We start from the raw sequence: 237,344 nt of genomic DNA, 5'->3' as shown, positions 1-237,344 counted from the left end.
TATTAAGGGAGCCTCTAGGTGTAGATTTCTCATTATTATCTCTCTAAGTCTCATTTTATATTTACCGAGGATATTTATTATGAGCTAGCTTCTTTAAGTGCTGCCATCTACAGGAATCCCCTGAAATGTGGCTTGATTAGTAAATGTCAGTTTTGTGTTGATTTTGTATACAAAGGAAGCTTTTTGTTACCGCATTGAACTGTAAGATAATTTGGATTAATTTAGATTTATTTTGATACTGATATTGTCACTTTCTACATTCAGAAATTGAATAGAATAATATTATAATATATGCGTTTTATTTTGACAAACCATTTTTGCGTGGACTACATTACATTTTCTTTTCTAGAATACAACCTGAAAAAATTATTAAAATATACATCTCTATACTATTTTTTTAAATGGTTGACCTATTTTACAGATACAAAAATTAAAAGTAATAAGAAGCGGAAGCAGCTATTCGTAGTACCTAACAAAAAAGGATTTTATGATAGCTATTGTTTTTCCTTTTGAGAAGTTAACACGCATTGTTAATAGATGGCGCTCAAGAAAGAGAAGCTTTCTTTCAACCATTTCAATATCGCAACCTCTTCAGTTTCCAAAAGTAGATAAGTAACCATTGCCACTCTGTATTGTGGTGTCTTATAGTCACTGTCCACACACAATATTCAATTTTAACTATTATAAACTTTCCTTAAAAGTCCAGTCAAAAAGTGAACTTAACGTAGTGACAATAATTGGCATAAAGCTGAAAATTGGTAGAAATGTTTGGAACATTGTTATATGGTAACCCTGAAAATTTCAATCTCCCATTTGGAAAAAAAAAACTAAAACATAATTTTTTTGCGTTTTTCAGCAAAATAGTTACAAAATTTTTTTTAGACCGACCTTGAAGATCATAAAATTATCGATAAATAACATCAGCATGTTTTTTTCTAAGAGCCAATGTTGAAAGTCGTATTTTTCAACAAATAGCGACGTCTTCCATGTGGAAGATACTTTTGCAGAAAACCCGAAGGGCAGGAATACTCATTTCTTTACATTGCAACGTATTTAAATAAAAATATCAAGCATTTCTACTGAAGGAATAACGTCTTTCCATAAAAAACTTTTCCACCACTTTTTTTATTGGAAAAGGGGACAAACGAGCAACGGACCGAAAGTTCCGTTCCGAAGTACCGAAGTATTTGATCCGACCATGGACATCCGCAACTTCAGACTTTTAGGGGACAAGTGAAGTAAAATCCTTTCTTAGTGCTTGGCTTGGAACATACGTGTATGACATATGTGTAGAACATATGTGTAATGTCTCGGGCAACAATTATTAAATATTTATCAAATAAAATTTGGTATATCAATACTAGTATTTCATACCAAGTACTCCATAATTATATCAAAATAAATGAATTCAATACAAATTTCCATTATACTAATTTCTTATCGACTAAATTAAGGATCCAGTGTATTTCGTAATTTTACGATAACAAAAATAACATGAATTGTATCTGAAAACATCCCCCTCATTCACAACAAATTCGCCAGTGCCGGCGCCGAGCTGTCGGCCCGCGCATAGCCCCGACCTATATAGCAGACGAAGAACTTTGGTGATACGAACCGATTTATATCACGTAAACAAATTGAAAGGATAATCATAATATCTGGCAATTACCTGGAGTCTTAATAAACAGAATTCTTATAGAGTAATAACCTTCAAATCAACTTGAATTAACAACGTTATTTGGGGATCCGGGCATTTTGAAAGGATTTAACTTAGGTTGGCAATAGAAAATTATGTTGTAAAAATAAATAATTATAAAGATTAGATTGATAAATTACTACAGAACGGAGCAATGAATGAACATAAAAGTACAAAAAGCGAGAGTGGTACCAGAATCTTGACAAATCATAATTACTGCCTACCCCTCTGAGTTAATATAGTGTGCAAATGTAAATTAATTAACTGTAGAATTAGTTTATCCACAACAAAGCTTTCTTACGTAGGTACAGTAATCAATACCAATCCAATGAAATAAATTTACAAACAATGAAACGGCGACAGACGGTCTGAGGCTTTACGCTCACTCGATCTGGAATAAGGTCATGTGATTTTATCTAATACATATTAATTTAATAGCTTCTTATGAGTTTTACTAATTTAGTTATTTGGCTTAATTTATGCTCAGACGCAAACTTATGTCTCTCTTAACTAATGCACGGAAATAATGGTAATTAGAGGTACTCTAAGAAAACCTAATGAGTACTTTTAATATGGTCTTAATGAAAAGTCTTTACTTATAAGATATTTTTTTTGTTAGGTAAGCGTTAACACCTTGTCTTTTGAGTAACTTAATATTCCATTGTCTCTGAACACTGTGGTTCTGACCATTACGTAATAATGGCAAGACATCCCCTGTTTTACGTCGCACCATTCTACAAACGTACACAGCATAACGAATTATAGTAGAACCATTTAAATATTTCTATTACAACTTTTGTATAAGATGAGAATTTCATAAGCAGTTTATTGATTTAATATAGCGTTTGTTACTGATAGGAATATTCGAACTTTACTATGTATATGTTAGAGGTTAAAAGATCGAATTTACCGTTCTTTCTTATTGAATCTATTACTTATAAATTCAGGAAAATATAGCATTAACACCAAAAGAAGTTCATGATTGCAGTAGTGATATTACCCAAGATAATGTGTAAAAACACTTACAGTATGATTATTGTTTTTGGTGAATAATATAGCTGTGTTTTGTGTACTGTGACATTGGTGAAATGTTAGCTTAGTATCTGTGAGGCGCCAGAACGGCGACGTCACAGGCGCCAGCCCGTCGTCGTTGTCTGCGGAACCTCCATTATACCATGTCTATTTATTTGAAAATATATGTTTTAAATCACCACAAAATTTAATTACTTAAGTAGAAACAGTATGCTGTGATTCAACAAAAATTGACATCAGAGAAAATTCTACATGTTTTTTCTACGTCAATGAATTTACCAAAACGATAAGAGATTTATTCTGAAATTATCGTTATTTACATCTTCATAATTAAGTCGATATTTTTTTTTATTTGTATAGATATAGGGGATCACGACCCCGTGTCATCAATAACAATCTTTAATTTTCTTTTAAAATGGATTTTCTATTAAACTTCGAATTAGTTATTTAAATTAGTCAGGACAGTTGAGCTATATATATACTAATCTATATATTTAGTTAAGTAATAATTAAAACTATAAAACAATATAATTACTTTAACATCATATAAAGCCTTCAATGTAAAACGACAGTGATTTTACGATGTTTTGTGATCTCAATTCCCTGTCGGGAGAGGCGTTCCGGCATCGCGGCAGTCGCCGTCGACACTTCAGCGCGTCACCAGGGGACCGGGAACCGGGAACTTAGTACTAGGATCCGGGAATAACGAACGAGAGGAATATACTTTAAAATGGGTTTCGAAAAAAGAACCATCAAGATTATTGTGTGCGTTGCTGTATTATTGTTGGTGATTGGTAAGATTTTATTGGATTTCTCGAAGAATTATAGATGTAAAATGTCATCCAAAATTTACCATTTAATATTTGTAAATTAGATGTAATTAAGTATTATGTAATTTATGTTATGATTTAATTTTGTTATTAAAAAAAAAGACATTTTGTTACAAAACCATTAGTGGTATTTTTCGCTTAGTTAAATACTCCGATCAAAATAAGGTTTTTTCTCAGTTTAACAAGAAAAAAAAAAAGTATGTACAAAGTTTTTAAATACTAAAAAAATGTAAAATCTGAGATTGTAAAACTACACAACAAGAACAGTAATTTGCGTCTCGTCTAAAAATTTCTTATCATTTAATCAGTGGTGTTGTTAACATCTTAACATGATGTCATGACCTAAGTCAATGGTCACTTTGGTTATATAACTTTATTCGACCAAATAAATAACACAAATCATTTCTTAATTAATATATCAAAAATGTTATAAATAAGTTTTACTATTTAACGGGTCGTGTCCGAGTTCGAAAGAACCTAATGGCTTTTGCTACGGCGTAGCATCGACACACCGCTACACAGTTGCTAGAAAGCCTTCAACTTAGTTAAGCAAGTCTTTCGTAGGCAAATTTAAATTTTTAAAGTGTATACATTTAGAAAGTGTCGTACTTTTTTGATGTATAGATATTTACATTTGGTTTTACAACGAATAAAGTTGGCGAAAAAACATAGTAAGATTTGGTCTGTGTAAAATTTTAATAAAATATTTAATTAACGAAATTGTTATGGGACCCTTGGGTAATTGTCTGTTGGAACTAGATTTTACACTGTTCTTAGGATGGAGGATGTAAAGAACTTTCAGTCTCTATTTTTTATGGCAATATGGTATGATAAATTGCCTGAAATATTTTATGTCCAGTATGACTTAGGGTCCTTCAAGAAGCGAGCATATATCTTTCTTAAAGGCCGGCAACGCATCTGCAGTTCCTCTAGTGTTGTTGATATCCATGGGCGTCGATGATCAATCAACTTGATGTTCCCGCCGCTCGTTTGCCCCCTTCTTTAGAAAAAAAACTAAAAGTAATGTATCTCTATATTACTAATATTGTAAATGTGAATGTTTAGATTGATTAATCGATGGATGGATGGACGTTTGTTGGAAGGTATCTAAAGTACGGCACAACGGATCTGAAAATTGGCATTTGAAATTTGGCATTAATAGTCTGGAAGAACACATAGGCTACTAATTATGTTTTTTTATTCAGCGCGGACGGAGTCGAGGAAAACCACAGTACTCAATAAATTAATTAAAATCCTAGGACTTATAAAACTAGGATATAGGTGTGAGCTAATAGCTATCGACTATCCATTAGTCAAACAAGTCCATTGTACGCGTTAATCCTTGCCTTTATTGGATCTGCCGGACTGGCCGCGGCAGTGCGATGTTGCCAGGATATTAACACGTTAGCTGCGAGGCCATTTTGGCGGAACTTTCAGCCAGTGCGTTTGAGGTCTGTTCGTGGCAAAGTTGAACTTTTTTCCAGTGCTATTGAGGCCTCTCCTGCCTCACAAAATTATGTTTTCGAAAAACATTTTTAAAAAGTCCAAATTAGACGATATTTGCTTGAAACTTCACTCTTATGAACTTAAATATGTGCATAATATGAATCTAGCTTCGCCTGGAGTTAGGACGTTTCGTTAATGAATAAAGTAAAATTAAAAATTTGTCATCGGTTCTGCCTCAAATCGCACTGAAAGGAAGGTCAATTAATGCCTCGACTAGTGATGGGATTAAAAGAGAGTTGTAGTTACGATAAATGTTTATTGAGTATTAATCACTGAAAATGTTTTTCATTAAAACATGGTAAACAAAAAGATTTGTCACACTGGACACAAAAAGTCACAATTTTTTTAGTTTTCTTAGCAGCTTGCGTGCCATTCAATGTCAATCTTAATTTTTCGTAGCAACCTACGCAGCGCTTTCTTTGACCACCTCTTTGGAACAAATTATCAGCACATCTGCCGATAGGAAATCTTGAAATAAAATATATATTTTAGATCTCTTGTGTGTGTGTGTGTGTGTGTGTGTGTGTGTTTGTGTGTGCGCGTGTGTCTGCGTGTGTGTTTGTGTGTGTGTGTGCGTGGCTTTGTCTGTGCGTGTACTTATCCGTTCATCGATTTTAGGCATATATGGTACAAATTATGCCCTAGCGCGTAGTTATTTTACTATACCTGAAAGGAAAGGAAATTTCCTTTTTTTTTAATTTGAGTTTTGTTGTTTATTTTGGATTTCGTAAGTGTTTTTGCGTTTACTTCTTTTTTTTTTACTCACAAGTGTTGAAAAACATCGTATGAGGGAGCATGATGATTGTTGGTTGCTCGGTTTTCTTGTAGAGGTCGCCTTTGAACAATGCCACCTCGCACGCAATAATCAACTTTGCTACCTAGTAGCATAACATACTAATATATGTCTTGTTTCTTGGTCTCAGCGAATAATCAGCAAAAACATTCAACGTTCTCTGTACAAAAACGATGATCAGCACACAATGGTAAAAATTGCCACTATGGACTAAACTTCGAATGGAACTGTGACTTGCTTAAAATAACAGTGAAGAATAATCCACAACTGAGCACATATTTTAAGGCAACACCCCTGTGCAAAACAAAATAATGATGATAATTGAGTATTGTTAGTGGTGAATGTGCGTGCGTGCGTGCGTGCGAATATTATATTAAGTATAAGACGTATTAATCGTGCTATTTAAGTAGAATTAGTTAATAGTAGCTTGGCTATTAGTGTTGTGTTTCTGGCTCGTCAATACATTCTGTGTCCGATTTATGCACTTTTGGTTCCTCATAGACACAGGCCACCCCCTTAAAATTCAAAGTTGCAGTAATTTAGATTTGTATGGTATAAGTAAAATTTTTACCGAGGTCAACATAGTTTCTCATAACTCCAATAAACATTTTCAAATAAGTCAGATGAGTACTTCATCTGACTTATTTGGTATTATTGGTTTAAAACGTTAAGGATTTTAAAATAAAGTTCTACGCTCAATCTTTAATAAATCCTGCCTAAACGTCCTCGAAACTCGATACGTTATCGAAACTTTCCACAACACTAAGCTAGGATGCGCGGCGCCCGCGCCGCCCGCGCTTCGTGCAGTGCGGCCATGAGGCCTACAAATTTTGAGATAGATTGGACCTCAATCCGCACTAGGCGTAATTAATTTCTTTTCAGTGCGTTTGGGGCCTGTAGGACCTCATTTTTATCTAATTACGCCATTGGGCTAGATATCGCAAGAGAAACATTTCTATATATTTGACTTTGTCGTACTCATAGAAATACTGATCTAGTAGCCTCCCGCACAGAGCGAAACAACCCGATTTTGACTGCCGCACCAGCGAGAAGTCACGCTTTGGGCCTGTTCTGCCTCAATCCGCAGTTAACGTGTTAATGGGCTAATGCACTTACTGTGTCGGACATTGACGGCAAATATTACATTGCAAATAAAGACCTTTTACACAGAATAATATGTAAAAAGATTTGAAATCTTAATTACATTTCAAGCCTCCAAAAACACGATGCTTATTTAAAAATAATAACTAATAAATAATATAACTTTTAACGAGTTTAATTTATATTTGAATTCTATAACCTTTAGTACACTTTTCTACACGAACCCGTTATGATTAGTTTGTGCCAGTGGGTCATTTAACAGCTAGGTTTACAGCTCGAAACCTATTCCGTGTTTCGACTGCAGTGGCACATGTTGACACACGTTGTCTGAGTATTTTCAAAGGGAACGTGCGAGATGACTATACATATGTGAACACAGAGTAACGTGGAGTAAACACTGTGTTCCATTTTTCTTTCGTTTTCTTAACTTTTGCGTCACGCTTCTCTTCGGTTTCGGTTCGTTTCCGAGGCTGTGTGTTAAAGGCCTATAACTAAAAGATTAATTTTGCAGGGGCAATAATCGGCTTGGTACTTGGACTTGTTCTGCCGTACAGATACGTTGGTAAGTCATCACTAAGCTAAAGATAACTGAGTATATTTAATTAAAAACTTATTCGTATTTTTGAAACGAAAAGCTGCGAGCGAATAAAGTTAAACAAAACAGTTTTACGTTCACACGTAAATTTATGTGCTGTCATACGAATTTAACGACCAATATTGAAGGGTGTGTTGGTGTCGATCGCAAACTTTTTTAACGACACAAACGACATAAAATTTTGACGTTATCCGAAAACTGTTACCTCGCTGGCATCTTCCGTACTCTTTTAAATCTCGCCGTTTTCTATTTTACTTCTCGCTTCCTACTTTTTCGCTACGAAGACTTAGGGATGTTGTCTATAGTCTTCGTAGCGGTAGATGGTGATAGGTAGAGATAATCGCTTAACATTGGGTGTCGCTTACGTTATCTCCTTTTCTACTATAAACAATATTGCCGATGTGCAGAACTGGAGGTATGGCCTCGATCAGATGAGTACAACCGGGAGCAGCCGCTCATACAGTTCCGCGTCAACGACCCCGGCAGCTGGCACCCCTGGTACAATCGCATCAATGACTTCCTACGCGGTGAGCAATTCTTGTGCACAATGCTTTCTGCTATGAAACACAGATACGAAATATCATCCTGTAAACTAACATTTAATTTGAGCAGCATACGAGACGAACGTGCCGGAAGAGCCGCCTCGTGCGCCCTGCTCGACGCTGCGGCACGACCAGCGCGTGCCCAGCCCTAACTGTGAGCGCGCGCTGACTGTTTGGGCGCCCTGCATCGCTGACAATTTCTACGGCTACCGCGATGGCACGCCCTGCGTCTTCCTCAGACTGTCGCATGTAAGTTTAGTAAAGTAAAATCATTTTTGGTTACAATGCGCGACTTTATTTAAAACAAAAAAGGGGGAAGAAAACGAAATCTGGTAATAAGAACTTATTTTGTCTTTATAAAAATGTGAAGAATCTTTTCTACCTTAGATCCACTACTGGGTACCGGAGCCGTACAACGTGTCGCTGCCGCTGGCCCTGCCACCTGACATGCCTAACAACATCAAGCAGATGATGGTCAGTAAACATTAATTACTAAGAGATGCGACGTATTGGAAACTTGAATCAATACAGCGACAATAATGCTGTAGTTTCCATTTGAAAACCTTATCGTTAATTCCAGTATTTCAATATTAGCTGCCTGTGTGATGTTTTCAGATGCAACGCCCTGCGCACGTATACGGTGACTACGTGTGGGTGTCGTGCGGCGGCGAGTTCAGCTCCGATCAGGAGAATGTGGGCCCGCTGCAGTACATACCCGCGGGCCTGCCACCCGGCTTCCCCACCGCGCGTCTGCACACCGCCGACCGCATCCCTCGCGCCGCACGCGCGCAACCCGATCCACTGCCCGGACCACTCATCGCGCTGCTCTTTGAGAACCCACGACGTAATCAAACTATTATTCAACCTAATCGATTTACATTTGATTAGATATTATTAAATACGAGTGCACAAATTCTATTCACCGGATTGATCGCAAATAGCCGCGACAAAAAGAAAAAGAGACGGTATTGGTTGATGTGCCACAAAAATTATATTTATAATAAAAAGAGGAAGATAGCGTGTCTATTTAAGGATGATTAGTTTCACAACTCACTAGAGATGGGTTAAGTAAAATCGGTTATGCATTTTTTGATTTTCGATGGTCGTTCTCAAAGAACTTGCAATTATTTTATTACTTTCCGAAATAAATTCAAAAAGTAATAAAATAACTAATTTTAGTACACCTAAGTTGTACTTGTTCGATTAATTTTATTACAAGACCGATTATCGATAGTTCGGAGTTGTTCGTTATACACGTACGGACCGACACTATGACAACCGTCTAATAAGTATAATATTAATCCTCATACAAAATTAATTCGATACTCTATAGGCGTCAGTTGTCAAACTAACCATCCTTAAATACTTATTATTGTAAATAATCATATTACATTTTCTTATTTTATTTAAATCAGGTGGTGTTTTGATCAATGTGGAGTGCAGGATCTGGACCCGGGACATCCTGTACGACCGCTCCAGCCGTGTGGGCCGCGCGCGCTTCGAGATATACGTCGAATAAATACTTAATCAACGTTCTTGATAAGACGCAATTTGTTACAAAGTTGTACAATATTTTATGGTTTCTATTAGTCATTTGAATCCAGTAATTGACAACATTTTAATAATCGTTACTTTACAATTTAAGAACAAAATCTATGAAAAAGGGAGATAGTTAGTTTTTATAACGTTACGCGGTTAAAATTGAATGATCAGTGTTACCCTTTAAAGAAATGTTTTGTTTCAAATCTAACTGAACCCCTAATTATTAAGGTTACTCGAAATTGAATTATAAAGTTATAAGTAATTATGTAAGCTTAAATAAACTTACTATTACGTATAATATCGGTTATTAAGGTAATGCAAAACAGTTTTGTATTTGCTTGGTAGTGTTTTTATTAAGTGAGAAAGTATCTCTTGTTATAATATTGAAAAATGCATTAATTCAAATAATCATTTGAAAAATTAAGTGCTATTTGGTCATTATTAAATTTGTCAAAGAACGTTAAGATAAATTAAAGATAAAGACGTTGTTTAAGATATATTTAAATTTTTGAAAGAAATTATTACATATTAAGGTATGTAATTGTTTAAATATTAAGATACTTTACGTAAATGTTGGTGTGTTTTTTTAATAAAGATTTAATAAATATAGTGCGTGTTTTAATCATTGATTAATCTATTCATTAATTCACATTCATAATTCATTAAAATAAAAAAAAAACAAACAAAATTTAAAATATGGTTATAATATTATGTTACAAGCCTGACAGACAACCTGACTAGAACGCGTATTATCTATGATGAAGTACAACTTGTATCTCAGTTACATTAAATGGTTAATAATTTTTCATAATTCCTACAGATACCGAAAATAAAGTTTTAGTTTTGCCACAAAATCAAAAAGTAGTGCATTTTCTCAAGATATCTGGGTTAAAAGATAGGGAAGTCCTTTTTCGGCAAACTGTTGTTTTTGTAAGTTATACAGAGATATAATTCTGTTTTTCTATGTCCTTGCAATTCAATATTGCTAGTTGCTAAAATATTTAAAAACTCACCACTCGGTCAAATTTACCGAATGCTTAAAATTATTTGAAGCTATTGCGAGTAACTTCACGAGAGTTGAGTGACTTTTTAATAGTCATTTTTAATTGGTTCCAATTCCAATGCTATCGTCAGTAATAATCAATAGATTACAAAAGCAGTCTTAAATGATAAAGAATCTAAAATTGAACAATATTTTTTTAATCACACATATTAAGAATATTTGATCAATAACCTAGGACCATTCATAATGTTCACAAAATTTACGCATTTCAAAAATGTTAAAAGATCCAAGAAAATGATAAATTTAATAGACTTAGGGTGACTATTTAAAGTTACCGTTTTAGTAGGATTTAATTTTATTTGATTGCAACACTGGTCAGCTGTCGAATCGAAAAATCAAGAAACGAAATTGACATTTCTCATTCAGCCGAAAGCATCGGATTCAATTAAAATCTGTATTTGCTCTTCACTTTTGAAATAGTTCTTGAATATTCTTTGTTTCTAACGTTTTATCCTTGAAAAGTGTTTTTAAGTTCTTTTGTGAAAAATGGGTTATCTGAAAGTGTATATTTTCTTAGCGGTAACTTGCAGTTCTGTAATAATAGGTAAGTGACTCTCGACATGTCATGTTGCAAGTTCTTTGTTACTTTTATCGTGTTACGTATTTCGAGTCGCGTTGTTTTTGCGTTTTCTGCAATTGCTAACAGCTATGATCGGAGCGTATTCAATGACGAAATTTCAAATTCATTGTTTTACACTATCGAATTCCAATAAGATCAAGTTTTCCCATTTTTCTCGCAGGTCAAGGAGGCATAACGACAAAGAAACCTGATTTAATTGACCTACCGGCGAGCGTAGTACCTTTAAAAAGTATATCCGATGCCGCCCCCTCAGTCGATGTGATAGGGCCGTCACACGAGCCTCAGCAATCGTCGAGCTCGCAACCTGACACCACAACGGCATCGACTACGAGCACAACCAGCTCTATCACAACAACTTCCACCCCTGCGCCCACAACTACAACAGAACCAGCTCCAAATACCACCACAGTGCCAACCACCACTGTGACTCCTGCCCCAGAGCCGAAGCCGACACCAGCTCCGGGACCGCTCCCACGGCCCACTCAGGGCACCTGGTTCTACACAGACCAAAGCACAAATGTAACATGCATTCTTGTGCAGTTTGCTGCTCAGCTCAATATTACATACCCCAAGAATAACAGTAAGTAACTTTTTTTTAAATAACTTTATGAAAACATAGTTGTGTTTATAACTAAATACAAATTCTACAAAAATTATATTATGTTGAACATGTAATGGTCCTTACATGGTAATTTATATTTATTTAAAAAACAATTTTATTAGTTTTTCCCTTCATTTTACTAGATTTCACTATAAGCTCGGTGTCTGAAGAAATGTGTGTCTGTGTCTGAAGACTGATATGTTGCATAGACTATTTACTAAGTTTTTTTTTAAATTCCGAATGGATGAAATTGCGGTCCATAGTTAGTATATATATTAGTTGTATGTAGTCCAATATATGTGTTGCAATCAAATAACAATGAAACAATATGACATTGAGCAGCTGTACAAAAGATAACCTTGAAAGCGTTCAGTTTTACAAATTTACTGAAATGTAACAATTCAGCGACTGAAAGTATGTTGAATAAATCTGAAAGAATTTTTTTAAACAAACTGTCGCCCGACTCCTTAATCACGGGATTATAAACAAATTTATATTGTAACCTGTGTTCTTCTAGTCTATGTTCTACATTTATGCCATATTTCATCAAGATTTATTGTGCCGTTCCGGAGATATCTTCAATCAAACATCCATCCATATAAACTTTCACATTATAGTATTAGTAAGAAGTTAGATTAAATTGAAAAAGAATTTAAATGGTCTTACAAAATCTATATATAACAGAAAGTTGTGTTAGTTACACTATTTATAACTCAAGATTGGTCGAACTGATTTAGCTGAAAATTGATGAGGAGGTAGCTTAGAACTTGGAGACGGACATAGGAACTTTTTTATCATGTGTTTTTTTTATCACGCGCAGACAGAGTCGCGAGTAAAAGCTTATTTCTTATAATTTTTGCATTTTTCTTTGATGTTTCATAACATAAGTGCAACACTATTATTATAACTAAATTTATTCATCAAGTCCTAATTAATTTCTTCTGCTTACTGCCGGTTTGACAGTGTGAAAGTATTTAAAAAACTAATAAATGAGTCCATTCAGCTGCTTTTTTTTTAAGTTATGTGATTACAAGTAGTTGCACTCAACTTTTTCTGTGCGGGATTAAACTCTAGTAATAAATATAGTCTATTCAATATAAACAAACAAACAATGAAATCTTTTTTCATTATAATATTTGTATAGACAAATATTTGCATAATAATAGTATTGGAATAGTTCTAGTAATATTGTAATCACATAAAAACTCATAATCAGACATTAAATACAATTGATGAGCTACAAATCAATTCTAAATATTACACACTAGCTTTTACCCGCGACTCCGTCCGCGTGGAATAAAAAAAAAATGCACACAAGATAAAAAAGTTCCTATGTCCGTCTCCTAGTTCTAAGCTACCTCCCCATCAATTTTCAGCTAAATCAGTTTGACCGATCTTGAGTTATAAATATAGTAACTAACACGACTTTCTTTTATATATATAGATATACACTATAATGCATAATAACTTTTGTAAAATTTACTATTGATGTAATAATATAGAACCATCAAACATTGCCTTCATAAGGATATACACAAGTTGTAGAAAGAAGATGAAAGACTGATTACTAGAGTGTTATTTTGATTGTTATTAATCCCAAGATTTTTTTTTAATTTTGCTTAATTTTGACTTCATGAAATTTTGAATTTGGTTATTGGGATGAAAAGAGGGTATTCCTACATATGTCTAAAAGTTTGGATGTACCTAAGTATTACGTAATTCATGTCTATGTTACAAAGAAGGTATAATGATAAGAATTGTTGCGAAAAAACAGTCATTGTTTTTTTTACATTTTAAATTGATCGGACGATGACCACGTGACTCGACGTAGACTTGCTTGTGCTGTAATTTTTTTGTTCATAGATGTGACTTCCTCCAGTTAGCTCCCTCTAGTCTAGCTGTCGATTCTTGGATTACGAAGTGTTGAAGTCGTATAAATTGATTGGCAACAGACAATACGGACAGACTCAATCAATAACTGTTATAACTGTGCCCCGCGGTTTCACTCGTAAAAGCATTTTGTTCTATTCTTTGAAGCTAATAGTTACTTTTGTGCAGTATATTTTATGTCAACTCTGGTAATATGTAGTGGTTGTTTGCTGTTGTGAAAAGTAAAAATGCATAATAGAAGTATTTAAGGCTCGTACAGACTGAACTGGAATGGTACAGCTCGGGTCCGCCGGATGCGTTCAATTCACGAACCAGTTTGCAGGACAATCGAAGTTAAACGGCAATTGGCACACGATGTTGATTATCTTCAGGTCTATTTTGACCCCAACTGTGTCTTCAGGTCATAACGAGGAACTTGTCTGTACTTGTCATCGCTAGCCAATTCTGACTGTCAAATATTTAAATGCCCGTTATCAGAATTTCCTCTGGTCTTCAAATCCAACAGAAAGACAAGTGCTCATTATACGGGAATTTAATATAAGTGCGCTTATTGAACTTTATTTATTTTGCGGATAAATTGAGGTTCATATTTGTTCTTAAAATAATCAATAATGTACGCCAATTAAGAAAAAAAAAACTTGTGCCAAAAACAGTTCAATGATCTTTTTAAATTTGTTTTTTATAATATGTACTTATATTAATTGTATATTTTCTGAAATTCAAACTAAATGGATTCCGTTTAACCTCGACCATGGCTTATCTCTTTTTATATCTATGTACTCATTTATCAGTAACGGTTATTTTTATGTCCTTATATTCTATATGTACATATAGCATATAGCAAACATACATATGTATGTTTGCTCATATATTCTGTAATTTGTGCGTATTGTTATACTCGTCGTTGGTACATACGGGCACTGTAATGCACAATCCCATGTATTCCTATTGCTTCTCCTGCAGTATTATCGTTGAATTCTATCCTATCTAATGTTGAAAATTTCTCTTGTATATAGTTTTAATTTTTCTGGATGGTGATAGCTTCCATGTTTTCAATGATCATCTCATTTTGTGTCTGTTTTTAAATTTATGACGTGACATAAAATACTAATCTTATAATCTTAACAATATAAATTATAGAAGCATAAATAGTTTGGTAAACATATTGTAATAAGGTGTCGCAAACTGACGACGCGTTGAACAACACGCTAATGTAAGTGAAGCGACGTGACAACAGCGTGACACGCTTTTAACTCGGGCACAATTTTCTTGTCCAAACACGCTTGTACACCACGTAGAACAAAGGTATTTTGAACAAAAAAAAAGGAATATTCTAGCTATAGTAATTTCAGCTCTTGAAATTCTAACTACCATTGTAAATGATTCTTTTTAGGGTTTTCAACTTTTAACTAGTAGACTCGATCATCCAGTGACATGTTTTACCCATTCTGACCAGAACACATCGATGTCTTACTCGTAGTCCGATACATCATACAAACCCAAAAAGTGGCAACCCTAGCACTAATCACGAAATTAGTTCATCCCTTCCCATTATCATCATCATTCCATTATGGTAGTGATGATGATGATCTTCCTTCCGTACGTAGTATGGTGAAGTAATCTTATCGTATCTTGGTCTTCTAATCTTACCTTACTTAATATTATAAATGATGTTTAGATGGATGGATGTTTGAAGATATCTCCGGAACGGCTGAACAGATCTTGATGAAATTTGGCATAGATGTAGAACATATTCTGGAAGAACACATAGGCTACTTATTAAGTTTTTTTTTTAATTCCGCGCCGACGATTTCGCGGTCGAAAGCTAGTCTTCTATAAAGAACTAAAGTAAATTATTATTAATACAATGAAAGTGCCTTCATCGCCTTTACTTAGTTACCATAAGGCTTTGTTATTTATTTAATCCGATTATGAAATAACTACAAGTATTATGTAGCTCTTTCGACTGGAATTTTGTTACTCCGTTTATTATTTTGAATAGGGTCAACTATTCAATTGTATTTCCATATAAGGCTTCATATTGTGTTTATTAAATGAAATATAGTTTGTTATACAGGTGTAATTTCCTCATTTACTGCGGCTGCGACTCTCACTGCGCAGAATTTAAAAAACTTAATAAGTTGCCTATGTGTTCTTCCAGACTATGTTCTATATTTATACCAAATTTCATTGAGATACATGCAGCCGTTCTGATACCTTTAAACAAACATCTATTCATACATCTATCTAAATGTTCGCATTTATAATATTAGTAAGATTATCAAGATTTGTATACTACTGGGGTTATATTAAAGACGAAATTGCTTGTGTGAATTCGTAACAAGCTTTTTATTTTATTATTTTAGTGCACACGGTAATTGATACAATGCATAAAAATTTAAATACAGTGTGCAGCGGCCAGAGGTTCTATGTTGGACTTAAAATTGGTTATTGTAGTCAAATGTTTCAAGCCTAGACTGACCAATATAGGGAAATATATTCTGTCTAACCGGCGCCAACACAATAGGCCTCATTGCAGTAACCATTGTGCGGTTATTCTTAAGGCTGTCACCACTTGGGGCTTTATAAGAAGTCTCCGGGTTTGCATGGTGCATATTCGGGCTACTGGTTCGGATCAAAGTCGGTAGTGTGAAACAAATCGTCGTCCGTAAAGGGTGAACGTTGTTCTCGTCATCAAGTCAAGGATTTAAGGGTAGAAAAATGGCCATTAGTCTATGTTTTTTTTTCTGCTACCAGTGTTCGGATATAATGTTGGCAGTCCTAGATATGCCTGTCTATTTCACAACAATAGTTTAGTTTGTGCCACGTGACAACTCCGCCAGCGCCACCACAATGCCCTGCCTTGTTTTTTATCAACAATTGAATGCTGTTCATAAAGTCTTCATAGAACTCCCTTATTATAGATTCCTAATGTGAACAAAAAAGGACGGTTATTTTTCAACGATAACATTGATTATAATTGTGTTGCTGGTTTAAATTTAATACATGTTTTGGTTGAACAGTTGTCAAGTGTTTCAGAAACCGGACTTTAGGTTTGTTATCTGTGGTTTACTCATGGATTAGGTTTTGCAACCTAGTTGCTGCGAAGAGATTGCCGTTCCTTCTTTATATGTATTCACCACTTGAATAAATTTCTCTTTGAACATTGGATTTATCTGTTTCCGAAATCTGACTTTTTATATAACAAACTAGCTTTTACCCGCGATTCCGTCCGCGCGGAATAAAAAATAGAAAACGGGGTAAAAATTATCCTATGTCCGTTTCCTGGTTCTAAGCTACCTGCCCACCAATTTTCAGTCAAATCGATTCAGCTGTTCTTGAGTTATAAATAGTGTAACTAACACGACTTTCTTTTATAATATACTAGCTTTTTCCCGCGACTCCGTCCGCGCGATGTAAAAAAAAAATAATAGAAAACGGGGTAAAAATTATCCTATGTCCGTTTCCTGGTTCTAAGCTACCTGCCCACCAATTTTCAGTCAAATCGATTCAGCCGTTCTTGAGTTATAAATAGTGTAACTAACACGACTTTCTTTTATATATATAAAGATAACAAAATTTATCGAAGCAACTGTGTCTATAATACACTCCAGTAAACCGATTCTCCCGCATTTAATCTCGTAAAGTAAATCTTCTTACCGACCGAAACTAATTAACTTATTAGTAATATATCCGGATCTTGCTTAAGTAGTTGTTATGGTGGTCCTATGATCCAATATATATAGAAAAATAAATTCAACATGACTTTTTTCATCACAATGATTATTTTACTCTGTCATATGATTAATTTATCAAAGTTAAAGGTGTACAACAAGGTTTCAATGTAGTTTTTTTTTGTTTTGGTTTTATATTGAAACTAGCTGTAGCTCGCGACTCCGTCCGTGCGGAATTAAAAAGAAAAACTTAGTAAGTAACCTATGTGTTCTTCCAGACTATGTTCTACATCTGTGCCTAATTTCATTAAGATCTGTTGAGCCGTTCCGAAGATACCTTCAAACAAACGTTCATCCATCCATCTAAACATTCGCATCTTTATCTCAATGACTTATACTCGAAAATATTATGATGACCTTATTAAATTGTGAAATGCTTAAATTTTCATCTGATTTTCTACGCAGTGATTAAGAACATTTTGCACTGGAAAAAATTGTGACAGTTGTCATGCTCCAGTAGCGCATTTTTTTGTTCCTTTTTTGTTCCTTTCAGTATCGTTACTGTGTCACTCGAATATTGCTTGACTCGCTTGATAAATGTAGTTGTAATTATAAATAGCAGCTAGCTAGTACTTAGGTATTTCAAACAATGTATTTTTACATAATTACGAGTATGACTAATATAACGGAAGACCTCTATTGTTTGAATTTATAAAATATTTTTGCAGTAGAAGTACAAATATTAATATATTATTAGGATATAGATAAACAAGGATATGCAATTTTAAAGCCTTTATAATCTTACTTCTTACTAATTTTATAAATGCGAATGTTTGCATGTTTGTTTGAAGGTATCTTCGGAACGGCTTAACGGATCTTGATGAAATTTGGCACAGATGTAGAACATAGTCTGAAAGAACACATAGGCTACTTATTAAGTTTTTTTTTTCAATTCAACGCGGATGGAGCCGTGAGCGACAGCTAGTCTAGTATAATATTAAGTTCTGATATGTGACCTCTCGTGTTTGTATGTTCTACGTATGTATGGCGTGCTGGATCATCCCGCGATAAGGCGGCCTGTATTATTGCCGTGATACATTCGAGGACGTTTCTTTCCTAATCATGAAATGTCAATTAAAATTACGTCAAAAACTTGGTCAGTAACAGACATAGTTTGCTGCATATTAAATCCTAAATGAGAAATCAAACCTGCGCTTAAAGGTGGGTATAGAATAGAGCGTTTACTTGTAACAAAACAACGAGCCGCTCTATGATATGTTGTTGTGTATTTTCACGAATCAGACGTGCTTTGGAAACTATGCTTTTAACTGTATCATATCATTCGTTAAAACGTTACATTACATAGAAATGCTTGTGAGAATGCTCTAGTGTATATATTCACCTTAATATGCGTCATTTAACGAATGGGACCTAGAAAAGTATATATTATTATAGTACATTTTTAGAAAGATTAAGGAAAGTATTGTGACTTATGTCGATTTAAAATAAATTTGTAATGAATTGTGGATGTTCGTGCGAATGAGTGGATTTCTCAGTATTACTCATCATTGAACTCACCTGGCTGTATTTTGACTGCACTAACGGTGATCCGGACAGGAAAATTTATCGAATTACTTGTTTTACTTTCCTCGAGTAACGGATTCGTGTTTTATTTAGGTCAATTTCTATTACTTTTAATAACTTAATGATCCTTCGTAATAATAATGAAAATAATGATTGAATGAAGTTTGTATTAAAGTACAGTATCGTAAATACACAGGCACAAAGTAGTCTCAGATGCGCCACATGTGTGATAAGATAGGGGCCAAGCGATGTTGTATTGTGCACACAGACACATAAAGTAAACAAATTCTATCTATATTAAAGTCTGTTAGAAATCATACTTAATGCATTGAATAATTCTGTGTATTGATATAATAGCGTGTATATAAAATTCTAATAATCAATTATAGTAAAGTAAGTGACAACATTAAGTAAATGTGTAAAAAAAACATTACAACATTGTTTATCGTAAACAATATTATAGTGTTATAATGCTTATTGTACGGATAAGCAGTTGGAAAGGAAAATCTTAGGATTATGTTTTAAAACTATTACCAATTGTAGTAAAAATATGTACCCCTGTGATAATACAAGACTTATTGACTAGTTAACTTTGTTAATCAAAAACTAGAAGACCTCTTGCCATATAGCGATTTTAACAATTTAAAAAAAATCATAGTTTTCCTCGATTTAATTATAACATTTTTTTTTCTGTATGCATACAAAGGGGGCGGCTTCGCAAACCCAGCAGAAGTGACGCATAAGTCACAGCTTTGTGTCACTACAGACCGTGTAATACGATACTAATGTTCAGATTATACGATACAAAATTTTCTGTTATTATTATTACTAGTTTCATTGTTTAATTTGCATCAATTTAATGTATTTTAGATAGCCGGATAATATCTGTTACTTAAACAAAATGGCTCACTAAAGATCACGAACGTACGTGAGTTGAGGACCGTTTGGCGACGGTTCCGTGTTTGATGTAATGACATATTTTTTCGATTCTGCGAAATTGTTTCATTGAACCAAAACATTGATAACAATGATGTGCTTATCGTAACATAAGTCAAGGCATAATTTAAATAATGCATGAGATGAAGTGATCTATGTCACTTAGCAAAGGGCATGACCATATGATACGTACATATGTATGTTCTCTGAAAATACTTATATAGTCAAGCAGATCCCATTAATTTACATAAAAACTGCTATTTATAGAAATATTGAAGCTATTAAAGATTAGAGATCATCTAATAAAGTCTATAAAATGTTCCAATGAAGATCGGTTTCAATTGCAGCGTCATCCCTGGGCTACGCTCTCCTCAATGTGCCAGCGAACGCGTCCGTGGTGGACGGTAACTGCAACACGACATCGCAGCAGCTAACCCTGGCCTGGGCGGACGGCAACCACACCCTCACCATGCACTTCCTCGCCAACGACACCACCAAGACGTACCTCCTCAACAGTCTTAACATCACCATCTCACCGGAGATACTCGTCAACTCTTGTAAGTTAATTTTCTTAAGAACCAATGCCACAAATCTGTGAAAAAATATTTTGTATGTATTGATAGTAGTAACTGTTACAATATACTTGTTTTGTTTAGATCTCCTTAAAACCTGTTGTATAAAAACTTTCTAATGAACTCGTTATGGCTAATATGTATCCACATATCGGATACGTCTGATATAGTATCGGAGATTACTCCCTTTTCTAAATGTTCATCATCATCAGCTCACTATACGTCCCCACCGAGGGGCTCGGAGCCTACCCTAAGTTAGGTCACTAGGCCATAGTCAACCACGTTGGCCAAGTGCGGGTTGACTTCACACATATCTTTTGAATTTCTTCTCAGATATGTGCAGGTTGCATCACGATGTTTTCCTTCACCGTAAGAACGTCGGATAAATGTATACATATGTAAATTGAAAGTTGAAAAACACATTGGTACATGGCGGCATTCGAACCCAGGACCTGCAGATTGCAAGTCAAGTGCTTAACCCCTGAGCCACCGACTTGTTGACCGACTAAATGTTCCCCAATTCTTATTACATGTTGCAAATTGAGTACATCACTTATCGTAATTGTTTCTTACTCGTGTGCAAATTATGTTAAAAAATAATAAATGAGTGTAAATGAAAGAAAAAAAAAAACAGTTTTGACTTGTGACAATTCAAGTAACCGATGTGATACGATCGTAAAACTTGCGAATAACATTTCTGTTTCCATAACGACACGATGTCTTATCACCTTTAATTAGTATTATTTATCATACAATTAATTTTTTAATTAAGTCGTTTTTTAATATAATTTTAAATATGTTATTTAAAATTATTTCATTGCTAACGGGACATTACTGTTTTTTTATATCAAAAGGTGGCAAACGAGCAAACGGTCACCTGGATTCGCCTAAATAGCGAGACGACCGTTGCCCATAGACATCCGCAAATGCAGATGCGTTGCCTACCTTTAATCAAAGGAGAAGAGGACGCACAGAAAGAGGATATTTCCCCTGCCTATGCGTCCCCTCTTTCGCCAAATCCAATTCCCCTTCCCATCCTTTCGTTATAAGAAAAGGGTGTGAAGGGGAAGAGGACTAAAATTAGGCCTCCGGCACCATTACGTTTGATTGTTTTAATGCTTGTTAGGGTTTATTTAGTGGTCAATTAATGTTTCCGAATGCTGCAGTTAAAGGCGGAGAGATTGAATACTAGGGCCTAGTTTCATATATTGGTTAGAATATAAAACTAGGTATATATTTTATCTGTATGTACTGTGGGGTAGCGCTGTCCCGCCGTGTGGAGGTGTGGCACGGCGCTGAGTGGGCGATGCCTCTGAACACGTCGTACCGGTGCGCGGCTGACACTCAGCTCAACCTCACCGCGGAGGTGACCAGCGTCGCCGCAACTCTCACACTGTCTCAGCTCCAGGAGGAGGCTTTCCGCACGCAACATAACAACAACAGTTTTAGCTCAGGTTAGTTATATATATTTAATACTAGCTGTCACCGTTCTCCGTTTGCACGGAATTAAAAACTTAATTAGTAGCCTATGTGTTCTTCCAGGCTATGTTCTACATCTACAGCCGTTCTGGCGATACCTTCGAACAAACATCCATTCATCCAAAAATTCCCGTTTATGTACCCACCCTCCTTTCGATATCCCAGGAACCTTATCAGTCGCACTCGAGGATAGCCCTTGAAAAGGTTTTAGTCAAGTCCATTTCCCACAAACTAAACATTAGATGTTAATATAAATGAAAATAAAATGTATTATTTTAAACAGTTTATATAAATCATTGCAATAAGCTACTTCTTGAGCATAAAATCTGAAAAACTGTTTAAACATTTAAATGTGCCCCGGCCTTGCCTTGTGCCCGGCGCTGGGGGCCGGCAGTCGGGGCGACGCCCGGTCAAGGCAATGTCGACTCTTAAAACATTTCGCCCCTTGTTCAATATCTGTTATCTCACAGTTGAAACAAATTGAAATTATTTCATTTAAACTACTCAAATGTATTTAAATATGTTTATTTTACTATTACTTTCTGTATTTGCGATATAAATTGTTTCCCATCTTGTATATGTATAGTGTAGTTTCGTTAAAAATGGTCGTGATATCTTAGTTAAGATTAGGTAATGCTTTTTTTATTTTAGACAAACGTCAAAGTTTAATAATTGAAAGCATATTTCCGTTGCCAATTTTTTTTATTTATCACTTTCAGGGTTTTACCTAATGTGACATTTTGCCAAAATTTTACTACTTCCTCGTCGTGATTTAACAAGCAAGTAATCGTGACTCGATAGTTTTCCCCCCGATATGATAAGTTTTATAAAATTTTAATATTCACTCTCTTAAATATGGATTATGTATTAAAAATAATTATTGAATTTATACATGATGGCTTTTGCCTGCGACTTTGTCTGCATAGAATTAAAAAAAGGTGAAAAGCATTTCATATCTAATTCGAGTCTTTGCCAAATAAATCTAATATATCTTTGCCAAATTTCAATAAGATGGATTAGTAATTACGTAAATCAACTTATCCCATTGGAACCGGACACATTTTCGGGATCGAAGATAACCTAAATGTTCTTTTAGATTACGTTTTAAATCTGTGCCAAATTTCATCGAGATCCGTTGAGTCGTTTCTGAAATACCTTCAAACAAACATCCATCTATCCATCTTTCAAAGTATTCGATACTTGTTTAATAACTTATTTCTTAGTACATTCTGATATAATTTTGTACAGTGCCGCTAATTCTGGCGAGTTCATTTTCATATAGTAAAGTGTCATGGAATGTGTTAACACGTAACATTGTGTGTCAGCGCGCGAGTGCGGCTCGCCGGACTTGCCGGACGCGGTGCCTATTGCGGTGGGCTGCGCACTCGGCGGACTCGTAGTCGTAGTCCTCATCGCCTACCTCGAGGGTCGCCGTCGCTCCGCCGCACGCGGATACCTCTCTATGTGAGTTATACAATACTCATAGTATGAGTCACACTCATTAACATTAAATTAAAACTCGATAACAATACTCAACATAAATTAGATTAAGTAATACTCAATTTTAACCATGTGAGTTACACTCTATAATTATTCTCTACCCATATGAGTTGAACTCAGTAACTTGACTCACAGTTTTCTTGTTCATAAAATACTAAACATTTATACACTGTTTTATTTTGATGTTTGTTAAATTAAATGAAACCTTGTTATAATTTGTTTCAGGTAAAAGTTGATGACAAATCGTAACGTAGTAAATAAAACAAATATAGATAAAAAAATAAATATATAATATAATTCGTTGCATCGCATTCACGACACGCGACATTGTGCGGGTGTTGCCATCATCAATACATTTGCTCAAAATTAAATTGAACATCGGTAGTGTTAACTAAAAATGTGGACATTTCAGCTTTTACTGAACTTAACTTATTGCTATATACAAATTGTTTTAACTCTAGAATATAGTAAAAAAAATCTAGAACTGTTTGGGGACTAAAAAAATGGCAATTAAGTTGATTTCTAGAGTTTAAATAATTATGTATTCTAGTAAAAAAAATATTCTGCTTTTTGTAATCTTGTCCATGTTAATTAGAAATTACTACATCTTTGTCTTTCCAACTAAGTTTTGTCATTTTTGTTAAAAAAAAGCTAAATTAATTTTGTTTGATTTTTTTTGTACTTTTTATATCTGTCGAAGTCAAAAACGCCGGCGAGTTGCAACAACGAAGTCAATACAATTTTTTTATTTTAATATTTTTTTATAAATGGCAAAATTTTATACGATTAAATATGTCAGATTTATAAAAAATAAGTGTATGATTTTTTTTATTCTATGATATTTTTAAATTTAATTAAATGGAATTTATTTTTTTTATTATTACTTTCCTGTGAAAATATAATTTTTCCAATTTTTTTTTTCATTTCAATTTTTTTTATTTTTTGAGAATATTCTCGCTGGCTGAATTAAATTATCGTCTTTACCTTTTCTTATTTTCTTGCAAAATAGTTAGGAATGAAGATATTTTTGTATGAGAATTATCCTCCAAATGTGAGGTGCGTCGATTGAAGTTGAAAAAGTGTTATATTTATGTTTCCATTATCTAGATACTTGTATAAATACATAAAGAGACGTACGATATAATTCTTTCGCAGGTGGAATTTCACTTGAAGAAATGTGATTTTTAGTAGGTTTTTAAAGACTTGGGTAGAATACGATTATTTTTTATTCCGATTTTAAAATTAAATATTTTTTTCATTCATTATCATTAACGCATCTGTCCATTTTAATTAAGTATAATTAATGATAGTGATAACGACAGTATCTTGAAACATGTTTCACTGTGAATTTCCACTGGAAATGTATAAAAACATTTAAACATGTCCTCGTTCTATTTGAAAATATGCTAAAAAAAATCTTTATCAACTAATACGGTTTTTTCTGTAAGTTTCTGAATAGATTTGATTTGTTTCCAATCTCTTTGTTTGCAGTTTTGTCGTTTTTTTTTACAAATTAATATTTCATAGTAAACGTCTACAGTAGATTTGCGTAGGCTCTTGTCACAACATTGAATTGACAAGAAATTAAATGTTATAAAAGAAATAAAAATATCTAAACACTTTATTGCGAAATGATTATTTCTTTTTTTTTTATTAATTTTGTCTTTAAAATGTATTTTCATTTATTTTAAGTGGAATGTGGAATTTTCTATATTTTATTGTTACGTAATAGAGTGTTTAGATTATTTTTTGTGATGTAATAATATGGAATTAAATGAAATAAATGTTTTTTTATTGCCACACAAGGCTTTTATTTCGTAATTTATACAATAAATACCTTTTTATTATTATTATTTACAAAAAAACTAAATACTTATCCTATATTTACACAATAAAAACCTATTGAACACGAAAAAATGTTAAGGTGGGTATAGATTAGAGCATTTACTTGTAACAGAACGAGTCGCACAGTTTTATTGTTGGTTTCTGAGACCAAAAACATCCCTGACGTTATCAAACTGAGATTTTGATCTTAGAAATCCACGGTTAGTATATCACCGTGACTAAGAACATTACATTACATAGAAATGCTTGAGAAAACGCTCTAGTGTATATGCACCTTTATATATATGGTTCGGCGGGAATCCTGCAAAGTTATACATTTAGAGTGTGTACAAATTACATATCACTTCTTTATGTATATTTAAAATGTCCCCCTTTGATCCAGAAGAAAGTTTTGACACGAAGTATTTATTTGTCAGTTGATTTATATATCCAGTACTTAATTTGAATATTAAAGGTGGGTATAGACAAGAGCATTTACTTATAACAAAACAACAAGCCGCTCTATGATATGTTGTTGTGTATTTTCACGAACCAGACGTGCTTTGGAAACTATGCTTTTACCTATATTATACCATTCGTAAGAACATTACATTACATAGAAATGCTTAAGAAAATGCTCTAGTGTATATTCACCTTAAAACCATCTCTGAATAATAATAACCCGTAATCAAAAGCAATAAGACACGTGTATTTATCATACGATTTTTTTTTGTAATTTATTTTTTAAAGTGAACATTTACTTTTATTTAAAAATGCACAAAATGCCAGTTTTTAGTTAATTGTTTTTTATTAAATAATATAATAAATGGATGTATTATCACCTACATTTTCTTGTAAAGTAAATACATTTCAAACTCTCATCTGTGTTTGGTCAAATACAATATTAAACTTATGTTATAAACACAAACTTATTTACAAGTTATCGTAAACTTTAAGAATACTGGTTGCTCAAACATTAAGTACTTTATGTACATGAGTATTGCGTGTTGCTGACACTTATGTAATGTTATATAATAGTTATTTACAATATTAGCCTCTAGCTTAGCCTCTGGGATCCTACATAACTAGCTGATACAGCTCTATTTCCTTTGTTTATATTATTTCATGACGGACTAGTCGACTTCTGCATTTAAACTATTAGAGCATGTTGCTCTTAAGAGCATCCATGGCAAGTAATGGCTTCAAAAACAATCAGTTACTTAAAAATTAATAAGTAAGTACAAATTGAATAAATTTTATTTCTTTGTATTTAAGTTTTTGTTTTAGAACTACCATATCTCAGCGTTTAGATTTGCTGCTAAAAATAACACTAATATCTTTAGATTTGTACTTATAACGCAGAGGCTTTTATTATTTTTATAACATTCTATTTTACTTTAAATAAATGCTCCCTCAAAGTTCTTCAAACTTCATCAAATCATTTCAAACTTATGGCACGATATTATTTCAAATTTTATAGTAATAAGGCACTCTGTTACAAACCCGATATCTCTGTTGTAGGTTTCCTATTCAGTATCATAATATTTTATTTCGAAGAACTTTCTAAAATAAAACTTCTTTATATCTGAGGGATCAGTCCATCGATCCCAGATACGATTTTCAATAAGTATGTGTCACGTGGGACAGGCAGGAGTGTAGAGCCCGCTGCGTGCGCGGCGCCGTCACGTGGGCACGGGGCAGGAGTCCAGCAGCACGTTGTGCAGCGCCTCCAAGTGGCGCCAGTCGCGCGCCTCCCCCGCCACGCTCACCCCGCGCACGCACCCCTTGAAGTTCTCGCGCCCCTCCGACGTGTCTAACGCGCCCTCTGAAATTATACGTCAGTTTACCAGTTCCACAAACACTAACGCTCACTTGCAATTGACAATCACCAGAGGGCGTAGCAGTCGACACAAATGTTTCTGTAGGTATGTACCTGGTAATCCGGCCAGGTACAACGGTGCGGAGAGGTCCGCGGGCAGCAAGGTGGTCGCACGCAGCTCGGGCCCGCCGTCGAGCGCGAGCAGGGCCGCGGCGTGCCAGATGTGCGCGCGCACAGTGTGCCACGCGCCGTCGCACACCGCGCGCCCGCCCGCGCCGCGCGTCTCCGTGCGCGCAGACCCCACACTCAACACCACCTGAAAGTTGCGGTTTAAGCGCATGTAAAATTAATACTTACAAGTTAATAAAGTGCGTTTAGCAAGAGTCACATAATAAAAGAATAGTAATAACTTACGGCGCCGTCTTTGATCTCGAGTACGAATTGCGCGGCGGCGGCGAGCAGGCCGCTGGGCGCGCTCGTGCGGAACTCTAGACGTAGCTCCGCAGAGTCCATGTCCTCCCGCCACCAGCGCCGCGACCACAGCGCGTGCGCGTCACCTGGAAACGTGACCGGTGTCGGAAAAAATTGCGCCACTTTCATTTTAGAACGCGATGATGAAAGTTGTTTTAAATTTTTTGATGGCTGATCAGTAATTTTTTGGTACTAGTTATTAAGAAGTATTTTACCGGCGAAGTAGGCCCCCTGCTCGATGCTGGGGAAGCACTGTCCGAGTCCGCGGTGCGACTGCGCGTCTCGAACCAGGTCCTCGGCGCGCCCGTTCACCGCCACGCGCCGCACGCACCCCACGAACCCGCCCGCTCGGATGATCTGCACAAACACGAATTAAAAATAATTTGTCGTTCAACAACAACATCGGACGGATCGCGTCAATGCTCAACATTACTAAGATACTGACGTTATTGGGTAAGTGGGGCATAGCCTCGGGCGAGGGCAGGCCGCCGACGTAGAGACGAGCGGCGCGGGCGAGCGGCGGCGCGCGGGCCGTGGCCGCAGCCCCACCGCTCTCCAGCACCAGCCGCGAACGCCCCACGCGCACCGACACCTGAAAATGGTGTTAAACAGTGAACATATTCATGACATGTTAACTATCTAAAAGTCACGACCGACTATGGTACAAAACACTACGAAGAAAATCGACTGTCGGACTCACCGCTCGCCAGGTGCCGTCGGCAACGTGAGCGGCGAGGGCGAGCTCGCGGCGCCGCCGGCCGCGCACGATCAGCTTCAGCTTGCCCTCGCGCACCAGCAGTGCCAGGTAGTGCTTTGGTTTCGCTTTTGAGCCCTGGAGCAGAAAATTGTTAAATTTTCAATAATTGCATGAAACATTAATAAGTAAACGTGCTGAAGCCGGAGTTCGACTAACAGGCAGCAGCAGCAGGAGGCCGTCGGGTGCGAAGGTGCGGAAGTGCAGCGCGAGCAGCAGCTCTCCGCGCTCCGCCTGCCCGCGCCCGCCGCGCTCCCCGCGCCCCCCGCGCTCGCCCCGCTCCCCGCGCGCCGGCAGCCGCAGCGTGGCGTAGCTGCCGGACACGTCGCCGAACTTGGCCGCGCCCGCCTCCACCGTGTACGAAGATGTCTGCAACATATTTTGTTATATAGCGATACTATATAAAAAGTAAGGTGTTGAGTTGTGTGTTTGAATAGGTTACCTTGGAGCAGTGCGCGGCGTCGGGCTGCGAGAGCAGGTCGTGAGGGCGCGCGGGCCTGGCCTCTCCCCGGGCGCCACGTCCCAGTCGCGCCCCAGCCGCCTGCACTGCGCTCTCCAAACCTATGAGCCTGCACACACACAATGTTATACATGTCACTAGTTATGTCACATAAAAATAAATTGCATATCTCACTTAGTTGGGAAACTACTATACTAAAACATGATAAAGTTACTCACTGTGAGTCGACAATAAAGTCCTCAATGGTCCCTGCCAGTCCAGCAGTGGGCAGTCCCGTGGGCAGCGCGTTGGGCAGGCGCAGAGCGGGAGGCACGCCGCCCAGAAAGAGGCCGCGGGGCCGAGCCGGCAGCCCGCCGCCCGCCAGTGGCGCAGAGTCCAGCTTACGATCGTCCACCCACACCTCTAGCTAAAGTACATGCGGGGGGTCAATACTGTTTGGATGCTTTTATTTTACTGATTACAAATATTTATTTTTAATATTGTTGTTTGGTAGTAAATGTGCTCGTATACTTGTTTGTGCGCCCGCTGGAGGCGGATGGTGTGCCGGGCTCCGTCGTGAAGCCGCGTACCGTTGTAGCGCCGCCGCAATTCGCCACGCCCCGCCGCCGCCACTATCAACACTTCGCCTAAAAAACACAAATAATATTTTATTCTAAAAGTTCTGATAAGGTGGAAGGTATCCATCAATCCCTCGTTTGTTAGTTTAGCACCTTCGACAAGTGCGATGGCGAGGTAGTGATTGTCGTCGCCGTCGGTGTCCTCTGCGTCGTCGGGGTGTGAGGCGGGGCCGGCGGGCGCGCGCCACAGCAGCAGCGCGGCGGGGCTGCGCGTGCGTACCGATAGCGCGAGCGCCGCGCGCCGCCGCAACGCCGGAGCCCCAACCTCGATGTAGCCCTCGCCATCAAGAATCGCCGACCGCAGCGTCTGCAAACACACTTGTAATTAAAATATAAAAAGTAGTCTTATGTCAATAATATTTTATTGTGCTACGTGAGTATGTCACAAATTTAATTTAGTTTACATAACAACTCTTTCTTACTCGTGTAGCACAGGACCTCTCTAGTCCGCGGCGGTTCGGTGTATCCATGAGGTCGTAGCCCTGGCGGTCCACGGTGAGGGCGCCGAGGCAGCCAAGTAGCGCAGACGCGGCCACTCCCGCACCTGGCGGCGCTCCGCCCACGAAGAAGCGCGCGCCAGGCTCCGGCAGGTCGGCGGGCGCCTGCACCGGTGGGGACGGGGAGCCCAGCGTTTCCTCGCCGTTCACGCGCAGGCTGCCTGGGGACACCCCGCGCTCAAACATCGACACCACGAAACGCGGCCGATGAAACACATTCACACCGTCTCTTTCGTACCAAATTCTATCGGCAACTTTATGAGTCACTTCTCACTTGGCTATTATGGATGGTTGTTGTCGGAATGCGGATACCTTTCTCGAGCTTGTTGGCGGCGAAGACTCGTATGGCCTGCACGTGCGCGGGCCGGCCGTCGCAGTGGCGGCCGCGCGCCGTGATCTCCAGCCGCGCGCTTCGGTAAGCTACGCGGAACGTGACGCGGCATGACACCAGCTCCACTGACACCGACCGGTTCTGCATGTACCAAAATTATGAGGCCAGGTGAGGTCGGGTGAGAAACCATCGCACAATTCTTTTAGTGTTCTCCAAAGTCGGGGAGAGACAGTTTAGTAGATCGAACGAGAAATTTACAAAATAAAAAAGAACGGGGTTATGTTATTTTGAATAGTACTAACATTAGCTTCATCGAGCGCCATGAAGAGAAGCGCGTTTTCATCGCGCGTGCGGAAAGTGAAGGAGAGGCTGAAGTGCCTGCGGTCGGCGGGGCGCAGGCCGGCACGCCGCAGCTCCGCGTACCCCGCGCCCCCAAACCACGTTAGCGCAGGCGAGCCCGCGCCGCCCGCAACACCCGCACCACCCGCAGCGCCCGCGTTGTACCATCTGCACACAACAGACGTTGTTTCGTTTAGAGGAACTAAACGGCTTGTATGTTACATACACATGTTTGCACGATGAGTATCTATGAAGTATGTTTCAAGCCTTCACCTATGAGTGCAGGCGACACAGTGTGCGGTTTCCGGCTGGTGCGCGAAGGCCCAGAGGCCCAGCTCGCGGTCGTCTTCGTGCAGCGCATGCACGCATCCCGGCAGCGGGGCGCCCGCCTCTCCCAGCCACAGCGTGCCCGCCTCCAGCGCGCCCGACTCGCCAGCCTCATTTCTCTCATTTGCCTCCACGCTTTCCGTGCTGTTGGAGCTCACTATACCGGGCTCGCCCGTGCTCTCCACTTTCAACCGCACCGTGCTCCACACTCTAAAGTGTAGAGAAATCGACATGTAACGTTGATGTTAAATTTAATTTACAACATAGAAAATGTCGGTTAAGAGTTAATGCTTGTGAGATTATAACAATTTTGATTTTTAACCTTTCTATTTCAATGCGATAGGAGAGATGATCGGCGTCGTCATGCGTGGGTCGCAGCGGGCGGGGGTGGGCCAGCATGCCGCGGCCCATGCCCACATCCCACGACACCAGCAGTCGCTCATTCTGCACGTACATCTTCAAGTATTTCTCGCCTTCCTGTTAAGAATATTATTCTTCATAAATATATAGTTTATGATAGCGTTAAGCCGATTGGTTGATTATTAGTTTTCCCGTAAAGATACCAGGTCTTGCAGCAGCAGCAGCGTGCCGTTTCTGACGACGCGGTCGAAGGAGACGGCGAGTGCCAGCCGCGTTACGCCGCCGCCGCCCGACACTGAGAACGCGCGCGCACACCCCGCGCCCGCTCCCGTCCCCGCGCCCGGCGACGTCACCGATACAGAGATCTGTGAAGCCGGTGCACAATACTGTCAAATTAATACAGGGCGAAAGACTGATACTTCAATCTAAAATATGATAAGTTTTCTACAATGTAATTAGACAAAGGGGTTATAGCTGTAAGACCCTACTGATTCACTACTGGACATATGTGTACTGACGGAAGCGGCGGCGTCTTTGGCGCGGGCGATGTTGTGTCGCAACGTAGCGAACGCGGGGTCGAGCGTGTGCGCGGCGGCCGCGTGTTCGCGAGCGCGTGCCTCCGCCGCCGCGCTCAGCGCCTCCGCCACCTCGGCGCCGCGCACCGTGTTGCCGCTGATCTGCGATACTGCAATACACGCACTTTATTGGTATCATGTACATAAAAATATTCCTGATGTTATGATGACTATGGTTCAAGAATAGACGGCGTGTACCGTGTTCCTGCGCGGCGCCGAGCGCGGTGTCGCCGAGCCGCTGCAGGTCTGCCAGTCGCCGCCGGAGCTGGTAGCGCGCACGCCGCCGCAGCTCCGCCGCCTCGTCGTACAGCGCGCGCGCTCGAACAAACACGCGGTCCGCCTGCACGCCCGCACGTGACAGCTCCTCGCGCACTGCACGAGATAATTCAACTCTCATAACACCATGACCAAATTTATCAAATAAAATCAAGATATATTGACATTGAATACGTGTCTATAATGAGTTTTGATGTGAGCTCACCTGCGTTGCTGTCAGTCTGTCCGCCGGCGAGCGCGCGCTCCTTCCATCCGAGCGCGCGCAGCTCCACGCTGACCACGTCCACTCCCCGTTGCGCGCCCTCCAGCTGCTTGCGTAACTCTAGCGGTTGCAATAATGTACTCTTATGGAATTAAGCATTTTATGAAATAAAAATGTTCGATCCTTCGAGCCAGATTAAAACCTGATAAAAACTGAGATGAAACTCAAATTTAAATTCACATTCTTACCATCGGCTCTGGCCAGAACGGCGGCTCCCTTGGCCTTCAAGAGCTCCGAGGCCCGCAACTGGTTCTGCGCGGTGTCAACGAGAGGGTTGGGTCCGCGCGCCAGCTTGCCGGCGGTGTCGGCGGCGCCTGTGGCGGCATTGGCAGCTGCGGCGGCCGCCTGCAGTGCGTCCGCCACCTCGGCCCAGGCGCGCGCCGCCCGCACGCCGCCTGCCGCCAGCGCGCGCGTGCCTGCGAATAAACTGAACACGATACCAATTGAGAACACCATACCTGCGCCTCGACCTATACGGTTTTAAATCTTTGTGTGGTCACAAAATATTTATAATTGCCAATCAAGTTTCTCTAAAGTTTTTTTTTGTTGTTTTACTTACTTTTTGTACTCTTTAGCTTTCCTCTTCAATTCGGCGGCATGTTTTTCGACCGGCTGCAGATACTTTTCCTTATAGGCGGGCGTAAGGCTGTAGAGGATGCCCTCCTTCTCCTCTGCGGCCGCAGTAAGGGTCGACAGCTGTCGAAGCAGGCCGGGGAACCCCACGGCCAGGTTGTGGGTTTGCAGCAGCAACGACCTCGCATCATCGGTCATGTTGTCCGTCGAGAGGTTGGATATGTCCTGAAACGAAGACCTTACTTAGACTTAGCTTTAGACACATATTTATACAAGAAAACGTAAAAAGAATTTTAATGAACACAAATTGTGTTTTTCGAACATTCAAATTGGCATTTACTTCTAATACGAGACGACACCGCAAGCCCACATCCCTAATGTGAGCGAGTTTTGGCGTGACCCGCTTTCTCAGCTCGGCGACGGCATCCCCCGCGGAGAAGACGACGTTGGCCAGCCGCGGCAGCTCCTCCGCGCGCCGCTCCCACTGCTCCAGCGCTGCCCGCAACCGCCGCACGCGCCGCCACATGTCCTCTATCCGGTACTCGTACTCGTGTACCGACGTTGATTGCAGATTAACCTGTAAAAATATTGATTCCGATTAGCTTAATACTCGACTTATTGTCATGAATCATGTCTGTGTGTAGTAACTTACCGAATCGGAAACGTCACTAGCTCCAGTCATGTAATCGGAAAGTGTTATTTCTCTTATATTCTTTAACAGATGTCTCGCTTCTTTGATAGCTCTATGAGCGCTCAAATGTTTCTCCCCCCGGGCGAACTCGTCTAGCGCGGCGACCTGCTCCGCCAGCATCCGCCTCTGCTTCAGCACCTCTTCCAGCCAGCTCATGCTCTCCAAGCTGATGTATTGCGCTTCCTTTTCTCTTTTACCCGCTTCGAATTTCACCTTATTGATTGTTCTGAAAGCGTCGTGTTCCATCCTCTCCATTTCACTGATCCAATTTTCGAAGTTTCTCGAATGTTCTATGTCTCTCTTGACGTCGTAGAGAGAATTACGTAGCGAGGTGGCGTCGAGAGCGAACTCCCGGAGGGCGGGGAAAGGCTGCGGAATCCTGCTCAGCTCGTTGAGATCGACGCGTGCGGTCAGCGAGCCCGCCAGCTGGGACATGTCATCCAGCAGGGTCTGTGTGCAGTTATCGCAAGCTGAAAAGGATTGTGTAAAATGGCAATTATAAGTTAATTACTAATCCAAATTGATGATCCAAGTTAAAAATGTTGGTGCGATAGGCGTACTGTCCATAGATGTTAATCATCGTGAAAAAATAAGAGGTAGGCAGTGCTGGATTAGTAAGTAATTCCGTCTCCTACAAAAGTACTTGAGAACACAGATTTATTTAAGCTTACGTTTGCATCCGTCCTCGTCGAGATAGTGTCTGGGGAGCTCGCAGCGGTCGCAGCGGTCGCCGAGCACTTGCGGGCGGCAGCGGCACTGAGCGCGCGCGTCGCAGCGGGCCGCTAGCGCGCCGCGCACGTCGCAGCCGCACGCCGTGCATTTGCCTCCCACGGCCCGTCTGTATCCTGCCGCACAAATCTCGCACCGCGCTCCCGTGTATCCTATGCAAGAGTAAACATAACTTTGTAAACTGTTCACTCACTCAATCATTAAAAAGTGGAGATTTTGAGGATGTAGAACACGATATTACTTAATCAGGGTAACTCACCAGGCATGCAGCGACACCTGAGCGCACCGCCGATGAGAGCGCAGGCGCTGGCGAAGTTCCTGGCGACGGTGGGGCAGGCGCAGGGTTGGCAGCCACCCGCGGCGTCCGGCGCGCCGTAGTAGCCTGCTGCGCAGCGCTCGCACCGTGGCCCCTCCGTGCCCTCCGTGCAATTCTGCAGCAAAGATATAGATTAAAAATAATAAAGTTGGTGAGAATTTTTCAATATGAGATTTTAAATTAGTTCGTTTCTGATTGATAAGTAGTCCTCGGAGTTATTTACCAAGCAATGTCCAGTATCGGGGTGGCAGGTGGCGGAGCGCCCGTTGCAGTCGCAGGGCTGAGCGACGGCGTCGACGTTGATGACGATGGTGCCGGCGACGTTGGCGGTGCTTGCGTCTGCGGGCGGCAGCCAGAAACCTGCGGCGGGGCGCTGGCAGGACGCGTCGGCGTACGGTCGCGGGCACGCACAACGCTCCACGCCCAGAGCCGGTGCTCCTCGGCTCAACCCCGGCACCGCCGTCTCCAAGGACACCTTCAGTACCCTAGTGGCCAAAATGTGACATTAATTTTGTTTACATTTATCTAACACGATTTTTAAATCTATCTGGAGTTTGATTGCAATTTTACATCGAAAAATAAACATTGGAATGAACAAGGAAGTGGTAAATCTGCCAATACTCACAGTACATGAACGGGGTCAGTGTTTGTTGGCGCGCGCGTGGAGACGCGTAGTTGCACACGCGTTAGGCGCTGCAGCACCAGCATGAGCGCGCCGCGCGACGCCGCGCCCTGCCCGCGCACGCGCCACAGCGACTCGTGCAGCCACACCGCGTGCGTGCCGTTCACTGCCGGCACGCGCTGCATCATCACACACATACACACACATGTCACCAGGGTAAACCGACTAACAGAAAACAATCATCCATAAACAAAAATTCGGTGAGACGCCTAGAAATAATACTCGTGGAAAGACACCGATACAAACTATTAAGGTAAGGCTGATAAATTAACAACAAGCAACTAAGATACACGTACTTACTTCATAATAATCCAAGACGAGATTGCGTCCATAAAGCCTAACGAGCGGGAACCTGTCCAAGAGTTCTGTTGAGAGCTGCTCCCCGCCCTCCTCCTCGACGGTGAACCGCAGCGCACCACCATACGACATAACGCGGTCGCCTAAAAACAGCGGTCCCAGCTCCACGTACACCGGCACCGGCGTCCGGGGCACCGCTATAGTGGCGTCGGGAAACCGCGTGTGCACCGCTAACAGCGACTCCTGGTCTATCTATAGTGGAATATATTACAAATAACTACTATTGTATCTCTTATAAAAAAAATAATGTGGGAAATATAACTTACAGAAGCACGTGTCTCGGCGGGCACGAGCGTGAGGTGGAGAGGGGCGGGTGCGTGCAGAGCGGCGCGAGTGACGGCCGCCTGCGTGCACTGCGCGCTGCGCCCGAAGCAGAAGCAGGCGGTGCAGCCGGACGGGTTCTCTTCCGCCAGGCCGAATGTACCCTCTAAGCATCTATCGCACTTATCGCCAACCACGTTCTCCTGTTTCCGAAAATTAGACTTATTAAAAAAATGTTTTTTTTGCTGTATTTAATGTTTGTACTAACACTATTGTCTAGGTTTATGTTCGACGAGAGTTCCTAAATTAAAACTTTTCTCGACTGAGTAAAACGATGATCATTTTTGTAAGTAATCAAAACAGAGTTTCGCGATGTCCGACAATAGAAGTGACGTTAACCTATGCATATAATTTTTTTCAACATCACACAATCTTGCGCGCGGTTTTTTCAACAGGCTGCCAATCATATTGTCGCTTTACACTATATCAATATTTTTTTCGAGTTTAACATCCACGTCGGTGAATGCGAAATAAAAATTGGGATGTGTTGTAGCTGTCACGATTAATGTACACAGCTGCCTAGCAGTGTACGTCGCAGTGTACGGCAATGTACCCGGCCTAGATGTTCGACCATGTGATGTTTATGAAGCCGATAGGCGATATGTGTTTTTTTTTGTGCTTGACTGATTGAATTTTATTTTTGAGACGTATTAAGGCTTCATTATCTATATATATAAAAGAAAGTTGTGTTAGTTACACCATTTATAACTCAAGAACGGCTGAATCGATTTAGCTGAAAATTGGTGGGTAGGTAGCTTAGAACCAGGAAAAGGACATAGGATAATTTTTACCCCTTTTTCTTTTCTTTTTTTTATTCCGGGCGGACGGAGTCGCGGGCAAAAGCTAGTGTTTAATAAACTTTTCACATTAAAAACTTGTTCTAGCAAATGTTGCGCAAACAACACTGTGTTATTGTGCTATGTTCTGGCAGTTTTAACTTTAAGAAAGCTTATAAAACTGCCTCTGTGTGGTTTTAATGAACCAAAACAGGATACTTACTAATGCATTGATTTTGGCAACGTGTTGAATCGTACCTTACAAAGGCAACGTCCGTGATCATCGCAAGGGCAGATACCGTCCTTACAGCCGCGCGTGCCGGCCACCGCGCATGCGCAGGACTTGCAGCGCGGCCCGAAGTGGCCCGCCGCGCATCGGTCACACGACCGCCCGCTCCAGCCCGCCCGGCACTCGCACTGGCCCGACACCGGGTCGCAGCTCGCTGGAATTCGAACAATGCTAGAGCAGATCCTATTAATTGTACTTTTTACGTAACTAAGAATTAAAGATTTGTGAGAGCTTTTTGCTTCAGCAAATTATTTTCATAATTTATGGCACTTGACACAAAATTATTCGGAGTAAGTAATAGGTGCTTGTTGGTCATTTCATAAATTAAATAAACAGTAAATAGAGTGTGTGGCACTGACATGAGAGGGAGCCGGGTCCACAAGCGCAGGGAGGGCATCCGTGTGCACGGCCCCAATAGCCACGCGCGCATTGCGCGCAGGCAGGCCCGCGGGTGCGCGCCGGGCACACACAGCGCCCGCTCGCGCTCGAGCACACTTTACCCGCAGAACACGTCGGACACGCTGCAATACAACAAACACCTTTATTAACTCCACACGTATTGTTTTATCCTCTGCGCCATAATCCTGTTGGACAGTGTCTTTGGTCGGTAGATTATTCAATGTTCATATGCCATGAAAAATATCATCTTGACATTATGAATGAGTGAATGGTTTTTTTACAGTATAGACTAACGCAAGCATCCCGCGGGTCCGAAGCCGTAGTATCCGGGCAGGCAGTGGTCACAGCGCGCGCCGCCTGCTCCCCGCGCGCAAGCGCAGGCGCCCGTGGCGGGGTCGCAGGCCGCCGCACCCGCGCCGCATGCGCAGCGCCGGCACCCGCCCACCTCCAAACCCCAGTACCCTTCCTGCACGACACATGTTAATTTAGTATTGACAAATAGGTTCATGGGATTGAAGTTGTAACTAACATTATTAATTAATTAAAGAATTAATTAATAATAAAAGTACTTAATTAAAAGTTTAATTTTCAATGGATTTAAAAGTCTTTTATAATATATTAATATAATATATTATTCAATATTTAGATACTTAATTAATGGATGAAATATATTAAAAGAAAATATAAAAATATAATGGGGAGTTCATGTAATGAAAGTTGGAAAAAAGAGTTAAAGTCCCATGGAGAGTTCGCGTAATGAAAATTTTCAAAATTTTTCTAAGTTGAAAAATTATTGAGTGTTCACGTATTGAACTTTTATTTTTTTCCATTGATAAAAAGTACATGTTTGGACTTGGAATTGTAAGGGGAATATGAATTAATAATTAAAAATTTAGGGGATAAAAGTGGATTTTAATGCATGAATGCCCTAGAGGGTAAATGGCTCGTGTTATACATTTTGAGTGCATAGCTATACATGTGGGTGTGTGGTGTGACCAAAGTGGAAATATGAGAAATTCCAAAAAGGTCAAAATTGAATGTAAATATGTTAATATATCAATAATAGATATAAATTGATATAACTTTGTATATTTTAAGAGGGGGTATACAGAGTTAATAAAGAAATATTTACATAATAATAATAATAAATTATTATTATTATAACACTAGACGCATCAATATTAAAATAATTATATGAGTGAAAGGTCTCAAAGAAAGTGCTCTGATAGAGACGTATACATAATTGCATGAATGATAATGATTTCACATAAGTTGAAGGTCTCGTATTTTTTTTCATATTTATATATATATCTGATACCAACTGAATATAGTGGTAATCTAATCATTCGCTATATATATCAGTATGGGAGGAGTATGTGCTAGCGCTTCGGTGTTGGAATATACTCAGAACCATATTTTAGAGCTACGGCTTTAAGATAAGGGAATTCAATGTCTTAGAGGCTTGCTTCTATGATACATTGAATTACAAAACTTTCCGAAGTTGACTTAGACTAAATATATGGACTAAGAGGCTGTGAAGCTTGGTGTCTGGAAGTGGATTATATCGATCTAGCAAATATGTGAATACATACTTGCAGCAGTAATGCGTTGTGTATAAGTGCTGAGATTGTATACAATTTTAGTGCTGTACATTGATGCTTATTGCGAGACGATATGACGACTTGTGAAGGTTATGAGAGATGTTGTCTATGACATATTGGAATTGGTTTTCCATGAGTTGGTGATAGCACTCTAAACCGGAGCTTGTTGTTTATTGTCTACCGATGGTACATCTCTGATGCGACTATCACCGGATTGATATTTTCCATGGAGTGGATTACTGAGTACTTCATAGTAGTATGAATACATTATATTGGTCTGAGTTGATGGAGGTATTTGCTAAGATATTGTTGTTTGCTGCGATATCTGGTATGCGTCTTGAATGATGTACATTGGAGATCTTATGATGACCTTGTGCAAATTCAGTGATAGCGCCTGATATTGTAGTATGACGCTTATCTTAATTAGATTTGCCCAAGTCGGATCTCTTGCTTCGAGATTGCAGACTGTCTGACCTCCCATGTTTAACAGAATTAATATGGCCAGTAAATTGTCCACATTTTGAAATATTAATGACGAATTGTCATTGAGTGACGCAAATTTGATCGATGTCTATGCTTTGCAATAAGACACAAAATCTCACCAACTGAATAATTGAATATACTGATAAATGAATTTTGGCAAATAGCTTTCTTGATCATAGTTGGTGGAGCATATGCATTTGTCTCATGCGTGGTGGTAGCTGGAGGGAACAAAGTTCTCAAGGCTGCGAAAGCATTTGCTCAACGTTGGACCCCACCCCTTGAGGCGAGCAGTAGACTCACAATGCGCTCTACAGGCTGAGACCTGTGCTGACTATGACCTGAGAGTCTTGCCTTATTTTATTAACACCTGTCGGTGTACAACACGCATTGATATGCGATATCGATTGAATTTGTGCTTACGCACTGACAATGAGTTGATACTCACTTGCTGGTTCGCCAGTATTTATTGGAATCCAAAGGCCAACTATTGTCCCTACTTCGGGGGGAGTGCAATAGTGGGTCGGCACTCACCGCACACAGCGGGAGATGTTTTTGGAGCTGTGTGCCTCCCCACATTTTTTTTTAAGAAATGAGGGGAGCGACTAATACTTGTAATGGGAATTGTAAATATAGCTTGTAAGCCTTTTACAAGTATAATAAAGATAATTTTAATTTCCTTTAATTTTAATTAATTATTAAGAGATACTAAACTCGGATTCGAGAATGGAAGTGAATAGTCATTACTCCAGATATAACCTAAAAGAATCAGTTACTATAAAAACACAACGTAGCACAAAATCCTAAATTAGACGATCACATATATAAAATATCCCTGGCACAAATAACAAACTCAATCTTTGGAAAGATATACAAATTTTGTGGCCTTAGTCTACTGCAAAACTTTGTATAAATTGAGAGTTTGCATATATTTTAAAAAAAGATAGTTACAAAGTGAAGATGACGATTGAGAATTTCTCGGTTTACATTTAATATTTCTGAATGAATGATTATTACTGTTATTTTAAAAGTAAAAAAAAGTTTTCTTGAAATCGTATCCCTTTGCGCTGCTTTATATTATGCTTAATTAACCATTAACTCTTTTAGTGCTCGTTTATTCGTAAAGAAAACTGACACGTTTTATAGACCACTAAAAATTAAACAAAACAGTTCTCGTATTCCACTATGCACAGAGGATACAATGTGCATTTAAATAATAACAGTATTGTTTATATGTAGAAGTTGTCTCGTACTTTTCCCAATTAATAACACCATCAATCAACGCATGAAAGCAGAGTTTATTAAAAATAATAGCTGTCTATGGTCAATTTATGAGACAATTTGAAGCAATCGACAATACAGCAGTGGGGGGAAGGGAGGGGGGACCTACCGCAGACGGCGATCTATCTCAGTTAATCTGTCTCATCGCATTATGTAAAGTGTAATTCATATCATTTTGATTGTTCAGACTTTAAATTTATTACACAACGCGAAACGTATAACATCGGAGATATTTAAGGACATCTCAATTAGTATTTGGTTGAGGTCTAAACATCGTAATAGTATTTACAAGCATATTTAAACGATGGTACAGTTCACAGCTGCATTAGCTGCTGTATCTACGTTCAAAACTACCACACAGAAAATAAGCGTGAAGTGGAATTAATTATTCCGCATTTCATTTGACGAGTTTCTGTGCCTGAGAACAAATTTCAGTTCTCTTCCTTTTCACACCTTATTCTAATAAGGATGGGACAGGAAGGGAAGTAGACTCGGCGGGGAAGGGGATAACAGCAGAAATTTCTAGGACATAAATTTGTTGGTCCGCATTAAAGACCTTTAGTTTAAAGGGAGCTGGCAACTTCCTTAGAAATGTCTAGTTGACATTTCGCCGGCTATAAAGCACCATGCGGGTGTAACGGAGCGGGATTTATGGTCCGCCGTGTAATTGTAGCGATAATTGGCAACGGCCTTTCCCGCCCTGCGCTAGCCGCCATTTTGAATTGTATTACAGGAACAGAAAGAGGACATTGATTGCATATTCAATATTTAAAAAAAAAAAAAACATTTTATAAAAATACGGTGGGATCAGAAATCAAGCACAAATAAGTAAATTTTTAACAGTCGTAATTTAAAATTTAATAAAAGCCAATTTAGGGGAGGGTTTAAAAGATTTTTATAAAAGCCCTGAGAAGTACACGGGACTAAAGATATGTCACGTGACTTACGTAGACTGTCAAGTTAGAGACAGTAATTCAGTAATTGAACTTCTGTTGGAATTAGTTACGTATACTGTTTGAATTTTTTAATTAGTTACTTCTTTAAATTATAAGTCATCTTCATAAAATCGCATTGACGTAAAAGCCTTTGCGACTCAACACATTCATTCAGTGCGTCAGTCGGCAGTTGATTTGTGCAAATAGGTCGCAATGATTTGTGCGCACTGCAACTACCTAACGCACTTTGTTTAGCGAACGAAGGATACGAATTATGATACTTAGAACCTCGTTGCTGCACCGGTCATACCTTATTAACTCACCGCCAACGCAACACGGTTAACTACTTCTGTTCTAAATGTCAAGAACTAGAACAGAACGTATCGATTAGAACATAGTGAGACTTTCTTCGCTATTCTGTACATACAACTAACGTTACTTAATATGTGTTCGTTTCACCGCGCTAATCTCCAGAGTTATTAAACGGATTTAAGTAATACCTTTTGCATTTGATAGATCAATTACACAAGAAGGTTATAATCGTTCTAAGAGTTTAATGAACCATACAAAATTAATAACAAAAAGGTCATCATCATCATCATCATCATCAGCTCACTATACGTCCCCACCGAGGTGCTCGGAGCCTACCCCTTTTTGGGGTGACTAGGCCATAGTCAACCACGCTGGCCAAGTGCGGGTTGACTTCACCCATATCATTGAATTTCTTCTCAGATATGTGCAGGTTGCATCACGATGTTTTCCTTCACCGTAAGAACGTCGGATAAATGTACATATGTAAATCGAAAGGCGAAAAATACATTGGTACATGGCGGGATTCGAACCCAGGACCAGCAGATTGCAAATCAAGTGCTAAACCCCTGAGCCACCGACGCTCCTCAAAAAGGTCGCTTAGCGTAAATAACAATAGATGTGAGTCAACACGATTGGACAATTTTTTTTAAAGCATAGCGCAGAGTGAGTTATATGCAGTCTTAGGAATAGTTGAGTGTGGTTATACCTCGCAGGTGTCACACGCGCGGCCTGTGACGTGCGGCCGACAGCGGCACTGGCCGGTGCGGATGTCGCACGCGTTGCCCTCCGCACCCAGTAAGGAACAGTTGCAACCTGTAACAAACAAAACACGTCAATTACTGTTGTACCACGACTATATTTTAGCCATATAGTGTAGTGGATACGTAAAAATAGTTTGCCCAAAGATTTATCTGATGAGTCTGAAATTGGATAAAAACCTTATTGAATTTATTTATTAATACAGATAGACAAAGAAATAGACATAATAATTTGATCAGAACAAAAAGCATGAAAAAAAATGTTAGAAGGCTTATTTATATTTCATGACATAATTGGACTTAAACATCGTCTATTTGGTCATTTGGAAAATCGTTACGGACAGATTGAGGTACGAAACAAATGGACCAAACCACAACTCTAAATGATCTTCAAGGTTCCGAATAGAACGTGTTAGTGTGAAGCAAATTGGAACGAAACGCTTGCAACATCACACATTTCATTTCTTCTCTTTGCGTCTACAAACGATGTCTAATTAATAACGCAATGAAAAGCAAACAAAATGAACGGTTCGTGATCAAAAAGATTAACAAGTGGTTAATGTAATGATGCATTCAACATTGGTATTCAATCGAAGTACAATGTGAACAGTTTTGTTTATTTTTTTTAAAGTTTCCAACATCTTATACGCATGTGGATTCTTTGAGGTCTTTATATTATCATGTGCACATTTAATGAAAATTTAGTTTGTAAGAACTGACATTTTCTTCATTTAGGTCATGAGAATCAACAGATTAATTCAAAGATTGAACATTTAAATTGGAATGTAACAAGGTTTGCAACAGTCCGTTATCAGAAAACGTTTAGAGCAGCTAATGCGACCGCGTCTTATCTACCAACTAATGTGCCGACAAGGTATCGCTGCGATTATACGGGAATATCATGATTTACGACCGATCAGTGACATCTAGCGGACAGAAATGTAAGATACATTACAATCTAGATATATGAAAACTTTTTCTAGGTACAGTGTTGTGCGGATCAACGGTTCATTCAACAAGAAACTTTTCTGAGGTATTCAATGCATAGTCACCTTTATAAAGTTACTAGCTGTCGCCCGCGACTCTGTCCACACGGAATAAAAAAAAAACTTAACAAGTAACCTATGTGTTCTTCCAGACTATGTTACACATTTGTGTTAAATTACATAAAGATCCGTTGAGATGTTCCGGAGATACCTTCAAACAAACATCCATCCATCTGTACTTTCGCAGTTATAACATTAATAAAATTATGAAATGTAAATATGTAAAAATAAAAAGTCTTCACTTCTTCAATAAGTCTTCACAAGAAGTACATTTTATTTCTATGAATTTTCGTTATATATTGTCACGTCGTTGCCATGGTGAAGTAGCGCTCATTCGTCGTTAACATACTTACTATAGCTGAAAGTGTCCTGACAACTTTTCGTAAGATTTTTTTCCGTCTAGCCCCCTTTCACAACGCGCGATAAGGAACTTCGTTCCAAAAAATAACGTATGTCTTCCTAAAAGTCTTGCTGAAGCAATGGAACAGTCCATAACAAAGTTTTTAGAAAATAATGAAAAAGGAATGTATTATCTTCAGTAAGACACTAATTGAAAGCATGCAAATTCAAACTGGTCAAATCTGTGATTAGATTTAATTTAAGATGGAGCTGCAAAGTTCCCGCAGATATGGCGAACAAATCACAATTTAAATGACGCCGACCAAACATAACGCTAAAAGCATTTCGATTTAAGAGATAAGCTTACGAAATCTCTGGATATTGTCGCGTTGTTTTAAGTAACACGATTACTAAAAAAACAACATAATATGTTATTATAGTTTAAGATAATTATTGTCAAGTGGCAACATATTCCACATAATACAATTTCATTATACAATTCTTACAATTGCAAAAGGTAAGACCTAATGTTTATATACGGTTATCTGTTAATAACCAAAAAATACATATAATATAGAATACATATAACAATTATAAAATGAATAACAAATTATAATTTTTTAAATCGTTTTATAAGTCGTTTTATTAATGAAAATAGCTTTACCGTAGCGGGATGAAGTTAGTGCGCGTGAGGCTAATGTCCATTGCGGCTTTATGAATAGAGTGTGTGGAAACTTTTATTACAAGTATTGTCTTTAAATAGAAGTTGAGTGCAAGCGCGCACAGACGTCATATTGCGCTGCGTATATTTATCTTGTTTAAATATTAAATCTGCGTCAAATTGTAATCAAAGTATATAATAGTGTTTTAAAACCAGTGTATGCCTTGTGATATCGTTGTCGGAGTAAAGTGTACAAACATTATCGGCATAATCCGTTTTTAAGTGTCTGACTTTAATGCAGAACGAAGTTGTTGTAACATACAACAATCTAAAGTTAAACATGAAGATCATTGGAAACAACAACTGTTAAATAACAAAATTCAAAACATTGTGCATATTATTTTTGCGTGCTCAGAAGATAAATTAAACAATCAACTAACAAATGTTTTTTCCAAAATACCTTCATATGAAAATTATTTTGTAAGCATTGATTTAAGAAACAATTTTGTTTATATAAACCTTTGTTTATGTACCAGTGGACTCAGTAGTGCATTCCAATTTGGTTTGATCGTCGGATCAATTCTGGGATGGACACATTTGAATATTCTCTCATACATTGAAGAATCAGGACATTGTAAGTTAAAATAATAATTAAGATTTAAAAATGGAGAACTTTGTATTGATTCTTAAGGATATTCAGAAGCGTATGGATGAACAGAAAAATGATTTTCAAAACATGAAAATTAATATTATACAATCGGTAAATGAAAACATAAACGAAAAATTTGCTGCATTAGACATCAAACATCAAGAACTAGAGAATAAAATTACAAACCAACAAAATCAACTAAACAGGCAAGATAGATATAATAGAAAGAAAAACGTAATTTTATATGGAGTAGCAGAAGAAGAAAAAGGATACCATCATTTAGAAAACATAGTTGTGGGATTATTAAATACCTACACTAAATACAAATTTGAGAATAACGATGTGGAAGTGGTAAAGCGACTTGGAAAAAGAACAGGGAAGACTAGAAGATACATCTGTTGAAAAACAAAAAATATTTAAAGGACACTATATATTATATCAAGGAAGATTTTCCGCCAGAAGTACTGGAAAAAAGAAAACAATTAAAAGAACAATTACAAATGGAAAAAGATAAAGGAAATAAAGCAACAATTCAATATGATCGCCTGGTCATATTAAACAACAACATAGAAAATAAAAAGCAAACGTACAAACGCAATATGTCACTGTCGCCAGAACAAATAGAAACAAGTGTGAAGAAAAATTCTAATGAACAAGTAGATAATAGTAATAAACGCAAGACGAAGAAAAATAAAATAAAATCATTAAAAAAAAATGGAGAATACTCTTCTACACAAAACTTGCAGCAGAAATGTCACACTAATTATATGTAAAGAAAAAATAAGTAAGAAATCTAGCAATCAGGCACGCCGCTCCATACCCATCTCCCCCAGTACGGCTTGTCACCGCGGGGGCAGTAGACTGTAACCCTCCAATAGAATAAGAGTAAAACAACTTATTATATTATGATTTTATACTGATCATTATTATAAATAACTTGAATTTCATACACCTAAGGATTAAATTACACAGTTAGCAATACAATTTTAATTTAATGGTAGAAATGTAAAAAAAAAAAAAGGTATTTTAACTTAACTAGCTATTGGAGGAGGCTTTAAACGCATCAGGCGGTCCTTACAATTAAAAATAAACTAGAAACTTTATATTTAAAAATGTTGTTCATTACTTAAGTAAAGGGTTTTTGTAATGATAATGTTAATAGTGCATATTTTATATTTGGCATAATGTTTAGTCACTGTTATTAATTTTTTGCTTAGCAATTGCACATGTACTATATCTAAAAATGAAATGTTTTATAAGTATTCTATGTAAAACTTGTAAATTGTAAGGAATGAATAAAGCTTTATTATTATTATTATTATTGTCTTTGTGTGTGTACACGCACACTGATATATTTATTGCAATTTACCAATACTAAAGTTTTTTTTAAGGATAATTTTTCATTAATGATTTGCATTGAACGTTGGTGGCTCAGAGGTTAAGCATTTGACTTTGTAATCTATCTAAACATTCGCATTTATAATATTAGTAAGATAGTAAGATTATGCTTTATTTGTGTATAAATGCACCGTTAACGTATAAAGTTATCGCCTTATTATTATAGTGGTAACAAAACAAGGGCTTTTCGCCCACACGGCAACCTGACACTACAGCACGACACGGCACGTCACCTGACGCGTCAGCGATTGCGTGTCCATTGTTTTATGAGCGCCGTGAAAATGCCATTGTTACGAGGTTAGAAGGAATTAGATATATCGTATTACTACGTTACTATTGAACTTTGAAGCACGTTGACGTATTTGATTTGTTTTGTGGAACAAATGACGATCAAACTTTAATAACGTTTGAACGTCATTTGTTACAACATTAATTTATTTTTTATTTTTATTGCAACAAGTTAAAAGATAAACAAAGCAGACAGTTTACTTAGTACTTGACTTGTTGTCCTAAAAAATTTCAATTTAACACGTTAAGTGCCACTACAATTTCACGCACATAGTAAAGTGAAAGTTGGTGGCATTGAACGTGTTAATATTTTTTTCTTTTGAACAAATCTGCTTTGTCGTTCATAACAAACCTATTTGGTAAAATCAGACAAAAGCGTATAGTTTAAATTAAGTACTTAATACAATATTAGACGTTATGATCGTGTGTGTACCGCTATTATGAAACAATTATAAAAATATCGGAGTGAGTTGAGATTGCTGCATAAAGTACATTGCGTGGACCGCCCACGACCAAGATATTTACTGTTATACTGACGCAGCTGTGTAAAGACTGATTAAGATGTGCCACAATTAAAGCGCCCGACGCCGACGCGTAATAGATGTTATAAAAATGCTATAAAACGATACCTACTATATAATTTATATAAAAAAGTAGAGAAGTACTCACTAATCAAACGTTAGTTACAGAGAGATATTTTTAGTCCTCTTAGTTTCAGAAAAAAAGAGATAGCAATTATTTTGTTGTTTCGTCACTAGTGGAATGAAGGTTAGATAAACTAAAGGAAACAATTCTGTAAGCACGTTATTGTTGGGAACTAAAGTTGAGGCTGTGTCGCTCTACCACTGTTTATATTTTCAAATTATCATCGAAATTGTATTGTTACAGTATCTTATTTATCAATAGCTTTGTTAGCGCAGCGATTGATATAAACAGATTTGCTGGAAAGCGTTGATAAGGGATTAGGTTGTGGCACAGAGCGCACGCCGCGTTCCCGTCTCGTCGCCGTGTCCGATTGTATCGGGACAATTTTAAATCTCAATTTACAGCGAGCTCTTAGATCGCTGATAAGCCACAACGGATACTGGCAGGTTATTGAACTCCTCAAATTTTATTTTGTTGTCACGCTCAAGTCGCGGCACGTGTCGCTGTTAGATCAGGGACGATCCTTATCATATTTGTATACGTCTGCAGGTGGCTTTATGACTGTCATATCATATGCACAATTGTTGTTTGCCTCTATTATGTTGTGCTATATGTTTTGTAGTACTATTTATGTTTTTTAATTCCCTTGTTAATGGTAAAAGGTCAAGAGAACTTGGTAATAGCTTCATTTGTGCCAAAAGAGTCATCATATGTCAGGTTCGTAAGCATTCACAAAGCAAACGCGAAACTATCAATCATTGCATATAAATTGAAATTTGAACTTTACGCCTTCTCTAGATCTTTAGCTGACATAGTAACTGCCTTTGCATCCTTTGTATCAACTTAATATTATCATGAAGATGTTCATACCCTAAAGTTTCACTTTTGCCTTCAAGAGTGTCTACGTAGTGCGCAATGAATAATTACGTAAACACCTACAAATGCTTAGCAATTGCCTATTTGCGCAAGTCAAGTGTCCGTTCGACAATAGAGGAAGATAAACGTTCTTGTACAACAGTTGGACGTAATAATTATACGCAGGCGGTACATTTGACTGACAGACGGACCGGCGACCCGGTTGCCCGTCTCTCTAACGTCGGAGAGATCAATGGTTCCGTCAGGTACCGCTCTCTGACGACTATTCGTTATGCTTTCAATTCTACGTACTGATTTTCTGATGACTATATTTAAAGCGAAGGAATAGATTATTTCAATACTCATGATTTTGCAGTAGCAAAAATAAAAGATAACAATAATATTCATCAACTCATCTATTGTAAAAAGTGTTACTTGTGAAATGCATTTCGTTTGCAAACTTTCCTGACCTAATTTGCCTGCAATATGGCACATTTAAGTACTTTCCGTAAACATGAAAATATTAATTATGGTAAGGTTGCTCGTTAGATGGTAGTGGATAGCTTTATGCAAGTGGTAACCACCATTCTCACCATACCACAATGAATGACGCGAGTTTGCCCGAGTTTTTTATAACCAGCAATGTGACGAGAATTAGGTTAATATTATAAGAAAATAATTGTAAAAGTCAATCTATTGCAGCAATTACTTTTTTTTTTCATTTATTCACCAAAAAAGATACACGACGCAAATTTCAAAACAGTCGCAAAACAGCACAACAATTTGATGGCGACAGACACTCATATTGATGTCATTATTTTATTTATTTATAGAAGATTGGCATTTGACTTGATCTTACAAATACCTGGACTTGTACATAAATGTATTATTGATGCTGGCAACTTCCTTGTTGCATAAATACCCTTTCAACAGTGGCAGCCCAGCGATTGGTCAGCTCGTGGCAATGCGTCTTATCCCAGCGTCGCGCTGTATTTATGAGATACTGAAGTGTATGGAGCTAATAACAAGTAAGTATTATTTATTTGTGCAGAATGGCTCGCTTTATGTCCACAATATCTCACATAATTTCTTGTATTTGAATTTTAATGCGCAATTTATTCTTAGCTATGAATGTTTTGTCTTTGAGGTATCCGTTTATTGACGTCTAGGGAATACTGTGCTCGATTACGTTGTTGTAATTAACAATTATAATTTTGTAGGAAAACTTCCTAAATAATTTCTTAATTATTGTACAAGGACCACTAGCATACATACAAGATCTTGTAGAAGTAGGTATGTAATCCTGATTTGAAGCCATTTGATTCATAAACAAAAGGCTGAGCCTGCGGCTGTAACGGGTGACTATTGAAAAATGTTATAAATTACTTAATACCTTCCATTTGGACACAGTTTAAGTAATAATCGTAAAAACGTAATCGACCGTTCTAAAGACGCGAATTGATATTTACAAAATGCGCTGTTTGAAGCACTCCCAAAACATATTTACAAGCTATAAAAATGTCGTAAAACCTTAAAGCGCTTTATTCGCTTCTTTAAGCGTATCGATAAAGCTACATTTAAACTTATAGCTTATTTCAAAAATATTTAGATGGAAATGTATAAAAATATTGTCGATTTGTTGTTCATGTGACTGTGTAATGTTTAGTTGAAATTGTTTAATAATACGCGTACAGAGTAGCTATAATTCGACTTCATAAAGTGTAATAAATTTGAAAAATAACAATTGGATTAGTAAGATAGTGATAGTAGTAGATAGTAGGTTAGTTACTAAACATTCAATACGTATAATTAGTGTTAATCTTTATGAATTGTAAGTGAAGATGATACGTACAATCAGGGAAACTGGTGGTATTCCACCTTAAAAACAACAGTCTGTACGAAAAAAGTCGATCTAGAGGTACACAGTAAATGCATTTTACTATTTAGCGCAACTCACTGCTACCTAATTTGCTCTTTTTAAGAAGGGACGAAGTTTGTCTCGTTGCAAGGAACATGACATTTTTCTGTGTGTAAAGTGGAACAACGCGTAATTCCCTGACTGTACTTTCCTAATGCAACTAAAACAATAAGATCGATCAAGAAGTTATGCGATATTTACTGTCTCAATCAAAAGATATGTAAAACAACTATTTGCTTGTATATTCAATGTAAGTTATCTACGCCAACCCACTCTATTTACTATTCCTATCTTTATGATGTAATCGAAAATAGTGTACCTATTAATATTCAATTGGTGCGCTCCGCCCCTCCTTTCCGCATTCGATTTAATAAAAGATATCAAAGCTGCCAGCCAATGTTGCTATTATAATATAAATTAGTGTTACTAGGATAGTGTTTCTACATTAAAGGCCGTAGTTATTCGGTGGAAGTGCCAGTTAAAGTAGTGGAGAACAGCCAATGATCGGAGTCGCTTTCGCTGCGGCATAATTTTGTGCAAATAGAATTAGAACGTGGGTTAATGTAACTGCGGCAGTAAATTTAGGTATTTATGCCTCCCCGTCACCGCTCTCCTGGGGAAAGAAACCTGAAATGCGTTAGAAAGGCAATGAAATTCAGGCGTAATCAGAGAAATAATAAATTGTACTGTTTAGATGTAAACCTACGGCACGGTAAAGTTCGAATTGTCCACGACAATAATCGGATATCGGAATTCGAACCCATGAATGCTCGAGTGATGAGACGAAAAGCCTCGAGATTCGCACCTGCGTGACGGAAATGCGCCATGCGGAAGACTCCGTATGTATGGGATTCGAATCCACGCCCGCTAGATCCATCAGGATCTAATGATTAGGTTACAGAAGCTTCATTTGATAACTAACAAGTCAAAATGACATTGATAAAAATAAATGTTTCCTTCAGTAAGAAGTTCTATGTTCCGATCGTGATAAAGTTACTATACAGACTAGGCGTTGAAAATTAAATGCAACCTAAAAGATTTGTTCGCTTCACGAGTATGTTTTATTATAATACAATAGGATGAGACGTTCGTGAAGTCAAAGTGACATTCTGTAGGCAGAAAGTACCAAGGAATTTACATAATTCATAACTTAAAGCCCAAGACGAAAATAATATTTAGATATATTTAAATAAAGAAATTTTACAACAACTTTTTTAAGCTATATTTATGGGTATTTTCGTGCATACTATAATTGTATCAGTACAGATATATAGCATAGAATTTTTTTTTATATCATAAGGTGGCAAACGAGAAAACGCACCTCGATTCGCCGAAATAGCGAGGCGACCGTTGCCCATAGACATCCGCAAATGCAGATGCGTGGCCTACCTTTAATCAACGGAGAAGAGGACGCTCAGAAAGAGGACATTTCTCCTTCCTATGCGTCCCCTCTTCCGCCAAATCCATACCCCTTCCCATCCTTTCTTAATAATAATAATAAATAAAAAAAAAAAAATCTATATATATAAAAGAAAGTCGTGTTAGTTACACTATTTATAACTCAAAAACGGCTGAATCGATTTGACTGAAAATTGGTGGGCAGGTAGTTTAGAACCAGGAAACGGACATAGGATAATTTTTACCCCTTTTTCTATTTTTTACTCCGCGCGGACGGAGTCGCGGGTAAAAGCTAGTAAAGTAATAATGAAATGTAAGAATTGAAGGCTGAGTGAAGTAATTCGCTCATAGAAAAGTCTTTGAAATAACTATCAAAGTTGTTCCAAATTAATTGCTTTGTGTCCTGGTTAATCTGTCTTCTATCTGTGTTACTTTGGACTTGCAGGATGAAATTACGTTGACCTAGACTTTAAATTTCAAATATATTTAAAATTCAACTCGTTTCTACTGCAACAGATGGACATATAAGTAGACAAGTGGCGCGTGTCATATGATAATGTAAGATATATGTTGGGTGCATTTGGAATCACATGGCATACGTAATTTACAATTCAAAAGAAGCAGTATCAGTTTTCCTATGCGTATGTATTCCGAAACGTTAATGCTTAAACAATAAATCTTCTTCAATGTACAACCACGTATTTTATAGCCAGGAAAATAGTTATATTAGAAATCTAAATTTATCAACTTTTAAATGTACTTTTGCTCCAACATATAGGTTTAATACATAACTTAAGTACTTTAGCTACTCGAAGGCGCGTCAGTTTACGAGCGTCATGAATCCTGAATGTGATTTTACGACCTGACCAGAGCTCTTGTTACTCGTCATTTCGTAAATAGGTTAGGTGCGACGGTCGACAGCCGGTGTGCGTAAGTGACGCGTTGATTAACGACCGCCCAGTGCGGACGCGCCCTACACCTCCGTAATTAACACGCTCGAGGCAGCGCATTGCTGGTATAAGTGTGTTCCGATCCTTAATTACTACGAATATACTAAAGAGAAGTGAACCTTCACTACGATTGACAGATAAGTTAGTAAGTGAAGTCCTTAAATTTAACATTGGTTAACAGACTTTAATTTTATTTTCTAATATGTGTGGATAAAGGAGAGATGTTCTTTACTCGCTTCTTTATGTCTGTAAGCTTTAAAGTAAACATAAAATTACAGAACAAACATATCAAAATAAAAATAGAGAGTATATAGTTCAGAAACAAAAAGCTATATGTGGATGTAGTATTATTTCATGGAGCAATATATTTGTTCTAAATGAGATATAGTAAGTTGGCGCGAGTGTCTCGGTGATATTAAGATGAACAAATTAGCAATAAAAACTCGATAATGTCGTTATAATGCGCGAGCGTCTGCGCAGAATTAAATGCGTTATTTGTAAGCGAAGTAAAGGACACGGGTTTATGATAATTATAACAGATGTAGGTTTACTACATGGAGTTTAATATTATTTAAATTGTTGAATCGTATTGTTAAAAGTTTTGAGAAATATAAGTCTACTTTTTAAGGAATTCTGTTGAATTTGAAACAAGTTTATAGGTGTTTTTGTTCTTAAGAACTCTTTTAAAGAGCACACATTGTTTCTTAAAGTTTTAATCTGAAGCATTAATGCAGTAGCATATTACATGAGCATGTTCTGTCAGTGTTAATTCTACATAGAGTCGGGTGGTCCATTCGTGCTTCAACTAGTTATCGCCTATCGCGTGACGAGACGAACTAGACTTGCGAACACATTCCTCACAGGCCAGACTGATTGAATATGCGAATACTAGTAATTGTCAATTCGACAAGACAACTTTATAAGATAATTATTAATTCTATTACAACGCAAGATGCACTTGCACGCAGCGTGTGGCATATAAAGGTCTCTACACACAACTAACGCAACAAATCCTTACGGATAACGTGTGGAAGTAGCCTTATTACCAGCGCCTTTAAGTATCCTAAAGGACCTAAACAAGGTGCATTTGCGTTAATCTCCTCGGCGGTGGAATTATTCTATAATTCCTTACGGACAAAGGTTATGCGTTCTCCGTCCATGTTTATTAGTTTGTTAATAATGTTTATGTTGTAATTTGCCGTCTTTATGTTGGTCGTGTTTATGTTGATTGCAGTTATGTTGGCTCTAATCTGCATTGACGTGGCATTAGCGTGTGCTTATAAGGCATGATGTTTATTAGGTGAACTTTATTATGATTTTGTTAGCGAAAATTAACGTTGATGTGTAAGTTTTACAATGTACAAATTAAGTTGTGTAATGATAGTATATTAGGTCTTAACGAGACATTTTTGTTTGAATAGTATGTGATATTTAAAAAAAACAATAGACAGTGCAGATATAGACTTAAAAATAATATTAAAATAATTGTTATCTTATAAAGATGTAGATAATACTATGCCACAATCATATTCAATACTTTCCGAATCAAAAAAAAAAACCATGAATGAATACGTATTATTGAATATCAAAAGCCCGATACAAACTCAATGTCATTTACATCAGAAATCAACAAAGATACGAAGTGTATCCGTAACGAATTTCGTGAGAAACAAATTGATACGGAAATCGATTTCCACACGCCTCCACTCGCACTCAAACCACCGACAATCGAATATAAATCGAACAAAATGCCGTGTAAATAAACAGCTTACGAACATTTGCTTTGTCAATATGATGGTTGTAATGTTAACCAACGACTACATAGAGTCGCGATCTAACCTAAGAGACAAAACACACTAGGCGTTTCAAAGCACTTGCTTTAGAAAACCGATTTTGAACCATCAAAGTTTGAATTCGCACTATATTATGAAGTTCCATCGGACTTGTATGTACAGATAAACCTAGGTTTCTTATGTAACTTACCGCGCGTTTTAGCGTCCTGTTCGCCTAGTGTATACTCACCCTTATGCTAGTAACACAAGCGATGTTACTATCGAATGTATTGCATAGCGTGTCTATATTTACAATGTTTGCTCAGTTAAGCCGCGTAAGGCTTAGTTAACAATGAAATATATTGTCGTAATGATACTGTAAATTTATTCAAGTACTATAAATTGAATGCAACTAATTTCCATATAGAAGGTAAGTGGGAACTATCACCTGCTTTGCATTCTGTTAGTTATAAAGTTAGATCACAGAAGTTAGACCAATCGTAAATAAGATATTAAGACTTACCACGTTTATAAAATATTGTTATCTATATTAAAAATAATGACAGAGATAAACGATATGTTTGATACAAAGATTATGGTCTCAAAAACCCACAGTAATTAAAGCAATTCCATTATTAAAAAAGAACTTCAATATTTATATTTAAGACTCTAAGACTATTTCAGAGAAAAATATTATTGTATAGTGTTTATTTTTCGTACATATTTAGCTTAATATGTACAATGTACACAGTGAACAGTTTTCACAAGATGTAGTGTGAACGCCGGCTGCTTGTGGAATGCGCCTGCGCCAGTCGCGGGGAAGTCGTGACCGGCGGCGGAAGGGCGATACGCGTCTAGACGTCACATACTTCATTCATATGAGACCTGGAGGCTGACCAGACATTTAACATGTAAGGAAACTCTGCATAGTGTACTAGCAATGTCATAATAGACATAACCAGATCTAGCCGGGCATATTTCTTATCGTAGCCCGGTTGTCATGGCAACGCAGCGGTCCAGCGCGTGCTGATTCGTATCTGTACACATCGCTCTGTCTAGTTTTGTTGTGAATGGTGCTTTAATACATCAGATAGTTGTATAGTTGTAATGTTTATAAATCTAAAGACGCCTAAAAACTTTCTTACAATCTAGTTGGAATTAAATATACAGCAACTAATTCATTAAGATCTATTTAATAATTACGGTATACCACACCTATATGACACACCTATATGACACACCTGGGCACGTCGCAAACTTTTTAGTTGCACTTTGTAATCTGTCCCGCGTCACGTTTTTGTCTTATACACAACGTTGTCACGCGTGCGCCGCGCCCTTCATATCGCGCGGGTTATTGCAGGAAGTGAGATTTCCCGACATAAATCCAATTGAAAGTCGTGCTTGTATCTATTATCATTGTTTAAATTGTTCCATTTAACTTTTTTTATTTAATAAACTATCATGTGTTATAAATTATTAATGTAGGAGTAAGATTACTTGTGACGTCAAGCGGTGTACATTTCTTTGATGAATTCTTTAAACAATTTCTAAATAAAAAGACAAGAAGTCATGTACACTCGTTGTTGCTCGTTTGCCCCCTTCTCCTATATAAAAAAAAAAAAAAAAAAACACTCACTGGAATATGACATTTCGAAGAAAATTTATTTAATCAGAGAATAAACTAACTGATTTTTTTTATTATAATATTGATATTTAAAGACAGAAGTAATTTAAATTTAAATAATAATATTAAAGTGTAAAAAAATTCGTTTACTGAATGATTTTAAGTCAATTGAATCCTTTTATAAGTTTAACATTCCATTGTATCGGTTGTAAATAGCTTGCGTGTATAAACCATGAATGAATCAAACGTTTGCTATAAATCAAACAATATTGCTATAAAGCCGATGCGTTGGTAACCTGCCGACGCGTGGGCGAGACGGCCCACGCTACCCAGACCTAGTACTGGGGAACATGCCTCAATGAAAACCTTCGCTCATTAAAGTCTGCTTCTAGACAATTTGTAACGGTGCGTCTAGCTCTGTTCTGTTAATGTTCAAAATAGAACGCAAATTGATTTCATACTTGATTTATCATATATATAAGTGATGAACAACATGCTTCTTTTTTATTCAAATAAAATACTTAACTTTAATAAATAAAAAACTTAACTTAATATTAACTTTATTAAATAAATACTTTTAAGGCTAACTTTTCAATACATTAACCTCTTGTATTTATATATTAAATTTTACAGCAGTAGAGTCTACAGCAACTAATCCACAATAGAATGCACAGAATTCGAACGGTATTCAATCCCATGGCTGCTAATTTAACCCCTCACCACTAGGCTAGTGGCACTACAAGTGCATTCCGGAAGTATGTAGCGGACAAAGGTATGCACAGACGCACATTACGCCGAACATGGGCTAATCTTGTGCGAACACGGTATTTGCCCTAAAAGATGGTACCTGTACAACCGAACTGCATGTTGCCCAGTAAAACATTTAGATCAAAAATGTTTACATAAGCTTGTTGATTTTTAAATTTTTGTAATTTCTATAGTTAGCCTACCACAAAATATCTGCTTTTGTAAAATTCGGCCACCTTATGAAATGTTATAACCAGGACATAATGTATTTACTAGTAAATATTATCCAAATTTTTATCTAAAATTAACCTTACGTAAGCTTTATTTTATTGATATTTTTTAAATTTTTCATCTATTGAAATTTTCGAGATAACAAAATAAACAAAGATAAAGTTAATGAGATAAGTAAAAAGGTTACAACACGATCGTAATATTAGATTAATATTTACAGTTAGAGATGTTTATTCAGCATTCGTACTCATCTCAATTGGAGAAAGGGCCGCTTGTCTGCTATGAATAAGAACAAACATACTGTATCTTATCGGGAGATCGCAATGCAAACCAGGAGTGACGCTCATTGCTCTGTACTCACCGCTACCCGTTCACCGTTCACCGTTCATCGCTCGCTCATCGTTCATCGTTCACCGTTCACCGCTCACAATTCGCCTCATCTAATCAGATCATTAATTGACAGCAACTGAAACTACATTTTGAATTTCTTGATATTTGTGATTTTTAAAACATCCTTTATGTCTTTTTTTAAGCTTTTTTTTGTTGGTTACTCTAAGCAAAGAGGCACGAGAGCTATTGTCAAAGTTCTGTTAAATGTTTTATATATTCTTCATAAGCTCCAAGTACCATTTAGAGTATACTATTGTAAAACATATCCGTCAAGTTAGATATTTTGAACATCTCTGAAAATTAATGTGTTAACTTCGGACAAAAAATTATAATTAACTCTTTCTATTATTTTATTTGAATTAAAATCTATTAAAATGAAAAGCAATAAAATCGTGAAACAAAGTGATTAATTAAAATGTTCAATTACCTGCTAATCCAATTAGCCATAAAAATTTTTACGTTACTAAAAATAATTTATATGCATAACTTTTCTAGTTTTCAATTAATTTAAAATGTTAAAGCTGGCTTTAACTTTCAATTGATCAGTACTGTGCACAATTGAGAGTGAGATCAAATTAAAACTTAATATCCCTGCCTCCACCACTAATAATAACATCAAAACAATTTGTCACTAATGTAATCACCGTGTTTCATTTTTATAATTTCATTAATTAAGTGAACGATTAGTCACACCATGTATACACCAATATAACATAACGCTGCAATAGTAAGTATTGAAACAATTTGAACCTTAAGTTTATTGGAATAAAGAAGTTATTTATTTAGGGACTTGAATGGATATATTTGTGCTTTAGTGGAAGTGTACCTTTTATGGGCGAATGAATCGAGTGAGGCGAGATAGAGCTGTGTCGGTCGAATCGATTAGCGCCGCGCGTCTCGTAACATCGATTGGGGACATTGATGATGTAATCGAATGCCTCACTCGATTCCATCGGTCACCGCTCGTACTCAATGACTTGTTTAAACAATGCCTAATCACGTCCCCTTCATTGAGTGCAAGCGAGCTTGTAAACGTGACTGGTCTGAGGTAAGCATAATTTGGAATTAACTTAAATATTTACATTGCTATTTCTTCTGTGAACCATTCACAGTATCGAATGCTTTAAGACTTTGTCGCTTTAATTATGTATTAGAATTCGATGGATTCTCTTACTTTACATTTAACATTCGAAAGATTAAAAAAATTTACTTACTTAAAGATGAATGAAGAATTTTTGAAGAAGTTTAATCACGATATCCATTAAGTACTTTGGGATCTCCTTAAGAAGTTCAGGTAATAAAAAAGTCATAAAGGGTGCCCGAACACGGTGTGGTAGTCTTACGTTTATTTGAAGGTAATCAAATAATCGCTTGATCTTCGTTACATTCTTGTTTTGCTCTAACGATGTTAAAAATCAGGAACAAGTTCTATGGCATCCGAAACATGTCGAAGGCAACGCCTTCATTACTGTACGTGTTATTTTTTTTTATTTTAATACTAGCTGTCGCCCTAGACTCCGTCCGCGCGGAATTAAAAAAAGCGTAATAATTAAGCATATGTGTTCTTCTAGATTTTGTTCTACGTCTGTGCCAAATTTTATCAAGATCCGTTGACCCTTTCCGGAGATACCTTCAAACAAACATTCATTCATCTAAACATTCGCATCTTCTATATATATAAAAGAAAGTCGTGTTAGTTACACTATTTATAACTCAAGAACGGCTGAATCGATTTGACTGAAAATTGGTGGCTTAGAACCAGGAAACGGACATAGGATAATTTTTATCCCGTTTTCTATTTTTTATTCCGCGCGGACGGAGTCGCGGGTAAAAGCTAGTTTATAATATTAGTAAATTGTAACAGAAAAAATTATAAGTATCAACAACTAACAATACAGTAAAAAATCATGTTGTCATAATTAATTTTAATTTAGAGATTTCCCATCGTTTATTAAAATTATATTAAATTCAATTTCATAGAATAACTACAGAAATGTATTTCTCTTTGCAATAAAAACGTCTCGCAATATCTAAGTGCAATAAAATTAATGATACCACAGCACTCTAACAATGTTCAAAGAACTAGTTTATAATATAAATGAAGTGTGTCCGAGATTCATTTCCGGAGAGCGCGACTTAAGACTAAAGGTGGCTTTCCAAGAGGCGGGATTCTACGGACGGACACAGTCTAACCGAGGAAACAGTGTCGACTGAAGTACCTTAATCAAGTACGTATCCATCTCGCATAATAGTGTGAAGTGGAAACTTACCCTTAGATATCATCAGAGGGGTTGCGTGCAGACCCAGACTTAACGCTAAATGCTTGCCGATCTGATTTATATCGAATCTAAAAAATAATAAACTAAGAAGAAATGATTGCGGAATTGAAATTACTGTCATTTGGTTTATTAATGGATTCTATAGGATCTAGTCAGTAAAAAATATGTTTTTACTTCACAGTATGTAATCCCGATTTATGACAGAATGATGCGGATTACAAAAATGAGGGTTTTAACGACAAAATAAATCCCACCACACAAATATAAAACATGAGTATATCTTATCTATATCTATATATATAAAAGAAAGTCGTGTTAGTTACACTATTTATAACTCAAGAACGGCTGAATCGATTTGATTGAAAATTGGTGGGCAGGTAGCTTAGAACCAGGAAAAGGACATAGGATAAGTTTTACCCCGTTTTCTATTTTTTTTTATTCCGCGCGGACGGAGTCGCGGGTAAAAGCTAGTCTTCTATATATATAAAAGACAGTTGTGTTAGTTACACCATTTATAAGTCAAGAACGGCTGAATCGATTTGACTGAAAATTGGGGGGCAGGTAGCTTAGAATCAGGAATAGGACATAGGATAATTTTTACCCCGTTTTCTATTTTTTATTCCGCGCGGACGGAGTCGCGGGTAAAAGCTAGTTACTTAAAAATCATAAACAAAAATAAAGCTGTTTAAGAAAGTTTACAATCATACAAAATAGGTTAAGTCGTGTTTAGGTGAGCGGATAGTTCCGGGCTGGATTGGAGCTCAAGCGTCAGACGTAAACTGGCCGTGAATGGGACGCGTCTTGTCCCGTTAACGCCAAAGCAAACACAGGATTAGACTTGTCTACTTATTTATGAATGGACGGCCGTTGATAATACTATTAAGTATACGTAAATTAGTTTAACTACCGTCCATTAAATATGTATAGAAAAGCTTCAGATGCAGTTTACTGCCTTCAGTTAAATACGACAGGTTTAACAGATCGTTTGTAAATGGGCTTCCTTTCACTGCCGAAACCCAGATAATTGCACTTTTTCTATTCTTACGTACAGTGAAAAAGCAGTATTCACGTCAAAAGTATTTATTTCCTTACGGTCATCCCGTGGAAAGTCCAGATGTAACCCGAGACCGCTAGCCACCACAACGCAGGCTGACCTAATTCTCATTTCACGGTAGACTGGAACTATTGCTGATTTATGTGGCGTGTAGTAACCACCTTCAAAGACTATCTGCGTTAAAGCGTTGGACACGTGTTAGTGTTACGTATGCTAAAACTGTCGTAATATTTACTCTCATGTAAATATCACTGAATTTTGTTACCTTTCGAGCGTAAAACGTGTAATGAGGGTTTTGGAGTTTTTGACAGAATAGTTTAAAAATTATACACATAGTACTAACGTAATCTGAATGACACTAATTTCTATGTTTCACTACTATAATATCAGTGTTAGTTATATTTCAAATACAAAAAAACGTTGGTCCTTCAAGTCAGATAAAATGTTATTGTTAAAAGTTAGGATTTCGTGACTGAACAAGGACTCGTTCATGTTGGATACCATGACTGCGGAGCTCAGACATTCAACAGAACAAGTATAATTTATTGTTTCCGACAAACAGCTATCGAAGTCAACATCTCTGAAATCGACTACCAGTGTACGCGTTGTTAGATTTATAGTGTTGGCAGAGTTGACATTATCGTTTTAATGAAAAGGTGCCGCGGGCTATTACTTTCTGTGTATATCATCTGTGGTTATAATAAATGCTCGGCTTGAAATGTTAACGAGAGAACGCGCTCCACCTCTCTTAATACTTTGTCTAATTATACTACTAGTATATACTAACTGCAACAACAAAAAATGACGTCTAAACTTCTTCATACGACTAACACGTATACGACATACGTATTAACGAAGATTTTATCTCATACTAGCTATTACCCGCGACTCCGTCCGCGCGGAATAAAAAAATAGAAAACGGGGTAAAAATTATCCTCTGTCCTTTCATGGATCTAAGCTACCTGCCCACCAATTTTCAGTCAAATCGATTCAGCCGTTCTTGAGTTATAAATAGTGTAACTAACACGACTTTCTTTTATATATATATATATATATATATATATATATATATATATATATATATATATATATATATATATATATATATATGCGAAATATTAAATGGGTAGATGTTTGTTACTAAGTATGACTAAAACGGCTTAACGAATCTCGGCACTTATTCTGGAAGAGCACATAGGCTACTTATTTTTATTTACTTCCGTGCAGACGAAGTCATGGGTAAAAGCTAGTATTATTATAAAGATATTTCATAATTTATATACTTATGAAAACATATCTTCAAGTTAGTATTCAAGCACTTTAATAAATTTTCTCTTATAAGCGGCAAATTGTTTTATAATGTTTACATCAAAATTTCAGTTCTTAATCGAGTATTAAATAAGCACCCTCGCACGTCTGACCTTTGAGGTCACAAAATTGATGCCTTCGTGAGGTCCACACCCTTTGAATTACCCTGTGATAATATGATATTAAAGTTGATAATAATGCAACAATGTAGTCTCTTGATGCGAATATTAAATTAACTTAAGACTAAGAAATGTCTATGGCTTTTCTTATCAGGAAAGTATGGGAAGGGAAGGTGAATTTGGCGGAAGATGGGACGCATAGGAAGGAGAAATATCCTCTTTCTGTGCGACCCCTTCTTCGTTTATTAAAGGTAGGCAACGCATCTGCATTTGCGGATGTCTATGGGCAACGGTCGCCTCGCTATTTTGGCGAATCCAAGTGGCCGTTTGCTGGTTTGCCACCTTATGATATAAAAAAATGGCTATACTCGCCTGTGGCACAAAGAACTGATATAATTTCCTGGAATGTCTAATTATGGGAATGAATGAAGCGAGAAAATTCTTAAGAAAATATTACAAAAGTGTCTGCTTCCACTCCTGAAACACACACAAACGTATTACTATCTCTCTCGTTCACTGCTTAAAAAACAGAGATAGCAACAGATTTTAGTGTAAGTGTTTCGACACTGAATCTTACGTTAAGAATATCAAATATTTCGGATCAAATCTGCCGGTATTCCATCTAACATTGTGATCTATCGAGCCCATTACTCTATTACTTCAAATGATAGACAATAAATCTCAAATCATTTTATGCTTGTATCACTTAGTAATGCAACTTTATCAACTTAATGAATATATCTTACAGCTATGTATTACTTATGTATCGGAATTGACGGGAACTAATGACGTGCCCACAAATACAAAAACAATACAGCAATGTACTTATAAGTGAAAGGTTCTTTAAGTTAGACTTGCCGTTACTTGAATGAGAACTTGTCTTAACATTAGCTACCGTTAATTCGGATTAAGTTGATTGATGCCAACGTCATGCCAACGTGGGCGTGGGCACCGCGTGGGCCCTACGCTGAAGGCGAAATAGTTCACATCTGCCCTAATTAATAGGAAATTAGACGTATTTTATAATCAAACTACTTGCTTAATGTCGAATTACATGTGAGTGAGCAGTGACATTTTTATAGCCCACTAACATTATTATTTTTAATTTCATAAGCACTTCTTACATGTAATTCAACAAATGAAACCTTTGTTAACGTTTACAATATTCATTATTAAAAAAAGTTCAAACCACAAATAACATTAACGGAAATTACTAGATAATACATACGTAGGAAATTGGCATAATGATTCAATAGAGGCAATCTGCTTAAACGACGCAATAAGGTCGGCACGCTATCCCGATAAACTACGTGCTGTAGGACTCCAGGGGGCCCCACACTAAGTCCCGGGGCGGCCGTAGAATAGCTCTGAATAGTCCTGGATCATTGCGTAGACATGACAAGCTACGTGGAATACTGGCTATATTTATAGCTTAAAGGGAATAAACGGAATCGTTGCACCTTTATAAGAAAAATGTAGCTTAATAAGTATAATTTGGACTGTATTATTTTTAAATTTAACTACTAAATTTTTACTCTTTCTTTTCTAATGAGTTTGAACTATCATCCTTGAAGGTGCTGTAGATTTGATCATTACCGAGTGTTGATGTAAAACTGCAAAGGGCGTTATATCTTCAATCGTTTGTAATTCATCAGATGAGGCGCGGGGAATGCGCGGCGCAGGCGCGGAGTCGCCGGCGCAAGGAGTCGCGGTTAGCTGACCGCAGCACTAACTCGCTGCAAGTCGCTTAGCGCTACTATATCCATATATTACTTGTACTCATGGACTATTGCAATAATGAATCCCTCACACCCCTTTTGAGTTATGTAGGTAAATTGTTTGTTTAAACTTTGACGTAACGTTATACCAAGGGTTTTTGGAGTAAGGTATGAAATTTTTTAAATACATCAATTTTAAATATAAGTCTCTAATTATCCAACAATAGTTCTTTGTAAATTAAATTTAGATTAGATTTATAATTTACTTACCCTCATTATTAGATCTAAATAAGTTAAAAAAAACAATTTCCTATATATTCCAGACGAATGGTGCACCGAATGAAAACCGGTCGTCTGATTTATGAACCGTAGCAGCGCCGCGGGCCGACGACGATTATCGCTAATTATTAATTTTCCATTTCATTTCCCCGTCGCAAAAGAGACGAAGGATCGCGCACGCAACCCGCCAAGAAATCGATGTCGTACAATTTATTGGGTGTTATTCAGCAATGGTGATAACATCAACGTATAGCCATAGGCCCTAAAAGATCCAGTACAACCCTAGTATTAAATGTCTCGAAGCGCTTGTCAACATGTATATAATAAAGTTTATTTATATATTCATTTATTGAATGAGAGGTTAATGAATGGTTAAATCGATATTAAATTTACATTAGGTTTTTATATTAGATTCATTATGTGATTCAAACAGTTTCTTACACCAAGGAAATATATTTAAACATGTCTAATAACGACGAATAGTTAAGATTGAAGTAAAAAGAAATCAGCAAAACTCACCTCATCTTATCTCCGAGACATGCAATAAAGTCATAAAGTCAGTTCGTTGCGATAAGATAGCCAGACGAGACGATGCAAATCTTAGCTTAGACCGCAATTAAAGCTCACTGATTACTTGCCCGTTTAATACCGCCCTCTAGCGACACAACCAAAACACCAGCCGCGGTCATAACCGCGACCAGTTATTCCCGGTCTTAGTGAAACGACGTTCTAATTTAACTATCGCTGAACTTGTCTTGTTATCGTCAATTAAAGTTACAGTTTTATAGTTCAACGTACACCTATATATAGCTACGTATATCAAAGATGAGATTGTCTATAAAGTTAATCTATACCATTCAATTAGATACGTAAATATCTTTATAGTTTTACTAGCTTTCGCCCGCGACTCCGTCCGCGCGCAGTTAAAAAAAAAAACTAATTGGGGGGGGGGGGGGGGGGTTATGAAAAATAGATGTTGGCCGATTCTCAGACCTACAATACTACCTACTGAATATGCTACAAATTTTCTACAAAATTTCATGAGAATCGGTCAAGCCATTTCGGAGCAGTACGGGAACGAAAACTGTGACACGAGAATTTTATATATTAGACTAGCTTTTACCCGCGACTCCGTCCGCGCGGAATAAAAAATATCCTATGTCCTTTTCCTGGTTCTAAGCTACCTGCCCACCAATTTTCAGTCAAATCGATTCAGCCGTTCTTGAGTTATAAATGGTGTAACTAACACGACTTTCTTTTATATATATAGATTTATTTATAACTGTATATTTATGTAGATTAAGGTGTTGATGTTTTGTGCTAAATTTTTTTTAATCTATTTGGAGTTCAAATCACTCTGATGCACTTTGGAATGAAAACGGGGCTTAAACAGAAAAATATAAAAATATATTTTCAACGAAAGTAGTTTGTCACAATTTTAGCCACAAAAACAAGATAACGGTGAAAAATTCTCTGCAAAATTTTATTAAAGAATGAGTTCCTTCACGTCGAATGAAGTTAATTCACACTTACTACTGACGCGTACCGGTTTATATACGAGATTGTGTGCCCCCGCCCCGACTTGTTGCCCCCGCCCCCGCCCCGTTAACAAATCCAGGGCATTTTACACGTATATTGCACGATACATGAATTGGAACATTGATAAATTCCGTTATCGAAATTTCGGCGAACAATTTACTTCAATTTTACTCGATAATGTAATATGAACTTTATTTTTTTAGGATAAGGTCCATTTATCATTGTTATGATATATGCTACAGTTTTCTTACACGGGAATACATTAAATGCATTAGCAATGGAGGTAAATGAGTCACAAAACATATCTGTGAGTTAAAAAATAGGGTCTTAAAAATAAAAACGTAATACTTTACTGCAAGACATTTGTGACAATAACCGTTTGTTGAAGTCTTGAAGTTTAAGAACCTCGTTTAAAATTCCTGTCTTGATATTATCAAGAAAATTAAACGGTTAAATTCTGGAAAGAATTGCATTCCTTTCTAAATGCGAATGTTTAGATGGATGGATGGATGTTTGTTTGAAGGTATCTCCAGAACAGCTCAACGGATCTCGATAAAATTTAGCTTAGATGTAGATCATAGTCTGTAAGAACACATAGGCTACTTGTTATGTTTTTATTAAATTCCGCGCGGACGGAGTCACAGGCGAAAGCTTGTAATATTATTTATACTGAAATCATGAGACTTTTATAATGTATTCATTAATTACTTATCAATGGTTAAAGATGACTTTTTGACACGTTGAAATTTATACCTTACGTTATCTTAGATACGTGTCAATTTTAATTAATAACTTCCTCCCTTTGTGTGGCTACAGATTCAAATTCCTCCACTAATTGCTCGTTCAGAATTAATCAAAGGTAACTGTGGCTGCTATTGAGCGTGTTATTTTAATTATCACTAATTAATGAGCTATTTCATTCATGAATGAATGAATGAATGAGCTTTTTAACAGTACATTTAATAAATATAATACTGTTATTTTTGTTTATTCTACGATCATTATAGGAACTACATAATGATAAAAGAAAATCGTGGTTGTATGAATGTAGTTTAGCATTTTCTTTATAATGCCAAGTGTTTATGTCAAGAGAAATTGTTTTCTCTTTTCCATCTTTAAACGCCATCTAACGATCACTACGGGATACTATTCATTGATCATCTATGTAGCCCAACTGAACCGTCTATAGAGGAATCTAGTTATATAATTTGAACATAAAAATAATTATTTTCTTCGCGAAGATCCGATCTCTAGTACCATGTATATATTGATAACCCAGTTATATCAAATTCCTATTCATATTGTGCAGTTGTGTTACAGGAATAGACGAAACAGTTGCGACTTGCGCTGCGGGTCAGACGTCGTAACTGTCAGACGATGTTATCGAGAGGCGCGACGACCCGACAGCCGTCTGTCTGCACTTCCTAGAAGTCACTTCCTCTCAATACACGTGTTCATTGAGAGGAATCATTGCAGTAACAGATAGAAAAATATGAAATTACTAACTGTCGCCCGCGACTCCATCATAATAAGCCTATTTGTTCTTCCAGACTATGTTCTACATTTTTGTCAAATTTCATCAAGACCCGTTGAGCTGTTCCGGAGATACCTTCAAACGAACATCTCTCCATCCATTCGTCCATCCAACTAATAATAATTCGCAAGGTCATCGACTTCAAAGTTCGGTGATCTACTGTCATTTTCATATCAAAGCTCTACATATAAATGTAATAATAATCTGCAGAATAAGTTTATTATAAAATACTTCTGGTTTGTATCTGTAGGGAGAACGGACACAGTCGGGTGAGCAAACTCGATTCATCTCCTATCCCTATAAGGAGTCCGTTTGTCTGTTTTGATTGAGATATCCGAGGAACAAGTGGTGATTGTGGTGTGCGCCTCATTGTGCCCGCTATCGGAGTCACGCTTGCCCGCGGCCCCGGCGTTGCGTGCCTTTGCTCTGCTCGCTGCATTATTAAACCGATTGTATGTTTAAATATTGTCTATATGGATTGAGAATATTGCTTTTATCTTAATTGTTATTTGTTTATTGTTCAATACTTAGTGTATGCTGCATTAATTTATTGTGGATAGTGCTAACTATAAAATATTGTATAAGTTACAAAGTTGTTGGTTTAACAAAGATTTAAAGTTGGTATTACTATTTTTGTATTTTCTCCGCGTTAGATATGTTGTAACGGTCTATTTTAATATCTGATATTAGTGCAGTTATGTGGAGCTCTTGTTTTACTTCGGGAAATGTATGCAAAGATATTCCTGTCGTAGCGCGCAGACATCAAAGATAACACAGTACGCGCAGATGCAGGGCGAGGCGCCCTTTGTCTGTGTTCTGCCGCTGCGCAGCCCAGCATATACTAATCATGCATCTTATCATCTATTGCTAAGTATGTCTAGATTTTCAGTATTAATATAAAACATGTAAAACCTTTAATAATATAACAGCTAAACGATTAATTGTGACATTGAAATAATGAGCACCAGTCATTTACTTAATTTACTTTTTAAGTTCGCGAGTGGGACAAGAGTGAGTGAGTTGGTTGAGTGAATGATGACCGGTGCCCGTTGCGAGTGAGTGATGTATGACGTCGGCGGGTGATGGATAGCGGGCGTGACGACGAGATGGCGGGATGGCTGGATGGCCGGGACAATGCATCAGGCGCTGCGTATCGAACGGGACCTACGGAGTAATTTAGCCGGGTCGCGGCGTGACAGCGCCTGGCCGGTCTCACCGGTTCTCTCGTTTTAGGGCTGTCACCTAAATCTATTATTTTAATACAAATTTTGTAAACTAGCCCAATTATGATAGCTATTCAAATAGAGATTATTCGGTCTGTAAAATTTTAACGAATAATTTAGAAAGAAAAAAAAATATTTTAACTTGTCATCTAATTATGCAGTATAGTAAATGATAAACAGTCAAGTTAGATTAAAAAATTGTATTATATAATAATAATTTAATAATTATTTAGTTGTGTCAACCCTGTACGGCTCACCCCAGTTTCCGCAAACACGGGCGCAACGATTGATAAATGCACTAACTTGATTGAGACTTTAATTCCTTAGTCCGCTATCACCCGCTGCGGCCGAGCAAACGCTGTACGCCGCACGCCGCGCTGTGGGTACCACACCACTAGACATGCAATTACCAAACCGATTAATGCTAGATAATAATATCGTATACACAATAATGTACATTTAAGTTAGGACTATATCAAATAAATATGATAGAACCAGATGACAGTATTTAAGACTTAACAGATTTGCGTATCTCTTTGTTGAATGTTGGCGGTAATTTAACACAATTTTTTTTTATCTGACTGTCAACGGGTACAATAAAAATGAGGCCATCACCGACCGCAACGTTCATAAATCTCCAGCGGCGATGTGGCAACGGGTGATTACTGTTAGTGAGCGATAAGTGACTTAATAAATAGTCCATTGTCGATGTCGAGATATACGCGTGTTCCCGCACTCCGCACTCCTCACTCCGTTCTCTTCTCTCTCCTCTCCTCTTTCCGCACTACGATCTCCGCTCTACAACCACCGATCGATTGTTCTACCGATGATTGATAGATACTATGCTGGGATTTCGACGCTGTCCTACGCTACGGTCACCATGTCTGAATAAATCAATGGGATAACATCCCATACTATTTTTATTAATATACTATGGTTATTATACACTTCGTTTATCTTTACTATTTTAGGATTAAGGTTGAGGATAGTCTTTCAAGCACAGGATCTATCCGAAAAACCATATAGTTAATATTTAGCCCATAAGTTCTAAGGCTAAGATAAGCAAGGAAAATTACCTTTTGGCATAAAGCGGCGATGACAGGATTTTGAGTCGTTGAAACCGTTCACAGATCTAACATTTCTGCCAAAGAAACGAATCTGTCCGGAAAATTTTCAAGCATATTGTCACCTTATTAAACATGTTAATACAAGCGACGATATCTCGGCTCGCTTGTAACATCACAAGTTATTGTAGCGATGTTTTTTAAATAGATCACTGAGGTCATTAATTTGACGACGTGAAATTGACGGTCGATAGTAAGTGCCTTGTTGATACATCGCTGACTCTATCAGTTTTAAAAATAATAATTCCTATAGCAAACTAACAATTCCTAGTTTTATAAAGCTGATGAAACAGTTAAACAGTTTCCATTAAAGTTATGAAGTTTGTTAGATGTGTACATTTGCTATTCTATTTGTAACCAACACAAAGGGTTCGATATTTTTAGTAATATTAATATTTATGCTGTGGTGTACTCGGCCAGTAGAATCTAAACGTTTAGGCAGTGTACAGGGGCAATAAACATCGACGAGTGAAACACTTAACAGCCGCAACCCGCTCTATAAATTGCAATTATTTATGTTAGCAACGACATCTTTTATGAAATTATTGTATTTAATGTGACCAATGTTGGACATATAGTGTTGGACATTAAACTTTAACTGTTTTAGAACACAATAAATTAACACTGTCTATGCTTGAATATTGGATTTAATTTTAGTTTGCAACTTAACATGTATATCTTAACATAAAAGAAGAACATTTGCACATTTAAATTAAATAAAAGACTTTACAAGATATTTGCCAAATCGCACATATATATGCCTTTATATTTCGACAATATTTACACTTGGTAGTTAACATTTTAATTGCTTAAAGTACATTTACTTCCAAATATATTGTGTAACATGTAGCCACATAAAATACTATTCATGAGAGTCGTTGCGGCCCCGAGCTGCGAGCTTGCGGCAGGAATTCCGGAGCTTTATCAGATTCGAACACCGAAAGCTCTATTTATTGAACTACGAGCTTTTAAACTAACTCAGTAAATGTACACGGATTAAGTCCGTGGGAAATATTTGCATTAATTTGTGAATTAAATTTCTAATATTATTTTCCGTCTTTAAGACTTCAATTTAGTCTGATTATTTATTATAACAGTATTTTATTTTTTTGGTACCTTATAATACAAAAAAACTTGTGGGTTTGTATTAGCGAATTCAAATAGTATTTGAACCGACGACCTGTAGATAATAGGTTCAAACTTATGTTATCGGTTTTTTTAATTTAATTAACAATAATATAAATTCATTTTATCTGCTTTTGCCATTTTATATTAACGATAGGCTGACGCCGAAATCTCAAGTCTATAATTATCTTAAGATAACTTATCTTCGAGGTATTTCCTGGTTAAATAAATCTATACATCAGATGTAGGGTTTTAAGGTTTAATATATAAATTATATCGAAAATACTAAATCAAATTACGTTACTCTATTCCAGTGGTTTTTAATTGTTTTGGCTACGGAACCCTTTTGGGAAGCGAAGTATTTGACGGAACCCTAAATTCTAGGTAAAATTAATCAAAGTCCTAGAATTTATAATTCTTTTACGAACGATCCTTCGTTCAGTTTGCATCATACTTTTTTATAAATAGGTACGTACCTAATATTTTGGCGGATTTTTCCTCTGAAACCCTTTAGATTTTTTAAATTATGGACAGTACGTTTTTTCGTGGACCCCTAGAAAGGCTTCACGGAGCCTCAAGGCTCCGCGGATCATACTTTGAGAAACAAATCAACAAGCAATTATCCTATTACTTATTTTATGGATTATGTATGCAGTCTTTTTTTATCATTCGAAGACCACACTTACTGAGATCTTTTGATCAAAGCGTGGTGATTACAAATAGGCAGTATATTCGCATACAATGAGCTTAATAAATTACAGGTTCTAATGAGCGTTACAAACACTTTGTCATATTTATAGTTCTTACTTTGAACTTATAATTACACGTGAAGGCGTTTGTCTCTCAGACGTGTGAATGTGCTCTTACTCAATATTAACTCCAGGAGGTATTTTGGGGCCATGTCTGTTATATTTTTTGAGCTTACTAAAGCAAGAACAGATAATAAATACGCGTCTAATTACTCACCAAAAGAGGCATAATGCCAGCGGCAGAGATTACCTAATACGGCGATCGCTTTTTGCCAACAGGATTGGGGAATTAGGCCACATTCACACGGGCGCTGCATAATCGTGCGTGCGTGTTAATCAAAATTGTGTGAAGACAACACTATTTAAAACTAGCGTGGAAAGATGAATAAATTTGTTTTAAATAATACAAAAGTGGTGTGAACATGATATAATGAAAAAGTTATTCTCGAAACTAAGACTGGATTGCTGAATAAAACGAATAACTGCGGCAGCAGTAAATCCATATTTCATAAAATTATGCAAACATGCACTAGTAACATTACGCAGGCTTGATAAACGTGCGACTCGACCGGTTTGTGTGGAGCGGCCTTTACGCGTTTCGTCTATTCGTGTAGATGATATCAGAGTTGGTATTGATATGCGTCATGCGGCTGTAACCAGAGTTTTATCAAGGCTCACTTTGATATTTTGATTTGCCTACACATTTAGAATAACACTTCAAGTCGTAACTACGCCCCAAATAAATAAGTAACTTCGAACATGCCTGTAATTTTATGTCTACTGATTTATATAACTTGCAATTAAATTTGAGGAGCAGAAGGTTAGCGTGGTTTGGACATGTTATGCGGAGGGATGATGATCATATGAACAAAAAAGTAATGAGACTGAATGTGGATGGTTATAAAGGTAGAGGAAGACCAAAGAAAGTATGGATAAAAGATGAAATGCGTAAGAAGGGGGTGACTTCAAATATGACGGTTGATAGAGATGTATGTAGGAGTAGTACATACTGTGCCGACCCTCCATAGGGATAAGGGCAGGTTGATGATGATGATGATGATGATTCATATAACTTGCAATATAAGCCTACAAAATTATAACTAAGAACTACACTTTTGCAGTTCAAAGTGATTCAGATAGATTTGAACACGAATAGCCCAAGTAAATAACATTAGAATTCAATGAATTTTTTAAATTTGTGACAAAAAATAAACGAACACAAGTTTATTTAAAGAAGGTTAATAAATATAGGTGTAGGTTTAAAATTACTAGGTTGCAATTATTGTTGTGGCTGAAATATGAGACTAGCAGTCAGAACAATAGAGTTTCTAGGAACGTAATCGTTTACTGAATGACGGCGCGGCGCCTTATCTACAAATCCGTTCCAATAACCCGAATGAGGAGGAAGGCCTGGCTTATCAGCTTCGTGAATGGCGCTTTTGGCAAGTCGTTCGCGGGTCGACGACCTAGCCGCGTCTAGATGACCTGGGAATTTTATCTAGTGATGAGTTCTGATCAATGAACAGTTTTAATTCAAGAAATGTTAAAATATATTTAAATACAATCTACGCAGCAAAAATAGATAAAATTATAGACGTTCCCATTAATATTTTAAATGGGTTTAAAATAATTTTGAGGCTCATTGCGGTCATTTCAATATCGTAGAAAAAGTCAAATTGATAACTTTTTAATTGGTACCTATAAGCCGTTTCTAATCTAGTGCCCTCTACCTTAAATTATATTTTGCGCAGTGCCTCGCACGATGTACCGAGCTGCCGTTTTGAATTTCTTCGCCGATATTTGCTTACTTGCATCAAGATGTTTTCCTTAAATGTAAGAACAGCGTATAAATTCACATGTGAAATTCGAAAATTGAGGAACAAATTGGTACATTACGGGGATCGAACCTGGACGTATAGATTTTGGTGCAGTCCACTAAAGACACAGCATACTCGACAGAAATCTACCTAAATCTAAATTTGCTTTTAATTAAATCTCGATATGGTCTTTGAAAATACCGTCAGCCAGCACTATAATGTACCCCGGCGGCAGTACCGGCTCGAACTTAAAAGGTCACGATCTGGATTTCGTTCGCTCAGTTCACGATAATTTGTTTTTGATTTGCGATAAATTCGGCAGAGACCGCGCGCAACCGTCACTGAGCCGGGACCGCTTTTTGTCTTTACGCATTTTATTGAGGTGACGGAGTTTCGGAGTTATTTCGTGAATTTTATTAAATAACTCCAAATACGCTTCCTGTTATGTATTTACAGATAATAAATTGAAGATATCAACTCGGTTATCGCATCAAATTTCCATTAAGGTATTTATTTTTATTTTATCCTTTGAAAGATTTAAAAATAAAGAATTCAGAAGTGCATTTTTTGAGGAAGACTTGCTGTAGTATTTTTATTTAAATTTAATTTATATTTCACGAAGGTCTTAAGTAAAAAGGCTATGCTGTAGGAAAGCGTTCTGTGACATTCTTGCTTTATATTCAAGTTATAGAATCCATTAAGTTAAAATCGTCTACACCATAAAAGTCTTGATATTAAGTGAGCTTATTCAAATGGCTTCTTTATTCAGATAACTTCATAGAGACTTCAATGGAAAGTAAGTAGTAAAGGAAGTATTATATTTCTAATAGTCAATTAACTGGCAAAGGACAGTCGTGGCGTTCTTCTTCGCAATTAAATTTACAACTACTTTCTTCTGCAAAAGCTAATATTTTATGTCAATTTTCTCACCGATGTGAAATACGATGACAAGGTTGTCTATTGGAATATTGAAATTGAAGTTCATTTCTCACGATATTCAAGAAATATTTAACGTGGGTTTTTGAAACCAAAATCAACGTTTAAAACATATTGTTATAAGAATGACGATATGTTTCATACAGAGTTTTCGGACTCTAAAACTCACGGTTAGTGTAGATTTTGTTTTATTTTTGAAAACATTAAATTAGCAGCTGATAAAGTTTTCACTGTCAAGTTTAAGGATGAAAACAGACACACTACTGTACCCAAAATATTGGCGAAAATTCTATCGATGGCTATCTAGGGATTGCAATCCGGAAAAACGGATCCGGTAATCCGGCGGATCCGGCATCATTTAATGGTTACCGGATCCGGTACCAATATACCGGATCCGAAAACCGGATCCGGTGCTAGCAGTTTGTGGGAAAATAATATAGCTGTTGCATGAGTAGGTACTTTAAATGCGTTGTGCGTATATATTTGCAGCTCTATTAGAAGTCGTTAAGCTGATGATACAATTAACAATATTTGTTTTCTACGATCTTATTTTCAAAATCAATATTGATTTTCTTTTAATACTTATATTTTTTTACAATTATTACTTAAAATAATTATTTATCGTAAGTTGATTAAACTAAAGAGTTCTAAACTCATTATTGTGATAATTTTTGTCATTCATTCGTTCGACAGATTCATCAAATCATGATGGTATCTGTTATAATCATAAATACGAGTACCTATAAGACTTGTTTGTTAGCATTCTCAAATACTTTAATAATGATTTTGATCTCATTTCAGTTAATTACGTAAGGTTAATTGTATCTATTAGATATTATAGTTACTTGATAATTAATATTGTTACTTATAAATTGATCTATCTGTGACAGTGAAATCTAGAAAGACTAAGCTACTCGTTACGTCGTAAAATTATTACTAGTTACCTACACTACTAAATTTTAATTGTTTTCTTGTTGTCTATTTGTCTTAACATTGGTTAAGAAATAAAGTCGATTTTATATATTTGTGATTTATTTTTAATAAACTACCTACATATAAGTGCAGTGACACTTGATTAACTTACTTATTTTGTACTAAAAAGCGAAAATCATCTTGATTTAATCAATCCGGTCGGATCCGGTCGGATCCGGCCGGATTGATGGGAATCCGGTCGTATCCGGCCGGACTGAAAATGACGCCGGATTGCAATCCCTATGGCTATCATTCCATACTTATATTTTAAATAGCTTGTAGATATAAAGATATATCTTTTTGGCACTTTCACATGCCATCTTAAATATCGGGGCTTTTTAATTAGCCACTTTATAAACAAACTCAGGTTATCTCTATTTCCATCATGTAGATTTGTTTAATAATAATTAACGCAGGTTGCGAAGGGCAAATATAAGTAATTTGATATTTTGACAGTCTCTTGTGATAACTGTTTTTTCGATAAATAAATATAATCATATTAGTGTTGTTATTAATTATGTTCACGGGAACGTGGAAATGACTCGAAGCTACGAAAATTTCTAGTTTTATACTTAGTTTGTTTTCTCTTATATTAGTTAAGTCCTAATGAACACTAATTGATTCAAATGCACTGACCGATTTTAAGAGATAGAAGTTTAGACCGCTTATTCGTTATACATATATGTAGGTATTCTAATATCCATGGGCTTGAACGCATTATAGTAGTTATCAGTTATCGCAAAAGCAACTCAAAATATTCATTTAGGTGAAGGTTAGTAAAGTTTCTGTTTCTTTATCATAGACATTCTGAAGAACTATTGGTGCTATTTAAGATAAAGCTCCAAAGATTTCGTACCATATTTAAGTCCGAACCAAGTGTTATGGTACGGCTGGTACCGCCGGGTGGTGTACAGGGGACGCTGAGGGCGCGGCGGACGAGGACGGCGCTGCGGGGAGGCGCACGTGGGTGAGCAGCACATCAGGAAGAACCTCTTGTCACGGATCTTCTCCGCAGCCTTCAGCCGCTCGCGGGCCAGCCGGCCGGCACAGCGCCGTGGCCCGCTGCTGCCGCCCAGCCCGGAGCCCACGCCCACCGTCAGCAGCACTAGCACCAACCAATTCATTGTCGCGTCCTAACACATCTCACGATACTTTATCACATTACTGCCTGCGCACATCAACTGTCTTTGAAGCTGTTAATCGAGGTATTAAATAATTGGTGAAGACATTCCCGCGTGCCGCGGCGTAGCGATCGCGTGGTGTCCAGCGTCATACGGCAGAGAAACGTGCGTCCCCGCCGGCACTGCCGCGCAGACTGACTGTCGCTGGCCGCTGCCAGTGTGGGCAGCACAGGCCAGGGTGGAGGCACCACGCGCTCTCTGAGGCCATGCTCAGGTTCACGCCGCACGCTGCTCCTGTGAGCTAAAATCGCGCTTTTTCTCTATCCGACCGATTCGGCGCCAAACTCGTTCCACGCGAATTGATTGTCGAATATCAAACTCGTTCGATTCCGTGTCCGGGCAATGACCGCTCAGACATCACTCAGATTAAAGGCGCTACGTGTGTTTTTGTTTTTTCGGTGGTGGTTTTGATTGATGATATTTTGAATTGATTCAAAGAATTATGATCCTCGAGAGCCGGACACGATGTTAAATTTTACACTGTATTATTATATTGTATTTTTAGATTGAAGTTTTTGAAGAACATGTTAATTTAGCTTCATATAATTTTTTTTGCCATCCTTTATTGCAGCTTTTGATATTTATATTTATTTCAAAACTCTATAGTGTCATAGTTTAACATCGATTATACTTTATGACTTCTTTAATTAAATCTGTATTCAGTGTTGGGGCTGCAGCTTCTAGATTCCAGCAGCGCTGTGCTATCGGCTTCAGTCTCGGCCACTAATTAACAGCAGCTTGTATCTATAGATCGCTCCAGTGATAAGGGGCGCGCGGGTGGTCAGGCGGGCGCGCCGCGGGACGCCACTAGTCCATCAAATGTACTGAGACGAAGACGTAAATAACGATACTGTTTATATATACTTAATTATATCAGAGATCGAGGTCGCTGTTTTCTTTTTACCGAATATACGTCTTATATTGTTTATAAAGTTCTAAGTTATTTCATTTTGGTGGTTTCTTATTTCTACTTCATTTAGCATCTTTCAACTTCCAGGTATAAAAAGTACTATCAACTCGGCATTCGTCTAATCCCATTACAAGATTTGTACAGTTTGTTTATAAACTATAAAAAGACAACTCTTGTACAAATATTGCGTAATTGTAGGCTGTCCCAGAATCTGTGGAATGTAATCAGATATCGCGACTCGTGTTTGTCCACGGATCAGCTGAACAACAGTCCCAGTACAACTAGCCTCACTGTCAACTTACTGCACTGCAAGGTTTTTATTACTGGTTATTCTCGTTACTATGACAACGTAACAATGACACAATTTAAATTTAATGTAAGATTTTCTCTGACATATAGTTCCGTAAGGATCTTATGACAGTCGGAAAATATGTAAACTATGAAGAAGAAGCAGATGCACAAAATAATGTTGCCATTTTTTATATTTTCGAAATTTCAGATAATTATCACGTTTTAATTGCTAACATCAGGTCATTGCCATAGGATTCCTTGTTGGACTATGACTGGTTCTTTCACACATCCTCACATGCCACACGGGCGGAGCAGTGTCGTTACAGGACAATATGAGTGTGGCGACATCATAGACATATATATCAGACACAAACCAAAGGGGAAATCTCTTCCAATCCCTTTGAGGACAGCCTAGAATAAAGAAACACCCTACAAAAGATGATCAAGAAGAGAAGTCACAGGAATAAGGAAACGACACACTGGGAGAGAATGTAATAAAAAAGTCCATGTTGGCCATTAGCCTTAGAAACATAACAAATACACGCATGTAATATATTATGTAACACATCACGCACGTTGCCCGTAGTGGATTATCTTACTAATATTGTAAATGCGAATGTTTAGATGGATGGATGGATAGATGGATGTTTGTTTCAAGGTATCTCCGGAACGGCTGAACGGATCTTGGAAGAACACATAGGCTACTAATTACGTTTTTTTAATTTCACGTGGACGGAGTCGCTGGCGATAGCTAGTCTTTTTATAAAATCTTCGCAAAATTAAGAGTAGAAATGTCCATTCAATTCAATTATCCACTCGAGGCAATCACGGACGAACAGTTTTATCTTTTTGCGTAACTCGCTCAATTAACCTAAGGTCTCACATAGCGGACCATTATGTGTCACGACAGAGCTTATCAGTCACGGGTCGCAATTACGAACAATGTTTTATGGATATGATACGTGTTTGAACTTTTATTTTTTTGGAGACCAAGGAATATAGACTGTATCGTTATTATTAACAACTTACGAGCATACAAAATAACTTTACAGTTATTTTATTGTCTTACTGCATCGCATCGCTTGTATCGTTGACATTGATAGAAGTTGAGTACCCCTGGCAAAACGAATTACGCAAATTGATGTTAGAGTGTAGATGAAATATACACAATATGTCGACTTATTTAGGTCGCTATGAATTAAAATGATGTAACTATTTAAGCGTTTTATTACTTTTCAATAAAGAAACTAAGAAATGGCACTTTCTTCGTAAAAACACAGAATAATTTTTACAAGTTGTTTTTAACTTTCTTAAAAATTCACAATTGAAAATGCAAAATGTAACAAATAACTTCTTCATATTTTGTCTCCAAATTTATTTTGATTATTAAATACATCATAGAAAATTTAAAACATGTAATTAAGCACTGTATAAAAACCTTATTTTGAATTTTCATTAAATCACTGTTCATGGTCTTAAATCATCTCATTCAACAAAATTAGGTCGTGAAATAAGAGTCGCAAGGTCTTCGCAATTGCAAAGAGCCCACTGTCCCGTCTGGTCCGAGTCCGCGTGGGCGCCGGCCATGACAGCTCAGGGATTAGATTACGTCGTAGTAACATTGACAATGTTTTAACTTGTGCTATGTTCAGAATTTATATTGTTGTTTACTGTATAAAAGACACTTTATTAGAAATGAAAGAAATTTGAAATTGTTTGCTAATAGGTACTTTATTTTTTGTTCAATGTAACTTATCACATAAAAAGCTATTAATGTACGGCGTCGTCCTTTTTCCTACTAAGTTTTTCGTTAACATCACTTTAGCCTCATTCCTTATCAATTATTAGTCAACTTTTTCTTTGTAATATTTGTAGAAGGAAGTGTTGTGTTTCGAGTCGAATTGATTTTCACAATTTAAACATTCAAATCGTCAACTTACAATCTAAATTTAATCAAATAATGTTAGTTAAGCCACGACTGTTTATAGCCACCCCAAGTATTTATCTTTACGACGCAATACTGCTTGTCTTGATGACGTCATCCGCCCGCCTCAACCGTGTTCCCGCAAATTGACTCGCGTCAGTCCGCCGTGGACATTGGGCAATGCTGACCCGTGGTCCGTGGCACCAGCTGTGATAAGACGTTAACATTCACAGCTATTGCATTACTATCTCTGAGCAAAATGCTTTATGTTTAACTAGCTTTTACCCGCGACTCCGTCCGCGCGGAATAAAAAAAAGAACACGGGGTAAAAATTATCCTATGTCCTATTCCTGGTTCTAAGCTACCTGCCCACCAATTTTCAGTCAAACCGATTCAGCCGTTCTTGAGTTATAAATAGTGTAACTAACAAGACTTTCTTTTATATATATATACATATAAATTCTTGGTTAAATTGGAATTCAATACTTTGTATTGTGCTTCTCTACGACGCGACGTCACTTCATGTCGTGTGACAATGTGCACGAAAAACTACTAACTAGATTAACTTCATTCTACAATAACTTAGAAACCTTAACTTGATAACGTAAGGTAAAAATAACGCTTTCTATTTGTGACGAAATGTCTTTCAAGACAATTCTAGCTCGATAATAAAATTGTATTCGAACAGTTGGTACTTATACATGACACATTTAAGAATCGCTAAATTAAAGTTATTCTAAACTTCTTCATGATAACTTGTATTAAGTCAACAATAACATCCGCATGATAACTTCCGGACACGAATGCTTAATCACTTATACGTGTACTTAAATTCTTCTAACCACAAAATACCGTTAAAGTATTAACAAGTACAGTTTAAAGAAGGAATTAGATTTTCAATACCTCATTAAAATTTAACAGATTTCCTTTAGATTTACGCAAAGCACTATTGACTTTTTCATATAACTTATCGTTATGGTTGGTTTCCGTGTATTTTGAACAAACATAAAAAATTACAAGTTTATTTTATGAGACGTATGTTAATGTTTTCCCATTCCTTATTAACCTTAAATGTTTTCAAAGCTTCGATACTCAAAAAACATTGCGAATGACCATTCAATACAGGGGGAATACAGTGCGGGAGGGGCAGGGACAATTAATTACAACGGGGCGCGACAGACCGCGCGACGGCGACAGCGGCGCGGCGCGGCGTGAGAGGCGACCGTCAGATGACGCGGCGTTCGTGAGCTTATTTCAGACACGGCCTTTGTTCCTGTCGCTGTCCGCACTAAAAACATAGAACCGAACTAAACCTAGCTTAAATTGCGATGTCTAGTCTAAGTAAGCCAATGATCAAATATCATCAACTTTTTCTATTTCTTTAAAAGACAGAATACAATAAATGATAGAATTGACTTTACAAAGATAATTAAAAAGGCGTAAAATAAACAATTCGCGCTGTTTGACTTATAATATTTTTACTTTAACGTTACTTTATGATGTCTTAAGTGGCCTCTTTTCCTTTAGGAATGTATTGTTTCATCAGAGGGAAATGTGCAGGCGGCTGGCGGCTGAAGCTACAAGGCAACCGGCGCAGCACGTGTGCAAGCGTTTGTTGACGCGCTGTGGAAATAGGCGCCAATTACTGGTTCAATGCGCTTGCATAGGGTGACCAAACTTACAAAGCGTAGCTAGCGTACTAATATTATAAACTAGCTTTACACGCGACTTCGTCCGCGCGGAATAAAAAAAATGCACACAAGATAAAAAAGTTCCTATGTCCGTCTCCTAGTTCTAAGCTAATCTAATTTTCAGCTAAATCAGTTCGACCGATCTTGAGTTATAAATAGTGTAACTAACACGACTTTCTTTTATATATATAGATGTCAATGGTTGCATGGATGGATGTTTGTTTGAAGGTATCTCCGGATGTACTCTACAACGGATCTTGAGGAAATTTGGTACAGATGTAGAACATAGTCTGGAATGTAGGTTAATGTAAAAAACGTAATAAATCGCGTGTGACAACTAGTGTGTTATAAAATGGAAAATTAAAGTATTTGTTAAATCTTTGCCTCTATATTCACAACTTGTTCATATTAAATTACGAACCTAAACGTAAACTTTAATAATGCTTCGGAAAATCTTATTGGTCGTGTCTTTCAACCAAACACAATTTTTGTTTTTTAATTTCATACAAGTCCGTACATACATTAAAAAGTATGTTACACTAGTCAACAATTACGAAAGCGCAGGGTAAATAAATACGGCGTATTAGCAGTTGTTCAAACTTATTTCTTACATGAACCAAATGGCTTATAAAACTGTGAAGCATACTTGAAGATTGATTAACCGGATATGTTATAAATACTAAAACGAACCCTTAATAACCAGTTAATTTCTCTGAGTACGGCTATAAATACTACGAAATTGCGACTGAAAAATACCGAGCATATACAATCTCCTACCTAGAAATAGACAAGAGAGTTCTATACAAAGTTATTCGTGTTACAGTATGAAGCAATTGCTAATAACATTAAGCCGATCAATGAGGACAGACTGCCCCGCTGCACTGTACTGTTTATTTTTAAATCACGACACCGTACTGTACGTGCTTCTGGAAAATATTACACTGACCTGTATACGAATGTATTTAAAGTTTCGTACTTATGTTGTGTGGATACTAAATAAATCAATTCAGCAAAAGTGAATATTAAAATATAGGATTTATGGAGTGCTTTTTAAAGAAACTATATTGCATCTGAAGTTCAGAAATCTTAAGGTTAGAGGGAACTCATGAAACTATATGAGAGTGAAAAATATTTTAATAGGGGTGTTTTTATAGTAATAGCTTGTCTATATCCATATAAAAGTCTGACAGGTCGTGACGTCATCTCCTGGTAAGTTAAGCTATCGAAATAATAGTAAAGTTTTGCACAACTTTTTGTGAACGCGATTTCGTGGAAGTGTATACATCAGTCTGTCAACACTTGCATGTCGTAGATCTTGTCTGATGGCATGGGACTACCCACCGCAGCGTGATTATGTTACGCTATTAATGCAGAATATTTTATTTGAATTTATTGTTTTGTAAAAGTTCAGTTTTCATTACTTGGTTCCGCCATCGTTTATTGTTTCTATAGACTACAAATAAACGTTCCTGCAGCTTAAAATAATTAGACCAAATATACATCAGAAACGTTCCTCATACTTCTTTTTAAAACTATGCGTTCAACAGTACAAAACATGTTGATACGAATAGCTTTAGTTCTAAATAGGGCTTGTTTTAAGTACAATCTGGAAATAGAAGCAGTGTAGAGTTAACAGCGAATAGCGATGCACATCAAGTCGAATGCAAATTCAATGATTTACGCAGCTGACTGGCGGCGGAGTGGCGCGGCGGACGCAATATAATTTGCCGCAATTTCAACAAATTGCCCGCCATCGAGCTGCATTGCCGACGCTAAACAAACCCGCACCTGACGTCATAACTCACGTTGCACTGTCACTCACGATGACACAAACTTATAAAAATACATATTTGATGTCGACACAACACAATAGTTTCAAGTAGTCTTCGTCATGGAACATTATCTGTATACGTAATTTTTATATACTAAATATGAAAGAGTTTAAAATTAAACCACAAGGTGATCTAGATGTAAGCTAGTTAAACCTCTTCTACTTAAGTAAAGATATACAAATAATTATTATGCAAAGAATTATTACTGTTTTGTGTTACGTCCAAACACCTATGAGGTAATGTTAAACAAACAAAACGATATAAGGTAAGTAATAACGTAGGTCCCCGGGCGGCACAACGAGGTGGGTCCGCAATCGGCAGGCTCGTACACAGCCCAGCTATCCCGCATATTACGTAAATTGCAAGATCGAGAGTACCTCATGGAATTCCCTCACAGCCGTGGGTGATGTGTGATATATATAAAGTGGGGAAAGAAAGATATTACTACTAGTATGTAATTCGAACGTTCCTGTGAACTTTTCTGAAGGATAAGCATAGTTTTTAGAAATCGTATTAGTTTCTTAAACCAATTAAAGTGACGTGCAGTCTAGAATTTTTAATCAAGTTTTGGTACTATAATTAATTTTTTGCTGGTACGTACGTCTTAAGAAAAGTTTAAAGAATTATATCTGAAAAAAAAGTGTATCAAGAAACCTGTGATAAAATGAGACATGCAGTTGACTCACCGAGGCAGCCGGTCTCGCTGAGCGCGTAGTGCGCGGGCAGGCAGGTGTCACAGTGTGGTGGTGCGGCGCCTGCCGCGCACGCGCACTCCCCGGAGTGAGGCTCGCAAGCCGCCGACAGCGCTGCCAGTCCACAGCGGCACGCCGGGCAACCCGCCACAATATCTGACGTACAAAGGGATATATATTACTTATTTGTAGACGTTCACAAACGTTAGGAAGCTTGATGCATGAATCTTACCGCCGTGCATATGGGCGCACTCATCGCAGGCACGTCCCGTCCAACCAGGCGCGCATGCGCAGCGGCCGGTACGCACATCGCACGCGGCTGATAGTGCGCCGCGCCCGCACGCGCACGGTACGCACTGCTCTCCTTCACCGCCAAACCAGTAGCCTTCCTATGACAACACAATGTTATAAGGACTATTGTTGATATTACGTAAGTTTGAGGTGAATTATGTACACTTTGTTTTTAGAATTCTTGTTCTTTGAGTTACTTAACTTCATGTAAAAACTCACCTGACACTGATCGCAGCGCGCGCCCTCCGTGTGCGGCGGGCATACGAGGCAGCGACCGGTGTCAGCGCGGCACGGCGCTCCACCGCACTCGCACGCGCGGCACGTCCCGCCCGGCGTCGTCGGCGAGCCCCAGTATCCCACGTCGCAACTAATAATATTGTAGCATGTTATAACTGCACGTGAACATTATAAACTTACATACTTATGTACATATGTTAACACTCACAGTTCACAATGGTCTCCAGTATATCCATCAGGGCATTGCGTGCATACAAAGTCGTCGCCTTCGGCGGACGCCAGTGCGCAGTTGGGGCTGAAGTTGTTGGAGGGCAGGTACAGCGGACACGCGCACGGTTTGCACGCGCCCTGTTACATTCAATTATATCAATTGTTTCTTTAATATCTATTTCAAGATAGAGATTTCTTGAATTACGTATAATAACGATTGATTCATACCTGAACAGGGTTGCCGTAGTGTCCAGGCAAACATCGCTCACAATGCAGTCCTGTAGTGTTATGCTGGCACTGTCCGCAAGGTCCATCCACTTTAAACGAAAAAAATCATAATTTCCGATGTAACTACAATATGAAATTTTTAGCAGCATCATTTTTCTGTTGTGCTTACCAGTGCGACACCCGGCGTGTCCGTTGCACGGGCAGGGCACGCACTCGAAGGCGGGGCGGGAACCGGGTGCGCGCCGGAGTCGTGCGTGCGTCCACGTGCAGAGTTCGCAGTGAGCGCCGGCGTAGCCCGGCGGGCACGCACATCGCTCGCGCACCCCACTCGCCGCACCACGCACTTCTACACCCTCCAGACGGATCTACCACACCAAGAAAAACATTGCAAAATATGATACTGTTATCGTGGTAAATAATATCAAAAGACCAAATTCAGATGAAATACCGTACTACACTATGCCTGCTGCGAGCTCACCTCGTCCTGGTCGTTGTGGAAGTGTGCTCGGATCATAAGAGCATGCACGTCGCTGAGCACATCGAGGAGGTCGGCGCGCTCGGCCGTGTCGCCCAACTCCGAGCGCCAGCTACCCTCCGTCAGCGCCGCTGCAAGGTCCAGCCGGCCCGGCTCCTCGTGGCTGCTGTTGCTGTACGTTAGTCTAGTGCCATCTGAAAGTTTAAAATTTGTAAGTACAAACTGACATCATTAAATACTCTATCTCTATCAGAACAATGTCGAAATCTTCTTCAATTCCTTTTTCAAATTCATAACAGTGGATTACCTGCAGAGACAAGTATGACATCGGGGCCCGTTGTAGGGCTTCCCCCGGTGTCTCCGCGCGCCACGCCCCAGAATATAGTAGCCCTGATATCTCCGCCATAAGTTGAAAGTTGCTCGCCGTTGAACGTATTCGTCAGCCAATAGTAATTCTCCCAACCTTCTATCTGAAAGTAGAAATTGAAAGTAAAAATTATTGTATAAACGATTTGGCAGTTGCAAGAATGTGTCTCACAAATCCGTTACTTACTTCATAAGTAATAAGAAATGGCTTCCCCTGTTCGTCGACTGAGGGTTCGTATGTTTCTTTAGCATCCAGGTCACTGATGAGCCAAGCGTCTCCCAGGGGCAGCACCATCTTTCCTCAAAAACATAAAAGACGTTTATTAAATTTAATTAATTGACAAACATATTTAGGTCATGTGGCTATCCAAAGAACTGATTTTTTTCAACTCCAAATGTTTTTATATTAAGATTTTTTATTTAAGGAGTGGGCTTACGTCCCGGCCAGGTTCCCTGTCGGCACCGCAGGTGTCGGCGACGTGCGAGCAGTAGCAGGGACGGCAGCCGGCCGACAGCGCCGCGCTCAGCCCATAGTGCCCCGGCGCACACGTGTCGCACCTCTCACCTATCACGTTCGCCTGGAAAACGTAATAAACAAGTAACAGACAAGAATTATGAACTAAAGATTTAGCAACAATGATATCTATTAAGTTAACCCGCTCAAGCGGTAAAGTGTGCGTGAGCTTACAGAAGACTATTCATCAATTACCTATAAAAATACTTACTTTGCAGTTGCAAACTTCGTCACAGATCCGAGTGGAGTCGACGATGCCCCTGGGGTCGCACTTGCAGGCGGGCGTGGTCACCTCCGTCACACAACCGGGAAAGGTGGCCTCGGGATCTACGCAGGAGTCGCACTGTGCGCCCCTGTACCCCAGACGACACTTGCACACCGCATGGTGCTGCTTTTTGTCCCACTTGCAAGACCCTGGAAGAAAACGTAATACTTGATGTAATGTGGATATGTGATCGAAAAATGGTGCACACTTTTTATAATAAAGGGGGCAATAGCTGTACCATCGAGACGTACAACGAGATTGGGAAATGTAGTGAAAATTCTTAGGATAATTTGGTTAGGAATATATTAATACTAGTAAAAAAAATAAACAAAATATCCATATGTTACCGTCGGAGCCCTCCGGGTCGCACTCGCAGGGCACGCAGGGCCCGTCGGGCAACGCGCTGTAGTAGCCCTCCAAGCAGCGGTCACACAGCGGCCCAGCGCGGTTGTCCTGAACAAAGCGGTAGGTTAGATACAAGGAGTTAGGTTATATAACATTTTTCATTTTAATTTCACATGTTAAAAAAGTCATTTTAAACGTTAACCGTGCAATTAACGCAGAGTATAGCTCCGGTATCATCGTAGGAACAGTTGCCGCGCTGGCCGCACGAGCAGTCAGTGGCTGCGGGCTCGACGAGCATGTCGCACGACACGCTAGGCCGCCACGCACCGCCCGCGCAGCACCGTTCGCAGTGTACGCCGCACGCACCGTGTGAGCACACGCACTGCGCACCCTGAAGGACAAATCTTGATATAAAAGCAACAAATGTAGCAATTGCGATTGGCACCCTCTTTCGAAGAGAGTATTTAGTTACCTCAGTATCGACATTGCAGTGGTCGGCGTGTCCGTGGCAGAGGCAACGCGCGGCCAGGGTGAGCTCGCGCACCGTGTAGTACTGCTGGCGCGCGGGCCCGGCGTGCGCGGCTCGAAGCGATAGGCGCACGCGTCGTGCCGCCACGCCCTCGCCTATGCCCACGTGCATCTGTTGACACGAGAGAACAAAATTATAGAGGACGTTAATTTTTTAATTAACTGTTAATCAAATACATATCAAGTACTATACATATCAAATACATATTACTAGAAATTATGATAGAGGCGATATTCAGCGCCTGTCAAAAGAAATTAGCAAAAATGTGAATATTTAGTTTTATCACTATCAACAACTTTTTGGTCTCGAAATAATTATTAATATTTGAAACGATGAATAAAGATGGTTCACTTTAACTTAGGCCCTTACTGGGAAAATATATGAGATAACGACGTTAGATACAATCATGATAGGAGTTCGGGAAATCGTCGAACTGTTTGAATTAGTTATTCATAAAGTGCACTAAATTTTGAAGAGTACATCTGAAACAAGTTCTAAAACCGCTACTGTCCCATACTTCTCCGTTTTCCAGTGGTCTTGGACTGGCGAACTGCGTAGAGCATGTTGGTTTCTCCGACCTGCTCATCCTCTTAACCCCTCTGGCCTTTCTTCTCCTTCGCTCTGGTCTCAAATCCCACAGTCTCTTGCAGTGCTCCCGGTCTCCAAACGCCCGCACCATGTGCCATTCGTCGCCCTCTTCTGATGGTGAAATCTCTAAAGACCAGGCTAACGGTCTCGGCGATGGTCCGGACTTTACAATGACGTGTAAGAGCTCCATTTTCTGAAATTAGAAATTTAATTATAATTTAGTAAATAACAAATTAAAATAATCGTCAAGACCGCGTACTTCGTATAAATTCTGTTTACCTCAAAAATAGTATCTGAATAAGTAAAGTAAGTACACTTACTACCAGCAATATATGGTAACAAAGTCTATCAAAGTTGGCAAACAATGGATGATAAAATCAAAACTGTGTGTGTGGGCGATTTTACTGTTCAGCAATAAAACAAAAATTTAAATTCAAAAGAATATTCAACGTTTAAAATATACTATACGTCTTTATAAAATAGACAAAAAGACATTTCATTTGTTTCTTGTTTTCGTTTTAAATACGATTTATAAACACTTATTTCATCGAAAAACATCCGAACATCCGAAGGTAAATAAACAAAGTCGTTCGAGGCATTATTAAAAGAGTGGAGTTAAAATATTATACTCTAATTAATATATTTAAAATATTTAAAGCAGTTTAAAAGTTCTACAAACTAAACTTCAAAAGGCATGAAAGTTTAAATGACCTCCAAAGTTCCTGTATGTGGCATGCTCTAAGTGAGATGTTTTGTGTCAGTGTGTGATGACAGCTACTAGATCTGTTGCTTTAATGACTGCAGCAGATGCGTCGGCAAATAGCGCCGCACTACACACTGCATTGCATCTAACATCCGCCTAGTGATGTGCTCGTATCACAAATATTGTGGTCCTTTTCTCAGAACTATTATTATAATGATTTTAGTACTGAAGGAATGGATTCCAATAAAACGTACACTTACACGTACACATTAAAACATTTTAATTAATATATCATATTCAAATGGAAACATTCATGAAAACTTGTACTTGACGAGCTCACACGCTTATTTATTCATTGTTATTGCTAAAGCTTATATTTTCAACGTTACCCAAAGTTTCGTTGTTTACGTATAAGATGACCAATTGAATAAAGTATTTTCAGCTCATATTGGTCCCTAACCAACTCAGAGTGACTAGGCTGACCAACCACACTGACCCACTGCAGGTTACACAACTTCACATATATCTTTGAATTTCTTCGCCAATGTGTGATTGCACCACGATGTTTTCTTTCACAGTAACAACGTCGCAAAAAAGTCGTATTGATTTCGATTCGGTCCGGTCAAGCGTTTGACAAATGTGCCACCGACGTTATGTAATGTACATCACTAGAGCTGTACTTCGTGTGCTTCCTATTATCACTATTAAGCTGAGTGGCGGCGCTGCGTACAGCGTCTGTGCACTGTGGGAACAACGAAAGATCGGAACTAATCGGTCTTTCGAAACTTTTGTTGAGTTTCAATCGACACATACGACATGATAACTCTGATATTAAAGTTCAATGCTATATGTATATTTTTCAGTTTAGTATTTACCCAAAATATAGGTATTTTACGCAATCCATCCCTCTTTTTTTTATGCCTACCTCTACCGTTGTACCCGTCCACATTCATAATTAAAGTTCTCCTCAGCACACGCGATTCTACCTTCCTTATAGCATATGCCGGCAAATAATATCATAGAAAAACTTGGTGAGTAATTTTTGGTCTCGTATTAAGTAAATTTATATGTTTTTTATTTATTGCTGATAAGATTCTTATTGAATAAGGAAAGTGTAAATAGCTGATAATTGAATTAGTTGTAACAACAAATTCAATATACTATATACGTACGTACGTACGTACTAAAAGTTCTATAGTATCACTATACTGTAGAACTTTGCTCCTTGATTAAATATTAATCACAAATCAGATTACAGTTAATATTAATAAAGTTAAAAATTCATCTTGAAGATACGTCGGAAAAGATAAGCGTTTACAACATAAATGAGTTTCGTTAACGAGTTTGTATATGTCAAGTCAATTGAACATTTAAAAGTTAACAGATTATTAAAAATGAAATATTATGTTAATTAAGGGAAGATGTCCACTTATGTTTCGTTTACGAGACAGAGGGAGCCACAGGAGCGCCTTTTATGGGCCCACTAATGAGGCAGCGGCGCGGGCGCGCGAGGCACGCGGCTGCCTCCAGTTTTTCCCATTCCTCCGACCTTGTTATCTCGGCACAGATTCGGACATTCTATCAGCGTCTTTCTGCGTATTTCGACGTTTTGTCGTCTGTGCATTTGAAAGTTCGTGTTACGATTTCAACATAAAGTTTGTGACATGTCGCGTAGAATATTAGAAGCTATTACGATACTCGACTAAACGGTTGTTATTTATGTTGCATTATTTAAATAGCATGTGAAATTGTATATGAAAGTTTATTACTATCAAATTGCATTAGTCATCGTTATCAGGATGACTCAGTACCGTGTCATAACCCAAACGACAACATAAAAAAAAGTTTATCTTTGATTTTATCTATTGATTGTTATAGAGTCATGAATAAAATAAAAAATTTGATAAAAGTGAAATGCAGAACTCTAACATTCGTCTCTAAGTAATAACTAAATATAAAAGCTATTCAGTAACTATGGACTTTTTAATAAACGACTTAATTTAGTCTAAGTTCAAAGTCAGAAATATTTTTTACGTAAGCTGCCGGAGCATATTGAAACAAACAATTAAGCTATGTAGCAGCTTTCTATTGTACATTGTTTAGCACAAAATAGTTCTCGTACAGATAGAGTCATGTTAACTTCTGAATTTAACTGTCTTTATCGATGGAGTATTTCGTTTTTTTATGGATGGAGTAAAAATAATTTAATTAATTCACCTGATATTTCGTAAAATTTGTACTAAATGCAATCTTTATTTTCCTTGTCTTAGGTTATAATACATAAACAACGGCTATATTTAAAAATAAAACAAAAACGACCCATTTATCCCACCGTACATATCGGAAGCCTACGTCGTTATCTCACTGATAACGATTAGAGCCGCTCAATATAACTAGTTTTCAGTCACACTTCATACGTGTACGGATACCGTACCCGTTGTCATGTGAGACAGTGAGTCATATATCAATATGTCAAAAACTTCGATCACCAACCCGGAGACGAGTCTACAAGATGTGAGGGTTCATGTCATAGGACAATCGCAAGACTCTACACGTTACGAGAAAAAGGGAACCCCCAAAGTGTCAAGGGGCAGTGACTTTGTTTATGTGAATTCTGCTTACGTGGGCAGTGTCAGTAGTATTAATGATGTACGTGGTGCCGAACCGCCTACCAGGTGGGTTACTTTAAAATTAATAAAAATATATGTTTTACTATTGCAGTGTTTAATAATGTTTGTTAAATGTTCTATACCGTGTAATACTCTGTGTATATCAGCGTGGTTGAATAAAGCTTGGTTAATCTTTACTCATAGTAGACTTAAGCATTTTGGTAGGCACGTGACTACGTTTAATTTCTCTGTGTGTTAGTTTGTTTTACCTAAGCTGATATAAAATATGAAATACAAATGAATTATTGATGTTAAATTGTTTTAAGATGTTTCCGCAACTTGCATATCATTTAATATTCTTTTAAGAAGTGTATGAGGTGTTAGTTTGCGAGGTGATAGATGCTTGATTTAAAAGAAACAGTTCGGATTTCTGTTAGCGGCCATATTTTTTTGTTTCCATTGATTTGTTTGCAAGCCGATAAGATAGGCAAGGCTACAGGAGTGCCAACATTATATCGATCAAACGCCAGCCGATGACAGATTAAATGGATAAGCTTCAATGAAATTTTACAATTACGTTATATTTTAAATAAAAAGGCGTTAATAAACCAAATATCACAACACTGGTAGATTGCTCTTTGTAGAATTTTATAGAAGACTGTTCAACTGTCTTTTTAAAAAAAGACTCATAAAACAATTCTTTTTTTGGTTAAGGTCACATTAGTTTTAACAATTACAATAAGCATATTTTGTATGTGTTAAGTATAAATTATATGAAGAATACTTTAGGAGAACTAAGCATGTCTCGACGTACTTCTTTCAGTGTGATCCGGGAGCAATACTGGACTTGTTCAAAATGGACATTCGCGCAGAGGGTAATGGCGATCGCAGTTGCCGTCCTGACGGGCGCTGTCATCGGGCTTGCATTGACAGTTGCGCTGAAGAAAGGTGAAACCGACAACATTCCCGGATTATTCAGTACTAATCTAGCACTCGATTGAGGACTTAATCTACCTTAAAATAGAATCATACCGGAGCACGATCAACCGCTGTTAAAAAAAGATTATGTTCATAAAAACCTTTTTTATTAGCTTTACAATTCGGCTAACGACAGCTCCAACCAATAGCTGCAGTTCAATGTGAATGGTGAGAATTGTGCTTTTTTTTTGCGTTTGTCAGATATGGAAAATGCAGTAAAATGGAGCCACACCTATCTGTCATTCGCAATGGTCTGTCAGTCGGACATTGCGTCTGACACGCAGCCTAATTTTAGTCCACGTTCCCTTCCCACCCTTTTCTTAAAAGGAAAGGATGGGAAGGTGGAGTGGATTTGACGGAGGAAAGAAGATATATCGTCTTTCTGTGCGTCCCTTCCTCTGTCGATTAAAGATAGGCAAGGCATCTGCAATTGCGGATGTCTATGGGCAGCGGTCGCTTCGCTGTTTAGGCGGACTCAGGTGACCGCTTGCTCGTTTGCCACCTTATGATATATTAAAAAAAAAGCCTAACTTATTGTTATTGATATCAAGACTGTTCCATATTCGATTGTATACAATTTTTTAATAGATAAGGTTAATTAAATCAATTTCAAGAAAATATCTAATACATACATAGATTATAATGATAATAATTTATAATTATATTAAATCGACTACCATTATTCCGATAGTCGTATCGGTGAATGGACTGATAGCGAAGATCTTTGACCAACATCTTAAGAAGCTCTCGCTAAACAGTTGGATTAAGGGCCTGATACAAAAGGCAGTTATTTTAGGAACCGCGCGCATAGTTAGGAGGTTCCTGTCTGTTGCCCTCAACACTGGTTGCTTGAGTCATGGGATTCCGCAGCCGGTGGTATACTATTTTTTATTTTATAAAATGTATTATATAGATAATAAGGTAATAAATGAATATGATTATGCTATAATTACTTGATAGAGAAGTTATGTGTTGGTATGTTTCGTGATAGACCTTACTGACAGACTTTTCATAGATTTTTTAATTTCTAACCTATGGCCGAGAAGTCACCGCGGCTAAATAGTGCGGGATGACTCCAGAAGCATTTGTGTGAAATCTATGAACAATAAACAAACTAATTATACACATTCTACTCGATGCTTTATCTTCAATATGCCTCGCTTTGTTTAAGATCATTTATTGCACTTGTAAAGTTTATATGCTTTTATAAATAAACTGTGTTCGTATAAATAGAATGTTTACATACTTATTAATGTTAAAAACATTTAACCGTTCGCTTTCATTGCCTATAAGTTTGTACAAGAACACTGTTCTTACTCTTTCAATCTTTCGGTTGAAAAAACTAAGGAAACCAACCTTAAAAACACACTTCAAAGAGTTTATATTTAAATATTAATAAGATGTTGTTATATTTAAAGGCAAATCTTCGATAATATTATCCATTGGTTGTAAAATTTCTTATCAGTTGAAGGCATATGTTACTATCATATGTTTGATTGTATATTTCTGCTCGGATAATACTTGTCGAATTTCCAAAATTTCAAGATAAAAAATAATCTTACATTACCTACTCATGTGTCAATCGAAGTCTCTCGAATGGCGTACAAATTAATAATGTAATTTTTAAATAGTTATTTTTATGCACATCATGTTTTTTTTTTTCGTGATTTTTTTCATATATTGTAAATAGTAAAATTTAGAATAGTATTACTTTAAGGGACTGATTTAAATTAAAATTTAATTTTTAAACAAAACTGAATAATTTTTTTTTTTGTTTTTATGACCATTTACAATTTCTAGTGTAGAGACGGAACCTTAAGAATGAAACTTGAAAATGATAATCAAACATCCAGTCATCAAAAATTATCAATTAAGATCGATCTGAAGTTTATTTTAACTACTGTGTATAGAACGAATACTGTTGTTTTAGATCTCTAGAGCAATCTTTAGCAAACACTAGTCGTGCCTTATAAAAATACTTTCTTTTATAACTAAGCAGATCGTATTTGAACCTGTTCTGACAACTTTGGAATTTTTATGCGCTCTCTGTTATCTTATCATCGACGTCATTCTGATAAATTAATTTTACATTAAATATTGTTATTAAAAAATTAAACCACGATCTATGTCACCTGAAAGTAATAAAGTAATGGATGTTTAGTATACAAGTATATAAACTACTCCTGCAGGATAAACTGATGGTTTGGTCAAAGTTATAGGAGTGTACTTGATAAGGGCTGCACTGGAGCAAACATCGTGATGATCAATAAGAGAGCCCTTAGTCACTAGCACATCTTTATCTGTCTTTAAAAAAATGAGTTTTTTTAACTGTGTGACTACTGAGTATATGTCTGTAGTGTTCGTTAATCCTTAAACAAATATAATATCAAATAAAAATTTAAAGTAATGTACATTTAATGATCGACTATTATTGATAAAAGATAAGTGTATTCCGAGAACACTATCTTGTTTTTAAGGTAACGTTGTAAAGAAAATACATTTTATAAAAACTTACCAACCACCGGTTTTATTGTAAATTTCGAATTTCCGATTAATATAAAATAGATTTCAAATAAAATGTATTGATCCAATTAAGCTTTAATAGCCTCCCAGCGGAAATTGGATTAAGTTATAAACATACGTTACCATCCGGATATTATGAATGTAATTACTATAGAAACGGATTACAAGATTGGACATTGCGAGATCGTATTTCTGATGGTCGAGAGTTCGAACGTTGTTTTGAGTTGTAAGATTTGAAATCCTTTGTAGAAAGCAACAATTCGGAACTTGATAATATCATCAATACATAGTATAAAACAAAGTCGCTTTCGCTGTATGTCCGTATGTATGCTTAGATCTTTAAAACTACGCAACGGATTTTGACGCGGTTTTTTTTAATAGATAGAGTGATTCTTAAGGAAGGTTTGTATGTATAATAAATGCATAATATAGTAGAGAAACACTGATAAATTTAAAGGTTTCTAATGTGAACGCTGTGAACGTTGTGTATAAGGACATTCTGTAGTAGGTATATTTTGCATTGCACCCGTGCGAAGCCGGGGCGGGTCGCTAGTTGTTGATAAATTATTAAAGTTGCGTACGAAAATCTTTCAATGAATACAAAAAAATGTATTAATCTCAGACTTACTGAGATTATTAAAACAAGAAAGAATCATAATAGTTCCTGCATTATTAATTCGCCTATGAAAAGTTATGGTAAAAATTGAATCATATATCTTAATAAAATTTAAAGAAGTACGTATTAATAAATATAACTATATATTAAAGAGGAATAGGATGATGAGACCTGGCGCCGGAGACACCATCCATCATCACCTTATCTGGAATTGATCAGATAAAACCGCGCCTCCTCCCAACGACCTTCCGCACCTCTCATACTAAACTAACAAAAACTATACAAAATCGTAATTAATAACTACGTTACTTTTGTAATATAAAATAAAAATGCCAAATACCAAACCAAAACGCCAAAGTCATCCTTCGATTTCGCTTAATTTCGATACAAAATTAGTTTATCGCTAGTACCTACGGAAGCATCGTAATTACCAATTTTACGCCTCGATCACTGCTCGTTTATTAGAGCATTCAACCATGAGCGTATGCACAGAACAGAGCATGCGACAAATTCTTTGTTAATTTGTCGCAACGGTGACAGTTTCCACCACCACGCCGGACCGACCGCCATTCATTATCACGATAAGTGACCATCCCAGGTAACCTTTACGATACCACTCTTGTTAAAACTATGCCGGATAAAATAAACGGAAGTACATTCACTGTAGTAATTGTTTTATAATATAATTTATTATTTTTAAATAAATTCAAGAAAAATAAAAGCAACTGCTTTTATTTTTCAATGAATTGTGAAAAAAATGTTTCCATGTACATTTTTTTTTCATGTTAAAGCAACAAACTATTTGTGTAATTTTTAGCTAACAATAGTATTATTCTTGCATACTGCGAATTACATACATTTTAATAATGCTATTAATGCACTTTTGTTCTTGATGATACACTGTCACATTTATGAAATGCTTTACGACGCGAACGAGTCCAGGGCAAGTGCGATAATTTAAATAACTGAGACATGTAGCACGCGATTGTACTCTTTAAACTTTCACGCGTCGGCATTTGCAGTTGTTTTTCGTAGCGATCAAGTTTCGCGGCTGTTGGAAGGCGGAAAGTGGACGATGATTGATATAGCATTGGCGAAGGAATCCGCAGCAGAGATAAGTATCACGTCATAAATCTGTAACTTACGGCGTAATATGTTGTAACATGAGTGTGTTAGGTTTTACCGACATAAAACTATTTTGAGAAGTCATGGTAATTCAGTACAGCTTAAGTATTTTATGTTTTTAAAATGTTTAAATGTTTCTCTTAATCTAACTGAATTCAAAATTGTGTGTCATCCTAAGCAATATTTAATAGTATCCTGAAAATTAAAGATCTGTATGGTCACCGTACAACGATGATTCACGTAGCGCCCCACGGCCGATTACGGCGTCCGCTGACGATGTAACGTAGATCAGTATCGAGAGCCCATTATCCCGATACGCGGCTATTTGCCCCCATTGTTCGCCCCACCCGACCCACAAGCGACTCTATTGTTACACAACGATTCAGAATTCATTGAGTTTTGTGGCAATTTGAAGTGTTTTATTTATTGCTGCTCTTGTAGGCCATTATGTACTTTGTCGTTTTTAAACTTGTGGGTTATACAAAAACTAAATGTTGTTTTTGAGTTCTAAAGTCATTGAGGACCGGTCTTTCAGTCAGACCAAATATTAAATGCTGCCCATCTGTCAATAGGTATTGGACAAATATAAACGTTATTTACGTCATAAACAGCAAACTACTCTTCAAATTGGGTGTTTCAGTTTCGAATTCATAGAAGAAAGGGCAGATAAATTTGTATTGGACCGATTTATAGGTTAGCCGATCGGCCCAATGAGAAACACCCTGTAAATGTAGTTAAATTGGAAATTAGTCTGCCCTAATGTAGGTTCACGTGAAAGATATGTGACTTAAATAAAACAAGACTGGTACTTTTAAAATAGGAAGCAGATGAACGAGTATTATGTACTTGTTTTTTTAACCGACTTCAAAAAGGAGGTGTTTTTCAATTCGTCTGTTTGTTTCTTTTGGTCCTTCGTAATTTTTCGAATATGTGGCTAGTTTACATGGTTTAACAAAGTCCAGTGTATTCATTAAACAATTTTATCCTAGTCACGCGACGCCTGAACAGACATAGGGATAATTTATGAATAGAGCTGGCGCGGCGCGCAGGCCATTCCGCAGTGACGGGTGGTCGTGCATGCGTCCTAATTTATTGAACATCCCTTGCCCCTTATCGACACGGTTAAGTGGTCGAGCTACTTTTTCATACTTTTATCATATTTTTTCTTAAACATTCTCAGCGTACTTTGTTAAATAAAATATCGGATTCGATCATATCTTATCTTGAATCGTCGTTTTGTTATTTCGTGCGGCGACCATTGTACCACAAGAAAAATAACTTATTGTAACCATAATGAGTACATGGATAAGACAAATTATAGTTCACTTTTTTAAGTAAACATAAGTATATCTTTAGACAATTAATATACTACTAAATATATCTGACTTTGTTTTCTTTGTACTTAGTATTGTAACATTTCTATCATTAACTAAATATTTTGTTAAGAAAAATACAACATCATAGAATAAATTTCAATTAATAAATAAAAGATTCAGTATAATATTAACAACAGTTCAAAATTCAAACTAAAATGTTACAAATTAAAATGTCCTACTATTCAGTACATAAAGCATGGTCACGCTAGTCGGCGCAAGCGCTACGGCTGTTTTCGATTTATGAGTAAGATAAAGGGAGTCAATACCGCTTGACCTGTGCTATCCGCCTAATAGCTCCCCGCGTACACTGCAATGTATTACCGAGCTCTGCCAAGACAAGGCGCCAGGCTCTACGTGATCTTACCTAGAGAACAATGGTCTAAATCTCGTAATATTCTGTATATCTCGTCATATTTTAAAGAGGAATCGGCGTCTGCATTAGATCTGTACATTTGTAATTAAATCAAAGAAACATAGACTATCTCTTTATACACCGATTGCGTCTATCTGCGGTTGGGTTGAAGACATTTTCTTCTGTTTGAGATGTTAAGAGGTGAATAACTGATTAAAGGAAAGACATCTTATCATTTAAAGAGGTAAGCATGTGACGATTCAAGTTAATCTTTGCAAATTTATAGTAATTTTTCAGACGCCATTTATGAATAGCTGTCACTGTATTATTTATTTTAGTTTCGCTTCGTTCGAGTACAAATTAATATACTGAGTCTGTCTAGTGTTATTTATCTCTACGTTAATATTATTATTTCACGAAGCATATCTGTTGAGTGTCACTAAAACGATAATGTTAGTCCCAGGGCGCATAAACTTCAGTGATACTGTCATACAAACCTTAAACAGTACCAACATTTAGTTGTCAATTTATAAACCAACTACAGCAAAGATCGTTGCATTATGGATTAAGCTTTAATTTTAAGATTACATTAAGTTATAAATAATTGTTTTGGATAATGATATTGTTTCGTAAATCATCGTTTAGCAGTTAGCACAACATTAAATAAACGGTTACGTCTTCTTGAAACTTTTAAAATTAATATTCAAAGCACAGAATCAATGTTAGGGCTGTATTTATTTATGAAAGACACCTCTATCATCGCGGTAGCCTACATACCATACTCGTACCTAACAAGGAGGTGAAAACGCATAATCAATGCAAAATTTTAATTACTACTACTTACTATTGGAAGCTATAAATTACAAAGCTGTCTCTCAGCTCTAAAATTTTAATCTATAAGCATTTCGCCTGGGAGGTCTATCGCAAAAGTGAGAGGAAAGGTTAGCTTAACCTTTAACAAGCGAAATGTGAATTTTAATTATTATTGTTAATGCATTTTATAACCATTTCTATTAGCAATTTATTATACGATCTGAAAAGTAAAGAATTCATCTTATTAAACCGTAATCACTATATGTCAATGGTGAATAAAATATATTGTGGGAACGAAATTGTTTTCATCATCTGTGGAGATGTATAATTTATATTAGTTGAAGTAATTATGTCCATAAATCGTGTTTGTTGAAATATGATATGATAAATTAATGTAGACAAAATCATGCATGTTAAGAGCTAATTAATAAAATTGTTGCTTTGAACCAAAGTCATTTTCTCTCTCTCTCTGTTCTTGTCTCTGTTACGTTACTTCAAAAGGTACCTACCAGATTTTATGTATGTTTAAACAAATGTAAAGTAATTATTACAGCAGGCAATGTGGCAACGAGCTCGACATGGCTGAACTCCTGACCGCCAGCGTGCGTGGGGCTCTGCCACCATGTGGTGGGGTCTCCGTCTAACGCGAGCGCCGCCGGATGCCGTCGCGCTGATGACCCATCCACACCCTCGCAGACGTCGCACACCAAGCCTCGTCTGATAACATAATGAGAAGCAATTTTCAATAGAATAAAACTAAAAGAGAACGTTGAAAAATAACACAGAAAGAGTACGTACTGCAATTATTAGCAGATCATTTTTTATTAAAGAGTTAAATATCATAACTTATATTACAATATTTTTGAACACTTATTTGAGTGGTCGTAGGCTTGTATGTGACATTTATCGTCTCTATCACATTGTCGTTGCGACTTACTTTCCCGGTGTGTCCCGGCAGTAGTCCTCGGGTCCGTTGTCCCCGCAGGTGGCATTAGCGGCGACTACAGAGTACGCTGCGGCGTCGAGCGGTGCCGGCAGCAGCCCGCCTCTGCTTGCGACATCTGCGCCGCCTGAGCTCTCCGCTGACACCTCAGTTAATGTGGTGCTGCTAAGTCGGTCTAGTACGGCGCGACCTGGTGATATATTTAAATATTATTAATAGATTGCATGAGCTGACAAACATTAATCATTGTAGGCAGAAAACGCTACAAAAATAAATATCGTTTTTATCCTAAGCCTATTTTGTGCAAGGCGTAACTACCACTTGTAATTTAGCTTCGTGAAATCCTTTCTTGTAAATTTTGCTCCCATTGGCCGTTATTTTCTGGTATAGTTTGGTCTAATATTTTATGAATCGAAACCCTTTTATCATTCAAGTTTCCCTTTTATACATATATCAAAAAGAATTACAATATAAAACAACCATTTTTTAAGATAAAAATAAGGTGTTAACTACTAAGGTGTGTATTTTATGTCTTGAACTTTGTATCAAGTTATCGCTATGTTATTAAGATTTTGACACCTCTTAAGATAGAGTTACTTATTACCGGCGTTGTCATGGCAACGCGTTAATTAAGAAATCTTGTAACGCCGTATTTATTACATGGAACTTTTAATATGAATGGCTTTATGTGTACATACAAACTTTAGTAAACATAATTATCATCTGTATGTTAATGTTTGTATGAAAGACAACATTTTTGCATTGCTTACAACTGTATAGAAATTAAACCTGCACACGTCATTTACAGGTGATAGGCAAATGACTTTCAAATACTTCATATTCCACTTTAATAACAAATAGAGCCGAACATCAATACCAGGGATCCCCAAACTATTTTGGACAAGTGACCCCCTTTTCCAAAATGAACTGTTACCTCAGACCCCAATGGCCAAAATACCTCATTTTAAGATCAATTATTATTATTATTATTAATTCTGACTTAGGTCAATAGAAGACAGAGTGAGAATTAGCAATGCTTTAAGTTCAATATACGACCACTTTGGGAATCCCTAATCAAAACAATTGCAGTCGAGCTGCCAAACAAAAGCGTTAAGAGTGCATTATTGCATCACAGTTCAAACAAAATCGTTCTAATTTACGATAATAAAGGCTTATCGTAGGTTTCTAAGACCAAAATATCCATTTAAAACACATTGTTGTCTCTGTTTAGTTAAAGATAATGACAGGGATGACAAGACAGAGATTTTGGTTTCAAAAACCCACAGTAAATCTATGCAGACAGGTGAAAGGTTACAGATATAAGTCTCGTAGTGGACATATCTCTAACACAGCTGTATAATGTGGACATGTTATGGGATAATGTGATTGTCAATAAGCCGTGGTAAATTCTACGATGTTCAGTTAGGGACGTTTATTTCCTACCCGGTGAAATGTCTTTTGACACTTACGTTCGGTTGAAAACTTTTCAGAGCTACTTACATGATATATGCTAAATTATAGCTCTTTTGACCCGTTCAGACAGACTCCGGATAGCACATTTTCATTACAATTAATATAAACTTTTATTTGATTGAAACAAGATATATTTTAACTTTGCATGTATTTTTAAGAGCGTAACAAATTAATGCTTGTCAATCGTATAAAGCACAATTTTATTTGCATAAAAAATCTGCTTTGGACTCCGCCTCGGTCTGTGTGAACTAACCCTTATGGTTTAAATTTGCAGTATGTAATGGTAAAATGGTAATATGAATTCGATCCTAAGTGGTAAGCAAATTTAATTCGTTGACTGTAAATGTACGAGCTCATACAAGAGGTAATGTAAGCATTTGCATTTTATCAGTTAAATTCCCCTTTCCTACGCCTAAAATCAATTTTAACCTCAAAATGTGAACCCGGCGAATGTAGACACAGTCGTGTTCCTCGGCGGTGTTTATGAGCGTAATAAATTAAGACCTTAAAAGAACGGACCAACGACAAAAGGCAGACGATCAAAGACCAAGAATAAATCATTATTTCGTAACACTAGTTTGTTATTTCAACAGACGTTCACTGATACCGTTAAAACACAAAGTTTTACGTTACGTTAAAAACACTAAATTATAGGTAGTTCTATTACTAGTCTATAGTAACCACTTCAATCGTAAATGGATTCCTTTGTGATGTATTACAAAACAATAATCAGCATTCAAGCATTATAAATTCCCAGGCGTTCAGTATAAGTTGCAGCGACGATATGTGCAGGCGCAGTAAAGTGCCAGATGCTAGAGCGAGCGATAAAGGCCCGTTCAGACTGGCTGATAACTCATCAATATGATCGCTTGTGTGCTGCCCTTCGTCTATCGACGTCAATAAAGCAGATAGTTAACGGCCCAGCCTCTCGAGAGGTGCACATTGAACTTGAACATGTTACCCGCAAATCGTGTACTCCGCCCGTTTGTATTTAGGCAATTTATATTGTATATCTGTAATCATTGAATATTAACAAAGTAATCTTTGGGCGATTTATAAAGCTTATTTAAGGTTAGGCAAATTACAAACGGGCAGAGTACGTGATTTGCATGTGACAAATATACCAGGTACAGTCGTGTAGACATTTGTTATATGTTTGTATTCGACGATTACTTTATTAGATTAAATTAATGACACAGTTTAAAGTAATGATAGTCGTAATAATGACGTTTTATGTCAGACAAGATGGAAATGTACACTCACCTACACAATGCGCATTGATAAGTTTACTTTATAATATTTAATAATAATACATTAATCTATCTATATAGAAAGTCGTGTTAGTTACACTATTTATAACTCAAGAACGGCTGAATCGATTTGACTGAAAATTGGTGGGCAGGTAGCTTAGAACCAGGAAACGGACATAGGATAATTTTTACCCCGTTTTCTATTTTTCATTCCGCGCGGACGGAGTCGCGGGTAAAGCTAGTTTAATATAAGTAAGAAGTAAGATTAAATGTGCCAAAATGTATAAATAAGTGAATGGATTCTAATAAAATAAAAACACTAAGACTTCCGTAATTAAATATATTTCGAGTGTAACGTGTTTGGTATGAGCTGGGTTATATATTTGCCGAGATGAAGACGGTACAGGTCAGAACGAGCGTCGTATGCAAATGCGTGGCCCTTACCAACAGACACGTCAACGGTTCTCTACATTGTGGGAACATAAAATGGCAATAGCATCGTTGAATAGAAATGTTTTGAGGTTATTATCAGAGCGTATAAACCGTTGCCATGTCATAAATGTAAGCAATTGGATTTAAAAGTAAAAATCATCACTAAGAATACCCTTAAAGGTGATAGAAACAGTTTTACATGTTTTTTGACCGTGCTTTCATTTTCTAATAATTTAAGAGCTGATGTTACACTTCGTTAAAAGTCGTCTTGAATTACTTCCTCTCTTATGTGACATTTATGTATTCTGAAGGTAATTAAGAGTACCGAGTTCATTAAGCTTACCGTAAGTTTCCACTGCCGTTAAAACTGTACAAAATTAAATAGTCCTCTTCCAAATCCTATTTGAAAAAAAAGAGAGTAAAATACGCTTTAATAGATTTTACAGGAGTGTTAACCTACGGTTACAAAGTTCAACAATCTCACGTGCATTAAAACGGTGAAACTCAGATCGCGTGATAATTAATTTACTTGTTTTTTTACTTCTTTATTTCCAGCGTGACAATGTTAAACACGTTGAACACCGCGGCGGCGTGGGCTGAGCATAAGCAACGCGATATCTCGCCTCAAGTGCTAAATGAATCACGATCTTTCGTGTGGCCGTGGTCACCATGCGTGCTCTTGCATGCGACTGTACTCTCAAAGAATTAAATCTTCTTCCCATTTAAAATCAAAATCGAATATCGTACAATACATTGTGACAGTTATAATTTAAGACTACGTATGTTGCTACAACACGTTTTCGATTTAATTGCACTGTGAGTGTTAAATAACATTTATTTGAAATGGGTAGGAAATCAAAGTCCTCGTCTCTAAACACTGGACTATGAAATGTTCGTACAATGCAAGCACATTGATGTACAGTTATGACATAAAGTGTTGTCGGTACAAAGTCTATTACTTTTATTGAGACATACGTTAACAATAAATTGTTTTATTAGAATTAAAAATTCGTTTTATTACGTACTTGATGATACAGAAATAAAAATTGCATTTTATAAACAACAGATGTTCCATTTTCCCGAATCACGACAGAAGTTTTCAAGAATTGTCTAAATTTATCTTTTTCCACGTACTTATAACAGTTGTACGGTTTATTAAAAAAATAAGGTTTGTTTTTTTTATTATATGTCGCCTTTATAATGTACTATGTGGTATAACTAGGCTATAGAAGTTGATTTCTAAATGCAAAATTAATGTTCTAGGTAGAGTCCCTCCAAAGAATCATTCAACAGTGAATCAGATTTATAAATAAACACTTAAAATCGAGTGGAAAACAATTATTAATACTTCTCAAAGAACAACATGATAAGTTATCATTATTTTCTATGTCTGTGATGTTTTACGTCTAAATGGCGCCATATACCTACTTGAATGCGATTAATTCGTTGAAAACTCTTCATTACTTTTAACTCTGGCATATTTATAGACATTTAAAGAAGTTAAAAATAATGTTATTATAATTGCGCCTTTCTGGTTTAAAGAACCATCGTCTGGTTATTAGGCGATGTTTCTCTCGGTATGTTATAGTGGTGTTAAGGAGCGTCTAGACTAGATAAAAGAAACAAAAACGTTTGGATTTTTTAAACATTACTGTGTGCCTCTTAGCAACAAATCGAAAAAACACAACATGTAAATATATGACGAGGTGTATAAGAGAACACGAGAGTCACAGGCGACTGGGAACTCGGGTCAAAGACCAGTCGCGTCCAGTTCGCGTGACGCGGGACAGTTTGCGGTCGCGGACCACACGCAGTCGCGGTCTACTCGCACCTGACCAACGTGTTCACACTCACCGAGACTCTCTTTTCAGATTATTTTAAATACATTTATTTGACTAACTTTTTAAAGCAAAAAAAATGGAACTACTCAAGGTGCTGCCACAGCCGCAAAACGACAGAAGCTAATAAGACAATATTAGTAAAACTAGTCGACACTTGCTTGATTTTAATTAAAAACAAATCTTTCAACGCTTCTTTTTACCTTCTTACCGGAGTCTATCATCGGTAGAGCAACGAACATGTCAAGATTTTTTAAACATTGACCAAAAATAGCTCATGAAACGCGCAGCTTTTTAAAGCGGAACTGATCCTTGCACTACACTCAGGTAGCAAGGAGGTTTTTTTAAGGATATTTAATTGATTTTCTAACAATGCTATGGGTAATATCTGCAGCATTTAGTCAGCCAGTGTTTACCTTAGGATAGTAAATTACTAATCAAATTTATATAGAAAAATTCTGATACAAAAAATGGCGCATTTAAAATGGAACACGTCGTAAAACTTTTTACATATTTCCTTTGCAGAGAAGGATTTATTAATTATTAATTTGCGTGTTTTTCTACATATTAAAGTGTTGAACTTAACTCATTGTTAAATAATAAGGAAAATCTATAAATTCTAACAGATTTGGTTACAATGGGCAGGACAAGTAAACAAAATGTTAAAACAGTAGGCGAACACCTCAAACACACTCAAATGGAGGAAGCGGTGTACAACGTAAACATAGCCACTTATTTCAAACTTACGATTTTTATACACGAGGGCAGGATCATGACGCAGAGCAGTAAAGTACAGTATCCGTACTGTTCTATCTGAACGTTGTACGTTTAACCAATAGCAGTACTGTTCTATCCGTCCTACCTTCGTGTGAAAAAATGCATTAAGGAAGTGTTTACTGCCGATACTTAGGGGGTTCAATGTTATGTTTAAGTACTGTAGGTCAGAAGTATTTAACGATACTTGATATCCGATTATACGCTTTATAACAACGCAGCAAGAGCTATGTTACTTTTTATAAAGTCCAGTCAGATCTTGAGTATTTAAAACACGATATACTGTTTGAATAACATGTCGAAAGCAAATTGCTTTTCAGTAACAATGGTGTTCAAAGTAAACTATTTTAAAATGTTTGGTTTTCTAAATGGGATCTTAAATGAAAAGAACTTCAGATTACACTGCATGGTCAGGTTATATTGTCTGTGTTAATTACAAGACTGGACAAGTCTAAACAGAAATTCCATTACCCATAAATCATTTTTATAATAAAAAATATAAAATACAAAACTCATGGCACACGCCTAGTAATAAACAAACAGGCTTATTTATAGCGTATGTCAGGATAGGCAGCATCTAAAATGGAGGTTATTGAGTAAAAACAGATCCGTTTGAGATCCCGTGGGAGCGAGGAGTCTGCAGTCAGCCTATTAAGCTCATTAGCCACGCCCGAATATGGGCTTGCACCGTTTTTATGGTCCGCCTGAGATCGCTAGTGAGTTGATATTGCAACCATTCGATACATCGATTAAATCGCTCCCATTTCTTTTTACTTTACTTTTATAAATCCTTTCATTATAGATAATGGATGTCTCGTCGTTATATTATATGTTAAATGCCTATATACATTGATAGTAATTAATGTATAGCTTTTTTATAGCGTGCAAAAAGTATCGCAAGCGCTAATTATAAGGTCAATGTTAGACGAGTTAGATGCAGTAGAAGTTAACGTATTTATCTTGTATTCTTTTCAAGTTTGTAAGTACTGCAAATGATCCATCCAATAAGCTATACAACATTCTTCAAGTGCTTTGATTTTAATTACTACAATCTTGATAATAACAAAGTTTCATCGCTTGACTTAACATGAAACAGATTCTTCAAAATCAGCGTTTACATCTAAACGGAATCCAACCGTATCACAATGGATTACGGATTAGATTAGATTGAATGTACTCCATTCAAAATTGTATTCACTTTTGAAGACGATTTATGAACAATGTAATAAATCAATCCAATTTAAGGGCATTGAAGTCAATCCTGACTGGCAGAGGTTTATCTGTTGTCAGACGTATTGAACGATACTCTCATCATTATGAGGTTTTCCTATTATTCATACGTTTAAAGAACTAGACTGAAGAAATTTGTGTTTTCGTAAACATATCTAAACAAAATATTGGTAAACTTTTTCAATACAGGTCCTTGATCTCGAAAACCAAAACGACATTTGAACCCTGACTAAATAATTACAGCTGTGGTATGTTTTGTGTACAAATAAGTTTTTAAACCATTAATTTAAGATGAAATAAATATAACTACATCTTTCATTATTGTCGCGTGCCATTTGTTTTTCTATAGAAAATCCAGTTGGAAATGAGTCCATCATGACACACGTTGACAGTTTTTTCCAAGTGACACGACTTACCGTTGCCGCGCCCCATACGGCGAGGATCAACGGACCGGCCGTTATCCGCACAGATCTAATTCCATACTTGTCGTGTCTCCCTGTGGGAAGGGCTTATGGGATTACAACTGATGTCGCCTGCTCTACCTCACGCCTTTTTACACTTGTTACATTTATCAAGCTCTATATTAACTAACATATTATTTTTTAAATCAACATTGTCTCACTACAATCTATAGAATACTAGCTTTTACCCGCGACTCCGTCCGCGCGGAATAAAAAATAGAAAACGGGGTAAAATTATCCTATGTCCGTTTCCTGGTTCTAAGCTACCTGCCCACCAATTTTCAGTCAAATCGATTCAGCCGTTCTTGAGTTATAAGTGTCACTAACACGACTTTCTTTTATATATATAGACTAGCTTTTACCCGCGACTCCGTCCGCGCGGAATAAAAAAAAATAGAAAACGGGGTAAAAATGATCCTATGTCCGTTTCCTGGTTCTAAGCTACCTGCCCACCAATTTTCAGTCAAATCAATTCAGCCGTTCTTGAGTTATAAATAGTTTAACTAACACGACTTTCTTTTATATATATATATATATATATATATATATATATATATATATATATATATATATATATATAGATATAGATATAGATAGATTAATCCTCTGTCCGGACGGAAATAGGAAATGCCAGAATCTAGAACTTTCTAATAACAGAAAAATAAAGGTCGAGTTTTTACATAATTGCATATTTTAGTATTATAGTAGGGTTCGTGTGTCGTCTAACACTTTATATGAATCACGAAAGCCACTTATGAGTTCAGTTACAAGAAAAAAAAACACTACTTTATTAATACAATTATTTTAATCAAAAAGAACACTGTGATTTTATTATAAGAAACATCCAGAAAGACAAGAAAAAAAAAACCACCATTTCCTTTTAAGTGTCACCAAAAATCAAAGATTAAGTCCTGCTAAACACATACATGGACATAGATTAACTGTTGTACCGAGCGGGCATACGGCCGCGAGAGCTTCGAATGGGTCGGTTTGCTATAGTATACAAAATAAAATGGGAACCTTATCCATTCATAAACAACTTAAGTAAGAGTTAAATATAAAGCTTGTGCGGTAGATAATCTCAAGAATCGTCTTAAATGGTTTAACTATTTTGTTTAACCACACAAGTTGCTTGTATGTTCAATACACTGTGAAAGGATATTTAACTGGTCCTTTTAAAGCTACGTGAGTCAGTGGCGTCCTCTGGCGTCGCACAAAGCTGATTGAGTACATTGTTACGCCTCCGATTCCGACGCGCTTCACTAAAGATTAATCAGCTTTAACCTTGTTGTCTGGTATTATTACATATAACAACTCAATTTTAGTTCTAAGAATGAATTATTCGATTTATATCTTTGTGTAAGTGTTTTTAATGAGCTGTTAAGAGTAAAAATCTGAAACTTCTAAATCTGAAACATCTTGCTACTTATAAATACGAACATTGCAAATTGTTTGGGCACCATATCACGGATAAAAAATAATATTATGTAGGTTGATTTTATTTGCACTTTATTGGGAGTAAAGATAATAACCGTTACGGATTACGGTTACTGGCAACAAGACATTAATTGTGGATTTAATTTAATGGCATATTTACTTAAGTAACCGTTATCGACCAATTATCTTACAAACCGTTTAAAAATACTAAATACTTGAATACTTACATGGAATTATATTATTTACTTCTTGCTACTAAATAAATACAGAATTACTGTATAACCGTTGAATTCTATGGCCATAAGATAATAACATTATTGTTTAGAGTTATGGGAATGATTAATAACAAGGATGTTTCATAACCAGTTTATATTTCAGAGATGATAGATTACGTATTTTTCAGATAAGACTTTAATTCGTTCACATTTTAACAGCATATGGAGGAAAGATTTAATATGTTTATATCACAACGACGACATTAATGTCTTCATTTATTTAACATAGTCATAAACTATCATAGAAACAAGAGAAACAATAAACACAGCGGGTGTTTATTTTTAAGTAAATAAGTTAAAATAAGACAGCTCTTTCCAAAGAACATCTTAATTAATTGTACACCCGATAAAAACGAAAGAAACACATTCAAAGTTTATTTCTACAATTTCACAAATAACAATAATAGTTGAAAATGGATTGTTGCACTACATCTAGTAGTCTGATGCATGATAAACCCAATGGCAGGTTTTTGACAGATAACAAAATGTGTGGGAGTGACCGGGGAGCGGAACGAATGATACAAATCGACACAAAGCGATCATAGCAAGGTAAGGTAAGGACAGGCGAGGCAAAGGTAAAGGCGAAGTATTGTGTCGGCCGCATCATGGCAATCCGGTCGCCGCGGGCGCCGGCGCCGACAAACATAATGTCTGCTATAAATCTAACATCTTTTGCGAGTTTTTTTTAAAAGGTTTTGCTATTATGCAACACCACTCTACCATTACAAATGTAATTTTGTCCTATCTATAACGTGTTTTCACTTTATGTTGCACATTGTTGGCGTGAAGTCGCAAAGAACAAAGTAAGAGTAGGTATTTTTATGATCTGAAATATTCTGTCAGTTTCGGAAAAATATAAACAAAATTTTCCAAAATATTTATCAACTTCAACCTTGATACTGTTTCTATTATAAAATATTTCACAGCATTTAACACCAGTTGATACATTAACATGATAAGCACAGAAAGATCCAGACGCCTGGAGTAGGTATGGCTATCTTGTCATCAGACTTGGCGCGGCGGCGCTACGTGGCCGAGGGTGCGCGCGGGACATTAAAACGCCTTTAAACAGCCACTTCATTAACAATTTACGATCCAGTACCTTTGTGGTTCACCGACCGTCGCCGTCGTCGTCCCCGTGACAAATGCCTCCGAGGATTTGTTAAATCACTATTTAATAGCTGTTTCTACGAATTTTCGAGACAACGCGTCGGCGCCTCTTTGTTGCGGCGGGATACGTGCGTTTTGTTCAATTTTAACATTGGTAGGTAAGTAATTTATGACTTGGCAATTGTTTGTGCATTATATATGCAAGAAAAACCGAATGGGTCGTTATAAGGAGTTTGCAGATTTTGGTAAGATGTTTCAGAATTCAATTTATAGATGCAGTTAGTAACTGAAGAAGAATGGGCCTCAATTCCATAGTATAATTTGCCTCATTCACTCTAAAAGATTCAGGAATTTTATGAAATAGTTTTACAAATTAAATACGAGCTCCCTTGATTCCCTTTGTATTATTCTTTTATATTTTAAAGTTACTATCAAAAGAATAAAGAATAAAACATCGACCAGTACAAAGATGTGGAGCCATTAACGAGTCGTGTGATTAGATGAAAGTGCCGAAAGTACAAGAATATACAAATCATTTGAAATAATGAGCAACTGTTTGCAGCTTGCTGTAGACAGCCATGGGAATAGGATGTTGAAGAAAAAATCTTGTAAATTATTATTATTATTTTAAATAAATGTTGTCAAGTTCTTAACTCTACTGTTATATGCATATTAAAGTACATTTTAGTAATTTTAAAAGAAATCTCTAGTTATATCACTCATCTTTTGGAACAACATAAAGTATTCGATTCTACGAACGCCTCTATGTCTTTAAAATTTTCAAAGGTCTCGAATATTACATCAACAGATGAGGATTTATTAGTAGACTTCTTAGGAATTTCATACGATACGGCTAAAATTTCCCAATTAGTCCAATTAAAGTTGCAGAGAAAGGAAAATCCATAGAAGTCGTAGCGAGTGCGGACGGCGCCAAATATGGCGGCGCTAACGAGCGCGTACGGACGCGGTGAGCGGCACAATTGGCCAGGCAAGAACCTTATGTCTTCACACGAAGGCAGGACAATAGGGTAGAGCAGTACTGCTACTGTTAGAGTTTTTAAAATAAGTGTGCGTTCAATCAATAGCAATGCTTCACTGTCTATTGCTCTGCCTTACTGTTCTGTGCTCGTGAAAATTGTTACGTTGTCGAGTTGGGATATTATCATTGATAAAGACGAAAAAGTATTCTGTCTTAAAATCTGTACAATCAAGGTCTCAGTTTTTTTTCATGTTTTAATTTTGAAGTCCGAAGAGAAGCAAATCTTTGTAAGGTATTAAGCTCTTGGACAATTCAAACCGTCAGTCGCTAACAGCAATATTTTTCCTGCAAATGTAAAATGAATACATCCTAAGCATACTTACTAAGTACAGTTTATTTTCTAATAAGGAAAGCACTCGGCCGATGTATCGCTAAATTGCATATCCCTTATACAGGAATATTCTCGAGAATCGAATACTTCGATTTCCGCAATGTAGTAATTCATGGCAAATGATTAATGCGTGTTTTCTCTCACCACTATACGCGAAGATAAATATGAGATAGTCTTATAAAAATAATAAATAAAACATCGGATCGATTCTAAGTTTTACAGAAATAATAATAAAAATATTACTCTTTATAGTTCTCTTTAGTATACATATACTCTTAATGAATAACGATTCAAAATAAGCAATAAACAACAAATTAAAAGCTCGAATAGCTTCCCTCGTGAAAGCGGGACGTGAAGTCATTAGGTGCGGGGTTTTGTGAGGGCAAGCGGCCGTGGACAGACGAGCCGCCCTAATGGCTCCAGTCTACAGCACACACCATTCATCGCGCACAATCATAAAAATATAATAAAAACCTCCCCAACACACCATTCAACTATTTGATTGAAGTAAAAAAACAAACAAGACGACTCATTGAAATCCAACAAAACGGTTTAAACTTTTTTAACGTCCACGTGACGAGTGCGTCACGAGAAACACAACACATGGGTATATCATGAGATTATTTTTTTTATTTTTTTATTTGAATCACGATAACTTCTAGTTTCCTGTCACACGATCAAGTTTACATTATATTAATTGACTATTTCTATTGAAGGGAAGATAGTTAACTTTCAATTAATTTATATCCAGACATGAACAGCGATGACAAGTATTTCATTAGAAATCAAGATGTTGCTAAGGCGTGATGTGTGATGGGTATCATCTGTCAACTTCCCTCGCAAACCAGTTCCCAGCACAGCTGTTGATGTCCCGATGCAATCTACTAGTCGGAAATTTAGATTTGATCAAATTAATTTAATAAATATAATTAATATAATTATCATATTAGATTAACCTTACGAATTCAAAATAAGATTCGAGAAAGCAGTTAGTAGACTAGCTGTCGCCCGCGACTCCGTCCGCGCTGAATTAAAAATAAAACTTAATAAGTAGCGTATGTGTTCTTCCAGATTATGTTCTACAGCTGTATCAAATTTCATTAGGATTCTTTCAACCGTTCCAGAGATATCTTCAAACAAGCCTCCATCCATCTAAACATTCGCATTTATAATATTAGTAAGATTAGATTTTATTAATATTAGATAGCAGATTGAACCTTTATTGGGAAGGTACCATTCAGTAAAACAAAAAATTACCTAGAATTACCTAACAGAAGAAATTGACATGACAAGAGACACGGGACATATTCAAGATATTATTTGAGGTTCACCTAAGAAATATCTCTTAAGTCTTGGTTTTTTTGGGAATTACAATTTGATTATTTTACATATTACAGGCCTTTTTTTTTGTTTATTAAATAAATTTTGTCGCTTCTATGAAAGTCTACGTCCTGCCATGAGTCGGTCCAATCACCTTTATGACATCGGCCGAGCTCGGCTCAGCCTTCGATATAAAACTGGCATTACGTTGTAAAACGTATCGTTACGTCGCCTTAATGTTTCTTACATCATAACTGTTTACGCGCCGGTGGAATTTATGACGCGCATTACATAACTTATCCACATATAAAGTTATTAATGTTAGGTTTTGTTTAGAAAATTGTACTTGGAACTGCATCAATGTTTTTCAGTCAATGCATTCCGCTATACAACCCTTCAACTTTATCCTTCTAATATTTAAAATGTGATTCTAGAATAACTATAAATGATCAGAACTAATCTTTACATTTGTAGATCAAATGGTTAATATCATAATTTTAAATATCAAATTAAACTATGTAATTAATAAGAGGTGAACCTCATTTAATACCTTGTGGAACTCTGGACAAAATAAGTGATAACTTTTGTAAAATAATAAAAGTTTATTCAGCGGTTACATTATCCACAACGAAACCTTTTAAATGTTACAAATGATTTATGGAGAAATCCGAGTAACATACTGGAATAACTCGGCTGATTTTACAAAAGTATCATCGGCCGTGTGATTAAAGTATTTGGAAGAAAGCACGTTTATCATCTACGATTGGATTAGAACGATGCAGTACAGTTTGCTATGGATGGTTAGCATAGGATTATCACCTTTAACTACTTGGAATATGATATAGTTTAGGATAAAGGGCAGACATTCTTCAGCGATGGCGTGTAAACTATGTCTCATACTTTGAAATTTACGACAATGTCTCGTGGTAAGACGTTAAACAAGAATGTGACCAGGACATTGTATGTTCATCACCACACAAAAGAGCACTATATAAACTAAGAAATGTTACATTACCTCCTTGTTGCCATGACAACCACTCTATAAACACGGTCAAGAATAGTTATGAGTTCCAATACTTTGAACTCGAATTAACTCTTATTTTTTTTCTTCTATTGTAATTTCATGCTTCCGGATTCGAACACACAATTGTAGACATGTGTGTGTACAATTCTTTGTAATCTAACAATGACAATGGAAAACAACGTTTAATAGACAATGACAAGTAGCAGTACGATATCTTAATGTACTGATCTTTATGTTTATAGAAAGAAGGTAATGAGTGGGACACGAGGTAAGCGTGTCAGATGAACCAGACAAATTTAAATTCGTTTCGGATTCATCGTCCGTATAAACAGATTTCTCTGTAAATATTTACTCAGTATCCGACCATCGGCTACTAAGTGGTTAAGAGGCACGGAGCCGACTGGGACACAGCAACTGTCGCAGCTCCGCAGCCTTTCTAAGAAAGTCAGGTGTAAAGATAGACTGTTTGACACCTACAGAGTGTTACAAAAATGCGGAATTTAAAAAAGAAATACACAATTTTGAATTCTTTACAGCTTTGACAGCGGCTTATAACACGTACGGCATTATGGCGTTTGGTATGGCTTTGTTATTTCCATCAACTTTGAACGATGTGCAGTCACTTTGTGCGCTGGACAAAGTGTGTACAAAAGGTCATCATCAGCTCACTATTCGTCCCCACTGAGGGGCTTGGAGCCTCCTCTGACTAGTCACCCGTATGACTAGGCCATAGTCAACCACGCTGGCCCAGTGCGGGTTGGTCGACTTCACACATATCATTGAATTTCTTCTCAGATGTTTGCAGGTTGCATCACGATGTTTTCCTTCACCGTAAGAACGTCGGATAAATGTACATATGTAAATCGAAAAACACATTGGTACATGGCGGGATTCGGACCCAAGACCTGCAGATTGCAAATCAAGTGCTTAACCCCTGAGCCACCGACTCTCTTATTAAAGATTATTATTACTTTAGTAGTTTCGAGCAAAACTGAGCAAGTGCACAGAATCTACATCAGACAGAGGTACAGGTTGACTAGGTCCATACATTTGTGAACATGATCAAATGTTTACTTGATGCTTAATTTATGCAAAAAAAAAAAATAACTGCATTTAAATGAATATCAATTACTATCAGGTCATCGTCTTTCAGTTTTCAAACATGTTGCTCAATACAGCTGTGTTGTAGAGCTCAGTAAGTGGCAATACTCGAGCAGTTAATGGCCACACGCATAGCAGTAATTATAAGAGTGCAGGCGCGAAGCCGTCGCCGTCGCCGCAGTCGCGAAGGGCATTTAGGGTATTGTTTGCTGAACAAACATTGTCCGGTTTTGGTCACTGATGATGTGTACAAAGTTATAAGCGGAAGCGTTTTGAATTTTTTGTTAATATTATCTTTTCAATGGGATTCTTCATATGTTTATGTTTGTCACAATCTGTATTGAAAAGATGAGGTAAGTCAATCGTAAATTGTCAATAACTTAGTTTTGTGATTGATTAATGGATCAGTATCAGATAAAAATTGAAAGTACACAAGGCAACGTAAGTCGTCGAAACTAATATTGTATGTGTTCGCGCCCGAGATGCGGGCAACCCTATAAGCGGGCGGAGCGGCGTGCGGGTGAAGAAACGTCACTCAAAATCTCAACCGGCTGCCGATGCATACGCGCACCGTATAATTTGTCTTTTTGCAACTTTGTAATCCGAAAATAAACCATTACAACCAAGCAACTGTGTTTGGCCTAAACAGTATGGTTGTGTGAATCACGTATACACAACTTTGAATCGCCGACGCGAGTCTTCTTTGACATGTTCCCTGTGTAGATTTGCTCTGCCATCTTGACTGTGTGGCGGTGGTTAAATAATTTTTGATTTTTGAATAAGCCTAGATCAAATGTTGTAAATCGCTTCACGCTTGTAATATGGTCCGGTGGCGTATTCAACTAGCTCTGGTATGCAGTAAGTAACCACAGCGCATACTACGCCGGCCGGGAAGTTGTGTGCTTTTTGAAAATTATACAAGTCAGCTGGATTCGCCTGAGAATTGAGCTCGTTATGACTGAAGATGTACGACTGTACTAACATTTTTATTAAATAAAGTCAAAGATTTGTGAAAATAATTTGGTTTGATTAACAAAACAAAAAAATAATCAAGTGAATAACTAAAGAGGATCATAATTCTTGTCAAGGATTGGAGACATGTATTACATTGTTAGAATAGTATCAGGACCACCTTAAATTAACAACAAAAGTAAATATAACAAATCTTCTTAGTAACTGTATATTAAATTCTTTCCTTTAAGTAATAACAGATTAAATGTCAGATAAGATTGAATTAAGTTAAATTACAGTGGTAACATCTGCAAAGATATTTTTCCAAAATTCCTACCAAAAAAAGAACAATTAATCTTTATTAATTACCCGATATATGGTATTGCAAAAAAACATCTTGTACTCATTAATACGTCAAGTTTCGGGTGGGCTGTATTAATTATTCGATTATTTTAATTTACTTTGTGTATACTCGTTTTTAACTTCTTTTCTCAACGTGCGATCTCAATTCATTTTTCACCAATTTGCAATTGAATTATTTTCTCTGTATGTTAATGTCACCGATGCATAAAACGATCAACATATTTAAATATAGTTACAGAAACTATACTAATAAACTCTCAGGTTCATAAAGCAGACAACAAATGACCTAATTATACCCAAAAGTAATAGTTGATGAGCCTATCGTCAAAAACAGACGCAGCATCAATATATTTATATTAATAGACAAGACTAGATTAATTTCCGATATATCGACAAATAATATGTGATAGCATGCATTGTTTGAGTCCATTACATTATTCAAAATGGGAACACAGTTGTTTATCGGTTGACTTATCAATAGTTGCGCACAAAACGTTCAGCCCCAATTATACTTCGAAATGCGTCCTTACTGTCCTAAGACAGATCTCATCCATCTGCGCGCCTACACACGGTGTACAGTGTTGTGACGAGCCATATCTGTGCCGGAAACCCTTTCGATTGCGGGCACAGAGTCTCTCTATATCGCTTGTTGGAATACAGACGCGGTGTTGTGGTCTCGGGCCAATTAGCGGGCAGGGAGAGGTCGGGATAATTGGGCCAGGACCGGTTTCCAGATGGCCGGCTGTTTTTACTTGAGACGTGCCTCAGATATGTGGCATTGCTGCGTACCGCTTCGTTCTAACTCACCGAATTCCGTATGTTTAGAATTATGAAATTTATAATTTACGTAGCTTAATATTTCTACAAATATTTTCAGGTTATGTTTACTCTAGATTTCACGATCTTAATTTCGTCGTCAACTTTTGCGCTTTATTTATATTTATATTCGTCAAAATTCTTCTACACAGATCCGTACCTTGATTTCGTTTTTTTGTGTATTGATGACTGAGTCATAGCGTGGGTGTTTACGTTCAGTGTTCGGTGACAGTGAATCAGTGTAGTGCTTCGTAATAATAGATAGAAAAGAATTGTAGAGTGGCAATTTAAGTATTAATATACCAAATGTCATGGCGGAGACACTGCGGTAGTCTGCTGTTTGTACCTAGTCAGATTTTATCAATCTATTTATAAATAATTAACATCACATGAGTTCTGATAATACTTGAAAAAAGGATAAGTAGTCAAAATTCTCAGACAGAATAAAATTTTCATTTTCATGAATTTTAAATTTATTATAACAAGTATAAGTGCAGAAAAACATGGTGATAGGAGAAATACAATAGCTGAACATAAGACGGACATGAAACGATGTAACTGTAGAACGGAAATCAGCGAAGACAAAGTCCCATAAAGATCTGATTTAATGTATAAATACGAGACACGAGAGATAAATTAAACTGATTCATTAAGCAATAAGTATTCCCTTTCCCAGTAATGATTTTGTTAACTTAGTTATAATATTAATTACTTTAGTTTTTAGTATCTTAAAGCTCGAGAACGTTATTATTAAAATTTTATAATAGTTAATAATTAAGGAAGTTGTGAACAAGATGGTCTGTGAACTAGTTTCTATGATAACTTCTAATTTTGGTACAGTAATAAAACTGCAAATAATCAAAGACACCTGCCGCTGGCACACACCCAGCGCTTCTACACCTGGAGACAATTATAGCTGTACTCTTACAGGATTAGATAGCCGGAGACAGAAATTAGGCGATTGACTTGATTGAAAGAAATGTACAGAATAATTATCTGCTGACAACGTTGATTGGACTTCAGCTGATCAAGTGAAATATATTTAATCTCGTGTATAAGTATTACAAGATGAACCAACAACCAGTCTTTCTCCATTCCCTCAACAATTTAAACACAACTAAGGAAACAGAACCGCTATATTATTAGTTTACAACTCATCTACAATGAATAATCTTCAATTCTCCACTGAGCGTGCGAACTGTCACATAATTTTTGCGACAATCATAAAACGAACAATGATTTCGTTTTAAAATTTATTTTCTAGCTGCAGAGGGTAAGTGACCGATGATTCAGCACCAATGTCCCGTAAAGTCTGTTCCAAGAATACACGAACATACAATTACAAAATATACCTTAATGCTACTAGCATAAAGTAGATAATTCAATGTATTCAATTTGATCTAGGATGTTACGTTCTGTCAACGCCAGGTCTATATCGGTAGCCGGGGCAGCCCTCCCCCCTTCTTGGATGGCCGTCGCGTACTATTTATTCCGAGCCCCCTACTTTAAGCGACTCATTGAGTAAATTTGTAGGGAAATCATAATTCGTCGGTCGCTACCCATCGACTACTAGTTTGACTTGTCACAACTATGAGTGACAACAAGACTTCGGATAGAATGATGTCAAGGGAATAGATTAATTTATTTTTGTCCTGCAAAATGTACTAAATAAACTTTAAATACCCTCCATAACTAACAGATTCATAACTAATTCTAAATTATCAACGGCCAGCTACAGTTTTAAAAGCCTTAATTTTGTTTTTGTCTTCTAAACAGTTGATATATTTAAACTTTTGTTTTATTTTAAATCACTATCAGTATATTGTACGTATCGGATAACAGACGCGTTAATGGCAAACAGACAGACCGGTGTGGTAAGACGATACAGACGCGCTTCAGCGATCTCCATTATCAACTGACACTTGTTTGACTGCTGTTTGACAGCTGTTTGACTGCGCAGTCGCGGACGATAGCGGATAAAGCGCCTCAGTGAAACTTAAGAGCTTTATGTCTCTGGTGTTTTACTTTAATGTGTTATAAAATTAACCGGGTTAAAAGTTGACAACTAACCACTTTTTGTGTCATGACCCCACATGTAACACCTCTAAATTTAAAGTCTCACTAGCTACTGTTTATTGTGAATATAAAATACTTTTCTTGTGCATGTGTCATTGTATAAAAACAGAACTACCAATATTTTTCCAAAATAAACATTTTATTGGAAACAAGATTACGATTGGAAAGCTGCTACCATAAATATATCACTGTAAAAATCACATTAAATATTACTGGGTTTGTTTCTGCATACTACGTAGATATTTAACCATGGAATTTAGCACCTTTATATTCATTATTCTCGACTGAGTGGAGCGAGCGCGTGTCCGTCCGTACAATAGAGCCTTCCGCGAAGGACCCCTACCTGTCAGCCGCAATAACTGTACGGTCTATTCAACCCCCAACCCTCCGTCTATTCAACTGAAGTGATTTCATGAACTCACACAAAACAAACGTATACGTCAACTTAAGTGTGGAACAATGATCTTGTTAAAATAATTATATAAATACATAGAAGTAATCATGTTGAGTAGTCCCTCAGTTCAGTGAGTAATTTTACCTGATATTATAACGAGATCTCAGTAATATTCATTTATTAATTTTATAATCTCTTTACTCTTGTGATCATCTGCGTAAAATCTGTTGTAATCATTGTACTTATGGATAAAGCTTTAAATATTTCAATCCGTATCTAATATAAACTGTATAGTTTGTCTAATTAGCAACTATCAAATCGATTTGAAATATATATTTTTTTCAAATCACTTTACAGTTTTTAAGGAAGGTTAAAGACGTTTTAACATCATAATACGTTAAGATAAAGTTATAGGAAACGACATCTAACTGCACAAAAGCTCTAATATTACAGTTCTATCTTAGTTCCAAACAAATTCTCTTGTCTCATCTTTTATCACGTTACAAAGTGAAAGTTTTGCAGTAAAAATAGATAATAAATTAATGAATCTTGTGCGCTTGTCCGGTGCGTCTCCCGCGCTCGATATAAATAATGCGTGTCCGCGTGCGCGTTGCTGCAGACGATCAAATGCACCGTTACTGATGCCACTGAAAATTTATAGCGATATAATGCACTAACTAGGAAACATAGGCAAGAAAGAAATAAATCTAACCGTAGAACTCCACTGCCGTTATACTTGTATTACAACGTCTCTTCTGTTACCTATTGTTTGGAAATAACAATTTTTGCATCGTTCCAACTTAAATGCGCCTGTAAGTTCCTGACAGTTGATTCTATCTCTAGTATTAGTTCCAATCCTCATCACCGCTATTAACCACAACCGTCAGAGCCAAAATGGCGGAGATCAAATAAGCACAAAATACTTAGATTTATAGCCTGTCCATATAGAGTCAGTGCTTAAGGTACTGTCATTTGAACAATATGACATTTTTTTAATACATACTAGCTTTTCCCGCGACTCCGTCCGCGCGGAATAAAAAATAAAAAACGGGGTAAAAATTATCCTATGTCCTTTTCCTGGTTCTAAGCTACCTGCCCACCAAATTTCAGTCAAATCGATTCAGCCGTTCTTGAGTTATAAATGGTGTAACTAACACGACTTTCTTTTATATATATAAGACTAGCTTTTACCCGCGACTCCGTCCGCGCGGAATAAAAAATAGAAAACGGGGTAAAAATTATCCTATGTCCTTTTCCTGGTTCTAAGCTACCTGCCCACCAATTTTCAGTCAAATCGATTCAGCCGTTCTTGAGTTATAAATAGTGTAACTAACACGACTTTCTTTTATATATATAGATGACAGACTAATATGTTGCCCTGGTTGTAAGTGTTATAATGTCCTCGAGTGCGGACTTGGGTCATTCGCCATTGACCGACAATTTATTGAACTGTAATTTCCGTTCAATACATTCTCAGTATCAGATCGTAGCGAACTATGAACTTGAATGTTTTTTTTAAAGTTTAAATATATAAGTTTACGACTACTGTTTACTTGTGCAACATTATTTAATTATTTTATAATACTTTTAAAACATTTTCAACAGTTGTTAGTAAATGTAAATTCGCACATTCTCAGCACCGCTAACATCGTAATGATTAGGTGCAAATAGCGCCAGTCTCCTGCGAACACAGCGCCCCTACATTACACTACGAGCTACAAGTCTGTTCGCAGACTAATTGAGCGATAAGAGACTATTGACGAGGTCGAGAATGTAATCAAACATTATAACTTACTCTCTTATCATCTTATGAATAAATTCCTTATTGTTTTGCAGATTCATTCATTAACTAATTTATAATATTACTAATTTTATAAATGCCAACGTTAAGATTGGTGTAGAACATAGTCTAGAACAGAGATACCCCGAGGGGTCGATATCGAACGTAGGCATTGCTAATTCTCACTCTGTCTTCTTCTATTGACCTAAGTCAGAATGAAAAATAATAATAATAACAATAATTGATCTTAAAAATAGATAATTTGGCCATGGTATGTGGTAACGGTTCGGTTCAAAAGGGGGTCACTTGTCCAAAATAGTTCGGGGATTCCTGGTCTATAAGAATAGGTAGGATACTAATAAAGTTACCCGCAATACATTTATACTAGTGACAGCCAGGCAAAATATAATTATTCCAGACCCTGTAAAAATATTGAAATTTAACAAGTTAGTATATTTTATTTTCAGTTCCTTTCACAGAGTCCACAAGCATCTTTTCTCCTCCCTCAAATATCTGACATACGACTGTAGTTAGCTCTTGCAGTGTTACATACTACAAAACACTCGCAGTATAATATACTTCAGATAATATGAGACTAATTACTACGCGTCGATTGTTCAACTGATTTAAGTTGCAGTGAGTTATCTGCAAGCACTAGTGTTACCATTACTGCAGTTACCTGCAATTGTTATGTGATACTGAGTGATACTTTGCAGTGTCTTAAAGTATATTGGAATAATAGTTAACCTAATTTAATTGAATATTTAAATCCATATTAGGATTATAAAAAATCCTGGTCACAGTATTTAATAAAGAAAAAATTAACGTCTCAAGGCGCTTGTTTTTGTTTTTTGAAGTCACTGTAGACAACAGGTGGGCAGTTGATCTCTCGGACAGGACATCCTGTGCACTCACTTTTGGATGAATCGAACAGGCTGTTTATCTTACAAACACACATCGTGGGAGTGTAAACTAGTTAAAAGGTTCCATCGTACTTCATTAAGACAAAAGAAAGAAAGAAAACATTTTTAGGGGGTGTTTTGAGAAGAAAGTAAGCTTGTTTAATGAATCTAAATAGACTTCCTTTATCCTTACGAGGATAATAAGAAACAAACGAAGTTTAACAGATTGAATTGCATTTTAAAAATTGTATAATAGTAGTGTAACTTATCATCGGTTTCTGAAACCCCTGTATAAATCAAATTGTCATCTCTCTCACTATCTTTCTCAAAACAGAGATAACAATTTCATTTATAATGAGAAATAAATTTAATTTATATTTTGTTTTGTAAAGTAAAAATATTTCATTACTTATGTAAAACTGTTGATCATATCTATTGCAAATTTTATTAAAATCCCTTATTTATTATCACAGCTTTGGCGTCAAATGTAATTATGCATTTATAAGCGCACGAGAACATTTCAGGCTCGCGACCGGTTCCTTTGGAAATGTCTGACGCCGTCAGTAAATCGGTGATCTGAATTATGACGGGGTTGGGCAAGGTATAACGCTATTAGGCAACACAAGTTATTTTATTTATTAGAGCCGGTGACATATTTGCCAAATTCCTTTCAAGGTGTTTTTAGACTCTACTGGTTTGACCTCAACTGAAATATCTATAAATACATACTTAAAGATTCGTTTTTACAAAACGAAGCGTAAATTACATTCTTATATAAATAAAGTAAATAAAGAAATATGTAAATATCAAGTATATATAAAAATTAAATTATACGATGCACTACTTAAAAGAATTTTACTGTACTTTAGACTTGTTAAAGATTAACCTCTCAATAAGTAGAAAAATATTTAAAAACATGATAACTTATCCTCATTTAATGAGAGATAAAACTTTTTATACATCTAGTAGTTTTCACATAAGAAATCTAAGTTTTCCGTCTTTCGTAAAGCTACAGGTTTCTCACCAGGCTTATGATGCTTGTGCTTCTTGCCCTTGCCAGCGACGGCAGCCGCGAGCACCACCAGCAGCCCCCAGCGCCACCTCATCGCTGCACCATCACACACCACACACACAACACACCAATCCTATCTATTTACTAACAAAACTAAGAAAAAAATAAACTATCAGTGATAATAACTTAAATCAATAAGTCTATGCTATTTCCAGTTATGTTGATTGAAATTTTTTTTGATGAAAAAGTCTTCAATGAAAAGTTTTCAATACGAAATATATAACGTAAAATACCGCGAAACTATTCCCGTGAGCAAACACGCACCGGCCAGTCCCAGAGATGTGATACTACTGATCAAAGTGTACCGCATACACTGGACCAAACAAAAAGCTAAGAAAGCTTTGCCCGCTTTAAAGTTTGCTTCCTTTTCAAATTAAGGATATAATAAAAATTTAACTAAGTATTTGGATATTGTCAGTTTTGGTTTGAGTTTAATTTAAAATATTCTGTTACATTTATTAATTACAAAATTAAATATTTACATGAGACTTTCTAAAAGTTTTGATGTTAAAAGCTCTGGTTGGTAGTTTACCTATTGGATAAGAGATGGCGTTATCAAGAAAAATGAACCATTAGACTCACTCACTCACAGATGTTCTGAATTGGGAAAGTCAATACTAGATGGCGCTATTTGTAATTGTAATTGAGATAACAATATGTTTTAAACGTTGATTTTGGTCTCAGAAATCCACGTTTAGTTTTCGTTCTAAAACTACATACACAACTGTTACAGTTCCAACAACAGATGGTAAAACAAAAGTAACAGAGGCAAGTGGTAGCCACTTCACAGAATACAAACATCGAGTAATACTATTCGTGATTTATATATATAATTAAATTACTAGTTATGTAGGCTGTTCTTTTTACCCCAAAAAATCCTTTCTTCATTGTTTACACTACATTTTTTTACATAAGAAATAGCAACGTGTTTGTTTGTTTCTTTACAAAATGGTGAAAATCCTTGGTTGACATTGATTGAATTTACTGTATCGACTATCCTATTCACCAGACAGGAAATAAAGGTACGGAGATTGGCGTTTACTGTGAACGAATAAAATAATTTGGATAAAGTAATCAGGTAGAAATGATTAAAAAATTTATAGATTTCTATTTATTTGGCAGTTTACAATTCCTTTACATGTAACTTCATACAAATAGATCATAATCCAATGAACGTTTTCAACACATGACCGGGCTGTGGGTGGGGTTGGTGGGAAAGGGGAAGGGGGTAACGGGCGCAGGGAGCCGGCGCTGTTGTCAGTAGTAACAACTCAATAACATACGAACAATAAGCCAAAAGTGTTTAATTTCATATCGATAAATTTACAATGCGATTATCGTAACACCAAAAACTGGACACCCACGAGACGCGGCGCGGCGCGCCTCTCGCTAAACGAGTAAAAATCACCTAAAAAAAATCCTCGCTAAAATTAAGTATTACATATACATACAAGATACGTTCGGATAGATCGCTCGGTGCGGTGTGAGAGCGGCCGGTGGCAGGCGGCCGCCGCTCACACCGGTCGTACTGTCGTGTCATATCGGTGTAAGTACAGTCTCTTGCGCCCGCGTGTCGCCGCGTGTCGCGCGACGATGCGCACCGTGACCCACTCGCGAGACCGCAACGCCCGCACCGGCTGCAAGCCGAAGCCCGACACACTCTACGTGAGTGTTCAGAACAATCCCCTCTATTACACAAACTTGAGCATGCCACGATGCACGGCACGCCGCAGCATTTCACTTGTATCCTGTAATATTCAGCGGAGCGCCGCCCACCGCACCTGTCTCCTGATATGTTCGATGCGAAGCACTCGCAAAATTAAACATTATTATTATCATCATCATTTGATATGTATCTCTACGTCACTATACAGGCTCGATATAATCTATAATAACTATCTAAAAGTGATATGGCGAGGGGTTTGTCTGCAGCCGGCGCGGGTCGCATTATCATTGCTCCGAGTGAAATGACGCGACGCGTTTCCACCTGCAAACGCGCAATGTTCGGATCCAATCGCGCTTTAATTTACCTTAGAAAATATTATTGCGCTTTCGAGATTAGTTTGTTATGTTTTACAAGTGAGAATTGAACTCCGTGAAATGCATCGCGTCACATCATGCGATATTAACTATAAACTCTTAAACCTTCAACATACAAACTAAATACGGCAACGTGTCACGTCTAAAAGATTGGCCCCTACTTCGTCAATAACATTGCATAAGTATGAATGTCATCCCCAAAAAGGATCGTTAAGTACAATAACGCCTAAAATATTTCTCTTTCGAAGGCTTGAATCTCGCAGCAGGAGATTTATGTAATCTGTTTTATCATTATTGCATTTCAGTATTACCTATAAACTAGTATTAATGCCATTTAGTACAAAATATGTATGCAACATTATCGCCAGTCGACCAGGGGCCTCTCGAAATACATACATACTCGATCGCTTAAAGAACACAACATCGCGACGCGCGAATTGCGTTTGAACACATTTATCATCCTACTCTAAACCAAAACCATCGTAACACATGAACCGGTACGCACTTTGAGAAGGTCGCGAGCGACGCTCCCAGTCGGAAACTGAAACATGTTGCGTCATAAGTAACACTTCGCAGACGTGCCACAGTGTAAGTATGAGTAGATGTCAGAAATATAGTAGATATAGTAGATGTCATACTTATACTGTGGCCGCGCTCTGAGACGCGCCTGCAAACGGAAATCGGTCGCGTTATGAATGGAACACGTGACCGCGTCGCGCGACTGTGCGCGTGCGACACGGGGGAGGAGTAGTGGGGGCCGGTACGGCGCCCCCGCCCTGCGGGCCCGACCGGGCCGCCTCAGACGAACCACTCGTCCTTGTGCGGGGCAGCGCTCAGCGCTGTGCGCTCGCCCGCAGGCGGCCCGGACGCGCCGCGTTGTACCCGCGCGGGCCCGCAGGGAGCGCCCAGTTTCCCGGCAGCCGCGTGTCGCCCGGGCAGGCCGGTGGGGATTCGCCGCCCGCCGGCTTGCCAGCCGACCCGGCGCCGTTGCTGCTCGCCATCTGTGCCACTGCAACATTAACATTCAAACTAAACTAAAATTACACGCTTTTCATTCATTTCATATCACGTCGAGAACCTCAGGCGATTAGGTGGCTGCAGTTTAAAACATTTGAATTGATATTTATTAATGAACAAATATTGTACTAATGCATTAGCGTTGCCGAATATGACTATTTAGAAGATAGATTATTCTAAGTATGAAAATTTCGGGAGACTGATGATCGAGGGAAACTTACAATGTAGATGTGTGCGGCGCGAGGGCGTCCTCCGACGGCAGTAGCAGCAGAGAGCCAGCGCGGCGGCGGCCAGCGCCAGCACCCCGCCCCCAGCCGCACCCATCAGCCACAGCCCGCCGCCGCCCGCGCCTCCGTTCTCTACATATATAATTATGTTATTAAATTTAGAAGCGTTTCATCATTAAAGGTGAAAAGTTATAGAAAATCGCCGATCTGACAAAGCTGTGCGGTTACATCCGCACGATCCATTTTCCATGTCAAATACAATATTCTACATTAATCGATTAGTGTAATATTCAATTTTTAATTTCAATTGAAAAATTCTGCTAACACAAAATTATAGTACAACAATAGGCAACAATGGAATACAAAAACGGCAAAAGAAATGCAAAGCAGCGTGAACTTTCTTTGATTAATAAAATCAAATAACAGAGCATACGCGGACGGCGTTGGCTTGACTCATAAATATCGGGATTATTATGAAACAAGACTATTAAACTGTAGGCTGCATTCCTACGGAGCGCCTGATGATATTACATTTGATTAATGGACTACGTTATTGCTTTTATAAAACTCCAGGCACAATGTTTAAAGGTAATAGGTTCCATCTTTTTAAATGACAATCTCATTATTTATACTAGTCATAATGTTCAATTTAAGAATATTGGTTGCCTTCAAGGTTGAATACTTGCGTTCAATGCTGGGTCCGTCATTGATAGGCATTACTTTAATATCTATTAAAGTTAAAGGTATGTAGCGTAATTACTTGTACGTCTATTAGACAACGCCAGTTGCAGAAGCACCAGAATTAATACGGAATAAACCTTGCGAAAGTAATGTAAATGTTTGATAATGAAAATCCTAGATTTAAACTCTAATATCGAAACTTAGGCGTCTCTCGCTAATTCCCGCGGCATGTGCTCATTATGTGCAATTAACCTGATTTTATTTCATTGTTAATATTTGGAGTCGTAAAAGCAAATTGTTTGGCAAAGCTTGTGTTGGCGTATCCCCAACAAATATTAGGTCCTTACATATGAAATTGGCGTTTTGTATGGGAGGAACAAAAAGTCGAATATTTTTTAATATAATATATTTAATTAATCAAAGTATGAACCATTATTTTCTATGCATTTTTGCCATCTCATAGGTAGTTCATTGATCCCTTTACTAAAAAAACCAGTCGGACGGGAATCAATAAAATCTTTGAAGGCGATTTGGACTGCCCCATCGGAGTTGAATTTTTTCCCTTGCAAGAAGTTATCCAAATTTCGAAAAAAATGGTAATCTGTTGGAGCAAGGTCCGGGGAGTACGGAGGATGTCTTAGACTTTCCAATTAAAGCTCTTCTAATTTAGTAGCCGTCTGTTGCGCAGTGTGTGGTCTAGCGTTGTCGTGAAGCAGCAGTGGCGTGGAGCGATTGACCAGCCTAGGTTGTTTAGCCGCTAGCTTTTCCATCATGGTTTGCAATTGCTGACAATAGACATCAGCCGTAATAGTCTGGCCAGATTTGAGAAAACTGTAATGAACAATACCGGCACTAGTCCACCAAACGCTTACAAGTAACTTTTTTGTGGTTAATTTTTGCTTGGGGCAGGATTTGGCTGGCTGGCCAGGATCCAACCATTGCGCTGAGCGCTTCCGATTATCGTAAAGAACCCATTTTTCATCACAGGTAATGATTCGGTTTAAAATACCTTCATTATTGTGCCGGTTTAGTAATGTAACGCAACAGTCGACGCGCGTTTGCCGGTTTGCTTCAGTCAATTCGTGAGGTACCCACCTTTCAAGCTTTTTAATCTTCCCGATTTGCTTCAAGTGAATTAAAACAGTTTTATCACTAACATCGCAGCCTGCAGCTAACTCGGACGTGGTTTGCGATGGATCCGCTTCCACAATAGCCTTCAACTCTTCATTATCAACTTGAGTCTCAGGCCGTCCACGGGGCTTGTTCTGCAGATCGAAATTTTCAGAACGAAAACGTTGGAACCAAAAACGAACTGTGTTTTCTTTTGCAACACGACCGCCATACACATCATTCACCCTTCGAGTCGTTTCCGCAGCACTAGTGCCACCGCGGAACTCGTACTCGTAAATAATGCGATATTTTAAGTTTTCCATTTTGTAAAATGAGTGACGCAAACAGAAAAAAACAGAAGAAAAAAAACAAATGAATGACGGTCATCGAACCATAAATACATGAGTCTATAGCTGTACAAATTTGAATTTGGAATTCCTTACCTAAGAGGAGAAATTCGTGATTAAAGTGGCCAGTACGAAAAACGCCAATTTCATATGTAAGGACCTAATATTAACATTATAAAATTATGAATGCCGTTTATTTTGATTTCGGATTACGGTTTATTTACATTACAATAGTAAATTATCGCGTTGCCTTTATTACCTTTGTTAAAATTTGAGTTCAAATACTATTATCGAGTTGCATGTACAACAAACAGATATGCCATACACAGACCCGCATCCTGCAACTATTGAGATGTTTGTTAGCTGACGGACTTTGGAAGATTCTATAGACAGATTTCGCAGTTTCTACTATCACAATAGAAAATGTTACCGATGCATTTGATGTTATCTCACCTAGTTATTATCACAGTGAATGCTTGCTTCATAGAAAGTTAGTTTAGATAAAGTATTTTAGATAAAAAAGAAACAAGGCAGTATCAATCAAAATGTTTAATTGAATTCTCAATTAAGTCAGTTAAATTATTAGTTATATTTGTTTTAATGTTTTTCTGGTTGTGTATGGTATACTAGTATTAGTACCGGGGCAAAGGGCGGCGGTGTCCTCGTCTGAGCCGTCGGCGCAGTGATCGACGCCGTCGCACGCGAGGTCGGCACTCACGCAGAACTCGCGCTGCTTGCACCGGAATTCCTTGCACCCGTGTTCTGGAACCGCAATGTGCACATATTGGAAGGTAGCATACGTATTAATGTCAGTCACATTCTAAGGCCTCTAGCACACAGTCGACAGCGATCCGGAATCAAAGCGAAAATAAAACGCACACTTTACTACACGTTTTATAAATTTATGCAAGATTGATAAATAATTTGGTTTCGCTCGAGTTCCGATTCACTTACAGCGCTGTGTATTAGTGGCCAAAGTAATATAGGTGTAGATATAGAGCTTGTAGTCATGGTGATTTTATCAGATAATTGTATACACATATAAGAGCGGTTTCGTGAAGGGCTCTCCAATTTAGGAATAGCGACATTATCTCTGCGCATTTCCTCCATCAGTGTCCGACCTTTTTTCCACACGCGACAAATCTAACCTATTCCATTATTGGAACATTTGTATTAATCATTCTATTAATCTTACTTCTTACTAATATTATAAATGCGAATGTTTAGATGGATGGATGTATGTTTGTTTGTTTGAAGATATCTCCTGAAAAACTCAACGGATCATGATGAAATTTGGCACAGATGTAGAACATAGTCTGGAGGAACATGTGATGATGTAATCTCGGCCGATATCGGCCACGGCGACTGTCTTCAGCTCCGGTTTTGACGTTGGTGTGCTCGCATGTGGCTTATGTAGCCAATTTTGTTTGCGAAAATCCTCGCACATTGCAGACATGAGATCACACCGTTCATATACTATTTATTACGGTTTTCAACTAAGTGCGGACGGAGTCGCGGGCGACAGCTGGTTGATTGCTGGTGATTTGTTGAAAAATTACGACAGTAAAAAAAGTTAACAAAAAGCTTGTAGTTTTTGTTTCAACATACAAATTATTATTTTGGAATAAATGTGTTTATAATGATAATTGCTTGAATATAAAAAACTGACGCACATTACAAAGTCACGATGACCTTGTTATATCTTATCGTAATTATACTCTTGTCAATTTAAAATTTATTATAAAGATTACAATCGTGTATTGAATTGATTCCCAAGTTATCGCCGTATCGCATGTTTACACAGAGTATAAATATCATAAAGTCATCTATGAAATTTAAAAGTAGCATCAGTGACTTTAAAGAGCCAAAAGTCAGACAAACGCTTCGCCGCGTTCGAACCGAAGGTCGATTATGAAGCTCCGTCCAATCGAGCACATGAAAAGCTCTGATCACTTATAATCTTTATTTCCAAGCTTAGACGAGGCTCAGGGGACGGGGATTAGAAGGGGTGGCACCCTCTAGGCTTTTGATCCTGTCGGGAGGGGGCGCTCGCGGCGACGAAGCGTATGAACGCATTGTTTAAAGTTTTATTCGGTCGTCGTTGACGCGGCACTTGTAGGATAATACATTGGTACCAGGACATACAGGCGGAACTTTATACTACGTGCGTCTAGCGATGCGGCGGAGGTTCCTTTCAAATTGATCGCTTTACAAAAACCTTTACTGGTTGGAAACTAATGTTTCTAGCAAAGCAAATGATAAATAATATCTTAAATATTTAAGAAATATGGCAATTCTAATATTTTTTTACCTTAAGAATATACGAAATTGAGAAGAAATTGAAAGTCTGCTCATTTTATTTTATTAAGCATATTCTGTTTCCTATGTTTGATCCGACAGGAATCCAATAAAAGCGGTTGTAAAATATTACAAACGATTGCTTCAATTTGTCTGTCCGTATAAAAGATATCGACAACTGAGAAGGTGAGAAAAGTCGTTAAATCGAAGCTTTCATCGAAAAAGGTCAACATTTTATTGCGTATTTTTCCTTATTAATTTCCTCAGTCGGGATCCGGCGCCGGAACTCATCCGAATTCGACGCTCACACGAATAAAAATATTTCACCGATCGTAAATACGTTAATAAAGACTTGTTATAACTTTATTTCTAAATTATTTGAAAGTGTATAACACTTGAAAATTTATTCTATAATTAATAATTAAAATAAATTAAATCATTAAAAGGAAAAAAATCTAGCTATTATTTTACTCAACATTTTTATTTGAACTGTAAGTATGAGCTCGGTGCAGTGGCGCAGCCTGAACGCTAGAATTTGGCGCAATAAAGCCTAATGCGGTACATGCTAAGTCACCTAGCATGTTCTCAACCGGAGAGGGTAACTTCTAAAGTGCTTTGAAATTAAAAACATTATTTATGATTAATTATAAAAGAAAAAAGCCATTAAATAACAAAAAAACTCAGACATGGGATCCGACATCCGAGTTGACAGATAAATATGAATATAGAGGGAAGCAAACTTTACGCAACAAAAAGTTGACCCAAAAGCAAAGTTTAGGCAACAAAATATGAGTACGATCCCGCGCTTTCCTTTCCACCGACATACTTTTTAGTCTTCGCTACAAGTTATAAGTCCCTTATAGTATACTTTTCTAGTTACTGAGGCGTAAAACGTAATTGAAAGAAAGTGTACTAACAGTTGCAAGAAACAAGACATTTGCCAACAAAAAATAATCACTATCAAAAATACTATATAACCCAGGTAAGAAAAAAAAAGAAAAGATTATTTTGCTATAAAACAAAAACGTGGAATTTAGTAACAATATTGCACGCACCATCTTTCTTTCATTATCTTGTTATTAATAATAATATATAATTTAATGTCTATTGTCTTCTAAAATGTTTGCATTGTGCACAATACTTGCAGCAACGTAATAAACTCAAAACACGTCTCTTTTATGTATTTATCATCATAAGTTTAGGTCAGTGAAAACAAATTAGAAGCTTGGACAAGACAGATAGAGGGCGCGAGTTGCTAGGGTCAACAAAAGTTCACGACCAATGCGATATCAATAAAATTTATTGCATCCATTAGGGACGAAATATTGTGCCATTCCGACCCTCGCGGAAAGTCCTTTGATTGGACAAACATTGTGCGTAATAAAAGGGCTACTGCGCACACTTTTTATAAAATACAACAATATTAATCCAAAGAAAGACAAATTTACTTTATATCAGGGATAAATATGGAACAATTAGCTATCGTCCGCAACTCCGTCCGCTAGGATTTAAAAAAACTACAAGTGAATTAGTAGGATGTGTGGTCTCCCAAACTATGTTCTACATCTGAACCAAATTTCACGGATCCGTTAAGCCGTTCTGGAGATACCTTCTATCAAACTACCATACATCTTAACTTTCGCATTTATAATATTAGTAACATATAGGACAGTATATGGACCTAGAATTTAGTACATACACTAAGTAGATTATTTAACAAGCGGAGTGTGGGCGGCGAAATAACGCTACAACTGTAATAAATCACATCGCTATCTGATGCAAGTGACGTTAGAGTCCTCAAGAATTTGTGTTAGGCCTATCGTTTATCTAGCCTTTAATCTAGTATTACTAAGTCAATGTATAGAATACACCTAAATTAAACTCGAATTATTAACATACTTAGTACTTATAAAATCGATTTAACATTTGTTTATTAAAAATAATAGCTTTTGACCGCGATTCTATCCGCGCGGAATGAAAAAAAACTTAACAAGTAGCTTATGTTCTTTCACGCTATGTTCTACACTACATCGATGCCAATCGATTTCAGCGACATATATTGAGCCGTTACAATATACGTAGTAACAAAAATCCATCCAAATATGCACATTTATAATATTAGTAAGATTTTTAGTATATAACACATAGATCTTGAATTTACTTCGACATATGTGACTATTGAAAAACATTTCGGCTTTTCAAATTATGTGAGCGATTTCATTTAGCCAACAGGTCCTTTCACATCACGTCAGAACACAGGACAAAGGGTATACGATACAAACTGAATACGCAATAAATATATATTTTCAAGTAAGTAATGGCTGCCGAGTAATACTGCCCTGTTGACTGTTTGTACGAATAAATAAACATTGGAGCAAATTAAAGAGGGCGATGAAAGAGGGTCGGCGCGACCTCTGCGGAGATGGCAATTTTTTCCCCTTAACCCATTGGCTGCCAGGTACGAGATATCTCGTAGTAAGCGTGTGTATCAAAAGTGCCAGCTACGAGATATCTCGTAGTGCGTGCTGCAATTTTAGATTAATTACAAATGGCCATTTCAGTTAAAAATATTTTAAAAAGGTGAATGAAAAATTTATACAGAGTAAAAAAACGTATTAATTTTCAATTTTTGTTATAAACAAGAACTAGATTTACTATTAGACTATTAGATTTTTACATAAAATTTTATACATATATAATGTATGAATTAAAAATTTACATAGCGCAAAAACCATTAATTATCAGTTTTTAGTATAAAAATTATAACTTAGATGATTAGATTATAATAATTATATTCATATATATGAATTTATTACTAAAATTAAAAAAATATTTTTATTATTGTTGCTGAATATAGTAAACTTTTTCCTTTGTGCACATTCGACATGGCTTTGTAGGCATTCTTTTTTTTTCTGTGGGTGGAAGATGTCCTAAATAATGAAATGCATTATTTAGGAAATGCATTATGGAGACCCTTTCTCTTGCATTGCTGTCGTCACCAAGTAAATCCATAATAACTGATTCTAAAACTAAACTAAACTAACTAAATTGAATTATCGTCATCCTTTTATTCCTTCGATTTCTTTGGTTGTGAAACATGCATGCATTGTGCAGGAACATTTCCAAGTAATGTAGTTTTTTTTTTTATAAGAGAAGGGGGCAAACTAGCAGCGGGAACACCAAGGTGTTCATCGACGCCCATGGACATCTGCAATACCAGAGCAATCGCAGATGCGTTGCCGGCCTTTGAGATGGTGAAGTCGCTTCTTGAAGGACCCAAACTCGTAGCGGTTTAGAAATACCGCCGAGGACAGACCATTCCACAACGTGGTGGTACGCATAAACCGCACGACTGTGGATTGCCAGCCATCGAGATGGTGTGGATGGAACTTGGCGGTCTGTCGTGTCGTCCGATGACAGAACTCGGTGGCAGAAATTGTTCCAAACAATTCTGCCGACCACTCCCCCACAGTAAAAAATGCAGAGGGAACTAACGTCTCTCCGCGACGCCAGAGTGTCGAGCCGATCAGTAAGAACTCGGTCGTTGACGATTCGAATCGCTCTTCGTTGTATGCGGTCAAATGGAAGAAGCTGGTACTGGGGTGTTCCCGCCCAGAGATGCGAGCAGTATTCCATGTGGGGCCGAACTTGCTCCTTATACAGTTGAAGGCGATGGCCCGGTTGGAAATACTGCTTCGCTCTGCCGAGCACATCCAGTTTGTAGTTTGTCTTTCCATTTGTTGACCATACTGGATCCTGATCTGAGTCACTTAGAGTCTCCTTGATTCAGTTTCTTTTTGACTAAATTTTCTTTATTTCCCTTTCGGTCGAATCTTAGCGAGCCGCATACATGTTTTTTTTTATATATGAAAAGGTGGCAAACGAGTAAACAGTCACCTGAATTCGCCGAAATAGCAACGCGACCGTTGCTCATGAACATCCGCAAATGCAGATGCGTTGCCTACCATTTATCAACGGAGAAGGGGACGCACAGAAAGAGGACATTTCCCCTTCCTATGCGTCCCCTCTTCCGCCCAATCCACTTCCCCTTCTCATACTTTCCTAATAAGAAAAGAATGTGAAGGGTAGGAAGACTAAAATTAGGCCTTCAGCACCACACTCATCAGACGAAACGCGGAATTACTTCCACTTCACGCCTGTGTTCTGTCTGCAATATTGTAACGGCATTTACTGCAATTTTTATTGAAAAAAGAGCACTACGAGATAACTCGTAAGTGGCAACCAGCACAAGAATTTTATTCAGTGACGCCAGCTACGAGTTATCTCGTAGTGGTTTTTTTTCGATAAAATTACTATAAATGCTATTACAATATTGTATTAGTAACTTATACATATATATATTTTGTAAAATTTCATGTATTCTTCAAAATAAAACCTTGGCACCCAGGGCAAGACGCTCTAAATATGTCTGGCAGTCAATGGGTTAAACACGTATTTAATGGCACACGCGTCCTTTACGATTTATTGCCACGATTTATTTGTATGGAGACGGCTTTCCGATGTGATAAATAAGTACATCAAAGCTCACCTACTTTATTACGTCATATTTATTCTAATCAAAGTACTTATGTGTTTATTTTTGATACACAAATATAACAAGACATTACGAAACTTAAAAACTTAAACACAAACTTGTCAAAACATGAAAAAACTCACACTCGAAGAAGTAATGAAAAAAACAAAAGAAAACTCGACTAGATTTAATGATAAATATTTCACTGGTGGCGCCATCTATTACACACTGAACTGCGCTTAAACAGGAACATGGACCCCCGATGGGTCCGAAACTAGTCGGTGCCGTCACCGGACGATCACACGTGAGTTAAGCCGTTTCTTAATTAATTAATTATGATGTCTCACGAAAGTTTAAACAATTTAATGCGCTTAAACAGTATGTAATTTTGAATCATCTAAAAAATATTACAGTATCAGAAAATACTAGAGGGTTTCTTGTGGGCTTATTTTAGTAATGGTTTTTTTATTTTCCCAACTAGAACGAGTACCTTATCATGATTACAAGGCATTGTTATAAAAGTATATTGCACTTTTTCTTTATCAGATCTTGTACTACATGTATTATTTGCATTGATATTCACTTATCACGCACAAAATTAACCTAATATTAAAACAATAATTAAGATTGATGACATTTATAACGTCTTTATATACATGACTTGATAAATAAATTAATATTGTTTTTCGGATGAATTTTAAACATACGTAAAAACCAATTTAAATTAATATTACGCATTCTAAAAACAGAGTCCATTGTATTTTAAATTTATCTAAGTTAACACCACGTAAAATTAATTTCTCACTCCCTTTTCTCGCACAAAAGACAGAAAGAGAGTTTGGAAAAATGTAAGGTCAAAAAATTACGTATGACCATATAAGACGTGAATATCAGATGTGAGACTTACTGGGGTCCTTAACGGCGGTGATGACTAGCTTGAAGCCGTTGGCGTCAGTACCCCAGTTGTCGGTGACGTACTTGAGGGTAACGAAGTTGCTGCGTGTGAACAGCGCCCCCACTTGCTGCTTCGTGTTGCGACACGACAGGTCCGCCTGCAACACACAAATAATACTAACTCATGATGAATCAATGTAAGAACGGGTAGGGGTTACAGGATCGTTGGTGTCTCATGTAGGAGGCGCAGTTATCGGCCCTTATTACGCTATTAAAGGAAATCTAGAATTTTATATTAGTTAAGTAAAAGTTCCAAAACAATGACTGCTTTATAATAAAGTCACATGTTGTATAGGTTTGACTCAATTGATAAAGAATGTAGTTTCATAATTAGATTAGATGAGATATAATAATAGTAACATTAACATGTTTGCTTTGCATTTGAGACGCGAGCGTCAAAGTTATCTCGTTATTTATCATGTTATATCGTGTATGAAGACGAAAGACGTGTGGGAATCGTCAGCCGGCACGCGGCAAGCGGCGCGGCTCGAAGCTTAATGAAACACCAACAAGGAACTAACGACACAGTCTAGTTGAATTCTTAGAGGCCTCCCCCGCGTTTTACCAGCATCCTAATGAAATAGCTCTGCTCTGATATTACTGCTGAGCTGATAATAATCGAGCGCTCAGTCGACATCCCGCACTCTGTGAGCTTCTTAATTAACTAATGAATTGCTCCAGTTAGCTAAGATGTGCTCAGATTACTTTCTTAACTTAAAGTGTTCATTATGTTTCATCCAACTAAATCAAATAAAGTGAACATTGCGAACGTGAGTAAAAAGTTATTTTGTTTGCCGAAACAATCCAAAAATAATATAAATCATATACACGTAATTCTTCAATGTTAAAAAATAAATGACTTAAACGCCTTTCGTTACATTTTATCAAATTTTTGAAGCGAACTACAAAACTCCGAGTACAAAGTGAACCGTTTTGCGAGTGCTTTAATATAATATCGACAAAAACACGTAGCTCCAGTATATAATGACATCTAATAGAGTGGAGGCGCGTGCGGGCCCCGACCTAAGCGCCCGACATCACGTGCGGCCCGCGAGCTAAGCGCCCAGGCGCCAGCAATATTTTCTTCATCGAAGGAGGCTTAGTGGAGCTATGGCTGCGGTCTATCGTATCATTTTTCACGGCGACGTGACGGAGAGCTTTCAGAGGACGCCCCCTACGTCACCCGATATCTCGACTCCTCCCCAACTCCGGGAAGGGGGAGACTTGCATGAAAGGCATTGCACCGGACTTTTGCACTTCTTATTCTGCTTCTTTATGTAAAGTTTAATAAAGGACGACCTCCGGGTTGATATTAAAATTCCTCTCAATGCAATTTTTCAGATTACAGATAGCGCCAGTATGCACGGCGAGCGACGCCACCGCGCAGCCACCGCTGCGAGCCAATGCAGGTATAGAATGAAAATTTTATTTATCGATGTCCTCGAATACAATGGCTATAAAGAAATAGATATTGGAAAAATGTAAAACGGGAACGTTTTACAGGAACGAGCATTTTGATAGAGCCTTATATAAAAGTATTTATTTAATAGTTTCAATTCAAATGTACCTATAAATATTGATTCTTAACAGATTAAATAAGGAAAAGCTATAGATGAAAATACTTAGTACGCTTTTGACGATTGAATTTATGGACATTTCCATCAGAAGATTATAAAGAAGTGTTCTGCCAACGCAAAAGCACTTCTTTCAAAACCTTAGAATTTTTTTTCTTTTTAGTTGGAAAATATTTTACCTAAGTGGCTGTTTTGATCTATTAAATTAAACAATAGTTATTTAAATCGAAAAACGAGAAAATATTAATCTCGGAATGATGTTTGGTTTAACAAGAGAAATTAATAAAATGAAACGTAAATAAAAGGTGTTATGAGAGTCGGTGAATTTTAATTGGAGCGGATTATATCGACGATACAATGAGAGCTATTGAATTCCATTAATCGCCTTACTTATTTTACGTTATTCACATTAAAAAATGTTATTGTAGTAAAAAAATAAAAACTTTGTTTTGCTATGAATTTAAAGTTGTAAAACTACATAAACATTCTGTATTCCTAACCAAATACTTTACAAGAGTACCTGCTGTATGACTGAGCCTACAGTATGACAGTAGTAAGTTTTTAAGCCAAAAAAAATCTTAATATATAAAACAAAATCACAAGAATTATTCTGTCGACAGTTTTATGATTCAAACGTTCATAGTGATCGCTGTTTAAGATTCAAGACGTGTCACTATCGTGGTGTCAGCCCCTACATCATGATAACTTATAACAGACTCCCAGTCACGCGCCGGTCCTGACCGACGTCCGCTACGACTTCACACCACTAACTTGTCAAACTTATTCCGGCCTTGTACAAGTGGACTTTTAAATTCGACACACGAGTTCATTAAACATATTTTTCTCAGTCTTTTTCTCTTCTTTTTATTGTTAGTCTTGTTTCTATGTTACCCCTTTTCGTTGTGTTTTTTGTTAATGTTCAACACAACTTTAATTTTGAATCTCAAACCTATTGCCAACCTAACAACTCAAAATTAACCTTTTCTTTTCCATTTATTACTACTAAAGAAACTTGAATAAGTAAATGCCAAAAGAAACCCAAAAAAGTACAGCTACAAAGTACATATACATTATATAACTTCAAACTTTCGTGGTTTTTACTAATATACTGTTCGTAAGAAACGTGATTCTTACCACGATTAGGCTGTTTGAGCTCCCGATATTTCGGCACAGTTGCATGCGCCATGTTTACGGGTTGACTCAACTCCCGTTTCTTTCGAACAGTATATATACATTGTTCATTTTCTTAACAAAATCGCCCAACGGATTATATTAAGAATTAAACTCTGAGTGAAATATTTGCACCCACTTATACATAGGTAGCAGATAATATGCTTATGATATTGACCGTAAGTTCTGTTGCAAATCAAGCAAAACTTGTGGTAAACAATCAAAGCGTACCACCAGGATGACTGATGTGAAGTTAGTAACAAAAGTTGTTAGGCGGGTACTGTTGATTGTCACAAGCTTTGTGCGGTGTGAACATAGTTGTGGATACTTCACATCGCACGTGGACAAACTTTACCCTTTGTCTACGTAATGAATTCTCAACATTGTTTTAGTTTCGCTAAACTATAAAACTATTGTGGCGTGTATATACAGGATGCTCGGTGAAATCTCCTTTGCTGTATACCGAAACGAAATAAGCATGGAGTATTGTAGTGACCGAAATGCAGTAGAAAGGCTATTTAATATTAACAATAATTGAGAAAGTCTGGACTGTTAAGCAAATTTACATCCTTACCAATATCGTAAAAATCAAGTAAGTTTTGTAATCAAAAAACTCAAAAACTACACGATAAATTAAAAAAATCTAGCGCTATTAGAAATCTACATTATCACTGAGTAACTTATACTATATTTGGTACATTTTTTTTTCAATTCCGCACGGATTAAGTCGCAAGCAAATGCTGTTTATAAATATAATAGACTTGCTTCCTAAATTGCATTTCTAATTACCTTGTACACACATAACTTGAATCAAAGATTCATAAGTTTAGATTAAAGCAAAGCTAGATAGTTTCGTATCGATGAAAATTTCCATTGGATCATGTAATCAAAGTTGGTAGTTGTTAGGACGGTGCTGGACACAGGCAGCACATGATCCTGTAACCCGGACATAGCTGTTAATTGACTCGCTAACTGCTCTGAGCCGGCGACAGGAGACTGATATTACGAGACACTGTTAAGTGGCATACTGTGTAATCTGTTAAGATATTGACGCTGTATTGAACCTCCAGTATCAGGAGAAATGGACTATACTCGTCTGAGAACACTGCTTAGGATTGAACTTGTCTTGAGTAGCATTAATTAACAAAAAGCAAAGATTTGTTAAATGAAAAATCGGATATAAAATATTAAATTAAAAGCACAAAAAGGAAGCACAATGTTATGTAGTAGAGAAAATACATAAACTGAAATTTCGACACAAATGTTAAATATTTAACATCAAAGCATAACTCAGCAACATTATCCTTTATTTTGTTAGAGTCCTGTGTGCAGTCTTGATATAAACTAACCCGAGGCTGGCGTTCCAGAATGTCTCCTTACTTAACCTTTGAAGTTAAGTAGAAAGGTAAATGTCAGAAAACTAAACATAACAAAAACTAAATTAAACATAGCAAAATGTCTATGTGCATTGCGTAACTATGGGTCGTACAGTCGTGGTTTCTCCTCCTTTCTCTTCTTTTTTCCTTCTAAACAATTTATCTAATTGAATATTGAATTTATTACAATTATTAATGAAAATGATGTATTTCTCTTATTGGTTGTGGCAACACAGCCTATGAAAGCTTGTCGTGTTTGTCCTATACAATATGCGAAGCACGGTTATTATTTAACGGGAACAATGATGCAATTTACTTTGTACAACGTTTAACTAAAATTAACATTATAAACGCAATTGTTCGGCCGAACGCTCGACTAAACGCCCGCCGCTCACCGCTCACCGCTCACCGCTCACCGCTCACCGCTCACCGCTCACCGCTCACCGCTCACCGCTCACCGCTCACCGCTCACCGCTCACCGCTCACCGCAGCGTCATTTCATAATTACACATGGTTAAAATTAACGACTATAATCAATGTATCGATTGTTAAACAGATTCAAATTATTGTGAATTCAGTAACCAAATATTTATTTTTGCCTTTAAACCGATCAAATTGTTTTAATAAAGGTGCGTCGGTGGTTCAGGTGTTAAGCACTTAACTTGCAATCTGCAGGTCCCGGGTTCGAATTCCGCCATGTACCAATGTGTTTTTCGATTCTCGATTTACATATGTACATTTATCGTGTACCTTATCCTTATCCTTATCCAACCTGCACATATCTGAGAAGAAATTCAACGATCTGTGTGTAGTCAACTAATCCGCACTGGGCCAACGTGGTTGACTATGGCCTAGTCACCCCTATCTTAGGATAGCCTCTCGGTGGTGACGTAAAGCTGATGATGATGGTAACGTAAACACTTTCGATTTGATTAAAATTTCATTCCCATATTGCGTCTAAATAAGGGTATTATGGTGACTGATTTTCTAAAGTTATTCAATGTTTTGACCATAAATATTAAAGATAGAAAGGTCAACAGATCATCAATAACAGCAAAGAGGATTTGCTTCTCTTAGATGAGATATAAAATTAAAGCAATAATTATCGTCTAAACTAAACTAATAGAAATTCATAACGTTACAACAAATTTTTACTTCTCACGAGCTTTTACTGTATTCATATTACAATTACATCATTTATTGGTGACAGAGTTATTGATCAAAGCTTTATCCGATTTTGTATGATCAATAAGCGACCAAAATTTTTTACCTTTATTTAAAAATATATATAACGTATTGAAATAAAAAAATATAAAGGATTGCTAAGAGTAAAGGTGAGAATTATGGACAGTAATGAAAATTTGAACTTTGGTGCGAAAATTAAATACAAAGATTTTGCAAAGTAAGAACAGTAGGAGATCTCAGACGGCTCGCTGCGACAAGTGCCCACTTAACAATTAAAATACTTTAATTTGTCGATTCAAGTTGCCGAGGAGCTCGAAATGTCGAGGAGCTCGAGTTGCCAAGGTTTCTTAGTTGCTGCTCGCTCTTGTCTCGCGAACTTTAGTGAAACGATCCGCCGGTTACACTGCCGACTCATTCTTAGCGCCAATCTGAATTGTTACTTTAAATTAGAGAAAACTTCGACGTCCCCGGGACCGTAACAGATAAAGGAAAAGATTCTAAAACATTCCAATTTCACGGAAATCTTTTATTCGTTTTAAACTTCTTAATTTATTTGTTTTAACTCAAAGATATCTGTGATTTAAACTGAATTTAGCTGAAACCCAAGCTTTTAGTTTACTTCTCATTAAGATTAGCGATAATTGGTGGAGGAACACGTTGGGGCAAGGAAATGGGGGCGAATATGTTAATATTATGATGTATCCGTATTCATTCAAATTCAATACAAGTTTTGCTAAGCTTTAAAAGCAATTTCTCGTATGTAATTGTCTTGCGATTGTCGGTATCTGAATACGGCCACAACTTAATAGGAAAGTGTTTGTGAAACAAACATTTCTTAAAAAGATACTTTTTGCTGAAACATTTTGTAAATTTTCTCGAACTTTTATAATTTAGAAATTACTAAAAAACTGCATCAATTCGTAAGAAATGTGATTAGAATCACCTGTCCATTAATATAGCAATCCGAGAGTCTCCACCGCCGAAAAACATGTTGAAAAACATAATTTCTTCACTAAAAAAAAATCATAACGTTCCCGTGAATTGTTGAACGCAAAAAGTGACGTAAAACCCGCAAATCCGGAATACGATCGTGACATCGTCGACACGGCATCGAACTGTTCCTACACTTTCTATACAATTGGACCAATTCAAAACAGTACAATTGTGCAGAATAGTATAGATTTTACGATATAGAAAGTCCTACGTAATCGTAACATTATTATATTTTAAATTGTAAACTAAACGCTACAGACGTCATACAATAATAACAGTTCGATAAAGATAAGGTACTATTTTGATAAAGATATAGTGGTTTAACAACACAACATGTTGATATTGATTGTAATGTAATTTAAGAATGTATGATCTACTCTACATGGATTTTTAAAGACGTTATAAATCGTTAGAAAATGTAAGGAACTTATTTGTAAGCTGCCTTTGTAATACCAAAAGCGGGTGGTCGCTTTTTACAGCCCCCCCCCCTCCCGGTAGGGCAGGGCAATCGCCGTAATAAGCCTATACGGTTCACTGCGCGCGGCCCGGACCGCGTTCCGCCTCAGCTTGTCTAATTGTGTGTATTTAGGATATGGAAATATAAATAAAGGCACACCGCAAAAGAAAACTACTTAGAGTCCCATAGGTATTTAGCGGAGCCCCGAAACGGAGGTAACAGGAGGTCCTTTGTTCAAAGGACAGTCACGAGCGCAAAGTTGTCGGATTTAAATTTAAAATGCGCAAAGTTGCGTCCCTCACTGTGTGTTAATTATTTAGCGAGCGACCGCGACACCTGTGCTCCCCTGCCTTTGTCTCTTGTCTTCTCTATCAACGCTTTCATGCTGAATTAAATATTTCTTATTCAACAATTTCTTGCCCCAACCTTTTGTACTCTGGATAATTAACTTAAACCACAACTTAGAGTAATTCAATATTTACAAGATAAAATATAAAGCAAAGGATTTAAACTTGGGGGCTTATATTTTCAGGTACGTGAGTAAATTTAAGTAATATTGAAAGGAGAAGTGGACTGATTGGCGACGGACTTTAAGTTGTTAATCGCCTTAGAGAATAACTGCGGTTAGTGAGTCAATGAAACAAGATTACTTTACTAGATTACTCAAAAAGTGTTAAATATCACACGTAACAAATGTGATTAAAATACAATATTAGATTTTCACGTCGCAATTATGATGGTCAGATGCAAGTTACCGCATCTAAAAGACCTAGTATAAAATCACCAGACGACGCAATTAAGTAAAATGTTAAGAGCGCTTAAACCATTGAATGGCTACCGCACCGAGTTGACTAAACGCTGTTCTCAAAAGTCAGTTGTAATTGAACCAGGGCGGGCATTCCTCGCAGTCTCATTAGCATACCATCGCAGAGGGTCTTTACACAAACTAACGAGCCGCCGCGCCCGCAGCGATCGGGAACAATCAGGGATAATCGGCCGTCTCCACGATAATTGCCGCTCACGACTTCTTGGAATGTCTCCAAATTGAAAATAATATCGATGGAATCCTCGCTAATATCAATTCAAAATTATTTAACTCCTCGCTTCAGCACTCCGGGCGCAGACGTCGCGGACCTCGTGGACCTATCTGGGGACATAATTGAAATGTCATCGGGCTCTATCGCAGAGTCCACAACTTATGGGGCTTTAGATTCCGTTATGTCTGACTGAAACTTTTATTGCAATGCATTTTCTTACGGAAGTTCAATTTCAGGAGCATTGGTTTTAAATTTCACAGTGGACATAGTTACTTATTTAGTGAGTAATTGTAAAAATTTTTATTGCATTATGTTGATGCAACCATAAATTGAGTATTAATTTATTGACATCTACCCTATAATTTTTTTACAGTTATGACAGACCTTAGGTGGTGCGGTGGCGTGCGCGCCGTCGTAGACGTAGAGGTGGTCGTTGCAGTCGAGCTGCAGCATATCGAAGTGCAACATGAAGCGCTGCAGGATGCTGTGCGTCTGGAAAGTGACGGTGCAGTCGAGGTTGCGCTCGTTTCGCGACCACAGCACGCCTCCATCCAGCTTGCGGTACTGCCGCTGGAGGAAGTGGTCCTTGCACAACGAGTCCATATAATCTGTAGACAAACAGAAATATATTTTTAAAATAATTATTGATAAAACAAATTTGCATGACAGTCCTACAGATATTTGTGCTATCCTATCCTCTTAAGTAAACCATCAATAAAAGGAAATTTCATAACTTTCTACTGCATATTTCAGTCAGATTTTAATTCATTTAAATTTTCTCATCGTCCCAGATCAACTGGGCTACAATACTATTTCTGATAAAAGCTGATATCAGTTATCTGGTTGCGTTTATCTGATCGTACGTAAACGCACTCGGGCAGTGTGATCAAGACACAAGCTCGCCTCCACGCAGGCGACGGTGAAAGTTTTTTTTATAATGATTAATATACTCTAGTTTAGTGTTTCATCTGTGGTCGCGATGTAAGTAAATGTTAATCCATTATTCCGAAAATATAAACAATAGTTTATCACAATCAGAATATAGTGACATCATTGCCCTTTAAGTAATAAACCCATCCCATAACTCATTCACTATGGTCTGATTAATGCATAATCTTTATTAGTTTCTCTTATCTTTTTTCAACTCCTCCCGCTTCACCCGTTCCTTTATTTAGGATAGGCTTGAGCCCCTCGCTGGGGACATACATGAACAAAAATCGACAAGTAAAAAGAAAAACGAAATAATAATAGAGGTTTTCAATTTTCAAGAAGTATTAATAAAATTTGGCGATTTCTATTCCAGGAGCTCCTGTAGCGTCTTCTCATTCTTCACTCTGATACTTCTCCTGACAAGCACGTCGTCTGCACCAACTCCTCGCATCCTAAGTACGCTGGTGACAGGGGAGACGACCGGCCTGGAGGTTCCGCGAGATCTCCTGGCCGGTATAGGTGCGGGAAAGGGAGCCATTCAGATAGTTGTTAACGTTCACACAGACAGTCAGGGAAATATTGAAGTGTTCACAAATTGAAACAAACATGAAGTGGTAATTAAGAAACAAGATTTATTGTAGCCAAAGACAGATGCTCGTAATTTGGATGAACAACTCTTTTCCGGTGAAGTTAATATTGATATCATTCTCGTTATATGCCATACTTCTTGTTTATAGCTATTGTAGAAGCTAGACATTTTTAAATAAGATGATATATAAAATGTGTGATCTCTACCAAACCGAAACGTCTAACTCTAGAATCAAATAATCTCTAGAAACGATATTCATATTACATTACCAAAATATTCATCATTTTCAAATGACAAGCTTCGGAATTTCCTTCAAAAGGGATATTGAATATCAATTGATGATGACAATTGAAGCGTCACATTATAACATCAAATAATGTCGTATCATCTCGCATATCGAGTCGCCCACAAGTCAGCAGGAAGGGAAGGGAAAGGAAAGGAATGTGTGACACTAATATTCGTCAAATTTGAACGTTAATGTGTGTGCCCGGAATCGTCTCACGTTCCGCCTCTCAGAGATATGAGGGGCTTATCGTATCGGCGCAAAGAAATCGCGATAAAGGGAGAATTTCTATGTAGAGTGCGACCGGGACGTATTTATTGCCCGCGACTCGCACGCCCGCGGAATACTTACAAACATATTGACATCTCGATATAAGTTCTATAGGTGTTTTGTATTATGAGTCTTCGGTATTGGTATGAAATAGGTCATGATCGAAGGAAGTGAAAAATTATAGATGGTTTTATTAACTACGTGAATTTGTTTACCGCGATGTTTTGAGTCTTTGTGAAACTTTTATATTCAAGAAACAAGAGCAATACAATCTTTAAATAAGTTGAAGATTGTAATTTAGTATTGTATTGTCTTATTAGTAGTAGTAGTAATTTAGTAATCACTCGTATAATGAGTACGGTTCAGTCTTACTCAATACGAATAACAGTAAATCTTACTAATATTATAAACTAGCTTTTACCCGCGACTCCGTCCGCGCGGAAAAAAAAATAGAAAACGGGGTAAAAAATATCCTATGTCCGTTTCCTGGTTCTAAGCTACTTGCCCACCAATTTTCAGTCAAATCGATTCAGCCGTTCTTGAGTTATAAATAGTGTAACTAACACGACTTTCTTTTATATATATAGATGAGAAAGTTTGGATGGATGGATTATTTGAAGGTATCTTAAGAACGGCTGCTTACACCTCGATGGAATTTGGCATAGATGTAGAACATATTCTAGTTCAGTTTTTTTTAATTCCGCGCGGACAGAGTCGCGGGCGACACCTAGTAAATTAATAAATTAAATTAAAACAGTTACTTCCTATTCTGTCTTTGTTAAGAATTTTGTTGAGATATATTATGTTTATATAAATTAAAAAAATTTAAAAACACACCTTAAAAATAAGATTAGAGAAACAATCGAGATAATTTACCTCAAACATTTTGAAGTTAATTTTTATTTCGTATATAATTTTAAACTAATACTTTGTTACCTTTTGTTTTATTTAAAGGAAATATCGTGCCGTTTTAGATAATCACTAAAACAACATTGATATAAATAAAATAGGCTAACATGTACAACTACGCACATTCAAGGAAAGACATTTGTGACGCTTTGTAAAATACCGTATAAGTAGAAATCAAAGCAAACATCCTTGGCTTTGACTTATTGCAATTACTTATTTGTATTTATTAAAATTGGGAAAAAAATTGTATAACTTCATATCAATAGTATGTTAAAATATATGTAATATGTAAATTTATATCTTCTCTACAAAGAGGACGTTTTTTAAAAAAGTACAGAATAAGTTGTGTATTATATAAATAAGTTTTTTACAATGTTAATAAATTATTTTAAAACGACTATCTTGAAATCATATTACTCCCGTATTAAATTAGAACAATTCTACCAGAAAATCATCCAAAGAAAAAAACAAGCAAAGAATTCTCAGTAAAAGGCGTTGATAACATTTTTTTATAAAGACAAAGCGCTGAGAACACAAAAGGAGCGGGTTATATGAAATATTTTTCAGAGCCAAAACACAATGTCTTTTATTATATATCTTTAATCTTTGTAAAGTCTGAGGAATAATTATTAAGCAACCTTTCAAGATCAAAGTAATTGGGAGAAAATGTAAGTAGGATTTATAGCAATATGGAGGTTACCTCATATGACTACATGGTTTTTTTCAAAGGGTAATTCAACAATATAAAATGATCAAGATTTAAGAACTAAGCATTTTTTGTTAGAGCTGACTTATTAAACAGTCATTCTGGTCAGTTTTTTTTTAAAGATTGATGCTCGTAATTTACATTGTTCTTTAGATTTAAAATTACCCATTACATATACATTTTAATGCACTGTCCGAGTTGACACAAATAAAAAAAAACTTCGTTCTAGATTATCTCACAACGTTAATTAAAAACGTTCCGGAATTATTCAAATATAATCTAAGCAGGATTTCATGATCCGCAAATTTTCGAAGTCTGGGGTATCCGCCGTGGCCGCGCCGCTGCGGTGTCAGCAATACTCGCTTATCGCCCTGTGAGAGACGTATCAGCTAAGCCGTCTTTACCAAAACGGATTTGCCAAACAGTTTTTACGATCGAATAAATGTGGGTTTACTTCTTTAATAAAATAAGTACTTATATATGTACATAATCTTTGAATATTATCATTATTATTATAATACATATACTTATATATGTACATAATCTTTGAATACATAGTTGAAATTATTTTAGCCACTTGTATGCATTTGAGAGTATCACAATTTTACCATGCATTAAGTTTATTCGTATTTTGCTATTCATAATTTTAAGGAGTTTTTCAGACATTTTATTTTAATTTAAAAATAACTACAATTTGGGTTTTATATAAAATATAAATAGATGAAATACTAACTCGAAGTCATATCGACGATATTTATTCAACATAACAAGAACGTAAGAGGCAAGTCGAAAACAAAGTTAATGGAATGGGATTTACGAACGAATTTCAAGAAAATAATCTCGATTCGAGACGAAACACGCGGAGAGACGGAAATGAAACGGAGCGAGACAGCTTCGTCGGGTGGCAGTCGTCCCGCTCGGACACACAAAACCCCTCCGGCGACGCTTTACGTGGCCATAGAGCTTGTGACATAAGACACAAGAAGCATGTCACTTAATCCAACTTACAGCGTTAAACGACACTTCCTATTTTTAGATCTCAAAATATGTTTTGCCATTTTATAAAATAAATGAGCTTTAAAATATCACATTATTTTGATTTACCATTCTTTTGTTCTTTAATACTTTTTTTTCTTTGGGATACAAATTGAATGTCCGTTTTTTATAAATCATCTGTGAAAAATTTACTCGTAATAAATAATAGACATATGTACTATGTACATATGTATATTGTATAATGTATATAATATAATAATATGTAATACGTAAGTGGCAATGTTTATCAACTATAATTTTCCATTGGATTTATTCATGATAAAACATAAAGTAAAGGATTAAAAGATTAATTTCAAGAAACACTTCAATCGATGATACAAATCAAGAAAAATAGTTATATCTTATATACCGGTAGATTCATTAAATAATGCAAATTTTGATTAGCAAGAAAAAATAATTTGTCACTTTAAATCTAGTAGAGTATGAAATTGTCACCAATGCGTATTTTCTCTTTGCAGAACAAAAGTATTTTTTTAAAATTATGCTTACTTGAGGATAGTTTACCGATTGCTAGTATAGGATAGGATAGGATAGTTTACTGATAGCTAGTAGCTTTTTTAATATATTTAATGCAACAATTTTGTATTGTAAAAAAAATAAAAATAAATAAATCATCCACTTCCTGGCCCCATATTTAAGCAACGTCTTCCGACTGTGGAGGTCCGCGCATAAAATTTTGGATGGAAATTTCCTTAGTTCAATGACGACCGATGTAATTACATTATTAGACATCCCTCTTTTTCGCTCCATAAAATTGCCATTGCTAAGTTTAATGTGGCAAATTATAGCTTCAAATGGAGTTAGTGAACAGCAATACCCTGAATGTTAAACGATGTACTACAATTTGCAAAACTTGCTACGTCATTTAAGGAATCGCATCAGACATGACATTTACCAAACATAAAGACAAAGATAAAGATTACTTTACTCTCATACGCAATTATCTACTTGCATTTTAAAGGCAAAAAATCGTTATCGCTTTACACACGTTAGTATCTATGTGATGTTCACTGATTCTCAAACTACTACTTGCCCGACGGCTATCCCCGCAATCGCGCGTTTCAAGCAAAATATACGAGCTCCAGTTTAAACGCAATACGATCCGGTCTCCAGGAACACTTTAACATACCATGTTTTTACATTCTGCACAAAATATCTTTAACTTTATCTAACCGAGAATAAAAGCGATAGCATCGTAATTCTTGGAATCTTACATTTATGTATGAAAAACACAAAATCAATGACTTTCTGAACATTGTACAATTAGTTTCAAACGTAGCTAGCCTTTTATTTTATATTTCTGTACAAGAGATAAATCGTGTAACGTATGAACTAATTTAATATTTATCTACTTTGCAATTACAAAACGCCCTTTTCTTTATAAATACCTGTCATACCTATAAGTCATAGTCATTTCCTTGTTTTTTGTTATCCAATATAATGTATAAGCACGTCAAATTTTATTTTTAATTCTCACCTTACATTAATATGAAAGCGCCGTTAAAACAGTGTATTTCAACAATAGGTGTACGTAGAAAATACCTGTAAAACGTACCGTAGCCCACGTTTCCATTATCGAAGTGGCGCCGACACATTAACCTATTTACCGTGTCGCTGACGTGCCGTACGCCACGCACCTTCACAGACAATGTCTCACGTCGAATGGAAAACCCCATTACTTCCTCGTAGACAATTCTTTACACGCGATATCGAGATTCCTATTAATATTTTAAGAGACTTAACGAATGGGGGTAATTGTATTAACCTTAGAAACTAGACCTACAAGTTTGGTAAGATCTTGTTCATATTAATCCAAAAACAGTACAAACTCCTAGTTATAAGAATAAAGCTACTGAACAATACAATGCAATGAAACTGTATTACCATAGGATGTGGTCACGTATCCCGCAGGACTTCCGCTGACGTAATTACCACGTAATAAGTTATTACTGCCGGGTGATAACACGTAATTGTCGTAATAGGCCCCTAAGTTAATAGTAAAACGAAGGTTATAATACGGCTTTCACCCCATTACAGCAATGTTTAACTTAGTTCCTTATTGTGCTTTCAGGACGGTAAATATGAAGCGATAAGAGAAATATGATTCTTACTGAATTTAGTTTCCTCTCATATTTAAAAATAATAAGAGTTCTTTTGTTATTTTAAAAGTAAACTTTGTTTTAAGACCATTTTTGTGTACTTCCGAGGCAGACTGACTAAAGAGAACTGAATAAAATATTTTAAACGTTTATTGTCTGCTTAAAGGAAATATTTACATGAGATCGGTTACACCCACGAGCCATCCTTGAAGAGGGCGAGCCTACGCGATCTCGGGGGAGGCACGGGGAGGGTATCGACCCGATTCACCACTGGGTCGTTCACCCCGCCCCGCGTAGCAATAGCCGTAGCCCATAGCCGGCTCGTAGCGCCGCGTAGCCGCATATCCGAAAACATCCGCTTTAGTTCTCTTTTTCATTTTTTTTCCCGCCCGCGGTTATTCCGAAGTTACGCTTGATCGTTCGTTTCGTTTTTTTATTCTGTGGTTTGTTTTGATTGGTTAAAGATGACTTTGATGTTCTATTCGTAACTTTTTCCACTGTTTGTTATTTTGAAAGGCAAAGAATTGTGGTAACATTTTTATAAATATTATAGGAAAATTCAAAAATAAAAACTTTTCGCCAAAATGGAATATTTATGCATCACACAAATAAAATCATATTCCAAAAATTACATACGCCGCTTTTAAGTAGTAGGTAATATCAAATTTCAATGTTTTAACAACTTTATTCACATAATTTCAAAACATCCAGAAGAGTCTCATACATTCTCTAGACAAGTGTGTGGTGAAGGTGCGGCTTGCGGGGAGCGAACGGCGCTGGAGCCACAGGCGCAATTAAAATTCTCTCTCGGCCGAGATGCAAAAAAGGACATGTTAAACAACTGGATTAAAAAAAAACTCATCGCGTGCAATTTATTTTGTTCCCCCACAAGTATTTTCTCTATCGTCTAGTCTTAGCGTAATTAAATTCCGATTCATGGACTAACTAGGAAATATCTAGAAATAAAACAAAACGGTTTGTAATTATCTTAGAGTCGAAATTAACGTTAGCAACATTACTAGTAGACTACTTTATTTATCTTTCGGAAATTTTATTTGAATAAAATACTTTGTAAATCAATTATATTTCAAAAAATACGAAGTAATTTTGGCAAATCACATCTTGGTATGTAAGTAACAAATTAAGTACATCAAACTATCCAAGGAATATCACGTCGTGCTAATATATGCACATATCAAAAGGTAGTAAATACCTTTCTTTACACAATCTATACATAAAATGTTGATGTATTTTACGAATCTTGAATAATTAATTACTTCAGAAAAAGCGTCAGTAAAGATTGGAATCGGAGACCGAAGCGTGTTCATAATTTCCGTCAAAATTTAACCTCACAGACCCTTCGAATCCCTTGACCCAAATTCGTTTGAAGATTCAATAGACAACTTTCTTTTTATTATTACATATATTTTACACGAAATCTAAAATCAATAAATAAATATATCTTAAATTCTTAACTAATATAGGAACGGCTAAAACACTCTCGTACATTTGTCCGGTGTCAGCACCGACTAGTTTCGAGCCCATCGGTGGCTCTTTATCTGAGTGAGTGGGTCTGGTATTATTTCGCGGACGCGTCCGGTGCCGATACCGGACAAGTGTATATGAGTGTTTTAGCCGTTTTCTAGATTAGTTAATGACAATGTCTCACAAATGTTTGAATAACTTAAATTCTTAATTAGCTTGTTTGAAAAACAAAACATATCGCAAGTTTAATAGAAAAATAAATTTGGCAACTATCTGCAAGTCACTTGACAACAACTTTGACAGTAAGCGGGTAAAGAAAACGACTATATTTGTTCGTTGAGTCTACGCTTACAACATATATTCATCGCCATGACAGTTAGTGCTTTTTAGTTCGCGAAAATAACATTCTCCATGTTTTATTTATCTTGTAAAAATGGTGACCGAATCCAATCAGAAACCTTTCCATTCTGGCGCTAAATGCTTAGTTAAAAAAATAATAGAATCTTTTATAAATTACTGAATTATTATTACACATATTATTAATCAAATAATGAATATGATTACATAATATTGTACATAAGCAGCTTTGAGAGTAATATTAACTTTATATTCTCCTCATGATTAACGGACCGTAATCCTGATTACGTATACGCACACTGGAGCGAAATCCTTCGGCTTACGAGCACTAAATATACAGCCATAATGGCTTCATACGACCTCATAATATTTTTCTCACGTACCGCTTCGCCGCGATTGGATCGTCGAATATTTCGTTTAGGCGGTACACCGCCTAATTCCAGTGTAAATGAGGCGGCGGACCCTGGCCGAGGCCCTGATATCGACAGGGGCTGCGGAGATCAGCGTGATTAATTAAGCACCCTGCCCTGCGTGTGATTAATGCGTCCCATGAAAAAAAATCTGCGAAAAATCAATTCGCTTCTTACACGCGCCGCGCACAAGCGGCCAGAGTTGCTAACATGAGTGGATCTGACGTCTCCTCAATTAATCATCGCCATTTAGATTGAATAATGCGATGAGTTGCAACGACATAGTTGTCAGCCGACGTCATTAATAAGCAGAGGAGTGGATTCGATTGTACTTTTGAAACTTTTACGACGTTAAGTACTACTTACTTCTTTGGTATTTGCTGATTACGTATGCGACCTGGATGGTATTAGAAGATATCTTTTTAATTAAAAATCATGACATTGTTTTTCTTAAAACAGTAACAAATAGTCAATTAAGATAAAGGAAACAGAGCAAATCTAATATATAAAATTCTCGTGTCACAGTTTTCGTTGCCATACTCCTCCGAAACGGCTTGACCGATTCTCATGAAATTTTGTGAGCATATTCAGTAGGTCTGAGAACTATTTTTCATAACCCCTCCCCATTTTTTTTAACTGCGCACGGTCGGAGTCGCGGGCGACAGTTAGTAATACATAAGAATATCAAGCAGATATGGTTGCTTATCGAGTATAAATAAGCAGATGTTTCTAGGGATTGGACACACTTGGGAGTACAATAGTAATACATCCCTCACAGATGGGTATAATGAATGTACCCCCAGCTTTAGTTCATAGTATCGCACTATTACCAGTGTTAGATAGCATAAGTTGTATTGATAACGTTATCACATGAAATATGCGTAATTTATTTAAAGAAGTTGGAACTAACTTTAATACAAAAGTAATCTATATATAGTTTACATTCCTTGTGAGCTAATAATGGGAGTTTATTTATAGCAGGCGACAGAGTTGTAAAAATATTTTATATTGGTAATTTAATGTGTGTATTAAAATGAATTAACATGGTAATTAAAATTTATATCATTTTATGCGGCATTAGATATTTACCGGATATTTAATTGATAACGAGTGGATTATAAAACTCGTGTGGAGTTGATAATGTCGGGATTAAAATTGATTGTATGTTTTGATAAAATAATCTATCCAACGATCGGCGAAGTACTAGTCATGTACATGTAAAAGTCAAAAAGACATGATTCAATTGTTTTGGCCCACACATTGATTTGGCCATCATGATGTTGGTTTGAAGGTATCCGTGGAACCGCTCAACGGATCTTGATAAAATTCGACACAGATCTAGACCATAGTCTGGGAGAATACATAAGCTACTTATTATGTTTTTTTTAATTCGGCGCGAACGGAGTCGCGGGCGACAACTAGTGGAAAATATTGTCTACATTAGTTTATATAACACATAAATATGTAGATACGTTTTACGTAACATTTATATTATTTAATTTCAGAGATCCGTTCACATAAAGTATTGCTGATAAATTTAGGCTTTTAGGCTCGGAGCCTACCCCAAGTTAGGGGTGACTAGGCCATAGTTAACCACGCTGGCACAGTGCGGCTTGACTTCACACATATCATTGAATTTCTTTACAGATATGTGCAGGTTGCATCACGATGTTTTCCTTCACCGTAAGAACATCGGATAAATGTACATCGAAAATCGAAAAACACATTGGTACATGGCGGGAATCGAACCCAGAACCGGCAGGTTGCAAGTCAAGTGGTTAACCCCTGAGCCACCGACGCTCCAAATTGATAAATTTATCTGGAACATATGTAATTTATTTTTTTGTTTTTATTTACAAGAATTTCCTTTATTAGAGCGTGGAATGTATCTGAAGTATGCTAATTATACGATGAACATTATTTTTCAACTTTTCAACAACTTTAATTCAGATAATCTTTTAATAACACTTTTCTTACAAATAACAAAATGTTGTGTCAAGATAAGCATTTTCTTCTTCATTTATTTATTTTCTGTATTGGAAAAAAGGAACATGTCTTGTTATTTTAGTGCATATTTAATATAATTTAATGCATGAACTACTAAACAACTTGGAATCTTATTAGGATCCGTTCAATCTTTGTCGCAAATGGAGAAAGCAATACAAGGTACTGCACAAATATATTAGAATAAACTCAGGCTGCACCAAAATACTTTGCACAAACCTTAAGTTTTGTAATGTGGGGTCCACTATTATCATATCGGCATTAGAATCTAAACACCCCAACTAGTGCAAAAATAATTATCAATCATGATAGCACAATCTGTAAAGTCGGCTTAATCCATGATAAATAATGGTTGAGAGGTGCGCATGCGCATTGTCCCCGGCACAGACGCGATGGGTACAGCTCTGAAAGCGGCCGCAATTGCGGTGGCCGCCCTGGCCGTCGTGGGAGGCATTGCAAGTAAGCTATTGACCAATTATTAACGTATTTTGATCCGCACTGACTATGCATTGATCCGCTCTGATTACGCTTATTTTTCTAGACTACATTTTCAAAAATAAAGCGAGTAGTATCTACTTAATATATCAACTAATAAATCAACCGATCACGTTATTTATAAGACCACTGTTTTAATTTTAAGTAATATAGTAACTAGATTTATTTCGTTATAGATGAGGCAACATTTGTCATTATTATATTTATTTTTATAATCTCTTCTTAGGCACGATAAGATAATGAATTAATGGTAACAACGTATGCTGTAATTTGTCTAAAGATTACAAGCGGCTTAAGAAAAATAAACATCATATACAAAAATATTCACAAATGCCCAAATGGTTTTAAACTTTATCAGTATATTTGAGCCTGCAGTAATATGCCCAAGTGTTGGCTTTTTGATAATAAAAAAATAACAATGAATTTCTTAAAATCAATGTTTATATAAGAAATCGGCTACACTTCTCTCTTATATATGTCACTCAACTTGAATTTCTCTTTTACTTGTTCCAATAGAACGCACTCCATAAATTCGGATGAAAAGAGGAAGCGGAGAATACTACATAACCTTATCTCTCTATTCAAAATGTTTAAAATATTTTTAATGATGTTCATATTCAATTTCCAGTCGGTATAACATTCGCGGTGCTATCGACGCAGACCACTGCGCCTGCACCTCCCGAGCTGCTACCCCTCGACTGGTGGAAGCACTGCATACTCTACCAGATCTATCCGAGGTCGTTCAAAGACAGCGATGGAGATGGCATCGGCGACTTGAAAGGTAAAATTTATTTTATTTAACGATATAATCGCAAGTTAGTACTTTAATAGTAATATTTAGGATCCCAACAGAAACATTGCTTCAAAAATCTGACTGTGATTCCATTACCGAAGATTCCGCAGCCCTTAAAACATCGTTCGGTAGTAAGATAAGAGAACAGTGAACCAATAAATACTGTTATTGAATCAATTGACAAAACAAAAAGTAAAAACAATTTCGATACAGCTTAAAATAAACAGATAAGACTGCATGCCTATTAACGCGTATGCATAAAAAGGTGTTGTTATTTTTTGAAGTAGAGCAGAAAAACATTTAAATAAAAATAATCGATGTTATTAATATTAAAAAAGATGTTATGTAAAAAAAGGCCTACAAGAAATGATAGGACAAAAACGTGCAATCATGATTAATTCGAACAACGCGGATTGATTTAGATAAGTAAATTCAGGGTTAGATGTATGACAATTTAAAACTAAAGAAATTAAAGGCAGTGTGTAATCAAATCTGTAATATAAGGCGGCAATTATAAATGTTAAATCAGATCCAAGCTGAATTTCTTAAATAGTTTTCTAATTTGCATTTTTATAGTACTTTTTAGAACAATAACAAAATAATCAGATTTTTTTATATTAATAAAATTAAGATTTATTTATTTTATTTTTTTTCTTTGACTATGATAGTGATTTGATATTTTGCGCAGAGATTACGCCATCAGTCACCGACGTAATCATGATTTACAATAAAGTATAGGTGTACTTCCTGCCTAACAATAACATAATCGTCAAATGTCAAGTAAATTGCAGCCAATTGTCGTAATTGCAGGAATCATCAGCGAGTTGGAACATTTTGTGGACGCCGGTGTTGATGCTATTTGGATGTCGCCGATTTTCGAATCTCCTATGGTCGATTTCGGATATGATATCAGCAATTTTTATAAAATTCACTACGAATATGGAACTATGGAAGATTTTGAGGAATTACTAAAGAAAGCCCATGAATTAGGCAAGTATTTAACTTCCGCACACATTATTTTTTTCAAGGTCAGTGTCAATAATTTCGTCTAAAAACTAGAAATTAAATTTGATTCTTTTACTATTGCCTCTCGTTCATAGGTGACATAAAATTTCTCCTAAAAACATGAGATAAATCGTAATACTTAAAACAATTTATCTTCTATTTAATGATAATTATACATATAAAACTATTTGTACATGTTGATATCAAATCAGGCATTGTTGATAAAATCTGCTTATTAGATATATATAATAGTACAAAAATTATATTAAAATCGATAAACGTTATGCGGAACTGTAAAAAGATTTTTTATTTATTGACTCCGTAATAATAATATTGGACTGATAGCTAAAATCTTCGACCAATATTTTAAGAAGCTTTCGCTAAACAGTTGAGTTAAGGGACCGATACAAAAGGCAGATTTTAGAAACCGCGCACATAGTGAGAAGATTCCTGTCTCTGCAGTCCTGAATGCTGGTTGCTTGAGCCATGGAATTCCGCAGCAGGCTGTTGCACTATTTTCTATATAATATATTTTGTCATACTTTTTATTAAATGAATATGAATAATAAATAAATAAATATTTATTTTGCAGGTATAAAAGTACTATTGGATTTTGTTCCCAATCATGCGAGCACAGAGTCTGAGTATTTCATCAATTCTGAGAAAAGAGTACCGGGATATGAAGACTATTTCGTGTGGGCTGACTCGCCAGGGCCGGATCCTAATAATGCCAGTGTTATGCGTCCACCTTCTAACTGGGTACGTTTTATTCAATGATTTATCTATTGTTCCTTCATTTCTGAGGATTGAAACCTCACTACGGTACTATCTTCCTATCTCTCGCTTTTACGGTATTTTTAAAGTCTATGAATGTTTTTATAAATCAAACAGTTATAATGCTCATGTTTCTAAGCTCAATACCTCTTGTTTATCGTAATATACCAATAATGTGTTTGTTATTGTTATAATTTACAGGTTAGCCAGTTCGGAGGATCGGCATGGGAATGGAGCGAGGCTCGTCAACAGTTCTACCTCCATCAGTTCGCAATCGAGCAAGCAGACTTCAACTTTAGAAATCCAGTGGTCAGGCAAGAGATGTTCAACATAATGCAGTTTTGGCTAGACAAGGGCGCTGATGGATTTAGAGTGGATGCTCTGCCTTACCTGATGGAAGCGAACCCCGCTGACCACAACGGTAGCTACCCTGACGACCCTCTAAGTGGAATAAATCATTTCGAATCGCATCAGTTGGGCTACACGATCCCACTCTACACTAAAGACCTGATCGAGCTGTATGACATCGTTTATGAATGGAGGGAATTCGTCGACAAATATCTTGAGGACAATCCTGGTGACACTAGGTCAGTTATTATAAATCTTTTTGCAATAACATTCTTTCTATGCTTTTCTATGTATGTATTTTTATACTTTATATAAAGTTGTGTAAGCAGCATCTTTTCCATAATATTTTTATACTTTTTTAACTTAATGTTTTTTCCTAATATTGCAGAGTTCTCTTCTCGGAAGGTTACGCCAATGTGACGATGACGATGTTATACTATGGTAACGAGGAGGGCGCAGTGGGGGCGCACTTTCCCTTCAACTTTGACTTTATCACGGACCTGTCTGCCAAATCCAATGCTAGAGATTTTGTGTACATTATACTTAGGTGGCTCACGTACATGCCCCACGGCGGTGTTCCTAACTGGGTGGTAAGAATTCTTGAATTTGTTGATATTTTTTTCAATAAAAAGTAGTAAAGATGTTTAAAGTGTTTACAAAGCTAGCTCCTCTAATTTATAAATAAAGAAATTCCAAAAACATAGTACAGATTATTACTACTCACAAAGTTGCTTAACTACATTCAATAAAGTTTTTGAAATGTTATGTTCAGTTTGGCAACCATGACAACAACAGAATGCCGACTCGATTCCGGCACAATATGGTGGACGGCTTGAACTCTCTCAATATGTTGCTGCCGGGAGTGGCAGTGACGTACCAGGGCGAAGAGATCGGGATGAGGGATGGCTACGTCAGCTGGGAAGACACTGTTGACGTAGAAGCTTGCAACAGAGGAGACGAGGACACCTACCAACTCTACTCCAGAGATCCTGCCCGAACCCCATACCATTGGAACAACGGTACCAACGCCGGATTCTCAACGGGAGAGAAGACCTGGTTACCGGTCGCTGATGATTTCACTGAAATAAATCTAGCGAAACAGAAAGAAGATGTTCGAAGTCATTACAAGGTAGTGCACGTATACGAGAGTATAAACTTCTATCCCTTGAGATGTTCAAAGGACTTAAGAGACTATCGTACTTCAATAAATATTTTGTTGTAATTTCCAGGTGTACCAAGCACTAACAGCTCTTCGCAAGGAGAAGACGCTGGCTTACGGCGAGTACGATATTAGAGCGTTGTCGGACAGCACGCTATACCTGGTGAGGACGCTGCCCACACATCGGACTTATGTGCTGCTGTTCAACGTGGCTGACACATCTGACACGGTGCGACTGGACCGCGTGCCGCATCTCAAGCTACCCGCCACTGTATACGTATCTAGTGTACATTCGAACAGACTAGCTGGGTAAGTTGAACTAAAAATTTCCTACGAAAAGTTAAACTTCAAATTTTTCAAAATCACATTTGCTATTAAAAAATAACGACTTTGTGTACCTCGTGATCGTATCAGGCGTTCGTGTTAGTCTTTAGAACAAGTCTTAACAATTATTTTATATTCAGAGTGTCACAATCGTGTCTCAAACGTCCTAATACTGCTTACAATGGAACAGTATCAAATAGGCACGAATTGTAAAGTTATTTTTTTAATTCAGTACCACTGCATTCACGTATATTGTATAGTTACAATACACTACTATGTACATTTATAAAAGAATATAAAACTAGTTTATTGTATTATTTACATAATATGTTACAGGGCTACTATAGACGGAGAGCAGGTGACGCTGCAGGCGGGAGAGGCGCTCGTATTGAGGTCGGATCCGGTTTGATATTCGCCATTGTGATTGGACAAAGTAGAATCTTGTACATATTATTTATTTTAAGTGATAATTTATATTTTATGTGTATGTTGATAAATGGATCTTATTAATCCTTTTTATTTAGAAATGGAACGTAATATTATTAATTAAAAATGTAATGATAATAATAAACTGTTTTTTTTTTACAATTTGCATCTTACTCTCTGATGTTATACAGTGGTAGAGCCAACAACAACACTAAATTGGCCGGTTCGGTGCCACGACCACAGAGAAGACAAGCGTGAAGTGGAAGTAATTCCTCGTTTCGTCTGACCAGTGTGTGCGTTTCGGTAGCCTAGTTTTTGTCTAATTTCCCTTTCCACTCTTTTATTATAAAGAAAGGGTCCTTTCTTAGTCGATTAACAGGTTTGCTGCCACCTGAAAAATTTGAAAAATTTGAGGTCAACCAGGAGACCACATATATTTTTTTGCTGGAATAAATTTAAAAGTTTATTTCTGCATAAGAACTCAACCGTCCAACATACTCAAAAACCAAAAACACATTAAGAAAATTTGAAATTTCAAGCGCAGTGCCGAGTGCCGCGCTCGTGAATCTAATCCGACGAGAGACCGCACCGGTGCGTGGACGGCCCCTAGCATAGACACCGTACCCCGCACCCGTGCGTGGGTGGCAGCGAATGTGTTAAAGGCACGCAAAGCTTCTGGAAATTGCGAATGTCTATGTGCACAGATTGCTCTGCTAACTTGGTGAATTCAGGTTCAGGCCACTTGCTCGTTTACTACATTATGATATAAAAAATGTATTGTTTCGGCAGTGCAATTAATAACGTATAAAATTATACGATCAACATTATCTACAATGAATTATCTAATTAATTAAAACCCGGTTACAATTATTTCACGTTCTTTTGTAATGTTTTATTACTTGAGTGGCTGGCAAGCAATGTCATCAGACGATTTGCACCTCGTTAGAGCAACACAATTTTTTTTTTTACGAAGGTAAGAAAAGTACCGATGATAAAATCATGCTGAATTATTGCTGTTTTTTTAATTAAAACGCAGAAAATATCACTTTTAATATGTTAATATTATTAAACTATTGTTTGATTCATTACATTATAAATGCAAAGACAGCGCCCAATCTTCAGTATTGAAGGACAGATTATTCTTTCGCACTATAATAAATATCGATAGCTGGTTGCATTGAATTCCCGATTAGTGTTGGAATGGACACAATTGGTAGTGTAAGTTTAATTCAACAGAGTATTTACAACACATGATTTAGCTTGTAAAATACAACACGACTGATAAAACATATAAACTGAAAAGGAAAATTTTCGGGAGCAGAATTCAAAACAATGTCAAACTATTCCAGCCACCTACGCTTGCGTTATACGAATTTGCTTTGTGTAAATACGATATAAAGCGCTAAGTTGGCCTCGAATACATTTTGAACTTTTATTTGGAAACGTTTATCCCGGCCTTTGATACGAAAGCCAGATTCCGCTGCGGAATTCCGCTGTTCCATACTTGTTCCAAACATTCACCACTTTGCGGTGCGCGTCATAAAAGCGTTGTTTTTCGTAGCTTTTTGGAGCAATAACATTTTGCACGATTTTACCCCGCGGCCAGTTCCGCGTTCATTTCTCGTTACTAGTGCGTTTTTTTTTTTTATTTCGAAATGCATTGAAAGTTATCGGTTTATAAAATGAAATGTGTAACGGCGGGATATAAAAATTTTGATGTTGTATGAAATTTACTATGATCTTTCCCACGAAATACAAATACAAATCAAAATGGGTTACGGTTTTTATGCATTATTTATTTTGACTATTATTTGTTCTGAAACGGAAATCTAATAAGATTTCTTCGTCTATTTGTAGCCCATACTATGTGTAATTTGTCAACCAATATTGAATCTATCTCTCCATTAATCACCGTTGGATTCTCAGATCAAAATCTCTGAATAAAATATATCGTCTTCCTCTACTTATCTTTAACAAAACAGTTACAACAAAATAATTTAAATGGTGATTTCGGTCTCAGAAACCCACGATTAGTGTTCTAACAGAGTAAGTTATATGTCATGAAAATTTTCTATATTTTAAGGTTGCGATGTGCTTGACATTTATTTTTCATGAATATTAATATTGTGTATAAGTTAAAACCGGATAAGACATTCTTAAAAATCTGAAGTGATGGATATACATACTTTAACCACCTTTATTCTGCACAGTCACATTTGTCTCGCACTTATCCTCTTAATGGTCAAAGCTATGACATATAACGTGCTTGAAATCACTTTCAGAGAAGACACTGACACGACCACAAAACATATTCGAATCACTCAACCTCGAGCAAAAAATATTTGTAATAAAATACCTTTGAATTCACAAAAAGGAAGTAGAGAAATGCTCAACTCACTGCAGAACACTTCGAGTTCGTAGCACACACGGTATCGGAATTTAAGCAACAGGCAGTATTTGTATGGACATTGTTCTACCACAGTCAAATTCCATTTCTACAAAAGCAAGTATCTTTGCCGTTATTAATGAACAATTGTTTAAAGGGTATGCAATATTCACGTATTGTCTTTTTCATTTTTCCCTTGACGGAAGGGTAAACTTCGTCGTTAAATCCAACGGTCGCTCTCGGCAAGGCAACTGAAGATTTTATACAATCTATTATCAAAATAGTTTATATTTTGAAGTATTATTCAAGGTTTTTCAATTACAAGTTATCATTGTCCTGAAATTTGTCATCGTAATTTAGATTATTGCCAGATAATGTTTCATTTATATATTGGTTCCTATGTGAACGGCGAGCATTGACAAAAATGCCGTCGTGGGGTAAGGTAGTGTTAATAGCAGCACTGGTCGCGGTTGCGGTGGGAGTGGTGGTGGGTACGGTGACTTGGGCACTGATGAGAAGCGACACGACGCCTCCAGATATTATAGAATTGGATTGGTGGGAGCGAACCATCATATATCAGATCTATCCACGTTCGTTTAAAGACACTGATGGCGATGGAATAGGCGATTTAAGAGGTTGGTACAGTTTATGTGGACATTACTTGACATAGATAACACCTCAGTCTCCTTACTCATCAATAAGTACTAGTTTGAATTCCTAAATTGATAAAAACCATCAACCTGCCTTTACCCCTTTGAAGGATCGGCACAGTATGTACTACTCCTCCATACATCTCTATCACTTCTTTCAATTCACCCCCTTCTTACGCATATCCTCTTTCATGCAATCCATCCATACTTTCTTTGGTTTTCATCTACCTTTGAAGTCATCCAAATTCAATCTCACTTTTTTGTTTATGTGATCAATTGACAAAATATCCAAGAGCATATTTCCATCAGTGTAATTTGATATATTTTTTTTCCAGAATAGTCCTGCGAAAAATTATTAATCAAACAAAAGGGGGATTTGTACGTAAATATAACGGGTCTGAAATTTTTGAACAGGTATAACGAGTGAACTGGAACACTTCGTGGACGCGGGCGTCGGAGCGATCTGGCTGTCGCCCATCTTTGTCTCCCCTATGGTGGACTTTGGGTATGACATCAGCGACTTCTACGACATACACTACGAGTACGGCACCATGGCTGACTTCGAGGAACTAATTCGGCGAGCTCAACAACTTGGTAGAATTTTTTCTATTAGCTTGAGCACTTTTGATAACAACGTTGCCTAGACCACTGGAGATCATTCTCTGGTACTATTTTAGGTAACATTCAGCATAAAATGTTTGCATTGTCAACTTCTAAGGTTTTTACTTCTGTAGTTAATACAGAGTAAGTTAAAATGTTTTGATCGTCTCTTAAGGTATCAAAGTGCTTTTGGACTACGTGCCGAACCACGCGAGCACGGAGTCAGAATACTTTAAGAAATCAGTAGCCAGGGAGCCAGGCTACGAGAACTTTTTCATATGGGCTGATCCTAAGATAGATGCTAATGGAAACCGCACCGTTCCTTCCAATTGGGTAACATTTCTATATAAATATTAAAAAATTAAAAATAGTCATGAGTTTTGATATAATTTCTTCACTATTTTATGTTCTGAAAATAAATATATTAAACTGTATTATAGATCAGTCAGTTCGGTGGAAGCGTGTGGGAGTGGAATGAGGGGCGGCAACAATACTACTTGCACCAGTTTGCGGTGGAGCAGGCAGATTTCAACTTCCGCGAGCCCGCCGTCAGGCAGGAGATGATTAACATCATGCAGTTTTGGATAGAGAAGGGGGCGCACGGCTTCCGTTTGGACGCTCTTCCCCACCTCTTCGAAGCAGACCCCCGCGATCACGGAGGTGTCTTCCCTGATGAACCTCTATCCGGGAACATGTTCCTGACGGGTGATCAGGTCGGATACACTACACAGGAGTATGTAAGAGATCTGATAGAGATTTATGATGTTGTCTACGAATGGAGAGAATTTGCGGACAAGTGGCAAGAAGACAACGATTCAGAAACTATGTATGTTTACGGTTATTTACTATGTATTATGTCTGTACGTTATGTACAAACTATTATAATTGTAGCTTTCTGTAATGTTGTTTTGCTGCATCATGGGTTTAAAACGATTATATATAAATACTGAAATTCAAGTTAATTCCAGAGTGCTATTAGCAGAAGCATACGCAAATATTTCAATGACTATGCTGTACTACGGCGACGAACGCGGCCGCGTCGGCTGCCACTTCCCCTTCAATTTTGACTTTATCACAAGCCTCAAGGCCACCTCCAACGCCCGGGACTTCGTCTACGTCATCAACCGCTGGCTCACCTACATGCCGCACGGAAATGTCGCCAATTGGGTGGTAATTTGAAATATTGATTATATTATGCTACTAAGACGATAACCAAATATTCATAAAACCAACAAAGATGTGACACACGCCAGATATGATCTTTATATTAAACTCAGATTTTATCATACAATTTTTTCCAGTTTGGCAACCACGATAATAGCAGAGCACCATCAAGGTTTAGGACTATTATGGTAGATGGTCTAAATGCACTAAATTTGATGCTCCCTGGAGTTGCTATCACCTACCAGGGCGAGGAGATAGGACAGAGGGATGGGTACGTCAGCTGGAACGACACTGTTGACGTTAATGCCATCAACCAAGGCAACCCCGACAACTACCTGGAGTACTCGAGAGACCCGGCGCGCACGCCCTACCATTGGAACAACTCTACCAACGCGGGATTCACCACTGGGCCGACCACCTGGCTGCCAGTAGCTGAAGACTACATGGAAATAAATCTGCAAGCGCAGAAAGATGCCGAGCGGAGTCATTACAAGGTTAATAAAATATTTTCTAAAGTAGCATCTGCAAAATAAAATGTACATTCACTTATCCACTTAATCTCTTGTTGCTATCCCGGAAAACAATAATATGAACTTGGAATTATTCAATTCAATGAAGTAGTATAGGTAAGAGTAAATAAACTGTAAAGGAATATATCCGGTACACTATCATATCTTGCCTCGTACGATTCAAATTATTTGCTTAATATTTTTCAGGTATACCAATCTCTGAGTAGACTTCGCGGAATGGCCTCACTCTCCCACGGCACCCACCACCTGGAGGCGCTGTCCGTCAACACAATGGTGCTAGTGCGTCACCTCGCCACGTACAACACCTACGCCCTACTGTTCAATGTGGGCACAGAGGAGGACACTGTCGATTTGTCTAGAGTCACATTTCTAGCAGAACCAATTACCGTCTACGAATCAAGCGTTTTCTCAAGGAGAAGAACGGGGTACCTCTTTTTTCATGATATATAATTCCAATAGTTTTTTTTTTATTAAATGAGGAAGGCAAATTCTGAATACAATATGCAATCTATAGTCCAGTAAGAGATATTTCTGTTGGTTAGAAAAAAATAGCATTTTTAATTCTTTAATTTACCTAAGGAAATTTGCAAGACTTCGTTTGTGCTTCGAAAAATACTTGATAAAAATATTTATACTATATATGTATTATGACCTAATTTCCTTATTAACTTTAATAAAGTCATCGAAATCCATTCTAAAATGTTTGCGCGGTGCACAACAAAAACTTTTAGCATCTGTATCAAAGATAACTTTCTGCATTTTACAACAGATTATTACTTTATTATACAACATGCTATATATTTTATTACGCCTATAACTGTAACCCCCGCTTATTTTTTATCTAAGTCGATTAATTATTAGATAACTATGTTATCGTCGATTGTAGTTAAGGAAAACATTTATATTGCTATTTATCATTACAAAATAATCAAATTACAAGTAAATATGGGAACGTGCTATAAATTAGTCATTCATGACATGTCATGTTATAAGGAAAATGTAAAGAAAGGAAATTTTAAAGAATTGTTAGAGGCACAATCAATCTACCAGACCTCCTCTTTTGTTAAAAGTTTGTTATTTTACATTTCTTAGCATTAGCATTCCGACAATAAGCATGCTCGTTATGTGTAAAATTGTGAATTGTTTCAGGGATACGATATCACTTGGTGAGTTGATTCTGCAGCCGGGGGAGGCGATAGTGTTGCGCGCGCCTCCAACATAACTCCAACATAAATAGTCACTAGATAATTATTGTTAAATTAAATTAGTAATAAATTTTAGGAAATTAAAATGTGATCATTATTTACAAATATCTAAAGTCACGATAGCCGGCATAGATAAAGAAATCAACTTTATATTTATTGATTCAGAGATAGTTCTTGTAAATATAAAGTTGATCAAAATTAAATTAAAGCTAGTGTAGTTACAACTTCAAGATTATCCAAAAGACAAAAAAAATACTCACACTATATGTATTTTTCAAAACTTCAAAGCTATAGTATTAGTGGAAAATACCCATATTTTACAGAATTTAATTGAATAGTACAGTAATGTACAAAATATCAAAAAAGCAAAATAGAATTCAAGTAACGTAAACAATTTTCTCATAACAACTAACATATCATCCTCCGGGGTGTTATTAAAATTTGCGCTCGTCAACAAATGACATAGTGCGGTGCTCGGAGACCTCTTTAGTACTATATTACTCGGTACGTACCGTAATTTGTCTCGTAACGGAGGGGCGATTACCGGCCGGTTGCTGACGTCGCTTCCGGCGTAGTGACGGCCCTGAGTGCACTCCGTACCGCATTTAGGACGTTACGGTATTTTAGCAAAGTTGCACGCCACCCCAGCCGGGCTGGTACGTCGTGCTCTAGATTTAAATTTAAAACGTTTTAATGACAGCACTTCGGATTAATGTACCGGTTTAATAAAATGATAAGCGATTTTAAACAGAAATTGTGGCACAAAAATATATTCTGAAGTTTAAAGATAAAATTTCATGCTACTTTGTTTAAATGACAATAATAGTTATTCTATAGTTAATGTTTGTTTTTATATCTTTTTCTAACTTTCATGTATTTTACCGGATTTTTTCTTTTTGCTTACGTTAAAGACGAAGTCACTTCACTAGTATAACAAGGTCATGGTGTACGATAAATGATCATTACTGAGGCAATCTCTGTTAGCATGGAGCTCATCGCGCTCGCGTTAGTACTGGCCCTGGGGGGTCCGGGTGGCGTAGGTGGTACGGGGGATGTAGGGCCGGCGGAACGCTGGTGGGGTAATGCGGTTTATTATAGGATCCAAGTTGATTCCTTCAAGGATAGCGACGGTGATGGATTGGGAGATTTGCAAGGTAATTTTTGAGAGATTCATGTATTCGCTTATAATAACAACCGAGCCGTGGTAACAGCCATGACTCGGTGGCATTTTAATCAACAACTCTAGGACTCAAAATAGTATCAACCAAGGCTGTTTTTAAATAAAGTCCTAATCTTTTTTCTCTTTCCACCCTTTTCTTTTAAGGAAAGGATGGGAGGTGGAAAGTTTTGTGACGGAGAAGGAAATTCATAGTGAGAGGAAATATTCTCTTTCTGTGCGTCCCCTCCTTTGTCGATCAGAGCTAGGCAACGCAATTGATGTCTATGGGCCGCGGTCGCTTCGATATTTCGGCGAATTCAGGTGGCAGATCGCTCGTTTGCTACTTTATGATATAAAAAAATCTGTTCGTAGAATGACTGTACGATGTCGCTTGTGATATCAAAATTTTTAAATCAACATTTTAACATTATTAATGAAGAAATTCCCCAAAGTTGTAACTCTTAAAGAATTGCGTTTCGTTTTAATAATGCGCATTTTTAGTTCGTTGTGAATTTTTTAATTACCTTCTTAATTGCCAAGATATATCATTATGTCAACAAAAAGCACTTTTTCTTGTTAATTTATATGCGTTTTGTTCGCAGGTGTAACTAAACAAATGAGTTATGTACGAGCTCTTGGAGCCGATGCTGTTATTCTATCGTCTATCTCCACTCGCAGCTCAGACTGTACGCACCCTGGTGTTACAGACTTTACTCAGATTGATAATAGATATGGCGATTTAAATTCGTTTAAATCTCTAATAGAAAAAACTCAGAAATTAGGTAAGCGATAGGTTTTTGTTAAAAGTGTTATTATATAAAATCATTATGTAATAAATGTCAACTCTGGTCTATTCCTACAAGCCCTTTCATCAATTACATATATGTACATATATACACGTGACTTAGTAGGAATACTTATTATTTTATTCTGGAGGAAGTGACAGAAGGAAGAATAATTTGTAAAGTGTACTGATAAATTCTTAAAACATTTTTTAAATACACGGATTTGTTTGATGGAATCATTCCAAGCAGACGACGTCTCGGCCATAATCTAGTTATTATAAATCATGATTAAATCACAACCACGACAGACATGATTGAGTTATTAAATATCTATCAATTGATAATACCCTATTTATTATATATTATATATATTTTTTCACACATTATTGTGTTAACGTCTATTGGATCTTTTTACTCACGAGCAGAAGCTTTGCCGATGGCGTCGTGATGCGCGTTAACTGACGGTACTTTCCACCAGTTATTTGGAGTCATTGTTACATTGCCACTGACTTTATCATCATATATCTAACATGTTGCAGTTTCCACGAATAGTTGTACGTAGAGTAAAAAGCGGAATAAGTCTACCATAAGACTGATAGATTCGCGAGGTCCATAAGCACTAAGTAACTGAAACAAATAGCTCTCGACCGACTTAACTCGCCTCGCTACTTCGTAGTCTCGGTACTTATTCGTAGCCTCGCAAGATTACGTCATTCTCAACTTTACTATACTTACTTTATTCTCTTCCATTTAATATGGAATGAAACATGTTCTGTTTATATTTCACAGAGCTTAAAGTGGTAATTACGTTGCAGTTGGAGGCAATAAGCGTTGCCTCTGAATGGTACAAGTTAAGCGTAGCACGGAACACCGGCTATGAAGATAGGATTCTGTGGAAGGAAGCCAAGCCGGATGGACCAGAGGTTATTCGTACTTTTAATGTAGTTTATAATATAATAGTTCCGATCTTTTAGCAGTTTATTAACAGGACAAATTGATTTAATTTTAATTACGACTGTGTTAAACATAATTTGTAGTTGTTTTATGTACCTTCGTCAGAAAAGTTTATCAGGCTAATTTGTATATAAATACAATAGACAACAATGCATGTACGAAACAGTAATAAATAATTCGTAGTTACAGCACTTGAACGGCTTGAATTGGACATGGTCGGAGGCTAGAGGCGCGCAGTACGCGGCGACGGACAATGGAGCACTTCTGGATTTATGTGTAGAGAACACGGCCCTGGCGCTGTCCACTGCGCTGTGTGTGTGGCTGAAGAGAGGAGTGGCCGGCGTGCTCCTCAGAGTAGATCTAAACTCTGAATGTACTGGGAAACTGGTCAAAAGACTCGCAGCAGATGCTAGAAGTTGTGCTCGAAGCGCTAACTTAGAAGTACCGTAAGTGATATAAATATTTGATAAATAACGATAATCTTAAACAAAACTCACATACTTTGAATGCACTTTCTTACTTATGCCTTTTAGACAATAGATAAATATGTATGTATATTCTATTAAAATGTAATATCAACTACGAAAATCAAAATTGTCTTTTTCTTTATTAAATTCTTGAAGCGAAATACTAAAGAATTTGAATCATCAGAAGCAACGGCAGAAATGAAAACTTCGGCTCGTAACGGTCAAAGTTTCGACATTATTGGAATTCGGCTTTCGATAAAACTGATACGAATTTAATAACTGTAACAACGGTGTTCAGATTAATGACAATTCTAACGAGTTATCAACAATACGTCGCAGCTATAACGTAATTATATTAAGTACTACACAAACGAAACGTTTAAAAATAAAACATTAGAAGTAAGCATAAAGGACAAGTCGTCCGAATGAGTTCGAAATCAAGAAAAGGAAAGTGATGTAAAGAACTTAAAACTTTACATTACTTAGTCCTTTAAGTACTTCCAAAGTAACTGGAAGAATACTCGAATTTACTCCACGCCCCGAGCCCCGCGCCGTTCCTCCATACCGAAGCCCGCTCGCTCTAATTACGTAGTCAGTAAATACAAAACGCAAAAGAAAAAGCCTCGCAACTGCCGTATCATTACTGGCGTGAGTCCAACAATTTTGTGAAATTAATGATCTTAAAGTATGATATTAAACGTTTCATATCACACTGTTTGCAGCGTAATTATTGTCGAGAGTGAATCGAGTCCGGCGGCAGATGGCGCCCTCTACGACTACGAAGGAAACGGTGCCAATAGTGTAATAAGTAACGCACTGACATCACCTACGAGGCCCTCAGGCTCAGACTTGGCTGTAGCGGTGCTCACAGACATGTTCCGTTTCCCGCAAGACATGGCGCCCACTTGGCAAGTAAGCATCTTTATTATACCATCTGCAGGTCGTAAATTGAGTCGCAACCACACCGGCAATGTATCGCACGACCACCTCGCTTGTTTCATACTAAATTGTTTAAACGTTTACTTTACCTAATGGAGAATCATTTGAAAGGATAGAGTATTTTATGTTGGTTGTAAAGTTTAATTTATTACCAGTTATTTAAGACAGTTAATATACGTAAAATATAACAGTAGAGATTTAATCTTTGAAAACCCTACATAACGTCAACCAAAAATAATTTGAATCGATGCATATAATATTTCATTCGACAGATATAGTTATATACTTAGTTGTTTGCATTCATTTTCTTATTGCTATCATATCTCCTCGCTTAACAGACGAGCATAACCGGTGGAACACGTATAGCGACAAGGTACGGTAGTGAAATGGTGGATGCCATCAACCTGCTGGCTCTTATACTGCCCGGTGCCACAATAATCCAGCAAGGAGATGAGCTGGGCGCGGCCGACACTCTTCTGGAGTGGGTGTCTACTACCGATTGCTGGCCAGCTAAAGGAGAGCCTTCGTTAGCACCGTTCCCATGGGATGACACACCCGGTGCAGGATTCACTAAAGGACAACCTTGGTTACCTCTTGCCACGAACTACAGGTACGCAAACGCGAAGACAGAGTTTGCTAATGAGTTAAGTCACGTCGGAGTCGTCAGAGTTGCTGCCGCTATGAGGAAGTCGCCGGCTATGGGACCACATACAGAGGTAACATTTCAATTTTTTTTTCTTATGTATTCTTATGCATTAAAAGTGAAAGGAATTTTCTACTAAGAATATATATAAACACAATAAGCTGACTGAATTCTAACATAGTTACATCGCCATCAATGTCAGAAAATATCACTATATTTAGTTACCCAATAATTAACCTGCACATTTAATGGTTTATCTTTGCCATGTTTTATATTTTTAACGAAATGCCTATAGAATTTTTTCTTTAAGAAAAATATTTCCTTTCGTAACAAGCGCTTCAAAAATTTCGTGGCGAGCATCTTCAAAGCATTTTGTTTGAGCGCCGTCGAGCGCCAGTCTCCGGTCTAACGTATGCTCGTATTCTGAAATTTAAATTCGAATTTACTCGCACGGGAAAATAATGTGATGCAATCCACAACCGCCTCCTTTATACTGAACACTGTACATTTTCACGTCCTCTAATCCTTGCGAGGCAGACGCGCGCGGTTAAATAATACTTTTAAAACAAACTGAAGCAGTTTTGGAATAAAGTGTTCGTAAAAATAGTATTTATTTAATCTCTCTCGTACTTTCGCCTACATAATAAAATTTGTTATTTTCACTTTTTCTGGTCTATTATTAAAATTTTTAGAAAAGATAAATTTAAAATATACAAGAATTTTTTCGGTCGTATATTTTTCCTACTTGAACAACTTTTATTTGAATTATAAATATAATATTTTGTAGAGCATACTTTACTTAACTGAGTAACTTGATCTCTATTTCTCTGAGCCAAGTAATGAAATCAGTCAATCTTAATTTTGTCAGTCTGTACATTACATCGAGTTTACTTATTACTTAGGAATTACTTATATTGAGTAAACAAATAAATATTTATTTCGCTATGAGAATATGAGAATAACACATAATCTCAAACCTTATGACAAACAGAAATCTCATTGACAGATTATGATATCTATATATATAAAAGAAAGTCGTGTTAGTTACACTATTTATAACTCAAGAACGGATGAATCGATTTGACTTAAAAATGGTGGGCAGGTAGCTTAGAACCAGGAAACGGACATAGGATAATTTTTACCCCGTTTTAAATTTTTTATTCCGCGCGGACGGAGGCGCGGGTAAAAGCTAGCAGTTAATAAAAAAGCGTTAGCAAAAATAGTAAAATGTACAACGTACGAAAAAGATTGTTAAAAATAAATTAAGTAAAATAATTATGATTTTCAGATCAGGCGCTTAGGAAACGCTCTATCAGTCTTAAGATGGGGTGGCAGCGGTTCCCTCTTAGTAGTCGTCAACCTTGCAAGAAGTCAGCTAGATGTAGAACTAACAAATGTTCCTGGTCTTCCGCCAACTATGACAGTGGCTGCGAGCTCAGGAGGGTCTAGCGTATCCACTGGAGGCCACGTAACCATCGACAAGGGTCTGAGACTGGGCGCAGGAGATGCGGTCTTACTGGTCGGTCCAGCGAGGCACTGTGGTGGACCAGGCCCCGTCGATAAGATAGCCAACAAGCTGTCTGAAGGTTGGCAGAAAATCAACAAGTACTTCAGTAACATTTGAGTTCAAATGTTATCAACATGTTTATAGTAAATTTCGCGATATGTATGTTTATAGTTTTAAATCGAACTGTATCTATTTTTTAATGTGTCAAGCAATAAATTCTTACTTTAATACAAAATTAGGAATGGAACATTTTTACATTCAACCTTTTATCAGCAAGAATCATCATGAGACATACTCATATAAAAATAGAGTATGCAACATAAATTAATGGAAATATAATGTAAGATTCGGTGCCTCGAAACTTATTGAGGTGGAAAACCATTAATAAGTTTTGTGGCTTAGTATTATTATCATATTATCTTAGTGAATATATAACTTAATCCCCATGGTATATCCGGAGTTTTAGCGTAGCGTAAGGTTTGGTATACGATAGTAATTACACCTTACACGCGGCCGCGACTCGCGCCTCGCGCACTGCCCGCCGCACCGCGTCGTGCCACGCCGCGCTTCATTTCTTATTGTCTCTATGACCTATTTCGGTTACTATGAGCCACTCTAATTTTAAGAGTAGTAAGCCCCGAAATCCTTCTTTCTATTTTATACTTGTTCTGATGGATAATACGTAATGAAAACTTATCAAATAAAATAATATATACCATTTGCCTCCATAGCATTGAAAAATATTTAACCGCTTTTCTAAACATTTGTTGTTTTTCCGAACAAATTTTCCAAGTTTATATTTCAGTTTAAAGTGTCCAGCAATTCGCAAATAGTATTCAGTGCGGAAAATGTAATTCCATGTGATATTAAAACGGGAAATTGCTTCAAAATGGAGTCATCTAAACCGTAATAACCGCGAACTCTACTTTCATTCAATCCGGCAACCGCTAGGGGGCGTTGTACAGACGCCGGGCGGCAAAACGAATTAATATACAGTAGATACGTCAATATAAATTAAAGTAGTGACTTATGGTAGTAGAGTACTTACAGAACTTGCTCTTCTCGGCATTTCCGAGGGTCGCAGCGGCGAAAATCGCGGTGCACAGGGTGAAGAGCGCGCGCGCCTTCATGGCGGCGCGGCGCGGGCTGGCTGGGGCCCGGCGCGGCGCGGACTGGCGCTACTCACCGCGACCCCCCGCCGCCCTATCGACCGCGCGACCGTCGCGCCCACCGCGCAGGCGCCAAACACACCAATGTTGCTCGCTGACAAAACTTAAACTTAAAAAAATACTTAACTCAAAAGATTCTTGTCATATGTTTAGTTACAAAATTTGAATCTTTAGTCATTACAATGTAAGTACTGGTTTAGTGTCAAACTTATATTTTGTAATAATTCGGTTAGCAATGGAGAAAACGGAAAATTTACACAACTCAACTATTTGGAACTAACATTTAGCAAAGTTGATTTTTATAAATAACGTATTAACCTAGCGCTTGCGATTATTACTAATATTATTATCACAAGATTTAAAAAAAATACCAGGAATCACAAAATGATTACAAAATTAGAATCAAAAACCTTAAACAAACTCAATCTGGCTACATTTTTTCTTTGAAGTACGCGACGCTCGCTTGTGGGTACTACCTACTACTGAGTCATTCTTCCAGCGAGGGAATGAATGACTCGGCCTTGGGACTCCACTCACCATCAGTAGTACTCACCTCAATCAATAACATATTACGATCGTCATTAATATTGAATGACGTTTTATTTTTAACTGAAAAAGTACGCGTAGCTTAATCCCCAATTCATATTGTATATACATGTACTAGGGTAAATAAAATAGAGTCGTGCATACTCAAGCGTGGAGATTAATGGGTGAACTCAACCCAGCAATATATTTAGCAGTTTCTATACAAAGCTTCAAACGAGTTAATACTTTCCTTCTGTTACAACTTTTATATTTAAATGTTTAGTTCAAATGTATAAAATTTAGTTTAGACTCACAATATAACAGTAATCACAATTTTGTATATGAATTGCATACAGTTTTCAATTGTAAAAGGTTTCGTAGACAATTGCGTAGACACGGGATTGAGAGCACTCGAGGCGGCAGAGTACTATCGCTGTAATTACATGCGTAAAGTCATCGTACTGGTGTTGGGACGCGGTGTGGCAAGTCCCTACTACAACTTGTTGTTCTTAATTGTACATAAATAAAATAAACAAAACAGATTCTAACTATGTGTGCATGTGTAAGAACTTAAATTATATGTTATGTTGGTTTTACAATAGTTAACTTTTTTATATCAAACCAAACTAACACGTCGTAGCGGTTACAACGTGGCCGTAGCATAGTGCTACAGTTTACGGACTATTACTCTACTTCTGATATTTTTAGCCGTAGTTCTATTTGTCCTCTCTTCTATCAATTAAAGTAGAAGTATTTGTCATTTATTTCTTTGGTGTCAAAAATATCACATGACTGCTTTTTACGTTCTCTAAAGAAAAGAACGTGGCTTGAATTGTGAATACCATAAGTAAGTATTTAAAAGTAACTTTTAGATCGATAGACGATCGTAAGAAATACAAACAAATGTACAGAATAACGTGTTCGACCTGTTGAAGCAGCGGCGTGCTACACGCCTCGCACACCTCCAATCGGTGGGCGGCCGTGTGGACCTGCCGACAGAATGTTACACGCAAATCTACATCGAAATAATAGAACTTTTTTATGACATGTCAAAAAAACATTTAACTATAAAATTGGTATGTTGCAAGTAACATTTATTGTATATAGATATTAAATTAAACAAAGCAATTAATAATTAACGCCATCTATTATCACTGACGGTGATAATCGATTTTGCATGTTGACATGATAAAACAAAGTAAAAATAAAATCCTTTAAAAACATAATAAATATTATTAATGTCTAACATTGGCTGATCATAAAGTTTTTAGCATTGTTTTTAAAAAATGAATAAAAAGTTTGAACAAATAAAAAAACTTGCGCAACATACAATTCCGTTTCCTTTTATTGTAACTTTGACCAGTATACAATATACAACGTAACTACGATTTAATCACGAGTAAATATTTGACGATCAAACTCCTCGAACATTATATTAACTTTCAATCGACCAAGTAAACAAAACTAAGAAAAACACACTCATGATAAGACTCACATCCTTCCCTAAAGTCGCTATTAGTCTCGAACCACGAGCTGTCGGGTCCGACTGACCAACGCCGACTTCTCAAGTTGACGCCGGCAGCGTACCCTTGCTGATTACAACCTCCCCCCCAGCCTGCCGCACCACCCCGCAGCCCTCCCGACACTCCACGACACTCGAGTCCTGAGTGCCTCTCGACTTTACACAAGGGCACTTCATACGCAGGTATCTTTTTGACAGAACCCTTAAGTCCGCGACGAGTTTTGAAATGGTAAGAGAGATTAGTTTGGAAGACGCGTCGGCGTAAGGTATCAAAATTGTCAAAGGAAGAAGAAGAAGAAGAAAAGGTTAATATAAACTTAACTATAACGTTTTCAAAGTGAAGAGTTTTGGATGTTGCGTAACTCTAAACCAAATCTCGTAACAATAATCCAAAGCCTAATTTTTCTGTGAACATTTTGAACATTTATATCTTGTGAACTAGTTAGTTATAAGGTGTAAAAATTATTTTATATTTTTCATACATTTATATCAAAACTTATAATAGCTTCTACGAACCCACAGCCGGTAAGTTTTGTACGTTTCTAAGAATAAGTTATTTGCAGTGTACAAAGCCAGCGGATTAAAGAATAAGATCAAAATCTTTGTAAATTGTCCGACGGCTCGGGGCGGGCTGGTCGCTGCACAATCGACATGAACTTCGCCGATGTCCTCACAATCGAATGCGACCGACAGCGCAGAGCTCCGTGAATGGACCACCGCCCGCCCTCTTTATCTCTCAACACAGATTTTAATTATATCCGTTTGTTCAAATAGAAACTTTCCATTCATATTTTATGATTGTAAATATTTTCTAATATGCACTCCTGGTACGTAAATTACTGTGAAAATAAAATAAGAGTTTTTACGCGATGAGTAAAGTAAAAAGGTTTGTGCATAAAACATTTTGTGGTCAAGGTAGGCAAGCGGAAGGGGTCTGCAGGGGACTGATCCTTGTAGCGAGGAAAGCGATTATAGTAAAAAGGGTATTTTTTAAAAGTATTTTTTATGTTAAAATTAAGTTGATGTAAACTATAACGTCAAAGTAATTCAGCTTCAGTCAGGTTCTGTAAAGCTAATTCAGGATTTATTTATTTTCTGAATATCTTTAGGATAAAACCAGAGTGGTCAAAGAATAAAATTATATCCTTTCTTGAAAAACAAAGATTATACACATCATCTTGAACATAGCCCACTTGCTTCCGAGAAAATTAATCTACAACACTCCAGCTACTTTTTAATAGGAATTTACATGGAATTTTCTCATAAACCATAGATATAATATAATAAATCTAAGATCAATGCTTTATATATATAAAGAGAAGGCAATGGAGCTCGCAAAGTTGGTGTGGTAACAGCGATGTTGCGGACAACGGCCGCTTCTGCTTTCTATGTACCTGCCTCGCCCATTTTCCATGAACTGCAATAACACTTATAAAGATAGAAGTGTTTTACTTTTACAAGTGAAAGGTTTCTCCTGAAAAAGCTCTCATATTTCATTTTATGTTCTCTTATAGTTCGCGGTGTCGCATGCGATTACACACAACAAGAAATTGCATTTTCCTGATATATTTCAAGTTATTTAACACAACATTATGACCGTAATGATGATGATAACCAAAATTACTTATGTGTCTTAAACGTCCAACTAAATAAATTCTAAAGCTCTCTCCGAAACTGGTATCCGATGTTCATATCAAAAAAACATTTTATTTCATTGAAATTAAAATGGTCAAGTTTGTAAAATCATTATTACTTCAATCGAAGATAAAATAAATTGCATAAATTAATATCAATACAAAATGTCTGACAAATTTACATTTAAAATAAAATGTCGATAATATTATAATTAAATGCCTGATAAATTAATTAAAAAAACTAAAAAAAAAAATCCTAAAGCAGTGAACAATCAGGTTATCATCGATTAATTGTGCTAATCAATCAAGATTAAATATTAACAAAAAAAATTAAGATAAAAAAGGTAGAGGTCCAGGATCAGCAGAGGTCTCGAATACCAGTCAGCCAGCGAGGGGCGGAGGCTGTCAGTAGGTACCCCAGACCACCGCCGATGATAAGTAAGCGCCGAAAATTCACACTAATTCTACATATCAGTGCCGCTCGGGCCGTTATCACCTCTATCAGATATAAAGGACGTCCACTGATAGTGCGCATACTATTATCATTACAGTCAATATCAAAAAAATGTTTAATTCGTATTTAATACCATGTCAAACTCATTAAAACATTAGGACAAGAAATCAACGAGCAAACTCGACGAAACAAAGATTACAAGAAGCAAAACATATTCTAAATGAACTCTATAAATCTTGCTTCGATTTTGAAATAAATAAAATAGTAAGAAAACTTAAAATAAAACGTTAATGATAGATTATAGAGAATTTAACTTGTTATCTACGATGAAGAACTATTTTTTTAAAAGCTTTAAAAAAGTTCAAAAGCGCATCAAGTATCAATAAAGCTCGTCGGAAATGTTTCGTAAAATATTGAAGTGAGATTACAGGTTCTAAAAAAGGTAATTTACAGTCCTAGTCATCATATTCAAACCCTTATACTCTCTTACCGTGGATTTCTGACACCAAAATATTTAAGCAGGGCTTACAATATGTTTTATACAGAGATTTTGGTCTCAGAAAGCAACGGTTAGTACGACTATCTCGTTAACTTAGACTTAATTGCTAACTACTCAAATTATTCTGACTCAGTAAAGTCTCAATCAAGTTCTAAAGTACATACTAATAAAGTCCTAAGAATAATACACAGTATCCTTTGACCATTCTTGTGAGTTTCAGTAAAAAGCAAATACACACTAGGGACATTCATAGCGCGACATTTTCTTAAAGGGATATTTTACAAGATTACGTACTGCAGCTGGAACCGGTTAGATGTCAGCTCTGAGACGTCGCTTTTAAGTTAGAGTAAATCCTAAAAGTCTAATAAAGAAGTCTTCTAACATACCTGAACATTTCTAAGACCATAACTTAATAAATCATTGTGGTTATCATCCAAAAATGGCTTCCAGCAAATGAGGATCTTCAAATATTTCATTATCTTTTTACAGTGGCAGATCCCGCAACAATATTTGTTGGGTGTACGAATGACCGGTGCAATACCGATAAGAGGATATATCCTCTTTCTGTGTGTCCCCTCCTCTGCCGATTAAAGATGGATGCCTATCTATAGCAATTACAGATGTCTATGGACAGCGGTCGCTTCGCTATTTAGGCGGACTTAGGTTACCGCTTGCTCGCTTGCCACCTTATGATATAAAAAAATCATGATTCATTCAGATGAAATCAGATAAATATTGAAAGGGATTCAATGACACCGTGACCCGGTTTCCACCTAGTTATATATAGTCACACGAGCCGTGATATGGCTTCAGATATTCAAATTAATCAAAGCGGCATTCGACCGAGGTGTCCAATAATTATCACATATTGTAAGCGCTGGAATGTAGGCTATGTCACCTTCGCACAATCGCTGAATTTAACACAATGACAACCAACAACAACAATCCATCGACAACTATTGTATATTCATATCTCTTAATATTTAATTCTAAAAATATGTTTAATTTAATCTTCTTTATGGTGAAAATTGGAAGGACTATTTATAGACATAATACTAATATTATAAATCCGAATGTTTAGATGGATGGATAGATGTACGGATGGATGTTTGTTTGAAGGTATGTCCGGAACGGCTGAACGGATCTTGATGAAATTAGGCACAGATGTAGAACATAGTCTTGAAGAACACATAGGCTACTTATTACGTAAATTTGTCTTTTAATTCAACGCGGACGGAGTCGCGGGCGACAGCTAGTTAATTGATAAAACTGATATGAAGAATCTGATTTTTAAGATGATTTTTTTAACATTCCTAATTAAAAGAGTCAGTCCTACAGTCAGGTCAGTTTTTATGTCTACTAAATAGATATTATATGATATTTAACAGATTATCATAAAACTAGTTCATAAAAGAAAGACTAAATTAACGATAATTCTTCGATCTTATTTCTTACTAATATTATAAATGCGAACGTTTAGATGGAGAGATGGATGGATGTTTGTTTGAAGGTATCTCTAAAACGGCTGCATGGATCTCGCTTACATTTGGCGTAGATAGAAAACGTTGTCTGGAAGTGTTCTTCCTACTACTATAGGCTACTAATAAAGTTTTTAATTCCACGCAGAATTAATCGCTACTTAGCTAGCTAGTTTGTAATATTGTTGTGAAAACAGAGTTTTTCTCGTCATGTCTTTATATTTGGTCTATTAGTTTTGTTTACTAAGTGTACTTCTGTGTTACGTAGACAAGGAATATAAAAATAAATATTGAAATTCACGTGGACAAAATTGCAATCGCCAGCTGGTATATTTTCTAGATTCCAATAGCGTAATCAAACCAGTTCCCACTGTGCCAAATCACACGTATGCCTTAAAGCAAAACCGGTAAAAAACTTAATTTCAACATAATTAATACAGGGATATGATTGTGAATAATTTTTTGCCACTTTGCGTCAGCAACTATTGCACAACTAAACTAGCTAGACACAAAATAAAAGACTATAGTGAAACAAAAACATTAATCTCATGAGATAAAAATCCACACGTATTTACACAAGAAGGATTATTATTTTTATGAAGGAATGTTAAAAAGCAATGTATTTAATAATACGTTTTGTTTGACAATTGATTTGGTTTTTATTTATTGGTAATATATTAGAACACGATTGTACATAATTACAATTACAATGTTTTTTTTAAAGATACCGATACCAAAAGGTTAGCGAGCAGACACGAAGTAACATCTGCCGTGTTCGTAACATCTATATAGCATCTGCTCTTCATGCACCTTGTGACGCGGCTTTTTTATGCTTGTGTTAAATACAAAAAAAAATGTTTCTTAATAAATATTATTTAAGATATTTTTTCTATCGCCTTCAAATATTAACTTCTAATTTCTAATTTTCGTACATTGTTTAACGTAGTTATTAGTACAAACAAATTGTAAAAAAATCGAGGAATATAGCCGCGACAGATGTATTAAATTTAATTAGCGCGGGCACGAGTGCGACCGGCGGCCAGTAACTCGCGCGCCCGCAACGCCGCAACACCGGCGCACTCACGCGCCGCAAACCGCACGCCGCACACGCCGCAAGTCGCACACCGCACACCGCACGCTGCGCGCCACAAGACGCATAGTGCAGCGTACATTCATATTTGGCGCCAATTCATTGATTCACCGCGCATGGCCCACTTCATTACCTAATCAACGCTCCCACCACTCAATTACTTAAATACCTAATTATCGATTTGTTATTGTTGTGAAAGTGATGTAGTGAGCGAGTTTAGTGTCAGTGGCGCGGATATTATCACATGCGGCAGTGTAATCGGTCACGCAGCGCTCACTGTTTAGAAATCGCATTCTCTTAACCAAAAACGGTTCCATTGTTTTACTTTGTATATCAATCATCTCGTCGTTTGTGTGTAGACACCCTTACCGCTCGGCCGGGAGTTGTGCTTCGTGCATCATTCAGTGCGCCCGCGCCCGACGCCCGCGCTGGCAGCCCGCGCCGGCTGCGCTGCCCGAGCGTATCATGAATCTTTTCACGCAGTCCCGCATCACCGTCGACGCTGCGCTGCAGGCCATCGAGATCGTTGAACCGGCGCCGGAGAACTGCCCCGAAGTCGCCCTGCCTCCCGAGGGAAACGTCAAGATTCGCAACTACCGAATGTTGAACGAAAACCTTTGCGCATATTCCCCCACCGGTGATATCAACACTTCTCCCGACAAAGGGAAACTGGTGTCCAAATATGATGTTTACTCCACCCTGTCTCCACCACGACAAAAAATCTTGGAGCTTTTAAGGCCGGAGGACCCGGGCAGAGACGCGTTGGAGGCGATAGTGATGCCCGCGCCGCGACGTGGCCTCGCACGGCCCTTCGACGAGGACACCAGACGGTTCCTGCAGAGAGCGCTGCTGTCCCCGAGCCCGCAGATATCGAACACGGACACACCTGAACCTCGTCTCTCCGAAACTACAGATCGGGACCAGAAGTCGAACGAGCATCAATCGATAAAATCCGAAAGATCTCTGGCCGACGAGTTAAAAGAGGCAGAAGAGGAGGAAAAGGCGGGGGGCATCAGACGCGATCTCCTTCGGGAGTTCAGGAAACGAGAGGGAGGTACGAAGGAAGCTATGGAGAGGGAGAGGATGGCGAAGTTAGCCCTGTCGGTGGAAGAGGACGAGGAGGAGGAGTGCGGGCTGTCCGGCGCAGCGCGACGGCTGGACGCGTTGCTCGCGGAGTCGCGCAGCCTTCACGAGGAGTTGGCGGGTATCCACGAGGACATGCAGGTGCTCGCCCGGCGCACGGCCCGCCGCGACCTCTGACGCGTTGGTACCGATGCTGGCGTCTCTGGCACCGCCTTCGCTCGCACCCGCACGCACATTTCACATCGCCCACAGCAAACACCATAAGTCATTAACGTGAATCACCTTCTTAGTTTCTTTCTTACGGTACACGTTGCGCTAATGCATTTAGTAATAATTGGCAGAATACTTGTTTATGTGTCAGAATCGGTTGGAATTTGTGTTGCGTGACGTGCACGATACGCGCGATATGTTTGATGCTTTGCGCGCGCAATGAAAACTTGGTGAATACGCGATGCGTGAAAAACTAATGGATGCAATGTTACAGTAAGGTAGGGGAGCAAAAAACTTAAACTGTTATAAAATTTCACTCCTTAATTGGTAAAAATAATTCATCGTCTGGTTAGTAAACAATTTATGTTTATTTTTTATATGGAACCGTTCATTATCGAAGTTAACTATACATCATATTTTAAATTATAACAAATCAAAACCAGTTTTTCCAACGCCGGTTTCGGCAAAAACTTAGCCTAAACTAAGCATTTTTTAATAATATTCATCAAAATGTAGTTATACCTAATTACAATGACGTATTATACTATAAGACAGTTAAAACTTGACCACTTATGTGAGGAGCAGCGCATTTTTAATAGATCTCATAAAGGTTTCCTCACTTGATCTACATTATATTTTTTATTAATCTTAGTTTTTAAACAGAAAAGAAACATACTCTACATATAACAATAGATAAAGAAATGTATGTTTTAATTTATCAACGTAGTACTGTTTTAATTTTTGCAGTGATACGATTTTGATAAGAATTGTTATCGCACAATGAATAACTGAACGGTACTCGACATCGTGATAAAGCAAAGCCGTAATTAACATAACAGTTTTGTTTGTAAATACCACTCACTTAAATATAATATTTATTTAATTAATAATGCAGGTATTTAAGATTAATGTTACAATATTTTTATAAATAATAGTAATCTTACTAATATTATAAATGCGAATGTTTGGATGGATGGATGTTTATTTGAATGTATCTCCGAAACAGCACAACGGAAAATGATGAAATTTGGCATAGATATGTAGTTAGAACATAGTCTGGGAGTACACATATGCTACTTATTAAGTTCTTTTTTTAATTCCGCGCGGACGGAGTCGCGGGCGACAACTAGTCATACGTAAAACGAAAAATATAATATATTAAAAGCTATATTTCTTAAAATATATTTTTTGACCTTAATAATTGAACAGAAGTATCAATTGGCATTTGTTAGAGATAAATTCGGTCGCAAAATTGACCATTGAATTACTGATTTCACTGCAACAACAAAATTACACATTTATTAAATTAATTATCTCTAACTAACTACAGCGAACCACAACAAAACAGTTAACGAACCATTAGTAGAACACATTTATTAATATTTTACGAGTCCATTTAATTAACTTAATGTCCTCTAACTCATACATTATAATGAGGTGAACAAATAACATTACATATTTGTATTATTTTCGTGAAAACTATAACGTAACTTAAAGTAACGACAAAAAATAACGACGAAATCGCTTGACTTTACCTATAGTTGGTTTACTGTACCTTTACTTTACGTTACCTTTTTTATGCAGTGATAAACTCTATATATAATTATTAATAAAAATCTAAAGGACATAATATAAAGCCTCATAACATCCAACTGTAAACAATGGTGTAATACGTTCTCCTATGTTCTAAAATTAACAGCAGAGCTGAAGCGGTGTCCGGTTTCCGTATACAAAACAACTTTGACCGAAAATCGATTCCGTTTAATTTATGCCGAGGATCGCATAAATATTTATGGTGATATTGTTAATTCACACACAAACGCCGCATGAATTTCCTGAAGCTTACAGTGACTATGATACAGTCAAAAAAACTGAGGACATTGTTGAATATAACTAGAACACGTGACTCCGCTCTCATTATACATTTAAAATAACTTAAACATATTATTGAAAGCATACTTAACCAATGAGGTATCATAAGATAAACGGACAGACAGATTATTTAGAATAAAGCTATAAAAAATGTACGTACATCATTCAAATTTATAATTCGTAAATAAGGAAGGTGTAGGAATTAACATATCAGAACAAATTATAAACATCATAAAGTAAAATATACGATACTAGCTGTCTCCCGCGACTCTGTCCGCACGGCATTAAAAAAAAACTTAAAAATGAATCTGTGTTCTTCCAGATTATGTTCAACATCTGTGCCAAATTTCATCAAGATCCGTTGAGCCGTTCCGGAGATACCTACAAACATCCATTCATCTAAACATTCGCATTTTTATATTAGTATGATATAAAGTTGACGGGCGAATGTCTTCTTGTCAGTCTCAGAAAATTGTACATGTGTGGTTCATCTATCACACATATATCAGTATAACATAACCACGTCCGCGGTGAACGGGTAGCAGCCGGATGTGTTTTTTCCCTCGCACTACCTCACCGGTCAACGCTACCCTTTATCTCTACTTCCAACATCACGCTGTGTAATATTTAATATTCCACATACATAATTGATTGTAATTACAACTTTAGAATAAAACAGAATTGCTGCAATATGTTAATGATAATAATATGATGCGCCACAACTCTGAAAATAAACCTAAAAGTTCTGATTTTATTAGCTTTTCTAAATCTCAATAATTTTAATGCACAATGCCTTCAAGTACATTCGTAATTTAAGACGTCTGAAAAAGTTTTACTTAAAAAAAACTTGAGAAAAACTCCTGTTCCTTGACGTTCCCACCGTCAAACTAGTCTTTTGTTTTATGTGGTAACAAAACATAGCAGCACAATGCGCAGTAGACGGTAATGCATCCCCACTCGCCACTCGAGGAAATGAAGTGTTGTCCGTCCATCTGGCACTCATTGCGCACCAAACAGCACAAGAATAAATTAAAAAATTAGGCCATTTTATATTTCGCATCTTAAATGTTCGTTATAAAAATTTACTTTTGATGTAAAAGTACTTTTTATCTATATATATTTGTCGAATAGATCTAAAAAAACGTGAAGTATAAAAGAGGTTATATTTCTTTTTGTTTCATGATGTTATTCTCGCAACTAACAATTGAGCCTTTACGAAATTCAGTTTGTAATATTAGTATATTGTAAAATCATACGTAAATAAGTAGTAACTATTAAATAAAATATACTAACAGAGCACGATGTATGAATGTAACATCAGTTTAAGGCTTCAGCGGCACGCACGCCACTCGTACGAATACCTGCAATTTTAATTCAATTTAAATGCAGAATTACATCAACGTGATGCGATTTGATTGAACTAAGAAGGTCGCGTACTCCTTTTATATACTACCTATATTTACTCAAGTGTGACATCGTACGTATTACAATGCGCAGTAGAAAACACAAAAACGCAACACAATCACTCCCGTTGCCTCTGGTTGTAGGCAGAGCAGTGGCAGGTTCCCATTTCTATGCTTTGCTTTCCCCTCATTCGCCAAATCCAAGTCTCACTGTCATCCTTTCCTTATAAGAAAAGGGCAGGTAAAGGACTAAAATTAGGCCTCCGATACTTCTTTACGCCTGTTTTTTGTGAGGTCGTGGTGCTTATTTCAACGGCCAAACTGGCCCATTCATACAATTGATGTAGTTTTAGCAGACTCTACCACTGTTAAAATTATTTGGTACTAAAGTAATTATTTTGCAAATATTTATAGAGTTTAAATTAACGGTGGACATGCCTCATATATCATTTAAATATGTATGAATAATGCTAACGTCCCTTTTAACTCATCACTGCATCCATAATCTTTATTCTTGCTAGTTTTTGTATTCCCGATGTATTTTTTTTTCTTATGAATAGGAGGCAAACGAGCAGCATACATTGCCGGCCTTAAACGCAGATTTATTTTTGTTATCATACTTAGGTTGTATAGTCTGTTTCCAAAGTGAAACAGGTAACGTATACGTTGTTGGAATGGAAGTGTAGCCTCGCACTGTTCACATTAACTACCTAATGTGCTTATTATATTAGTATTAACACATATACGTTAGTGATTACAATGTTGTCTATTGTCAGGCGGAGAGTGCGCGGGCGCGGAGGTGTGCAGCGGCGGCACGACTACTGGCGGCGGAGTCGCGAGCGCTGCGCTACCTGGACGACGTGGTGGCACTGCTCAACGGCAACGTGGCCGCCGCCCGCCGTGCCCAAGCCTGGCCCTTTGCCCTCGGCCGGCGGGAGCCCGCCAGAAATTACATAGTCTGATCTCACCTCACCTGTGAGTTAATGTCACCTTAAATTAACATTAACAAATAAACCACCTCAAAAAAAATTGGCAATCAATCGAACATAAGCTACAATATCAAGGTAACATAACGGATTAGCTAAATAGTTGAGCCTTATCCGTCAGCAACTAACGAAGCATCATGTTGCGATGCCCGAATTTAATTTCCTGCCGCCTTGATTTAGGAGTGAGCGCCGCTCAAACGCAGACATGTCCGTTTTGGAAGCTCTTTGCGTTAATACACGAAATTACTGGGTCACAATCAACTGGGACTTGTTAAAGCATGCTACCCTTCAAAACGCGGCACCCACGGAGCAAAGTCGCGTTGTCACCTCACGACACGAGTACGATACGATTCAGTTACATACCACTAAATAAAAAGTAAAAAGTAATATTTATGTACAAGTAAAAATTATAGGCTATAAAGAGGACTTTTATTATTTAATTTAGAACATTGAAACATTGTCAGTTCTAAACTATAAAATCTCTCAATCTAAAACGCACTTCCCGTTGCTTGGATAATTTCCAAAGTTTACACAATCAACTTCCATTACATCAATCAATCACCGGTTTGGCAGCCGGCGGCGGCTCGGCGGCGGCTCTTGCGTGCAGCGAACGCGCATTAATACCAGTTGATACACTTTCTAAAAGCAGTTACTGTCTGATAATTTCCAGCCCTGACGTCACATACATAAATATGCATGAATTATTCATTATTTTGTCGAACATTAAACAGTTATTCAATGATTTTGCCTTAGTGCTCAATAAATTTGAAAAATATGACTGGATTTGCAGCAAAATATATCATTTAGCAAATGCCAAGAACCAAATGCCTTCTAGACCGCTTCTGAAAAAGTTGACAGTAAAATTAAAATCGTTGGAAGCCGGTCACAAAAAGCTTAAAATCTTAGATTACTCGTGTCGTGTCCGTCCCTTATAGTTGTTAGCAAAGCTTAATTAAGGGCGCGCGGGCCGGTGCCGGTCCGGGGACGGCGCGGGGTCGGCGCTGCGCGATGCGGCCCGCCGACGTCGAGCGTTGAAATTACGAAGCTGTCACGACATTTCGGCGCTCGTAACCCGCTCCATAACTAATTACCAAGTAAATGGAGGCCCCGTTCGGGGAACAACAGCCCTATTTATAACCTACTAGTTGGCAAGATTTTCATAGTTATGTTCACAAAATATGAATTTATGTAAAATAACTACTACACATTTTAAAGATAGGATGAGTTGACTGACAATTTGATACATAAATCGAAATAATCTTACTTCTAACTCAGTATAAATGCGAAAGACTAGATAGATAAATGTTTGTTACACGGTATCTGCAGAAAGGCTTTACAGATCTGGATAATATTTGGCACAGATGTAAAACATAGGTTGAAAAAAAACGAAGCTCCATACTTCTTTTTATCAAGTTCTTTTTAATTTCACGCGGACGTAGTCGCGTACAAGAGCTAGTATTTTATACACTTAATATTATTTCGATTCAGTATTCAAATAATAAGTTAAGTTAACAATGTATTTATTTTTGATTGTGATTCAATTAATATTACAATATAATAAAAGCCGTGTAAACGCACACGAACAGTAATCAATTTATTATTTTACGTTCCAATTCCATCGTTGACGCTCACAGTTTTCTGACTAATTACATTTTCAGTATCACAATTTTATGTGATTAATATAACTGTAAGAATCGAGAAATTATTTTAATCTGTATAAAATATTTATACCAACTTTAACTTAAACCAAAATCATAACTTATTTTAGTAACAAACATAAATAACTCTATCGTAATCGATATTGTTCAAAAAGCGTGAAAATTCTAACAACCGGGTCCATAGCGAGTAAAAAGGAAAAGTTAGGTCCGGGAGTGGCCGCGACACTGTATCGATAATTTAAAAACTTAGCCCGCACTCCGGCTGCAAGTTGGATGCACTTACCTCCCACCACGCTGACATTTGAGAAATTGATGTGACCGGAGTATCGAAAACTAAAACTCCAATACGATAAAAGTTGGAAATCATTCGAAAATTAATCAAGAAAACTTTCGAAACGTTGATTGTGAAATTTAAAATTGGAACACAATGCTCTTTATACTCTCCTAATCCGATAGAGAGAGACTTTGGAGAACATCCATGTTCACGAGTGGAGTAGGGGTTGGCGGATATTGCAGTTTTGTAACATAGTTGTTTCGAGTATAACACATAGAGTACACCTTAAGGTGAATATACACTAGAGCATTTTCTCGAGCATTTCTAAGTAATGTAACGTTCTTACGAATTGTATAACACAAGTAAAAGCGTAGTTCCCAAAGCACGTCTGGTTCTTGAAAGGGTGATACACTAGAACATATCATAGAGCTGCTCGTTGTTCTGTTACAAGTAAATGTTCTAGTCTATATCCACCTTTAGAGCTATTATTTATTACAAACATGAATGAACTACTAAAGACAGCTTTAATTCAATATGCAGTTTATATGTTGCAGAGTAAAGATAGCGGAGGTACGTGAACTCTAATCATCGGGGAACAGCACACGCATTGATACCATTACGCGAACGATCTTCATACTCTACCATTGACACTAACACGATAAGGACATTGAAAACAAATCAATTAATCGACGGATTTTAATTTAAATTGTTTGTGAGGGTTTTATTACTTATCATAAAAATTAACTGAGGATATTTATCAATATACAGTAGCTATAAACATATCGCAGAGAAATAACCACTTCATAGTATTGTAGGTAATTGGAAACTCAATTGTGATTGAAAAAAAACTTTAGCTTTTAAATATATTTAAATTATTGTATGATCTCTTTAAACCTTTTATAATCAAAGAAAACATCTTAACACTTTCTGAATCACTCAAAACAGACAAAATAAATCTTCAAATATTTTCATTGATATGCTTTAAAATTAAATATGATGATAAAAGATAAATGATTTATTGCTGAATTTAAATTAACACGAATAAAATATGTTTCTCACAAATTATGTCAATAATTGTTGACATTACTGGTTGAGTTATTATATTACATATGAAAATAATCATTGAATTAAACTAATAAATATTATAACGAACCTTTATTGTGACGTTAGTTAACTGCCGAAACTTGTACAAAACATACCTTTTTTTTTCAAAGATAACTAGGGGGATGGTGATAATGTTTTTGTTCAGGTGCTTTATCTTAACTAATATTTAATTGGTTTACTGTAAATATATATTGAATATATTAAAAAGAACATGATATTATTAAACTAATTTAACGTAGGTTTTCTTAATTGGTACTGACTGGTTGGTTTCTGAGATCAAATCTCTGTATAAAACATATGATCCCTGTCATTACCTCTGACAAAATATGTTTTAAACGGAGATTTAAGTCTCAGAAATTCACGGTTAGTACTGGTGGTATTGTCTTATACTCAACGTAAAAAATGTTGCAATAGAATTATTGTTAGCATGATTGAAGTGATTACTGTTTGTTTGTATTAAGGTGTAGGACATAGTCAAGGTTTAAGTTAAATTCCATGTAGTATATAAATACGGACGTTATATAATTTTTTTTTGTGGAATAAGTATACGATGTAATTCGGACTTTTTTTAATGTTATTGGGTAAATTTTCTTTTGACAGGTTTCCTATTAATGTAGAGTCAAAGTAAAACTAATTGTTATACAGATTTATAGACAAATAACTAGATAGCAAATTTAGTAACTTCGTAAATATGCTGCTTGAAAATTCTACTAAGACTGATATATTTTTTTGGTTAGTGATATCGAATAAGTAGCTTTATGTAGAACAATCGATAATTAAACTATATAAAATAAAATAACGCTGTTTAAATTTATTCCTTATTCCACACTTATAGGACTGTATGGGAAATCGCAATGGTAAGGTAAGTACTGCCCACGGTTACCCCATTAATATTACTTCTTCTTCTTCTAGCTCTACAGCCCTTTGTGGGTCTTGTCTTGGTCCAGAAACTTTTTCCACTTCGGTATATCTTCAACGGAGTTCCAATTTGCTACGCCAGTAATATTACTTAAGCTTCCAAATATTCACTTATAACATTCACTTCTCATAACATAAGTCGTAGTGAAGTGTGGAAAACAAAAAGAAGTATATTTTTGCAAATATAACAGCATTGCGAGGCAACTCAACTTTCTTGCGACGCTTCGCATTTCTTATTCCACGGCGACATCCAATAACTCGTTCAAATCATGAAGGTAGAAGAGGATCGAATATATCCGATACTCCGTCCCCGCCTTCACTATTATCCTGGATAGCTATGTGTTGTGCAGGTGTTGAATTCGATCAGAATAGACTCAGATCTTGTATTATTTTATGCAAGATACAAAGAACACTAATCTATTACATACAAAAACTCAATAATTTTCCATCGCCAATTATTTTCTAAGTTATTTATTAAATGGTTATTCTTAAACATGAAACAAATGAAAAGCAAATGAACAGCACTCCCTCTACACCGCCGGAGCCGCATCGCTTCGCAATTACCTGCGCCTCACGCACAGCCCACAGCGCTGCGGACAAAGGTAATTAAATATAACACAAATATTACAAAGATTACTTTAAGCTTTTGAAACTAGGGCGGTTATCTACGGTCAACTTTATATCGTGAAGACAACGCTCGTTTCTTGACCGTAAGTGAAAGCGATAATGTATCCCGTCTACTGTAAAATGTAAAAGATTAGGATGTATCGTTTAATCAGTATTTCAGTCAAAAAACTGGGAAAGAACGAGCATTTTGTTTATAGCGCGCTTGGACGCCATGTATTTCGCGTCTGTATCGCATCGCGCCGTACTCACGATGGGCGACCGGCATTACAACGTGCCCCCGGGCCCTGCGTATGTTTGAGACCTGTAGCCGCCGTACCCGGCAACCGACGTTTCGTGTTTGACATGGCGGACTTTTATTTAACTTGAAAATTACTTAAAATCCTTTGATCCACGATCCTAAGCAAAATTTAATTGAAACGACGTACTTGTCGTAAAAACAAATTTAATAATACAGAAATGTTAAAGTTTAAACACAAAGAAAGGATGATTACCGACATATAACATTGTATGAAGGTAGTAACAATTATTATTTTTCTTTATTTGGTCTTGTATGAAGATAGGATTTTAAGTTTAAGTTACAACCTTCAGTTGTCAAGTTATTTGTAGGTTGTATTAGATATTAAATCTCTCTCTGGAAAAAACTTTACATCGATAATCATTTTATGAAAATAAATTTTCAGCAAACAAAAGATAAAGAATGGTAAAAATATTTGTTACGAACAAAATGACAAAAGATATTCTATTAAAATTGACACGGTCTCTTTTTCAAAAAGTATCATCGTTAAACAACAATAGTACATTACGCTGTGCGCATTTTCATATTTAAATTTTATTTTAATATCAGAAGACGCGGTATATTTTACAATTCTTTTTCTATTTCCTTTTGGATGTTTTCGATCAAATAATGTAACACAGGAATAAACGTCAATATATCTCGAATTGAATAACGTTAACAGGAACAAAGAGCATTGATTTCTGCTTAAATTATTATTACGTACTGTACTGTCGTAGAACAGTAATGTAGACGTACTCAGAGAGCGCACAAAGGCCGGAAGCTATCATGTTACCGTGTAGGGTGACGCAGCCCATCACTTTGGTCTGCTTCGTACGCTCCGCACTGCCCGCTTTTGTTTTATTGTTACTTAAAACGCGCACTTCATTCGCAATACAATTGATTAAAGACCGGACCGGAGAAGTACTTGCCGTAATAAAATCTCCGTTCTTTCACATTTTAAAACGTTACCCTGTTGTCTGTCGGCTAAAAATCTGTTACCCTTACTTACCTTTTATTCCATTTACCTACTGAATTAAATAGATGTTAAGGAAACCTTAAACATAAAAGGTAGAACACAGTACCATTCGCGTGTCACGAAACAATTTAAAAAGACACAACAAAAATACCAAACAAAAAACTAAATCAGAAACGACGACTGCATTAATACATCACCGTAAAAAAATTACGTTTTTACGACAGTCTGTTAAAATGAAATCCGTGAGAGTTCATCGCGTGACCTAAGACTGGGGCCCGGAGCCGTCTAATTGAACGTCGAGGCCCCTGAGCGAGGCCCGCTGTCAGTCCCGTACAGGACTACCACCAACGTCGCCGCAGCCTTACGTCCTATTCGTAGAGTTACACCTTACTACGTAGCAGTTATCGTAGCGCGAAAGCTACGAATCATTTATTACACTTTGAGCTTTCGTAGCGGAAAGTTATATAGGTTCCGAATTTGTGTATCTTTGAAGATTAATTATGAAGAATAATTACTTGTGATTAAGTGATAGTCGTTGGAAAAAAACTCCTTTTAAGACGATTTAATTATAGAAAATCTAATTAAATATGGAATTTAAATTAGTTTTGTGATATAACTTAAATGAAATGCAATTCAATGATTTGCGGAAGAAAGAAGTTTTGAGAAAAGAAGAAGGAAAACTTCAAGTTGTCAAAGCGATCTAAAATATGAGGCTGTCTCGTAAGCTTATCTTTTATTCTTTCACCCACACATATTTTAACACATTTAAATAATTATATGTTAGGTTTAAACAATACCTAGATAATAGTAATTGATATAAAGATAAGGCTTTATGCGCACTACTTAAGCAGATGTAAAACTAAAGTGTGATAATGTTTTTTTATTCACATAATCCTACTATTTTAAACTTACAAATGATCGCGCGATAAAACAGCTGTATACACAAGGCCTAAAGTTGTAATTTCCATCCGTTTTATCTCTACTACGAAAATAAACGTTTCTAAAATAATCCGGAATAGCTGGGCCGATTTTGACGGAATATTAACGGGAAGGTAGCGTATTCACTTAATCAAAACTTAATTTGTAGCATACGTGTTCTTCCAAACTATGCTCTAACATCTATGCCAAATTTCATCAAGAGCTGTTGAGTCGTTTCGGAGATACTTTCTAACAAACATCCATTCATCCATCTAAACTTTCGCATTTATTACTATTAATACCTTTATAACTTTTGTTAGCTTTTATTTATGATCTAAATAAATAGACGACCTTTTAACAAATGACGAATAAAGTTGCGTAGATTATTTCTATTGTGGCTCAGCAAGTTTTACATTTGACGTCAGTTCAATGAACTTTGCAATCAATTAATTGTACAAATATAACGAATCGCCTGATTTGAACCATTGTCATTTCATATTCTTTTTTGGTTTTGAAAACCATTTAAAAAAAATTAATTTAGTAAGAAATGTAACTTACTGAGTTACAGTGTTTTTCTTTTGTCTGTAGTATTTTTTTTTTATTATAAAAATTAATATATTTTTAACAAGTATGTTTAACTTCCGATTTGTAAAGAGAAAATCCTAATTCTCGACTGTCAACTTAAATTAAGGAAAGAGACATAAAAAGCTGAGAAAATCCATCTCCATAGCAATTTCACTAAAAGTAATTTGGTGATAATTAAAAAGAAAACAAAGTAAAAAGAATAAAAGGGCAAGAGAAAGAATTTATTAAGACGGTGATTGTTCGGGCATATTTCAATGGCGCTGCGGGAGAGGAGTTTCTCTAAAAGATTTCCCGGGACCTGTGTGCAGTATTAAATAATCCGGGAATGTTCCCGCACCTCTCACCCCCTCCTCCCCACCTCTCGCTCCTCGCCCCCCGCCCCTCGCCGCCGGGGACCTCATTACACAGATAACGCGACTTATAATTATGCACATCGCTAAATACTGAACTGTATACAGTTTCTAATGAAACGATTTGTAACTTTAACCTCATTTTATGTTTAGGAGGATTATTAGTAAGAGTCATCTAAGAATACTACCGATTCCTACCGACTCTACTAAACATTTTTACTGTATAAATTTAGTTTATATTACAGTGACCGGATGATTTGACATTTAAAAAAAAAATATTTATACTAGATATGTGTCTCGTGCCGTTGTTTACATTCGACACACAATCATAGTTGCGAATGTTCGCCGGCACACGGACTGAAGCGAATCACTGCAAATATTGTATTTAATAAGCAAACACCATATAACAAGCATACACTATGAGTGCGACAGATGAGTGCTTACAATCAATGTTTGTTGATGTTTCACAACATGTTGCCGCGCTCATCTAATGTTGACATATCATATTTGATATAAAGATGTATAAAAAGTAAATAAAAATCTTTATTTAACTGAAAAATAATTATTCTCAGTTCTCGTACTAATATAATAAATGCGAATGATTGGATGGATGGAAGAATGGATGTTTCTTTGAAGGTACTTGATGAAATTTGGCATAAATGTAGAACATAGTCTGGAAGAACACGTAGGTTATTTTTTAAGTTTTTTTTTAATTCTGCGCGGACCAAGTTGCGGGCGACAGCTAGTCGTAAAATATAAATAACAATTCGGTGCTGACGTAAAGCATTGTCGTTTTATGTCAGTGTATTATTTTAATTAAATTGGTTTTGTCGTGATCATTTAATGGGTTTGTGTCACGCAACTTAAACGGTAGTATTGTAACCAAGTACTTCTTTTGTAGAAAAAACAATTTAAATTACAGCTATTTACTAATTATCTTTTTCTATATCTTTTTAAAAAAGTTATTGAAACAAACTGCACTAACTACTAATTACTACAAATTACGAAATTAAAAATAACTTAAAATCTAATATTACAAACATTTTCAACTTTAAAAATAATCAAGCTCATTTTCCCACGAGAAATTTTCGTATTTCGTATTTCGAATGCAATTTCATACGAACAAATCCAATTTTAACGTAACAGAAATATAAAGAGATTTCATTCGATTTGCATATTGTTGGTAAATGGTTCTGACCCGAGGGTAAACCTCGTGCAGTCGCAAGGAACTTGGAACAGATCGAGACATTGTTTAGATATGAGAAGATAGAAGAAAAAAAACCTTTTTATATATTTTTCCGACGACCAATAGAATCAAAATATACATTAAATATTACATTTCTATCATAAGCTGAGCTTAGTCAACGCTTGCTTTGGGAAGTAATTGACTAAGTTTAAATCCTCAGACCGCGCCCTTTGGGGTAGGTCTCCAGTGTCACCGCAAAATGTCGGGCACGGTTTCTAAACTTAACTAGACTACTAGTAATGCTTAAGTTAAAATCCACCATTTCATTTTAACCGTTCCTAACTTAAAATCTTTTTCCACTAATATATTAATTCGTCTTGTCTCTCTCTCTCCACATATTAGAACAAAGAAATTTCATTTAATTGTACTACTGCTACTCAGTAGGGACCCACCCTTACGCTCTTAGCGCTTATATGGGCTATTGACTTCACATTTGGGACCTAAAAGGCTTACGGCCACATATTATATATACGTACACAAATCTCTGCATATAGAACAGATTAAATGTTACACATGTTACAAAATGTTCTTTAAAATATGTTCAAATTTAAAAATATTATCACAAATATTCAGTGAAGAAACAAAGGGTTAATGTTAAGCGAATTTAACGCTTAAAACGCAAACGTAGAGCGCTTTACTAACCCCACACAATGAAGACTATATTACAGAGACTATTTATATTCCGCGGTCGTTCGTTAATTCACAAAGTTGCGTCATAAACTGCGAGCTACGACTTGCCATTGCGATGCTCAATTCCGCAAAAACTTGGATATTATGAGGTTGCTAAAAAATGGCTATATCATGCGAATGCGGATGATCGATGGAAATATCGCGGCCTAATGCTGACAAGTTATTGCCCTAACGTATTGATGACAAACAATACGTAGAGTTTGCATTTGGAATATTAATATGTCATATCTACTTGCGTTAATATAACATAACATTTGGTTTGAATCTTGTATAATGTAATGCATTTTTTTGTAGTTAAATGATTTTTGCATTCGTTTATACATTAAATATTACATAACTATAACTTTTTTGTCTCAAAAACTTAATAACATGTATCTTACTAATATTATAAATGCGAATGTTTGGATGGATGGATGGATGGATGTTTGTTTGAAGGTATCTCCAGAACGGCTCGACGGATCTCGAAATTTATATATATATTTCTCGATGAAATTTAGCATAAATGTAGATCACAGTCTGGAAGGACACATAGGCTACTTTTTATGTATTTTTTAATTCCTCGCGGACGGAGTCACGGGCGACAGCTAGTGTATAATATTTGGCAAACTCATGAAAACCCTAATACAAATAAGATGTTGCATTAAGAAAGGCGTTACCAACAGAGGACTGATGTGCAATTCCAAATTACTGCGTCTTCATCTTCATTTGCCTCTTATCCATACTTAGAGACAGAAAATAGACAGAAGTCACAATCATTTGGAACACCAGAAATACAATGTCTTCGTAAATAAATTTTGGTGTGACGTGTGATGTGATGATATATTACAAACCCATTTTTATAGACGCCATCTATTGTAAAATTTTAGAACTAAAGAACGTGCATTGCCATCTAGTGGCAAAAAGTAGTGTTTTTAGTAAAGTAGAATCTTAACTGAAGATGTCGCTATACAAACAACTCGTAAATAGACATTTCTTTTTTTATTGCGATATTTCTTTAAATAAAACGTGCTTCTAAAAAAAAACAAGTATTTAAGTACTTGTTATGGTATTTCAAAAGTGCACAAAAATGCAACATACTCGTATAGTTATAAAAATCCATTTTTTTGTCTATTAATCTAAATATTTTTATGTAATCTTTTTTGTTTATAATCATCATCTCCTTGACCTTGTCCCAATTACGTTGGGTCGGTGCACAAGGTTTTAATCCTCCAAATTAATCTGGCTTTTTGTCTGTAATCTATTTTACCATTCTCCCCCCCTTTGGCGACCCCCATGCGTTGTACCCTTTACCACGTCATAGTTATGTGTGTCAAGAGAAATGGATGTTACCGAGTTTTACAATATTGTTTTTATTTGACTGTCAACATCCAATGTTAACTTGATATAATATAAGCATCAATGTTAACCAAAAAAATTCGCTATTCGCTAAAATTCAAAGTTACTAAGCTACTTCATCAGTTCATAAACGTACTGTTAAATTACAAAACTACGACAACAGCGCTATAGTAGACATGCAATGAAAATAACTTGTAGAGTTTAGTCAACTGCCAAATCAAGAACTACTTTTTATAATGCATTTTATTTGAAATGTTATTAATATCAGCTCTTTAGCAATTCTACTTTATACGTTAATTTATATTTGCTTTCAAATTTCTTTCCTTTGCTACTATTAAATAAACTACACACAAAAAGGTATCACAGCAGTGTTTGCAGGTACTTATTAGTGATGCAACGGAAGTGTCTTAGCGGAACCAGAAACGGAAACAGATGTCAAATAAAAATTTTAGCAGAAACGGAAACGGAAGCGGATGCGGAAACAGAAGTGTAAATAATATGAAAAAAAAACATACTTACAAATATATATTTTTTTTGTAAAAACAGTTTGTATTCGTTTTTAATTTATTAAGGCATTGGATATCGGTGTCCTTTAGCCTTCAATGTATTTATTTTAACTGTGCTGAATAGGTTAAAATACGTGTTGACAAACGAAGGCTTTTAAATATTAAAACTTAAAAATAAAAATATTATTAAATAATAAAATTCACCGTAAAAAGTTTTGGCTCCCCGCTGTTACCTTTTTTATTTTGTAAACAGTGAATGTGTTAAGTATCAAATACACCAAATCTAAATTACCAATGTGTTTTACGATTTAGATATGTACATTTGACCGACGTTCTTAGGGTGAAGGAAAACATAGCGATGCTGCCTGCACATATCTGAGAAAAAATTCAATGATATGTGTGAAGTCAACCCGCTCTGCGCCTGTGTGGTTGACTATGGCCTAGTCACCCCTAATTTGGGGTAGGCTCCGAGCCTCTAAGTGGGGATGTATAGTGAGCTGATGATATATTACATGGTTATCACTTATTCAAAAGTACATTTAATAACTCGTAAGTATGAAATAGTCTCATTTTGCCAGTTGTCAAATTTTATATGGACAACAACTAGACAGTTAACTCCAGCAAGAGAAACTGATTATTTTAAACAGCAGCAGAAAATATTACGCGCTTAAATTCACGAAAAAGTACGTAAACAAACAAATGCGACAAGTGCCGAAAGGCCGCGCACGGAATGCGTGTCTCGCGCCGCGCATTTGGATCTGTCAGCCATTGTAAAGTTCCGTTTTATCTCCGTTATAAAAGTTGCGGAAACAGAAACAGAAACGTATGTTGAAAAGCGTGCAGAACTTCCGCACTTGCGGAAACGGAAACAGACATCCGTTGCATCACTAGTACTTATACACGTTGGTAATCGTTAAAATTCAAGAGGACGAAGCGTGCAAGGAACTCCTTGAAACCTTTCTGAGTGCTGAAAGGATTCCCTTAAAGTTTTTAATCTTTAAATTACATCGTTTTGAAATGTTCAACTCCTATTTTTATAATTTAATTGATGTTTAGGTATTCATTTTTTTTTACTGTAAACAATTTTAAACTAACTTTCGACTACGTCAAATGCTAGTTTGATAAAAAAACTTTACCTATTAATTTTGTTTGAAATATGTATGCTAAAAATGAATAAATTTCTCTTGCCGCCTCTATCCCGTCTCCGTCACAACTCTACATCGACCCTCGCATGTATCGCGTATCGCTCGGCCGGTTGTGGTGGCGCTGTGGCGCTGACACTGTGCCCCATGTCGCTCTCACCGGCGGTCGCGCACCACGCCGCGTCCGGGGGCTCCGTCACCGGCCCTGCCGGCACTGGGGGCGCAGGCAAGAAGGCAGCGCAGGTACAGCTGCAGGCGGATCTCAACAATGACGACGACTGGAACAAGTTCCTGCAGAGAGATGGACTACTCGGTACGCGTCTTTTTTAATCTGGTACAATGAGGCAAACTTTATCCTTGTGTAATGTTATTACAACTTAATTGTGATGGGTCAGCATTTTGCGGAGACTTACACGTTAATGAAGTATCTATACTGTGGTGTAGTTACAATGAGGGCAGTAAATGTCTGTGCAGTGATCGACGTGTACTCGGAATGGTGCGGGCCCTGTCTGGGCATGGTGGGCAACCTCAAGAAGATCAAGGTCGAGCTCGGCGGAGACAACCTGCATCTCGCTGTCGTGAGAACAATTAATTCTATCTCGTCATTCTATAAAATACACTTTTGGTCTTAACTTCTAATTATAAACTGATACGTCAGTCCTTTTTTTCATATAATAGTCATATTATCTGAAGGAAATAAACTAACAAAACTAAAACACAAACAATTTATGTAACAAATCTTTGTTGTAAACAAGTTGAGGCGTTCCTAACGAAGTTTAACAGAGGCTCTGATGCCGATCATTATCGATGTTAGGGGAACAGTTCGTTATTATGACTATTTAATACTATAAGGGCGTTCTGACTGAAACAGTCATGAAGAAATATTTTTAGAGGTGATAGGATCTCTTGCAGACAACATCGCAAGATCATGATTCCGACGTATGTCATTACCGAATAAGTCTAATGCTCTTCTAAAACGAAGGCGATCTACATTAGTAAACATTTAAAATTGCAGGCGAAGTCGGACACGATCGAATGCCTGAAGAGGTTCCGACATCGCAGCGAGCCCACCTGGCTCTTCATTGCGGTAGTGTTTTATATTTTACATATCTACTTCTATCGTTATATCTTCTGCTTAATGAAACTAAGATATAATCATAGGTGGGCACAGTTAATCAAAAAGTTAACTTCGTTAATCGTTAATTCGTTAAATAAAAATTTAACTTCGTTAATCGTTAAAGCGTTTAATTTACAAAAATTTAACGCAAGTTAAAGTTAACAGTTAAAGTTAATTTTTGGAACGAAGTTCCTTATCGCGCGTTGTGAAAGGGGGCTAGACGGAAAAAAATCTTACTAAAAGTGGTCACGACACTTTTTGCTATAGACGAATGAGCGCTACTTCACCATGGCAACGACGTGACAATACGAAAATTCATAGAAATAAAATGTACTTCTTGTGAAGACTTAAGTTTTTTATTCATAGAATAAACATTGGTTCCTCTTCACTAATTAATCGAAAGGAACTTCGTTCCATCCGGGTGTCCCTTGACACCTCTCAATTTTTTTTTGTTTATATTACGAGTATAAGGCGCAAGCGGGAAACGGCCATATGAATAATCTCCGAATCGTATGGACCGATTTTGTCGAGACTTTCAATAGAACTTAGGCTATTTTTTTTACTGCGCTTACGAAATCTCGGGCTATCGCTAATTCTATCTATAGTTTAGTTATATAATATACTAAAATAAAATTTAGACAATAGGAGCGATGTACTAATGCCTGTATCATAATAATGACATAGCATGCACTAGTTACACATACTTATATACTACACTGACAATGATGGACAATTGACTTTTTCAGTCAATTTTTTTATCGACAATCCGACGTCACGGAATTAGAGAGCTAACTAAATTTAGACAACACAAATTTTCTATTAAACATTAAGACATGTGATAATATTCAAAAGAAAACAATCAAAACTTTTGTGCAGTATTTACATTTATCTGTTACTATTTGCACCAGGATATTCATTTGCTCATACTCCAACAACTGAACATTTAATTTTATGTATAATTTGGTAATATTTCATTTTAGCTAAGGACCCACGAACAGACTTATCATTTTTTACTTACTTATTATTTATTAATATAGATTTATTAATAAAACTTCTAACATCAGAGGAAACTTATTATAACATTGATAAATAAACTATATAACCAATCCAGTGATACATCTCAACACATCAAACTATACAACTGAGATGCCTTCGATAACTTCTATCATCTAATGATCTATCGTCCGATCTATTGTTATATGTTAAATTACTCTTAGTGTATTGAGCATACGTTACACGACATAACGAAAACAACCGATCGCGGGTGATGTCTTCTCTTTTTCTTATCGCCTATAAAATCGTTATAGTCAATTAGTAAGAATATGTTTTGAATTATTTTCAACGACATTCGATTAATTTTAAAATAAACTTTCGATATACGTAAAAAAATCGATGTCTTTTTGTAAAGGTCACTTGTGGCGACATTTCACATATTAATTTTAGTATAACACACAATTTGACATTATTTCACTAACATAATTATTTTATCTTTTTCCTCATTCTTTCTCGTTTTGTCGTATACTTTTTTTTGTAAACAAACAAATTATCTTCGCTATTGTCTTTGCGCAGCGCACGTGCATCCCCGACCATTAGAAGGGTTGGGGCCATAAATCCATCGAGTTCGTTATCGCATTCTCTGTGCGGCTGTCCATTTGATCCTTTGTTCATATTTTTGTTGTTGTTAAAATTATTTTTCGTTGACTATGAAGAAGCTCCAAAAAAACAAACGACGGTAATAAACACCTAAATCCCTTTTGTTTTTGAGGAACGTTTATTGCGTGCACATTTCGTCTTTCGAATTTTTAAATTTATTTTTCATTGTTTGTTTCTTAACTACGTAATGACAAAAAAATCCTATTTGTACGCTTTTTCAAATGAACCATAAACTATATTTTTTTTATATTTTTTGTTGTCTTTAAACTCTAACCAAAATAAACATTTTTGTCTGCAACAAAGTTTAGTTGTATTTTAGGTACGACGTTGAAGTGTAATGCACACTCGATTATTTTGATTGCAATTCAACGCAGAGTTTTTCTTTTTTAATAGATTTTGCGTCTCACGTATAACAATTATTGTATTAAGAGTAAAGTGTTTTCGAACCTTATGTTGATTTTATAACAAAGTCTTGTTCTAAAAAAAGTGATGTTAAATAAATGAAAACCAGTTTTAATGTGAATAAAATGTAATAAAGACTTTTCGAGATATTTGTGTGATAAATGTGAAATAATTAATAAACTTTGAAGGTGTCTAGCGCCTAAACTTGGCAATATTTGATAGAGGTAAGTTTGTTTAAATCGTCATTATTTTCGAACAAGGATTCTGTGGTACTCTTTTGATCACGTCTATCCGGGCCGCTCGGTGTATTGTATAACATGCATCACACTCGCTCGTTCTCGATCTCTCCCGTTCTCGTTCACCATTCGACTCGCCAACGGTCGCCGAACATAGCCGAACTTACGAATGTAGCCTGATGCATAATTTAAATAAAATGACAACACGTCAATAAGTGTCTATTGTAACAATTAACGGACTAAATTAACGGAAGTAGAATTTAACGGAAGTTAACAAGAGCGTTAACACTTTTTGAATTTAACTTAAAAGTTAATCCGTTAAGGAAAATGTTAACTTCGTTAATTAACGATTAACGGATTAACGAGTTAATGCCCACCTTTGGATATAATTTTAAGGCATCGGCACCGGAAACGCATCTGCGGTTCCGCTGACTTTGCGGATGCCCATAAGCGGCTCGTTTGTCCATATTCATACAAAGAAAAAAGTAAAATGTGTACACTTTTATGTAAATATGGTTTCTATAAGCGTATGTAGCTTTTATGTTACTACATGCAGACGGCAGTCGTTCATCGCTGTTAGGTCGATACCGTCCGTGTCACGCCGTTCACCACAAGTGCTTATACATACAGGCACATATAATGTGTTACTTATGTTTGTTTGCTTCTTGAAACTTCACATTCTTTGTGTTCACTTTCATTTCGAATTTCGTTCATTATTAAAACCTACAAATGAAAATACCACAAGCAAACTATACATTACATTGATTAGTAAAGATCATTAATCTAATTACGTTTCCATAATAGGGAAAATACAACAAAAGCTCTTAGTGTAAATACACTCGCGAGCAACCAAATCGACTCACCCCTTGACGGCGCACATATGCATTGATTTTGCTAAAACGACAAATGTCAATTATAAAAATGATATGTCATTCGTGAGCTGAAGATTGATACTCTCATTTAACATCAATACCCTAAAAAAAATTGAAGCGCTGATTTAATGACGCATTTTAATTAGGCATCAGGGAAAATTTGCTCCATAAGGTATCCACGAGTTGCGCTACCTTTCCCCGCTATAAAACCCGCCCACATCCGGTTTACCCTATCAGTCGCTTATCACAAGTTGACCGGTACACATCTCAGTAAATTGCATTAAAAGTTTTAGTGAAACCATGGATACCACGCCAGAAAAAGCAGCTCAAGTTGTTGCCTTGTTGCAACAAGGGTTAAGTCAGCGAGCAGTCGCTGCCCAGCTCCAATTGAGCCAGTCTGCAGTGTCCCGAGTATACAAACGGTTCCAAGAGACTGGTGCCTTTAATCGGAGACCAAGAACGAGCCGCCACCGGTGCACTTCAGAGAGAGTCGACTGTTTCATTGTCTCAACCTCGCTGCGCAATCGACACCTCACGGGTGTTGATGTGCAACAGGAATTGAGACATACACGAGGGGTGGCTGTAAGCGAATGGACGGTGAGAAGACGCTTGAAGGAAGCCAATTTGAGGCCAAAAAGACCTGCGACGGGCCCCAAATTCACTGCAGGCCACCGTCAAGCGCGCCTTCATTTTGCTCGAGAACATCTCAATTCGAGCATTACGCATTGGCGGCCGGTACTGTTTACTGATGAGTGCAGAATGTGTTTGCATGGCAGTGACAGGAGAAGCCGAGTCTACAGGCGTCCGGGGGAACGTTTTTCCCAATGCTGTTTTGCTGAAACAGTGGCGTATGGCGGCGGTTCCTGCATGATGTGGGCTGGTATTTCCTTAGAGGGAAAAACTGAGCTTGTTTTCGTGCCTGGGGGCGGCCGTGGAGGCGGGCTAACAGCTGATCGGTACATCACCGACATCCTACTAAGTCATGTTGTGCCCTACGCAGGGTTTGTCGGCGAAGACTTCGTGTTAATGCACGACAATGCCCGCTGTCACACGGCACGAGTCACTCGGCAATTTCTTGAAGAGGTCGAATTGCGCACGATGGACTGGCCTGCGCTCAGCCCGGATATGAATCCCATCGAGCACTTATGGGACGAGCTTAAACGAAGGGTTCGAGCCAGGAATCCAGTCCCTTCGAGCGTAGATGATCTAAAGTCAGCATTGTTAGAGGAGTGGAACGGCATTCCTCAAGAGACTGTAAAAAAATTGATCATTTCAATGAAAAACAGACTGCAGGCTGTAATAAAGGCTAGAGGGGGCAATACAAAATATTGATTTAATATTTTTTTTTTTTTAATTTCTACCAATTTTTGTGTAATTTCCAAAATACGAGACCTAGTCCCTTTTCATAAATTCCGATTTTTCCTACTGTTACGTTCAGACGTCATTAACTTAAGAAATAATTAATGGATTTCAATAAAAATAACATCAAATTAAAGCTGACATCTTCAGCTTTCGAATGACATATCATATTTATAATTGACATTTGTCGTTTTAGTAAAATCAATGCATAAGGGCGCCGTCAAGGAGTGAGTCGATTTGGTTGCTCGCGAGTGTATACGTAGGTATTCGTTTGCAGGCCGGACAGCTTCTGAACGTAGTGTTCGGAGCGGACGCGCCACGACTAGCGCGCACTATAGAGCAGGAGCTGCGCAACGAGGAGCTCGCCCGCCGCGGTGAGCGGGAGCGCCCGCGCAGGGCGCCACACGAGCTCACGCCCCCAGAACAGGTCGCACAGAGATCACTGAGATAAACTGGGCTTATAAATAAGCCGTTAATTATCCAATTAACGGCTCACAGACACATATTCATCCGAATCTGTGTCTGTGTGCAGGAGGCGGCGGATCTGCAGGCGAAGCAGGTGGCGGAGCGGCGGCAGCGTGAGGCCGAGGCGCGCGAGGCGGCGCGAGCGGCGCGGCGAGAGGAGAGGGCGACGCGCCTGGAGCGACACTTCGCAGACCTTTGCGCGGCGCTGCTCATGCCGCACGCACAGAAACACCTCAGAAAGGTGGCTGAGGCGCTAGAGCCGTACGGTGAGCGGCTCATTCGGCTCACTCTACTTAATTACAACTCAGTTTATACCTAGCAGTACTTTACCACCATAAATTATTGTCTGCAGGTATAGCGGTGGCGGACAAGTGTCCGCTGGTACTGGGCCAGCAGGGCGCACGAGCTCTGGCGGCCGAGGCGGAGGAGATGGGCTCCGCAGGCGTCTCCGCCGTGTTGGCGGAGCGTCCCGCACTCGCGCTGCTGCTCAAGAAGCTGCCCGACAAGGAGGGCGACGTCATCGGTCAGTCGCAAAGAACATATTGAAGAAACCTTTGTTAATTATTCTAGCTCAAGTGAGTGATTTCCAGAGTTGACACGTCGCGCTCTATACGGGGAGGGCTTGGAACTAGAAGAAGGAGCGCAGAAGAAATTCCTTGCGCAGGAGCTGTGCGCGGACGACCTGCCCGGATTGTACGCGCCCCAAGACCGACACCAGCGCGCAGCCCTCCTCGACCTGCTCTTCCCCAAGGTATTGAACGACATTCCATATAGAATTGGTTAAAAGTTAAAACATTAGAAATGGACAACCAACCTATATAACGTACTCATCAAATTCCACGAATTCGGGTTTTTTTATGTTCTATTGTTGTCAGATGGTAGGAGCGGTGGTGGAGCCCCCTGTGAGCGCGGAGCCCCCGCACGTGGCGCTGGTGTTTGGTGCGTGGCAGCGGCGCGCGGTGCTGGCCGCCGCAGACCGCAGCGCTCCGCTCCTGTTGCGCTACGGCTTCTTCGCCGACGCCAATGTGCAGGAGCCCAAGCTGCTCTGCAAAACTATAGAGCAGTATGAGGAGCGCACCGAGAAGGACTAGTAATTTCGTTTTGAACAATCATTTTCACACGGAGGCCTAAATTGTATCTGATAGATGATATGATGTTATTTTTAAATTTTTTCCTATCAGCTGCGAAACTATCGTGCTGATGATGGCGGTGGGAGTGGCAGACCCCCTGCTGGCGGACCCGGCCGCACCCACACCGGACGGTCCGCCCCCCGACCTCATCGCCCTGGGCCCGCTGCACGTCAGCGCCGACACGGTGGTGGGCGAGCTGGAGTGTGCGCGCTTCTTCCCGCCCGGCTACAGCCAGCCCCAACCCAAGCCCAAGGTCAAAGCCAAGAAGAAGAAGAAGGTATGTTTCGTACTAGGTAACAAAAGACTGGTGCTACCTTACTGCTCAACCAATCATTTGTGGCACTGAAGTTAATCGGTAGGATACCAGATGTTTAGTGACATCGTGGCATAACATTTAGCAGCTTCGGGCGTTTGAAATACAGAGAAGCACAACGGTCTTACAAAATTAAATAAAATCAAATTTATTTTAGAAGCGACAGGAGGTGAAAGATGAAGACGACGCGGTACCGGAGGCAGCAGAAGATGCAGAGGTCAACGGAGAAGACGACGGCAGACGAGAGACCGAGGACGGCGAGGGCGAGGGCGAGGCAGAGGGGGAAGCGGAAGGGGAGGGAGAGGAGGCGGAGGGAGACGAGGCGGAGGAGGATCAGGCGCTGGTGGCGGACAAGGCGACGTCTCCACCACCCGTCGCTATTTAAATCACGCTTTTATTAAATTAAACATGAATTAGTTAAAGCGCTATTCTGTCTTGAGCCAAAGTACCAAAAAACTAAAATTTTCACGTTTCGAAGAGTAATAAAATTATTATTTACAAATGCAACTTATGTTACAAATCCCATTTTTACTGTTAGCTATAGGTACTTATGTCAACTTTGATTGTTTTCAAAGGAAAGGAGCGAAATAAAATAATCAAATAAATATTCTAAAATTTGTAATTTATTTATTTATAAATAGTCAATTAATATAATATAGATTTAACAATAAAATAAAATAAAATGTGTAACGACTTAGAGCGAGGGGGGCGGGGGCGGGGGCGGGGGCCGCCTCACACCACCGAGTCTTTGCGATTCCTGCAACAAAGAATCATTCATTACTAAAACATAAAATGTATTAACCATGAGCGTCACCACGACTGTGTAGTGCAGGGGGGTCTGCAGACATCTACAGAATCAATTTAATCCGTTCATTAGAAACAATATCTATAGTTATAACTCAAAAACTATTTGTTAGTTTTTCATACCAAATGTTAATACGTATTCCCTTTACAGTAAAAAAAAAGAATTTTACTACTAGTCCCCCCCCCACGATCGAACATTGGCGCACGACGCCCTTGTAATTAATTGTGTGTCATCATGTCTGTGTGCGGTGTGCAGTGTGCAGTGTGTAGTGTGCAGTGTGCAGTGTGCAGTGTGCAATGTGCGGTGTGCAGTGTGCAGAATGCAATGTGCGGTGTGCAGTGTGCAGTGTGCAGTGTGCAGAATGCAATGTGCGGTGTGCAGTGTGCAGTGTGCAATGTGCGGTGTGCAGTGTGCGGTGTGCAGTGTGCAGTGCGCAGTGTGCAGAATGCAATGTGCGGTGTGCAGTGTGCAGTGCGCAGTGTGCAGAATGCAATGTGCGGTGTGCGGTGTGCAGTGTGCAATGTGCGGTGTGCGGTGTGCAGTGTGCAGTGTGCAGTGTGCAGTGTGCAGAATGCAATGTGCGGTGTGCAGTGTGCAGTGTGCAGTGTGCAGAATGCAATGTGCGGTGTGCAGTGTGCAGTGTGCAATGTGCGGTGTGCAGTGTGCGGTGTGCAGTGTGCAGTGCGCAGTGTGCAGAATGCAATGTGCGGTGTGCAGTGTGCAGTGCGCAGTGTGCAGAATGCAATGTGCGGTGTGCAGTGTGCAGTGTGCAGTGTGCGGTGTGTAGTGTGCGGTGTGCGGTGTGGTATGTGCGCTCACCATATGTAGTGGTTGTCGTGGTGCGGCGCGCGCATGACGCCGACGCCGCCGCCCAGTCGCCGGTAGTTCATGGCGCCGCACAGCCGCCACTGGTTCGACTCGGGGTCGAACACCTGAACGACAATACAACATTACATCAAACGATACATACAAAAAGTTAATCGGTTACGCGCGGGGAGACATTTACCTCGATGGATTTGAGATATGCGGTGCCGTCGAAGCCTCCGACGGCGTACAGCTGACCGTTGACGACGGCGAGACCGACGCCGCTGCGCCGCGACGTCATCGCCACCACCGGCGACCACGTGTCCGTCGCCGGCTCGTACCTGCACCCCGCAGACATACACACACACAAGTTATCACACTGTGCCAACACTGACACATCATCAGATATCTCGAGGTATACCTCTCGGCGGAGGAGAGCTCGGTGCAGTCATCTCGGCCGCCGACCGCGTAGATCTGTCCGTCGTAGACGGCGCAGCCGAGGTGTTTGCGGCGCGTGGACATCGGCGCCACCGGCGTCCACTTGTTGGCGCGAGGCTCGTAGCGCTCCACCGAGTTGAGCGGCGCCTGACCGTCCGACCCCCCCACGGCGTACAGGTGTCCGCCCAGCACCGCCACCGCCACCCCCAGTCGCCGCGTCGTCATAGACGCCACCTGCACACGCCTCTCGCGTTACGGACGCCGTCATCTTTCGGTGCGACGGCGAAGGTAACGGACGTACCTTCGTCCACCGGTTCTCCTTGGGGTCGTAGCGCTCGACGTGGTTGAGACACTGCACGCCGTCCTGTCCGCCCACCGCGTACAGCGCGCCGTCCAGCACCGCCACGCCCACCGACGTGCGACACGAGGACGTGGGCGCCACCGCCCCGCACCACTACACATTACAACCTCTGACATCGGCCCGTGCGCCGTCTCGCGGTGCTCGGGGCCGGCCGCGACGTACCTGGTTGGTCTGCGGGTCGTAGCGCTCGATGCTGTTGAGGTAGCTCTGTCCGTCGTGTCCCCCCACCGCGTACAGCAGCTCGTGCAGCACGGCCACGCCCACTCCGCAGCGCCGCTTCGACATCGGCGCCACCATCTTCCACTCCGCGCTCTGCGGGTCGAAGCGCTCCACTGAGGCTATCGCGTCGCCCGAGCACCACCCCCCCACCGCGAACAGCACCTCCCCTGCGAGTTTACATTACATGAGCTTCTCTCTGTACCGTCACATCTGAAATATGTATCTGAGTAATTGTATGATATGATCACCTCGTCTGCTGGGCTTCCTGGGCCTCGTGCGGGGTCCTTGCATGAGCGGGCGCTCCTGCGGCAGCAGCAGGTAATTCTTGGCCTCGTCGAGCAGGTCCCGGCAGGCGTCGTCTGAGCGGATCAGCAGCTCCGAGGACACCGTGCCCACCAGGAACTTGGGACTCAGCAACGGGAGACGCACGTGTTGGAGCACCTGCAGATCATATGATCTGGTATTACGGGCATAGCAAGGAACGGCAGTAGCGACGGAAACGGCAGCGGCAGGCGGATCGGTGGCGGACCTGCGCGAGGTGCTGGCGGCGCTCCGCCACGTTGTACTTCACCCAGGACATGACGGCCTGGAAGGTCTGCTCCTCCGAGCGCACGTTCAGCTCGTCCGAGGACACGATGTCGATCAGCTGCGCCGCCGGCAGCAGCAGGAACTCCTCGCTCTCCATCACCTGCACAGTTACGACAAACACTAGCCTACCAACTTAATACATTTTAAAAGCTGTATTATTTGATTCTAATGAAATAATACTACATAAATAAACGTTATCACAGAAAAATACACAATTGACAGTTAACACAATTGACATTCACAAGGTTTCTTGTGGTAAAGAGCGGTACAGGATAAGATATTAGAGAAAAACACAAACCTCTGGAAAGTTCTGCTGTGTGAACTTGTCGGCGATGCGCAGCAGCTCGCGGCAGGAGTGCGTGTCCGCGAAGGCGCGGATGCCGAGGCAGTTGGAGCAGTCGAGCTGCCGCTTGAGGAACTCGCAGCACACGTCCTGGATCTCCTGCAGCTGCAGCAGGCACGCCGCCGGCAGTAGCGCCTGCATGTGGCAAAAGACAAGAGTCCTTTAAACCATAAGTTGTTTTCTTGTCTTCTTTGGTAGCAAACGCCACAATTGACGGCAGTAGGAGGAGGCAGTGAGGGGGTGTTCACCTGCACATTGCTCTCCTCGACGACGATATGTGCGGTATAGCAGAACTCGACGAGCTGCTCCATGGCCTGCTCGTCCACGTCGCGGATGGTCACCTCGGTGGCGCGCGACTCCGCCAGCTCGCCCGTGAACATAGCGCGGAAGTACGGGCTGCATGCTGACAGGATCACTCTGCACGCACAACACATACCGTTAGTCACAGTCACCACACAATGACTATCACCTTGGATAATCTCATTAAAATATTGTGGTTGCATAATTAGTCTTAGAGTATAAAGGGCTAAGTAGGGTACTTTCATATCTGAAAGACAATTCTTGTTGGCTATTACAGATGTAAATGGAAAATGTAGTTCACATGACAACAAACTTACTTACTTTGTAAAAAAAAATTAAAATGAATTAATTATAAATCTACAGTAATACTTTTGGTAATTTTACTTGTATTCTGACTGACAAAATAAGGAGTTTTCCGGCAAAAAGATCGTACAGAAGGATGCATAGCCAACCTGTGTGCAAATAACTTTCTGTTGGCGACATTGAGGACTACATCGCAGAGCTCGCGGTGGCGGCGCAGCGCCGACAGCTCGCCGAGGATGGCGCGCGGGTGCTTCTCCGATGTGTGCGACAGCCGCGCGCCGCCGCCCGGCGAGCCCCCGCCCTCCCCCATCCTGGGACATCATGTAACTATGGTGACTTGTGTTCATGCATATTATAGTCTCTTTTTTGGCAAAGAGAATGAAAGGGTCAACAATATGTATTAACAAGTCTCATTGCAGTAATATTTCGCCAAGCATCTTCTTTCATTCACTTCTCCTTTCTACAACATTTTTTTGAACAAATTTTGAAGATGCGGGAATTTAAACAATTATTAAAATAATAATATGCTATGATACAATATTTAATTAAAAATTACTTTCAAAGGCTTTGTATCTATTACGTTGCTAACTGAAAGTTTATTAACATTATGTATCTTGTACTATTTACTTTGCAGGGAAGCTTAAAAATTAAATCTACCACATGAGTTGTTTGAAAACTTGATTTATTTTGTTGCACTTTTGTATTTCTTCTTACGTTTGAAATCATGACTGACATATATCAATTGTGAACTGTTCAAGTTTTCTTTAAATTACAATAACAAATGTGGTGAACTGAATGTTATATTCACAATAACAGGTGGCAATGTTTATTATGTTTTATCATAACATAGTGACACTTAAACATAACATGAACTACTTTAAAAGGTTTCAAATTTGTCCATTTAACTATAAATCAAGCAATCCATGTTCTTGGGACCGAAACATATTAACAAACATTAAAAATTTCAACTTAACAACTTATTTACTTTAACTGTGTTGAAAATTGTCATTGACATATTTTCCTATTTAGAAACATATTTCCTAGCAAGGCCTTTCGATGCCTTGTAATAATAATATAATTGAATACATTCAAAATGTTGTATATATTTGAAATTTTATATAGGAAAGACTTGTATATAGCAGTAAATAGATAAAAAAGTTGTAGTCTGTGTTGCTCAAACAGTTGCACAACTTGTGTTACAAGCAAGTCTCACTTGTGTCCACAATTCTGCAAATTTTCCTACCTCTTGTGTCCGCGCGAGTTACCCAGCTGCAATCGCAGCGGGGGCGAAGCCCAACCCCACACGGAGTCAATCTACAACCAAGCATTCACCATCAACAACAGAAACTCGATAAAAACACAATACGTAAATCGCCAACATAACAATTGCCTCTAGTAGGATTAGAACAGCAATGTAAGAGGAATGTTGAAATGATATAGTGGAGGTCACACATTTCGAGGTAAAATTCAATGTTTGTTGCATTCGATAATGTATGTATGCAAATGTCACTGCACCCTGCCCTCTCTTACCTTTGAGAATTAATATGTACAAAATGACACGAAGTAGCCTCAAAAGAGCGCAAAATTATTATTTGGCGCCCTGAGGTCAAACGTTAATTTGTTAAACACACATCGATTTTTTTAAACACAAAAATTTTATGTTTACTGTTACACAGGTTTAGACATCATACTTCAATACTTTTTATTAGTAACATTCAGAACTTTGGATGGCGAAATGACGTTTTAACACATTAATCATTTTATAAAATACACTTAATAAATAACAAGATAAAACTGATCAATCATTCGGACCACAAAAGGTTTGTAGTATATTTGTCTAAATTATTTATATAATTAAATTAACTGAAATTGTTTAATGATTCCGAACGAACTTTTGGGTAAAATGTCATGTTACCGTGTTGCAATATGCAATATGCTAATCTAAATTTTAAGTGCGTTAAAAATATAAAAATCTGGAAATTTGAATCATAAAAGTAAAATCTATACTTTTACGATTACTTACTGTTTAAACTTAAAAGTGATTTTTTTCGCTTGTCTTGTTTAGGTATGTTATTTCTCAATTAAATATAAATTTGCACAAAATTAAATTTTTTTAACAGCCAAAACCCTATTTCACCTGGCAAGCGGCAAGACACACTGTCAATTTGACAGTAACATTAAATGTCATTCATCATATATGCCAAATGCTGGTGCAATTGAAATTGTTTAGTTGAGTTGAACAATAAGTTATAGAAATAAAAATAATGTCCTTATCACTCTTATTAGAAAAATATGACGTATCCAGCGAGGAAGGACTTCAAAAAGCCTTAAATGAAATTGAGAAAGAAGAGGTATCTCACCTTGTAATATTTTATAGAACTGAAAAGACAAATGTTTAATCAGTTGAAAACAATAAGTGACGTTGCCTAGAATTATTTTTTAACTAATATAATAATACTTTAAACTCATTGAAATTCATTTTTAAGGCATTAATCTCATCTTTAAAACGAGTGTGAATTAAGATGCCAAAATATGTTTTTATGTACATTTCTCAAATCCTTTACATATTTACAGGCAGAAGTCAATGAAGCCTTATCCAATGCACTTTCTCGTTCGTGTACCCTGGAGGGCAGGTTACGAACTGCCAGTCAGGCATACACTAAGCTGGGAGAAGTGAAAAATGATGCCCAAAAAGCTGCCGAAATGGTGGAGAAGACCGCAGCTCTGGCCCGGGATGTTAGCGCTAAAGTGCGACAGTTGGATTTAGCAAGAGTCAGTTTTTCTATGGATTTATTATATTTTGATATAGTTAAAAAACAATATCCATCCAAAAATGGAATGGCTGATTGCTACAAACATGAAAAGGGTTGGGAGAGACTGACAGGGCTTTGTAAGTGTAAAATCTACAACAATGTAAACTTTGCAGTCCCGAGTGGCAGAGTGCCAGAGGCGGGTGCATGACCTCATCGATCTACAGCTGTGCAGTGCTGGTGTGGAGGCCGCCATTAGAGCGCATGATTACGAAACCGGTCAGTAGCATGCAATTATTTTTAATTTCCTTGATACTGCTCGAGTTTGACTGAGGATTTGTGTGTGATCAGGCGCACGTCATGTGGCACGATTCCTGAGCATGGAGCCAGGCTCAGTGGCAGCGGCACGAGCGCGCGGCGCCCCCGACCCGCGCACCGACATGGAACGCGCTGCCAACACGCTCCGCGACCACCTCGTGCGCAAGTGTGGATCACATTTTTTAGCTATTACTTTAAAAGAATAATGCTTGTTAACTGTTTTATACAGCTATACTAATATTTTCTGTTCAATTTTGAGATTGGAGGAAGCGGCGGGCAAGGAGGACGATGTGGCAGTGGAGCGGCTGTACAAGTTGTTCCCCCAGATCGGTCGTGCGGAGGAGGGCGTCGACCTGCTCGCTAAATATCTCGCCACACAGGTGCGATACACTATAGCTTTCACATCTCTTGCTAAGACCTACAAAAATACGGTGTACATTTGTGTCATTGAGTAGCAAAATAAAAAATATTGATAAAATGGATTGCTTTTTTTTAACTTTCAGACGGAGAGTAAGATCCGCAAGGCGTGCACGCTAGAGGGCGCGGGTGGTGGTGGTGGTGGTGACGGTGGCGCTGCGCACGCGGACGCCATGACGCGCGTGCTGGAGGCGGGCGCGGCGGGCGTGCAACGCGCGCGCTCCCTGCTGGCGCCCGCGCACGCTCTGCTGCCGCGCGCGCTGCGACATCTGCAGCCGGTGGTCGGTATTTGTACATACATTCTCTTAATATATTTTACTTTAAAAGCAGTTTATATTATATCTATATTGATGTTGTGCATGTGTAGGTGTGTGCGGGCGTGCGGCGCGTGTACATGTCGCTGGCGAGCGCGCGCGGCCTGCGTGCTGGCGGGCCCGGCCCCTGCGCCGGCGCAGCGCTGGCCGCGGAGCCCGCACTCAACGAGCTGGCACTGACGCACTCCCGCATACAGCTCTACTTCGCCTTCCTCAGGCGTAACGCCGAGGTATGTACCTTGAATATATACTATACTATGTTTCTACCATGAATTTATGCCAAATGTATTGAAACCATCTCCAAATTCTTAATTTTTAATGTAAATCATTATATTTTAAGCATTTGTTTGATAAAAAACAATGCAAGCAAACCTGATTATATAAAAATTGAATTGAAATTTTTAATGAAATAACCTTTTGTAGTTGGAGTCAGCACATCTGTCTGAAGCTGAGAAAGCTGATTGCATAGAGTCCGTGGAGAAGATGATAGCGGAGAGTGACACGACTCGCACCGCACAGGACATACTCAGCCACTACCTCGAGCTCGAGAGGTCGATACAACAATTTTTATTCTTTTATACATTATTGTGATTTTCATGTTGAATTAATAAGTTCTAGAATCTAGACTTTGTTTAAAGAAAATGCTGAAATTAAAAAAGTGTTGGCCCATGAGGGGATCGAACCCGCGACCTTCGCGTTATTAGCACGACGCTCTAACCAACTGAGCTAATGGGCCTTGTGAAAGAAGCCGTCAAATTTATTATTGAACTCGCACACCGCAATATCATAATTTTGAATCAATTAAACCTTATAATAAGGAAGTAGAGTCGATTTTCGCTTGCTAGTTTGTTAATTTATAACAAGACTACATCAATATGTCGTTGACCTAGATATAAAGTCCACTTTATCTCGACCTCCCCAGCTCTTGTTATTTTATTTTTAGGGAGATCATATAAATTGGTCGCTATAAAGTCGGACAGACTTTATCGTAACAGTGACGTTTTATTTCGTGACGTTGTGTCATTTCATAGTTACACATATGAGTGTGTAATGTCGCAGGTTCTTCCTGGAGGAGAGTGTGAGCAAAGCGCTGCGACTGAGCTCGGCGCAGGCCGGGCTGACCGCGCCCTCCGCACCCGCCGCACCCGCCGCACCCGCCAACCTCGTCGATGATGTCTTCTTCATCGCCAGGAAGGTCATACGGTATGTATCACATCGCGTCATCACTTCACACATCTCTGAAGTGAAAAATGCATTAAGAGTACAGAATGTGAAGTTAATGAGTGTCGATGTGTCGACGCAGACGCAGCATAACGACTGGCAGTGTGGACGGCGCGTGCGCGGTACTCAACGAGGCGGCCGCCGCGCTCGAGAGGTCCGCGGGGGCCTGGCTGCGGCGTCGCCTCGCCTCCCCGCCCCCCGACCCCCTGCCTCTGCCCGCCCCGCCCCCCGCGCACGACGCCCCGCCCCCCGCCCGCACCAACAGGGAGCTGGATGTGCAGCGCTCGCAGTACCTGGTCTGTGTTACAAGTACCGACACTGCCACTGTTCAACAACAAAACGGAGCCGAGAATGTAGGAATGTAAATGAATCGGCAGGAATACATAAACATGGCGGAGTGCGGCGCGGAGTGGGCGGAGCGGCTGGCGGGCGAGGCGGTGTCGCTGGGCGGCGCGCTGTGTCGCCGCGGCCCCGAGCGAGACAAGTTGCGCTCCTGCGCCGCCGGGCTCGCCGCCGCCGCCGCCGCCTTCCGCCACGCGCGCCAGCTGGCGCTCGCCGCCCTGCGCGCCGCCCTGCAGCCCCGCGCCCACGCCTGGGCGCTGCGCCTGGCCGCGCCCCTCTCCGCCCTCGCCGCGCCCCCCGCGCCCACCGCGCCCACCGCCTCCGACGACGACGCCGACGCACACATCGGTATACACTTGTATATTGAGTCGAAATGACCAGAAAGATAGTTTTTGATTCAGCAACATTGATTGTATAAAATAAATTTCAGATGCAAAATAAGTGATAACATTTTGAATGCGTATACATATATGCTTTGATTCTTAATTCTTTATAAAAGTAATAGGCGACACGAGATCGATAAAATTAGGGTAATGTAAGTGGGCAACTACATAATGTTCGATAGTAAAGATGTTGTGAGAGTGCGGGTGTGACGGTGGTGATGTCGCGATGTTGCAGAGGAGCTGGAGGAGGAGGCGGCGGCGCTGCCGGCCGCGCTGGAGGTGCTGGCGGGGGCGGCGCGCGAGGCGCTGCCGGGTGCCGCGGACGAGCTGCTGGCGGGAGTGCTGGGGGAGCTGGCCGCGCGCGCAGAGCAGGCCATGCTGCGCAACCACTACGACAGGGTAGGGATGAGAGGGTAGATGGGCGAGGGCGGGGAGGTACAGACGCGCGTGTTGCAGGAGAGCGGGCTGGGCGTGGAGCGACGCGCGCGGCGGGTGGCGGCGTGGGCGGGGGGTGCGGGGTGCGGGCGAGGGCGGGGAGGTACAGACGCGCGTGTTGCAGGAGAGCGGGCTGGGCGTGGAGCGACGCGCGCGGCGGGTGGCGGCGTGGGCGGGGGTGCGGCGGGGGGTGTGGGCGAGGGCGGGGAGGTACAGACGCGCGTGTTGCAGGAGAGCGGGCTGGGCGTGGAGCGACGCGCGCGGCGGGTGGCGCGGGGTGCGGTGGGGGGTGTGGGGTGTGGACGAGGGCGGGGAGGTACAGACGCGCGTGTTGCAGGAGAGCGGGCTGGGCGTGGAGCGACGCGCGCGGCGAGTGGCGGCGTGGGCGGGGGGTGCGGGGTGCGGGCGAGGGCGGGGAGGTACAGACGCGCGTGTTGCAGGAGAGCGGGCTGGGCGTGGAGCGACGCGCGCGGCGGGTGGCGGCGTGGGCGGGGGGTGCGGTGGGGGGTGTGGGGTGTGGACGAGGGCGGGGAGGTACAGACGCGCGTGTTGCAGGAGAGCGGGCTGGGCGTGGAGCGACGCGCGCGGCGGGTGGCGGCGTGGGCGGGGGGTGCGGGGTGCGGGCGAGGGCGGGGAGGTACAGACGCGCGTGTTGCAGGAGAGCGGGCTGGGCGTGGAGCGACGCGCGCGGCGGGTGGCGGCGTGGGCGGGGGGTGCGGTGGGGGGTGTGGGGTGTGGACGAGGGCGGGGAGGTACAGACGCGCGTGTTGCAGGAGAGCGGGCTGGGCGTGGAGCGACGCGCGCGGCGGGTGGCGGCGTGGGCGGGGGGTGCGGGGTGCGGGCGAGGGCGGGGAGGTACAGACGCGCGTGTTGCAGGAGAGCGGGCTGGGCGTGGAGCGACGCGCGCGGCGGGTGGCGGCGTGGGCGGGGGTGCGGCGGGGGGTGTGGGCGAGGGCGGGGAGGTACAGACGCGCGTGTTGCAGGAGAGCGGGCTGGGCGTGGAGCGACGCGCGCGGCGGGTGGCGCGGGGTGCGGTGGGGGGTGTGGGGTGTGGACGAGGGCGGGGAGGTACAGACGCGCGTGTTGCAGGAGAGCGGGCTGGGCGTGGAGCGACGCGCGCGGCGAGTGGCGGCGTGGGCGGGCGGTGCGGCGTGCGGGCGAGGGCGGGGAGGTACAGACGCGCGTGTTGCAGGAGAGCGGGCTGGGCGTGGAGCGACGCGCGCGGCGGGTGGCGGCGTGGGCGGGGGGTGCGGTGGGGGGTGTGGGGTGTGGACGAGGGCGGGGAGGTACAGACGCGCGTGTTGCAGGAGAGCGGGCTGGGCGTGGAGCGACGCGCGCGGCGGGTGGCGGCGTGGGCGGGGGGTGGGGGGTGTGGGGTGTGGACGAGGGCGGGGAGGTACAGACGCGCGTGTTGCAGGAGAGCGGGCTGGGCGTGGAGCGACGCGCGCGGCGGGTGGCGGCGTGGGCGGGGGGTGCGGTGGGGGGTGTGGGGTGTGGACGAGGGCGGGGAGGTACAGACGCGCGTGTTGCAGGAGAGCGGGCTGGGCGTGGAGCGACGCGCGCGGCGGGTGGCGGCGTGGGCGGGGGGTGCGGTGGGGGGTGTGGGGTGTGGACGAGGGCGGGGAGGTACAGACGCGCGTGTTGCAGGAGAGCGGGCTGGGCGTGGAGCGACGCGCGCGGCGGGTGGCGGCGTGGGCGGGGGGTGCGGTGGGGGGTGTGGGGTGTGGACGAGGGCGGGGAGGTACAGACGCGCGTGTTGCAGGAGAGCGGGCTGGGCGGGGAGCGACGCGCGCGGCGGGTGGCGGCGTGGGCGGGGGGTGCGGTGGGGGGTGTGGGCGAGGGCGGGGAGGTACAGACGCGCGTGTTGCAGGAGAGCGGGCTGGGCGTGGAGCGACGCGCGCGGCGGGTGGCGGCGTGGGCGGGGGGTGCGGGGTGCGGGCGAGGGCGGGGAGGTACAGACGCGCGTGTTGCAGGAGAGCGGGCTGGGCGTGGAGCGACGCGCGCGGCGGGTGGCGGCGTGGGCGGGGGGTGCGGGGTGCGGTGGGGGGTGTGGGGTGTGGACGAGGGCGTCGAGGTACAGACGCGCGTGTTGCAGGAGAGCGGGCTGGGCGTGGAGCGACGCGCGCGGCGGGTGGCGGCGTGGGCGGGGGGTACGGGGTGCGGTGGGGGGTGTGGGCGAGGGCGGGGAGGTACAGACGCGCGTGTTGCAGGAGAGCGGGCTGGGCGTGGAGCGACGCGCGCGGCGGGTGGCGGCGTGGGCGGGGAGCGCGGCGGGCGGGGCGCGGGAGAGATGCGCGCGGCTGACGCAGTGCGCGGCGCTGCTGGCACTGGAGCGGGTGTCTCACGCGCCAGACGCGCTGCAGCCCGCGCCGCGCCTCTCCCCCAAGGACGCGCGGGACCTACTCGCGCGCAGGTACGCCCACCCTTTATCTGCAGACCGCAGAATACACTATACTCTGACATTTTTCTACCGCTTTATTTAAAATTAATCATGATGAAAGATTGTAGAATTAATTTTTAGGCGATAATTACTTCTATCGAAGTCGATTAACTTGTATATTATGTAATATTATTTTAAATTTTGTACTAAAAATCTTTTGTTATTTTCAGAACGGACTTCAAGATAGAAGAAATAAAACGGTTGAAGCTTTAACTGCATTTATTGCGACATTGTACATAAATTATAAAAAACCGGTTTCTAATAAAAATATGTTCGATTATTTGTAACTTGTAATAAATCTATTAAAATGTATTTTTATCATTTGTGTTTAAACCAAAAACACTATTTAACATATTAAATTAAGAGATAAAAACTGTTGTGTATGGGTTTGCACTGCGCGTGTTTCCGAACTGGCGGCTACGCCCGCTGTCAATGTGACAGCGTCTTAAATAAACAGTGCGCTAAGCAAGCAATCGCTTCATTACTCCAAATACGTACAAAGAAATTAAATAAAAAGTAATTCCGCTATTTTTGAGGCTGAATTTTTTTTCACTACCCTGAGACTGATTGGGATATTTCATTTCATTGTCAGTAAATTATAATAGATATTATCGTTACTAATATTTTTTTTTTTATTTTACAATATTTATGTTTAGAGGAGATCGTTATAATTTTTGTTTATTGAGAAACGGACAAGGCAAAGAACTATTATAGTTCCACAAAGATCGATAATGGCGAAAATCAAATAGGCACAAAATACTACGTCTTATAACCCATCCATTCAAAGATGTCATTTAGGAAGAGGCAGCTGCACTCAGATGAAGAATTATATAGATATGGCATGCGCGTTCACCCGTAAGGGACAGATAGAGAGTACTATAGACTATACCTATATATAAGTGAGAGGATTGGGGTTACCAGTTATTTGTTTTGTCCCGAAAATGAATAATTACGATATAATTTTATATATACCAATTTATATATTCCCAATTAAATTGTAATTAATAAACGTAATAAATATAAAAAACAATGCGTAATTTTTGTTTATGTGACTAAGATTACATAAACAGATTTTTTTAGTAATACTTAGTCAGGTCATAAATTCTGTTACATGTTTAATATAAAATAATTGAAACAAGTTTATTCATTATGTGACCATTTATATACCAAAATGAACTTAACAAAACATAGATTCTTATGACACTAAAGTTTATTCAAAATGACCTCCGTGATTTTGAATACAGGCCTTCAATCTGCTCGGCCAGTCGTCTATCGCAGCACGAACGAGGTCCATGTCAATATCGGCGGCTGCCTTAATCAAGGATGTCTTGAGTGACTCCAAAAAAAGAATTTCCCGATATTTTTTTCCCGCTTACCGCTTCAACAAAGCGCGGCATCTCTTCAGTCTTAGGTCCATTAGACGAGCATTCAAACGATGTCCTGTTTTTCTTCGATATGCACGAAGCCCTAAGTCTTCATAAAAAGCTACAAAAAACATACCAATATTAAAGTCATATAATTTTAAATTACTCTGTATATCATTACAGTGAACACTACATGTAAAACTACTTAATATTAAACTATTTTGATTGTAATTTCTAAGAAACAAAATTTACATGGGACAAATTAAAAAGCATACTCTTTAAAATCAACGGGATAAGAAAGTATCAAATATTTAAAAACACAGCATATACCAGAATTAAAAACTCCTTTTGAAATCTGTTGAAAATAGTATAAAAATGTGAATTGTTTCATTTATATACATTATACATACTATAATTTATTTCCCCTAAATTCAGGGTAATTTTTACAACAAGATGGTGGTATTATTTTTACGGGTAATAACCAACCAATTTGAAAAGAAGTTTAATATGGCCGCTTGTTTCCCAGATCTACAGTATATTATTTGACACAAATGACATCTGCGTTTGGGCGCATAATGTTCGAAAAATACTATTTTATTTTAGCTGATTTTACCCGTATTTTAACATATTAGTCATTACAAAGACTGTAAAGAACAACTAGTTTGTATTTTCTTCCTTATTTTGTATGAATACATGTGAATAAGTGCGTAGTTTCAGTACTTACGAGTGAAAGGTTATGTTTTTCTCTTTTCGCTCACTACGGCTTTTACAACCGACGATACAGCAGTATACCATGTTTTATAAACTTTACCTTACTAAAACTGTAATATCAAAATATTTTTGCACAATTACAGCCACTAAGTACTCACAATTTTCGAAAAATAGCACGAATGTCAAACTTTGTCAGGGACAACCTAGGTTGTTTGTAGGGGACAACCTTTGTTCCAAACAAACCCCAAAGCCTGGTACGCAGAAAGGGACGGAAGATAGTTATCCCTGTCTTTGTCACGTCACAGGAATTGTGTATAACTGTATCTCTCTCACTCACGGTATTATTATTACCGTGTCATAGACTTGCAGCTGCATGTAATAATGTTGCCATTTTCATAAATTACCAATTGCATAAAAATTTCACTCATATGTTATTTTATAATTCTTTCGAAATAAAAAACACAAAAATTATAAAGAGATATTAAGAGAGATTATTCATTTTGTTTAATTAAGTTAAGTTGTAAGTAAGTTAAGTTGTTTAATTAAGTTTCAGTATTTTGATTTGCACTGTATACAAAAGACCCGTTAAATTAATATCCATGATAGTTCTAATAGGACATTGTTTTTGAAATAAAGGTAATTTACTGAATATATACTTTTTAATTTTATGATTCAAAAGAAAAACAAGAGAAATTACAAATAACAATTATTTCACATATTTTATAGTAATTTTAAAGTGGATCGTAATTGTATCTGTTAGTAACGATTACAAAACTAGATGGCGCTGTTCGATAACGAAACGCGATATGGTTTGGTGTAACTATTTTGAATATACATTGTATTAATTTAAGATTTTTTGAGTTGAGTTGTTCTTGTGAGTTGTTCTATTACTTGTGAATTGTTAAGTGAGTTGTGAGTAATAAATCTATATAAGTGAGTGAGTGTCTAGTGCTTTCCCCTACAGTATCCAAGAGGTGGGCTATTTAGGTCTTGTGTGGACCGAAATTTTGTTTTAGGGGTCTTTTTTGTGGGCGTTTTATTTTAAAATATTTATATACTACAGTCTAGAACCTTATGATTATTTAGATATTATTTTCATGGTTAAAATGAAACTAATTTAATTTTAATGTTCAGGAAAGATTTAAAATAAATTTTGTGGGTCAATCCGCAAAATGGATCGTATCTGTATGGTTTCCCCCAGTGTTACCAACCCTACTGTTTTAATAGTAGATTTGTGGTTTTCACATTGATTTCAATGTTTTCTGTTTCATTCCTATTTTCTACTGTTTTTCAACTAGCGTTCATCGTCACCATGTCACCATCAAACCACGTAATAAGTTAGTTATGGCACATTAAATGTGTTTGACAATCAAATCTTTTTGTTGTTATTATAAATATATGTGATATTGTATGTGTGTTGTAGTAACTAAGATAATTGTTTATTATTTAATTATATGAGCAAAATTATGAAATCTGCTTTTTTTACCTTTTGTTTTGTTTTCTACTGTTTTTTTAGGCGAGTTGATGTTTTTTAGTTTTTTGAGGTTGGCAACACTGGTTTCCCCTGTAAGGTGGTTTATTTTATTGTGTTTGTAAATTGTGCAGAAATGGAATCAAAGTTGTCTATGGTATGGTAAGTACCGTTTAGAAAGAAAAATTTGTTTTGATAAACATGCGCTGTTGACATTTCCAACAGTATTTAATGGCATTGTAGTTCCTTGTTAGCAGATTACGTGTTAAGCAGAGTTCGAAAGACGTTAAATATGGGAAATTGTCTCGCTTCTTGCCTTGTGAAGACTCTGGCAGGAATCGTGGTGTACACCGGCAAGGGGCTGTGGATACTGGCACGGCTCGGGTTTGGGGCGATAGGCGTGGTGGCCGGCAGTTTGGCGGCTGCTGCTATGGCCGCCACAGGCAACGTGCCCTCGGGGAGCATCATAGCGAGAGCGACCTCGATGGCCATGCGGGGATAAGTTTTACTTTAAAATAAAACTCTTTTAGTAATTATGTATTGCTGTTTATGTTATAAAGCAATTAAAATTTAAAACTTTTTCATTTACCATTTCATGATCTCCCTGGCCTTTTCCCACTCAGACGGGGTCGGCACACAAGTTTTAGCTTAAGTTTTTACGGCCGGCCGCCTGCCTGTCTCCACTCCTACTTGAGAGGAATTTCTTAAAATTGAATATAAAATAAACTTAATAATTAAAGCTAAATAAAATTTCTTCTAAAAATACACTTAAAGTGAGTAAGAAAACATTATAAAAAGAAAAAATTTAAGCTCTTGTCGCTAGTAATTATTGATCACCATATACTTCCGTGTTACTATTATTCTTTACCACCTCTATATTCATGATAATCGTACTGCATTGGTCTTAGTCTTAGTAGTTGCATTGGATAAGTTGTGCCTGTTTCCAATCATTTACACTTTCAAAATACATTTTAAAACTGATTTTTGTAATTTTTAAACATTTTAGAATTTTGGTTTTATTTACCAACTAATTACCCATTTTACTAGAGACGACCAGGCAGCTATTGTTTCCTGTTTTTTAAAGAGCAAGCTTCGAACACAGGGTAACAAGTCATTCAACTGTATAATTTTTAACTGTCAGTTGTCTTGTACTAACAGAATTTTGTTCAAAGATCCTGTAATCGTAAGATTTTTTTTATGAATAATGTTTAAATGTAGTTGCTACATGTCATTAGCCGCGTACCCACCTAGCGCACAGGCTCACGCGGCAGCCTCGGTGTCCGGATCGCGAGCGATGGCTCCTGCGGCAGCATCAGTAGTTTTGTTCCGCGTGGCCGTGGCCGCCTCACGAGGTAGGCTGAGCCATCATAAGTCCGCGAGTATTCGTAATGGACAGTCATGTATTTTCAGCTACAGCTATTTTCCTAGCTGCTTATTGTTTAAAGAAACGAAAACAGTCACGTATCAAAAAAAACTTACTGGTCTCCTCCTGACTGCCCATGATTTCAAAATTACAGAAGACAAACACGGCAAGAGACAAAACTTGAAGTAGCTTCGCGCGCGAGCCAAAACATAACCGTCCCCACCTAACGCACAGCGCTCACAGAGGCACCTTTGAGCGCGTCAAGTTTGTGTGTGCGCTAGGTGGGTACGCGGCTAATGGCTAAATAAACCTGCGTGTAAAAGCCCAGGGAAAAAAATGGAGTTGCTGGAGTACATCATTAAAAAGTGATTTAGCTCTGCAGTGTTGAATAGAAAATGGTTGAAAAAAAAAAACATGTATGTATTAACAGATTTATTATTTTAATTTAAAAAACAATAGCTTAAACAATGTAAATACAAAATATGGTGTTGCTGACATTGAGATATTGCTGTAATTTTATAACATTTATAAAAAATATATCCACAGTGATAATATAATTAGACTAGTTATTTTTTAATTATGATACATAAAATATGTAAGTTATTGTGTTATATTGTGCACATTTAATAACAGATAGTATATTTTTACCAATATTATTTAGTATATAAGGCACTTCTTAAGGCAACAATAACAAACACTATAATGTGGAGGAGAAGAAAATCAATAGCACTCTAAAAACCCAAAGAGAGTTAAAAAAAATAGTCAAAAAAATCTTCAGAATTGTATACATACATAATGTGAATGAATCCGATTGAAAGAAAAAATTTTGACATTGCAATTGTTTTTATCGCTTTTATGTATTTTCTTTGGCAGTGTAAAGCCACGGTGTCATTGTTTCAGAAAACTTAAACAATTTATATTAAAAACTTAATAACTGAAAAGGTGGTTAAATTATTAATACTTAAAATTAAATCAAACAATAGTTAGAGAGGCATATATAAACCAAATAAAGGAAACTGGACTCAAATACTAAAAACATTTTGTTAAAAACCATCGATACAAATTTCTTTTGGAAATCATTTGAATTATTTCATATCTTTCAAATTAAAACAAAACAATTATAAATAGTTAAAATCCAATTAACTTCATTAATCTTATCATAAGGGCAAATTAAAACATTTGTCGACATTTAGTTATCCTTAAAAAATAAAAACTTAATTTAATTGTCAATTGTAAAAAGTATACATAGTGTAAATATAAAATAAACTATTTAAAGTAATATAACGCATGCATAAATTTTTATAAATCTTATAATTAATTGAAAGTAATAAAATGCTATAGTGAATGTTATATTTAATTTGTGCATTACTCAAGTAGAAACATTTAATCTTAAAAAAGAGGTTTCAAAAATGTTTGTCACCTGTCAATGTCATGTCAGTAATATTTTAGAATTCAGTTGAGCAAATTAAATAAAAGTAAATTCATCTCTTTGGTTTAATTTAAACTATTATAGCAAGTTTCTAAAAGGTCCATTCCATAAAAATTATAGATAGTGGTAAAAAAATAAACAATCTATCAAAATTTTATTCCGATAACCAAGTTATTTTTTTAATAGCATAACAGTGTGAAACATTTCATCAATAAGAAAAGTGTTAGTACGTAAATAAAAGATTAAAATATCTTTGACTTTCAATTTGTAAATTCATTCATAGAGGTAAGTTGTGTATCAAACTTCTATTTGTCCTTTTAACAAATATTGTTACAAAAAAAAAATATCTTGTTTATTTTTCTTATTTAATATGTGTGAGAAAAGTATATCAACATCATAACAATGTATGAATCTTAACTTATTCTAAACAACTCAAAATATTTACAGATTAACAAATAAAAAGAACACAGAAAACTAATAGAGAAAAGATTAAGTACATGATTAAATTGAATTAAGAAAAAAACAATTAGAAACTGTTGTAAAAAAAAATAACAATAATAAAGTATATAGAAATGTAGTTCAATTATATTAAGTAAAAAAAAATGGAATATACAACAATAACACTAATGAGGCAGATTGAAATTTGAATTAAATCTGTTCATTTATTTAATTATTCTTGGAAGCTTTGTGCTTTCTGAGCTTGTCTGCGTGTAAAAGTTATGCTTATAATATCTAGATTTGTTAAATAAAAATAAAATTGTTAAGAAAATATGAGGCACTTTTATCAGTATATATTATCTATATTCTAACACCAAAAAGTTTCTATATTAATATTAGTATTAGGTGTTCATTAAAAAAACATAAATATATAAAGCTTTGTATATAAATGAATTCTTTTTAGACTAATATTTATGTAATAGTAAAAACAGATTGCGTTTATTAAAATGCTACGTGCACATTGCATTCAGATAATCTCAAACCTGGGTTGCGGCAGTGTGGGGGTAGGATGTGGGGGTGGCTAGTACCCCTCCCTGGGCGGGGGCGTGGTGACGGCGGAGGTGGTCTGCTTGGAGACGACGCGCGAGCCCTGCGCCAGCCCGCCCGCCCGCACCGCGCGCCACTTCACGAACGCGTCCATGGCGTACGCAGCCGTCGCCACGAATCCGAAAAACTGATCACCACATGTTACATCACTAACTTTCAGTACACATACTAAGCACAATGTTAATGAATGACAGAGACCCTTGGGCTGCCATAACTTGCAATGCAACAAACTGTCTTGCTATCTCTATGACTATCATATTATTCTATGTATATTGATGTACTTACGGCTGCGGCGGAGTGAGGGTTGTCCCGGACGGTGACGGCGAGGATGGAGGCGATGACGTACAGCAGGGTCCACAGCGAGCAGAACACGAACTCGATCTTGAGCCAGGGGATCTTGTAAAACTTCTCCACGATGTGGAACAGATAGAAACCGAGCAGGATCCCGGTGAACCAAAATGCTACCATTGAGATCCAGCTGAAGTAGGAGCCCTTGCTCGCGTTATTCAGCCACGAGAACTGGATGCAGATGAACCCGAGCAAACTGCACACCTAGGAACCAATTATACATAGTGATGATGTAAGCAAACAATAAATTACTGTCAATTATCATTGTGGAAATCCTCTCAAATACACTTTTCAATATTTCATTTCAGCAATATATAGTATTTTAGATAATAAGGAAAGGGTGGGAAGAGAAAGTGTATTTGATGAGGGAAATCTTTTTGTGCTACCCCTCCTCCGTCGGTTAAAAATATGTAACGCATCTGCAACTGCGGATGTATTTAGACAGCAGAGGTCTTGCTAATTCTGGTGGTTGTTTGCTCATTTGCCACCTTGTAACATAAAAAAATCATAATGCGTAGTATCGTGTGAAAATTCATCACTAATTTGCTGTATTCATAGGTTGAACTTGAGGCAAATGAGATGTTATCTTAAAAGTATTTGTTAATGTGATGTGTTCTCAAGGTTAGAAATACAATAGAGAATTTAAGGACACATGTTATTAGTTAGAGGATTTAATGTTTACTTGTGAACAGTACAGAACAGAACAGAAATATAAACCGGTTGTGTCAAGAACACTTCACTGTTTCAAGACTTGACCGGATTAACTATATGAGGAATTACAACCTGATATAAATTTTGTGCAATGTATCATTTAACTATTAAGTGTAGAGGATAATCTAGTTCTATAGAGGATTTTTATTTTGTTAGACTGAGACCATCCACAAGACAATAACTATGAAATGGACTGTGCTTAAATGGACGGATGTGTTTGAAGGTATCTCCGGAACGACTTAATGGATCTTGATTAAATTTGGCAGAGATGTACAACATAAAAAAACACATAGGCAACTTAGTAAGTTTAGTTTTAATTACGCGCGGACGGAGTCGCGGGCGAAAACTAGTGCTAGTATATAAAGATACTCACCACTTGCACCACTTTGAGTATACCAGGAATAGTCCTTATATACAATGGGTCAAACCGTATGTTTGTTTGTACGGTGGTGCTTGATGTGACCGTTGTTGTGGTGGTATGCTGACCGGGAAACCCAACGTCTGCCATGGTTGATATCTACCTGTTAGTATATATATTGTACATCAGTATAACAAATTCAGTTCATACATTAGTGTTGAGAGTAATGTGTTATTTTCATGGCAATATGAGTTACAAAGACTTGATCCATAAATCTCATTTCTGTTATAAAATTAACAAGACATAATGACTACATTGTGTATACCTACAAATGATATTATATACATTATCATTAACAATGATGACTAATTTGTTAACACTCAATTAGTAAATGACAATAGCAATTTTAGAACATGCCGCACTTGTTATCTGATAAAATAATTCATAGAAATTGATTCTATGTTATTATTCATTGATAATAATTTCTGATTACTAAATATAATTTAACTTTTTTTTATAACAAAAACACATTTTTATATTTAATTTTGATATTTATAAAAGGTGGGCGTAAAACAACTTTCATTAAAACTACAAAAACATATGAATTATAAATCTTTTTTAAACAAATTTGCAGAATTATTATCTAATTTTTTTAATGGAATTTTAAATAAATAAATAACATATATAAGTACATAAATAAATAAGTAGGCGATAGGCAGGCGGTCGTCCATAAAAATTAAACATTAAGCTTTGTAAAACCTTGTTAGTGGATCATATGTGAGGAGGACAAGGACAAGATGATGATGATGATAAAGTAACATATATAAAAACAAACAATAATTAATGTTTCTAACCTTAATATATGTGAAAGTTAGAGCACAAACATATTCTGTGAAAGTTTAGAAGCTTATATAAGGCAGAAGAATTTCTACTTGTTAAGGTTATGTTGACTAACTGTATGCAAATATATGTAATAAGTTAGCATGTCCTTGAATTTTAAATGTCACAGGTGAAAGACAACACTATAACCGTAAGATAACAGATTTAATTATAAACAAGTATATTATTGGTATGGTTAATATATATCAAACTAACCACAACCAAAACTCTTTATAAATTAATACCTACTTTAACACTATGGTAAAATTATACTAGATTTCATTTAATACCACTTTTTTTATATCTTATCCTCTACACGGCTCTTCAATTTGTTAAAAATAATCAATAACGAATTTAAGATCAAGAAAATTGTTAGTCATATTCTAAAATAGCATCTATTAAGCAATAGCAAATAATTTGGTTTAATGTGTTGTGACAAAACTACTTACACAGCTCCGTAAACTGGGACACTTTTACTGCTTATTTATGTTCAGAAAACATTTAAGTACAATGTGTAATTTTACAATGTTTATTTTAATTGTAAAAAAAATCTATAAACATTTATTACCATTACCAAAGCAAGTTGACAATACACATCCACCCACTTTGAAATGACAAATAAAATCTATCAAATCAGAGACGTGAAATCACAATTCCAAATAATTTAATTTGTTCTACAAAACTTCTATGAATCCTCCGACTTATAAGATTAAAATTTAAAAAATATGTGTTATGAATTTTTTAATAAATTTTTAATAAAGATGAAAAATATGCTAAAAAAATAAATAGCCCCTTTTAAAAATTTAAACCCAAAAAGATAAAAAACATGGTTTTTGAACGAAGCCTTCAGTTCCAAGCTACGCAAAGTACTTTTAGGACTTGCGAAGAAAGTAGTGATAAATGCTATAACATAAAAGTTTTAGATCATTTCGTAGTCTTAGTTTGTTAATTGTTAAAATATGAAAGTTTGTGCTAAATTAAATTAATTTTTAAGTCGGAATTAAATGGTTTGGTTTCTTACGTTCTATAAAAATGGGGAAATGACATTTACGTATTGACAGTTGGTTTTGTTTATCAACTTCAACTTATTCGAGAAAAATTCAAAGACTTTACAGACATAATTAAGCGATCAGTTTATTTTTATATTTTATACATACAAATGTTATGATAAGTAACCTGGGGATAAAGTTTATTTCATTAATAAAATGCCAATTAAGTGAAAGCCGCTAAAATGTGATTACCACTGTACAATGGAATTGGTACACAAATGAAGCTACCACACGATTTGTTATTCAAAAATATGAGTCATTGTTGCATTTAGCACTTAAATATGTACTTGATGTGTTCATAATTTAGTGTCAAGGAGAGACGTTAGCTAAAATGTGTTATCTGGCATCCTCAGTTATCTCCATGTAACGGTCGTAAGATATCGTCGATACATAAAATATTTGGGGCTCCGCAAAAATTTGTGTTAGTTTTATTACGTAAGTATATTAACAAATATGGTTTACGCTATAGTTTATGACTGGTAATAACGATATTTTTATTTTTACAAAACTCATACAGCAATATGAAACTGCATTATCTGTTAATTACAGTCTATAAAATATCTATAAATATAATTATTAACTCTTAACACTTGTATATAAAAACTAGCGGTCGCCTGCAACTTCAGAGCAGAATTGATAAAAAATCAAAAGTGTCCCATAATGACCTCATGTGCATCAACTACCTTCCCATCCAACCAACATCTTGTGGTTGACACAACAGACAGACATGTTGACAGACATACAAAAAATAATACATACAATAAAAATTGGTTTTTCATTACCAACAATGCAGATACTGCATATGTATGAAATATATATTTTTTTTGAGATTGGTTTTTTATTCTTATTAATTTATAAGTGAGATGATGATTTGAATTTAATTTCGTTTATAAACCATTATTTCAGCTAGCAATATGTCAGCATATCCCAATCAAACAAACAGCCCCCCACAAACGATGGGTTCAACTAATACAGTTTTCATAACGGAAACAAGGTTTGACCCTTCATATATAAAAACACCTCCTGGGATAATGAAGATTGTAGTCATTGTAAGTTATTTCTTATATTTAACACATTAATGCCACTATGATTTTTATTGTATTCCAAAATGAACTCTGTGAGTCCGTGGCATTGAATGTGTTATGAATTTGTCACTTACAAATTTGTATAGTGAAATAGAATATTTATCTTATTGTTCCCAGGTTTTAAATCTTCTTGGCTTCATCTGCATTCAATCTTCAGCATTTTGGAACAATGGTAGAGGAGTGTATTTCAACATAGTTGCTCACATAGGACTCTGGTTCTCGGGGATTCTTCTTCTGTTGTACTTGTTTCATATAGTTGAGAAGTACCACAAGTTCAAGTGGCTTGTTATAGAGATGATTGTCTGTGGTGTTATCGCATTTCTCTACCTGATTGCGTCAACTATTGTTGTTGCTTTTGGCTCAGCTGCGTATTCTGCTGGTGGGGTAAGTATGTTTGTTTTTTTTTTTTTTTAAACTAAACAGAGAATTAATCTCTTATTACATTTGTGTATGAAATGTTTAGTAAAATCTGCTCGGCGGCTATTTGATACACTATTAATGAAATCTTGTAACTATAGTGTATGAATTCGTAGATTATCCTCAATATATTTAGGAAGAATCACATGTTATTTGCGTTTTAAATTTGAGGCGACATTAAGTCTAATGGCAAAACCTATTAAAAATATTATCTATATTTAATTAAATGTGGAAGCGTGGACAAATGACTTTGTGCTCTAATTCTGAGAATCGTGACGGATTTTGTAATGGCTTCACATTACGGGAACGGATAATGTGTATAAATAACTATTGTAACTGCGTTGTCGTCGTTGTTTCGTGCGTTGTTGTAATTACGTAGAAAATATTAGTAGTGAGATACAATGCAAGGACACATTGTATATGGGTGTTTTTCAGAAAAATTTACCCTGTGACGATCAGGAAAAATAATTTTGGTTGTACATGAAATTGTTCATATTGTCCCTGGTATGAAACAATTCATTATTAACTAGCTAAATATGCTATTTAAATTAATATAAAACCATAAATATAAGAAATATTCAAGTTTTTCTCTCAGCATATGATGCAAAGTATTCCTGTGTGTCACAAAATATAATGAATCAGATATAAAACGACCAGGCATTGAAAGAAAATCAACGTATATTACCTTATAGATATACTTAAAATCTTTCCATAAACATCAATAAGGTAGCATATTTCTATCACATTAATAAACAATCAGGGAAATAGTTTCATGTTCGTCACTTCTTTGACAAATGGCACTTGAAATGTTGTCTTTACTAATGATACGTGTAACAAATTTAAAAATTGAGCAAATTGAGGAATTTTTGGCTATAATAAAATACTGATAATTACTAAATAAACACTATAAAATGAAAAATAGATATTTAAAAAACCATTTTTGTACTATTCAGAATATGGGACAGTGACTATTATGACAAGTGCGTTATGAATAGGAATAATTTGAGCAGTGTCCACACCACCGCGTTTAAAAAAACAATCACAAAGAAGTTAACGCTTTATTAACTTAAAATTATTAATAAAAAGTTTTAACTACATTAAACTTTTTTATTACACATAAAAGTATTAAAAGACACAGAATTATCAATTTGAGATGACATATAACTTATATTATTAAGGGGATTATTTTAAATTTTTACTTACGAGATAATTATCACAATTACTTTAATCAATAGATGCAATAAACCTCTTTTTCTCTATTTCGCGATTCTTTCTTACATGCAGAAGTTTTCGCGGTAATATCGTTTGCGACTAGTTTCTAACATCCTATGTAAGTTCTGTATTTTAATTGAAATAAAACTAAAAATTTTAATTAATAATTAAATTAAAATTTTAAAATATTTCATGGTATACTAAGCATGGTATACAATTCAAGTTCGTCACGATTTTGTTCCGATAGTATGTCACGTGACGCACAGGAGGTGACGTTTACATCCCACGAAAGTTTTAAAATGAAAAATAACTAATATTTTGTTAAATTAACTTGTTTTTAGCTTTATTAATCTAATAAAGGTTAGTTTATGTTTTATAAGCAATATGATACTGTAAAGAATACGAGTTTATTTACCTTTTGAATACTGTCACTATCCAGAAAACTTTTTCTGGACGCCCAACACTTTCGTCTCAGTTTTTGTTCCAACTGACGTTGAAAACAACAATGACGGTATCAAAAACTATCACAATTTTGCCAGGAAGGAAGAAAATACACAAATTAGTAGATTTAGTCTTATGTAAAATATCAAATTCACCGTGACGAAACGGGATTTTCCGGTACTAAGGTTTTCGTAGGACAGTATTAAAATAGTTATATTTTTAAAATAACCATAAGTTTATCACATATAAACTTGAAAAGACACTTTAAGACATACAGAGACTATGTTCAAACACTTAAACATACTCAAAGACCAATATTCTACAAATGAGATGTATTTGAAGTCTCCGAGAGTACTGTGGGACACACGAAATCTTCATCTCCTATTTTGCTGTTTTTTTAATATAAAAATAAATATCCGCTTTTTATGACCCTTTATAACTTAATTCTATTTTAAAACATTTACCTAGGTCATATGAAATTTCACTTTTACATGTCCTATATAAGAAAGTAAAAATAAAAATGGTTAAAGTTGTGGGACAGTCCGATTTTGCTAGGGTCATTTTTTGTGAAAAACACCCATATTTATAATTACATACGATGATTTAACATTTATACTAATTAAATTTATTAAAAAGCGTATGACTTCACGGTTTAAAAAAAAGTGGATTTGGCGGAGGAGGGGACGCATAGGAAGCGGAAATATCCTTTTTCTGTGAGTCTCCTTCTACGTTGATTAAAGGTAGGGGACGCATCTGCATTTGCGGATGTCCATGGGCAACGGTCGCCTCGCTATTGCGGCGAATTCAGGTGACCGTGTGCTCGTTTGCCAGCTTTTCATATATAAAAAATAAACATGTGCCTTATAAAACTGATTGCTTTTTTAATTGACTAGTATACTCCATACTCTAGTATATAAAAAAAAATAGTAAGGCTTTTGAACATAAGATACAAGGTATATTGTTTGTATAGTTCTTCGGGTACTTGGCGATGGTGGTGTATGGGGCGGACGCGTTCTTCAAGATGCGGGCGTGGCGCGCCGGAGAACTCGCGCAGGGCCACCGGGTGATGACCAAACAGACGCACGTCACCACACCGCCCGCGTTGCCGTAGACCACATCACATCTCACATGGCTGAACTAGATAACCTACATCTACACATTGATGAAATATATTCTGCATTCAAAAATATTCATCATCGGTTGTTTTGTGCGAATATTAAGAGTTTTTAAGGTTTTTGACCGTTTCGCTTTGGTTGCTTACTTCGGATTGTTAAAATAATTGTTACGAATACTATATGTTTACATTCTAGAAGTATCGATTAGTGTTTTTGATAAATGATTTTTAATTACACTTTAATGCAATCAGTATTTTTGTTACGAAACTATTGTACTCTATTTTTTTTAATGTAAGCCTAAAAATCTATACAGATATGTCCAAGATACCAATTTTTTGAGATATAGGACTAGGGATATCTTACCACAAGTTAACAATAAAAGTTATCCACTTGTTTTATCGATCTCAGTAATCTTATTACAATAAGTCGACAGCCCACAGAGCTGAGTCGGCGCGGAGCTGTGCGATAGAGCGCGTCGAACATATGATTATCTCTCGCTTGCAAGTAAACGTGAGATTTTCGGAGCTGTTTATTAAATTACTAATAAACAATGGACTATAATTTATTTTTGCTTTAGGAAAAAAAGAAATAAAACCCATTGTGAATTAAATTAACAGACAGCAACAACTAAATATATATTTTTTTTGTAAATGTTCGTTATTAACAGATCCAAACAAATACATTATATTTATGAAATTATGTACTTAAAACATTTTTCAGTTAACTTTCTAGTCCATAAGCATTCGTTATATAATTATTTTTAATAAGAAGAAAGAAATTTTTTCGGTAAACAACCGAAAAATTTTCTTACGACCTCTTTTTACGTTGTGGTTTTAAGTTGAATTTATTAACAATCATCATAATAAGCAAAATGATTAGCTTCGCTAGTAAATACTTATCTTTAATATAATGTTCAAAGCTTTGGTGCTACTAAAGATCATAATATATGTATTCAATATCAACACATGTATATTTTTATATAAATAGCTTTGTATATAATATTTAAGCGTTATATTAAACTTTTTATGACTATTTAAATGTGACATTTTATAGTTCTGCAACGTTGCTCCGTCCCTGAGCCAGCACTGCTCACGCTTGTGCCAAAACTTATGTCTCTACTACGCTTATTAAATACTAGCTGGTTCCCTCGACTACGGCCGTGTTACGTTTGAAAGTACAAAACAAACTTTCACTACTTTACAGGATTTATTTAAGGAGTAACATTTCTACATGCAAATTTTCACCCCTCAATTTTGACAAAATCTGTTGTATACGTAGTTAATATTTAAGTGCTTAAAGTGTTATTTTAAGCTGTAACATGAAAGATTTTTTTATGGTTTTGGACAAAAAATAATATATATAGTTTATACAATAATTTTTTGTACATAAATTTTGAATATTTTTAGACC

General features: G+C 37.5%; 12 protein-coding genes and 1 non-coding gene across 14 annotated transcripts; 8 read left to right on the top strand and 5 right to left on the bottom strand.

The window, feature by feature from the left end:
* Positions 1-3,382: 3,382 nt before the first annotated feature.
* On the top strand, positions 3,383-9,614 carry LOC106712794 (sodium/potassium-transporting ATPase subunit beta-2). The gene is made up of 7 exons (XM_014505437.2): positions 3,383-3,522; positions 7,470-7,520; positions 7,961-8,080; positions 8,166-8,344; positions 8,483-8,569; positions 8,711-8,939; positions 9,511-9,614. Exons 1-7 carry the CDS (start codon positions 3,459-3,461, stop codon positions 9,612-9,614), a joined length of 834 nt encoding a protein of 277 aa, XP_014360923.2. The 5' UTR covers positions 3,383-3,458.
* Positions 9,615-11,048: 1,434 nt separating this feature from the next.
* LOC106712769 (lysosome-associated membrane glycoprotein 1-like) lies at positions 11,049-24,259 on the top strand. The gene is made up of 6 exons (XM_014505410.2): positions 11,049-11,244; positions 11,441-11,860; positions 20,313-20,522; positions 21,800-21,991; positions 23,342-23,480; positions 23,742-24,259. The coding sequence occupies exons 1-6, from the start codon at positions 11,187-11,189 to the stop codon at positions 23,743-23,745; spliced, it is 1,023 nt and encodes a 340-aa protein (XP_014360896.2). The 5' UTR covers positions 11,049-11,186; the 3' UTR covers positions 23,746-24,259.
* Positions 24,260-26,196: 1,937 nt separating this feature from the next.
* LOC106712746 (laminin subunit alpha-1) lies at positions 26,197-123,705 on the bottom strand. Its single transcript, XM_045679803.1, has 53 exons — positions 123,624-123,705; positions 100,217-100,412; positions 99,831-99,996; positions 88,114-88,377; positions 87,540-87,707; positions 87,270-87,458; positions 87,070-87,175; positions 86,669-86,871; positions 86,381-86,521; positions 86,131-86,238; positions 85,885-86,047; positions 85,581-85,771; positions 85,272-85,467; positions 85,103-85,191; positions 84,873-85,012; positions 84,647-84,794; positions 84,369-84,525; positions 84,131-84,292; positions 42,877-42,983; positions 37,856-38,027; positions 37,522-37,683; positions 37,132-37,316; positions 36,043-36,240; positions 35,720-35,968; positions 35,363-35,538; positions 34,961-35,222; positions 34,681-34,852; positions 34,364-34,573; positions 33,654-34,162; positions 33,342-33,578; positions 32,988-33,226; positions 32,617-32,855; positions 32,372-32,488; positions 32,089-32,262; positions 31,834-32,000; positions 31,519-31,680; positions 31,278-31,432; positions 30,902-31,165; positions 30,592-30,796; positions 30,271-30,430; positions 29,884-30,119; positions 29,555-29,768; positions 29,355-29,470; positions 29,063-29,250; positions 28,827-28,953; positions 28,660-28,753; positions 28,544-28,605; positions 28,331-28,462; positions 28,076-28,222; positions 27,846-27,987; positions 27,574-27,716; positions 27,274-27,475; positions 26,197-27,165 (listed from the first exon to the last, which is right to left on the bottom strand). Exons 1-53 carry the CDS (start codon positions 123,703-123,705, stop codon positions 27,023-27,025), a joined length of 9,336 nt encoding a protein of 3,111 aa, XP_045535759.1. The 3' UTR covers positions 26,197-27,022.
* Positions 91,286-92,819, top strand: LOC106712747. Its single transcript, XM_045679273.1, has 2 exons — positions 91,286-91,562; positions 92,320-92,819. The coding sequence occupies exons 1-2, from the start codon at positions 91,357-91,359 to the stop codon at positions 92,495-92,497; spliced, it is 384 nt and encodes a 127-aa protein (XP_045535229.1). The 5' UTR covers positions 91,286-91,356; the 3' UTR covers positions 92,498-92,819.
* A 1,087-nt stretch (positions 123,706-124,792) lies between the features above and the next one.
* On the bottom strand, positions 124,793-175,242 carry LOC106712749. The gene is made up of 6 exons (XM_045679241.1): positions 175,131-175,242; positions 145,056-145,279; positions 136,833-136,977; positions 129,733-129,861; positions 126,950-127,087; positions 124,793-126,720 (listed from the first exon to the last, which is right to left on the bottom strand). Exons 1-6 carry the CDS (start codon positions 175,210-175,212, stop codon positions 126,545-126,547), a joined length of 894 nt encoding a protein of 297 aa, XP_045535197.1. The 5' UTR covers positions 175,213-175,242; the 3' UTR covers positions 124,793-126,544.
* LOC106712807 (maltase A1) lies at positions 156,130-161,195 on the top strand. The gene is made up of 9 exons (XM_014505454.2): positions 156,130-156,228; positions 156,893-157,045; positions 157,868-158,047; positions 158,655-158,821; positions 159,038-159,423; positions 159,573-159,774; positions 159,957-160,313; positions 160,414-160,652; positions 161,004-161,195. Exons 1-9 carry the CDS (start codon positions 156,135-156,137, stop codon positions 161,074-161,076), a joined length of 1,851 nt encoding a protein of 616 aa, XP_014360940.2. The 5' UTR covers positions 156,130-156,134; the 3' UTR covers positions 161,077-161,195.
* LOC106712808 (maltase 1) lies at positions 163,904-167,652 on the top strand. Its single transcript, XM_014505455.2, has 8 exons — positions 163,904-164,114; positions 164,544-164,723; positions 164,905-165,062; positions 165,170-165,555; positions 165,698-165,899; positions 166,031-166,387; positions 166,610-166,848; positions 167,573-167,652. Exons 1-8 carry the CDS (start codon positions 163,904-163,906, stop codon positions 167,643-167,645), a joined length of 1,806 nt encoding a protein of 601 aa, XP_014360941.2. The 3' UTR covers positions 167,646-167,652.
* A 7,259-nt stretch (positions 175,243-182,501) lies between the features above and the next one.
* Positions 182,502-190,733, top strand: LOC106712822. Its single transcript, XM_014505475.2, has 3 exons — positions 182,502-183,677; positions 187,798-187,996; positions 190,494-190,733. The coding sequence occupies exons 1-2, from the start codon at positions 182,919-182,921 to the stop codon at positions 187,981-187,983; spliced, it is 945 nt and encodes a 314-aa protein (XP_014360961.1). The 5' UTR covers positions 182,502-182,918; the 3' UTR covers positions 187,984-187,996; positions 190,494-190,733.
* Positions 190,734-200,701: 9,968 nt separating this feature from the next.
* On the top strand, positions 200,702-208,542 carry LOC106712751 (thioredoxin domain-containing protein 3 homolog). Its single transcript, XM_045679796.1, has 10 exons — positions 200,702-200,923; positions 201,085-201,188; positions 201,626-201,697; positions 206,527-206,676; positions 206,782-206,980; positions 207,067-207,237; positions 207,305-207,465; positions 207,590-207,804; positions 207,896-208,121; positions 208,315-208,542. Exons 1-10 carry the CDS (start codon positions 200,758-200,760, stop codon positions 208,540-208,542), a joined length of 1,692 nt encoding a protein of 563 aa, XP_045535752.1. The 5' UTR covers positions 200,702-200,757.
* A 303-nt stretch (positions 208,543-208,845) lies between these two features.
* Positions 208,846-214,038, bottom strand: LOC106712752 (kelch-like protein diablo). The gene is made up of 13 exons (XM_045686456.1): positions 213,849-214,038; positions 213,562-213,632; positions 212,468-212,629; positions 211,964-212,132; positions 211,671-211,850; positions 211,314-211,472; positions 211,033-211,225; positions 210,728-210,951; positions 210,506-210,658; positions 210,188-210,438; positions 209,969-210,107; positions 209,782-209,894; positions 208,846-208,914 (listed from the first exon to the last, which is right to left on the bottom strand). Exons 3-13 carry the CDS (start codon positions 212,626-212,628, stop codon positions 208,890-208,892), a joined length of 1,767 nt encoding a protein of 588 aa, XP_045542412.1. The 5' UTR covers position 212,629; positions 213,562-213,632; positions 213,849-214,038; the 3' UTR covers positions 208,846-208,889.
* Positions 214,039-216,779: 2,741 nt separating this feature from the next.
* Trnai-aau lies at positions 216,780-216,853 on the bottom strand. Its single transcript has one exon. It is a non-coding gene; the product is annotated as a tRNA-Ile (tRNA).
* Positions 216,854-228,167: 11,314 nt separating this feature from the next.
* Positions 228,168-231,252, bottom strand: LOC106712781 (CKLF-like MARVEL transmembrane domain-containing protein 4). 2 transcript variants are annotated; one of them, XM_014505425.2, is made up of 4 exons: positions 231,185-231,252; positions 229,753-229,900; positions 228,606-228,872; positions 228,168-228,447 (listed from the first exon to the last, which is right to left on the bottom strand). In XM_014505425.2, exons 2-4 carry the CDS (start codon positions 229,885-229,887, stop codon positions 228,295-228,297), a joined length of 555 nt encoding a protein of 184 aa, XP_014360911.1. In that variant the 5' UTR covers positions 229,888-229,900; positions 231,185-231,252; the 3' UTR covers positions 228,168-228,294. The 2 variants fall into 2 exon arrangements, with proteins under 2 accessions (XP_014360911.1, XP_014360909.1); XM_014505423.2 differs by having other exon boundaries at positions 228,174-228,447; positions 231,066-231,222.
* Positions 231,253-231,682: 430 nt separating this feature from the next.
* Positions 231,683-236,042, top strand: LOC106712789 (CKLF-like MARVEL transmembrane domain-containing protein 4). The gene is made up of 4 exons (XM_014505432.2): positions 231,683-232,100; positions 232,572-232,714; positions 232,868-233,134; positions 235,791-236,042. Exons 2-4 carry the CDS (start codon positions 232,580-232,582, stop codon positions 235,929-235,931), a joined length of 543 nt encoding a protein of 180 aa, XP_014360918.2. The 5' UTR covers positions 231,683-232,100; positions 232,572-232,579; the 3' UTR covers positions 235,932-236,042.
* Positions 236,043-237,344: the final 1,302 nt, after the last annotated feature.

This window comes from Papilio machaon, chromosome 1, assembly GCF_912999745.1.
Source record: "Papilio machaon chromosome 1, ilPapMach1.1, whole genome shotgun sequence".
Classification (NCBI taxonomy): Eukaryota; Metazoa; Arthropoda; class Insecta; order Lepidoptera; family Papilionidae; genus Papilio; species Papilio machaon.
Note: the sequence above shows the minus strand (reverse complement) of the source record. Positions and strands in the feature narration are given on the sequence as shown.

What these genes read in the sequence shown, in the direction of transcription:
- LOC106712794 (XM_014505437.2), top strand. Translation starts at nt 3,459, where the DNA reads ATGGGTTTCGAAAAAAGAACCATCAAGATTATTGTGTGCGTTGCTGTA. An exon ending in TGTATTATTGTTGGTGATTG is followed by an intron (nt 3,523 to 7,469) that starts GTAAGATTTTAT and finishes TTAATTTTGCAG; the next exon opens with GGGCAATAATCGGCTTGGTA. An exon ending in TCTGCCGTACAGATACGTTG is followed by an intron (nt 7,521 to 7,960) that starts GTAAGTCATCAC and finishes GCCGATGTGCAG; the next exon opens with AACTGGAGGTATGGCCTCGA.
- LOC106712769 (XM_014505410.2), top strand. Translation starts at nt 11,187, where the DNA reads ATGGGTTATCTGAAAGTGTATATTTTCTTAGCGGTAACTTGCAGTTCT. An exon ending in GGAGATACTCGTCAACTCTT is followed by an intron (nt 20,523 to 21,799) that starts GTAAGTTAATTT and finishes ACTGTGGGGTAG; the next exon opens with CGCTGTCCCGCCGTGTGGAG. An exon ending in CAACAACAGTTTTAGCTCAG is followed by an intron (nt 21,992 to 23,341) that starts GTTAGTTATATA and finishes ATTGTGTGTCAG; the next exon opens with CGCGCGAGTGCGGCTCGCCG.
- LOC106712747 (XM_045679273.1), top strand. Translation starts at nt 91,357, where the DNA reads ATGTCAAAAACTTCGATCACCAACCCGGAGACGAGTCTACAAGATGTG. An exon ending in GGTGCCGAACCGCCTACCAG is followed by an intron (nt 91,563 to 92,319) that starts GTGGGTTACTTT and finishes TACTTCTTTCAG; the next exon opens with TGTGATCCGGGAGCAATACT.
- LOC106712746 (XM_045679803.1), bottom strand. Translation starts at nt 123,705, where the DNA reads ATGAGGTGGCGCTGGGGGCTGCTGGTGGTGCTCGCGGCTGCCGTCGCT. An exon ending in CAGGTGTCGCTGCATGCCTG is followed by an intron (nt 34,574 to 34,680) that starts GTGAGTTACCCT and finishes ACTCTTGCATAG; the next exon opens with GATACACGGGAGCGCGGTGC. An exon ending in TGCCCCACTTACCCAATAAC is followed by an intron (nt 27,988 to 28,075) that starts GTCAGTATCTTA and finishes GTGTTTGTGCAG; the next exon opens with ATCATCCGAGCGGGCGGGTT.
- LOC106712807 (XM_014505454.2), top strand. Translation starts at nt 156,135, where the DNA reads ATGCGCATTGTCCCCGGCACAGACGCGATGGGTACAGCTCTGAAAGCG. An exon ending in GCGGTGTTCCTAACTGGGTG is followed by an intron (nt 159,775 to 159,956) that starts GTAAGAATTCTT and finishes TGTTATGTTCAG; the next exon opens with TTTGGCAACCATGACAACAA. An exon ending in ATGTTCGAAGTCATTACAAG is followed by an intron (nt 160,314 to 160,413) that starts GTAGTGCACGTA and finishes TGTAATTTCCAG; the next exon opens with GTGTACCAAGCACTAACAGC.
- LOC106712808 (XM_014505455.2), top strand. Translation starts at nt 163,904, where the DNA reads ATGCCGTCGTGGGGTAAGGTAGTGTTAATAGCAGCACTGGTCGCGGTT. An exon ending in TGGAATAGGCGATTTAAGAG is followed by an intron (nt 164,115 to 164,543) that starts GTTGGTACAGTT and finishes ATTTTTGAACAG; the next exon opens with GTATAACGAGTGAACTGGAA. An exon ending in GAAATGTCGCCAATTGGGTG is followed by an intron (nt 165,900 to 166,030) that starts GTAATTTGAAAT and finishes AATTTTTTCCAG; the next exon opens with TTTGGCAACCACGATAATAG.
- LOC106712749 (XM_045679241.1), bottom strand. Translation starts at nt 175,212, where the DNA reads ATGAAGGCGCGCGCGCTCTTCACCCTGTGCACCGCGATTTTCGCCGCT. An exon ending in CACCGCCGTTAAGGACCCCA is followed by an intron (nt 129,862 to 136,832) that starts GTAAGTCTCACA and finishes TGCACATTGCGG; the next exon opens with TTCCAGAACACGGGTGCAAG. An exon ending in CACCGCCGCCCTTTGCCCCG is followed by an intron (nt 127,088 to 129,732) that starts GTACTAATACTA and finishes TTATATATGTAG; the next exon opens with AGAACGGAGGCGCGGGCGGC.
- LOC106712822 (XM_014505475.2), top strand. Translation starts at nt 182,919, where the DNA reads ATGAATCTTTTCACGCAGTCCCGCATCACCGTCGACGCTGCGCTGCAG. An exon ending in GTATCCACGAGGACATGCAG is followed by an intron (nt 183,678 to 187,797) that starts GTGCTCGCCCGG and finishes GTCTATTGTCAG; the next exon opens with GCGGAGAGTGCGCGGGCGCG.
- LOC106712751 (XM_045679796.1), top strand. Translation starts at nt 200,758, where the DNA reads ATGTCGCTCTCACCGGCGGTCGCGCACCACGCCGCGTCCGGGGGCTCC. An exon ending in ACAACCTGCATCTCGCTGTC is followed by an intron (nt 201,189 to 201,625) that starts GTGAGAACAATT and finishes TTAAAATTGCAG; the next exon opens with GCGAAGTCGGACACGATCGA. An exon ending in GAGCGCACCGAGAAGGACTA is followed by an intron (nt 207,805 to 207,895) that starts GTAATTTCGTTT and finishes TTTTCCTATCAG; the next exon opens with CTGCGAAACTATCGTGCTGA.
- LOC106712752 (XM_045686456.1), bottom strand. Translation starts at nt 212,628, where the DNA reads ATGGGGGAGGGCGGGGGCTCGCCGGGCGGCGGCGCGCGGCTGTCGCAC. An exon ending in AGGAGAACCGGTGGACGAAG is followed by an intron (nt 210,439 to 210,505) that starts GTACGTCCGTTA and finishes AGGCGTGTGCAG; the next exon opens with GTGGCGTCTATGACGACGCG. An exon ending in CATATCTCAAATCCATCGAG is followed by an intron (nt 209,895 to 209,968) that starts GTAAATGTCTCC and finishes ATTGTCGTTCAG; the next exon opens with GTGTTCGACCCCGAGTCGAA.
- LOC106712781 (XM_014505425.2), bottom strand. Translation starts at nt 229,887, where the DNA reads ATGGCAGACGTTGGGTTTCCCGGTCAGCATACCACCACAACAACGGTC. An exon ending in TACTCAAAGTGGTGCAAGTG is followed by an intron (nt 228,873 to 229,752) that starts GTGAGTATCTTT and finishes ATTGGTTCCTAG; the next exon opens with GTGTGCAGTTTGCTCGGGTT. An exon ending in ACCCTCACTCCGCCGCAGCC is followed by an intron (nt 228,448 to 228,605) that starts GTAAGTACATCA and finishes TGTGGTGATCAG; the next exon opens with TTTTTCGGATTCGTGGCGAC.
- LOC106712789 (XM_014505432.2), top strand. Translation starts at nt 232,580, where the DNA reads ATGTCAGCATATCCCAATCAAACAAACAGCCCCCCACAAACGATGGGT. An exon ending in TAATGAAGATTGTAGTCATT is followed by an intron (nt 232,715 to 232,867) that starts GTAAGTTATTTC and finishes TATTGTTCCCAG; the next exon opens with GTTTTAAATCTTCTTGGCTT. An exon ending in CTGCGTATTCTGCTGGTGGG is followed by an intron (nt 233,135 to 235,790) that starts GTAAGTATGTTT and finishes TTGTTTGTATAG; the next exon opens with TTCTTCGGGTACTTGGCGAT.